This window comes from Polypterus senegalus, chromosome 9, assembly GCF_016835505.1.
Source record: "Polypterus senegalus isolate Bchr_013 chromosome 9, ASM1683550v1, whole genome shotgun sequence".
NCBI classification, from domain to species: Eukaryota; Metazoa; Chordata; class Cladistia; order Polypteriformes; family Polypteridae; genus Polypterus; species Polypterus senegalus.
The window spans coordinates 172,079,197-172,301,491 of NC_053162.1; the positions used below are offsets into that span (position 1 = coordinate 172,079,197).

Sequence of the window (222,295 nt, forward strand, 5' to 3'; positions counted from 1 at the left end):
CTGATGCAGCTACCGAAAACAACTTCGTGACGCTGCCGCCAAATACACAAAACAATTACTTTGACAATCATGTTACGTTATTTTCAAAATGTTTCCTTTTCTTTCTCTTTCCTTCTTTAACACACTACTTCTCCGTTGCCAAGCGCGGGTATATATAGATAGATAGATAGATAGATAGATAGATAGATAGATAGATAGATAGATAGATAGATAGATAGATAGATAGATAGATAGATAGATAGATATGAGAACAACATATAGATATATATATATAGATAGATATGAGAACAACATATATATATATATAGATAGATAGAAATGAGAACAACACTCATATCAATGACAAAACAATTACATTAACAACCATGTTACGTTATTTTTAAAATGTTTCCTTTTCTTTTTCATACCTTCTTTAACACACTACTTCTCTGCTGCGAAGCGCGGGTATTCTGCTAGTTTATACTAATAAAAGGCAAAGCCCTCACTCACTCACTCTCTCACTCACTCACTCACTCACTCACTGACTCATCACAAATTCTCCAACTTCCCGTGTAGGTAGAAGGCTGAAATTTGGCAGGCTCATTCCTTACAGCTTACTTGCAAAAGTTGGGCAGGTTTCATTTCGAAATTCTACGCGTAACGGTCATAACTGGAAGGTATTTTTCTCCATTTACTGTAATGGAGTTGAGCTCGAAAGTCGTGGGGGGCGGAGTTTCGTGTGACATCATCACGCCGCCTACGAAATCACGTAGTAAGTATAAAACCAGGAAGAGCTCCAAAAAAGAAGAAAACATACATTATATAATTAAGAAGGCAGCGAAACAATTAGAAGCGAGCCAGTGACATATAAAACTATATTCAGCGGCTCACGTGAACTGACGCAGTTCCAAAGAGTGCTGAACAAAAACTGAATTATACTTCTATGCTCAAAAAGACAAACCACACGCCATGGCGCTATCGCCGGCTTCCGAGGTTCGATTCCCGAGAGGGGATGCACTGAGTATGTACGCGCGCTTCCCGATTCAATTTAACGTCGCATCCCCTTGGTTTGAGACGTATGAAAAAACATGCGGTTAACAAGGAAAGACAGATCACCAAGTGAAGCTTTATGAATAATGGATACTTTATTCGCCATCAGTGATTGTTTTGGTAAAGCCATACTCAGTGTATTCATTAGACGAACGGTAAAAAAGTAAGAGCAAGGGGAGGATGACTTATTGAGGCATGCAAGCAAAACCACAATAGCATGCGGGCTTGATGTACTGTAGTGCACGTCAACTCGATCTGAATTGTGCGATCACATTTGAAAAAATATATCTTTTCAAGTTCTGTTTAGTCCATATGTGTCAAACTCAAGGCCCACGGGCCACATCCAGCCCGGTGTGTAATTATATCCGGCCTGAGAGATCATTTTATATATTATTTTTATTAATGGCCCGGGGATATGAAGCGCTGGCAACACAATAAACTACAGATCCCATAATGCAGCGCTTCAGCTGCCTTGCCGAACACTTACCGCGTTAATCAAGTCGAGCTTATGATGCTGCAAGTTATTGTGAAGCTAGCTGACACGATGCCGAAGAGAAAAGTTGATTCTGAACATAGAGCCTTTAAAAACCGATGGGAGGCTGAGTATATGTTTACTGAACCCGTGTGTCTCATTTGTGGAGCTAATGTGGCTGTAATTACAGAATTTAATCTAAGATGGCACTATGAGACAAAACATCAAGATAACCTGAAAGACCTGAATGCAATGCACAAGATACAGAAAGCAGAAGAGTTAAAGAAGAATCTGACACTTCAATGGACGTTTTACCCGTGCAAAATCACAAAGTGATTTCAAGTGAAGCTACTTTTATGGGAGACACAAATGCACCAGTGCAACTTGCCCCACTTTCCCTGTTGCCAAGTAATGTTGAACCAAATCGGCACAACGGTGTTCCCAAATACGCACTTTGCTGATAAACTGAGCACACTGCGCACTGAGTTCGCACGGAGCTTTGGTGACTTTGAAGAACAAAAAAAGAATTTTGAGTTGTTTCGCAACCCATTTGCCGTCGATGTGGAAACTGCACCTGTGCAGATTCAGATGGAGGTGATTGAGCTGCAGTGTAATGGCACACTGAAGGAAAAGTACGATACTGCACGGCCCGCACAGTTTATTCACTCCATTCCCGCAGAAATGCTCCAGCTCCGTCTACATGCGGCTCGAACCTTGTGCATGTTTGGTAGCACATATCTGTGTGAGAAGCTCTTCTCAGTGATAAAGACTAACAAAACAGCACACAGGAGTCGACTCACTGATGAGCACCTTCAATCCATCCTGAGAATCTCCACAACACAGAACCTCACACCACACATAAACGAACCTGTTGCCAAAAAAAGATGCCAGGCGTCCAGCTCTAAAATGACATATGAGCAAAGACAACTGAATGATTTGATTTGTTATTGCTGAAAGGAACACATTTTATTTATATTTCCAGGTTTTGTTATGCAGCATGTTCATATTTGAATTTGTATAATTTTGACAGGATATATTTTTATGGAGAGCAAAATCTTTTGGGATATTTAAAATCTAAGTTTATTTTTTATATAAAATTACATAAGAGTAAAGAAATTTGAATGTTTGTTCTTTTAACGTTTACTTTATTTCTAACTTGTATAATTTAGACAGGATATATTTTTATGGAGAGCAAAATATTATAAGTTATTTAAGGTTTGAGTTGATTTATTCACGAATAATATTCTGTCGACTAAATAAAAATCCTTCTATTTAAAATTTAAATAGAACTTGAACAAATACGATAGTTCATAATATCCACACAGACTTGCACGTAAGAGCGGGTGTCATCCGTTTTAACAAGCAGCGTATTGCACTGATACGAAATAGCCTGCCCATTTAATTGTTTAGGAATGGATAAATAAATTCAGATTTTGTACAAATAATGTTTTTCATTTTTCTTCCTTCATTGATTCTGGCACCCCCAGCAACAGTTGCTCGCACCCCAAAAACTCTGTGTGTGTGTATATGTAGATATGTATGTATATATATGTTTATATATGTGTGTGTGTATGTGTATATATGTATGTATATATATATATATATATATATATATATGTATTTGTGTGTATATATGTGTGTATATGTATGTGTGTATATGTAGATATATATATATGTATATATATGTGTATGTATGTGTATATATGTATGTATATATATATATATGTGTGTGTGTATGTATGTATATATATATATATATGACAGCAACACTCATCATTCACAACAGTGACAAAACAATTACATTGACAATCATGTTACGTTATTTTCAAAATGTTTCCTTTTCTTTTTCATTGCTTCTTTAACACACTACTTCTCCATGCATGGGCCTTGGTATTTTGCTAGTGTTTGATATAATAAAATGCATTGCATTTTTCATTCCAACAGATGGTTCTTCATAAACTTTAATGAATCACATACCAAATGACATATAATAGAGATGGAGCAACACGGCGGACACACAGATACACACACATACCGACACTTGTCCTGTTATGGAGGTGAATAAGCTGACTTTTATTTGTCCAGCAGTTACTCTCTGTTGAACGAATTCACCTTTAATTTGTTGTGAACCATCTATTGGATTGCATTTTGTAAGTCAAGTTGTAATAAAATGAATTGCATTTTTCATTCCAACAGATGGTGCATCACAAAGATTAGAACTGCTTTTTTGAATCCCATACCAAATGGCATGTAACAAAGACATTGAAACTGTATGGATACACACACACACACACACAAACACTCGTAGACATTTGTCTTTTTTATTGAGGTGGATACGCTGATTTCTGTCCATCTGGCATTTATTTAGCGTTAACATTTTCAGTGCTCCATCTACTGGAATGAATTTTGTAAAGCATACAGTAATAAAATGTATTGGATGTTTCATTCCAACAGATGGTGCATCACAAATATTAGCACTGTTTTGATAAATCCCATAACAAATGACATATAACAGAGACATAGCAACTGGATGGACACACACACACTTGCCCTTTTATTGAGGTGGATAAGCTGATTTCAACACTTCAACAGTTAATCTCTATTGGATGCATTCAGCACTGACATTCATACTGAACCATCTATTGGCATGTATCTTGTAATGCTTGATGTAATAAAAAGCATTTCATTTTTCATTCCAACAGATGGTGCATCATAAACTTTAATGAATTACATACCAAATGACATATAATAGAGATGGGGCAACAGAGTGGACACACAGATGAACACACAGCCACTTGTCCTCTTATGGAGGTGCATAAGCTGATTTCTGTCTGTCTAGCAGTTACTTTCTGTTGGACACATTCAGTGTTAATGTTCGTAGTGAACCATCTATTGGATTGTATTTTATAAGACATGTTGTAAAAAAAGAATTGCATTTTCCATTCCAACAGATGGCACAGCACACATTAGCACTGTTTTTGTGAGTCCCATACCAAATGGCATAGCATGCCCACACATACCAACAGATTCTTGCCCTTTGACTCAGGTGGATGTGCCCGTGAGTGTCTAGAAAGGAGTAATTAAACAGACTGTGTTGTGACCCCCTCACTGTTTTGGGGACTTTGGAGAGAAGAGCGTCAGGTAGCTGTGACAGAGTCAGGTGTGCCTCCTCCTGGCCTGTCAGCCAGCCCTGCCAACACGTGGCGTAGAGCGACTCGATTCTTGTGTCCTTGCATTACAAACTTTGAGAGAATGAATTCAAGGTGATGTTATTTGTTTTTAGGAATTATAAAACTATATATTTTTGTATTGTTCATTTGTGGCGTTAGGCCTACCCTGGCTTGTAAGACCCTAACAGAAATGCATCTTGAGACTTTCCATCCCCCTTTTCTATTTTTTCTTGGCAAACATTCAGTGGACTTTGGTTGATGTGTGGTATGTTACAATTCATTACAATGTTTCAGAATCGCTTCTTAGGGAGTTGGCACATTCTTTAGTTTGCAAGAGTGAAAAAGACTCACTTTTAGAGAACCTTTAGGACCACAGAGGAGAACGGCTGTAAATGTTCTCTTTTTTCCATACCAGGCACATGAGTGAATTGCGGTCAGTCAGTCAGTCAGTCATTTTCTAACTTGCTTTGTCTTGACCCGCGTCACGGGGGTCTGCTGGAGCCCATCGCAGTGAGATAAGGGAGCAAGGCAGGGAACAAACTCTGGACAGGACGCCAGTCCATCTCATGGTAAACACACAGAAACACTCAAACCAAGCACACACACCCAGCCCGATTTAGGATCCCCAGCCCACCCAACCTACATGTCTTTGGACTGTGGGAGGGAACGGGACCACCTGGAGGAAACTGCGGACACTTTTTCTCTAGTGTCGTTTCTTGTGACTGAAGACAGAGAGATATAATTAAAGTTAGTAAAAAATCTTTTATTAATACACACCAGGCAAAGGTAAGAATGACAGAGAAGCACAGTCCTAGGACACCTGCCCTTCATCTGCCCCGAGAAGTCGGTGTCCTAAATCTTTTATAGGGCAAAGCTTTGTCTTATGACTTTAGTTGCACAAGAATTTCGAGACATTACATCTTTACAACAATTTGCTTGGATCAACATTTTTAAAGTTCATCAGTTGATTTTAAAGTTCATCAGTTGGTCACTTGGGGCTTTTTGTCTGTTAGGAAAAAACAGGAAGTTGCACTTGCACTTATAGGCAAAACAAGGCCTGTGTGGCTTTTGTTACATACACAGATTGATTGACTAATTAGAATGTACATTTTGCTTAGCACGCACTTCAGTTCTGATCATTAATTCCTATTTTCCAATCTCATACTTCGGTATCTGTATTTTTCTATTTCACAATACCCACGCAGACACAGGGAGAATATGCAAACTCCACACAAGGAGGACGGGGACACAAACCCTGGTCTCCTCACTGCAAGGTGCTACCACTGCGCCACCTGTGAACGGAGCTTTTTAAAGTACAGTGGTACCTCGGTATACGTCCTCAATCCGTTCCTGATCCTTTGACTTATACCAAACAGGACGTATTCCAAACTAATTTTTCCCATAAGAAATAATGGGAAAATGATTAATCTGTTCCCATGAAAAAAAATCCTATTGCTATTGGCATATTATACATTGATGGGGTTGTATAAAATAATTTAAACACTGCTTAATACTAAAATACATAAATACAAAAGTAATCCGATGAAATAAATGAAAATTTAACCTCACTTTACGTTTTAATAACATCTTTGTTTTACACAATCGTAGATATTGTCGTTCTCGGCAAACGGTATGCAACAGCCATGTTCCGGATACGCATGCCACCTTCTTACTTTTCAACAATCAATTCAAATTTACGCGTAAAAACACAAAATGAGCAGCACGGTGGCGCAGTGGTAGCGCTGCTGCCTCGCAGTTAGGAGACCCGCAGGTTCTCTTCCCGGGTCCTCCCTGCGTGGAGTTTGCATGTTCTCCCCGTGTCTGCGTGGGTCTCCTCCGGGCGCTCCGGTTTCCTCCCCCAATCCAAAGACATGCAGGTTAGGTGGATTGGCGATTCTAAATTGGCCCTGGAGTGTGCTTGGTGTGTGGGTGTGTTTGTGTGTCCTGCAGTAGGTTGGCACCCTGCCCAGGATTGGTTCCTGCCTTGTGCCCTGTGTTGGCTGGGATTGGCTCCGGCAGACCCCCGTGACCCTGTATTCGGATTCAGCGGGTTAGGAAATGGATGGATGGATGGAAAACACAAAATCACGTTGTGACGATGTGGGTTTGCTGTATGCTCCCATCTGCTGTCGGGGAGCCCTTGAACCCTCCACCGTCGGTAATGTGCCTCACTGCTAAGTTCATCGGTAACAGCAAAGCAAGGGGATGGTGAAAAAGTGCAAAGTGCTTTTATTAAAACAATCAACAAAACAAGGTGTTCAAATTAAAGTGCAGTCTCCAAAGTTCCAATAAATAATCCATAAAATCAGAAGTGAAACGTGGAGGTTAAAAACTCCACTTCCCAACAGGGGAGTCGTCCTACTTGCAGCTGACCTTCTCTCTGCCTACTTCATTATCTCTCTCCCTCTCTCTTTCAACCTCCCGTCCATTCTTTCTTTTTCCTCCCCTTCTAGCCGACTCGCACTTCTGTTTATCAAGACAAGCAGCCCCAGGAACAATCACGAATGCGGATGGTCTCTCGCCTGTGCACTTAGGTGAGAAACGGCCACATCGCGAATCGCCCTGAGAACCGCTTCAGCCACACGACCACCACGTCCCCTCACCAAGCCGCGAACGCAGTGATTATTTATTTTAAAACTAGGCTTTGACGGGAGATGTGGACCCGCTATACCACACACATGAAAATTCACAGAGTTATAGCGCAGGTTGTTCACTGAATGCTAGCAGCTGGCGCACTGACGCTTGTGGGCAGTCGTGGCTTTGTCTCGAGAGAGGTAAACAAGGGTGGCGCGCGCTCTTCTAGCGCGCGACTCGTATTCCAAACAAAGTTGGACTTATTCCAAAGCAGACATATACCGAGGCACCACTGTATATTACAGCTCTGTTCAGTGTTTTTAAACCTTTAGTTTGGGGGTCACGGTTGTTTAAGGACCAGTGGTACTCAACCGGTGGCTCTTCAAAGGACAGTTGTGGCTCTTTTAAGTCCTACTTAAGAACAAAAATCTTACCAAAAGATATTGTCAGCAGAAGTCGTTTCATTCTCATTCACGCACATCAGGCACTTCCATTGACCAACATTAACATTGACATTAACCAAAGAGGTTTTAGTTTTAGCATACATAGAGCTGAGCACCTTTATGTACTTTACCTTTCAGCTTCAAGGTACTCAGGTGTCCAACATCGCCCTCCAATCTGAATGGATCGCCGCTATCCGCAGAGAGAGCTTTACTGTTCATTTCCTCATCCGGGCTTGTAGTCGGCATTTTAACAAAAAGGGTTTTCATGAGCCCCGGTCTGGGACTATGGGAGGTATGTCCTGCAAAAATCCATCCATTATCCACGCCGCTATATCCTAACTACAGGGCCACAGGGGTCTGCTGGAGCCAATCCCAGCCAACAAACCCTGAGTATGGTGCCAGCCCACCGCAGTGCACACACACACACACACACACAAAGCACAATATAGAATTACCAATGCACCTAACCTGCATGTCTTTGAGACACGGGAAGAACATGCAAACTCCACGGAGGGAGGATCTGGGAAGCAAACCCTGGTCTCCTAACTGTGAGGCAGCAGCGCTACCCACTGCGCCCCCGTGCTGTCCTCCTGCAAAAATGAAAATTTTAAAATTAAAGTTTGCGGGCAAAAATGCTGCAAAATAAAATTGATAATATTCATAAATAATAAGAATCTGCAAAGTACAAGTGTATATTGCCAACCATACAACCTGATCAATGCTGATGTGCAGTTTCAGACTTGTTAGTTACTTTAATGTCTCCAGTTAGGTCGTCATTTCCAAGTTTTCTTCAGGATGGGCCGGACGCCTGTCTCAATATGGCTGCCGAGTTGTGCTTCTCAGTGTGGTCTTCTGGGTGAGATGCCCCTTCATGATGATGGTGTTTGGGGTAAAGGAAGCCAATTTATAGACTCTCTGTCCAAACCCTACAGCCAAAGGGCGTGTCATGGTACTTAATGGCTTCTGATTTAAAACCAAACAGGCAACTGTCAACCAATAGAATTCTGGTCTGACACAGGGGGTTTCACACCTGCCCCCCCAATACCATTTGTTGAGCTAATAATGAATAATAATAACAATAAATTTTATTTATGTAGCGCCTTTCATACACTCAAGGACACTTTACAATTCAATAAACACATTAACAAGACAAGAAAAGGAATAAGACTCATTGAAGAGATGTGTTTTTAACAGGAGTGTGAAATGAATAATAGATTTTTCCTCGCCAAGGCAGAGAGGAAGAGCATTCCAAATTTTAGGGGCTATCACACCGAAAGCTCAGCCACCCATAGTCACTAACCTGTATTTACATAAAGGCAGTATGGTGGCGCAGTGAGTAGCGCTTCTGCCTCGCAGTTAGGAGACCCGGGTTCGCTTCCCGCATGAAGTTTACATGTTCTCCCTGTGTCTGCGTGGGTTTCCTCCCACAGTCCAAAGACTTGCAGGTTAAGTGTATTGGCGATTCTAAATTGTCCTGTGTTGGGCTGGCACCCTGCCCGGGGTTTTGTTTCCTGACTTGCACCCTGTGTTGCCTGGGATTGGCTCCAGCAGACCCCCGTGACCCACTAGTTAGGATATAGCGGGTTGGGTAATGGATGGATGGAAGGAGTAAAGGGGCGTCCGATGATCTTAATGCACGGGCAGGATTGTAAGGAAGCAGCAGCTCAGACAGATAATGAGGGGCTAAACCATGAAGGGCTATATATATATATAATTTTTATATTTGATTCTTGAAGAAACTGGTAACCAATGCAAATCATAGAGGACAGGAGTGATGTGAGCAGAGTTTTCAGTGTGTGTAAGTAAACGAGAAGCAGAATTCAGAACATACTGTAATCTGTTGATATAGTAAGTCAGGAGGTCATAAAACAATGCACTGCAATAGTCCAGACGGGTGGTGATGATGAAAGTGTGAATGAGTGTTTCAGTATCCTTCACACTGAGGAAAGAAAGCAGATGAGCAATGTTACGAAGATGAAGAAAAGCTGTCTGTACGATTGAGCGAATGTGTGATTGAAAAGTAAAAAGCTGATCAAAGATGACACCCAAATTACGGACTGATGCTGAGGGTTCAACCAGGATCCCGTCAACGTCAATTTTTAGCACAGGAAGGGTAGAGAGGACTGATTTGGTACCAACTAATAAGATTTCTGTTTTATCAGGATTGAGTTGTAAAAAATGATTTGCCATCCTTGACTTGATGGTTGCCAGCTGGGTAGCTTGGCGTTCCTGTGGGGGTTGATTGATAGACAGTCGTGCAGAGAATCCCTTGCCAAGCTGGTCTTAGGCACTTCCTCCGACCCTGTCGTAAAATTATAAAGACTCAGTCCTAAAGGGGGGCATCAAACCATTCCTGTTCTTATCAATGATATACAGTAACACTAATGTTACATTGCTTTGTCTAAGTTACAAATAAAGACGTACAAAATAAACAGCTCAAAAAAATGAAAGGAGCACTTTTGAATCCGAGTACAGCATCAAGTCAATGACACTTGTGGCCTGTTGATCTGGTCAGTGAAGTAGCAGAGGGGCTTGTTCATCAGTTTCAGCTGCTTTGGTGCACTAGAGGGGTGACAATGAGAGGACCCCCAAAACAGGAATCGTTTAACAGCTGGAGGCCACTCACATTTTTCCCTCCTCATCTGTTTTGTCACTCGTTTTGTATTTGGCTACAGTCAGTGTCACTACTGGTAGCATGAGGTCATACCTGGACCCTACGGAGGTGGCACAGTTAGTCCAGCTTCTCCAGGATGGCACATCAATACATGCCATTGCCAGAAGGTTTGCTGTGTCTCCCAGCACATTCTCAAGGGCATGGAGGAGATTCCAGGAGACATACAGTTACTCTCAGAGAGCTGGACAGGGCCCCTCGTAGAAGGTCCTTAACCCATCAGCAGGACCCACCGGTATCTGCTCCTTTGGGCAAGAAGGAACAGGATGAGCACTGACAGAGTCTACAAAATGACCTCCAGCAGGCCACTGGTGTGAATGTCTCAATCAGAAACAGACTTCATGAGGGTGGCCTGAGGGCCCGACATCCTCTACTGCGCCCTGTGCTCACTGCCCGCCCAGCACCATGGAGCTCGATTGGCATTTGCCATAGAATACCAGAATTGGCAGGTCCACCACTGGCGCCCTGTGCTTTTCACAGATGAGGGCAGGTTCACCCTGAGCATATGTGGCAGACGTGAAAGGGTCTGGAGAAGCCGTGAAGAGCGTTATGCTGCGTGTAACATCGTTCAGCATGACCGGTTTGGTGGTGGGTCAGTGAGGGTATATCTGGGGAGGCATATCAATGGAGGGACACACACACCTCTACAGGCTAAACAATGGCACCGCAGGACTGCCATTAGGTATCGGGATGAAATCCTTGGCCCCGTTGTCAGACCCTATGGTGGTGCAGGGAGGTCCTGGGTTCCTCCTGGTGCACAACAATGCCCGGCCTCATGTGGCGAGAGTATGTAGGCAGTTCCTGATACCAATGACTGGCCCTCACACTCACTTGCCTGACCTCAATCCAATAGAACACCTCTGGGTGGGACATTATGTGTCAGTCCATCTGATGCCTCAGACTGTCCAGGAGCTCAGTGATGCCCTGGTCCAGACCTGGGAGGAGATCCCCCACGACACCATCCGTTGTCTCATTAGGACGTTGTCAGTCATGCATACAAGCACATGTCATACAAACTACTGAGTACGATTTGGAGTTGCTGCAATAAAATTTCGGCCAAATGGACTCGCCTGCCTGTCACATCATTATATTTATTTATTTTTGGGGTGTCTTTGAATTCAGCCCTCTGTAGGTTGATCACTTTCATTTCCATCAAACGATGTGCCATCCTTTTGTTCCTAACACATTACCAGTCCATATCACTAGAGATATCCAGCAGGATTTTTTTTCCTATTGTGATCTGCTGGGTTTTCAAAGTGTTCCTTTAATTATTTTGAGCAGTTAGTTTATCAACTTATATACAAAATTTCACACCAGAACAGGAGGGCCGTAACTTGTACTAGCCAGCCCTCAGGTGGGCTAATGGCAAATTCCACGAGAGGATGAAGCATGAAGGAAGACTTCAGATCAGAAAGCCATCTTAGGTTCTCACTAGCAAATGGCCTTCTCTCCTAATATTTTGTGACGCCAGGTAAGCACAGATCTTAGAAAATAGAAAAATAAAAAACACAATAAGAAAACAAAATAAGTCAACATTAATTAACATAGAATAAGAGTAAGGTCCAATGGCCAGGGGGGACAGAAAAAACAAAAAAAAGCTAAACTAAAAATAAAATCTGTAGGGATTGCAGACCATTAGACCACCCAGTCCCCTCTGGGCATTCTACCTAACATAAATCAAACAGTACTCTTTGGATTTAGGGTTCTCACGGAAGGACCTGATGATGATGGTCACGTAGACTTCTGGCTTTTAGTCCATCAATGTTGAAGCATCAGGATGCTTTGAGTAGATGGTGGTGGCGCAGGCCACCACCACAAAGAAACCGGAAAAAAAACAGAAGAGAGAGTTGGGGTCAGTACGGATTTTAGAGCCACCATGAATAGTTATTATGAAAAATTGAACATACAGAGTATCAGGATTAAGTTAAATTAAGTTAAATTGAAGTTATGAGAAGGCCATGTTAAAGTAATGTGTTTTCAGCAGTGTTTTTAAGTGCTCTACCGTATCAGCCTGGCGAATTTCTATTGGCAGGCTATTCCAGATTTTAAGTGCATAACAGCAGAAGGCCGCCTCACCGCTTCTTTTAAGTTTTGCTCTTGGAATTCTAAGGAGACACTCATTTGAGGATCTAAGGTTACGATTTGGAATATAACGTGTCAGACATTCCGATATATAAGATGGGGCGAGATTATTTAAGGCTTTATAAAACCATAAGCAGAATTTTAAAGTCAATCCTGAATGACACAGGTAACTAGTGTAGTGACATTAAAACTGGAGAAATATGTTCGGATTTTCTTTTCCTAGAAAAAAAACTTAAATGTCAGTGTTGATTCTGAGTTATCTGGAACTGTAAATAATATAAAATCCACAATTGAAGAACTGTTTTTGGAAATGCATTGACTACAATGGCAAACCTTGCGCTTCTTGAAGATTTGCAACAAGCACTTTTTCGCAGAGATCGCGCTTTCAGGGACCGCACAGACTTACTCGCTGAGAGTGATGAGTGGCTCATTAGTCGTTTTCGTTTGCCAAGGACAATTTTGCTTGATTTGTGTCAGCAGTTCTCGCAACTTTTGGAGAGGCCGACAAAGCGCACCAGTGCAGTCCCCGTGCACACTCAGGTTCTTTCTACTATTGGCATTTTAGCAACAGGCACATTTCAAAGGGAAACTGGTGACAGGTCTGGTATTTCTCAACCCACCGTGAGCCGAATTATGCCACACGTTTTACATGCAATTATATCACTTACATCACAGTACATTACGTTTCCAAATACCGCAGCGGAAAGGACAAATATTATGACCGATTTCTATAACATCGCAGGATTTCCAAGTGTAATAGGGGCAGTTGACTGCACACATGTTGCCCTGAAAGCTCCTACTGTTGATGAATTTGCATTTGTAAATAGAAAAGGCTATCACTTTATTAACGTGCAGGTAATCTGTGATGCACACTTGAACCTGCTAAATGTAGTTGCGGACAGCCCGGGAGGGACACACGATTCCTTCATTGTGCAGAACAGCATCATGGGATTTCATCTTCAGCAAAGCGCTGCTGGAGAAGGCTGGCTTATTGGTAAGTGTGTAACGATTAGATTACTTCTCAACACCATCTAGTGTACTGTATTTTATGTTAATCTACATCATTGCAGGGGATCGAGGATATGCCCTTAAATCCTGGCTGATGACCCAGTGGCAAACCCTGTATCCCAAAAGGAGCTGAATTACAACCGAGCACATGAGCGCACAAGAAGCACAGTAGAACGTGCAATAGGCTTGCTGAAGGCTCGATGGCTGTGTCTGTCAGGCAGAGGAGGCATATTGCAATACAAACCCGACAAGGTTTTGAATGTTTAAATATTTCAATTAAGTTTTAATTATATTTTATAACTACAATATTTATCAATTTGCTTTAGGTGTGCTATATAGATAAAGCATGCAGTGTGCTGCATAATATTGCCATTAAAAACGGTATACCACTGGCTGAGATGCCGATACAAGAAGATCGCCACATGGCAGAAGGTTTTGACCCCATGCCAAATGCTGCGGCCGTGCAACTAAGAGCAGGAATAATCGAACGGTTCTAAATCTGTTTCACAATAAGGAGTAATTGTCAGAAAATGGTGATATCAATTGGAGCTTTTATTGAACTTGCATGATGCATTTAGTGAACCACTAATGTTCCTCAAGTTCACATTGATTTGGTGCAGTTCCTCTTTTATGCTTACAATGCCTCTCACTAATTCCTCCTGTGTTTTCAGAACCACCTCAGTCAGGACTCGTGTCTCGAAACGCATCGGACGTGCTGAAGTGGCAGGCGGAGCAGGACCTGGCAAAACTGGCAGATCTATAAAATAAATGTTAAATGAATAATCCAAATCATTTTCAATGTGAGTGTTACTTATCTATGAATAATATATCGCAACACAAACATTTGAAAACCTTCTAACCATTTTCGGATGGCTCGGCCTCTCCTGCAGTTGATGGGATTGCACTGCAGTGTCACCATCGGGGATTACTCCGCTCATTGACGTTTCACCAATAATTGCCTCTATCTTGTCATCCAATGGTGACACTGAAATAAGACTCTGGCCTCCTCCCGTGGCACCGAGATCTCTTTTGTGGGCTGCAATTCTTTTTTAGAGGACACTTTCAAATCAAACCACTTTTTCTTGATTTCTGCAGTAATTCTACATACAGGTGAGACGGCATTTACCGCATTAGTAACCTGTCCCCACGCCAAGTCTTTTTTTTCTTTGACATTCCGCCTGAAAAAGCAGCAAACAAAACTCAAGTCTTATTACGTTGTACCTCATTTAAAATCACTTCCACTTCGTTGTCTGTGAAGTTTGTGGTGGTGGTGTTGTTGTTTGTTTGTTTGTTTGTTTGTTTGTTTGTTTGTTTTCCTCTCTTCACGGGATCCATGATAACGGTTCTATAGTGCCCTGGCGGTATTGGGTTTTTATAAGGAAGGTTGTTTGCCAAATAAGGTAATTTGAGGGCGTTTCTGTATGCAAATTTAAATGACTATGCACACGCACACAATTTAGAAGGAGTGCGATTCATCATCAGTCATTTCGTACAGCTGTGCGTACTCACGTTTGATAACTCCCAACTTTCTTGTGCTTACGGCTGTTGGTATACGCACTACTGTAGTTTAGAGCTTGTTTTACGCACGCTTGATAAATGAGACCCCATGTCTGTTTTCCGTGTTCGGGCGCGTTTAGTGATCACACTATTCCCGAATGCTACTGAACCGTGCCTGGGCACACGTCTTCCATGGGCACGGTATGGTGGGTCTGGCACAGAGCGATCACTCTAGTCAAATGAACTACACTTTGGCAGGTTACATGTGAACAAACATGCTGGGGCATGGAACAAATTGCCAGTGTGGGTACACCCTTAAACTCTGAGGGACACTTAAATATTATGGATGAGGTTCGTATGATGCCATTAAAGACAGAAATGGCCTGAATGGCAGCCTAATAGACCAGCCATTGTTGCTGGATAAGGAAGATGACAAGTTCAGCTAAGTTTACACTTTGAAATTACACTGTCTGTGAAAAAACGTTTTCAATCCCTTGGATGTTCTCACATTTTCTTGTTCAACAACATTGAATCCCAAGGGATGTAGTTTGGCTTTTTGACACAATGACCCTTGTGTGTCCAATTGAGAGCATATGTCTGCAAGGTGGTCAAAGTCTTCTTCTTCTTCTTTTGGCTGCTCCTGTTAGGGGTCGCCATAGCGGATCGTCTTCTTCCATATCTTTCTGTTCTCTGCATCTTGTTCTGTCACACCCATCACTTGCATGTCCTCTCTCACCACATCCATAAACCTCCTCTTAGGCCTTCCTCTTTTTCTCTTCCCTGGCAGTTCTATCTTTAGCATCCTTCTCTCAATATACCCAGCATCTCTCCTCTGCACATGTCCAAACCAATGCAATCTCACCTCTCTGACTTTGCCTCCCAACCGTCCAACTTGAGCTGACCCTCTAATGTCCTCATTTCTAATCCTGTCCATCTTCGTCACACCCAGTGCAAATCTTAGCATCATTAACTCTGCCACCTCCAGCTCTGTCTCCTGCTTTCTGGTCAGTGCCACGCAACCCATATAACATAGCTGGTCTCATTACCATCCTGTAGACCTCCCTTTCATTCTTGCTGATATCCGTCTGCCACAAATCACTCCTGACACTCTTCTCCACCCATTCCACCCTGCCTGCACTTTCTTTTTCATCTCTGTTCCTCAATCCCCATTACTCTGTACTGTTGATCCCAGGTATTTAAACTCATCCACCTTCACCAACTATACTCCTTGCATCCTCACCATTCCACTGACCTCCCTCTCATTTACATGTATTCTGTCAGGGTGGTCCTACTGACCTTCATTCCTCTCCCCTCATATCGCCACCTCTCCAAGGTCTCCTCAACCTGCTCCCTACTATCGCTACAGATAACAATGTCATCAGCAAACATCACAGTCCACAGGGACTCCTGTCTAATCTCGTCTGTCAACCTGTCCATCACCATTGCAAATAAGAAAGGGCTCAGAGCCGATCCCTGATGTAATCCCACCTCCAACTTGAATGCATCCGTCACTCCTACTGCAGACCTCACCACTGTCACCCTTCCCTCGTACATATCCTGCACAACTCTTACGTACGTCTCTGCCACTCCCGACTTCCTCATACAATACCACAGCTTCTCTCGAGACACCCTGTCATATGCTTTCTCCAGGTCCACAAAGACGCAATACAACTCCTTCTGTCCTTCTTTACACTTCTCCATCAACATCCTCAGATCAAATATCACATCTGTGGTGCTCTTTCTTGGCATGAAACCATCCTGCTGCTCACTAATCATCACCTCACTTCTTAGTTGAGCTTCCACTACTCTTTCCTATAACTTCATGCTGTGGCTCATCAATTTTATCCTTCTGTAGTTACTACAGTCCTGCACATCCCCCTTATTCTTAAATATCGACACCAGTACACTTCTTCTCCACCCCTCAGGCATCCTCTCACTTTCCAAGATTCCATTAAACAATCTGGTTAAAAACTCCACCGCCATCTCTTCTAAACACCTCCATGCTTCCATAGGTTTGTCATCTGGACCGACTGCCTTTTTGTTCTTCATCCTCTTCATAGTTGTCCTTACTTCCTCCTTGCTAATCCATTGCACTTCCTAATTCACTATCTCCACATCATCCAACTTTCTCTCTCTCTCTCTGTCATTCTCTTCATTCATCAGCCTCTCAAAGTACTCTTTCCATCTGCTCAACACACTTCGGGTTAGAGCAGGGAAGAACAGGGTTAGAGTTAGGGTTACACCTTCATTCCTACCTATCCTTTATATTTTCAAAACTCATTTCTTCTTCACATCTATCTATTATATAGTGCCTTTCATGTCTATCTACCTATCCATTATATCTTGCTTTTTCACATCTATCTATCTATTATATAGTGCCTTTCACATCTATCTATCTATCTATCTATCTATCTATCTATCTATCTATCTATCTATCTGTTATATAGTGCCTTTCACATCTATCTATCTATCTATCTATCTATCTATCTATCTATCCTATATAGGGAAAGTATTTTAATCGTCCAAAAATTCAACCTCAAGATTTTAATGAATCTCGACATTTTAAATCCACCCCCCCACTTGAGTCCAAAAGTATCATTTTTGGAATTTTGTCTGTGTGTGTAAACATGATAACTTGAGTTTGCTTTCACTTGGGTCAACTAAATTTTGCATACAAGTCTTAGGTACAAAACCTAGATTTCTATCAACTTTTGACTTATTTCTGCAAACCAGAAGTGGTACTTTTTTTATTCATGAAGCTGCAGTGTCTGATTTATTCAACTTTACTTTTATAATAATTGTTCAATATATTATTAATTTGATTTGATTTGTTGTTGATAGTTGTATACTGTACATAATATAAAAATATAATCATTGTCTTGTGGTTTACTCATCAAATATCCATCCCCATATCTGAGTATATGAGAAAGTCCAGGGGAGACCGCTCCCGATTTTTTCCTAAGAAAAATGGTGGAGGTACTCACATGAACTTTTCTATGAACGTCATTTTACAGGAACTTCCATAACTAGATATGTTTGTCATTAACATGCGTATTAATAACAAAAAGCTTTTAAAATAATTGCAATAGGAAATGGCTTAATTATAAAACTCTGAGCACTGATCTTAATAGCTTTTAATACAAACACCAATAAGAGAGTAATTTATTTTATTTTATTTTTTTTATTTTATTGATTTTATTAAAATCACACAACATTCCATACAAATAAATACATTTTATAAAAATAGGCTTGAAAACAAATCAACCCACACCCCTGAGAAAGAGGGCTAGGCCAGCAGAGTAAAACTTAAAGCTAGTAAATTAGTTGAATTAATAGTTGAATTAATTAGTGAATAATGATAAATGGAGAAGAAAAAAAGGGTAAAAAGGAGAGAGAACCTGCTTCCTCTGTACTTTAAAAGCTTATTCTAAAATGTTATTGATTAGATCCTGCCAGGTTTTGAAAAAGTTCTGTACAGATCCTCTAAGTGAGAATTTGATTTTTTCCAATTTCAGATAATGTGTAACATCAGTTACCGACTGACTTAAAAGAGGAGAGTTAGGATTGTTCCAGTTGAGCAAGATCATGCAGTCTACATGTCAATAGTGTAGTAAAGGCCATGACAGATTATTTGTCCTTCTCCACTTTAAGCCCCCTTGTGAGCCTACCAAACACAGCTGTTAATGGGTTAGGGGGGATTGTGATATCCAAGGATGTCTGAAAGGCATTTAAAGATTTTGGTCCAGAATGATGTTAATGTGGTGCAGGCCCAAAACATGTAGCCCAGTGAGTCTGGAACTTGATTGCAGCGTTGCCTGGAAACATTTTTGGACAATTTTAAGCGGGACAGATGTGCTCAGTAAATAATTTTGAGTTGTATAATTGTATGCTTTGCACATATGGAGCTCGAGTGGATTCTCTGCATTGCTACCTTCCACTCCTTTTCTGAGATGTTGAGTGAGAGATCCTTTTCCCACTGTCTTCTTGGATTTTTGAAAAGAAGGGACTATAAAACGGTTTTATATATTGCAGAGATGCTGTCTGAGTCCTCGAGACTGCCTTTTTCCGGCATAGAAGTGGGTGGGAGGTGAGGAAAATTGGGCAGATTTTGTTTAACAAAGTTTCTGATTTGAAGGTAGTGAAAGAAATGTGTTGCTGGAAAGTTTTATTTGGAATGTAATTGTTCGTAGGATGTAAAGATGTTATCGATGTACAGGATGGTCCAGATCTAATCATGCAGATCCATGTCGTCTATATGACTTTGATTTATGCGGGGACGATTCCAGTTCGGAATGAAGACGATTCTTCATGTCGTCAGTTCGCACACTTCTCGATGGTCCGGGATTTTTCGGGTGATTTTCTATGTAATAAACTTAAGTTATAGCGTAATGAAAAATGCATAATTAGATCTGGACCACCCTATACAGATCTCTAAGTGATTCAATCCTAAATGTTTTCCAGTCATTAAAAACTGCATATGTTTGAGAGGGTGGAAAAATGTGGTTCTCGTGCAGAGGTGAGAGGGTAATTTAAAACACAGTTATTTCGCTTTGACGTTGTCATAAACATAAAACCTACGGTGGCACAGACCAAGCACACACATTACGCGTTCTGTACACAGTAAATTCAAGTTTTGAGGGAGCGGCGTGCCCAGCGGCTGCTGTGCTTTCAACTGATTCTTGGCGATTCATTCCTCGAGCTGCTCCGTCTACCACAAGACACGACTCCGGACTTTTCTATCAAATCCATGAGATTTAGAAAGCGGGCGACTTTTCAGCGCATGCCCAAACAAAATCCTTTGCGCATCCTGGGAAATTGAGTCTGGCCGGACTTTCCCGTGATAGGCCTGACACGGTTTATGCATTTTCTGCCGAAATCCAGACAAATAAAACCGTCCTATTTATTGATAATTGATAACGCATATCACTCAATAAGTGCTTTGTGATCCTGCTTTTACGTATTTTTTTTGTCTTACGGGTCTACGGGTCTAGAGTCTGGTCGCCTTCTTGCTTTACCCAGGATACTCCGCGAACCCGCAGGGCACGTGTCTGCTCTTGTCCAATGAAATTCGTGCATCGTCACTGTCGCGGTAGACCGTCAGTGCATCGCTGCCATCTTGTCTGGGTATTATCGGCAAGATGTGATAGCAAGCCACTTGTGCGCTAAGGAGATAAGTTCACTGGGTTTTTATGTGACACTTCCCCGCGACTGCACATACCTCATTGGTAGCGATGATGACATGATGCTTCAGGACGTACTGAACCATTCTGGCAAACTGATTAAAGAAAAGGTTATTTTCTTGTTTCATGTAAACACTACGCCATCTATTGGCAGCTTGTGGAACAGGCATAAATACCGCCTGCTCAATGATTCGCCATCTCTCACAAGGCCTTTAAATGAAACACTGTTAAATTTATAAATGATCAAGCACATCATTCACTATGCCTGTGTTTACAATGAAATATGGAAATGCTTTGGCTAAGGAGAATGCGGTGGATGTGTCTAAGTAATGTGTGGGTGCAGAGCATCAGGTGAAACCGAAAAACAAATGGTGAACAAAGAATTTCTTCATTCTTGTCTAGAAACAAAATTTTTTAACTGTATTAGGTCTATGACGAGACCTTTTGGGATACCGTCTGCTGAAGTAAATCATTTTGTGTTTTTCCCAATATTGAAGTGGGTCCTCCAGCCATGCAATGTTTATTTCAGCCGGATATCTTTGCACCTCCACAGAGGTGTTTACTGTAATACGATGGATTTGTTGTGAGTGTTTCATGATGTTGTCGGGATGACTCCACACACACAGACTGTAGCTTGGGAAGTACACACACACCTTATTAGCAGTCAAGGCAGTAATTATTCAAAGACAACACTAAAACACAATTCAAACTGAACACTTCCTTGAGGGTGTAAGTTCAGCCTTCTGTGAGGTAGATGGTTGTAGTGAAGTGTTTGCTCCACTTTTATCATCTCAGCACACTCTGACGTCAGTCAGTCTTTTAAAGGCTTCACTTGCTCCAGTGAGACTGTGAAAACCAAATGTTTTGAAATGAGGACCTAGCATAGCGGCAAGGGACATGATGCTCAGAGATGAGCCATTTTGCAACCTACTTAGTCATGAAAAGGGTCGCGGGAGTCTGATGGGAGACAATCCCAGCCAGCATAGGGTGCAAGGTGGGAACAAACCCTAGACAGGGCGCCAGTTCATCGCAGGGTGTCCACATTCACACACACACACCTGAATTGTTTCAACTGTAATTTTAAACTGTGGAGCAGAGGGGGAAATCAAGGAAAAAATGTCTTTGTCCCAAAAATTATGGAGAACACTGCACGTCTATAGCACATTTTCATACAAACAATGAAACTTAAAGTTCTTAACAAGATGTTAAAGAAGTAAATGACATGCAAAGAAAGACAAATTAAAATTAGATAAGAAAATAATGCATAAATAGTATACAAAAAACTCGATAATACACAAATATATGAGATAGATAATAATTAAGAGAAACAGAGTGCTTAAATATAGAATTGGAGTAAAAAATAAAATCTGTAGGGATCTCCAATGGACATTCTGCAGAAGATACATACAGTGCATCCAGAAAGTATTCACAGCGCATCACTTTTTCCACATTTTGTTATGTTTCAGCCTTATTCCAAAATGGATTAAATTCATTTTTTTCCTCAGAATTCTACACACAACACCCCATAATGACAACATGAAAAACATTTACTTGAGGTTTTTGCAAATTTATTAAAAATAAAAAAACTGAGAAATCACATGTACATAAGTATTCACAGCCTTTGCTCAATACTTTGTCGATGCACCTTTGGCAGCAATTACAGCCTCAAGTCTTTTTGAATATGATGCCACAAGCTTGGCACACCTATCCTTGGCCAGTCTCGCCCATTCCTCTTTGCAGCACCTCTCAAGCTCCATCAGGTTGGATGGGAAGCGTCGGTGCACAGCCATTTTAAGATCTCTCCAGAGATCTTCAATCGGATTCAAGTCTGGGCTCTGGCTGGGCCACTCAAGGACATTCACAGAGTTGTCCTGAAGCCACTCCTTTGATATCTTGGCTCTGTGCTTAGGGTCGTTGTCCTGCTGAAAGATGAACCGTCGCCCTAGTCTGAGGTCAAGAGCACTCTGGAGCAGGTTTTCATCCAGGATGTCTCTGTACATTGCTGCAGTCATCTTTCTCTTTATCCTGACTAGTCTCCCAGTTCCCGCTGCTGAAAAACATCCCCACAGCATGATGCTGCCACCACCATGTTTCACTGTAGGGATGGTATTGGCCTGGTGATGAGCGGTGCCTGGTTTCATCTAAACATGATGCCTGACATTCACACCAAAGAGTTCAATCTTTGTCTCATCAGACCAGAGAATTTTGTTTCTCATGGTCCAAGAGTCCTTCACGTGCCTTTTGGCAAACACCAGGCGGGCCTTTTACTAAGGAGTTGCTTCCATCTGGCCACTCTACCATACAGGCCTGAGTGGTGGATTGCTGCAGAGATGGTTGTCCTTCTGGAAGGTTCTCCTCTCTCCACAGAGGACCTCTGGAGCTCTGACAGAGTGACCATCGGGTTCTTGGTCACCTCCCTGACTAAGGCCCTTCTCTCCCGATCTCTCAGTTTATTTAGATGGCCGGTCAGCTCTAGGAAGAGTCCTGGTGGTTTTGAACTTCTTCCACTTACGGATAATGGAGGCCACTGTGCTCATTGGGACCTTCAAAGCAGCAGAAATTTTTCTGTAACCTTCCCCAGATTTGTGCCTCGAGACAATCCTGTCTCGGAGGTCTACAGACAATTCCTTTGACTTCATGCTTGGTTTGTGCTCTGACATGAACTGTCAACTGTGGGACCTTCTATAGACAGGTGTGTGCCTTTCCAAATCCTGTCCAATCAACTGAATTTACCACACGTGGACTCCAATGAAGCTGCAGAAACATCTCAAGGATGATCAGGGGAAACAGGATGCACCTGAGCTCAATTTGGAGCTTCATGGCAAAGGCTGTTAATACTTATGTACTTGTGCTTTCTCAGTTTTCTTATTTTTAATAAATTTGCAAAAACCTCAAGTAAACGTTTTTCACGTTTTCATTATGGGGTGTTGTGTGTAGAATTCTGAGGAAACAAATGAATTTAATCCAAAACCTGTTTACTAGGTCACAGCTGCTGTCCTCCATCGTTTCTGCGGGATCTTGAGGGTGACAAAAAAGTAATAATAAGCCAACACATAGAGCCTCTGCATGAGAAGCACAGCACAGGAAGTGACATTCAGGAATTCTCACCAATCCACCCAACCTGCATGTCTTTGGACTGTGGGAGGACACTAGAGCAACTGGAGGAAACCCACGCAGACAAAGGGAGAACATGCAAAGTCCAAACAGAGAAGTGACGTGACCCCTGAGCCATTTAACTTGTGCTGAGAAGATGTTCAGCATGAGAACTGCATTTGAACCAGAGACCTTGTTTCAGCTGAGAGCTCCACACTGGCTTCAATGAAAAAAAGGTTTAGGCAGCCATCACCATGAGTGAAGTTCTCAGACATCAGAGGGCGATGTCAGTATGGATGTTAGCCATGACAGATCAGGTAGCACAGCTAGTGACACTATTATCCTGTCAGTGGTATTTGTGACCCTAAACCCAGTTTACACCTGAAGCAGAGGTGCAAAAATGGCATCAAATTCTGTGGCACGGGCCTGCTTGCATTGTGAAAGTTTTTCTTCCTACACAGCAAGCACAACAGCCATGTATCCAGAATGGTGAGGCTGGTAACGTTGGTGCCAGAATGATGAAGGATGGACTGAATATGACGCAGGTGGTCATCCAAACACAAAATGCATCAGCGCACCATGTAGATCCCCTCCTCACAAGAATATTACACTTGCCCTCACTGGTTTTGGTCAACAGGTCTGACACTCCAGCGTCACTTCTTCCTATTTAAGTCAGCAACAACAGACACACATCTTCTTCCAGCAGGGCTGTCTTAACAGCATCACAGGTACCCGGGCAAAATGGTGCACTGGGGCCCCTATTTTGAAAGAAAAACAGAAACATACAGACAGGGCCGTTCTTAGCAGTTTGGGGACCCTATGCAGTTCAGAAATGTGCGGCCCTGGATGTGCAAGACCCGGATGGTGGGGTCCAGGGGGCATAGCCCCGTAGCTCAGGAAGGTGTTCTAATAAAACGTCCGGAAAAGGCCTTAGATGACCAGTAGGCCTACATGTACGCTTGTGTGTATGCAGAGTGGTAAAATATTGATTTTGTTCTGGATCTGGTAAAGGCTGGTAATACAGCGATATTTCATGATTTAATGGGGATCTCTCTGAATGAATCTGAAGCAAATCTCTAAAATTAACGTTTGCTATAGTGCATTTGGCAAAGTTACGACGGTGTGACAATATTATTAGGGATTTAGGTGAAGATTGCAATTTGGATAATAAATTACCATAAATAAGAATAAGAAATGCACTGAACTGAATCTCCTGGGACTGGCACAGACGGCTGCAGTGCCAGGGGCATGACAGGGGCTCCAGGCCCACAGCTCGACAACAAAAATAAAAAATTGTAAGTGGGGCCCGGGCCAGGGTCCCCCCTCACGGTCGGGCCCCTACGCGGATGCGTAGTTCGGGTATGCCTTAAGAACGTCCCTGATACAGGCATCAGAAACATTGTGCCGGCCAGTGCCCATACATTGAGACTGCCCCTGGTCCTCGGTTGTGACATTGACCAAACACTGTCAATTGGTAATATCAACTCGCCGATCGTACGAGCTGCTGCAGTAACAATGTGTTGTGGTCGCTCACCGCACGAGCCCTTTACAGCGCAGACTGCGCACCGGCTTTTCGCGGTTAAGTACATAAACCAGGCCTACTGATGAGATTCTGAACCGGCACAGTGGAAACGGTGGGACAGCGACACCAAAATGAAGTGGTCAAAAATGATAATACAGCCGAAATGCTAAACGGCGAGTGCCGGGTGTTTTGAGAAGCATCCACTTGAGATGATATTGGGTGTTTTAGCTAAAGTAACTGCAGCTGTGCGAGGATTTTTGTCCTATACGCCGCCCAGTATCTGCAGTCCACGCCCACTCCCCTGTCCCGTCGTATTATTGGTTTTCGCCCCCCACCCCTTCGCAACCCGGAAGTGGGAGTTTTGGTAAAATGGCAGCGAAAAGTAACGGTGGGAGCTCGGTGTTTTGTGCCGTGCTGCTATTTTATTTATTGCAGCTGTTCGGACAGAGTGATGCTCGGCTTCACCACCTCGTTCTTAAGGTAAGTCTTTCTTTCTACCATGAAGAAACGGACGTGGCATTGCCTTTTATTTAATAAATAATCACAGGGCATTAATCCCCCCCGTGCAGTAGCACAGCCGCCGCTTGACATCTTGTTTAGTATCCCGACCTTCACTGTCAGCTATGACAACACGTGAAAATAAGTACCGTATATAAAAATATATGTAGAGTAAGATCAGTGCACGACATTTGTAGGCGAATGACACCGACGAGTCGTGGCGGTTTTAAGTTTAAACCTCTAGTGTGGACGAAAGCTTGCATTGCTTTAACATGGAGACGAGTGCGAGTTTGTTTACTGATTTACACTAAAAATCACCCCATCACAAGGCGGGCTGCTAGATTCAGGTTAACGGATGACTTCATCGGGTTTATTTCGTTTACGAATATGTACATTGAACTGTAACACTGAGGTAACCGGATAGTCCTGTTTCAGGCGTCGTTTGCAAGTAAATCGCTTCTCGCTGAACCAGCGAAGTGTCGTCACATCACGTGTTGTGTTTTTTGTTTGTTGTTGTGCCCCAGTCAGGACGGGCAATGGAACGGTGCTTACGGATGACACTGCAGTTGTGACCCGCCGGGCTGGCAACTTTGAGCAGCTGTTTAAAGCTGACCCTCCGGCGAGGACGTTGGATATCTTGGGGTCCACGGTTCTTGAGGCTGAACCTCTAAGTAGTTGTGTACCCCCCAGTCTCACTGAGATTGCTCTGGTGGTGAACCAGCCGAGGGTAGGGAAGGCAGCAGGGATCTGTGGCATCCGGGGTGAACTTCACCAGGTTGGTGGTAAGGCTATCCTCCTGGCATTGCAAGCAATCTTTGCTACCATATGGGAGACGGGCATCACCTCAAATGACTGGAAAACTGGACTTGTTCCTCTCTGGAAAGGGAAGGGTGATCGTTTGGATTGTGAAAAATACTGGGGGATAAGAAAGGTCTTGGTGCCTGGTAAGGCCCTAGCTAGGGTCATCCTCAGTAGGATTTGTGATCACTTGCTCACCTACCAGCAGGTCAGGTTTTACGCCCAAGAAGTCTATCATCGACCTCATCCTGGCACGGAGGGTTCTCATAGAGTGCAAATGTGAATATCCGTAGAGTTTCTTTGCAGAATTTGTTGAGGTTTGTAAAGGCGTTCAACTCAGTAATCGAGCTTCCCAATGGGCCATCCTGCGACTTTGCAGGGTCCCCCCAAAGTTGCTGCATAATATCATGGCCGGCCTGTACACTGGTACTGTGAGTGCTGTGCAGAGTGGAGGAAGAACCTCTGCATTTTTTTCCAGTTGATTCTGGGGTCTGTCAGGGGGACTGTTCCTTCTCCTACTCTGTTCAGTGCTTGCATGGACTGCGTGTTGGGCAGGGTCTTGGGGTCCAGTGGCTGAGGGGCATCTGTTGGTGAGGAAAGATTCACTGATCTTGACTTTGCCAATGATGCTGTGATCTTCGCAGAGTCAATGGAGGCTCTGATCGGGGCTCTCGAGAGTCTGGGTGTCGGGGCTTGCGTAGGTCCTGATAAAAACTAAGAGCCAGGCCTTTATTGACCTCTTGAACACGGCCATCAGCAGTGTGTCTGTCTGAGGAGAGAGTGTCGACCTCATCGAGAGGTTTACTTACCTCTGCAGTGACACGTCCTGTGAAGTCAGAAGATGGATGGGAGAGAATGGGGTTTGGTTATGAGATCACTGGAAAGGGGTGAAGGTGGAAAGGATGAAGGCCCAAGTGTTTGTAGTCCTGGTGCTTCCTGTTTTGCTTTATGGTTGCAAGACATGGATGCTATCCAGTGACCTGAGATGAAGACTGGGCTCCTTTGGTTCTGTGTCACTTCAAAGAATCCTTGGGTACTGCTGGTTTGACTTTATGTTGCTCATGGAGTCCTGAATGAGGCACATCACCTGCATTGTGAGGGAGCGTCAGTTACGGCACTACGGCCATGTGGTGCAATTCCCCGATGATGTTCCGGCTCACAAGATCCTCATTGTTGAGAACTGGAGCGACTGTACCAGGCCTTGGGGACACCCACATAACACCTGGCTGTGGCAGATAGAGGGTCATTTCCGTAGAGTGGTACTGCAAGTTTGCTTTGGGGGTTGGCAACCGGGATCCCAAGCTGTTTTGTTATGTGGTGGTTATAGCAACGCTCTGTACCAGTGCTTGCTCCCTGACCTGACCTGTTGATGAGAATTGTGGTGGTGGGTGTTCTGAAACCCTAACATTCTGGAAACTGTCCACTTCAGGAACCTGTTAGTTGAGTTGTGGCCGGTAGAATGGGTATAAATAACTTTATTTGACCGATGCCTTTTATTTTTGGTTGCACTGGTCCGTAATAATCCTTGTAAATCTTAAATTAAGCCCACCATCATAATGCATGACTCTTTCAGTCATTGCCTATTTCTTTACGTAATCTTGGTGAGTCACAGGCAGCCCCCGTGACCACCAGTTGTGTAGTGTGATATGCCCTGTCATGATTATGATAAAATGAATAACTGACAATAATTGCCCTTGACATTAAAATTGTGTTTATTAAGTGCAGTTAACTGTATAATGAAATGTGCAAGTTGTCTTCCCAACTGTGTGTATCGTATTGAGGGGTTCGGAAATCCAACACCCAACTCGTCCGACACGGGTAAACTGACCGTCGGACAAGCATGTTTTTCAGGTTTCAGTTGTCTGCGGACAAGTGCAATTTTCTGGAGAAAAACGAATTATATGTGCCGTGCAGGGCGCATTTTCACCACTTCTTTCAAATTTAAACATTTGAGTACATACTTCGTGCGGAAACTGTCTACTTAGGTATGTTCTCATGTCTCAAATTGGTCTTCAATATTGTTTACAAAATGACGGCTGATTTTTCAAAGTGGAAGCTCTCTTACGGTCTTACATAAGTATTTTATCGGACTATTTACACACTTGGAGATGTGGTCATTTTTTTTCATGCTGACATTATAAATTATAATGAATTTTTCATTATAATCGATAACTTTTATATATTGATAAAATTCATTGTTTCTACATAAAAGTGCGGTTATTTTACTTACAATGTAAATGTGTTCACCACATAACAAAGCTTGTTAGGCAGTTAATCTTTCCCGAAATTTGCGATTTTGCGTAGGTTGTGATATATTGAGGAGTTAAGAAATTTATTGCATGACAACATCAATTTTGATGAGCTGTCTATAGATTGTTTTTGATTAGAGAATTTTTCATATAAAACAAGTTGGTTTTGCGCTGTCAGTTTATTAAAAATAAAGAAGAAAACATTCTAACGGTTTCCAAAAGTTATGAAATATCTATAAAAATCTTCACTTAGACGTGATTATTTTTTTCCTGACAACATCGGTAATATTTACTTCTTTTGTAAATCAGTACCATCAACCATGCAGTTCAGCTCAAGCAGAAATGAACAGCATTCAGCCCATGCTGTCTGATATGGTAAAGATTCTTTGGGGAGAAGATGTTGCAAGACAAAAGCTGAAGAACATGGCAGAAAATGAATCAGGACAGTGTTCTGTTATGTAACTGTAATATGTGAAACAGAACTAGTGTAGCTATTATGAAGGCATTGTTTATTAGAGAGTTAAAATGATAAGGGGATCTTTTATATAATGTTCTAGAGCAAGGTGGCAAAATACTACTCCCTGAAAGAACTTTTTTCCAGTTTTAAAATGGAAGGCAGTGTTGGTATCAATAAAAGAGATGAGAAAAAAAAATAAACTATTTTTCACTTTTTTTATTTTGTTAATGAGCAAGTGAATTTAACTGGCGGGCAATCGGGTTTTCTAAGTTTATTCGTCCGTGGACAAGTAGAAAAAATTTGATTTACACACCCCTGGTATTCTGTTTACACACTGCACAACAGAATCTCCATTTTAGATAGAAACTTTATTAATCTTGAAGGAATTTGCTGGGTTAAAGCAAAAGACAAAAAAGGACCAAATAAACATACAGCAAGAATTATACTAGTTTTAAGTTTGCTTGGGCCAGACAGGAATCTCAAACGACAATACAGATCTGGGGACAACCTGTTAAAAAAGCGTGTAATGAATGGCAGCAAAATCCTGCTCTGCAAAGGCTCCACCCACTGCGTTTCTTTCTACAGACCCACCCACCCAATTCCTTCAGGCAGTGTGCTTTTTAGACCACCGTCGGGGTTTCAGAGAGAGAGCAAAAGATACTGAATAAAAAGACTCGAGGACGAGAAGAAATATAAAAACTAAATGCATTCATGGGCTCAGTAGCACAGAGTATCTGAAGCTTCATAATTAATTTGCAGATTGTAATGAGCGCTGCAACTGTGGAAACAGACAGACACACACGCGTAGACTGTTGTGGAGAAATCTCAGAAAAGCAAGCAGAGTCTTCAGAAAGGCAGTCGGAATTTAAGACTTTATTGGACAGCATAGAAAACAATTGCAGAGCACATAAATAAAGCCTGTCTCAATTCATGAAGTGAGCCCCGAGTGTCCAGAGAGTCCTGAATATATTACAATTCTTATCTCCTTTCCAGACTAGTTCCCCAACATCTACTGTGTAGAGTTTCCCATGATGATGTCCTCACTCAGCACCTTTATTCATAACAATCACCTGATGTTCCAGACCTATTCTTTCCCCTGAAGACATCCCTGTAACAGTCTTCTTTCCATAACAATATTTTTGCTGGCAGGACATATTTGCCATCCGACGATAAGCATCTCCTGATTACCCCTTCCTTTATTCTTACGGCCCAGTCCTGAGCTGTTAAGATCGATGGCCTTTCGGTTAATCAGTTCTTAAATATTCAATTCTTAACAATGGAGTTGTGATCAGAAGGGCCCATGAATGAAAACTGGACTGCTTAATTAATAATTCAATAAATGATTACTTGTTACACTAGCATCCTGTAAGGGTAACATAACAGGCAGCTGTGCCAGTGAGCGGCAGCGGACAGCTTCACTGATTAGGGCCAAGCTATAAACAGCCTTGACGTGACGCAGTGCTTCACGCTTGAGAGAAAATAAAAAAGACGAGCCTTTAACAATTGCTTCTTTAAACTCATTCGTATGTGCTACTATATCTTATTATTATCACTAAGCTGTATAAGGAAACATTGGCATATAAACGTAAATGCTACTGCAAAACATATACATGTGTGCTGCATGCTAATATAAAAGGCCATGAACGCAGACAGCAGCGCTGTTAAGTTGTGGCACACAGCAGCCTGGTGGTCTGACAGAGGCCAAGCTACTGCTTACGTCACGGCACATGTTCAGGAAAAAGTCCCCCAATTTCCAATAATCGACTCTTAAGCCCCTGTGGTGTTCAAACTAACTAATATCATAATACATTGTGTTTTAATTTTATTACCTAAGGCAGGGGTGGCGAACTCCAGGCCCAGAGTGCCGCTGTGGCTGCAGGTTTTCATTCTTGCCATCTTCTTAATTAGTGAACAGTTTTTGCTGCTGATCACTTCTTTTACTTAACTTTACTCAACAACAGTGAGACACAAAACAAGCCACCACATGACCAGCTCCCCTGTGCCTATCACACAATATCTGAAATTAAAGAGAGGTGATGGTCTCGGTAAGGCTGATCTCTCAGGTCACCAAAACATTTTAACGGTGCTCTTAGAAAGAACAGAAAAGCAACAGTTTTCAAAATGTGTGCTGTGGCAGAATGAGAGCAGCAACAAGCCCTGGAATTAAATAACTGGTTTAATTAACAGCAAGAATTGGCTTCTCATTAAGAAAGTGATTGGAGTGAAACTGGTTGGAGTTTGAAGCCCCAGTTTAGCTGGTCATCTGTCGGCTCGTTTCACATCTCATTTCTGCTTGGCTGTCATTTAATGAAGAAAAGAGTCAATTCAGAGAGCTGAACTCTTTTAACAGGGCTATTAAAGTGATGGGGAAAAAGTTAATTAGCAGTGAAAACTGGTCACTGATTAGGAAAAGGGGGAGAATGAAAACCTGCAGCCACTGCGGCCCTCCAGGCCTGGAGTTTGACACCCCTGACCTAAGGTATTGATGAGCTGTGATGCTGCTAAATGCTATTTAATTGCTTATATGTTTTATATGCTAGCTTAAGAGCTTATGCTTTACTCACACAGGCAAAGGCCTTACATGCAGTTTGCTTTGTCTTAAAAAAGCTCGACTCCTGTATCTTTCAAAACAAAGTTTGCCTGCTTGCTTCCTCTGAGCGCATGATGACCTCGTCTCACAGATCCACTCGCAGACACTCAAAACAAAGCAAGTAAGAAGGACAGGCAGGCAAGAGGCCTGTCTAACAAAATAAATGGTGTCCTTTTAACGTTGTTTCAGGCCAAGGCTTTTCATAGCTAAGAACACAAAAACTAATAATGCAGCACATTGATCCTTGATCAAAATTCTCAACAAGACCACCACAGCTTCTGGGCTCCGCATGTTTGAGAAATGCCTCTGTCTGCTATGATATCTTTCTGTCATTTTAACTATTGCATCACTACATGACATAGCAACAGCAAGTTGAGTTTAGAGAAGCATTGTGGTCTATGGGTATACGACGTGCTAAAACGATGTGGCTGTTTTGTAACGGCATGTTTGTATTTCCAGTTTGACAGTCATGTTCAATTTCTTTAGTTATTCCTTTTGAAGGTGGACTTTGTGCAGCCTTGTCTGTGCCTCTACTGGTGTCATTAAGCAGATTTGCTGATTCGGGTGTTTTGAGTGCTGAAATCTGCATCTCCTGTGGCTCTTCATATCCGCTCTCTTAACGGCAGTCTTCTTAACAGAGTGCGATTCACCACAAATTTCAAATGCATTTTTTGAAGTTCATATTTTCATGACTATAGCTGCCATTTCTTTCAGGCTTACATCGTTTCCTACACTATTGTTGTAACGTTGAACAATTAAGAGCACAGGGCTGTGGACTCGTTAGATAAATCCTTCGACTCTGACTCCTTAGCTTCCGGTACTTCTGACTCCGACTCCCCGACTTCTCTTTATTTAATATGCTAATGTATTTTCCATGTTGATTGAAGGAAGGCAACATACACATCATTTAACCACAGAACTACTGGATAGGAAGCTGACTCTCTACAGTATTGGCCAGTTTAAACAAAAGACAAGAACCCCTGAACACACATCAGGCCATAGCACACCCCTCTACCCACATCATTACACTTGTTTACACTCAAATAAACTTGTTAAACACATTATATCTGAAATAAAATGAGAACACTTTTTGTAATGTACCATAATCCAGATTACAATATGTGAATGTCAGGTTGTAACACAACAATGCAATGGGCTTTATTCTTACATCAGAGAAGTACTTTATTATGACTGTTGTTTGTGAAATTGAACATTTGAACTTGCTGTATTTTTTTTTCTTTACAACTTAAATTTTGTTGGTACATTTTTCCCGACTCCAAGTACCCAAAATTGTCTCCGACTCCTCGACTCTGACTCCACAGCCCTGCCTGCAACAACGAATTGTTCACGTTTACCATTCATCCATTGAAGCCTTCAGATGCCAATGTATAATCTGATGCCAAAGAGAGGTTTTTCCCTTACATCAGGTTGTTTATTTTTAAAACGTGCAATGCACTCTCTGCACATATGATACACATTTATATGTCGAATAGGGTGATTATTTTTAGGAGATGTTTCCTGCAGAGGCATTAGCTCTCTTGGAAATGTGTTCTTTTAAAATTGTGGCATATTAAGTAATTAAACAATATCATAATATACCAGAAAAGGCGATATCCCTCCCATAGTGATTACGGCGGTACAAGAATCACATGAGACAAAATATCTTTTAGCTTACATTTACTGGACGTTTCGCTGTTACAGGCGGGAGGCATATGGACAGACTTTATCCAGGTGGGAAATCTGGATCAACACAGTCAGCCATTTTCTCCGTCCCCACGCTGGGAGGTTTTTCGACAACTCTTTGTGTCGACACAGCCTCGAAGGGTCTGGCTACTGTCCAGACCTTTTATACGGTTCTTCTTCAACTTGCTGGTCCTTTCTGTCTCCAAACAAGGGCTGAATTCCTCTTCCACAAAATACAGAAATATCATAGTGCTTACATGCCGATTCTCATTCTCCCAATAAGGAAAGAAGATTTGTGCTGATAGAGGACAGAAATACCCTAACCTGTGTTTAAGCTGACTATACAAGCCTCCAGTTGTCTTTGGCTATCTACTCCAATGCTTGGCTAGCAATTCTAACTGCTGAGCCCCTGTGTGCCAAATTTAACATGCACATGTGAATAAAACTCATAACAGTATTGTCCAGATATAGTGACATAAAGAAACATGTAGTATAACAGGAGATTTTGACAATTCATCAAAAATTGTCTAATGTTAGACAAGATTAACGAAAGCACCTTGGATCTTTGCAATTCGAAAAATCACAACTCTTTCTTTGAACGGCACCTTCACAAGGCATTGGATTGGTTTAGAAATGTGACACCCACTGAGTCGGCTAATTATTCCAACCCAGCATTAAGTAAAATTCACTCCTGGTTGTCTCCAGATGTATACATGTTAAACGTCTGGCATCAGCTAGACTATTGGTGTGCTAACAAGGTACAAATACACGTTGTGCTCTCAAGGGGGTACCAGTGAGCCACAGCTACCAGACAACACTGCCAAGAACAGGGTTTCAAATTGAAATAATGCTTTTTTGTTTTATAACAGTATCTCGTAGGTCTCCAGACTGTGACTAAAAAGCTTAAAATGTGACCAAAAATAGGCTTTGACGATTATTATTTCTACTTAGTTTGTTAATGGTGAATGAAATCATTAAAACTTTAATTATATTGTAACAAAGGCAAAAGGCTTTTTTTATTATTGAGCAGATTTCTGTTGACACTTATCACTTCAGGCTCACCCTTGGATATCAGTGAGCCACATTCCAGTAAAGGCTGGTTTATACGCCTGGGGAAAGGTACCACATAAGATGTTTTCCAGTTAGAACCCTTTCTTTGATTAGACAGATTGAAGATATGCTGAAACCGTACACACAGTTTCCCAGTGCACTCCTTCAACACTTTAGGAGTAGAACCATCAGGAGGGTAATAGAGGGCTGCAACCGATGACTTGGGGCCTCATGTATAAATAGTGCGTATGCACAAAAATGTTGCGTACGCTCATTTCCACGCACACATCGCAATGTATATATAAAAACTAAACTTGGTGTAAAGCCATGCACATTTTCATGCTGGGTCAATCCCTTGCGTACACAAGTTTTTGGCTCGGTTTTGCAAACTGGCGGCACCCAGCATCAAAGCAGTGCTACTGTTCCTGTGTGGTTTCCCTTTCTTTTTTTAGATTAACATCCCTGACGTGGCTTTATCAAATACACTGAAATTAACCCCATATCATTTATTAGTTTAAGACATCAGATTGTAATCGACCTGTAACCATATAATGGTGCACACAATGGCCATACTATTCCATATAGCACAGCTGCTTTAGCGTTATTACTCTCAGATACAGTGGGTTAAAATACTCTAAGTGGTGCACTAAGTGTGGAATCACAGCTCTACAGCGGAAAGAGGATTATCGGGATACAGTGTCTAACACACGCTGCCTCAGTCTATTTGAATGGCCCCCATACAGCAAAACTCTTCAGAGCATAGGGACCTCATGGTTCAGAAACGGTTTAATTCCAGGAGCTCTAAACACACTCAATCAGTCCAAGTGCTCCAGAACTGTTTGTACTTATAAGTACAATTACCTCATCGTAAATTTGCACTACAGTTGTAATATTGCACAACCTGAGCCACTTTATGAACCATTTCATTTTCTGCAGTATATGTACATGTACATTGTGCTTGTGCTTTCATATGGTATATTTTTCATTTTTGTTATCATATTATTATTTTATTATTATTATCACTATTATTTTATCATTTGATAGGAAAGTAAGTTTATGGAGGATTTGTATATTGAATCTCATTGTACCATACAATAACAATAAAGGAATTCAATTCAATAAAAGAGAGCGCATATTTACAAATGATGACGACTGGCTTCTAAGTCGGCGGTTCTCGACCTGTTGGGCACGCCCCCCTAACAAAAAAGGGGGTGCGAAGATGTGAAAAAAAGAAAACAAGAATCGAAAATATGAAAAATACATCTGTTGAAACCAAAACAAATGAACTTAAACTACCTTCTGATACTAGAAAAATAAATATAGAGTTAGATAAATGTCGATAAAAGTTAAGTAGGTATAATAAAACTTGTAGCGGTGTATCGGCAGCAAAAAAATTAGGAATTTTATTAGGGTTTTAAAAAAATGTTAGGGGGGGCGCGATTAAAACTGTTATGAAAACTCGGGTCGCAAATACTTAAAGGTTGAGAAACGCTGTTTTAAGTTGATTTTGATTCCCAGGAGCTATCCTCCTGGAGCTCTTGATATCATTTTTAAGATAAAATGCAGAACGTATATTACACTGTACAGATAAATGTTTAATTATTAATAATATACATTATTTAAATGAAGTTAAACATGTGAGGACAGCGGTAGCGATGAACTTGCACCCCGTTCAGGAATTGTTCCTGACTCGCCCTGTATGTTGGCTGGACTGGCGCGACCTTGGATGGAATTACTAAACATGTACTATAAAGATATTTCAATGTTCCTTAAAAATTTTGAAGAATCTGCGTTTTTATTATTGTGTGGCGATTGGGTACTTGGAGAAAGAAAATGAAGGACCAGAATTGGGGGTTAGTACATTGGAAAGAGACAGTACTCTGAGAGGACTTTCAGCATTGGATGAAACTTTGTAACAGCTAACTGTGCTGCTCTGAAGTCTGATGCTGTGAGTAGACTGGTGCTTCTGTCACAACTCTTCAAGTTTTCTCAGTGGAGTTTTACAATTGTTTTATTTTTTTCTGATATCATTGTGCAATATTAGGCAGAACTTGTTTATAAATACTATAGTTTTATTTTACAGGCAGAACTTTGGATTTTTACACAGTAGTACAGTATGTTAGATTTTTGTTCTTGCTTGTATGCTGCACAATTCACCTTACAGCAGAACAGTTTATATTTATTCAGACTGTAATATTCATGCCCTGTAGTTTAATTATGATTAGTATTTTGTTCCCTTTGGATTCATATCTTGTTTACATTAAGGGTAAGTGTTTAAAATGATCTTACTATAATTTTGTTAATTTTGTTTGTCTTGGTGCAATTTTTGGTGTAAATCCTTTAGGCCACTTTGAAGTGATTTACCCCAACTTGCACTGTTTAATCTCAGTAATACTTTGGTGATTTGAATGTTTTTGTGTTATTTTACTTCAGTTTTAAGTAAATAAATAAGACATGTTTTCCTTAACTGTTGTTCCCATTAATTTCATTAGTAAGCTGCAATTAATATCCTATTATCAAGACCAAGCTAGATCAATAAGACTTTTACAAATTTTTTTTTTTAAAAAGTGCAAAATATCGTCTAATTACTGTTCTCGTCAACGTTCCAGAAAATATTGAGATTAAATTTTTTGCCAATATCACATACCCCTAGTTCTGCCTTAATAATGTGATCCTTTTGGAAAAGTACTGGTAAAGAGCCTAAGAGTTGCATCAGTGGTAACCAGACAACTGATATTTAAGTGGTCTTGTTACTTGTCAGTGAAATCACTTTAATTATTACTGTGTAGTTAAATACAATAACTTGGTCACTTAAAAGGTCTTCTTACAAGCGCACACTGGTTACTTTATCTGAGCTTAAAGCTTTTACAATCTAGTAGTCATGGCACTGTATTAGTGTTTTCTTTTATATTTGTATAACTCCCAAAAGCCCTCTTGACTATTCATTAAAACTCAAATATGCTCGTTGACTAAGCCTTCTGTCCAAAAAGCACCTGCCTGTTTAAGTCCACTCTAAGTACACACAATCAAAAGCAATGCAGGCCTTCCCTTATGAGCGCTGTAGTCTTGTTTACACAGTTTATCCATTTAAACATTACATTTTACCAAAATAATTCTAAAACTCCTAGTAATGCAACACACAAATTAAATATTACCAGATAATTTAAAGAGAATTATTTTCACCCTTGTACACTAGTACGTTTAGATTTTCTTAAACTCTTTCCATCTCATTTCTGTAAAGATACATTTTTAATTAATGTGTGATTTGCATGACTGTGTTTCTTAACCCCATAGGATGACGTGAGGCAGAAGGTCCACCTCAACACCTTTGGCTTCTTTAAAGATGGCTACATGGCTGTGAACATGAGCAAACTGTCGATGTCTGGTGGAGAGATTTCCAAGATTGACAGTTCTACGGTAAGCATCTCTGTCTTGCTGCCTGTGTTTGTAGGATCAAACTGTTTTGAGTTTATATTGTTTTGTGTTTTAATGCCGTCTGTTTAACACTAGAATTACCAGAGCCTTCGAAAAAACTCGTAGATCTGTCTAACCGTTAATTGCTTCTTAAAACTTCTATATAATAATAAAATTACTGTTATTATTATATAGATAGACGGGGAGTTCAGGCAGGCAGAACGGCGAACTTTATAAAAAAAAAAAAAAAGTAAATTTCTCCCCACCGGGGAATCAAACTCGGGTCTCCGAGATACGGCAAGTCTGCTGTGCTCTGAGTGGCAACATCTTACCGGTATGCCATGGAAGCTGTTGCGACGTTCTTGAACCTTTTGTGAAAGTGTTTATTTGATCTTTGGCCTTCAGGCTTCACACATTTTATAGTTTATGCCTACATTTTTTAACATTTATTACTAAAATATGAAAAAGTGTCTGTTTTAACAATGTGTTTACACAGATTACTGTAGAAATGGATCACACATGAAATGAGTGTGTTCCAAATAACAATCTATTATTTCCACTCTAAAACTCCACTTCACTCCCAGATAATCAATCAAGGCATGAGCTGGGAGAAGTTCGTGCAGGTTCTAAGTCGGTGGGGAGATGGAATAGCCGGCTGCTTGCAGCTTGTGTTTATCGGCACATTTAGATCAACAAAAGACGCTGGCGGAGAGGTGAGAACGGTTTTAAGAAGCGATTTGAGGTTATTCAGATCTATGAGTTTTTTCATAGGCTCTGGTAATTCTAGTGTTAAGCTTGAAATTGTAGCTGCTCATTTTGTTGTATTTGTCATTTTACTCCTATTTACTCTGTCTGTGTTTTTGTTTTTTAGCTTGGCTTTAGCCTGGACAGAACAAGTAATGATGGATTCTCAACATATTTGGTATGTGTTATGCAAAATAAGCTAGTTCTTTCATTCTGCTTTCTTAACATCAGAGCAGACACTTCATTATGATCATACCTCCTTAAACTTCTGCGCTGTATATGGTAAACCGTGGCAAGTAAACATTTGTGCTGCTGTATTCATATTAAATGTCACAGTTCCCCTTGTATATTTTGTAATCTTACTGTGTACAGAATTTAAATATAATTCTATAAAGAACCTGCATATTATCTGCCATTTCTTTTTATAATGCTCTCGTCTGTGAACATGCTGGCAGTTAGTGCAATGTTTAGGGTGATTTGCTATGGTCTGTGAGTATGGCCACTTTTTATGATAGTTAATGTATTGTTTGTTTTGTAAGGTCAGAGTCAGAAAAGTGTATATATAGCTGTGGAATCATTTTTTATTATCGGGTATACAAGTGAGGTTTGGAAATGTGTACATAGCATGTACAGTGAACCCTTGTTTATCACGGTTAATCCGTTCCAGACTCTACCATGATAAATGAATTTTCGCGAAGTAGGATTCTTTATTTATAAATCGAATATTTTTGCAGTTGGAGTATAGAAAACCTGTTTACGACCTTCTAAATATGTTTTTTAACATTATTAGAGCCCTATAGACATGAAATAACACACTTTAGTCACCATTACACTCGTATTACCCAATATATTAGACAAAATAAGAGAAAATAAGACATATTAGACGTTACAAATATATTATTACTAGGCTCACCCGCATTTTAAGGCGATTGACTTTTATCCTCAATTTGTGTGCGCTCCATGTGTACATCAGGCATGTAAGTGTAGGGAATGAGAGCATTAAAGTGCCCATTCATAACATCTCCCGAAAAGTTTTTTTATCCCCTCGAGTGCCTGTCCAAAGTCGTACAATGTCAGCCCGAATCTGTACCGCTAAAGACGGAGTTTCATGCACTAAATAAGCTATAGATGAGAATAAGCAAGCACCATCTCCCCTGATATTTACTACGCGGTGAGGCATTTGTACTCCATCAACATTAATCATTTCCAGAGACATAATTTTGTCTATTTTTCCAGCGCATCGCGCACAAAAGCAAGGGGATGATGGGAGCAGCAGAACTCTGCTCACAACGTGTCGCTTCGTACCGCAAGCCGCAAGTAGTAAGTCTGTGATAAGCGGAATACCGCTACACTTTGCACTCACGGGAAGGAAGGACAATCCCGAGCGCTTTTATATAGTAGATTATTGTACTGTACATTTAATTACACACACACAGTTCTTACACACAACCACTAACCTATGAAGGCACAACCTCAGTAGGAGAGTCTTCAGTTAGTGCAGTATACAGTATTCAGCAGGTGCATCGTTGTCTTCTTCCGCTGAAGGAATACTAGGAGTAGGCAGTGGATGTCTGGGTGCGTGGCTGAAGAACATCTTGATAGGCAGTTGCTGGCGCTGTCTTTTCATATGCGTGAGGAGGCTTTTGTAGTAGGGTATTATCATCTTTGATCATATCCACGAGTTTCACCTTCTCCTGGATAGCAAGCATCTTCCTCCGGCACTTAGTTTTATTGTCAGAAGGCTTAGAAAAAGCAGCACGTTTAGGAGCCATCGTGGGGCTTAGATAAAAGTTCTCAGAAAGTGCATGCGTAGTGACGTAAGCGTGTATGAGAAAAAATCGCGATAGAGTGAAGCCGCGAAAGTCGAAGCGTGATATAGCGAGGGATCACTGTATGTGTACTGGGACAATGCTTGTTGTGTTCCTAAGCTAAAAATAACACAAACCTCTACCTGATTGTTTAATTATGCTGAACACAAAAAGAAACTGCATTGAAATCTTTTGTACCTCTGAAGAAAGAGAAGCCCATCAATATATGAAAGTAAATCCTGCTGCCTTAAAGTAAAGAAGATGGCTTTGCTTTACTACATTCAGCCTCGTTATCTGCTTATAACATCTGCCCCATCATAGCCAAGCTGAAGAGTAAATAAAACCTTCTTCTCCCAATTGGCTTCTTTCGACTGATTGTAAGTGATCAACAGTAAAATGAACTCTGGCTAAGTGCAGTTCTTTTGCAGTTGTCCTCTTTTTCATCAAGGAATGTGGCGAAGGAATATTTTACAGTTTATCAGCTGAATATTATTTTAAAAAAAACTCAGTTCTGACGGAGCTGGTTACAATTGCTTAAGCCTTCTCTAGTAAAGTGAAGTAATGAGAGCCTTATTTATTACTTTTGTATAGAAGCATACCATTAATGCGAGTGTATGGGTGGGAGTGGAGTTGTTTATATTGTGAAAATGGAAATTTATTAGTGTAGCAGCCAGCACTTGACAAACAGGCAGTTGCCAATGAGTGCAAATGGAGGTTTCTTGAAGTATCTTCCTGTCTAGTTGGTATTGGGTCTAATGAACAAGTAATGTAACACTCTCAACTCTGCATTGTTAGGCAGTTCACTGAAGTCCCCTACTTACCCACACAAGGGCTAATTTAGAATCGCCAGTTAATCTAATATGTACATCTTGGGGCATGTGGCGTGAAAAATGCATCCAGACATGGGGAGGATGAGGATGGTGAATGAGGAATGACTACACAGACACCACCTGTGCATGAGATTGTAAACCAAGAGGGTGGATTCATGAGATAGCTGTGCTAAGTACAGTTATCTGTCCTGGCCCAGCAATTTGTAGTGTTCTGCAAAAACACACTGGACCCGGCATTCATTTTGTGAATCTTTACTTATTTTTGATATTTATGTAAATATTAATATCTCTCTATTATATAAAAAAAAAATCCTTCGACAAGACTTTTAGGAAGATTTTTTTCAAGTCCTGCGAGACGAGACTTTTGCCTTGAGATTTTTTCGAGTCACGCTGTCCTCTCAAACATTTTCAAACAAGACCATGGTCCTCTCACCTCTCATTCGTATGAATGCTTTTGTCAGACACACTTCCTGCGTTCTCAGCTCTTATACATTTTAGTGTTTTCCTCACTTTAAAATCCCAATTAAAGAAGACGTATTATGCCCAAATCTTATCGAAGAATTTCATCACGAAGGGTTATCAACACAAAAAATGACTACACGTGCAATCCTAGCACCTATAAACTAGGAAGTCAAACAAATTAATACCAAAAATGTTGATCTGTTACACATCAAATTGTTTAAATGCGTCCAAAAATGTTGAACGGTAACACGGCAAATTGGTTAAATGCGTTTCGATAGAATATGCTGAAACCGTGGTGATGATGCAGAAGATGAAAACATCAACTTACAATATCCCGAAGAATATCTACAACCGTTAACAACGTCTGGTCTTCCTCCACGCAAATTACTGTTTAAAGAAGGATGTATCCAAGAAAGGTAATGTAGGTAGATAGACTGATAGTAGTACATCTTCAGGGGATAATATTAGACAACAAAGGAGATCTTGATATGCCATTCATATTAAAACGTTAACCGTTTCCGGTTAGAATAGCTTTTGCAAAGACAATTAACAAATCTCAGAGCCAAACATTCGAAAAAGTCATTTTATTTAATAGAGAGCAAGAAATGAAATTCAGTCACGGGCAGTTATACGTTGTGTTGATGCATACATAACAATTCCCATGAAAATAAAAATCTGTTTAAATTGTACATCTGCATCCTCATTCATGAGCGGCAGAACCTCAAAGAGGTTAGCACATAGTGCAGGCCGTTGGTTTGGCAAGCGAATCCCCTATTTATACAAATTTTTATGTTGTGAACCTGGTTTTTCACCATAACTTACATTCCATGCATAGATTTTGTTTGAACTGGGCTTAATGGAGTACCTTTAAAAATAAAATCCACAAAAAAGTGTTTTGCTATATTTCTTCAAGTAATGAGAAGAGCATTTAGGACTGAAGCCAGAAAGGATGTCTTTACACAAAGAGTGGTGGGAATCTATAAAAATCACCAAGCCATGTAATTGAAGCAGAAACCTTGACATCTCTTAAGGAGTATCTGGATCCAAGATACTCGGGCAGCTTAACTGTGAGCTAAACTATCAAGTGACCAATAGACTGAATGGTCTTTTCTTGTTTGTCAAATTCTTTATGTTCTTATGCTTTATAATAATGCCTTATCTCTAATTTCTTTGCCTGTTGTTTTTCCCATTGCATAAAATTAATTTGAAAATGATTTACAGTTCTGCGAAAAAGTATTCTCACTTTCCCTGATATCCTCTATTTTTGGATTTCTGTTGCAATTAGTGGCTTCAGATCTTTAGGCAAAATATAACATTAGATGACGGAAACCAGCATAAACATATCACAAAACTTCTAAATTGCTACTTAATCTGTTTAAGTAAAAAAAGGTATCCAACAACTGCATCATACATGTAAAAAAACATGATTGCCCCTTAATTTCTCAAACAGTTGACCAAAGTGAACCGATAACTGGACTCTGCTGACTGTTAAATCTAAACCTTATCCTACTCTGAGCACTTACCATGAGAGTGAAGTAGACACCACAAAGTTTCTAGAAGAACACCATACCTCGATCAAAGGCAATTGTTAAAGAGATGAAGAAAAAGGGTTCTTGAAACTTGCCAATCAGGAAGGATTTACAATGCTAAGGCTTTCGGCCGCCACTGCACTACAGTGCGACCCATTTTCTCCAAATGGAGAACATTTAGAAGAGTTGTGAATTTTGCCAGGAAAGGCCAGTCTGTCAAAGTAGCTTCCAAGAGCACAACAACATTTCATTCAAAAAGTCACAGGGGATCCCAGAAAAGCATACAAAGAGCTGCAGGCCTCTCCAGCCTCGGCTTAGGTTAGTGTTCCTATCAAGAAACAAAAGAAAAGTGAAAATGACTGAAGTTACTGCTGCTAAAAGTGTGGAGACCAAACTACTGAAACTATAAAGGCAATTAATTTTTAATATGTTGTGATAGGCATATTTGATAACTTTGTTCCTTAGATAAAGATAGTAATGATTTAAAAGCCCTGTTGTATGTTCATTTAGCTTCTTTTTCTCTAATAATGCATTTTCTCAGGTCATTTATTGTGTACAATATGCAAAATCAGAGGAGATTAATAAGGGGACAAATACGTTTTCACAACATTGTAGTACACATTGATCTTGGGCCCCAACTGGAAGCGTTATTCAGCTTAAGCAGGTTTGAAAATGTTATGTTACTAAATTATTTGCCTTGTTTTTTTATTGTATTCCTGTACTCCTTCAAACTAAATGTAAGTACTGCACAGTAGAAGATCCAGCGTGTTCTTTCTACTTTTATCATTTCAGAAATGTTGGATTTTAATTGGATGATTGCATATAAATTCCACTGGCCACTTTTTGGATGGCAGACTGACATTTAGGCAGTGCAGCTGCTTCCTGAATTATTTAGTCAAACTATATTTTAAATATTGTCTTTTGCACAGGACAGGCCGTGGCTGCTAAAGACTATTAGTCAAGCAGAAAATTGACTGCAGTGCAAAATGATTCTGTATCTTGACACATTTCAAGATAAACGGCTGATTGAATATGGGTGCAGAACTTGAGTGGATTGGCAATGTGGTAGCAGCTGCATTAGTACAGAAGAGTTAAGAGAATAAAGTCACAGAAACCTCAGACAAAGAGAAAAGAGGGTGATTTTTTTTCAACATGATATACTGTAAACATGACTTTTGGTCAGGCTAGACTGATGAGAGACTTCAGTCTGCCAGTCTTGGTTTTATACAGAAAGTCCCCCTCATCAGTTACTTCGCAGTGCCATCAGGAGTAGCATACCAAGCTACACATCAGTGACATCACCTTAAGGCACCTGAAAACGAGCCCTAGGGGACTTGGTGATATTGTCTGTTCTCTCTTAACTGAGTTCTTTGTTTTGTTTCCCCTCAGGATGAAGATGTCGATTACTGTATCTTAAAGAAGTTCCCCAGCAATGATGTTTCAGTAACACTTCTGTTGCTGGACTTTAGCAATGGTTTGTAAGTGTCCAACAATAAGAATATTTCCTTTTCAAGAAATGCAAAGAAGAAAGCATATTTGTCTTAAATCACTAAACAAAAGTAAAAATGTTTGCTTGTACCTGTAGGAGAAACTAGCAATGCTAATAGTTTGAGATAGGTTAAAAAACTAAATAATCAGTGTAGACCTCAGTGTTAACGTTGACAATGCAACATACAATGATTATGTCTCTGTTATACGGTGCCCTCCATAATGCTTGAGACAGACACATTTTTCCTTGGTTTACCCCTCTGCTCCACCGTTTACAAATCGAACAATTCAGACGTGATTAAAGTGCATATTGCAGACTTTCATTTAAGGGTACTTGTATACATTTTGGTGACACCATTTAGAAAGGACAACACTTTTTCTACATGGTCCCCCCATTTCAGGGCACCATAATGTTGAGCGTCACCAGAGAAGATCCTCAGCACCTAGCGATGTCAATGAATCGCAGACATCAAGTAGTCATTGCAAGACAAGGACGGTTTTAATATACCCACCATTGCTATGTCCCAAACATTGTGGTGCCCTGAAATGGGGGGACCGTTTAGAAAAAGTGTTGTTATTTATATATGCTGTGACTGAAATGTATGTAAATACCATTAATTTAAAGTTTGCAGTGTGCACTTTAATCCCATCTGAATCGTTTCATCTGTAGTTTTAAACTGAGGAGCAGAGGGGGAAATCAAGTAAACATTTGCCTTTATGCCACTTTTATGGAAGGCACTGTATGCAAATTTTTATGAGATTTGTAAAAGCAGTGTTAATGTTTGAGATGCACCATCTGTTGGAATGACAAATACAGCACATTGTATTACTAAAAATGTTTGCGCTATGCTATCATTTGGAATAATAGAGACAAAGCAACCAGATGGACCCACACACACGCGCACAATTTCCTTTTATTAAGGTGGATGCTTACCACTCAATGACTTGTTAGAACTGGAATGTATTTTGCAGTTGGTTAGGCAGTGTCTTGAACTTGTGAATCAAAATAAAATGCGTGTCGATGTACTGTATTTGTCTTGACATAGCAACTGGACAGACACACAGACACTTATCATTTTATTGAGGTGGACTAGCTGTGGTACTTGTGTAAGGCGGGTTGAAATCCAAGTGATCAATATAGACCTCAGAATTAACGTTTGCAGTGCACCGTCTGTTGGAATGTATTTTGTAATGCATGTAGTAATAAAACGCATGGCAGTTGTTACTCCAACGGATGGCGTATCTCAAACATTTGTAGTAATATAATGCATTACTGCAAATGTTTGTAATGTGCCATCTGTTGGAATGACAAAGGCAATGCATATGTCTCTGTTATGCCATTTTTGTGTGGCATTCATAAAAGCAGTATGTTTGTGATGTGCTATTTATTGGCATTATGGAGATATAGCAACCTTATGGACACACACATATGTTGCGATTTATTAAAGTGGGTGCTTAATGATCAAAGATTTGTTCGAAATTGAATGCATTTTTCAGTTTGTCATGCAGTGTCTTCAACTTATGAAGCAAAATAAAACCGGTATTGAGGTGCTATATTTGTCTTGAAGGATTTAATTGCTTAAAATATGTCAAGTCAAGTTGGGGAGCATACAGTGCATGGCTGCACCCACCACACGACAAAATAGCTCAGGATCTCAGTTAGCAACTCCCAGGAAGACACATGGTCCAGTCCCACCCTTCGGAAATGACCCTCTATCTGCCGCAGCCAGGTGTTACGTGGGTGACCTCTTGGCCTGGTCCAGCCACTCAGGTCCCTAACAATGAGGATCTTACGAGCTGGATCACCCTTGGGGAAATCTGGCCACATGGCCGTAGTGCCCTAAGTGACGCTCCCTCACAATGCAGGTAATGTGCCTCATTCAGGACTCAACGAGCAACACAAAGTCAAACCAGCGATACCCAAAGATTCTCTGGAGAGACACAGAAATAAAGGAGTCCAGTCTTCATCTCGGGTCTCTGGATAGCATCTCGCAACCATATAGCAAGACAGGAAGCACCAGGACTCTAAAAACTTGGACCTTCCTCCTTTTTCAGAGATATCAGAAGCGCCACACACCCCTTTCCAGCGACCTCATGACTCCCCATGCTCTCCCGATGCATCTACTGACTTCATAGGAAGAGTCACCAAAAACATGAATGTCACTGCCTGGGTCATATGTCTTGACCTTATTACAATTTTACACTCTAGGCTTCTGGTTATTACAATCATTTATTGTTTTGTTACAGAGTGAAAATCAAGACTTCTGCTGATGACACCAAATTGCCTCGTATCGTCACAGGGAAAAATGTGTCTTGGGATAAACCTGTTAAGGAGAAGAAGAAAAATGACATGTCACGTGATCCGACTCCAGGTGTGTGTTTTGCATCTTCATGCCTTTTTCTTCCATTAATCTATTCCTTATTTACATTGCCAATATCTTACAACTGAAAGAAAGGTTGATTGTGGGGATGTATGCCGTACAGTCACATGGGTGTAGTGATAAAGATTCCCTTAAATGCTTCCCCATCAAAATCACAACATTCTCAAATCTATTTAATCCATTTCAGGCTTATGGGAGGACAGAGTCTATCTCAGTTTGCTAGTTTGTTGACATAAAAAAAGTGATGTCCCTAAAATCATAGAAAGCTGGACCAGTATGCCTCTATCTACAGTCCAGCTCAAGAGTGGAAAATATGAGAGATTTTAGGGACGGATGAGAGCTTTTGAGTTCTTTAGGCTTGTTTGCTTAACTGGGCTGGCGTAATATTTTATTAAGACATTTTTAATTCCCTGTCAGTGGCAGCTAAGTACCATGGTTGTTTCTGAAGCCAGTCATTATCAAAGTTAAATGCTTTCTGGTTATGTTTATTGAATTGAGCTTCCTCTTAATTTCCACTAGCGTCCTTGCGTATGTGATGCAATAGTTAATTGAAGTAATTCTCCTGAATTCATTTTAATGCCTTTGAGAATTTTGAGAACCTTTGGATTAGTTGCTCATTTCTTCTTTCAAGGCTTTAAAAGTTAATTTCCTTTTTTAACAGGACAGCCTCTCGGGTCCACGACTAGAACTGAATGCACTTTTCTCCACAATACCCTAGTGCTTCTACAGAGCATTCATAAAGTATTCAGAGCCCATCATTTTTTTTTCCTTCCTTCACATTTTGTTCTGTTGCAGCCTAATGCTAAAATGTTTTCACTTCCATTTTTCCACATATCAGTCAACACTCAAAACCCTACAATGACAAAGTGACAATGGGATTTTAAACATTTGTACAAATGTATTATAAATGAAAAAGCTGAAATATCACTATACACAAGTGCTGTGACACTTGAAATTTGGCTCAGGTGTATCCTTTTCTGTTCATTGTTGAGATGTTTCTTCATCTTGTTTGGAGTCCACTTTTAGTTAATACAATTGATTGGACATGATTAGGAAAGGTGCACACCTGTCTGTATGTGGTCCCACAATTCACAATGTGTATCGGAGCAAAAACCAAGCCGTAAGAGAAAAGAATTACCTGTAGAACACGGGTGTTGAACTCCGGTCCTGGAGGGCCGCAGTGGCTTCAGGTTTTCATTCTAACCATCTTCATTAGTGACCTGCTTTTGCTGCTAATTAACTTCTTTTGCCTTAGTTTTAATTAACTTGACTCAGCGCCTTGGTTGTCTTTTTCCTTAATTAGCAGCCAAACAATAATGAGACACAAAACAAGCCAACACATGACCAGCTCACCTGTGCCCATTACACAATATCTGAAAATAGAGAAAGGTGTTGGTCTTGGTAAGGCTGATCTCTCAGGTCACCAAAACATTTTGACAGTGTTCTTGGAAAAAACAGAAAAATCAACAGTTTTGGAAATGTCTGTTGTGGCAGAATGAGAGCAGCAACAAGCCATGGAATTAAATAATGAGTTTAATTAACAGCAAGAATCGGCTTCTCATTCGGAGATTGGTTGGAGTTTGAAATCCCAGTTTTGCTGGTCATCTGTTGGCCTGTTTCACATCTCATTTCTGTTTGGCTGTCATTTAATAAAGAAAGGAATCAATTCAGAGGTCTGAATCCTTAAAAACATGGCTATTAAAATGAAGGGCAAAGAAGTTAATTAGCAATGAAAACTGGTCATTGATTAGGAAAAGGGTTAGAATGAAAACCTGCAGCCTAAGCAGCCAGGCCCGGAGTTCGACACCCTTGCTGTAGAGCTACTTAAGCGTTCGACCCACTAATTAATAAATAATGGATGAATTAAACAATTGGAACACCTGGAAAAGTAGAATGAAAATAAAGGTGAAAATATTGTTAAAAAGGAAAAATACATTATTCCCTTATAACTATATATATAGAGCAAACTTAGTTTTCTAATTTCTATATTGTTCCCAAAACACAGAACTTGGGAAATAAGAGTTCACTTAATTAGCCCAGGAGTTCAATTAAAAACAGAAGATGGTTTGAACAAAAACCTGCAGCCAATGTTGGGTCCCCAGGACCTAGTTTGGGAAGCTCTGATCTAGTCTTTTCTTAAACTAGGGGGCTTCGCTCCCTGCTCGCTTTGCTCGCCAACCCCTGTGTTTGGTTTTCCAGATACAGTGGACCCTTGACTTACGAACTCAATTCGTTTGCGAGGGCTGGTTGTAACTCAAGTTGGTTGTTAGTCAAGACTATTTTTACCATAAGAAATAATGGAAATACCCATAATGCGCTCTGAACCTTCCACAGCAACACTTACTTAACCTTTTCATGATAAAAAAGGTTTGTGTAATGTGCATAATTTACCAAAACACCAATAATTTTTCTAATGTACTAACCAAAAAGTTATAAAAAGTGCCTAGCCTACCAGAAACAACAATTTCATACTGTACTCACCATTTAATTTGACATGTTTGGGCTGCAGGAAGGGAGGAGGAGGAGAAAGAAATGGAAGGTGGTTATTGTTTAGAAGGAGCCTCCTTATGCAAATCTTTTCTTTGTAAAATTGTCGAGATGGTGGATCTCGACATGCAGTACATATTAGCGAGATCGGTCACAAACGCCACTCTCATATTTCCGCACAATTTCCTTCTTCGTTTCGATTGTGATCGCTGTTTCTCAAGTTAATAATGACAGTAGTCGAGCGCTCAGTTCAAAGCTGGCCGTGTTGTGAACTGCTGTAATAATACACTCCAAAGCAAGCTGGTGCTGACTCAGCCTGATGACATCATCATGTGCCGCGCCAGACCGCTTGCTAACATCCCTTAACAATCACTTTCTTTACCTTCGTTACCTTCTCTTCTTTCCTTAGCAATTATGCGTCTTGCTTGCCATGGTCTTAGTTAATTATATATACAGACTAGCAAAATACCCGCGCTTTGCAGCGGCGAAGTACTGCATTAAAATTTTTATTAAGAAGAAAATTTAACCTTTTTAAACTGAGGGAAAATATGCCAATAATTATTTGTTAAGGATCTCTTTGTATACCATGTTGTCAGTTCGGCCCTCCGGTTGTAACATGACCAAGCTGTGCGCTGAGCTTACTCTTGAGCATGTAACGTACAGTTGGACATGTGAACAGTAATCTCGCAGCTTGGATTGCTGCTGTCATAATCGGTTTGAGTTTCATGGTTTGTTTCAATTACAACAGTATTTGCAGGATTTGTTGTGTTGAAGTAACATTCGGCATCTTCAAGCATTGTAAGCACACAACCGGTTTCATCGATAAAATCGCATCCAGCTTTTGAGAGTTTAAACATTCATAAACATCAAAGTGTCCACTACTGAAATCGTCACCTGTCAATCTAAGATGTTTAAGAGGCATTGGCGGTTGTCGAAAGGTGTAAAGTATTTGGCCATTTCGGTACACTTGAAAGCGACACGGGAAGTTGGAGAATTAGTGACGTTGGAAAGTTCAATATGGCGGCCGACAGTGGCATCATACCACCAAAATAAGCACGTACATCGGTTTTGGTTAGAGCAGGGAAGCCACCTACCAAATTTCGTGGAGATGGGGTCAGCCTTCTACCTACACGGGAAGTTGGAAAATTGGCGACGTTGGAAAGTTCAATATGGCGGCCGACAGTGGCGTCATACCATCGAAATAAGTAAGTACATTGGTTTCGGTTAGCGCAGGGAAGCCGCCTACCAAATTTCGTGAAGATGGGGCCATAAATAAGAAAGTTCAACATGGCGGACGTTGTCGACCGTTATCGAACATTATGACCATTACGTGTAGAATTTCAAAATGAAACCTGCTTAACTTTTGTAAGTAAGCTGTAGGGAATGAGCCTGCCAAATTTCAGCTTTCTACCTACATGGGAAGTTGGAGAATTAATGATGAGTCAGTCAGTCAGTCAGGGCTTTGTCTTTTATTAGTATAGATAAATCACTGCACTGACCGAAATTACGTCCACAAACACATGTATCTGGGCTTCGACTGACGCTTACGAATGCTCTTGGCTGTTTATTTACAACGGCACAAGCGCATACAGGTGACTGCATTCGGATTGTAACGCAAGATGTTGGTCCTAAATCAAAACAAAAATTTTGGTCGTAAATCAAGTTGTTCGCATGTCAGGCCGGTCGTATATCAAGGGTCGACTGTACACACTTTTAAGATTTTTTTTTTTTCTTTGAATTGTTGCTATTTCATTAGTTTCACTTTTATTTCAGAACTTCTGTAAAAACAATATTTGTAATTTCGCGAGTCCCAACGTGCTAATTTTTTTTATTGAGGTCCGTGAGACGTGTTTAATGACTTTGTACCATAATTCAGGATAGGTTTCTCTGTTTGGAATTTCAGCACAGACAAAACGATCGACATCATCAGCAGTTAATAATTTTTTTTTTTTTTACAAAGTAACCAATAAATGCATGTGCGGTAAACTCCCTTTTTGTAATTCTCAAGATTCTTTATTTGTCACATGCATAGTTATACAGGACAACACGCAGTGAAATGCATCCTGATCCGCTTATCAAAAACTGTGCAAAGTTAGAAGAATATCAGTTAGATTAACAAAAAGTCATAGATTGAAAGATAACAGTATAGTAGAACATAATAAATAACTAAAATTATGTAAATAAAGTAGAATTAAGTGTTAAGGTGCAATAGTGTAGTGATTACTGTGCAAAAAACAAAGTTAGACTGGTACATAGTTAAATGAGGCAGTTTCTTTGTTTGTGCTACTGCGATCTTTACTTTCATTTTTTATATTGTCTAATTTTTCTACTTTCATATCCTTTAACTTTCTCCACATGTGTATAGTGACCAATGTTGTGTTTTTTTTTTGAGCCTTTCGAATTCCACTGCTTTCATAATCTCTAACCTGCTTTGCATGTGTTTAGCGCCAACGTTTGTGAACGTCTTTATGAAGTTCTACTTTGTCTTTTACTCTTTGTGTTTTAATTCTGAGCTGGACTGGACATGCTTTTTTTTTCAGTTCCACTTGTTCTGGGCTGCTAATTACTTTCCTTATTTTCTGAATTTGCACCTCAATTATTCTTTTTCTTTTTTGCTTTTTTTTCTCTCCAACGCTATTGAATCTCCCTTCTCCATGCTGCTTTCTTCTTCGCTTAGATGTCGATATTTAATTTATAACGTATTGTCTTTATATGCTTTATATGCGCTGAAACCCTGGATCTGTGTGTGTGCTCAAAGCCTCCTTTACACGACTGAACGTTTTGCTGCCTATTGGCTTATTTGATATTGATTGTAAGTAGGGCGTGTCTTGCAAGAATCTCATGTTCCACGTCATTGCAAGGAGGTCTTGGGTCAATCTCTTGGCACAAAGTCTCATGTTTAAGGTCCCCGCAAGACGCTCCGAGGCCATCTCGCGGTTTCTTTTAAATGTCTTCCGTGATGATCACATCTTGACGCCTTTGTGTTTCTCTCCAGGGTTTTTTTTTTTTGTAATACATGTTTTTTCTGTATCTTCAGCATTTGCTTTGCCTCCAGGTCTGGTGTCATCTGTAAATTTCACAAGTTTAGGTTTGAGTCTCTGTCATTAGTATAATTTAGATACTGTAGCAGTTCTTGTTCAGATTCATGGGGGTCTTCACTTGTGCCCTCATGGAACATTCTAAGTAACCATCTGATAATCCAACTTTATAAGTTACAACAGATCACAATGGCTACTAGCTACAAGTTTTTATTTGCAGAATCTGGTCTTTCTAAACTGTGTGGTGTAGTGGTTAAGGCTTTGGATTTGAAAACTATATAATATATGCCAAATACCACTGACTCACTCATCATGAAATCTCCCGAACCATGAGGACTTGGGACTTGAAATTTGGAATGTAGGTTACCCTTGGCCCAAAGGTGCTCGTTAACAAACGGTTTTAAAAATTTTGTAATCCAAGCGTGAAGTTTCTTATAGATTTTTAGACCTGTTTGTATATCTGTCCGCTTTTAATGACAGAACTACTTAACGGATTTAGATTTGGTTTTTTTCTATAATTTGCTTGAACATTCCATTGATTTTTGCGACTTTCTCATCGTGCTAAGTATCATAGTTTGCTTGCGGTATTTATTAGCACAAATCTAAGAGAGACTCATTGGGCTGCGAGGAGGGGGTGGGGCCCTCCTCACTCACATGTCTGCCACAGGGCGTAACCTTAACTTCGCTTAGTTAGCAAACGAGAGAACTACTTCATGAATTTTTAGATCTTTTTTTTTTTTCTATGATTTGCTTGAACATTCCGGTTGATTTTGCGACTTCTCTCATTGCGTCAAGAATCATAGTTCGCTTGTGGTATTGATTTATTAGCATGAATCTGACAGAGACTCCTCGGGCTGCAGGGTCCTCACTCATGTGTCTGCCTCGGGGTGTAACCTTAACTCCACTTAATTAGCGAACAAGAGAACTACTTAACGGATTTATATCGGGTTTTTTTCTGTAATTTACTTGAACATTCTGGTTGATTTTGCGACTTCTCTCATTGCGCTAAGTATCATAGTTCGCTTGCATGAGCGATATATTCGCGCTAATCTGAGACAGTGGTTGCGGGCCGAGGGGAGGGGGAAGAGTGACGTTAGGAGTAGAGTGCTGGGTGGGGCCTTCCTCGCTGTCCTGTTTCACTATTACGCAGGCGAAGCCGCAGGGGATGGCTAGTAAATACTATAAGTAACAATACTGTTTTTTGGAATGTTGTCATTCTTCCAGTTTATTTGTAACTGTATTTTGCCCAATGTCTTGTACTGCCTGAGAAAAGGAGATTCAGAGCAAAAGAGTTTTAATGAAGACTGGGAGAAAGACTGAATCATAATCAAAAGCAAAAAGGACGAAATAACAAGAAGACCTAAGCCCAAAATGTTAACCAATACTCGATATCTAGAAAACTAAGCAATTTTCACAACCAAAAATAACAAAAAAAGCAAACTTTGAAACTCACAAACTTTTTATGAATAACTAGAGATTGGGATGATTAGTAAAAGAACAGCAATATTTTAAATGGCAGCAACCTGATCATGCCACACTTCAATATTTCTGTGAGACGCATGATGGTAAAGGGTGTTGCTGTCAACAAAAAAGAATGCCTAAAATGGTAGCGCCTACCTAAATTAAAAAACTAAATTTCAGGGCAGTAAACATAAAAAAAAAAACCAACAGGCCCATAATGAAAACAAAACTGTAAACTAAAACTAGAATTGAGGAATACATATTCAGAACTATAAAATGATAACAGTAAAGCTTTTAAATGTGTAATTACATGGAGTCACTCTTGGTACTTTAAAATGCTGTGATCAGGACATTGTCCTTTTTTTATATTAATATTTCACACCTGGATATTGCTTAGACATCTAGTGCTCATCTTTGTCCTTGGGTATGGCCAGTAATTTTATGTTCATCACATTTTTGTTCAGTAAGTCATATTAATATAATTGCAATAATATCGCAATCGCAAGATACATATTAGAAATAGGATTATCATAATTTTAACAAATTCATTTTAGTTCTTTTCATTTTAGGACATTTCTAATACAGATGTAGTAGGCCACCTTTCTGTGTCCCCCTGGGCAGTCTTGTTTAAATGTTTGTATACATCTCTAAGGATGCTGGCAAAAAATGTATTTATTTTTTTTTATGTACTAGGGCACTGTGCCCCCGCTTGCTACACTCGCCAACCCCCGTACCTGTGCTACGCGCTAGCCTCTTTGCGGTTCTGACGCTCGTATATGCGGATGCGGACGGATGTACAATTTAAACAAATTTTTATTTTCATGAGAATTGTTACATATGCATAACAGAACTATTTTACATTACAGCAAGTAATTAACCATATTAAAAAAGAGTAAAATATAATAATTTAAAAGTAAATTATGTTTCATATTGTGGTAGAGTTATTCATTGCATAATACGATTTCCTTCTGTTTGGCTTTGAAATTAACATGCAAATACTTCTTTTTAAACTTACGCTTTTACTGCAGAACTTCAGTAAAAACAATTTTTTGAATTCAATTTTTGTCAATATTGCATTGGATTTTGATTCTGTGTTTGGACTTTCATTGTGACAACACAATGTATAAGTACCCATGATTGAATTTCGTTTCTTTCTCTCTATTAAATAAAACAACTCTTTCGAATGTTTGGCCCTGAGATTTGTTTTTTAATATGAATGGCAAGATCTCCTTTGTTGTCTAATGTTATTCGCAGAAGATTTCTTTCTTTTTTTTCTTGGATACATCCTTCTTTCTATGTAATTCATGCAGAGGAAGACCGGACGGTGTTAACAGTTGTAGATATTCTTTGGGATGTTGCAAGTTGATCTTTTTATCTTCTGCACCTTCACCAGCAACTGTTTCAGCATTGTCAATTGATAACCATTTAACCAATTTGCTGTGCAGCCGATCGACATTTTTGGCATTAATTCGTTTGACTTCATCGTTTCTTGGTGCTAGGATTGTCCGTGTACTCATTTTTCCTGTTGATAACCCTTCAGGATGAAATCCTTCAATAGGATTTGGAAATAATACATCTTCTTTAATTGGGAACTTAAAGTGAGGAAAATGTTCAAATTAATAAGATCTGAAATAACAGAAACTGTGTCTGTCAAAAGCATTCACACGAATGAGAGGTGAGAGGACTGTGGGTGTGGTTGAATATGGTGGAGAGGAGGGTGTCACTTGAAAAAATCTCATGGCCAAAGTCTCATCTCGCGGGACTTGAAAAAATCTTCAAAAAGTTTTGTCTCTAGGGGCGGGGGCTGATTTGTTTTCAATCCTATTTTTTTGTAAAAAATAATCTATTTGTATGGAATGATTACAATAAAATCAATAAAATTAAAAAATAAAAAGTCTCATCTTGTCAGAGGATTTTTTTTTATATAATAGAGAAATCTAATAGTGTTTTCACTTGCTGAGAAACCCGAACCGTCCCTTTTGACACCATGGATAAATAATACTTAATTGATCCCATAGGGAAAATTCAGCACTCTGTAGCATCAGTATGCAGCATAGAATGTTCACAGACATTTTGCAAATCAATTGATAAAAGCACATGCCTACAGAATACATATGTGGAAGAGACTACTATAAATATGCAAAGAGCGCATTATTAATATAATATTTACACAGTGTTCATAACTCTACCATTATTGGCACCCTGGTATGGATGGAAAAAAAACGGTCATAAAAAAAGCCTTCTGGTGACTTAATCTCACACTAAAATAAAATGAGAGAAATCCAACTTTTAAGTGAAGTAAATTTATTCTTAGAAAAATATTACTCATCAAGAATTATTGGCACCTCTGCATTTAATACTTTATACAACCTCCCTTTGCCAATAAAACAACATAAAGAGTCTTCTCCTGTAACGTGTTACAGGGTTCGAGAATGTAGAGCAGGGAATCTGAGGCCATTCCTCTTTATAGATTCTCTCCAGGTCCTCGGTCCTCACTTGTGTACTCTCCTGTTCAGCTCACCTCATGGGTTTTCTTGGGCTGTAGGTTCGAGGACTGAGGCGACCACAAATAGAAGCTTGATTTTTCTGTTCCTTTAACCATGTTTTTGTTAATTTGGACATATGTTTTGGATCATTGTCCTGATGGGTGATCTAAAGCTTTGACTCTGTTTTAGTTTTTTGGCAGAGGCAGCCAGATTTAAATTTAAAATCTCCAGGTATTACACAGAGTCCATGATTCCATGTATGCTAACAAGGTCACCAGGACCTTTTGGAGGAAAAACAGCCCCACCACATCACAGAACATCCACCATATCTGGCAGTAGAGAAACGGTTCTTTAAATAGAGCTATTCTTCTTATGTAAAAACCCATCTCAGTGTTAGTTGCCAAAAAGCTCAATTTTTGTTTCATTTGACCATAGAACTTAGTTACAATAGCATTTATCAAACTCCATGTGCTGACGTTTTGTGGTTAAATGACAGGAAAGGCTTTTTTTCAGGCATGTCTTCCAAATAATCTGTTGCCAACGAGATGGTCTCTGATGGTAGTTTTGGAGACTTGGTGACCCCAAGATGATCCTTTTATCTGTTTTTCTCCAAACAGTGGTCCTAAGGGATTTTCATAGCTCTCTTACCACCCTTGGGGGTCTTCTGCTAGGCAAGCTGGTATCGGTTCCATCTGATTTGAACTTTTTAATTACTGGCCTAACTCTAGACATGGGCGTTTTAGGAAAGCAGCAATTTTTTTTTCCTAGCCAGTCCCTAACCTCTGAAGGTCAACACACTTTTCTCTCATTTGAATTGTGTGTTCTCTTATCTTTCACATGTTGTTGAATGAAGAAGTGAATTTATACCCCATTGTATTTATACCCCAGTGAGACAGGAAGTTGTGAATTACTGCTTGAAAGTTCCTATACACTCTCATCACCTTAAAGTCAGAGATAAAATGGAAAGAATGCTTCAGTTACGCTTCTCAGGAATTTGTAGAGGTGCCATTAATTATTGCATATGTAGTTATTTTAAAGATTGGATTTCTTTCATTTTTGCTTGGTGCCCTCCCACACTATAACCTATCGTTGATGGGGGAGCAGCAAAAGCTTTAGATTCATCAAAAATTTAGATCTCCAGTTTTCAACGGATCTCGACATTTTATGGTCTCCTGATACCAAAAATATTGATATCTCGATGATGGGTGTGTGTCTGTCTGGGTGTGTGTATTACGGTTTCTTGAGGATGGTCTATAACTAAAACGGCTGGATGGAAAAATTGCAAACTTGAAATTTCTGCCTGTTATGAGATGACGATGTGCTGATTAGTTTTTGAGCCAAATCATCCAAGAGAAATCGTCAAAATACTGTAATTCTGCAATTAATTATGAATTCTTCTAATCAATTGCTATCGTAATGACCTATTGTATGGTCAGAAAGATCAGCATAAGGGCGGTAAATAATTACTGAAATGTTATAAAATAGTTGGGGTAACTTGGTTCCTAAGGGCACAAAGCCTACTGACACTCGCGTCTGAAAAGGCAATTTTTAAATTTTTTAACATTTTTTTTTTATTATTATTTTTTTTTTTTTACACTGAAGCCTTTTTACTCCTATTTACCAGTTGCCAATAATTGTGGACACTTGTGTACATACACATTATCTGATTAATGCTTGCCAATGTGACTTTTATAATTAGAAGGAAGGAGTCCACATACATTCACTGAGCAAATTATCAGAAACCCTATACTAATACTGGGTAGGGATTCCTTTGACTCTACAAATATCATCAGTTCTTTATGTTGGAAACACATAATTCTGGTGCATGTCGACATTTTTGCATCATGCAGCTACTACAGATTTGTCAGTTGTACAGTCATGCTGCAAATCCTGTGTTCTTTGACATCCCAAAGGTATTGTAGTGGATTTAGACCCAGTGACTCTGTAGACACCTAATTCATTGTTGTGTTCATGAAACCAGTATGAGATGACTTTTGCTTTGTAACATGGTGCGTTATTGTGCTAGAAATGGCCATTAGAAGATGGGCAAACTAGGGGATTATTCCCTGCTCGCTTCGTGCTCCATCCATTTTGCGTCTCTGCTCCTCGCGTTGTGAAGAGGGGGGCTGAATGCACCCCAAGGAGATGTGCTCGCTCCTCTGAAACCCCCTCTTAAATGGTGACAACAATGGGAAACAAATATTTTTTTTTTTTTTTATTACTTCCTCTTTGCTCGATCAGCTGCTGGCTTGCTGCTGCTGTGCTGTGTGATCTGCATTTCACACAGTGCTTCGAACATTTAAAAGCCTGTACAGCAGCTGTCCTACTCTTTGTCTTTTATTTCCGGCCCCAGGTGTGGTTAAATCTCTTGGCACAAAGTCTCATCTCACGGGACGCGAGTTCTTAATATTTTTTAATTTATAATTTAAAAAAAGAGTAAGAATCAGAAAATCTTTTTTCTAACAACACAATAAAGTTCGATAAATTCTGAAAAGATTGATACCAAACATATATATGTAGGTTTTAAAATAAGCCCGATTTAAAGCGTGACATAAAATTGTTGCACTTTTAGGCTTAGGATTTTTTATATAGGGAGTAGTTTGTGCCCATAAAGGGATACACACAGTGCACAACAATACACTGATATCCCATGGCATTTAAGTGATGATTGATTGAATGATCTTAATGGACTCAAAGTGTGCCATAAAAAGCATTCTCCACATCATTACATCACCATTACCAGACTGGACTGTTGACACATGGCAGTCCGGGTGCATGGCTTTATGCTGTTGTTGTCAAATATTGGCCCGGTCTTCTGTGAGCCTGAATAGAAATCAGGATACCTCAAGACGTTTTTCCAGTCTTCGGCTGTCCAGTTTTGGGTAGTCTGTGACCACCACAGGAGTGGAATGCCATGCGGCCATGTGCCTCAGGGTTGGACGTGTTGCGCATTCTGCAACGCTTTTCTGCTCAATTTGGTTGTACAAAGTGGTTATCTGAGTTACTGTAGCATTTCTTTCAGCTTGAACCAGTCTGGCTATTCTTCCTGAGCTCTTTGATCAACATGGCTTTTCTCTCCACAGAACTGCTTTTCACTGAATGTTTTTGCTTTTCGTACCATTGTCAGTGAAAACCTCAGGAGATCAGCATTAGCACAAATAACTCTAAGCAGCCTGCCTGGCACCAACAATCATGCTACAGTCAAAATCACTGAGATCACATTTTCCCTCATTCTGGTGTTTGATGTGAACATAAACTGGAGGTCAATCCTGTAATATAACTAATCTTCTTGATCAGTTTGTTTAGGCACTGAGCAGGCTTTCATCTGTGCATCATGATTGGAGGTTAACTTCCAAGGTTGATGGAATGATCTCAATGGTTTTGGAGGTAGCTAGGATTTAGTTTTTGGATTAAATGTCTTCCCAAATTTCCTAAAATGTGTTAGTCCTTCCAGTGTTCTCATAATGGGAGTGCACTGTTACTGAAGCTCAGTCACTTCTTATTGTATACTAGGGGGCTCTGCCCCCTGGTCACTTTGCTCGCCCACCCCTGTGCTATCATTTCTTGGATCTGCCTCTTGCAAGAAATCGTGCTGTGCTTTTGGATAAACGTGAATCGGTCTTTGATATCTCTGTCTTTCGAAACTATTATCACTGACAATTTGTCACATGTTGGTTTATTATATATGTGAGCATCATCTTTCGAATTCGTATAGAAATCCAAGAAAACTTCTTTGTCCGTGTTTTTCAGATCAATGTCGTGTAAAGTGCGATATTTTAAGACATAGGGATTTGTATCCATTATTGGCTGTAGAATTTATAATATATCCAATAGTTTGTTTAATTCGGTTCTATGTTACATCGCTTCTCCATGATCATAAATATAAACCTGACCAAATTGTGGTTTCTTTGAAATTAAACTTGTCATAGCTTTAATTGTTGCGGGACCACAAATTCTCATAGTGTATGGTTCTGAATCGTGTAAATCTATGTTTTGAGCATTGAATGATGCAAACGCGAACAGATTATTGTAGGCTCGGATATTTTGCCTGTAGTGTTTGTGGATTTCACTTTCACCAAATAACCAAACTTTTACTTCTCGTGGATACGCCTCTTCATTGGGGAGAAACACTACTTTTTCCTGATGGCAACACAAATTATACGATCTACAAGTCTCCGACTTAAACTTTAAAGCCGAACAATATCTACATACTTCTGTCATATTGCCTATGTTTATATATTCAGTCTCTTTTCACTCTTCCGTTATTTCACTGAGTAATAATTTCCATTTGTTAGCACTAATGTGATCTTTACTATCAGTTTTTTGAGACATAATCTCTAACCTGCTCTGCATGTGTACTGCGCCAATGTTTTTGAACCTCTTTATGACGTTCTCCTTTGTCTTCTACTCTTTATTTCCGCCCATGCTTGGTTCTGCTAGGTTTTCAGTTACACTTGGTCCAGGCTGATTATAACTTACCTTATTTTCTGAATTTGCACTTAGATTATTATTGTTCTTTTTTGAATTCTTTTCTCTCTAACGTTTTGAGCCTGTTTTCGACGTACTGCCCTTTCTTCTCCCCTTTGCCGTTGACGTTTCATCTAGAATGTATAAAATTATTGTCCAGAATAGGACTACATCGAAGGAAACAAATAGATTGTATGTCTTGTATTAAAATTAGGAAAATGTTAAAATTTATAAGAGTTGAGAGCACAGGAACTATGTCTGACAATAGCATCCACACTAATGAGAGGTGAGTGGACTGTGGACATGGTGAAATCTTTTGGCACAAAGTCTCATCTCGCGGGACTTGAAATTATCTCTCTGAAAAAGCCTTGTCTCGTCCCAGGATTTTTTTATATAATAGGAGAGGTGCTGTACATTGAAGGGCAGAATCATCATCAAACAATGACTTAGTTTTTCAGTTTCTGATTAATTTATTTCTGACTTGATTTGGTAATGGGGTTGACTTCTTTATTCTTCACTACTTTGACTACTTGGGCAGAAGCTTGATCTCCTGCATTCGTTTATTTTGCCTTGTTTTTGTTGGTGAGGTATCTATTTCAAGAATTGCCAATGCTTGTTGTTCTGTCTTTTTAATCTCTTGGTTTCTGACATGCACAAAATTCCACAGTGAGGGGTGCGTTATTGTGTCAGTTTTTGCGTATGTAGTCTTCTTGAGTTGGATCTTGGGTGACATTCCAGACATCACATCTGTTGCAGGTGACAGGAGCTATTCTTCTATTCTCTTTATAACTGCACTTTCTTCATGCTGTGCTTTGTGTGAGTACCTTTTTTGCAAATAGCAGTTGCATGTATTACTTTTTTTGAGTCGGCTCTAGTTTGGGCTGGCTGGCTGGCGTTTTCTTTTTTTGTAGAGAAGAAGCACTTACTGATTCTTTTTCGTGTATTTTGGCCATTAAGGATTGTGTATTCTTTGTAATAACTTTGACATTTGCTTTGTGAATCGCATGAACTTAACCATTATTACAAGGCAAAGACACCGACTTGGGTGACACAGTGGCTTAGCTGAGAGTGAAATGCTTGTTCTTTTAGTCTCGGCTTCTTTAGCCATAACGATCTTCAGCATTTTCTAAAATTGTTTTGACATAAAGCACCCAAACCAATTTGAACACAGAGCTATAAATCCATTCACATGATTATAGTAAGAATATATAATAGATGCATTATTCACTTTTGGGAAGGCATGTGAAAAGATGTTCAGAGGTTCAGCTTCTGTGCTGCCTGGCTCATTTAGTGGTTTGAGTAATTGGCACATATATTCATTTTTCCCTTTTGAACACAATATTTTTTTTTCCATTGCTAATACAAAGTGGACATCACGTGTGACCACCAGGGGTGCCCGCCGACACAACAGACACAGACGCAAGTGGAGCACAACAAAAGGCTTTTATTCAGTGGAAGACATTTTCTGCCCGTTTCCCACCAGCACAGTATAAGCACAGCACAATATTCACATCCCACAGCACTTTCTTTTCCTCCAGGCTATCTTCGTCTCCCTTCGGCCTGACTTTGGCTCTCCAAATGGAGTGAGGTGGCTCCTTTTATAGAGCACCCGGAAGTGCTCCAGGTGTCCCGTGATCTCCTTCTGGCAACATTCCTGCCATGAAGGGCTCTGCTCTTCTCCATGCACCAACTGGCGGTAACCACCAGCCCCAACAGGGCTGAGTTTCCAAGCTCCAAACCCATGGCACCGTCGTAAGACAGGGGGACTGCCCTCTGCTGTTTTGGGGGAGGTGTCGCCCTGTGTAAGCTGTCTGCCCTGTTCCTTCCTTTATGCAGAGGTCTTCTGTCAACATTTACTTACTTAAAATGGCAGATGTCTTGTATGGGTGATGGTGAAGATTGCCTCCTTACTTTGGTTCCCTTCTCCTGTTCCTTGTTGATGTACAACATGCACCCTCTTGAAAAGACTTTTCTTCATGTACATTCGCCAAAGATTATATGAATAATCTTAAAAGTCACTGTCATGATTGCATCACTACAAACACATTAGTGTTTTCTTTCCCAGGTTGATGTCCCTTCTCATCCTAATTACCCCCATCTACTAAATTTGAAAAATGTTTCTAACAATTTGTTTATTAGGATTTTAAAAGAATGACCCAAAAGATGCAAGGCTCAAAATGACAAAGATCCAGAGTTAAAATCCAAACATAGCAGTCATTTAAGAGATGTAAATATTTCAACAAACAAGGTTGTCGGAGATTAAATTTAGAGTCCAACATTTCTATGTGTGGTATGTTTGTAATCCGTCTTTGTTTACAGAGGTATTGTTTATGTAAAAAATGTAACAAATTAACAAAAGAAAAGATAATAGTCAGAGTGTTTAATTTGTGTTATTTTTATGGCATTCTGTCTGGGCCACACGGTTTATTAAATATCAGTATGTAGTTTTTTAACTCTTAGTTCTGTGTTGTGAATGATTAGCAAACAAATTCTTTTTTTTTTCCATTACCATGCAAAGCAATACCGATGATTTGCTCAAAAACAATATGAATGATTCATAAAGGCTTCTATTAAAGCCACTAAAGATCAACCTGGTGACTGTAGCTGTTGTATTGTATAATGTGCATGTCTGCTGGAGATGCTGGAGCTTGATGTTACTTCATGTACCTCCTTGGCAAACCGAAGGTCAATTTGTGTTAATATGTAATAATGTTATGTAACATCTTATATATAAAGCATACTGTAACAATCTTGTATGTTATCATCCAGTTGACGCTTAGTGACCATTGGGGGGTGCCAGAGAGCCCCAGACACAACTATACAGTCCATAATATAAGAATATACAATAAAGAGTTTTTATTCCACAAAGCAACTCCCAATGAACACCTCTCCAACAATTAACTGCAGTCTTATATATAAAGTAGACTGTAACAATCTTGCGGTCTTGTATGTACATTATCATCCAGTTGACGCTCGGAACGTTTCTGGTGTGCTCTGTAAAAGAAACCGACAGTTTTATCGTGAAAAATCCATAGTATTATTTGTTGGTCCTTTTAATGTTTGTTTTTGTTAACTATATTTTCATCTTGCATTATTCTTATTGTAACAGTGTTGTCATTTTTAATATTATTAAATCAACATAATAATAATATTAATTATTAAAATAAAAATTCTGCATGTAAAAACTTATTACTACATCATGAAACCAAAATTAATCTGTAAAGTTGTCTTATGTTTTTTATCATCCAGTTGATGATTGGAACGTTTCTGGTGTGCTCTGTAAAAGCAACCGATAGTTTTATCATGAAAAATCTGTAGTGTTATTTGTTTGTCATTTAATGTTTGTTTTTGTTAAAATCTTGCGGTCTTATATGTATATTATCATCTAGTTGATGCTCGGTACGTTTCTGGCGTGCTCTGTAATTATATTTTATTCAAACAATTTAAAAAAAAAAAAAAACTCCCGGGCAACAGTGGGTATTTCAGCTAGTAAGTGATAAATTATATTCCAAAACACTTCAAACCGATTATTACTTTTAATACAAAGTTGTTATTATTGAGATGTAAACTCATCATGAAAAGCAGTAACATACATAAATAAACTTGTACTTCAGGTTCAGAGTAAAATGAAATTCTGAGTTTCTAATTTTCGTTGGGATAATAACAAATAGACTAGTCCATTACTATAACTCAACTTGATGTTATTTTAGAAGAATTAAGTGGATAGGAGTGGTGAGCTTGGTTGGGCTGAATGGCCTTTGCTCTTCCAGATTGTTCTAATGTACACATCATTTTTAATTTTTACTTATGCTGGCCTTTTAGGACATACACAATACAACAGACACTAATGCAAATGTAGTCAATAAATAAATAATTTGTGAATCAATACTGCTGTTAACTAAATTATTAGTTAATTTAGTAAATTATTAGTTAACATGAAGTTAGTCAGTCATTTTTTTTTTTTCTAACCTGTTTAGTCGTGAACAGGGTCGCGGAGGTCTGTTGGAGTCTATCCCAGCTAGCACAGGGTGCCAGTCCATCACAGGGTGAAAACATACACTTACATCCACACACTAGAACCAGTTTAGGATTCCCAGTTCACCTAACCTGTATGTCTTTGGACTGTGGGAGGAAAACCATGCAGACACGGGAAGATCATGCAAATTCCATGCAGGGAAGAGTCACGACGCAAACCCTGGCCTCCTTACGGGGAGGTTGCAGTGCTACAGCTGTGCCATTCAGCATGAAGTTTACATTGTTAAAATGTTTATCATAAGAGGAAAAATGTAAAGAATTACTCCTTATGAATTTGATTGACAGGCTGTTAATTGTATCTTTTTTTCTCTATCTCTTTCTCTCTCTCTTTCAGATAATGCCAAAAAAAGCAAGCGAGACACTGATAAGGTGAGATATTAACTGTTTCAAATATATATATATATTTTTTAATGGAGAGTGCTGTTGAAACTTTGTTTGATGTTTTTTCAGACTCTTTAAAAATGGTATTTCTTTATAGGAGAAGAATGCAGAGTTGTCATTCCCTCTACAAAGTAAAGACAGTGTCTACTCATTCCAGGTAAATAATTGCTGTCATATGGAGATAATGACTCTGTTATTGGGTAATGGGAAATGGTGTGAACAAAAGATTGCAAGAAAAAAAATGTGTAATCCATTTGGAAATAAATGGATATTTTCATTAATCTACTCTCTCTCTCTCTCTCTCTCTCTCTCTCTCTCTCTCTCTCTCTCTCTCTCTCTCTCTCTCTCTCTCTCTCTCTCTCTCTCTCTCTCTCTATCTAATAGTACCTGTAATATCTATCTATCTATCTCTCACATATATCACATACACACACATACATACAGTCATGGGCAAAATTCTCGGCACCCCTGGAATTTTCCCAGAAAATGCACCATTTCTCCTAGAAAATTGTTGCAATTACAAATGTTTTGGTATACATATGTTTATTTCCTTTATGTGCATTGAAACAGTACAAAAAGCCAGATCTGACATCATGTCACACAGAACTCCACAAATGAGCCGGACAAAATTATTGGCACCTTTTCAAAATTGTGGGTAATTCATTTTATTATAAGCATATGATGCTCTTTTGAACTCGCCTATAGCAAGACACAGGTGCTAGCAATATAGCAATCACACCTGAAGCCAGTTAAAATGGAGAAAAGTTGACTCAACCTTTCTGTTGTGTGTCTGAGTGTGCCACACTAAGCATGGAGAACAGAAAGAAGGCAGAGAATTGTCTGAGGACTTGAGAACAAAAATTGTGGAAAATATCAACAATCTCAAGGCTACAAGTCCATCTCCAGAGATCTTCATGTTCCTTTGTCCACTGTGCGCAACATAATCAAGAAGTTCAACACATGACACTGTAGCTAATCTCCCTGGATGTGGACGGAAGAGAAAAATTGATAAAAGACTGCAACGAAGGATAGTCCGAATGGTGGATAAACAGCCCCAATCAACTTCAAAACATATTCAAGCTGTTCTGCAGACTCAGGGTGCAACAGTGTCAGCTCGAACTATCCATCGACATCTGAACGAAATGAAACGCTATGGCAGGAGAGCCAGGAGGACCCCACTGCTGACACAGAAACATAAAAAAGTCAGACTGGAGTTTGCCAAAATGTACTTGAGGAAGCGAACTGGGTGAATGTCTTGTGGACAGATGAGACCAAGGTAGAGCTTTTTAGTAAAGCTCATCATTCTACTGTTTACAGAAAACAGAATGAGGCCTACAAAGAAAAAAAAACACCGTACCTACAGTCAAACATGGTGGAGGTTCTAAGATGTTTTGGGATGTTTTGCTGCCTCTGGCACTGGATACCTTGACTGTGTGCAAGGCATCATGAAATCTGAAGACTACCAAAAGATATTGGGGTGCAAGGTAGGGCCCAGTGTCAGAAAGCTGGGTCTGCGTCAAAGGTCATGGGTGTTCCAGCAGGACAATGACCCCAAACATACCTCTAAAACCACTCGGAAATGGCTGAAGACAAAGCGCTGGAGAGTCCTGAAGTGGCCAGCAATGATTCCGGATCTAAATCCGATTGAACACTTATGGAGAGATTTCAAAATTGCTGTTGAGAGAATTCACTCTTCAAATCTGAGAGACCTTGAGCAGTTTGCAAAAGAGTGGCCGGAAATTCTAGTTGAGAGGTGTAACAAGCTTGTTGATGGTTATAGGAAGCGCTTGATTTCAGGTATTTTTTCCAAAGGGCGTGCAACCAAATATTAAGTTGAGGGTGCCAATAATTTTGTCCAGCCCAGTTTTTGAGTTTTGTATTAAATGATGTCAGATTTGGCTTTTTTCTGTGTTTTTTTGTGTTGTTCCAATGGAGGAAATAAACATGTCTATACCAAAACATTTGTAATTGTAACAATTTTCTGGGAGAAATGGAGCATTTTCTGGGAAAATTCCAGGGGTGCTGATAATTTCGTCCATGACTGTATGTATGTATGTATGTATATACTGTATATGTATGTGTATATACATACATACATACATACATACATACATACATACATACATGGCTTGGAGGAATTTTAGCCCATTCCTCTGTACAGAACAGCTTCAACTCTGGGATGTTGGTGGGTTTCCTCACATGAACTGCTCACTTCAGGTCCTTCCACAACATTTCTATTGGATTAAGGTCAGGACTTTGACTTGGCCATTCCAAAACATTCACTTTATTCTTCTTTAACCATTGTTTGGTAGAACGACTTGTGTGCGTAGGGTCATTGTCTTGCTGCACGACCCACCTTCTCTTGAGATTCAGTTCATGGACAGATGTCCTGACATTTTCCTTTAGAATTTTCTGATATAATTCAGAATTCCTTGTTCCATCAATGAAGGCAAGCCATCCTGGCCCAGATGTAGCAAAACAGGCCCAAACCATGATACTACCAGCACCATGTTTCACAGATGGGATAAGGTTCTTATGCTGGAATGCAGTGTTTTCCTTTCTCCAAACATAACGCTTTTCATTTAAACCAAAAAGTTCTATTTTGTCTCATCCGTCCACAAAACATTCTTCAAATAACCTTCTGGTTTGTCCACGTGATCTTTAGCAAACTGCAGGTGAGCAGCAATGTTTTTTTTGGAGAGAAGTGGCTTTCTCCTTGCAACCCTGCCATGCACACCATTGTTGTTCAGTGTTCTCCTGATGGTGGACTCATGAACATGAACATTAGCCAATGTGAGAGAGGCCTTCAGTTGCTTAGAAGTTACCCTGGGGTCCTTTGTGACCTCGCCGACTATTACACGCCTTGCTCTTGGAGTGATCTTTGTTGGTCGACCACTCCTGGGGAGGGTAACAATGGTCTTAAATTTCCTCCATTTGTACACAATCTGTCTGACTGTGGATTGGTGGAGTCCAAACTCTTTAGAGATGGTTTTGTAACCTTTTCCAGCCTGATGAGCATCAACAACTCTTTCTGAGGTCCTCAAAAATCTCCTTTGTTCGTGCCATGATACACTTCCACAGACATGTTGTGAAGAGCAGACTTTGATAGATCCTGTTCTTTAAATAACATAGGGTGCCCACTCGCACCTGATTGGCATCCCATTGATTGAAAACACCTGCCGCAAATTTCACCTTCAAACTAACTGCTAATCCTGTGAGGTTCACATACTTTTGCCACTCACAGATATGTAATATTCAGTCACTTTCCTCAATAAATAAATGACCAAGTATTTTTGTCACATTTGTTTAACTGGTTTCTCTTTATCTACTTTTAGGACTTGAGTGAAAATCTGATGATGTTTTAGGTCATATTTATGCAGAAATATAGAAAATTCTAAAGGTTTCACAAACTTTCAAGCACAACTGTATATGTTTTGGTATCGTTCTTTTCAGAATTTATCGAACTTTAATGTGATGATGTTAGATTTTCAGATTCTTATTCCATTTTTAAATTATAAATTAAAAAATATCAAGAACTTGCGTCCCATGAGATGAGACTTTGTGCCAACAGATTTAACCACACCCGGAGCCTGAAATAAAAGGCAAAGCGTAGATGACAAAGATAGCTGCTCTACAGGCTTTTAAATGTTTAAAGCGCTGTACGAGATACAGATCACGCAGCATGGCAGCAAGCCAGCAGCTGATTGAGCAAAGAGGGGGTTAAAAAAAAAAAAAATACTATTTGTTTCCCATTGTATCATGGTTTAAGAGGTGTTTCAGAGGAGCGACCGTATCTCCTTGGGGTGCGTTCAGCCCCCCTCTTCACAACATAAGCAGCAGAGATGCGAAGTGGCTGGCATGTAACGCAGGCAAGGGGGGTTGGCGAGTGAAGCGAGCAGGGGGTAAGCCCCTTAGTTACTTGTTAAAATGTAGTCTGACCATCAATGAAATCCCAGTAATAGACAAATGCAGTGTGTCTAAACTAATAACACCATAACAGTTGGACTTCTTATTATCAAAACTGAACACATTATTTTAACATTTGCAGTCCAGGCTGGAAAAAGTCTGTAAAGTTTTGGATTTAGTAACTGGCAGAACCACCTGGAGTGGCAATGTTCCCCAGCAGAGGTTTCTCGTTGCTGACTGATTAAACCTGCACAATGGCTAAGGAGGAATGTTAGACCATTTGTCCATCTCAAGCTGTTTCAGGTCATTGATATTCCTGCCGTTCCTTATGTTTAGCAGCTCTCATCAGATTATGGTTGGTGTCTGTACTCTGACATGGCCATTCCAGAACACCAGTTTTTATCGGTTTGAGCCATTCTGTTGCTGGTTTACTTTTTTGTTTCTGGCTATTGTCTAATGACATCTCACTTAGTTTCTAATAAGTTTCAAATGAGTTCATTACTTACTGTATGATATTATGCTGTCCAGGCTCTAAGGCTGCAAAGCAGTCCCAAACCATGATGCTTCCTCCAGTATATTACATGGCTTGGATGGGGTATTGGTATTCACATGCAACGCTTGTTTTCTCCCAAAAATAGCACTGCAGATTCTGCCAATTAGTTCATCTTTTGTCTTATTCATTCACAAACATTTTCCAAGAAGTGTTGTTTAACATCTAGGTTGCCTTTTCAGACTTTAGATGTGCGACTCTGTTTCTTTTGGGGAGCAATGGGTTTCTCTTTAGTGTCCTTTCCATGAATGTGTTGCTCCGTTTTGCACTTGTTTGAAGTGTGCTCATGAACAGAAGCTTTGGTAAGTTTAAAAGATTCCTGTAGGTCCTTCACAGTCACCCTAGGGTCCTTTAACACCGTCTCTTACAATGTTTTGGCCTTGATCTTTGCAGGATGTCCTCTTTTAGGTAGAGTCACGTTTGAATCTCCACTCTTTGTAGACCATTTGTCTTACTGTGGATTCTTTAACACCCAGGTCTTTAGAAATGCTTTTGAAGCCTTTTGCTACTTCATGCACGTCTATGGGTCTTCTAAGGTCCTCTGATATAAGAGACGTTAATAACCATCATTTTAATATGACAGGTACCTCCAAGCTACACCTCCTGTTTTGTGACATTGATTTGAACAATTGAATCCACTGAGCTTATGGAGAAATCATTATTTAAACTGTAAAAAAAAAATCAGTAATTAATAGCCTTCCTACTGGAAGCTGGGAGAGTATGATCTGCTTTGTGTGTCTGACATTCAGCCAGAATAACCAATATGACAAAGCTGATGGTACGCAATTGCAGCCTCCATTCTTTCAGAACTTGCTTGAAAGAGGGTGCTGATTTTAATACTCTGGCACCCCTCCCGAGCCTTCAGATCCTCATTAACCAGCAATGATTTTTTGTTTGTAGTGTGCCAAAGTATTTGCTGTAAAAGATAGGGGGTGCCAATGAGCCCCAAAACCCCAGTCCTGTGTGCAAATAAACATTTTTATTGCACAATAGTACCTCTTTACCGTCCTTTCCAGAATACCCAAGTAACCCTCCACCTTTTTCTCCTCCAGGTGAGCTTTGCCTTCTGTCTGCCGACTCTTGACTCACCAGAGGATGCTGGATGGCTGGCTTTTATGCTAGATTCGGGAGTACTTCTAGTACTGGGGCACAGCCTAATGGTAGCATTTTCTGAAACAGGAAACCCTTCTCCTTGCAGTGCCCTCTGGCAGGACAAAAGGATGCCAGTAGGGTTGTCCCTTAGGACTACAACTCCCATGAATCCCTCCAGGTGTCCATACTGGGTCCACCCCAGCAGAGCACTGTCGTCTATCATACGGGGGAGGAACTGCTCTTGATGCACCAGCTCCCCGCACTATCCACTAATCTTTCCCTTTGAGTGGTATATAGATTCAGCTCTATCCCAGCTGTGTTATGCCTCCTTCCATGCTGTCCTTCTGTTATTACTTCCTGGCCAGGCAAGGGTCCAGCACAGCACTTATACTGCCCTCCTTATTTTGCTAAATTACTTGCTAAATTAAAGTTGGAATCACAAAGGCATAGTAGACTAAAAATGTTGCTGTTGTCTCAATGTCATAGTCATGGTCCATTCGCTCAGATTTCAGGGGGAAGATGGATTTCTTTGTTAACTATATGGAACAGATAGCTTGCAAATTCTGTAAAGTGCTCTTTGATTTTGAAAATATAATGAGCAGTGTGGATTGATGGGACCGGTCAGATGGAGGTCTTTTGTTATCAAGATTCTAAACTTAAATTCCATCTAATCAAATTCTTCAGGAGAAATGAAGTAAAAGTACTCCAAGAATCACTCAATGATTATTTGTTCCCTTGTTGGGGAGAATTAGTAAGAATGGCTTTCGGCCAAGTTGATAATCAGATCAATTTTTCAAGCATCCTTTTATAGTCCTCTTTAATTAGATAAATCCCAATTCTGTCTTTTTTTTTTTTTGTTCTGTTTCTGGTAAAAGTGCTTTGCAACTTTCATTACTGACTCGGTGGCCTCTTTATTAGGTGTGCTTATCTAATATCAGTGAGAACCACTTTCACTTACAGAAGATTGTAGTTTTTTTGAGCACGAGTTCATCAAGGTGGTATGCTAACTTGATAGGCCATGATTTTTGTTTTTTGCTTGGAAATTCCTGTTCCTTCTCATCAAAGGTGCTGTTTGAGTAAGATCTGGAGACTGTGCCGACCATTGAAGTAAACTGAAGTCACGTTTACTTTTGTGGAACCAGATGAGATTTGATAAGAAGTATTTTGAGATGATGTTTGTTAGATAGATAGATAGGTACTTTATTAATCCCCAAGGGGAAATTCACATACTCCAGCAGCAGCATACTGTAAAAACAGTATTAATGAAAGAGTGATAAAAATGCAGTACAATTTAAAAAATGTAATGTGTAGAGTGTGAGGCAGGTGTAACAGTCAATAATCTTGTGTAGTGTTTACGTTTACCCCCCCGGGTGGAATTGAAGAGTCACATAGTGTGGGAGTGGAACGATCTCCTCAGTCTGCCAGTGGAGCAGGACGGAGACAGCAGTCTGTCGCTGAAGCTGCTCCTCTGTCTGGAGATGATCCTCTTCAGTGGATGCAGTGGATTCTCCTTGATTGACAGGAGCCTGCTCAGCGCCCATTGCTCCACCACAGATGTCAAGTTGTCCAGCTCCGTGCCTACAATAGAGCCTGCCTTCCTCACCAGTTTGTCTAGGCGTGAGGTGTCCCTCTTCTTTATGCTGCCTCCCCAGCACACCACCGTGTAGAAGAGGGCACTCACCACAACCGTCTTGATAGTACATCTGCAGCATCTTATTGCAGATATTGAAGGACGCCAGCCTTCTAAGGAAGTATAGTCGGCTCTGTCCTCTCTTACACAGAGCATCAGTATTGGCAGTCCAGTCCAATTTATCATCCAGCTGCACTCCCAGGATTTTATAGGTCTCTCTACCCTCTGCACACAGTCGCCTCTGATAATGACAGGGTCCATGAGGGGCCTGGGCCTCCTAAAATCCACCACCAGCTCCTTGGTTTTGCTGGTGTTCAGGTCTAGGTGGTTTGAGTCGCACCATTTAACAAAGTCCTTGATTAGGTTCCTATACTCCACCTCCTGCCCACTCCTGATGCAGCCCATGATAGCAGTGTCGTCAGCGAACTTTTGCATGTGGCAGGACTCCGAGTTGTATTGGAAGTCTGACGTATACAGGCTGAACAGGACCGGAGAAAGTACTGTCCCCTGTGGCACTCCTGTGCTGCTGACCACAATGTCAGACCTGCAGTTCCCGAGACGCACAAACTGAGGTCTGTCTGTAAGATAGTCCACAATCCATGCCACCAGGTATGAATCTACGCCCATCTCTGTCAGCTTGTCCCTAAGGAGCAGAGGTTGGATGGTGTTGAAGGCACTAGAGAATTCCAGAAACATAATTCTTACAGCACCACTGCCTCTGTCCAAGTGGGAGAGGGATCGGTGTAGCATGTAAAAAAAAAAAAGGTAGCATTTAAAAACAGAATACTGTGCCCATGAAAGGATGCACATGGGTGTCCACAATGCTTTAATGTTCAGATCAAACTCTGTTAGTATTAAGAAGTCTGTTGGGTGCCACACCATTACACAATCGCCATCACTAGCCCGTACTGTTGATACATGGCAGGTTGGATCCATAGATTTATGTCATTAAAACCACAAAACTTTTGACCCAACCATCTTATCGCAGCAGAAGTCATGATGTGTGTCATTTTTGCCCATTTTTGGTGATCATATGCCTACTGTAGCTTTAATTTTCCCATTCTTAATTCTTAGCCGACAGTTTTGCTGCTGATGTTGTTGTGTGTATACTTGCCCTTGGGTATCTTCAGGCGGAGTTTTTCTTACCCTAGACTAGTATGGCCGTTCTTCTCTGATCCCTCTCGTTAACAAGGTGTTTTTGTCCACATTTCTGCTGCTCCCTAAATGTTTATTGCATTAATCTCTCTAAATTTTGTAAACTCCCAAGTTTTGAAACCCAGAAAACTGAGCTATTTTGAAAATTACTAAGAACAGCATTTCAGGCACCAATGATAATACTGTGATTAAAGGCTTAGATTAAACATTTTGCCTAACGTTTGGCCAAACAACAATTAAACCGTCATGTCTTCCTGCTTGTATACATGGAGTTGTAGACCATGATTGGCCATTTGGAAGAGTAGAATATTTGCATCAACAAAAAGGTGTACCTAAGAAAGAGGATGCTGAGTTTGTAATGCTGTGTCACTTGGGGACAAACCAGTAATTGTGCATGTGCTCTTAATCTTAGAGAGGGTGTTTGTGTAAAATCATTTGAAAAGTTGACATCATCTACTGTAGGTCTGCAGAATTTTTTTTTCTTACTCTAGAATCTCCTCAATATGTCAGTCACTCAACTGAGAATGTTATGTATATAAGTACATGGTAAGAACTTTTTAATTTTATGATCAGACCTTGAAGTTGGAGACGTGTTGCTTACATAACAGTGATAGAGACATAGAACTACTGTGTTAAACAATCAGATCTACAGAGTTTAATTTTCTGTGACTCTAATCTCTTTCAGTTTTCCTTCAATGTGAGCAGTGATGACCAACAAGGGCTGTACAACCTTTATTTCCACAACTGCTACAGCAGGGAAACCCAAAGCAGCGAGATGCTCAAGTTCAGCATTGAGGTCAGAGCTTCTTTTGTCTTTTAGATGTAATTCAATGTGACTCTTCAATTCCACCCGGTGGTGTAAACATTAACACTACACAAGATTATTGACTGTTACACCTGCCTCACACTCTCCACCTTGCATTTTTTAACTTGTACTTTTATCAGTATACTGCTGCTGGAGTATGTGAATTTCCCCTTGGGGATCAATAAAGTTTATCCATCCATCCATACACACACACATACCTTTTGTGGTAAGAGAAATTTGATTAAATTGTTCAGTTAGTCAACATTAAAATGTCATGTCATTTTCTAAACTACATAATTAATATTTAGGTCACTTTTTGGGGTCAGTTGTGGTCTTGGACCTGGAGCCTATCTCGGCTAGTATAGGGTACAAGGCAGGAGCAAACCCTGGACAAGGTGCCAGTCCGTCACAGGGCAGACACACACATACACACACTAGGGCCAAATTAGCATTGCCAGCTTACCTAACCTGCAACACTAAAACACGTATTTGGAAGTGGTACAGGTCAAAAATGTACAGTACAGCTTTGATTTAGGGAGCAGTGGTGGCTCAGAGGTTTATGGTTCTGCGCTGGTATCTGGAAGGTTGCCGGTTCCAATCCTGTGTAAGAGAATGACGGCAATAAAGAGCTGGGGTCCCAGCCTGGTCACCACACAACTGGAGAGATCAAAATAAGAAAAATGCGCAGGAATTGTGGAGGCGTCTTTTCAGACAGGAATTCACAATAGAACTAATTAAGATGGAGGGTCTTCAGTTTTGAGTCCTTCCAGCAGTAAGAGGCGAGTCCAGGTGGACACACATCGGAAGTGATGTCAGTGGTGTTATAGCCGTCAATCATTCGCTCTGCAAATGGAGGAAGGACACAGCACCAACCCCTGGAGCAGTGGTAGAATTACAGTCACTAGAGCCCTTAAGCTGTCCTCTGCACACGTGTGTTTGTATGTGTATGTGAGACACCCTTTGCTGCCAAAATGGGATCCTACTCCATTGTGACCTTTAACCTGAAAATTGCTGCTGTACTGTACAATGGCTAACCATGCACTCTAACAGGATAATAAAGTATATCAGATAACACAAAAAATGATGGTAAATTACTTTTAATATTATGTCAAGTAAACCCTATTATGCCAGACTGTAAAATTCTCCCTGACTAGTCTCCCAGTTACTGCAGCTGAAAAACAACTGCACAGCTTGATTGATGTTTCTAGGACCATCTTTCACTATTGGAATTGTATTGCACAGGTGATGAGCAGAGTCTGGTTAACTCCAAAAACAACGCTTAGGATTGAGATCTGAAAGTTCAATTTTGGTTTCATCAGACCCTAAAATCCTGTTTCACTTTGTCTAGGAATCATAGTCTAAGTCTAAGTGGGTTTTCATATGTCTTTTACTGAGGAGATGCTTCTGCCCAGTACAATAAACTGTTGCAATGATGTCCTAGTTCTTCAAGGACAGTCTTAGTCACCGTCATATTCTTGATCACCTTGCTTATCAAGGCCCTTGTCCCATGCTTGCTCAGCCTGGCTGAGTGACCAGCTCTTGGAAGAGTTGTGGTTGTTCCAAGTTTCTTCCATTTGAGAGTTATGGAGGCAAAAGTGTTCAAACCTTGAATGCTGCATTGCATTTTTTGCAGCCTTCCCCAGATCCTATATATGCCCCTCCACATACATACGTGTGTATGTATGGGTGATACAGTACCTGCCAGATAATACGAAGAGGACACAACATGTGTTTTGCCCTAATTGGGGCTTGTCAGATGTACGCATTTTTGCAATCCGTTTTTGGGATTGATCCTCGGACATCAGCGCCCTCTGAGCATCTGATGTTGTATCACAGTGGCTGGTTTGCTTACTTGACAGGGTGAAGATTAGAAGTATAGCATTCGCAGTCTAATTATTTGGATGGTTACCTACAAGGAAACACTTGTTTGGTTGGTCGCATAGCTGGCAAACATCTACCACGTCCTCTCAGTTGCAAGAAGTAGATCGTAGATATGTGATACTGTATCACTTGTCTATGATCTGCTTCTTGCAACTGAGAGGACGTGGAAGATGTTTGCTGACTGGCCGACGAATCACAAAGCATTAACTTGGTAGGTAGCCATCTAAATAATCAGACTGCAATTTTGACCTATGAATTTACATATGTGTGTATGTGTATATATATATATATATATATATATATATATATATATAGTATTATAATATTATAAAAAATATGTGTGTGTGTATATGTATACATAAAATATATATATTATATATAGCATTATATATTATATATATAATATAAAAATATATGTGTGTGTATATATAATATATATTGTGGCAGTAGGGGCCTAGTGCTCCCTTGAACCCTCAGGTACAACTCCAGACACCAGGTAAAAGTCCAAGACTTTTTATTATGGTTCACAGTGCACCAAGCACCTTCCACACTACTCATAAATATTTAAACCAACAAATAAACACAATATTCTCTCTCCTCCTCGCCCAGACACTTTGCTCCTCTCCCACCCAGCACAGCTCGTTGTCTGGACTGAGGCACCACCCTTTTATAGCCCCTGACCCGGAGGTGTTCCTGTTCCAACAGTCCACAGTTCCTTATTCCTTCCGGGTCAGGGCAATCAGTCCTTTACTTCAACCCGGGAGCATGTCGTTCCTTCCCGCCACATGACCGTGACGTACTCCTGGGTCATAAGGCACAAAAGAGCCCATAAGCCCCCCCACAGCGACTCCTAGTGGCCCCCAAGGTATCCAGCAGGGCTGTGTAAAAACACTACATAGTCCATAAGGCCCTGCTGGAAATCGGGCCACGATCCTGCTGTCGGGAGAGCTCCTCCTGGGGGTGAGGGACGGAGCACGAAGCCGGCAGTCCTCCACAATATATATATATATATATATATATATATATATGTATATATATATATACACAGTATATGTGTGTGTGTGTATAATACACAAACATACAGGCAGAGTTATTTTAGATTCATTTGGCATCTATTCCAGTAGCAACTTCATTCTGTAGGCATTCATTTGAACAGAAGAACTTAAAAATAGTTGCTTCAGACATTATAACACATCCACTAAAGGAAGATTGTGTGTCACCACAGACGCTGAGAAGAGCAAGAAAACTGAAAAGACTTGGATTGCTGGTGAATCAGAGCAATTACATTTTGTCATGTGACAGTTAAGTGACAGTTACCACCTAAGAGATTTCTTACTTTATAATATGACATGTGCAGAATAAATAAATGAATGCTACGGTTGAAGCAGAGTATCTGTTAAAGACATGCCCTGTACATTTTTGAAAATCATTTTATTTGTTAATCCAACAGTGTTATTTGCCACATGTATAAATATATTCCTATGCCTCTTCTCTGTGTACTTTTTCATTCTCACAAGTGGCATTGCTGTTACACTAATCATACAGATGATGGCTGCCATTGATGTTGACCAGAAGCTACAGTATGTTCTGTAATTGAGATCTTGATGTGTGAGAATGAGACAGTGTGAGACGTCCTCAAACAATAATTGTGTATGGAGCTGATGACTAGTTGTCACTGTGTGGCTGGACCAGGTGAGTATCTGTGAGAACTGGATGTGCTGAACCTCATGCATACACTCTTACTTTAACCCTGCAGTTACACTAACACTTGTTCGAAGATGATTTACAATAATTATGTAGAAAAAAAATGGACATTTGTTTCTGCTCGATATTCTTGTGATCTATGACTGTTTTATTGGTGAAGTAAGCTTTGTTTAAATTATGAGGAATTATTTCCTAATCCCACCCTCATAGTTAAAACCTTTATTTCTTGAAATTCACTTCACCAGTAGCCAAAATAGACTCTGTTTTTCACTGTGTTTAGTTTGCCAACAGGTTGCATTATGGGTAGAAGTATCTTAATATTAAGTGCCTGTGCAGTAAGTGATCTGTAATGCAGCATTGTCTTGTTACTGCGCTACTGCAGCCATCATAGTAGCATCTTGTCAGAGACAGTACTCCATTAGGCATACTTGTGTTTGTAGCCAGAATTACAGTAAATGTATCTGTTATCCCTGGCTCCAGAGACACCCCCTCAGAAGATGTTATTTATTTAATCTTGTGTTGTTATGTCTTTAATGTATAAATGCTTTTCCCAAAACTTCATTTTTGTCTGGTTTTACAGCCCTGGAGAGAATGAAAACTTGTTTACATTTAAATGAGTTCACGAGTAACAAGTTGAGGAGATAATAAAGTGTTAAACTGAAATGCAAAACTAATGAAAGGAATTAAGATTTAGTCTTTTGATAAAAAAAAAAAATGAGAGTTTTAAACTTAATAGATTTTTTAAGATGCAGTCCTTTTTTGCTTGATGCCAATGTTATTACAATGGTCAGCAAATATTGGAATTACCTAACATTTAATTTGTAGTTAAATGGATCACATTGTGGTAATCAGAAATAAAATCTAAAAAACATATAGTTTAAATATTTATGCATATTAAACTGTACTCTTTAAACAGATTAAGAAACAGCCTTGTGTATTTCAATAAAACAGAAATACAGTTTAAAAAGACCTTTGTCTGTATGGTGAAGTCCCAGCAGTCTTAATGAATTGTACTATTTTATCCAAGTTCTGATTTGTGAAAATGGGTGTTGTTTAAACAAGGATATATACCAGAAATGAATAGATTTAAAGAAGTGCAAATCAATCTGTGTTGATTGCCAGGCATTTTTAATTTAATTGGTGCTTTCAGGGCAGCAAGTGGATTTCTTTTGTTCTGATTCCCTTTTTCTACCAGTACATATGGTTGTCACTTTCTTGAGGTGTCTGACAGATTAGTGCAAACCTGCATACTACATATAAGGCTGCTTTAGAAGACAAGTGTAGTTGGGAGCAAGCAACAGAATGGGATGAAGTAGTTTCCAGAAGAATTAATTTTGGAAAGTCCATCTTGTTGTGGGTTGTCATGATGGCGGAGTGGTTTCTGCGATTGCTTTACAGATGCAGTGTCCGGGGTTTGAATCCTCCATGTTCTCACTATGTACTTATCTGTGGACTTTCCCTTCTTTATTGTGCTTTTCCTCACAAATCCTTAAAGAAGTGCAGGCTAGGCGAAATCGGCAACTCTGAAATGTTGCATCGTGAGTGGGCTCTGCAATGCACTGGCACACTATCCAGAGCTAGTTCCTGCATAGAACCTGATGTGACTGGGGAAGGCTCCAGGTCTCCCATTGGCCCTGAATGGGATTATGCCATTTTGATAAAGTTATGTTACTTTTTTTCCCTAATATAGTAATAAATAATGCACTTAAATATTTTTTTTCCATTATCATTTCCATTATCACCAACACATTATTTAAAAAAGCTCTTTATTGACGTTCATTTCGTTGTTGGTTTAATTGTTGTAATTATCACTTTGCAAGACAATTCATAAATATTTCTCAATGAAAATTATCCAAAGTGGTTAGGCTGTCCTGGTTTGTAAAATGGAGAAGTATCTTGTTTTTTTTTTTTTTGTAAGGATACTGACTTAAAGGATAAGTTCTGTGCTTTTCAATTGGAAGTTATTTCTTCACATATATGGCATATATACACAATATTTTGTTCTAAAGGTAATAAAGTTCAACTTTTTTTATAAATACAAAAATACAGTATACTGTATAGCCAGATCTGCCATTTTACAGTGAATCCTATGGGGCATGGAGCTCCGACGGAAAATTATAAAACTTGAATACATTCGCTTTTCAAGCCAAGACAATTTTTGAGTATTGATCTGTATTTTGTGATTATATACACGCATTGTAAAATAGCTCATACATGTCATTTTCCAATTAAGACAAATCTAACTTTTTTCTCTTCCTTACTTTGCCTTGCACCCCTGCATGGAATGCGTGTGTGTGTGTGTGCGTGTGTGTGCGTGTGTGTGTGTGTGTGTGTGTGTGTGTGTGTGTGTGTGTGTGCGTGTGCGCGCACCACTAGTTTACCAGTCGACTTTTTTTTTCTTTTTCTCTCTCTTATTGTGTTTCTGTTTAATTAGTCACCTCAACTGGAGGTATTTTGTTCATGTTTTTACATAACCCAAAAATCAGTTAATGATGGTTTCCTTTTTCTGTATTTCATTTTTCATTTTATCAATAAGAATTTTAATCAAAAAAACAGCACACCAATATTATGAGATTTAGCCATTTTTAATAGACCAGCTGTGCACAGCAGTTCAGCGCTTGACTTGTTCCGCAATAACCTTTCACCCCAACCCCACCTTTTGGGGGCGTGGTTTCCTCTTCAAAGAGCAAATCACAGTAAACTGTTCATGCCATGTGATTGGTTTTGTTTTGATTTATGTATTTGTGTGAACTCACACAAGCAAATAGAGAAAAATAGTATCAGGAAAATACGATAAATACTTCCAGATCCCTTTTGTTGCCACAAATATGCGTCGGCAACACAGAAGGCATGTTTTCTTTTATCAAAATTCCATGAAGACATATTCAGTAAGTTTTAATGCTTTTATTTTCCTTTCAAGTGTCATGCCCCATAGGGTTTATTGTAAAACTGGACTGGCAATGTATTTTTTTTTTAAATGTACAGATAAAGTTTAACTTTTTGAACGCCATTTCACGTGGCAAATGCATATATACCATGTTTGTGAAGAAATAAATTTGACATGAAAAATACCATGCTTGTTCTTTAAGACTATATACAAATAAATAAACAGTAAGAAATTCTAAGCTTAGAATAATTAACAATATTTCTTTATGTTGCAGATTAACATTGAAGAGAAGAACCCCAACAGTTTCCTGTCTGCAGGAGAGATACCTTTGCCAAGACTGTACATTTCCATGGCACTCCTTTTCTTATTTGTTGGAATTGTCTGGGTTCACATTCTCCGCAAGCGCAGGTGCCCGCCTTTTAAAAGTTGCTTCTTGAATTTGGTTTAAGGTGTTTTAACTTACTTAACATGGAATGCATACATCTGCCCACCACTCCTTTTGTAATTACACCAGCAGCACATAAAAAGGTGCAATGACTTGCCCATTCACTGTGCATTGTGGGTGTGTAGACAGGGTCTTGAGACATTGGACTCAGTTTACTATATCTGCTTCTAGACCTGCTGCCAGCTATTTAGTGTGGTGCTTGGGAAGTTGTTTAGCCTGACGGGTGCTTAAGTCTCTACACCAGGGGTGTCAAACTCTTGATACTTTGAGCCACAGTGGCTGCACTTTTCATTCCAGCTATCTTTTTTAAATTATCAAGTTACTACAGCTGTGGAACAGACAGTCTGTGCCTTCAGTTTTTGTCAGTGCACTGACAAAAGAGCACAGTGGCATACACAACCGATCAAACATTTTAGATCACCTCAGTTTAAACAGTTGATTGAATGATGTAAAATGTCAAAAAGGTAAGCAGTAAAGTGCCAGAGGTTTAAATTTAATGTTTAGGTTAGCAAATACTGGGAAAAAAGAAAATTTCAGATTATTACAAATGGGCCTTCTTCAGGGAACAACTAATAGGTTACAACCTACAGATGATCTGCAGTAATTAAGGTAAATGAAGCCTTGCAGGTTGAAGCAAACAATTTGCACAGATGTCCCAACTTCTACTGATTACTTAAAAACCATCTGTGTGTCTTAAAGCAGACTGTTTTACTACACCCTCTGAAGTACAACTTGGACAATATTACACTGTAGAAAGTTGTAAATTCCAGTGATAATGGCAAAAAATGGTAATTAACAAATAAAATGAGACTGAGCATTACTACCCTTAGAAGTGCATGCCTTTCATTTAGAGAAATATCAAAAAAAAATTCAAGTGTCAGTGAGTCCAGTGGTGACCTAAACAATCCATCCATCCATCCATCCATCCATCCATTATCCAGCCCGCTATATCCTAACTACAGGGTCACGGAGCCAATCCCAGCCAACACAGGGCGCAAGGCAGGGCGCGCACACACACAAACACACACACCAAGCACACACTAGGTACAATTTAGAATCGCCAATGCACCTAACATGCATGTATTTAGACTGTGGGAGGAAACCAGAGTACCCGGAGGAAACCCATGCAGACACGGGGAGAACATGCAAACACGGATCTCCTAACTGCAAGGCAGCAGCACTACCCACTGTGCCACCGTTCCGCCCCTTTTCCTACACAATCCAAAAGCAATTGGCAACTGGAAGACACTCTGATAGGAGGAGACCACGCAATCAGTAGACGTTTCTGAGGATCACCAGCTTGTGTGATTAGAGACGCAGGTCGACAAATGCAAATCTCAGTTTCTACTGTGAAGAGGAGACTTTCTGCTGCAGATTTGCCAGAGTGAGTGGCAGTAAGAGAGCAATTCCTTAAAGGACAAAACAGGGTCTTGAAATATCCACTGTGAACTACTGCAGACTGGAAGAAAGTCTTATGGATCAATGAATCCAAATCTGAAATCTTTGGTTCATCACGCAGGCTGTTTGTAAGCTTTTGAGTTGGTGATGGTGATGATTCCTCAGTGTGTGACGCCAACTGTCAAAAATGCAGGAGGAAGTGTGATGGTCTGGGGTTCTTTTGCTGGAGGCAGAGTTGGTGACTTGCACAGACTAACTGGTATTCTGAATCAAAAGGGTTACCACAGTTTGGCTGTTATATCAGCAAAAAGTGCAGGCTATTTGATGAGTCAAAAATTTGAATACAATTTTGTACACACAATGATTCCTGGACTTATTTTTTTATTTGCTATTGTTTATTTGTTCTATGCCTTGGTTTCATGAAACATTAACACATTAAACTGTGTACATTTCCATAAAAAGAGGAAAAAAAATAAGGTGTTCTAAAACTTTTGACTGGTACTGTATGTGTGCAAAAATGATTACACATTTAAGGTCACATAAACCCCTTTTGCCAATAATGAACATTTAGGTAATAAGTGCTTCATTGCATAGATAGAAAACATGAAAATATAATTTTGATTATATAAGGCTCTCATAAATTGTGATTTTTACAAAAAAGAAGATAGTTTTGTTTAGTTGATATTTTTTTTATTTAAAAAAATGAAAAGAAGAAAATGTGTCAAAACTAAACCTGTAATTTTCAAGATGAAACATTATACCCTAGTGGTTTTCAGTTCTAGTCCTCTAGGGGCCCTCATGGCTTCAGGTTTCTAATCCAACCAATTTCACAATCGGTGTATCATTCTTACTTTTTATTGAATCCATTGTTTAGTTATCTGGGTTACAAATGTTTCTCAGAAATGCCTTAGCATTGGATGTGCATGTTCATTTTGTTATTTATTGCAGGAGAGAGCCGATTTATGTACAAATGGTAGGTATGCAGCCATCCTGCAGTGGCATGATTTGTGCAGGCTGAACGAACACCAAGTTCTGTCTGATGCACTGATTGTTATAATTTGCTGGGATCTCCCACAAGGTGGTGCAGTTGACACATGACATCATAAATGCCTTTAATTTTGATATTTTGCTAGCAGTAACAGTTCCATATACGTGTTTCTTTTATTGTCTGTTTCAGGACTGATGTGTTCAAAATTCACTGGCTCATGTCTGCTCTGCCCTTCACCAAATCTCTCTCCCTAGTGTTTCATGCGGTATGTATTTAGTTGTTACTAAAAATATTTTTGTGGATATGTTTATTTTCTTCTGTCTTCAGTGCCTGTCCTCCTTTATTTGTTTTTATGCCTTCCACCTCAGTCACCTTTACAAGGCACTAACCAAAACAGAGAATTTAACACTTTGAAGCATGTAATAGTAAGAAATAAATGTACTGTATCAGAGATTAGTGCTGCTGTCCCATAGATCTAATGTTCACGTCCCAGAAGTTTACGTTCTCCTGTTTGTGTGGGTTTTCATCTGGGTGCTTTATTTTCCCTCACAAGTATTCAAAAACATGTGGGTTACATTAATTGATGAAAGCAAATTGCTCCCTTGAGACTGTGTGCTTGGATGGGCTCAGTGATGGACTGTCACATGGCCCAGACTGGTTTCCTGCACTGCACCAGTTTCTGCCTTGATGGCCTCTGGGCTACCACTGGACTAAATTAAACAGGTTTAAATATAAGTTTTAAATATAAAACAAATCTCTAATTATTTTTAGTATAAAGAACCTGCTTATAAGGTACCACAATAAACATAATGTGCATAGGATGTGGTAACATACAGCAGTAATAGACAGAACAACAGGGTCTACAGCACTTTGGTGGGTTCAAAAGGACTGCAGTCAGGGTTAAGTCTGCTTTTAAAGAGAGGATCCATGTACCAATGAGAGCAACTTGTCTGTCTTAAATTTATACAGGGCCATTCACTAAAAGTACCATCAGCATGTGTTTTAATAACTAAGCAGAAATACAGCTTAAAATTAAACATATGGAAAGTTATATTGGAAAATATTTAGAGAAATTATTGAGGCACTTTGAGGGAAGCCTGCAGAAGATCTACATTCATTCACCTCACTGTTTTACAATAATCCCTAGTTGCTTTGTTAGTCAATATTATAAGTTAGTAGAGAGCTGGAAGGTTGGTTGGCATCTTGAAATTGCCATGGTGTGGGGCTGTGTTTATGATTGTCCAGTAGAGGAACAGGCATTGTCATGCCTTGTGCCTGGATTAGTTTCTTAGGGTCTTGTAACCCTGACTCACTTTGAACAGGTTTGAAATCATTTAAAACATTATGACAAACTTTCATTGTAGTTTATTACAGTTGATTATGATTGTACTCAAATTGTTGAGCTGAGGTGCCCACTGGCTCTGATCCTGTAATGTGTTGGAAAGCAAAGATCAGATGCTTTAATGTGATAATTTCAAGCCCTTTTACATTTTGTGGTCTTGACCCTCTGCAGTGCTATTAAAAATGTAATTGCATGCCATGGATGAAATTGCCTTTTATTTGTTCATCATGCACTTGCCCAACTTTCTCGCAGAGTTAATTTGTTCCTCTTCTACTTTTTTTCTAATGTGATCTTTTCCAGCTTACAGTGTTCATTTCATTTGTAAATTGAATTCCTTTAAACCCGTTCTTCCTTGCTAGTGTTTTGAGTGACATTTTTGTTTTTCAGTCTTAATCTTTTACAATGTATGTACTCCATTTCTCGTCCATTTCCACAGTGCTTTGCACCAATCATGCAGTTACTTTTCTCTCTATTACATATTAAAAAAATCTCAAGACGAGACATTTTCAGAGAGGTAATTTCACGTGAGACAAGACTTTGTGCCAAGAGATAAAATGAAAATCTGACAGATCTAAGCGGGGGCGGAAATAAAAGACAAACAGTAGAAGAAGAAAAGACAGAGTAGTAAACAAAGCAGAACGTCGTAGAGATGTTCAAAAACTTTGGCACAATACACATGCAGAGCAGGTTAGAGATTGTCTCAAAATACTGTTAGTAAAGATCGCATTAGCACTAACAAACAGAAATTATTACACGGTGAAATAACAGAACAACGAAAAGAGATGGAATATATGAACATAGGTGATATGACAGAGCTACTACAAGCTTAATTTCAAAGAGAGCACAGTTCGGTCAGGTTTATATTTATGATCATGGAGAAGTGATGCAACATACAATCCAAAGAGTTACACGATCGCACATATTAGAAATTTCACAGCCAATAATGGATACAAATCCATACGTCCAAAAGTATCGCACTTTACACAAAATTTATCTGAAAAACTTGGACAAAGAAGTTTTCTTGGATTTCTGTATTAATTCAGAAGATCACGCTTGCATATATAATAAACCAACATGTGATGAATTGTAAGCGATAATAGTTTCAAAAGACAGAGATCTCAAAGACAGAGTTGATATTCGTGTTTATCCAAAAGCACAGCACGATATGTTGCAAGCAGCAGATCCGGGAAATGACGAGCACATAGGGCCCGCATGGGGGTTGTCGAGCGAAGTGAGCAGGGGGCAGAGCCCAACTAGTATTTTTATATAACTGGCTCAATCTAAAGTGCCGGACAAGTCCCACTAATTCATGACGAACTCTCAACCAGTTTCTGAAGGCTGAAACTTACTTCATTTGATCAAAGTCCAGCTTAGTGAGGAAAGCAAGGGATGCTTTTCCATAGAAAACAATTAAGCAAGGGTTCATTTAGCATGTTGAGCACAGCCTATTTAGATGATTTTGGAATTTAGCAACTGTTCATTTAGCCATTGTGGAGAAATGGGACAGACTAGAACTCCTTCTTGTTCCTTGGACCGGTTATAATCATTGCGTTTCAATTCATTTCCGTTCAATTTAGTTTAATTTTGTATAGCGCTCTTCACCGAATGTTGTAACAACTTCACAAGTAAAATGCAATTATCAATTTTTAAATTAGTAATTGCATAATGCAAACACATAAAGATATAGATTTGTTTAAATACACCTTTCAGCAGCATCTTATGTCTTAATGAGGAGGTGTTCTCATTATCTCTTGATAATTTTGAAAGCTTGCTATCGATCCCCAAAGTGAGCATACAAGCACCATGGAACAACATAATTATCTTAAACAAAGCTGCTGAACTCCCAGACAAACATTAGGCTGAAAAGAAACGGGCACTGGAAAAATGGGCCCCAGCATATCATATTAACAGATTGTTGTGGCACATTTCTTACATTATAAGAACACTGAAATCGGTGACTTTACATTTGAATGGCCTATTGAAAGATAACAAATAAAAAAATGGGACGAGAAATCCGGTTGTTGAAGGAACCAGCATATTTTCAGAATGTACTATCTTAGGTATTTCTAAAAATGGGGACAGTGGCACAGTAGTTGATACTGCTGTCGCATACCCAAGGTCACTCTATGTTTGGTACTAGCAAGTTGTCCTAATTCTGCGTAGGCTTTCTTTCATATATATGAGGTGGGACATTGGAAAGTGCTACTCTAGAAACCAGGGATCGAATCCAAAATGGGTTGCTGTTTTCTGGAACTGACAGATTTTCCTAGAGACATATATTTTAGGTTAAACACTGCTTAATACAGTACTTGACCTTTGCAAGTGTCTGTACCTTCAGGAGAACTGGCATTTGTTTCATCATGGTAGGGTCTTGAGGTTACCCTATTCCCTTTTATACTCTTTACTATGTAGACTTAAACAGAATGCCCCAAATCCCTTACTCTTGCCACTCTTTCAGGGTTGACTGATACTGTAGGTCAGTAATCCCCTTTTTATATTAAATAACCCCAGACAACTACAAAGAGTATCAGAAATGATTGGAGAAGGGCTTACATGTGTATTTATTATGTATTATAAATAACATGGCCAAAATATACTGCTCAAAAAAATTAAAGGAACACATTTTAATCAGAGTATAGCATCAAGTCAGTAAAACTTCAGTTAAGTAGCAGAGGGTGTTGTTAATCAGTTTCAGCTGCTCTGGTGTTAATTAAACTAATAAGAGGGGCAACAATGAGATGACCCCAAAAACAGGAATGGTTTAACAGGTGGAGGCCACTGACATTTTTCCCTCCTCATCTGTTTTGTCACTTGTTTTGCATTTGGCTACAGTCAGTGTCACTACTGGTAGCATTAGGCGATACCTGGACCCTCCAGAATTTGGTTGCACAGGTAGCCCAACTTCTCCAGGATGGCACATCAATACGTGCCATTGCCAGATGGTTTGTTGTGTCTCCCAGCACAGTCTCAAGTAAATGGAGGAGACTGCAGGAGAAAGGCAGTTACTCTAGGAGAGCTGGACAGGGCCGTAGAAGGTCCTTAACCCATCAGCAGTACTGTTATCTGCTTCTTTGGGCAAGGAGGAACAAGATGAGCACTGCCGGAGCCTACAAAATGACCTCCAGCAGGCCACAGGTGTGAATGTCTTTGACTAAACCATCAGAAACAGACTTCATGAGGGTGGCCTGAGGGCCTGATGTCCTCTAGTGGGCCCTGTGCTCACTGTCCGGGACCGTGGAGCTTGATTGGCATTTGCCATAGAATACCAGAATTGGCAGGTCCACCACTGGTGCCTTGTGCTTTTCACAGATGAGAGCAGGTTCACCATGAGCATATGTGGCTAACGTAAAAGGATCTGGACAAGCCATGGAGAGTGTTAGGCTGCCTGTAACATTGTTCAACATTACTGGTTTGGTGGTGGGTCAGTGATGGTCTGGGGAGGCATATCCATGGGAGGGACGCACAGACCTCTACAGGCTAGACAACGGCACCTTGACTGCCATTAGATATCGGGATGAAATCCTCTGACCCATTTTCGGGCCCTGTGCTGGTGCAGTGGCTCCTGGGTTCCTCCTGGTGCACAACAATGGCAAGGAAAATTCAACAAAATGGACTAGCCTACCGAATTATTTTCTCACTTTGATTTATGGGGAGGTTCTTTGAATTCAGCCCTATGTAGGTTGATCATTTTCATTTCCATCAAACAATGTGGCATCCTTTTGTTCCTAACACATTACCCAGTCCATATCAGTAGAGATATCCAGCAGGATTTTTTTCCCATTGAGATCTGATGTGTTTTCAAAATGTTCCCGTAATTTTTTCGAGCAGTTTTATAAGCAAGCAGAATACACATATTAGCAAAATAACAATAATACGACCTGTTTCGTGTTAAGCATCCCATATGTGGCTTCTGTCTTAATAAACCACTTAGTCTTTGGTCCAGTTTGGTTTGGCTTAGCCATTGGATGAAGTGGCAGCCGAGAGAGAGTGAGACTGTTTCTTTGTTACCTTTTCTTTATGTTCAAATGGCTTCCTCAATATACTGGTCGACTACCTGTTTCATTCCAACGACTCAGCTCTTTTTGATTCAGCCCCCATTCCTGCTCGTGCTTTCCTCCATGCTTAGCTGTCAAGAATTTCTGAGATTTTATCTATGTTAGATTTAGTTGTAACAATTGGTATGTAAATTATTTTATTTTTCCAAAGTACATATTTTTATATCTTTATTAAACTGAACGTTTGACCCTGTGTTACATCTTAAGATTCCCTATAATGAGTAAAGTGGATTTGAACAACGGACAGATGTTGCTCTGATTACATTTTAGTTCTTTTTTTTTTTTTTGTGCAATCACATTTTGATTGAACATGTTAACTGGATATAAACATTACAACTTTTTTTTAATAACAGAGAAAGGGAAAACCTGTAAGTAGAGGAGTATGAAGACTCCATATTTGAGGTGGATTGAATTATTTTTAAAACATGATGTCCTATCTAAAGCCCATAAGAAATAAGGGGCTTTTTTCTGGGGGCAAAGACATTCAATCTGCAAGACAAAAATGGGACTAAGGAAAGAGGGTTATAGTATTTTATTTTTTCTCCAGCCGTCTGGAGTTTTTTTTTCTGTCCCCCCTGGCCATTGGACCTTACTCTTATTCTATGTTAATTAATGTTGACTTATTTTGTTTTCTTATTGTGTCTTTTATTTTTCTATTCTTTATTATGTAAAGCACTTTGAGCTACTGTTTGTATGAAAATGTGCTATATAAATAAATGTTGTTGTTGTAGTATTACAAAGCCAAGAGGGGCGATTCCGTTTGGACAGAGGGTTAAGTCCAAGGATACAGTTCAAAGTCAGAAATGAAGAATATTTTACTGATTGACTACTGGATTCTATAAAAAAGACAACCTATGATTTTATTCCAGTTTAGAACTTGAGAGGGGGAATGGAATTAATGCCAGTAATACAGGGCAATATATTTGTTTTAATTGATGAAAGTTTAAATCTGAAATAACAGGTAGAGGATGAACCCTGAGGAGAAGGAGTCTTTGCTGCTTTTCAGAATATGGCAGTAGTTTAGCTCTGTGTAATTTATAAAGAGACAGGCACATCCACACCCACATATCTGTCTCGGTATCCAGAAAATACAAAAGGGGGTGGGGGCAGGGATGTGCAGAGTTGGTAAGAAAAACAGAAAGTGCAAATCCAAAGTTTGTTCTTTTTTTTAATAATACAGTGTTTTATCAATATTGTAATATAGCAGTGTGTAATAGGGCATATTAAAAGGTGTCTTCTTTTTGGAGTGATTTAAAAACACACTGACTGCACAAGTGTTAAAGCTTCAATCCATACTTCCAGTGTTGGGTTTATCCTTACTAGCCTAAGCTTGTTAAATGGTAGACTATGCTTCACTTCACTTCCATTGATTGTTTCCTCATCTCCACTGCCATCTTTGTAATGATGCTTATTCTTTGTCTCTTTTAGATTGATTACTACTACATCTCAAGCCAGGGCTTTCCTATTGAAGGCTGGGCTGTGGTTTACTACATCACCCACTTGTAAGTGTAAATAATTGCAAAACACATGTACTTTAATGAAGAGTTAAAGCCAATCATGTGATCTAAACACTGGAGAATGACTTTAAAGGAATATCTTCATTCTACACAATTTTATGACCAGTTCATTTCTTGGTGGCTTTGCTTGTGTTGCTGCTTTTGCTCTCCTTTTCATTTTCCTGTTTATACATCTAAAATTCCAGATGACTAACAAACAAAATAAAAAAATCAAAATTGCAGACTGGATAGAGACTCTGGCAGACTCTTCAGACTTGAATGGCCTTTCATTCTCAGCCTCCTAAAGAGTAAAGATTTGTTTCTTTGCCAAATAAATACCTAAAACATCTTAGTGTATCCTAGTAGAAGAAGTAAACATTTTATCTTGAGTTATGTGGGAGGAGAATCAATACACCTTCTGCTTTTCTGAGACTTTTCCTGTGGTGCTTGTCATTCTTTGTTTGTCATGTATTGAATTCTATTTTACATAACAAAGTATTGACAATGCCATGTACCTAGCAGTCCTTTTAACAGGGGTCCTTTCAGTTTTTTTGTGTTAGGATACCCAACAGTGCAGTGTGCTCCACATTGCTTTCGAATATAGGCGACCCAAAGTAATTTTCTGAACCCCCCACTGTACTTTTTGTTTTCCTGTAGCTATGTGGCCCAGCACATCTTCAGCTACATCATTACATTTTCTAAAACATCACAATTGTAGCGCTACACTTAACACTGGTCAACAATAACAATGGGCTGGCTTATAGAGATGTGATTTGTCTTCTAACGTAGTTGTACCAGGGCAGCAATCTGTCTGTTATAATCTCTGAGCATGACCAATTAGCTTGTCATAGACTTAAGGAAAAAGGAGAAAGTTGACACTTCCATTTATGAAGCAGATCAGCAGCATATATTTCTTAGTGTCACCGTCACTGATTACCTGAAGCAGGTATCATCAGAAAAGAAAACTAACTGCTTTATTTCCTTACACATCCAAAGAGTGTCTTTATGTCTTCATGTATGCTTATCATCTTTTACAGGTGCACATCCATCGATCTATTTTCTAAGCCAGTTTTTTCCTGAGCAGGGATGCAGTGGAATATACAGTGGATCCGGAAAGTATTCACAGCGCATCACTTTTTCCACATTTTGTTATGTTACAGCCTTATTCCAAAATGGATTAAATTCATTTTTTTCCTCAGAATTCTACACACAACACCCCATAATGACGTGAAAAAAGTTTACTTGAGGTTTTTGCAAATTTATTAAAAATAAAAAAACTGAGAAATCACATGTACATAAAGATTCACAGCCTTTGCTCAATACTTTGTCGATGCACCTTTTGGCAGCAATTACAGCCTCAGGTCTTTTTGAATATGATGCCACAAGCTGGCACACCTATCCTTGGCCAGTTTCGCCCATTGCTTTTTGCAGCACCTCTCAAGCTCCATCAGGTTGGATGGGAAGCGTCGGTGCGCAGCCATTTTAAGATCTCACCAGAGATGTTCAATCGGATTCAAGTCTGGGCTCTGGCTGGGCCACTCAAGGACATTCACAGAGTTGTCCTGAAGCCACTCCTTTGATATCTTGGCTGTGTTTTTAGGGTCGTTGACCTGCTGAAAGATGAACCGTCGCCCCAGTCTGAGGTCAAGAGCGCTCTGGAGCAGGTTTTCATCCAGGATGTCTCTGTACATTGCTGCAGTCATCTTTCCCTTTATCCTGACTAGTCTCCCAGTTCCTGCCGCTGAAAAATATCCCCACAGCATGATGCTGCCACCACCATGCTTCACTGTAGGGATGGTATTGGCCTGGTTTCCTCCAAACGTGACGCCTGGCATTGACACCAAAGAGTTCAATCTTTGTCTCATCAGACCAGAGAATTTTGTTTCTCATGGTCTGAGAGTCCTTCAGGTGCCTTTTGGCAAACTCCAGGCGAGCTGCCATGTGCCTTTTACTAAGGAGTGGCTTCCGTCTGGCCTGATTGGTGGATTGCTGCAGAGATGGTTGTCCTTCTGGAAGGTTCTCCTTTCTCCACAGAGGACCTCTGGAGCTCTGACAGAGTGACCATGGGGTTCTTGGTCACCTCCCTGACTAAGGCCCTTCTCCCCCGATCGCTCAGTTTAGATGGCCGGCCAGCTCTAGGAAGAGTCCTGGTGGTTTCGAACTTCTTCCACTTAGGGATGATGGAGGCCATTGTGCTCATTGGGACCTTCAAAGCAGCAGAAATTTTTCTGTAACCTTCCCCAGTTTGTGCCTCGAGACAATCCTGTCTTGGAGGTCTACAGATAATTCCTTTGACTTCATGCTTGGTCTGTGCTCTGACATGAACTGTCAACTGTGGGACCTTCTATAGACAGGTGTGTGCCTTTCCAAATCACGTCCAATCAACTGAATTTACCACAGGTGGACTCCAATTAAGCTGCAGAAACATCTCAAGGATGATCAGGGGAAACAGGATGCACCTGAGCTCAATTTGGAGCTTCATGGCAAAGGCTGTGAATACTTATGTACATGTGCTTTCTCAATTTTTTATTTTTAATAAATTTGCAAAAATCTCAAGTCAATTTTTTTTCACATTGTCATTATGGGGTGTTGTGTGTAGAATTATGAGAAAAAAAATTTACTTCATTTTGGAATAAGGCTGTAACATAACAAAATGTGGAAAAAGTGATGCGCTGTGAATACTTTCCGGATGCACTGTATAACACATGATGCCTTTAAAAAAAAAGCACACACGATCATTGCATTCTGCACATCCATTTTCCTTCTGCATTCTGCAAATAATACTGGACTGTTAGTGCTTTCATCAGTTGACTTACAGCTTTCATTTACAGGTCAAATGGTTACTCAATAGCCACTCATAACAACAAATCCACGCTTGTTTGTTTTAAATTATGTATTGTTATGTATTGTTTGTGCATAATGGAAATATATTTAATGAAAAAATTGTTAACACGTTCAATACTTATTTCCCCCACTTTGTGTATATGTACACATACAAAGTGGGTGAAATAAGTATTGAACGTGTCAACTATTTTTTCATTAAATATATTTCCAATGAGGCTATTCACATGAAATTCTCAGTGGACATTGGTATTATGTATAACATAATTGCTATTATATATAATTATATAATTTGCATTGTATTACTGTAATTAGTCAGTAGGAAACATGCACAAATTAATTTAATTTACTATATATAAATGAAATCTATACTAAACTTGAACTTGAATATTGACATTACATTTAGGAAGAAATAGAGCTTTGCTAGTTAAAAGAAATGTGTTTTCTTCCAGGCTTAAGGGAGCCCTGCTGTTTATCACTATAGCCCTGATTGGAACAGGCTGGGCTTTTATAAAGCACATCTTATCTGACAAAGACAAGAAGATCTTTATGATTGTCATTCCTCTTCAGGTATTGATTTCTCTTTGTAAGCCACTATTTTGATAATGACCGATTACATTTCGGTTGGGAAGTTAATGTTTTCCAACATTTGTCTGTCTTCCTTCTTTCTTTTCCATTTGTTGATAGGTATTGGCAAATGTTGCTTACATTATTATTGACTCCACTGAAGAAGGCACCACTGAATATGGTCTGTGGAAGGAGATTCTTTTTCTGGTGGATTTACTTTGCTGTGGTGCTATACTCTTCCCTGTTGTCTGGTAAGGCTATATGTATATATGTGCTAAATTGAAAAGGTGCAGTATAACCTCAGTTAAATGCAGGGGTTTTTGGCTTCTTTTGATATTTGTCATCAGTGAAGAAAATTTTGGTTAATCCTTCCACAGCTGTCAAAAAGAGCATCTTGGAATCAATACGGGCTAATTAAGTATGATGAGCATGATGTTTAGACAGAGACACTATGATAAGAACTATATTGGTAAGGCAAAGCCCCAACATATTGTTTTCAGACAAAGATTAATGGTGGATGAGAGCAAACTCTGTAGTCATCTTGCTGCCACTTCACTGTTTAAGAAACGACTAAATGGAATGTTCAGAAAAGTTTTCATCTTACCTTACTGAGCAGATACTGTACTTTATGGCCTCATCTCATTTATAAACTTCTTTTTTTGTTAAACATGAAGTCCACTGTTTAATGAACAATTATATGAGAACTTGATACTTCACATCTCATTAGTTTTGTTTGAAGATGAGAGAAGAGTAAATCTTGAGCAACCTACAGGCAGGTGTTATGCAGATATTCAGGTCAGGTTGGGGATCATGCACTGGTATGCTTTGCCGCACCCCCCACATGACAAAACAGCTCGGGATCCTGCAGACACGCAGTCCAGTCCCCGTCTCTAGAAATTACCATCAGTCTGCTGGATGTTACATGAGCACCCCCTTGACCTAGTCCAGCCACTGGGATCTTCAACGAGCTGGATCACCCTCAGGGAATCATGCCACATGGCCATAGTGCCGTAACTGACGCCTCCCTCACAATGCAGGTAATGTGTCTCATTTGGGACTCCATGAGTAACCATTCATTTGACACAACCTCAAACCTTCAGTACCCAAGGGTTTTCTGAAGAGACACAGTACCAAAAGAGTCCAGTCTTCATGTAACCATGTAGCCAGACAGGCAGCACCAGGACTCTAAATACTTGGACCTTTGTCCTTTTGCAAAAATATCAGGAGCACCACACACCCCTTTCCCAGTGACCTCTCCCTCATGCTCTCCCACTCTGTCTACTGATTTATAGGAAGAGCTACTAGAGACATGAATGTCGCTGCCGAGGTAAGTAAACCTCTTGACAAGGTCGACATTCTCTTCACAGACAGACACACTGCTGATGGCTGTGCCTATGCAGATAATAGGTAAGGTAAGGAGCTGTACCCACCACATGACAAACCAACTCAGGATCCCAGATTAGGACCAGAGTATAGCCATGCAATGGGTGACACCTTAGCACCACACTAGTTCAGATGGAATGGAACAGTGTGAGGTTTTTTTATGGTGGCTGGAGTGCCAATTCTGCCACCAACCCCCAGGTTTGTAAGTTGGAGGGCCTACATGCAGGACTGGATGCAGATTAACGTCATATCCAGGATGGAGCAATTGCAGGTTAAGGGCCTGCAGATAGTGACAATATAAAAAGGGTTTCTTCATATTTTATTGTTTTACTTGGAATCTTCACTTTCTTTAGTCGATGTCCTGTGACAACACACTATTTGTGATATACCATACAATCTCATTCTCAGCATGAAACACTTCAGTCACCTGACAGATATTATTTATCCAGTGTTTCTTGGATTTGTCATTAGTGTAATTGTGGGGCCATTCCTTATAAATTTGTGTACAGAGCTATCATCTTCACTACATAGCCTAATCTTCTTAGCTGTGTCTCCTCTTGATCTGGATCTTCAGAAGCTAGACTCTTGAGTTTAGTCTTCTTACTCTATTGGCATCTTGCATTGTCATAAAGAGTAAACCAGCAGCCCTGCAAAGGACCCCTGTGTCAGTTGCTTATACTTGCAATCTCATTCTTCTGTTCATTAGTTTATGATCATAGTTGAGAATAAGGATTCAGTTTAAAGCTTTGTCTGATGACTTAGGTTTCACTTTAGCATTACAGTCCTGTATACTGTGGCTGTGCACAAACATATAAGTCAATATCTTATTATGCTGATGTCAAACAAAGTACACAGAGGGCAACTGGCCAGGTTTAATCTCTCCAAACTGTGTAAATGTCTTCCACTTAGACTCTTAAGACAACCTTAGTTTGTGTTGAGTTTTTTTTTTTTTTTCTTCAAACGGGGTGTTTTTTCTTAATCAAACCACTAAAAATTAGATCTGTGAGAGACAAGTACAGTGATGGGTAGGTTCTTTTCTCTTTCACATTTGTCATACATTTCTCAGTGGCCCTCCAGATTAGCACTCTCACTGCCTGAGTACCAAGTTTTGTAGGACACCAGATTCTTGTCTGATAATGCAGTTTGCTTACATTTTATCCATTTCTTTATAATAGAGCTCGCTGTATTTTGTGAGGCTATCAGTGACTTTCTTACCTTATTTCTGAACCTTTCAAGTTGCTTATGTCAGATTTGCTTCGACTGTTCTTTCGTCTGCATAATGTAGTCTTTATTACTAGCGACTATCCAGGAGACAGGTGTGTTTAAGCCATCCTCTTGGGGAATGGCCTCATTTCACACACAGGCGCTTCATTCATCTAATGGACTGACTGTGAAAAGAGCTGTTTTACAGCCTATTTAGGTGTGTAATGGTAATGAGGGTGGAATTAGTCATTTTCTATTAATTTTTAAATTATTCATGTATACAAGCATCATTAATATTATTATACTTTTTTTTTCATCTTTGACCCTTAAAGAGTTTTGATTAATGGAAAAGTTAAACACTTGGGCAGCTGGGGTGCAGTGGAGCAGCAGAAAGCAGACATTTTCATGAGCAAATTTCTAAGTAACACATAAGCAATAACAGCCTTAAAATACACTTATGATTTTTTTACATTTTTTTTCTGTGCCCTGCTAAAGAACATCACTTTTCTGTTTAATTCTCCCTTTGCCTTCCTGGATCAGTTAAATGTTCTTAATCTGCAGAACAAGCAGGGCAGAAAAGGCAGATGAGAAGTCAGGAGTGAATTCTGTTGACTGATCGAATAATCTGAAGCAATGCTGCTACCTACTCCTTCCATGGTAGCCTCTAGCACATCACAACAATGAATTAAGTCGACTTATAAAATGTTAAATTAAAGACAAGCACACTGTATGTGCTGTACGTGTATGAATATGTTCAAGACAAAAACATATGCTGGATTTATTTAGATGTCATCAAAGGATGTATTTTGGGAATTGTAAGGAAGTTCTGCTACTTAGGTGAAATGTTGAGTACAGACAGAGGCGCAGGAGCAACAGCGATAGTTAAAGTAATAGGTTTATGAAACAAATACCAGAAGCTGACCACCATTCTCAGTTATAAAAGGAGCCTCTCTGGCACTGAAGGTGGAACCTTAATACTAGAATTACCAAAGCCTATGAAAAAACTTGTAAATCCGGCCCACCTTAAAACCCTTCCCACCTCTAAGTCAGCGTCTTTTGTCTTGTAAATGTGCCAATCAAGACAAGCTGCAAACAGCCTACTATTCCATCCCCCCAGTGCTGCAGAACAGGCACAAAGTTCTCCCAGTTCCAGCCTTGTTTATCTGGAAGTGAAGTGCTGGAGTTTTAGAATGGAAATAGATTGTTATTTGGAACACGTGCATTTCATGTGTGTTCCATTTCTACAATAATCTGTGTAAGCACTTCGTTAAAACAAACGTTTTTCATATTTTATTAATGACAAAATGTAGACATAAACTATATAATGTGTGAAGCCTGAAGTCCAAAGATCAAAAAAACACTTTCACAAAAGGTTCGAGGATAATACAACAGCTTCTGTGGCACAGCGGTAAGAATTGCTGACTTGTAATCAAGAGTCCCCCAGTTCGATCCTGACTGCTTTGTATATATTTAATGTTTTGAGTAGTGAGCTGCTCTTATTGTTAATATTATAAAATAAAAACATACATTTGATTTCCGTCTGCAATAGCTGGTTTTAAATTTATACTACTTGTAAAAGTTAGCATTTTTTTTCACTTTTATTCTCTCAGTCGCGATTACGATACGTACTACCCCCAATCCCCTCCACTAAGGGATCTGACGCTATTAGTTTTTATTTGAAACTGGGAATAACTGTAGATGTGAGTGGTGTTTTAAAACAATGGAACTGGACATTCTCTGATGTGGATGGATAAAAGCTGACACACAAACGCTGGTGAATCTCCCTTATTCGTATCTCACTGTCTCTTGATTTTTTTTTTTTTTATTCAGTTTTATTGAGTGTTCCTGCTTACGTTGAATTAGTATGCATCTTATAGTCCATGATGTCAAAGCAGCACTGACAAAAAAAAACTGAGACATACAGTAGTTATATATGATATTTGGAGTTATTAATTTTATGACCTGTGTAGTACATTTCGGAAAACATTGTGGCACGGATGCAACATTATTCATATTATTCATAATAATTTGCATACAATTTTGCAGTTGTAATCCGTGACCGCGTTTTTTTTTTTTCTTCGATCTTGCCCAGTCTCCACATTTTGGTTCATGGTGCTGTTTCTTTTGTACTCCAGGACATGCAGAGGAAAGAATAGTACAGAGAGGTAAGTCCCGTGCTAGATGCAATCATCAAATTCAAATGTTAACAGTTCCCACACACCCAAGGACCGTCCCTTCTACAATTACGACATGTGTACCTGTTGCAATGTACACACTTCTTTCTATGCTGTGGTTTCTATTACATTGAAGGGGCGCCTGACACTGACTCAGTTTGTTTTCCTGGGCGAAGCGGCTGTATTGGAACAGAAGCTTGTTGATGTTGCATCCTCCTTTTCTTTTTCCATCGCCTTCTCTTGTAAGAAGCGATGACGAAGTTCCTCTGCCAGGTGAGCCATGAACACTCTTCTTTTCTTAGTGAACCAGGTACATGCCTGGCACAGTACATGTGTGTTGATTGCCGGCAAGTCAAGCGTGTTGTAGCACAAGCAACCGGCCACCTGCATGTTCCTGCTCGCACTGAATAAGCTCACGCCTTCTGGTGCATGATGTCAGCGCAACACCAGGAACAAAAAGAAACTTCAGGTATTGGTAATTCTAGTGTAAAGCACAGCTGGAAAGAAAAGAATGAACAGATAAAGTGCAGAGTGTGACAGACGTGAGGAGAAGATGAATGTTGAGTTAAGAGAAGAGCCTGGTGTGGAAATGATGCAAATAAAAACAGACTAAGGTGGTGTGAGCATGAACTAGTTCAAAAGAGTGCGTTCATTGAACAAGCCCCTTTTTCTGAGAATGGTGAACTTAACGTAAGTGAAGAACTTGAATGTGAGCGAGTTCAGTATTATGTGACATTCTAGATCTGGTTTAGATCCAGATTAAATGAATATGGTTTTCAGGTAAGCACAGATAGTGGATTTTTTAGTGGATATTTATTTTGTATGAATTTTTTGTCATTTATTTGTATTCGGGAAAAAATAACGTAAGATCAAATAGGCACTCTCAATGTCTGTCTGCTTGTGCTTAAGCTGCATCCCCGCTGACACGAGCACACGGTGAAACTCCACTTTCACTTTTAGAAAAAAGTGAGGCCACTTTATATTTTTCCCCGTTGGACATGCAATATGTGATGTGAATTTTAACTGGTAGCGTTTGTGTCACATTGTTGGAAATAGAGTGGTAATTTATAAGTATGCTTGTATCTATTTAATTTATTTTTTGACAAGGAGGATATTAGCATATATGTTTCTACGTGTTTGTTGCTGGGTATAACTCAGTAAAGTGTATTTAAACAAAAGAAGTCTTCATAATTATTGTATTTTATTCAAGAAGGTCACAGTAATAACCTAATGTAAGGCATGCAAAACTGAAAAAAGTAAACTCATGGGTCATTTATTCTCACTCCTTAAAAAATACAAAATGAACTGAACATGAACTAGTTCAAAATTGAAATGGTGAACTGTGAACGTGAATTTATTTATTTTATTCTGTGTGAACTGAACTTTGAACAAGTTGAACTTGTGCAACACTGGATCGAAAGGCACTGGATGATTGGGTGAAGAGGTGCATCAAGATGGAGGTGGAATGGACTAGGCCAATAGGGAGGCCAAGGAAGATGTGGTTGAAGTTTGTGTCAGATGATACAAAAAGAATGGGTCTAACCCCAAAGGATGGCCAGGGTAGTAAGATGTGGAGGAAAAATATTTGGGTGGCAACTGGGGAAATCTGGAAAATGACTGGCAAACCAGTAATGATGGTCTGGATTTATCAAGGTTTTCCTTATTTTATACATCTGTCAATATAGTCTTGTATGAGATTCTCATTTAAGAAGTTATTTAAAACAAAGTTTAATTGATCTGATTGCTATAAATTAACTGTTTAGTACAGGGTGGCTTTGACATGCGTTTTTTGAAGGACACTTTATTAAACTTTGCTTAGACATTCTAATTTGTAGAGGAAAATGCATATATTTTTAGTGTCATTATTGAATGTAACCATTGGAAACATAATGTATTGTAATAAAATTAATAGAAATGACTGTTTCTAACTCTTAAAGTACATTTTTAATTTTTCTTACCAATTTTATCTTCAGGTCAATAAGGCACTTGCAGGAAGCATCAGCAACCAATGGAAAAGGTACATTAAATATTTTTTATTGTATTCATTATTTTTCATTGGCAGTGCTTGACGTAAACTATATCACTTTTTATGTTGTGTTTTGCTGTATAAAGCAAGAAGGGGTGTAGTTAGGCAAAGTTTTTCCTGACTTTTACTGATAGATTTGCTTCTCCCTTTAAGTATAAACCTGCTTAATAATTTAATATACATTGTTCATTTTCACCAATGTAAACTTCAAAACTGGAAAAGTAACTGTATTATATTCCATTACAAGTCCATACTTTCTTTTCCAACATACACTGGCTTTCTTTGGTTTCAATGAAATTACGTAACGTACCCTTTACAGTAGCATTCTGAATGGGATACACTTTGTATTTTGGTGCCTAGGTAAATAATACTATGAAAATTCGGGTAGCACCACCTGTATTAAATTATCCGTCTTGTTTTTAATTGGATTACTTTTTTTCTGGGGAGAAATACAAGGTAAAGAAATTGAGTCACTTTTGGCTTAAGAACTATGGTGTGAACCTTTATATTTGGTAGGGAGGCTAAACTAGAGAGACCTTGTAATTAGGATGTTGCTGGGTTGAACTGTGCTTTCTAAAACAACACTTCCTACCATTTAAAAAGTAAAAGTACAATAGATAATACATGTGTGTATGTATATAGTATATATGCATTTGCATACTGTGTGTGTCTGTGTATTTATTTTATTTGGCTTCAACTCCTTCTTCATACAATTAACAGCCAAAATGTAAATTGTCTCCTTCCACCTTTTGTTTTTTTTTTTTTAATCTTTTATCAAATATAATATTCCATACAATCAAGTCGAAACTTAACAAAACTAAATTCAAGTCAACCCCCACCCATGAGAAAGAAAGGAAGGCCAACAGCCAGAGTAAAACTATTGAGAGTAGTAAAGTAAGAAAGAAGTCCTTTCCTCCAATATAAAAGCTTTCTTTTAACTCCAACCCAGAGACTGCTTCCCGTGTCATGCCCAGGTTGTCCGGCGGGTTTCTGTGCTCTGCAGAACCAAGGGAAGTCCTTCCTCTGTAGCACTCTCTGGCTGTATAGACCCCGATAGGGCTGCGTTTCCAGACACCACCTCCCTTACCTCCCTGTGGATGTCTTAATCTGGTTCAGAAACAGTGCCACCTGTCATTTGGGAGAATAAACTGCTCCTGGTATGCCTGTCCGCACAGTTCATCCATTATGGCCTCCTTGCTGGGCAAGAATCTCTCTCTCTCTCTCTCTCTCTTTATTTATTTATTTATTTATTATGTATTATATATATATATATATATATATATATATATATATACTCGGCAAAAAAAGAAGCGTCCTCTGACTTTCAACTGTTTTTACTTTCAGTAAACTTAATATGTAAATATTTGTATGAACACTAAAAGAGTCAACGCCATAAGACATAAACTAAAAATGTTTCACAATGTGTCCCTGAATGAAGGGAGGCTCAAAATCAAAAGTACCAGTCAGTATCTGGTGTGGCCACCAGCTGCTTGAAGTACTGCAGTGCATCTCCTCCTCGTGGACTGGACCAGATTTGTCAGTTCTTGCTGTGAGATGTTACCCCACTCTTCCACCAAGGCACCTGCAAGTTCCTGGACATTTCTGGGAGGAATGGCCCTAGCCATCGATCCAAATCGATCCCGCTGCAGGGTACAGGCCTCGGTGTAACGCTCATTCCTTCGACGATAAACACAAATCCGTCCATCACCCCTGGTGAGACAAAACCGTGACTCATCAGTGAAGAGCACTTTTTGCCACTCCTGTCTGGTGCAGCGAAGGTGGGTTTGTGCCCATAGGCGGCGTTGTTGCTGGTGATGTCTGGTAAGGACCTGCCTTACAACAGGACTACAAGCCCTCAGTCCACCCTCTCTCAGCCTATTGCGGACAGTCTGAGCACTGATGGAGGGATTGTGTGTTCCTGGTGTGACTCGGGCAGTTGTTGTAGCCATCCTGTACCTGTCACGCAGGTGTGATATTCGGATGTACCGATCCTGTGCAGGTGTTGTTACACATGGTCTTCCACTGCGAAGATGATCAGCTGTCCTTCCTGTCTCCCTGTAGCGCTGTCTTAGGCGTCTCACAGTGCGGACATGGCAATTTATTGCCCTAGCCACATCAGCAGTCCTCATGCCTCCCTGCAGCATGCCTAATGCACGTTCACGCAGATGAGCAGGGACCCTGGGCATCTTTCTTTGGGTGTTTTTCACAGTCGGTAGACAAGTCTCTTTAGTGTCCTGCGTTATTAGAACTGTGACCTTAAATTAACGACCATTCCACAGGTGCATGTTAATTAATTGATTATGGTTAATTGAACATGCATGGAAAACATGGTTTAAACCCTTTACAATGAAGATCTGTAAAGTTATTTGGATTTTTAAAACATTATTGTTGAAAAACACAGTCCTGAAAAAGGGACGTTTCTATATATATATATATTGTGTAACAAGCCCCAGACACAGACAGGCGGACATGTTGAACGCACCATCACACCTTTATTTACAACTATTTTTTACAACTAAAGTGCACACACAAACCCCCAAGACTCCTCCAAAGTCCATGCCTCACACTCAAATGCCTCACTCTTCAGGCCGCCACCACTCTTCTCATTCAAGCTCTGTCCTTCTCCTCACCCGACTCCAGCTCTTAATGAAGGGAGGCGGCCCCTTTTATAGTCACCCGGATATGTTGCAGGTGCTTCCCAGCAATCTTCCACCGGCTCTCCCCCATGTGGTGGAAGTGCTGGCTGCGTACCCGGAAGCACTCCGGATGTCCCCGATCCTCTTCCAAAAACACTTCCGGGTGTGGTGGAAGTGCTGAGGTCCAGGGCTCTGTAGGCATTGGGGTGCCCGCTGGCGGTGACCACGGGCCCCTACAGGGTTAAGTCTTCCAAGCTCTGCACCCGTGGTCCCCAAAGCCACCAGGGTGGTCACCCCCTCGTGATGTGGAGGAGGTGCAAGCCCTCCTCCGGTCCTATTGGGCATCCCGGCTGGGTAGCAGCCCTAGCCACTCGCCACTAATATATATATATGTATGTATGTATGTGTGTGTGTGTGTGTGTGTGTGTGTGTGTGTGTGTGTGTGTGTGTGTGTGTGTGTGTGTGTGTGTGTGTGTGTGTGTGTGTGTGTGTGTGTGTGTGTGTTAAGAATGCATATAAAATATGAGTAGGTGTATGATTTGAAAAGAAACCAATCTTTTTTGTCTTTTACTGTAAACTGTTTCAATTTAATGCTCTAGTCTAAAGGTCTGGAAAAGTAAGATTTAAACGGAGTTGTAAAATGCTTAAGGCTTTAGCAAAAATGCAGCTGAGCTGTTTCCATAATTACCTTTTTTTATATTTAAATGAGTTGCCACATTTATTCTACTTGTGGAGTGCTAGGCTCGTATATCTGACATATGCATGGTTGCAGTATTGTCTTCACTGATAATTTTTAAAATGTTTGGCCATTTTAATTGAAGCTTGTTACAGTTTCTAACAGTTTGCTTTAAAAATGTTATCTGAGGAATTATCATAAAAGCGAGAGACTTTATTTAATTCCATTTCCAATGTATTAGATTAAAAATGTATGAATGTCATTTAACCTAATGGAGCAAAGCTTGCTGAAGATTTGAAAGCAATGCATGAGGGACTGAAAAAGTATCAGGAGATTCAGGCTCATTATCAAAACATGACGGGTTTCCAGACGCCTGGGGAAAATGGGAGGAGGGGTCACTTTGTCATTCTTTTTTATGATGCGTCTCGATGTGTATGAGAGATGCTTACCAAGTCTTCAGTTCCCTTGAGAGTTGTATGTCAGGTAATATACTTCTAGAGGCAGTTATTGCTGACTGCAATTTAGCTAGCTGCCAGAAATGGACAAATCTAGGCCATGTTCTATAAAAAGACACTATTACACCAGAAAAAGCTTTCTCAACCTAGTGGTATGTCCATTATATTCTCCAGATGCTATTAGAATGACTTATTCATTGTTGTGTGGAGTTTTATTTTTTGGTGGGGTCCTAATTATAAGAGAGAGCAATAGGGAGTTGTGGGTTATTTCAAATTGTTTAATTTTCCATCTTAGCCGCTCGCTCAGTATGAAACCTAAAAAGTGTGCCCACTTTGGCTGCCATTACCGAATCTTTCAATGACTGGTGTATTTCATTGTGCCTTGTATGCCCAGTCATTTAGCAAGATTTTTTTCCCAAATCTGTTTTTTCAGTTTATTATAGTAGTTTATTAAATGATAGGCTAAAGGGTTGTAAACTGGATCCTCATTACTAACATTGAGCTTCCAGACATATTGGTTTGTGTGCTCACATTGTACAGGACTGAACATTCTAACACCTGATTTATCCAGTTCAAGATAATGGGGGACTGGAGCACTGGATACAAGGCAGGAACCATAAATATATGAAGCAGCTTACCATGGCAGTGTTTCCTGTGGTCTTGTAGTAGCATTGTGGTCACATTTATAAATGAATAAACAAAGAGTAAATACTGTAGAGGTGCGTGAATAAACAAGTTTAGGTATTGAATTGTTTTTATTGGAAGGTATCATTGATGCACCGAGGACAAGTATCAAGATATTTTTTCTTTTTGTCGCCACATAAAGAACTACTTACTCTTTGACTGCCCTGCCATTTCACATGATCGACAACTACAGTGCTTTTTCAGCAGTTTGTGAAACTGTATGTTTGAGTTGACCTTCTGCCTTTTGAAGCATTTTGGGTATGCACAAATATAAGAGGCACTTTACACCTGATGATAATGTTTTCACTCACTTTTCTTTAACTTTTCATTTAAAATTATACACCTCTCCCAGACCACGTTCTGCAATTAAGGTATCATGGGAAATGCCATGGTAGCCAGTAAACGAACTATCACTGAACAAGATCTCATACCAGTATATGATGCAGTGGTTTGGGCCTGCAGTTCAGAAACCTCATTTGTGTGTCTTATCGTTGTTGTGCCCAAGAGGATTTTCCATTAATGGTCTGCACAACAATATCTTCACAAAAATACATGTGTTTGGGACACTTTTAGCATAGAACTGGATATGATAGCCTCTAGAAGAGCATGAATATTTTTCTCTGCCATCACCAAACAATGTGGAGTGAGTAATAGATAAAAAAAAAAATTTGGGCAGACTATTCCCTAATAGCCCTACTACAAACATAAGGTCTCGTCTCACATGGAATCACCTAAAGCTAAATTTTGGTGATGTACCAATGCAAGTTAACTTCTAAAATACAAAGCCAAAAGGTGTGTTTGTCTGGTACACATGTGCACATTGTTCAACCTGTCTCCACTGAATTTGGCTCAGATTCACCATTTGTACAGGGAAAGATTGTAGATGATGTTTTGCTCTATAATTCTTCCCTCAGGGAACTTTATTTAATAACTGTTGTAGCCACCAGGAGGTGCCATTGAGCTCCAAATCTCAGACACAGTAATACCCAACATGAGTCTGGATTCAAATAAATAGTTTTTATTATTCCACCTCACCTCTCCAGTAATCACCTGCGCAAAAGAACAGTAATCAAAATGCAAAATGCTGTTGTTTCTTCCTCCTTCCGTCCTCCCAAGAGTGTTGCCCACCTCCTCCTGACTCTGACTCTCTGATGTGAGGTAACGAGCTCCTTTTCAAGCCAGACCCAGGAATGGTTCTGGTATCACAGCATGTCCCCTTGGAAGCAATTCTGGGTCATATTGAAAACAAGGGGGTCTTGCCCCAACAGCACCCTCTACTGGCACCCAGGTACCCCGACAGGGTTACCGTTCTGGACTCCAACTCCCAAGCACCCCTGTGGGTGTCCAAATTGGCATGCCACCAAAAGGCTATTGTCACCTGCCCTAAGGGAGATGAAACTGCTCCTGGCCTCCAGCTTTGGCAGGTGCATCAATTATATTACTCCGGCCAGGCACTAAGCCGTTTCCTCGTGTAGCTGTCAACCTCGTCTGTCCTTCTATTCTGGCCTCCCGTCTGGGCAAGAATTTATCCCCCATCTGGGCCGGGATGCCCGGATATCCGTCCACTTGGGTACTTGCACTGCATTTGTGCTTTATCAGGAAGGCATTCCTAGGTGCTTTATTGGTACAGGTATGAAAAGTTATTGTCCTTGTACTCAACAATTGTTGCGTATCATTGAAAGCTTGAGACTGGTTAAGCCTAATTTTGAAAGCTTTTGTGTAGTGCACTCCATCCCTAGGCAATCTGATAATAAAACAGTAATGTTTATTTATATATACCACATTTTTATGCATTAAGTGCTTTACAATTAGTAAAATGAAAGTTATAGAAAAGATGAAGTGGAAGAACCCCTGTTTTGTTATTCTACATATAATGGTTAAAATGGTAAAAGTCAGAGTTAGACTTGATAGCATATGCTACAATTAGATGACAAGACAGATGAGGAAAAGAAAATAAACTTGTTGGGGCTCCAAGGTCCAGTCACTGTCCAGCTCCATGTGAGCATCCTGCAATCCTTAAATGTGTTAATGTAATTCAATATTAGATACATATGATGAACACTCCTGGAACTGGGGTGTCACACTGAGATTCTGGGAAGTCCAAGTGGTTGCAGGTTTTCGCAAAGCCAGTTACAGCTTCTAAAGGAACAGACATATTCCATCCTAATTTAATTAACTTGCCTTTTAAGATCTAAAACCTTTTTATATATATATATATATATATATATATATATATATATATAAGCAGTTGTCTAATAATGGGATATAAAGGAAGACAAGTTACCAATTTAACTCAAAGCTCTCAAACAGTCCTGGATGGCCACTTTTTTTACTGTAACCAATTTTCTAATTAGAAGCAATATCTTGTTAATAAAACATGTTGTTTAAAGCTATGATTTTTTTTTAGTATTTTAATTTGCCACACCAAGCATTTTGAAAACTTTTTTTTAGATAGCATCACCAAAGGTGTAGTATACTAGAGCAGATAAAAATTATCAGATGTTCTTTTTTTCTGTTCAAAAATTGTACTAAGGCAAGTATTATACATGATTAGTAGTTGAGAAGTCTAGTCAATAATAGAAATAGCATCCTTATTTAAAAATGGGATTAGCTAAGGGAGCAGAAGATTGTATAAGGAACAGACAAGTTCAAATGGAGTCGGAGTAAATATGTTCCTTTGCGGCTAACTGGTTACTAATGGAAAGAATGGCTGGAACAAAAACCTGCAATGATTCCGGCCCTCCAGGATCTCAGTTTGACACTCCTGTCCTAGAGCATTCGATTCTATATGGATTATCACAGCAGTAGTATCCTACAGTTTTTTCAACATTAAAATCAGCTGCATAGCATAATTACTTAAATTCGTTTTTAACAAAGCTTAGTTCCTTGTTTAGAGTCACACACTGAAATGGCATTGAACGGGTTTGAAGTCCTGTCAGTTAGCTAGTTGGTATCACTAACTGTAGAGATTTTACTTTAAAACGAAAATATATATTTGTAGTTCTCATTTGTGCTTTTGTATTAAAAGATTGGTATGTTTTTATAATTTTTTTTTTTTTAGATACACGTTTTCACTTAAGACACACTGTGCTGATTAAACAGTGCATCACCCATAAGTTCTATAATGGTACTTGGCTTGCTTACAGCAAGAATGTTTTTCATAAACAGAGCTGAGTATTGGCGTAGGACGTTTTGTACACCACTAATCAGAATATCTCACATCTGCTGTCACGAGCTTGAGGTTCTAAAACTTCTCGGTTTTACTGAGTACTGCCACTGCTTGTTATGCAAGTTTGTTTGTGTAGTAACACATAGCATCACGTTGTCAGGCTAGAAGCAATCAAGCTGCTTCAGGTAAATGATAAACAGAAATTCAATTTCCAAACTTAATTCCTTCATGTGACATTTCAGCAGGGACTCTTCTGTCTTTTTCATATGTAAAAATATGTAAGCTGAATTTTTCAAGTGATGCTGTAGATTTAAAAAAAAAAAAAAAAGATAACAAATGATAAAGACCATCCAGCACATAATCATAGGGGGTCCTCCTAAAAATACACACAATCCTTCCTTGCTGTCAAACTGCCATCCAGCATCTTCTCCACAGAAACATTTGCTCTGTTACTTTACCTTCTGATAAGGAGAACAAGGTGGCAGCACAAAAATATATGTATCTGTCACTCTGAAAGAGTTAGATCTTTAGTGTAATTCATGTCTACTTGGAGATGGCAGTGTTTTTAAGGTATTGAGCCGCCCACATGCCTGTGCAGCTGCCTCTAAAGTACTGGCGCCATATGAGCATGGGAAATGTTAAGCAGTCATTAGTTTATATTGTCAAGATCTGTTTATGTTAATCAGTTTGAAATTGATCTATTTTACTGTATGTTTATCCTAGTCTGAATGTTTGTGTGGATACATCAGGTAATTTGCAAAATTTCTCATTTATATTTTAGCATTAAGCTTGTTGTGGTGTTCCATGCCTGTGCTTAGTGAATTGTCATTAAGTAGATTAAATTAATAAACATTCTAGACTGTCCCAACTCACACCAGCCCTCCTACAGTAGTTATCAGTATAAATAATTTCAGCATCTTTAATTTTTTGTGACAGGTATAAAAGTGGTACAGTGTTTAATATGGCTGCCTCACATCTCCTCTGCTCACAAACTTCTTGTGTGGGCTTTCCACATTTTCCTCTCATCAATTTCACATATTTTGGTTTTCCTTTGCTCGTATTGAGAAGTATCTTAGGTTAATTGGGAATTCTAAATTGGCCGTGTGTGTGTGTGTGTGTGTGTGTGTGTGTGTGTGTGTGTGTGTGTTTGGAGTGGTGTCTCATATAGAGGTGATTTCTGTCAGGCTGTCAGTCTTGTTATGATTGGCTCAGGCCTTCCACAATGCTGGAATGGTATTAAAAGGGTTGGATAAAGTTATTTTATGTTTAAAAAATGGAGCAGGAACCTTTATAGATTTACCTAAGACTTGGAAGTTGCATGAGATCTAACATATTAAGTATGAAATAGAAGCTTATGTTTAGTGAAAGCTAAAATGAAAGTGAATGCTTTGCACTTCTAAGCAGTGTTAACTGTGTCCGTCTACATTATGCCAATGGCTGTTCCATGATTGCTGAGCTCTTCTTTTGAAGGACGCTCTTTCTTTAGTTTTTAAGGCTGTGAATCTTTTCCTGGTCAGCTGTGTAATGTTAATCAGTACCAGCAGTTGTGTGACTAAAGTTGCCAAAGGCATCACGAAACATTTCCCATGGGTAAAAAGACAGGCCTCAACTGATGTCGATAGAACATGAAATAAAAGTGAAAGTGAATCCTGTTATCAGCATAAAGCTAAATTAAACATGAATGAACTGTTTTGCCAATATATTGTTCATTCTCACCATTTGATGTAAATGTGTTATGTTTAGGGCATCAAAGTGAGGCACTCAACCATTACAAGCTATAAGAATACATTTTAAAGAAGCAAGATGAGGTCCTTCAGAAGCAGATAACAAAGATGGTAGCCTATGAAAGTGATTTTAAGGAAAGGAGGGTAATTGAATTTGTTACATTTGTGACCCTCTAATCTTCATCTTTTTTGCTAAAGTACAGAATGAAGGTCACTTTAAGCGAATTTTTTAGGTGTTCACATAAAATGCAAAAAGCACCTATTGTTGTACCAATTGTTGTCCTGTCTGTCTGCCTATCCACGTGAAATAACCCAACTCATAGTAGACCAATTTGTTGAAATGTGGTACATTTATTCTACAAGGAATTTTGTTGTGAAAGTTCCATTATTTGTTCTCTATGCTGTATACTTTTCTTGAAGTTTGAACAGCTCCCGTTTTAAAGTCAGTGGCAAATATTTGAGATTGTCAATATTAAAACAGAGAAAATTCTATACAAGTGATTAATTTACCTTAAGAGAGGTTATTTCAACTTGCAAATTTTGCATAGTTTCCTTTTTTTATTAGTTCAGTAGCTGCTCCTGACAATAAAACAGATGCCCAACACAGGTCAGTGAAACATCAGCAGAATCGTCCATACAAACCCACCATCACAGCAGCATTTTGTATGGACCTCGGTAATACCAACTCACCTTTGCTGCTGCCGATGTCCTAAAAGGTAAATTTAAATGATCTTCATAAACGTAAAAGTGAAAAATGCAAGCAAGAAATGTAAAAAGGTCACTTAAATTCTCTCTAAGGAGGTCCCTAAGCATTGCTCATTAAGTTGTTATTCATAACGTGGCCAGAGTTGTTGAAGGTGAGCCACTGAACGCAACACTATCTGCCCACGGCTAAGATTTTCATTTAGTGCATATGTAAAAGTGGCAGCTTATAATTCCTTTGTTATGTTTTTGTAGCATATCTCGGAGTTAATGTGCTTGAAAGAATGAAGGCTTAAACCCTGAGCAGTTCCAAGTCGGTGAAAATTTGGGCCTCATTACGGCTTATTTAGGGTGAGAGTGAATATGGCCGGTGTGTATGCAGGAGGGACTGAGGAGAATGTGCTGCTGTGGAGGAAAAAGCCACGTCACAGTCTAAGCAGAGAAAGAACCGACATTTTTTAATCCCAGCATTGTGAGTTTGCGTTCCTACTTCTGCTGTCTCAAAATGGACAGCTTGAGTTAGCATCATCCCTGAGCAATTCCTCATCCGTGACACACGAACTAAAAAACATACTCAACATTTATGTTACACTAAACCGTGAGGTTGTTTTATCTGCACATTATAATGGTTCAGTATTTCATGGACCACTATTACAAAAACAGATTTTAATCGTCCACCAGAGAGGAGTTTTCCATTGCAATTCTTCTTCTTACTCTTCATCTTTTCACTCTTTTATGTGAGGTCAATGTGCTTGATCAACGTTCCCCCAACAGCTCTGTCGTGTATGCACCTCCTTGCCAGTCAGGCCCTTTTCTTTCAGATCTTCTTTTACTTTATCCATCCATCAGCACTTTGGCCTCCCTCAATTTCTCTTCCCCTATGCTTCCATTCCCGTCACTCATTTGCCCACATATTTATAAACTACAGTTAGCAATGGACCCTCTACAGCAAACGATAGCACATCAATGCATGTAATTGTTCCATGACTTGAGCTGAAATCTGGTGCCTGTAAAAACATTTTCAGGAATTGCAAGCCTGCTTGAGCTTGACTACTGAGTACATGATGTACTATCGTGGTCGAGTTCATTACTGAATTGATCTACTCTTGCACCTTAAGATTAAGGCACACATACATAGATGTACACATACACACAGAGCCTAACCACATAAGTTCTGTATGAAAGATGTAAACACAGCTTCTTTCTGCCTAGCACTTTAACCACACAAGTGCCATATGAATAACTCCTGCACTGCCCGTCACTCCCTAGCACTTAAAGAGAGTTACTTATCATTTGCAGAACCAATGTACAATGTCTTAGATATATCGCAGACCTAACTTTGGACTCCAAGAATAGATTTAAACATAGAGAGGCTCAACAGCCTTGGCTATAGGCCATTTATCAACTGATGATGCCTTACTTTACCATACTGTTCCTTCTATCGGATGGAGCTCCGCTCCTTAGCCGGATAAACCTCGAAGATCAGAGTGTATGGCAGCTTCCAACTCCTCCAGGTGCTCTTAATATTTATTATTTCCATAACTCTAGATATAAAGACAAAGTATACAAATTTCAAAAGAACATTGTATTCATTAAAGGACAATAATACCAGTAGGAAAAAAAGTATAAAAAAATGAATAGCAAAGTCTTTAGAAAAAAGCTTATGAACAATGTCAAGGATTTGAAGCTGTCCTAGGGGCAGCTTTTTCATCTGTTCATGAGATGCTTTCACTGACACTAAGATGACGTGGTTGTCTCGGTCTCCTCATCTGACGATGCCTTCACCTTCTTCTGACATAATTTTTGGTCATCACTGTTTCTTCTTCTCTCTCTCTCTCTCTCTCTCTCTCCTTCCTGGTCTGTTTGACAAGCCACATTTACATTAAAATTTTATGTCTTCATAACGTGTGATATGGACTTTTACACACCTTTGACTGGCTGTCAAAGTTCTGTTTTCAAGTGATATGATAATCAACACAGCCTGAGGCAAACCATTCAGATCGATGTTTTAAGGTGATACAATTCAAAAAGAAAAGATGCTTTGATGTTAATTGTCCATCCAAGTTTCCGGTATTTCAGTTCATCTTACTTGTTGATCAAAAAATGAGATATAATTTACAATTTTAAAATCCAGAACACTACACGTGATATTGTAAAATGCTGTTAAAAACTCATGACTTTTCTGTACTCTTCTAAGAATACTGGTCATTACATTCTGTTCTCAATGTTATTTTTCACTATGACTCATTCTTACAACATATATAAGCAAAAATGTGATTTCTCTGCCTTAGATGAAGTAAATAAGCAAAAAAGGGAAAATCCTCCTAATTTAAAATGGTCAACTAAGTTCCTGAATGTACCTTAGTGCTACACCATGCAGAAATATGTAACTTGTTTATTATGTAGCCCACCAGCCCCAAACCCATGCGTATGAAGCTGGTTATGTCTTACCCAAAAGGACTCCAGGCTGTAATCTAGGAGGTATTGAGTAAAGGGTCTAAATACTTGAGCCAATGTTATATTCCACTTTTTTATTTTAGTAAATTTTCAAAAATTCTATTTTGTCTTTGTCATGGGTATTGAGTGCTGCTTAATAGGGGGTGTAAATGATTCAGTATAAGGCTGCAAGATAACAAAATGTGAAAAAAGTGAAGGGGTCCGAATACTTTCTGAAGGCACTATATATAATTTATATAGGATGGGGAATTCTAGAGAGAGAAATCTTCTGGGGAGTCACATTCTTCACATAGTTCAGGAACAGCTCAGTCAAATGGCATCTCGGCTGGGCTCTTGGGTTAGTTTTTGTATTGCACTGTTCAACTCAGTTCTGTTTACAACATGCATCTTCATCTTCAATTGTTATATTTCTCCAAAAAGGAGTATTCAATAGCCACAGGTGAAAAATATGTACAGTACACAAAAGAATCTGTCTTGAAGTCAACATAAGCGCTTGAGAGAAAGCTGCAGGAATGTTTAAATCTTAAGCCAATGGCAGTTTACGGCGTGTGGTATGTCAGATTTATCCGTCACAGTCGCTGATCTTGTCACTGCACTGTGTCAAATTGCACAACTGAAAATTGCAGCTTATGTCACATTTACCAACTTTGCACTATTGTTCCAGAACCGTTGTTCACCCCATTCTCTGACAGCCAATAACATGCTGCCTGATGGAGTTGATGTTGCACGAAGTGTTAACAGCATCAGCAGCTACATCTGCCCTTTATTTCTCTTTTCCATTGTTATGATAGGTAAATATGAGACATTAAACAAACAAACAAGCTTCTCTTCTGTTCATGAGGTTCAAAACACATTTTTTATTCCCTATCTCCACATTCTATGGCTTATACTGCTGGCTGAAGGAAGGCTCATTGCTTTTCAGCTCTTGCACCCAACAAGCCCGTCCCTCTGACCACAGAGAAGATCGAATGTTTGATTTTATTGTACCCTGTTGCAGTCATTGGGTATGTCACATTAGATCAGGGGTGTCAAACTTCCATCCTGGAGGGCAGCAGTGGCTGCAGGTTTTCATTCTAACCATCTTCTTGATTAGAGAGCAATTTGTGCTGCTAATGAACTTCTTTTGCCTTACTTTTAATTAACTTGACTCGGGCCCTTTAGTTGGTTTTTCTTTTTCCTTAATGAGCAGCCAAACAATAATGAGACACAAATGAAGCCAACACATGACCACCTCACCTGTGCCCATCACACAATATCTGAAAATAAAGATAAAGGTCTCAGTAAGGTTGATCCCTTGGGTCACAATAACATTTTGACGGTGTTCTTAGAAAAAATAGAAAATCAACAGTTTTGGAAATGTCTGCTGTGGCAGAATGAAAGCAGCAACAAGCCATGGAAATAAATAACAGGTTTGATTAACAACAAGAATTGGCTTCTCATTAAGGGGTTGGTTGGAGTTTGAAGCCCCAATTTAGCTGGTGTCGCAAGAACAACAAAGAGTCATTGGAAAGGTTTGGGGCAGCCACCCGTATAATGTTTCCTGGCTGCAAAATTGATTAAATTGAACAGACATGTTCACAGGTATGAGTCCAGAACAGAAGTGGCTTGCTGCCTTTAAATGGTGGCCTTTTAATGAAAGTAGAGGTAGTAATGTCATCAGGGTCTAAAACGGAAGTGATGTCTTCTACAGCATCAAAACTGGAAGTGACGTCATCGGCTTTCCCCGGAATTGGGCGGGATTTCCTAAGAATGGTTTGTAAGGAATTGAGAGAGAAAGAATCCGTGCCCTTCGCCTCCCCCTGGTCAGGCATGGAATTACTTTTATTCAGGGCCTTTAGTTGTCTCCTAATCACGCATGTGTGACACTGGTCATCTGTCGGCTTGTTTCACGTCTCATTTCCGTTTGGCTGTTGTTTATTGAAGAAAAGAACTCAGACTGAATCTTTAAAAACAGGGCTATTAAAATGAAGGGAAAAGGAAGTTAATTAGCAGTGAAAACTGTTCACTGATTAGGAAAAGCGTTAGAATGAAAACCTGCAGCCACTGCGGCCCTCCAGGCCCAGAGTTAGATACCCCTTCATTAGACAATCATCATCCTCTGTCTGATTATGTTAATTAAGGCTAAGACTGGAAATCGTTGGAAAAGTCGTCTAATGTGACATAGCCTTTAGTGTGACTTCAGGCTGCTAATGATTAGCCAAAGGACAGTTTTAATGTCTGTCTGATAAACTAGTAATAGATACTGTACACGTGGCAGTCACAAAACATGTTTATTTAAAACTTGTAAACGTGAGCCTCTCTCTTCATAAGGCGCTTTTTCTTTTTATCCATCCTTGTGCATATTTTGTTTTATTTTTACCTTTGGGAATCAAGATTTCTTGAGATGATTTAAATTTTACAAGAATCTATCATCAGCTTGATCCCTAAGCTCGGAGTTATTTCCGTGTTTCGTCTAGAATTTTCTGAGCCATGTAGGTAGAATCGCACTGATTGCTTCTGTCTGTACTGAGGCTATCAGACTTCTCTCTTCCTTGTGTACTGGAGATTCCCCCAGAGAGTATTTTTAATCAGCCTCCCCACCTGCTGATAAGAGTTCTGTCTTGCAAGCAGACACCGAGCTTCTTCACTGCGGGTGGCTAATGACCCCCCTTCTCGGAGCAGATCATTGCTGAAGAGTTCTCCTGATTATCCTTGTAATTTCCTTATTTCCACACTGTGCTTGTCAGGAATGCCTTGTGCCTCAGGAGCTGATGAATCAGTGCATTCTTGATTTTATTTATTTTGTAGTAGTTATTGAAGATGATGTGCTGTCAGTGTGAAAGTCAACCTGCTAGCTGAAACAGTAATGTGGCAGTGTTTCTCTTCATTTTCTCTCTGTTTTTTATGTAAACTACCGATAGAGCTGTAGTAGACAGATTGTTGATTTCATTACCTTCTTTGCACATTCAATGTTCTGTGACACTTCTAGGGTACACTTAGCGATAAGTAGGCAGTGCACTTGCCATCCTTAATTAAAATCAGAGGAGAAACAGATTGGAATCTGCAGAGTTGGAGGGATCCTGAGATAGAAGGATCTTGCTGGAGTACTGCTGCTTGTGTTGTATTGAAAACTAGGAACTGGAAACAGGCCATTTTTGTTGAGCTGTGTTTTTGATTATGCAGCGCAAGCTTGTCACACTCCGTTTCAAGGGTTTATTTGGCTTCCTGCTCAGTTCTGCATTTCCTCCTCATACTTGTGGTGTTACTGATTCAATCTGAAATTAATTTTTATGTTTTGTGAAATCAGGACAAGCTGCTGAATATGATCAACCTGCATTGGTGTTCTGAATGTACTCATTAAATTACGTTCACCACACTGCTCTCATGATGGTTGTTGGGTTTGAAGGCTTGTCTTGAGTAAGCAAAGGCTGAAAGCTCAAGTGCGTCGCTGCAGGGAGAATTTCTTATTAATTATCTGAAGAACCAGCCAGAGGGAAACTGTTTTGGTCTTCTTTTATGGTGAGCTCTTCAAGACTTAATACTTTGTTATATATTGTGTGCCAGAGCTTTCTCACTTTTTCAGTGCTGCTCTAAGCAACATTCATCCCATGGAATAATCAATCAGTAGATTTTCATTATTTCCCTTGTTACCGACTTTTCTTCAACCCAATACAGAGTTACAAAAACCGGGAGTGGTCTCCCCTAGACTTTCTCGTATACTGATATGGGGATGGATATTTGAGGAGTAAACTTCAAGACAAAAATTATAAAACTGCTCAAAAAAATTAAAGGAACACTTTGAAAACACATCAGATCTCAATGGGGGAAAAAATCCCCCTGGATATCTCTACTGATATGGACTGGTTAATGTGTTAGGAATGAAGGGATGCCACATTGTTTGTTGGAAATGAAAGTGATCAACCTACAGAGGGCTGAATTCAAAGACACTCCGAAAATCAAAGGAAAAAATAATGTGGCAAGCAGGCGAGTCCATTTGGCCAAAATTTCATTGCAGCAATTCCAAATCGTACTCAGTAGTTTGTATGACCCCCACATTCTTGTATTCATGCCTGAAAATGCCGGGGGCAGTTGTTTATGCTCCTAGTGAGATAACGATTGGTGTCCTGGGAGATCTCTTCCCAGATATGAACCAGAGCATCACTGAGCTCCTGGACAGTCTGAGGTGCAACCGAAACATAATGTCCCACCTATTGGATTAAGGTCAGACGAGTGAGCGTTGGGGCCAGTCAATGGTATCAATTCCATCATCCTCCAGGAATTGCCTGCATACTCTTACCACATGAGGCCAGGCATTGTCGTGCGCCAGGAGGAACCCAGGACCCACTGCACCAGCAAAGGGTCTGACAGTGGGGCCAAGGATTTCATCCTGATACCTAATGGCAGTCAAGGTGCCTTTGTCTAGCCTTTATGGGGTCTGTGCGTCCATCCATGGATATGCCACTCCAGACCATCACTGACACACCACCAAACCGGTCATGCTGAACGATGTTACAGGCAGCATAACGTTCCCCACGGCTTCTCCAGACCCTTTCACGTCTGTCACATGTGCTCAGGATGAACCTGCTCTCATCTGTGAAAAGCACAGGGCGCCAGTGCTGGACCTGCTAATTCTGGTATTCTATGGCAAATCCCAATCAAGCTCCACAGTGCCCACTAGAGGACGTTGGGCCCTCAGGGCACCCTTATGAAATTTGTTTCTGATTGTTTGGTCAGAGACATTCACACCAGTGGCCTGCTGGAGGTCATTTTGTAGGCTCTGGCAGTGCTTATCCTGTTCCTCCTTGCCTAAAGGATCAGATACCGGTGAGTCCTGCTGAAGAATTAAGGACCCTCTGAGAGTATCTGCCTGTTTTCCTGGAATCTCTTCCATGGCCTTGAGACTGGGCTGGGAGACACAGCAAACCATCTAGCAATGGCACATATCGAATGTGCCATCCTGGAGAAGTTGGACTACCTGTGCTACCTCTGTAGGGTCCAGGTATTACCTCATGATACCAGTAGTGATACTGACCAATGCAAAACAAGTGACAGAACAGATAAGGAGGGAAAAGTCTCAGTGGCCTCCACCAGTTAAATCATTCCTGTTTTGGGGGTCGTCTCACTGTTGCCCCTCTAGTGCCCCTCTTGTTAATTTCATGAACACCAAAGCAGCTGAAACTGATGAACAACCTCCGCTGCTACTTAACTGACCAGATCAATAGCCCAGAAGTGTCATCGACTTGATACTAAACTCTCATTACAAAGCGTTCCTTTAATATTTTTTTTGAGCAGTATATTTTTTATATCATTTATATTAAAGAACCATCAACAACAAATCAAATCAAATTAATAATATATTGAACAATTATTATAAAAGTAAAGTTGAATAAATCAGACTCTGCAGCTGCACGAATCAAAGATAAAGTTCCTCTTCCAGTTATTGGAATAATCAAAATCTCGACATCGATTTTTTGGACAATTACAATACTTTCCCCATACTTCATATATGAGAAAGTAAAAATGAAACCAATCAATTTGCTTGCACATTCCGGTTGATTTTGCGACTTCTGTCATCACGCTAAGTATCATAGTTCACTTGCAGGAGCGACATATTCGCTCTAATCTGAGACAGAGGCTGCGGGCCAAGAGGTGGGGGAAGTGTGACGTCAGGAGTGGGGTGCCGAGTGGGGCCTTCCTCACTGTCCTGTTTCACTTCTATGTGTGCGAAGCCGCAGAGGACAGCTAGTATTTTATAAAAGTAAAATTTCAAGAAATGCTTAGCCCATTAGGAGTAAAGTCCATGCCAGGTTGCAGATCCCTCATTATGCTTTCCATATCTTTTGAGATCCTGTTTTCATTACTTCCTTTCGGGGTCATACCCAAGTGCACTACTACCATTTATAGTTCTAATTAAACACACTGCACTTTTTTATGTATGGTGAACCATATTATGAATGTCTAATTCATAAAGTACAGTACGAATATCTCCTTTCTGTAATGAGTCCAGGCAGGTTAGGCAACTCGTTTATAGCCACACAGCTCAGCAATGGTGGATATTGAAACTGTGAGATCTTCTGCTTGAATGTTCCAATCCATACCCATCAGGCCCTTCTGCCTGCCCACCACTAAATTAATAGGACTATCTTTAGACTGTGGTGAAGCTGGGCAGTGCTCCACAAACTCAATTCAAGCTGTCAGACCATTAATTTTAATGGAGTCGGAGGTTCTGCCTGAAAAATGTTGTTTTTTTTTTGTTTTTGCCTAACCCAATGCTGCATCCTAACATTTACTCCACATTCTCTTTGTTAGCATATCAGCACTCAGACTGTAAGAACATCAATAGCTTTGGTTACCAGGGACCTGTTATACATTTTCTTAAATGCCAGATACATGGTTAGCTAAAATGAGAGAGCTGAGGTAAATGAATGACTGCAAATGGTCCTGCCTTTGACAACAGACATTCGGCTAACTGACCTGTCTTTGGTTTATGTGGTAGTAACTCACAGTGTTATATTCATTATAAGAGTGGATTCCCTTCACTTCTGCACACTTTATTGTATTGTAGATTTAATTTTAAATGATTGATTCATAGAACTTTATTTGTCCCCTTGGGAAAATTTGTTATTACAGAAGCTCTTTATACAAATAAATAAACACCAGAATGACTAAAAAAGAAGAGCATTTAGAAAAACTTCTGACTTGGCAGTTCCAGTGAGGTACTATACAGGCGTATTGCTGTTATTATAAAGTAGACTCCGCAATTTCTTAACATGACAACTTAATTTGATGGCTGAAAGTCCTCAGTGTCGTTGTGTCAGATGGAGGATGTACAGCTTTGTTCATAATTGCCATCAGTTTTGTTTTAATTCTCTCCTTGGCTACAACCTACAAGGGGTCCAGAGTGTGTCCTATAATTGAACTTACCCTTTTAATTAGCTTATTTGTTTGGTGGGCCTCTCCTTAAGTGATGTTACCAGCCCAGCACACCACACTGGCCATCACAGAATTGTAGAAGATGTGAAGGATGTCACTTTCCGCATTAAAGGAAGAAGAGCCTGCTATGTCCTTTCTCATATATGTAGTTCCTCTTTGTTATGAGACCAGTCCAGCCCATCATTGATGTGGAGCCCCAAGACTGGACATAGAAGCTGTCTGATGTGGCGAAAGTTACTGATGCTAAGATGCGGACAATCCTCTCTATGCCAAGAAAGAAAGTTCTCCCCTTGATTCCTTTCCACTCTCATCTCCTTAATCAGTACACCCCATAAGTGCAGAATCATCTGATTAAACTTCTGACTTGACAGTCCCAGTCCCAGTGAGGTGCTATACAGATGTATTGCTGCTGGCATAAAGGAGCCCCAGTCACGTTTCTTGACACACTTCTACTGAATAATTAATTGGCTGAAAGTTCTCAGTGTTAGTGTGTTTTTAGTGTGTCAGAGAGAGGATGTGCATTATTGTTCATAATGGCAGTCAGTTTTGTTTTAATTTTTTCCTACACTACTACCTCCAGCAATTCCAAAGTGTGTCCCATAACTGAGCCCGCATGTTAAATGATCCTGTTGGTTCAATGGGCCTCTCTTAAAGTGATGTTACCAGCCCAGCACATCACAGCGTAGGAGATCACTCTGGCCATCACAGAGCTGTAGAAGATATGAAGGATGTCACTTCCCAAATTAAAGGAACACTAAGAAAGAAGCTCCTGCTCTTCCCATTCTTATATTTTTCCTCTGTGTTCTGAGACCAGTCCAACCTGTCATTGATGTGGACCGCCAAGTACTTCTAGGAGTGCGCCACAACCACATCCACTCACTGCATAGTGACTGGACATAGAGGCTGTTTGGTGCAGTGAAAGTCAATGACCAGTTCCTTGGTTTTGCTGATGTTAAGTTGCAGATAATTCTTTCTGAACCAAGAAACAGAGTTTTTCCCCTCTCCTCTATCTGATTTCCCATCCCCCTTATCAATACACACTGCAAGTATAGACTCACCTAAAAATTTTCTGCAAGTGTCTTGACCTGGTGCTATATTTATAGGCTGAGGTCTACAGAGTGAAGAGAAACAGAGACAGGCCTGTTCCCCATTGTGTCTCTAGTGTTGCTCATATCTTATCAGAGACTCCCATAGACTGCAGTCTGCCCAACAGATAGTCCAATATCCAGGACACCATGGGCTCCTAAACCTGCACCTCTCTGAGCTTACCCATTTACAGGGGCTGCAGGATGGTACTGAAGGCACTGGACATTTGGACAAATGAATCCATTTGCCATTTTTGCACTTCATTCCACACACAATAACACATAATTATAAAGTGAATGTCTGTTTTTAGAAAGGTTTAAAAATTGGTTAGTCTCTCTTTTATGTAGATGTTCAGACCCTTTGCTATGGCACTCCAAATTGCGGTCAGGTTTATGCAGTTTGCTTTAATTATCTATGAGATGTATCTAGAATGTGATTGGAGTCTGCTGTGGCAAATTGAGTTTATTGGACATCATTTGGAAAGGCACACATGTGTATATAAGGCCCCACAAATAATACTGCATGTCAGGACAAATGCCAAGCTATGAAGTCCAAGGAACTCTCTGTAGACCTCCCATGATCAAATTGTGGAAATGCCTATATTAGGGAAAGATTAAAAAACAATTTCTAAAAGAGCACAGTGGTCTCAAGAATTGTGAACAGGAAGATGACAGGAACAACCAGGACTCTTCCTGGTGTTGGCTGTCCGGCCAAACTGAGTAACTGGGTAAGAAGAGTTTTGGTCGGGGGTAACCAAGAACCTAATTGTCACTCTAACAGAACTTCAGGTGTCCTCTGTCCTTCCAACAGGTTCTCCCATCTCAGCAACCTTCTTTGCTGCGTTCCATCAAGCAGGTGCAAGACATATGACAGCCCACTTGCAGTTTGTCAAACAGAATTTAAAGGTCACTGGTCTGATAATATAAAAATTGAACTATTTGGGCAGACTTTCACACGCAACATCTGGTGAAGACCAGGCACTGCTCATCCCCTGCCAAATATCATCCCTATTGCGAGCGGAAGCAGAGAGCGGCGGCGTCTCCCACAGGCACGTAGCCCTTTGAAAGCACACGAGCAAGTTCACCTGAGATAAAGCCGGCAGCTGACCAGTAGAAATAACCGGCAGTGAGAAATTAAAGTCGATCACTTAGCGGGTGGTGGAAACTTAAAGCGACGGTGATTCAGCTCAACACGGAAAGCGCAGAAGCACCTATAAAAACGGCAAAGATGACTTCAACATTTAATGTAAGTTCTATCTGCTCTCTGCCCATCGAGGGCACGTTTATATGTTGTGTGTCCTGCAGTATGTACAGCTCAGGTTTTCCGGCCGACAGTGCAGATAGCTTCACCTGCCAAAAATGTTTAGTTAATTTAGAGTTGGTCGGGAAAATACGCGAATTGGAGGACCGCGTTAGGAATCTGATAGCGATTAGGCAAACCGAAAATTGGATCGACTCGGTTTGTTTAGACAATTCGGCTACATCTGATTCGGCTTCAGTCTCTCCAGGTCCCACTGTAGTCAGTGCGAGGCCGAAATCAGCAGCACCAATTCAGCCACAGGGCGAGTGGGTAACAGTAAGACGGGGGTCTAAGAATCCAAAATTTAGTCCCCAGCACCCAGGTCACCAATTCGGACCCAGAACAGGTTCTCAGCTCTCCAGCCTGTGGAAACTGAGAATAATAAAGTGCTCATAATTGGCGATTCCATAGTGCGGAATGTTAGAATTCCAAACTATGTTAAACCAGCAGTTAATGTTAAGTGCCTTGCAGGGGCCAAGATTTCTGGCATAAAGGCGCATTGGACCGTGTTGCCGACGATGAAGTATCTACCTTATTGCTGCATGTCGGCACTAATGATATTTATTTACAGCAATCTGAGGTATTAAAGCGAACTTCATCTCTATGCACCAAAGCTAAAACAAAATGTCGGAATTTAATTGTATCTGGTCCCTTACCAAGATTGTATAGAGGGGATGTGATTTATAGCAGATTGCATTCCTTTCACTGCTGGCTAGAAACCTGGTGTGCAAATAAAAGCATAGCATTTGTGAACAATTGGGATGATTTTTGGGAAAGGCCTGGATTTTTCAGAAGAGATGGTCTTCATCCTAACTGGAGGGATCTTATGTATTATCCCAAAATATGGCAGCAAAACTGCCTGGTTGACTGATTAGAGCACCATCCAGGCCGCAGTCATGTGATCTTAAATCACAGGCTGTTGTTTATCCCACCTGTTATTTTCCTGAAGCTGTTACCCATAATCCCTGTTGTGGGGCATCCAGTAAATTTAGTCTTGAACAAACCATAAATTAATTGATAACCAAAAATAAGGTGTATAATTAGACCAAGGGATAAAACCAGACACTCCACCAGGGGCATCTGTAATAGAAATTTAATTCAAATTAAAACAAAAATATATCAGCAGTTCAGAAAGAACCATGCAGTTTTAAATGCTGTTTATTGAACATTCGCTCTCTTGGCACTAAAGCTGTTTTGGTAAATGATATAATATTAAGTACAAAATCTGATCTGTGTCTTCTTACTGAAACCTGGCTTAGTAAATGTGACACTGTCTCCCTAGCTGAGGCGTCACCAGATGGATACTCGTTCCTTCATAAGTCTAGAGATTCTGGTCGAGGAGGAGGCCTTGGAATAATTCATTGTAACAAAATGCAAATCACTCCTAAAAATTTAGGCAACTTTACATCCTTTGAGGCATTCATTTTAAATATTAAAACAGATTCCAACACAATTATAGTGCTAGTCTACAGACCACCAGGGCCATATTCATTGTTCATGACTGAATTTAGCAACCTTCTGTCTGATTTGGCTATAAATTATGATCACGTAGTTCTGATGGGGGATTTTAATGTACACATTGATGTGGAAACTGACACTTTTAGCAAATGTTTTACTTATTTGTTAAATTCAGTAGGATTTTGTCAGATTGTCAAAGGTCCAACTCATAATCATAACCATACATTAGATTTAATTATAACTTACAAAGTTGAAATTCAAAATTTAAATATTACTCCATTAAATGTAGTTATTTCCGATCACTTCTTAATTACGTTTGATTTAGTTCTGCCCATGCCAGCGCACTCAGATTAAAACAAAGACAGTGCGACATCTAGATTGTAATTCTGCTTCAAAATTTATAGATACCTTGAGTAAGTCGAGTGTAATTGTGGAAAACCATTTAGATCAGTTAACATCAAATGTAAACGTGGAAAACAATTTAGATCAGCTAATATCACATTATAATGTGACCTTGAGAGATGCTCTGGACACAGTGGCTCCCCTAAAACAAAAGTGATCAAAGCACATAGAAACTCTCCCTGGTTTAATGAAAACACTCGAGCTCTTAAATTAGAGTGTCGAAAACTGGAGCAGATGGAGAACAACAAAGCTACATGTCTTTCAAATTGCATGGACAGAGAGTGTTAATAAATATAAAAAGGCCCTCTTTAAAGCTCGCTCAGAATACTATTCTACATTAATAGATAGCAATAATAAAAATCCTAGGGTACTTTTTAGAGCAGTGGCTAAATTAACAAATGGGAATTCAGATCAACAGTGCAAAATACCAACAGATATTAGCAGTACAGACTTTATGAACTTCTTCAATGAGAAAATTAAAAATATAAGATCCCAGATCTCAGCATCACAGTACAAACCAAATACTAGCTTAGCAGACCCTGCTCACATTGCATTCAGCACTTTAATAATTTTAATCCTGTAACTGAGCAGGAAGTCTTAACTTTAATTACTAAAATGAAGCCCACTACTTGTTCCCTAGATCCAGTGCCAACAAAACTAGTAAAAGTGCAATGGATGTTCTTGCAGCACCATTCTAACATTATCAATAGTTCATTATTGCATGGCACAGTACCTGATGCACTAAAAGTGTCAGTCATTAAACCTTTACTTAAAAAGTCAGACCTAGACCCACACATACTAAATAACTATAGGCCTATTTCAAATTTACCATTTCTCTCTAAAATACTAGAAAAGTAGTCGCCAGTCAGCTTCAGTCACACCTTACGCATTACAATTTATTTGAGAAATTCCAGTCTGGCTTTCGCACTGGTCATAGTACAGAAACGGCACTAACACGGGTTGTAAATGACATTCTGATATCCTCTGATGAAGGAAATTCCACTGTAATTATGTTGTTGGACTTAAGTGCAGCATTTGACACCATTGACCATTCTATTTTACTGCACAGGCTAGAAAACGATGTTGGGCTTACAGGCCCGTGCTCGCTTGGTTCAGTTCTTATTTATCAAATCGATTCCAGTATGTACAGAAATGTGCTGACAGGACTCCATCATTATACACAGAAGTTCAATATGGTGTCCCAGGGCTCAGTACTGGGACCTTTACTGTTTTCACTTTACATGCTTCCACTGGGATCTCTCATTAGGAAACATAATGTTAATTTTCACTGTATGCAGATGACACCCAGTTATACCTTTCATTTAAATCAAATGAAGTTTCTCCGATGTTGTCTTTAATTAGTTGTGTTAGTGAATTAAAGGAATGGATGAATGAGAACTACTTGTCTTTAAATACAGATAAAACAGAGATGTTAATTGTTGGAGGGAATGACGCTGATCACAGCAATATTTTGTCGTCATTTAACTCAGTTGGAATCCCAATTAATTTTACTGAATCAGCCCGCAATCTAGGAGTTATCTTTGACTCTAGCATGTCATTTAAAGCATATTACAAAGTCGTCCAAAACATGTTTTTCCATCTTAAAAATATTAGGAAATTAAGCGCTTTCTAAATAAACAGGATTGTGAGAAATTAATTCATGCATTTATCTCTAGTAGGATTGACTACTGCAATGCGGTGTTCACTGGCTGTTCAAACTGTTCTCTATACAGCCTCCAGTTAATCCAAAATGCGCTGCAAGAATTATTACAAGAACAAGAAAATATGAACACATAACCCCAGTTCTTAAATCTTTACACTGGCTCCCAGTTAAGTTTAGGGCAGATTTCAAAATCCTCCTTTTAACATATAAAGCATTAAATGGCCAAGGTCCGGCTTACTTGTCTGAACTTATCATGACTTACAAACCTGAGCACATTAAGATCTCAAGATGCCGGTCTGCTTAGGATTCCAAGGATTAATAAAATAACAGTGGGAGGTCGAGCTTTTAGTTACAGGGCCCCTAAACTGTGGAATGGTCTTCCTGCTTCCATAAGAGATGCCCCTCGGTCTCAGCCTTTAAATCCCGGCTGAAGACTCACTACTTCAGTTTAGCATATCCTGACTAGAGCTGCTGATTAACTGTACATACTGCATCTCTGTTGTTAGTCATTAGCACTATAACATAAGTAACATGATAATTATATTTGAATACTAACCCTCACCTATTCTGTTTCTTTTCTCGGTACCCAAATGTGGCCATTGGTGCCACGCCCACCTGCCAAGTTGTTTGCCTGCCTATGGTAAAGTCATCCCTGATGGAGGATCACAGGAATCATGGGAAAGAGAGGTCCTTTCATCGGAGCAATGTTTCAGCCGTGGCATGGCCAAATGGAGATGCAGCTAGATGGATGAGGTCTCCAGGACTCTAAAAATATCCAAACCTAATTATGTCATATCATCTACTGTTAAACCGTAATTCTAAAATTTTTATTATGCTGTCTTAAGGAATTGTTCTGTTGTGTATATTGTATTGTATTGACCCCCTACTTTTGACACCCACTGCACGCCCAACCTACCTGGAAAGGGGTCTCTCTTTGAACTGCCTTTCCGAGGTTTCTTCCATTTTCCTACAAGGTTTTATTGGGAGTTTTTCCTTGTCTTCTCAGAGAGTCAAGGCTGGGGGGCTGTCAAAAGGCAGGGCCTGTTAAAGCCCATTGCGGCACTTCCTGTGTGATTTTGGGCTATACAAAAATAAACTGTATTGTATTGTATTGTATTGTGAAACATGGTGGTGGCAGCCTTCATGCTATGTGGGGGTGCATTTCACTATCAGGGACAGGGAGACTGGTCAGAGTTGAGGGAAGGATGAATGCAGCAAATACATAGAGAGGATCTCCTAGAAAACCTGCTCAGACCGGGGTGGCACTTCACCTTTTAGCACAATAATGACCCAAAGCATACCGCTGAAACAACACTAGAGTGGCTTCGGGACAAGTCTCTTGAGTGGCCCGGCTAAGGCCCAGACTTAAACCATAGAACAGGAGGCTAGGAATCTACACTGGCAATCAGAAGGTTGCTGGTTCGAATCCCGTAAATGCCAAAAGGGACTCTGCTCTGTGGGCCCCTTGAGCAGTGCCCTTAACCTGCAATTGCTGAGCGCTTTCAGTAGTGAGAAAAGCGCTATATAAATGTAAAGAATTATTAACATCTGTGCAGAGGTCTGAAGATGACAGCTTACAGATGTTTCCCATCCAATTTAGTGGAGCTTGAGAGGATCTCCTGGGAAGAATGGGATAAAATGCCCAAATCCAGGTATGCAATGCGTTAAGATACTTGCCTAAGAAGATGTAATTGCGCTCAACGTACTGAAATAAGCTTCTGATTACTTCTATAAATGAGAAATTTCAGTTTTTGATTTTTAATAAATTTGTAAGTCTTTCTGAAAACACGCTTCACTTTGTCATTAAGTGTTATGGAGTGTAAATTGATGGGCAATGCTAGTAAATTTATCCACTTAAAATTAAATCTTCAGTACAATGAAGTGTGCAGAAAGTGAAGGAGTCTGAAAACTTTCTGAATCCATATTGTGTGAAAACATTAACAACTAGCCGTCCCCCGCATCTCAGTCCGTGTAGTAGTGAAACAGGACAAACTTTAAAAATCAATAAACAAAAAGGTATCGCTAGCTAAGTGGAGCAAGGTATTCTCCAAAGTGTGGCAAGAGGAGCAATGAGAGAAGTCGCAAAATCACCAAAATGTTGAAACAAATTATAAAAAAAAAACCCTATCTAAATCTGTTAAGTAGTTCTCTCGTTCGCTAGCTAAGCAGATGTAAGGTATACGTCCCTTGACTGGCGTGTGAGTGAGGAGGGCCCCACCGCCTTTCCCTTGGCCGGCTGCGTCTCTGTCAGATTTTCACAAATAAATCGTTACCGCAAGCGAAAGATGATACTTAGCGAGATGAGAGAAGTCGCAAAATCAACCAGAATGTTGAAGCAAATTATAGAAAAAAAAAAACCTGATTTAAATCCGTTAAGGAGTTATCTTGTAAAAAATAGACAGACAGACGCAAGATTATATAGAGAGATAATACAGTGGTGGAAAAAAATCACGATGAAACGGCTGCTGTCATGCGGTGAGTAGAAACCAGGCCTTAGCCACTGTGCTGTCCTGCCTAAGTAAGTAGCCACTATCATGCAGGTTCCTGTTCAATACTGTTTTGGTACAACCTGCTCCAAAGTATTCAGACATATAAACTTGACCCAACTAACTGATCATTGTCAGATACAAATTTGTCTTTCTGGCATTCTAGTAGTAGTAGTAGTATAGTAGGAGTAGGAGTACTGTTTTCATGTCTAACAGAGTACAGTGAAATTCTTCCATGCATGTCCGACCAACAAGGAACACGTCACCACTGTAGTGCCACGATGAGCAAGAAAGTTTTATAAACACAAAGTTAATTTAATACATCTCTCTATTGGACAGCACCGGCCTTCGGGATATTCAAAGTTTTCACTTAGCAAGCATTTCAGTTGGGAGGCCTTTCTGCAATAACTTCCAGAGGTATCTGGTTAGTGGTCAGTTAGTTGGACTATCTTAAAAATACCTCCAGTGTGTTTTTATTTTAGGAACCAGTAATGGTTTCAGACCATCAGTCTCTTAATGAGCTGATCTTAAAACAGTTGTAATCTTGTGAATTTCTGTGCAGCTATAATCTTTTAATACTTGTTTGGTTAACACTTGGAATATGAAAGAAGGGAATCCAGATTGGAATACAGATTGTGAGTACAAAGTATTAATCTGAATATTTATGCATTTTCTAGTTCACTTATCAAATTTGTCTTAGTGAGATGAACATGATGAGCAAGGCAGTTTGGTATCCCAGGGTAAGCATCTCTCTAATTTGTTTCCATAACAGCGTCAGATGAATGAGCTTGATTTGATTTGCCAAAGACATGTCTGCAGAAAACCAACAACATCTCTCTCTCTCTCTCTCTCTCTCTCTCTCTATCATCTATATAGAGATATATATCTATAGATATATCTATATCTATCTATAGATATATCTATCTCTATCTCTATCTCTATATATATATATATATATATATAGAGAGAGAGAGAGAGAGAGAGAGAGAGAGAGAGAGAGAGAGAGAGAGAGAGAGAGAGAGAGAGAGAGAGAGAGAGAGAGAGAGAGAGAGAGATCTAACATTGGTGGGCTGGTGCCCTGCCTGGGGTTTGTTTCCTGCCTTGCACCCTGTGTTGGCAGGGATTGGCTACAGCAGACCCCCGTGACCCTGAAGTTAGGATATAGCGAGTTGGATGATGGATGGATGGATCTATACTAATAAAAGGCAAAGCCCTGACTGACTCACTCACTTACTGACTCATCACTAATTCTCCAACTTCCCGTGTAGGTAGAAGGCTGAAACTTTGGCAGGCTCATTCCTTACAGCTTACTTACAAAAGTTAAGCAGGTTTCATTTCGAAATTCTACACATAATGGTCATAACGGTTGACAACGTCCACCATGTTGAACTTTCTTATTTATGGCCCCATCTTCACAAAATTTGGTAGTCAGCTTCCCTGCACTAACTGAAACCAATGTATGTACTTATTTCGGTGGTATGACGCCACTGTCGGCCGCCATATTGAACTTTAAGTAACTTTGTTACTTATGGGCCCATCTTCAAGAAATTTGGTACGCGGGTTCCCAAAGCTAACTGAATCCTACTTACGTACATATATACGTCCATTGCCTACAGCTCGGTCACCGTGTTAGGCGGCATTGGGTCCCCTATCCCAACGCCTCCCACGTTGTTGGCTGCCTGCCTATATAAGGCCGTCCGTTGCTCCGGTCTCTATATTCAATTCCTTGCTTCGCCATGGGATTCACGTCTCCCTGCTGATAACTACAGCCTTTTTATTCAATCCACGGCTTCTCCGCTGTTTTATTGTTCGTTTATTACGATTATAGTTATTGTGTAGGTATTTTAGATTTGCTTTACATTGTTCAGGTACCCATTTCCTTTATCATTCCAACTGTACCCCCATTAACAGGTCTATCAAGGTGATCACCATCGATCAAAGAACTGTCACTTACCGAGTGGTTTCCATGCCCGGAGATGGCACCTGCCTTTTCCATTCTCTTTGTTACATATTGAACGGCCATATCAGGCTCACTCTTGATAGCCGGAGGAACATTGTGTCTTATGTATTGAATGACTGGGACAGGTTCAAGGTGTGGACTGATGACGGTACAGGAGATAATTATACTACACAGGAGCACTAGAAGAGTGAAATGCTTAAGCCCTTCACCTATGGTTCTGCATGTGAGTTGATGGCTGCTGCTAAATTGTTCGGTTGTCGCTTTCAAGTGTACCGAAATGGCCAAATGTTTTACACCTTTCGACAACCGCCAATGCCTCTTAAACATCTTAGATTCCCAGGTGACGATTTCAGTAGTGGACACTTTATAGTTTATGAATGTTTAAATTCTCAAAAGCTGGATGTGAAGTTGTCGATGAAACCGGTCGTATGCTTACAACGCTTGACAGATGCCGAATGTCACTTCAACACAAGTCCTGCAAATACTGTCGTAATTGAAAGCAACCATGAAACTCAAACCAATTATGACAGCAGCAATCAAGGCTGTGAGATTTCAGACAAGATTACTTTTCACATGGCCAACTGTACGTTGCATGCTCAAGAGTAAGGTCAGTGCACAGCTTGGTCATATTACAACCTTAGGGCTAAACTGACAATGTGGTATACAAAGAGATTCTTAACAAATAATTATTGGTATATTTTCCCTCAGTTTAAAAAGGTTTAATTTTCTTCTTAATAAAAATTTTAAGGCAGTACTTCGCCGCTGCGAAGCGCGGGTATTTTGCTAGTATTTATATAAAATCCACCATCTATCTGTCTGTATGTCCGCTTTTCACAAGAGAAGTACTTATCAGATTTAGATCGTGTTTTTTCTAGATTTTGCTTGAACATTCCAGTTGATTTTGCGACCTCTCTCATCATGCAACGAAGCATAGTTCACTTGCAGGAGCAATATATTCGTGATAATCAGCGGCTGCGAGCCGAGGGGAGGGGGAAGCATAACATCAGGAGTGAGGAGCTGAGTGGTGCCATTCTAACTGTCCTGTTTCTCTACTACATGGGCAAAGCCGCGGAGGACAGCTAGCACAACATAAAGGTAATTGTAATCACAGTTACTCAAAAACCCACAAAACACTTTACCATCACATTATGTAAAAAACTCCTAAGGTCAAGATGTTAAGTTTGTGCTGTTCAAAGCTTGTAGCCAAGTATTTTTATGAAGTAATGTCACTTGTTTGACCTTTAAGCCATTTACTGAATAGAATTCTAAAGAATTAAGTGGAATTTGCCTCATCATACACACAAACCCACATGTGAATACAACAGAATAATTTCCTAAGTTTGTATTGTTGACAGATCAGTCCCAGACAAGAGGTTGAACAGTGAACACTTTCTTCAGGAGTTCAGAACTGTTTTCTTTATCACAGTCCAGCCATCCAATAATGTTAAACAGCTTAGTTAAATTCACAGTTAAAAAATCTTTTGCATTGCTTCTGAAAATGGCAGAAGTGCAGAAAGAAATGCATGTTTAGTTGAAAATAACAGTGCATAATTTTGATGTGAATAACTTTCTTTTTAAATAATTGCTGTCTTTTATATTTTTCCTGAGTCCTTTTATTATGAAAGATGCTGATAAGCTTTTTGACTTAGTAATCAAAGCACCGGGTCTACCTTTCTAAATTGAACCCTTTGTACCCCCATTGATACTTGACGTTGAATGCTAGGACACCCAACTGAAAGGTGCTGTTAGTCACTTGATACATTTCCTTAGGTGCTTGTTGGAGTGGTGGTCTTCTGTCTTTGTTCACGTATAGCTACCCAAGTTTGATACTGTAAAGAGATGACAGGTAGGGACTTGCATTGCAGACAGCAGAGGGCCAGGAGGTACATGAAGCATCGCCAGGACTTACAGTATGATTTATGTTAATAGAGCAAACCTCAGAAATAATAATCCCCTAGGCAAAGAAATGGGAACAGGGAAAAGGGGACAATTAATAATTTAATACCCATTCCCATAGGTGTTACTGTAGGCCAGGCTCTTTGAAAGTGTGTGTTGGTACTCAGTTTTGCAAGGACACCTGGGCCTGGTTGGGGAAAATTCCCGGGGACATTCCTGATCCAGGAGGTTACTGAGGTATTTTATACTTGTATAGCGTGTCTGGTCCCATGATTAGCAAGTAACTTATTATCGTGAAGTTTGTGAGTCTTGCCAGGACCATTTATTGGGTTCATCTACTCTCGTCCTTGAAGAATAACACACACATACGCACACATAAAAATAGCAGTTCTATGTGCCATTTGCCAGTCACTCTGCAGTATTCTACATAGGACACAGCTTCACACACATGCATATAGAAATGGTAGCCAGACAAGGTTTCATTTGGAGCCAGTTTGCCAGTCACTTCACAGTATTCTTCATAGAATTCTCCACATAGGGACTTATTGTCACCACTGCTAATAAACATGCCTATGACCCTGTGACACACACAGAAGCGCAGCTCTTTTAGTTATATGCCATTTATTAACCAAAGTATCTTTTGCTTTTACAGCAGTTGCTCTAATTATTTCGGAACAACCTGAATAGCCTTGATAAACCTTGTAAGGAAAAATGTGGCAATTTTGCCCACACTTGGCACCCTCTTTTTTATTTCAGTCACTCTAGATAAAAGACAAAGTATAGAACAAACAAAAGCATCATGGGATATATTAACATATAACATTACCAAATAAAAAAAATATATTAGAAAATAAAATAGATAGCAACGTCTGGATATAAACTGTCCTAGAAAATGTTACTGAAAATGTCAAGGGGTGGATGTTGTCCTGGGCGGCTTTTAATTTGGTGTTATTAATAGGTTACATTCTCTGATGTCCAAATTAGATGGTCTTACGTTTTATAAATAAACACAAACAAAAAATAAAGGTTTGGGGTTTTAGGCCCCGTATACTGTAAAGCAAGTGGTTTTCGGTCAGTAATTTCATTTAGACATTCAACAACAAAAAATGGCTGGCTGACAATTTAAAGGGAAGGACAGAAAGTGATTGTAAATAATGGGAAAGTGATGGATGGGTAATTAACGTCATCAGGAGGGGACCAGAGGTAAGAAAGGAACCCAGAAGGGGGTGGTAGAGAGGTTAGTACCACACCATTGTCCCCTGGCACGACTTATTGCCGTGGACGTCGGGTCCTTAAGCCGCTCCCCATGTGCTCGTACGTGACAGTCTCTTAATCTCTGTTGTTGCTTCCTATATTGCCCTTCTGTAGTTTTTTTTTCTATTTTAGTCCCTTGGACAAGCAAAAGTTATCTTAAAATGCACACATGGGGTTTTGGGACACATGACTTTACACACATTTGATTGATCTTGTCCTGATGATCTATGCCTCTGATCTGTTAAGTACCCCCACACTCCTCCTTTTCTCCAGCTAAACTAATTCTGTAATTCTAGTCTTAAGGCGTTCATCCTTTCCTAGGTTATAAATTAATTAAAAGTGGTTCTGTAGCATCTCTGCTTATTTCCCATTTAACAGTCATAAATTAATTGAAAAAGAAACTGACTAGAATACATTCATAAACGACTCGTATAATACAGAAAGAATAACAACATTTCTTTCTATTGCACGTTTCCATACAAATGATGTAGCTCAAAGTGCTTTACAAGATGAAGAAAGAAAAAAGAATAAAACATAAAAATTTGGCAGTGCTAATTAACAAAGATTAAAGTATGGTCCGATGGCTAGGGAGGACAGGAAAAAATAAAAAAACTCCAGATGGCTGGAGAAAAAAATGAAAAAAACAAAATCTGCAAGGGCTGCGAGGCCATGAGACCACCCAGCCCCCTCTAGGCATTCTACCTAACATACATTATCTCAATCAGTCCTCATGATTTTCAGGCTTCACGTGGAAGAATTTGATGATGATGGTCATGTGGCCTTCTGGCCTTCAATCCATCTATGTAGGGACTGCACAGTGCATTAATTTGGTGGTGGGGGGTGAGCAGATCACTATCACACAAAAAAAACTGGAAGAGAACAGCAGAGAAAGTAGGAGTTAGTACGGCTTTATCAACATCAGAGTTACACTTAAATGTAGCTATGAGAAAGTTATGTTACAATAATGAGTTTTTAGCAGTTTTTTAAAGTGCTCCATCATATTAGCCTGGTGAACTTCTATCAGTAAGCTAGTCCAGATTTTAGGTGCATAACAGCAGAAGGCTGCCTCACCACTTCTTTTAAGTTTAGCTCTTGGATTTGTAAGCAGACCCTCATTCAAAGATCTAAGGGTACGATTTGGAGTGTAAGGTGAGAGCCATTGCGAGATATAGGATGGAGTGAGATTATTGAAGGCTTTGTAAACCATTAGCAGTATTTTAAAGTCAGTTCTAAATGACACGGGTAACCAATGTAGTGACATCAGAACTGGAGAAATGTGCTCGGATTTTCTTTTCCTAGTTCATATTCTAGCAGCTGCATTCTGCACTAGTTGCAATCGATTGATGTCTTAATTTTATAGTCCTGAAAGGAGTGCATTACAGAAATCTAGTCGACTAAAAACAAAAGCGAATAAGTTATAAGGGCTGTAATTTTTGCTATATTTCTTAAATGAAAAAATGCTGTCTTAATGATCTGATTAATATGCGATTTAAAATGTAGATCAGAGTAAATAATTACCCCTAAATTCTTTACGTCTGTCTTAACTTTCAAGCCTAATAGATCAGGTTTATTTCTATTGTATAAGGAAGGCTTGCAATGCCTGTAATTCAAGTCCTCAAAATTCAGTTCATTTTGGTTTGCTTGAGCAAAATAACTGAAACTTAATATAAACAGTTTGCAGTTCAAAAATGGAAGATTTCCCACCCAAGGACAGTTGGTTAACTCAGAAGTAGCCCCCCGATTGGATCTTCAATACTCAAGTACTCTTTAAGTTGGCAGGACAGCTATGGACAAGAGTTCAGCTAGTGAGAGGAAGTGAAAAGAATTTGAAAAAAGTTATGGGAGTTGATAGAAGAGGATGAGCGCTTGGCTTAGGACTGGGGTGAGGTGAGGTGTGGACCAGTCATCCCGCCTAACAGACAGCTGACTGACCTGTGCAGTATGGCCTGGAGATGCAGTAGGTTTTAGCTTTGTGTTTATCCTCAGCCTTTCTTTCTTCTTTTCATTCATTCCACCTCTTTTTGTGCTTTATTTTTAAAAAAAACATGCTTCATTTTTTCATTTTTAGCTTCCCAGGTTTTTATTCTGGATTCAGAGGCTGTTTGAGAGCATCCGTCTGATTCTCTTCGTAGGTTTCTTTGAGTGCTTTCAGTTACATTTCTACACACAACTAGTTAACACGTATGATACATTTGTTTGCCTTTTTTTGAAAGAATTGTTCCTGTTTCAAGGTAGTGTACTTTGTGGGAGTCCAGGAGATTTTGATTTACTACACAGGTCCATCTGTTGTTTCATCTGCTCTGTTGGCAGGCAGCATTGTTGTCTTGTGGTTGTATTATATGCATGGGCTGATAGTGGCACGTGCCATCTTATTCAATCCTAGAACTCTGAGCACTACTTTTAAAATTACAGTTTTTGTGAATTTGATGCCCTTTTATTGAAAGTCATAATGTACCTGATTTTTAATTCATGCTGTGTTGATCAAATAAACGAAAGTCAGGTGCATATCACCAAACAAGTTACGAAATGTAATGTACACATGGCACACCATTCAGGTGTGCTCAGGGACTTAGTTAACCATTTTGAAAGTAGGAGCATTCTTCGTGTTTGTACTTCATCACAGGAAAATATATTCATATTATTGTTTCTGTATTATTAAAAAAAAAGCCTTTGGATCGAGACTAGGGAGACGAGACAATACAATGTGACGTCCGGCGAGACAAGGCAGTGAGACAACATTTAAAACAAGTTCACGAACATCTAGCCTAGCAGTTGTTGGAATTCTTTTGGCAGACACGCATCATGTGCTTCCAGCTCTTAAAACATCGACAAGCAGAACAGGCAGCTTGCCAGCAACAGCAAGCTAGCAGATGATCTGACCGCTTCTCCTTAGCTTGTGTTCAGCCCCTCTCCACACCGACACCAGTAACCCCCGTAAAACAACACAAGCGGCACTGACACAAAGTGGCAAAAGGACAGCAGGTGTACAGGCTTTGAAATGATCGACGCACAGTGCGACAAACGGAACACGCGGCTTGCCAGCAGCAGTAACAAGCCAACAGATGATCTGATGGCATCTCCTTAGCGTGCGTTCAGCCGCACCCCCATTATAACGCGAGCAGCGTTATGTAAGAAAGAGATTTAACCACACCCAGGGCCAAAAATAAGGGACAAGTATTGTTTTAACAAAAGTTTTAAGTAAACTAAAAGTGAAAATAATGCGTATGTAACAATTCCCATGAAAATAACAATCTCTTTAAATTGTATATCTGTTTAACCAAACCTGGGGGTGGGCGAGTGAAGTGAGCAGGGGACGGAGCCCCCTAGTTTATCTAATGTTTGTGTAACAATTAGTCATATCCAAAAATAACAGTTTGCCTGTATTCGCAGAGTATACACTTACCTGTCACTTTATTAGGTACACATTGCTAGTACCAAGTTGGACCCCCCCCCCCCAACCCTTTGCCTTCAGAAATTATGTAATTTTCCATTGATTAAACAAGGTGCTGGAAACATTCTTCAGAGATTTTTGGTCCATATTGACATGGTAGCATCACGCAGTTGCTGCAGCTTTGTCAGCTGCACATCCATGATGCGAGTCTTCCATTCCACCACATCCCCAAGGTGTTCTACTGGATTGAGATGTGGTGACTGTGGAGGCCATTTGAGTACAGTGGACACATGGTCATGTTCAAGAAACCATTTTTAGATGATCTGAGGTGCGTTACCCTGCTGGAAAGCGCCATCAGAAGATGAGCACACTGCAGCAATGTCAGCAAAGTACTGCATCATTATAATCTGCCGCCCTGCCATGAGGATGTGTTTAGTGTGATTTAAATAATGGAGTGCAGATTTATTCATTGTGCACATTTCATAGGTAAGTTAAGTGACTTTTTTGCTTTCCTTGCTTACATTTTTGCTTTCACTGTTCAGAACATCACTCGGTTTGCAGTATCTGATACAACATAAGACAGCAGGAGAGCAGAGTTGCTGTTGCAGAGGTTTATGCCAGCTGTGGATGTGACAAGGTTCTCAACACCCACACGCCACTCTGCCGCCTTTCCACCAGCTTGTGCTGGGGATTTGTTTTGCCATCAGGAGCTGCCATTGGACACGCAAAAAGAGAAAAATATGCAAAATGTACACACTGAGGCAACTTTTCCCAAAGTAAAATTCAAACAATAATTGAATTAGTAACCAACATTGCATAGAATGCTCTGTGTTTTAAATCTGATGATTCTGTAAATTTGCCGGTGCTTTTTTACACAAGAGCTTTTTCTGATTTCAAGCATGTGTGCAGCTCACTGTACTGCAGAAATCTCAGTGAGAAGTGAACTCTGCTGACAGATTCTCTTAAAGTAAAAGTGGATTCAATTGGGCAGCCAATTCATTTCATTCGGACAGATGGACACAACGACCACAATGGCTGATTTTATTTGCACCTTAAAAAATGACTGTAGTGTAACAATGGAGGAACTGCTGGATTCTGGGAACATGACACACATGCTAGGAGATGCTGCTTTTGACAAGAGAAATTTGTTTTTTTAGCTTGAAGGTTGTTGAATATGGATATCTGACTGAAGATTTTATTAATGACATATTCACTAATAATGTGTTTTGTTTAGACTTTTTTTACACATACGGTGCAGTTGTTGTTCACTTGCAGTGCACACAAAATATTGCATACACAGTATTATCCATTCATCCATGGCTGAGCTTTTAGTGCAGGGGTCCCCAACTCTGGTCCTGGAGGGCCGCAGTGGCTGCAGGTTTTCATTCTAGCCCTTTTATTAATTAGTGCAGTGTTTTTTGCTGCTAATTAACTTCTTTTGAATTCATTTTAAGTGACTTGCTTTTTTAAGATTTGTTGCCATGTAATGGATGGCAGTCATCAGCGGAGAGGATAAGACAAGATGTGGATCAAGTTGTCCACTTCAGCATCGATAATTTTGACTGCCTGCTTTGATAAGTTTTAACTTCTGATTTGTCAGACCACCAAGCCAAGCTTTAGAGCCAAGAATGACGATGGACTGGATCAACTCTGCAATAAAAAAAAAACATGACTTGCTGGTCAATTTTTAAATAGATTTTAGTTCATCAAGGAGAAATAAGTGCAGTTTGCATTTAGGATACATTTCTTTGTATTCGTGTTTCAGTTTAAATTATTATCATCTAGCCGTCCCCCGTGGCTCCACCAATATAGTAGTGAAACAGGACAGTGAGGAGGACCTCGCTTGGCTCCCCACTCCTGACGTCACGCTTCCCCCTCTTCTCTGCCTGCAGCCTTTGTCACCGATTAGCGCGAATATATCGCTCCTGCAGTCGAGCTATGATTCTTAACTCAATGAGAGAAGTCGCAAAATCAACCGGAATATTCAAGCAAATTCTAGAAAAAAAAAAACCCAATGTAACTCTGTTAAGTAGTTCTCTCGTTCGCTAGCTAAGTGAATGTAAGGCATGCCTCAAAGACCCCCACCACACCCCCAAACCGCCCCATACCCCCGCGCAGTCAAACTATGATACATAGCATGATGACAGAAGTTGCAAAATCAACCAAGCAAATTCTAGGGAAAAAAAAATTTCTAAATCTATTAAGTAGCTTTCTCGTTTGTTCGCTAGCTAAGCCGGGAGTAAGATATGCACCAAGGCTGATGCGTGAGTGAGGAGGGCCACATCTCCCCACGGCCTGCTGTGTCTCTCACAGATTTGCACAAATAAATCGGAACCACAAGCGATCTATGATACTTAGCACGATGAGAGAAGTCTCAAAATTAACTGGAATGTTCAAGCAAATTACAGATAAAAACCCAATCTAAATCCATTAAGTAGTTATCTTGTGAAAAGCAGACAGACATACAGACTGACAGACGTTGGATTTTATATAGAGAGATGTGATTTCCTACAGATTTGTATTCAGTTTTTTTTTTTTTAAACCACTTCTTGAAGAACTGTGAGAAGCGCACATACAGGTTTCTGTCTCCTAAAGCTGCTGTGTTGACATTGAGAGGGACATGAGTGTTATTGCACCAGCAGTTCACGTGATTGATATAATTGGCTTTCAGTCACCGTAGATGTGTCCTGTCACCTTAGTGCCATCATCAGCATACTTGACAAGGCAGTGATCAGCGCAGAGTCTAAATGGTAAAGGAGACCCAGCACAACCTTGAGGAGCCCCCTTCATTTGACTGAATGTTTTACTAAAAAAAAAAAGAAAAACTGTCATGGTCTGTCTGTGAAAGATTTAAAAGAAAATCCTGCAACCAAAATGTATTTAATGGATTAACATTTATGTTTTGCTTTTGATGAGTTAATATGTGAGGCTGCATCATCCAGAAATAACATTCCGACATGAAGACAAGAGTATACGTTATGTAAGGTGACCAGCAGCATGTCCTCTACGTCTGTTAGCACAATAAGTAAATGGGTGGCTGCCTTGAAAGGGCTTAATCTGAGCCAGTAGAAGTTCTTCACCAAACATTCCATTGGTATTTAGGTGGGGGCTGCTGGCCCGCTGTTATTTAAACTGCTTGGCTTTTAAACTTTGAGTACCGGGGTAATGATTGACTGTTTCAAAGAAGCTCTCTCCAGTTTTCCATTTGCTCATTAACTGGTGTCTGAGCTATGGAAACAGGACATAAGGCACCGACCTGATGTGCCATCTGGCTCTGCTGCCCTGTTGGTTTTGACCTGCTGTAGAGATTTCTCCTGTTTTAGCTATTCTATATTGGGTTGTTTTTTTGCGTGTATCCAAAATGTTTTTTTTTTTTTTGCCTGTTAATAGTAGGGTTAGTAGTAGGGTGCTGTACCATGTTAGGCATTATGGATGTAGTGAGAAGTCAATCAAAATGACACCTTCTATTGGCTAACTAAAAAGATTACAATGCACAAGCAACTCAGGCGCCCATTACATCCTACCTGAAGAAGGGGCCTGAGTTGCCTCGAAAGCTTGCATATTGTAATCTTTTTAGTTAGACAATAAAAGATGACATTTTGCTTGATTTTCTGTTCATTTTAAGTACAGTAATCCTTCGCTATATCGTGCTTCGACTTTCGCAGCTTCACTCTATCACAGATTTTATATGTAAGCATATGTAAATATATAATGCAGATTTTTCACTGCTTCGCAGGTTTCTGCGGACAATGGGTCTTTTTACTTCTGGTACATGCTTCCTCAGTTGGTTTGCCCAGTTGATTTCATACAAGGGACGCTATTGGCGGATGGCTGAGAAGCTACCCAATCAGAGCACGCAGTTAAGTTCCTGTGTGCTGTCTGGTTTAGCGACAGAGCGTCGAATTCGATTCCGATATGTTAACCAGGAAGTCTCGTCTCGCTCATTCAGCATCAACATGTTTCGCTGTGTAAAGAGTTAACTTTTGTGTTTATCTTTGTGCGTAGTCAAGCCCTTCGTTATGGCTCCAAAACAGTCTGCTCCTGCTACTGCTTCAGGGGCCGTGCCCAAGCGCCAATGGAAGATGCTAACGATTGCCAAAAGGTAAAAGTTTTGGATATGTTGAAGGAAGGGAACAGCTACACCTCTGCAGGACGCCATTACGGCATAAATGAGTCCACGATTCTTTTTATTTAAAAAGGAGGAAAAGAATATAAGATCTACGACCACAGTGTCCTTTAACCAGGGCACAAAACGAGTTTTAAGTGGATGTAATAAGGCAGTAGTCCTGATGGAATCTGCTTTAGGGATTTGGATTGAAGACTGCCGGAAGAAGAACAATGGCAGTGCTACGCAATCGCCTGAAGAGGCTCCTTTAGAAGAGCTGTGACGCTCTCCTTTGTTGTGCAGTAAAACTAAACTCATCGTTATCGGACAAGTCGTCGGTTCATTGTTGGTGAGTAACCATAATTAATTTTCTACGTACAGTACTTATTACATGTACATACGTTTAGTGTCACTGTACACACATTTTACTGTATACAATTTTTCTTGCATTGTACATATTTATTGCTGGTGGCCTGTCTGTCGTAATGGCTGTAACATATGTGATATCGGAGACACTCGATATCTTTAAAATAATATTTAGGTTTTACTGTAAATAAACAGTGTGTTTACATACATAATTTCAATGAATCTTACCTAATATCTAAGAGAATATAAAGGGTTTATGCTGTATAACTATGCGGGAAATGTTTATAAGAGTGTGGGAGAGTTTATAAGGGCTTAAAATATATAAAAACTAGCAAAATACCCGCGCTTCGCAGTGGAGAAGTAGTGTGTTAAAGAAGTTATGAAAAAGAAAAGGAAACAATAAACAAACAAAAAATAACGTAACATGATTGTCAATGTAATTGTTTTGTCACTGTTATGAGTGTTGCTGTCATCAAGGATTTGATTATCATTATTTCTTTCAATCAGGTTTGTATTTGGAGGACGTGTTGTGTTCAAGTTATAACCATGTTTGTCAACCGTTGTAAAGATAACAGGTTTCATTCATCGAAGTGTTCACTACCCAAATCGCTACTCGTGAATCTAAGATGTTTAACAGGCATTCCCAGTATTAACTTGTGGATTTGCCTGGTAATATTTAGCGGCAGCGTGTCTATGACCTTGTGGAATTGCCTGCGAGTATTTAGCGACAGCATGTCTATTAACTTGTGGATCTTCTGTGAGTATTTGGTGGCAGCGTCACAAAGTTGTTTTCATCTAGCTGCATCAGAAAATGTACCACGACATCTGACACACCTCCTTTTTACTGTTTTCTCACAGCTTGGATTGCTGCTGTCATAATCGGTTTAAGTTTCATGGTTTGTTTCAATTACATTAGTATTTGCAGGACTTGTTGTGTTGAAGTGACTTTCGGCATCAGTCAAGCGTTGTAAGCATACATCCAGCTTCATCGATAACTTCGCATCCAGCTTTTGAGAGTTGAAACATTCATAAACATCAAAGTATCCACTATTCAAATCGTCACCTGTGAATCTAAGATGTTTAAGAGGCATTGGCGGTTCTCCAAAGGTGTAAAATATTTGGCCATTTCGGTACACTTGAAAGCGTCAACCGTACAATTCAGTGGCAGCCATCAACTCAAATGCAGAAGCATAGTTGAAGGGCTTAAGCATTTCACTCTTATAGTGCCCCTGTGTAGTATAATTATCTCCTGTACCGTCATCAGTGCACACCTTGAACCTGTCCCAGTCATTCAATTCATAAGACACAATGATCCTCTGGATATCAAGATTGAGCCTGATATGGCCATGCAATATGTAACCCAGAGAATGAAAAAGGCAGGCACCATCTCCAGGCATGGAAACCACTCGGTAAGTGACAGTTCTTTGATCAATGGTGATCACCTCGATAGACATGTTAATGGGGGTACGGTTGGAACGATAAAGGAAATGGGTACCTGAACAATGTAAAGTAAGTCTAAAATACGTACATAATAACTATAATCGTAATAAACGAACAATAAAACCGCGGAGAAGCCATGGATTAAATAAAAAGGGCTGAAGTTATCAGCAGGGAGACATGAATACCATGGCGAACCAAGGAAGGGAATGAAGAGACCGGAGTGACGGATGGCCTTATATGGGCAGGCAGTCAATTACGTGGGAGGCGTGGGGATGGGGAACGCAATATAGGCAAGCAGCCAACTACGTGGGAGACATGGTGATGGGGGACGCAACGCCGCCTCACATGGCAACCGAGCTGCAGGCTATGGCTGTATATATGTACATAAGTAGGATTCAATTATGACCGTTACGTGTAGAATTTCAAAATGAAACCTGCCCAACTTTTGTAAGTAAGCTGTAAGGAATGAGCCTGCCAAATTTCAGCTTTCTACCTACACGGGAAGTTGGAGAATTAGTGATGAGTCAGTGAGTCAGTCAGTCAGTCAGTCAGTGAGGGCTTTGCCTTTTATTAGTATAGATAACCATATGAACATATTCTTTTTACTTTGCGGATTTTCACCTTTTGCGGGGTGTTCTGGAACGCAACCCCTGCGATCAAGGAGGGATTACTGTACTTGAATTACAAGCTTGAAATCTCTCTCTCTCTCTCTCTATGTATGTATGTATGTATGTATTTATGTATTTATACATTATATAAAATCCAACGTCTGTCTGTCTGTCCATCCGTCCGTTTTTCACAAGAGGGACTACTTAACAGATTTAAATCATTTTTTTTCTATAATTTGCTTGAACATTCCTGTTGATTTTGTGATTTCTCTCGTCACGCTATTTATCATAGTTTGCTTGTGGTACCGATTTATTTGCGCAAATCCGAGAGAGATGCAGTGGGCCGAGGGAAGGGGGGGCGGGGCATCCTCAATCACACATCATCCTCGGGGTGTGTACCTGACCTCTGCTTAGCTAACAAACGAGAGAACTACTTCACAGATTTAGATTAGGTTTTTTTTTTAATTTTGCTTGAACATTCCTGTTAATTTTGCGATTTCACTTGTGCTACCGATTAATTTGCACGAATCCAATAGAGACGTTGCAGGCCAAAGAAAATGTGGGGAGAGAGACCCTCCTCACTCACACGCCAGCCTTGGGGCGTATCTTGCATCTGCTTAGCTAGCGAACAAGATAACTACTTCACAGATTTAGATCGGGTTTTTTTCTTGAATTTGGTTGAACACTCCAGTTGATTATGCAAATTCTCTCATCGTGCTAAGTATCATAGTTGGCTTGTAGGAGTTATATATTCGTGCTAATCTGAGACAGAGGCTGCTGACCGAGGGGAGGGGGGAAGTGTGGCATAAGGAGTGGGGAGCCAGGCAGGGCCCTCCTTACCCACACATCAGCCTCAGTTTCAGTTGGTGTACCTCTTGCCGCATTTTGTCTCCACTTAGCTGGTGGTTCCTTTTTGTTTATTGATTTTTAAAGTTTGTCCTGTTTCACTACCACACAGACGGAGCCACGGGGGATGGCTAGTCTTGAATAAAAGACGTTTATCTCACTGAGCTTCTGGCCTTCGTCTATTGCAAAAGTCACACAATTTTTAGCACCAACTTATGTTGTAGTTTTCAGATCTTTTATGGTCTTAACCCTGATGTTTTTATTTAATTTCCTGTTCTATTTAAGATTTTTCTCTTATATTTACATCATTAGTTTCATATCCTACCTTCTGTGTTTTTGTTATTTTAAATAATTTGTTAATTTGTGGTAAGAAACTGCTATAGGTCTGCAACTAATAACTAGTGTAATAATCAACTACTTGTTTGACTGCTACTTCCATTAAGCAGTTCATTATCGGTTTTAAATATTGCAACAGCTGCACAAAACTATTTTGTTAACAAAACCTACGTTTTATTCCTTGCGCAATGTCCTCCTTCATAACGACCATGCTCTCTAGACCCCAGGTTAGGTAGGCACCCTCAGGTGTTGCTGTTAGGCATGTAAGTGCGCTCTAAAGTTATATTCACCGAAAGCCTGCATATCAACACGTCTTATTACAAAGTGTACGGTCTGTTCGAGGCTGTGGTCAGCCAAAGTCGACATCAGGGAGGAGAAGAATGAATCTGTTTGTTACACGTCGACTCAAGTTACCTGGAGTGTGTGATTTGATTTTGTACGCTAGATAGCAGCAGATACCACTACATGAAACGAGTCTCACACACATCAAGCTTCGTTTTTTGTCCTTCGATTACGACATCAAGTAGTGGCTTCAACGATCATCATAAAGAAATCTTCTGCAGAAGACATTCTGTTTATCATTAATAAACCAGATACTTCACTGTCAGATAAGGATTTTAAGCTGCCAAAAAAAGAGAACATTGAGAATGCTTCTGGGACATCACAGCTATGCAGATGGCTTTTCTTTTCAGGTGCTACCACGTCACAGCTGTGCTGACATACCAGGAGCTCATTTTTCACTCCGGTGGGCCCTTGAGTGAGGCCCCTTAACCTGTAATTGCTTCGTCTTTGGTGTGATGTTAATCTGTATCCAGCCCTGCAAGCAGGTCCTCCATCTGACAGGAAAATCTTGGGGGTTTGGTGGCAGGACTGTCACTCCAGCCACCATAAAAATACCTCCCACTGTTCCAGTGTGGTACTGAGGTGTCACCCGCTGCACTCGGATTCCAATCCATGTGGGTTGTCGTGTGGTGGGTGCATCAACATGCTATTAGTGCAGGCACCCAAGATATGTGAGCCTGAAATGAACTCCACACTTTGAAGTTCATTGGTCTTCAACCCTCTGACATATTTGTTTTCCGCAATATCTCAACATGTGATTACGACTACTCTAGGTCAGTGATTTAGTTTTTTTTTTTTTTAATTTGATTTATATACGTTATTAAACCCTGAGGGGAAATTGTCATTTCGTATGACCTTTGGAGATCAGAGTGCAGGGTCAGCTGTTATATGGCCCCCCTGGACCAATGTGCAGGTTAAGGGCCTTGCTCTCAAGGTCTTCAGTCAGTAATGGGATTTGAACCAGCAACCTTCCAGACCTTTAGCCTCATTGCCACCACTCTGCCAGTGTGGCAGGTAATCAATAAGAAAATCCATTGGCCGCTACTTTTTTTTTTTTTTGTTATTAATTAGTTATTTCATCTCCAGACCCCACACTAGGTAGGTGCCCCCCAGATGCTGCTGTGCTTCATTTTCTGTTCACTTTTTCTCCTTCTTTATTTTAGTCTCTTGGACCGTAGACCATGAGGTTTGGGCCCATATAGTGTTTTTTTTTTTAATTTTGGCTTTACTGCAGGAATTTAGGATTCTTTCACTTTGCTACAAGTTTGATTATTTTCTAGTATTGAGTCTTTTGTATATCCTTAATTTTTTTTATTTTCTTCTTAGATTCCAGATCTTTAAATTTTAAACCTTCTGTTTGCATTTTGTTTTGCTTCTCTTTTCCATTTTCTATGTATTTTGTTAATCAAATGAATAAATGCATCTGAGTTGCAACTAGCTGTGCATCTCAAATGGGTTTTAAATCCAATTAATCAACGTAGACCTCAGTGTTAACATTTGGCGAGCACCACGCAATGACCATGTTTCTGTTATGGAATTCCTAAAAGCGTTGTTAATGTTTGTGATGCACCTTCTGTTGGAATGGCAAATGCATTTTATTACTAAAAATGTTTATAATGCTCTTTCTCCATCTGATGCACCCATACAGACAAACAGACTCTTATCCTTTTATTAAGGTGGATTACATTTCACTGCATCACCACATTTTTGTTTTTGCTTCTCTCCTCCTTTTGGCATTTGTTTTGTGGCATATCACAACAAGACCTCCCCAGACCTGGGCATTAGAATAGTTCTGACAAGTAGAAACCATGCAGTCCAACAAAGCCCATCACTCCTATTTGCCTAATTTGTCCAAAATAGCAGTGACTTCAGTTTCTGAAGGCCCCCAATGTACCTGCTTTGAATTGTTATTGTTGATCTACCTCCCCATAATTCACTTTACTTACTCTGATGGACTTAATGGCCAAATATCTCTAGCTATGATACCACCACCTGCCAGCCACAACTGCCACGAGTCTGATAATTTGATTTACAAAAAAACAGCACAGAATGTAACTGATATGTCACGTCCATCCACCCACCTTTGTGCTACAGTGTTAGTACTCTTCAGCAGACATCCCTTCAGAAGGCTCTGTTTAAACAACCTTGACGGCAGCACTTAGGATTCCAGTGCCAATCTTAATGTTTGCACGCTTATTGATCCACGTCCAATCACAAGGGAGAATTACAGCAGCTGAGACAATGCAGATTGCCACAGTGTTTTGCCAGTTGGTGTCGACTGCTTTGTAAGACCACAGAAGACAATTACTGAGTCTCCAGGGGGTGTTTTCTCATACAAAAAGAGTGGCGGTTTTTAGTTTGGAAGTCTGGTAATAAAGAAAGCATCTCTTAATTTTTCAAAAGCAAGCAGTTTAGAGTCCTCTCTCTGGGTGTCGGCAAGTTACTGATGTTGTTGTCTTTGGAAAAATTGTGGCCCAGTAGTTTTACATAGCCTATGTTCTGTCAGCTGTCCTGGCATGCAGAAGATGCTGGGTAGGCCCAAAAGAGTTTGTGGTTGTCTGTGTCCATGACGCCTGGCTGGTTAAGAGAAAGATAAGGAGGGAGAGGACCATTGGCATGGCTTACATATTGGGTGTTCTTTACGTTGGAGATTTTCTAAATTTTAAATTCACCAAATTGCATGTTGTATTAGGATTTCGTGGTTACTCTTCTTCTTTTGGCCTGCTCCCGTTAGGGGTCGCCACAGTGGATCATCTTTTTCCATCTCTTCCTGTCCTCTCCATCTTGCTCTGTCACTCCCATCACCTGCATGTCCTCTCTCACCATATCCATAATCCTCCTCTTAGGCCTTCCTGTTTTCCTCTTGCCTGGCAGCTCTATCCTTGGTATCCTTTTCTCAATATATTCAGCATCTCTCCTCTGCACATGTCCAAACCAACGAAATCTCCTCTGTCTCCCAACCGTCCAACTTGAGCTGATCCTCTAATGTCCTCATTTCTAATCCTGCTCATCCTCGTCACACCCAATGCAAATCTTAGCATCTTTAACTCTGCCACCTCCAGCTCTGTCTCCTGCTTTCTGCTCTGTGCCACCGTCTCCAACCCATATAACATAGCTGGTCTCACTACCGTCCTGTGGACCTTCCCTTTCACTCTCTGCTGGTGCCCATCTGTCACAAATCACTCCTGACACTCTTCTCCACCCTGCCTGCACTCTCTTCTTCTCCTCTCCTCCACTCTCCCTGTTACTGTGTACTGTTGATCCCAAGTATTTAAACTCATCCACCTTCGCTAACTCTACTCCCTCCATCCTCACCATTCCACTAACCTCCCTATCATACACACATGTATTCTGTCTTGTTCCTACTGACCTTCATTCCTCTCCCCTCATATCTCCACCTGTCCAGGGTCTACTCAACCTGCTCCCTACTCTCACTACTTCTTCTTCTTCTTCTTTCGGCTACTCTCACTGCAGATTAGAATATCATCAGCAAACCTAATCTCATCTGTCAACTTGTCCATCACCATAGCAAATAAGAAAGGGCTCAGAGCCGATCCCTGATGTAATCCCACCTCCACCTTGAATGTATCTGTCACTCCTACTGCAGACCTCACCACTGTCACCCTTCCCTCGTACATATCCTGTACAACTCTTACATACTTCTCTGCCACTCCCGATTTCCTCATACAATACCACAGCTCTTCTCGAGGCACCCTGTCATATGCTTTCTGCAGGTCCACAATGCAACTCCTTCTGGCCTTCTCTAAACTTCTCCGTCAACATCCTCAGTGAAAACATTGCATCAACGGTGCTCTTTCTTGGCATGAAACCATACTGCTGTTCACTAATCATCACCTCACTTCTTAGTCGAGCTTCCACTACTCTTTCCCATAACTTCATGCTGTGGCTCATCAATTTTATCCCCCTGTAGTTATTACAGTCCTGCACATCCCCCTTATTCTTAAAAATCAGTATCAGTGCACTTCTTCTCCACTCCTCAGGCATCCTCTCACTTTCCAAGATTCCATTAAACAATCTGGTTAAAAACTCCACTGCCATCTCTCCTAAACACCTCCATGTTTCCATAGGTATGTCCTCTGGACCAACAGCCTTACCATTCTTCATCCCTTTCATAGGTTACTTCCTCCTTGCTAATCCATTGCACTTCCTGATTCACTATCTCCACATCATCCAACCTCTTCTCTCTCTTTCTCTTCATTCATCAGCCTCTCAATGTACTCTTTCCATCTGCTCAACACACTCTCCTTGCTTGTGAGTACGTTTCCATCTTTATCCTTCATCACCCTAACCTGCTGCATGTCTTTCCCAGCTTGTTCCATCTGTCTCGCCCACCGGTCCTTTTTTTCCTCCTTAATGTCTAACCTCTCATACAACTCATCATATGCCTTTTCTTTAGCCTTCGCCACCTCTCGCTTCACTTTGTGCCTTATCTAGGATTTAGTAGTTAGAATTTTCATTTATTTGTTTTGGTGACACAAGGAAAATCATGACTTGTCATTGGGGGGATTGACAGGAGAACAATGTTACTCCAAACTTATAAGTTGTGACGTTGCGGGTTCAGCTCCACACTCCCATCGCTGTTCGGGAACCCTTCAACCCAACACCGTCGGTAATGTCACCGATGAGCTAGTCAGTGGAGGCAATAACAATCGAGCAAGGGGATGGTAAAAAAGTGCAAAAGTGCTTTTATTAAAAATCCAACAAAAACAGTGTTCAATAAATAGTGCAGTGATTCCAAAACTGTTAAAATAATTAATCCAATACAAAAAATGTGGATGTTAAAAACATACAAAAAAAACAATCCTTAAAACCAGAGGTTAAAATGTTCCTACGGGAAGCAGTCTTTAAAAATCATGCCAACAACAAGCCTGGTGCTTCTTCTATGCAAGCGTCTCACCTGCTTCTTCCATACGGGCCCTTCAACAGGCGAGACGCTCCCTGCAGCTGCCCTTTTCCATCACAAACACAAGTCTGGAGACCTTCCAATCCCGGCTTCGGTCTGGCACTCATCCCAGACCTGAGACTTGGACTCCTTAGTTTCCAGGATGCTCATACCAAGGACTGTAACACCAAGCCTCGCGACTCCCGCTGCCTTTCCGGACTTCTACAACCAGTCGCCTTTCCCTGGTCACTCCCGCTACCTGCTCACTCAGCGGGAGCGCCTTCCAACTCCAACGCCTGGGTGTCGGCCTAACACCCAGCTTCCTCGCAGCTGCCCACGAGCGCTCGTTCGCTCGCTCACCACACACTCCGTGTGTCTCTCTCACACCGACCTGCTTCCTCTCTCACTCCCTGTAACTTTTGTCCTTTTCGTTTCATTTTTTCCTGATCTTTTTTTCCTCCTCCTGAACCGACTCACACTTCTTTTATACAGCGAGGGGCCATAGCAGCTGCAGCACATTAGCCACGGGAACAATCACGGATGTGGGCAGTTCCTCACCTGTGCACACGGTGAGAAACACCCACACCGCAGATCGCCCCGCGGCTTGCTACAACTACTACGCCCCCTCACTAAGCCGCGAACACGGTGATTATTTATTTAAAAACGCCCTTTGCTAAGCGAGCTGTGGACCCATAACACCACAGTGAGGTGTCTGACTCGCAGCTGGATGAACACAGATACTGGGTGGCTCCTGAAAAGCAACCTGCAAGTCACGGAGTACACACTGATATAAACTTTGTGACACACCAGCTGGTGATAATTGCTGATACACTTGTGAGGACTTTTTTCCTTGTGATCTGCGGTACTGTGAGCCTCTCGGTTACTGAAGATTTTTTGGGTTTCAGTGCTTTCTTTGCTCACAGAAGCAGTTGTTTGCCATTTGTTTCACCAGTTGCTGAAATGTGTGTTTCATAGAAGCATGTGCAATAGGATTATGTTGCATGAATTCAAAACATGACAGCCAGGTACACAGATAACAGCGTTGCTAAGAAGCTGACTAATGACATGTGAATGTGACAACTCACAAGCAAAAACACTGAGCGTGTTCATGATAAGACCCAAAGCATTTTGGCTGCAAATTCACCCACCCATATGGACCGGACCTACCATGCATGTTTTTCTTGTAGATCACAAGTCGATTCAAATTTTACTTGTCACATTATTATACATACAGTGCAATATGGAGTGAAACGCTTAGTTCTGAACTCCAAGACTGTGCATTCAAGAGGAATATAAAGGCGGCAACAATAATAAATGGCTTTGTAAATGTCAATAAAAATCATTATGTTAAATGAGTGCAATAGTATGCATTATAATAGAATGATAAAGTAAGTGATAAATAATAAATCCTCTTTGCATGCCTATTGATCCTCATCCAGTCACACGAGTGGATTAGAGCAGCCTTCTTCAGTATTCTGCCAGTCTGCGTTAGGGGCCCAATAAGTCCACAGAATGACCTCATTCACCTGATGGCTACAGACCAGTGCCACTTACGTCTCCCATCACAGAAACCTTTGAGAGGCAGACCCAGGATTGAACGAGTCTTCTTGTGGTAGACCACCTGGGCCCACTGCAGTTTGCCTATCAACAACACCACCATTCATTTGTAGAGCAGGTTTTCATGCAAGAAGTGTAGCTGAAAGCGCTTTACAAGATGAAATAATCAAGATTAGGCAATAATATTATACAGTATGAAACAAAAAAAATAAGGTTAGATGGAAAGGAGGAAAGAAAAAACAATCGGCAGGTGTTCCAAAGCCAAAAGACCATGCAGCCCCCACTGGACATTCTACCTGACATAAATGATCTCAATCAGTCCTTATGATTTTCAGACTTCATATTGATGATGATGGTCATTTGGACATCTGGACACCCGACATTCAATCTGTAAACACGGGAGGCAGCATGGTGCCCTGATCAGGTGATGCTGGCGCAGATTACCACCACAGAAGAACTGGAAATGGCAGCAGAGAAAGTAGGGATTAGCAGGGAACTGCAGAACCCTGAAGAAAATGATAATTCAGTGCCCGTATAGACTAACAGGGACGCAACTGAAATGTAGCTGATGATGGGTTTTTAGCTGGTTTTTTAAATTGTCCTGTAGTATTAGCCTGGTGAATTTCTATGGGTAAAATATTCCTAATTGTAGGTGCATAACAGCAAAAGGCCGCTTCACCACTTCTTTTCAGGTTGGCTCTTGGAATTATAAGCAGACCTTCATTTGAAGATCTGATGTTTTGACTTGGATTGTAAAGGGAGACAGACATTCTAAAATATAGGCCGGGGGTGAGATTATTGAAGCCTTTGTAAACCATTAGTAGTGTTTTAAAGTCAATTCTAAATCACACGGGTAACTAATGTGTCAGACAAAGACTGGAGTGGAGGGTACAGTTGTCTGTTTGCTCCTCAATTCATATTCTCACCTGGACAAAGCTGGCAGCACTGTGAGGATTGTGTTCTTTGATTTCTCCAGTGCCTTCAGTACCATCCAGCCATCCCTGTTAAGGGGTCACCTCAGAGATATGCAGGTGGATGAGCCTCTGCTTTCCTGATAATGGACTCTCTGCCAGGGGAGACCCCAGTGTGTGAGACTCAAGGACAGTGTGAGCAACACTGGAGCACCACAAGGAACAGGCCTGTCTGCTCTTCTCTTCACTCTGTACACCTCAGACTATAATAACACCAAGACATGTCACTTACAGATATTCTCAGATGATTCTGCATTTATGGGGTGAATTGATTAAGGATACGAAAGAAGAGAGGATTCAGGGGGAGAACTTTGTTTCTTGGCATACAGAGAATTGTCTTCTTCTTAACATCAGTGAATTTCACCACACCAGAGAGCCTCTATGTCCAGACACAGTTCAAAGAGCGGATGTAGAGGTGGTGCCCTGCTAACAAGTACTTGGGGCTCCACATGAATGACGGGTTGGACTGGTCTCATAACAAAGAGGAACTACGTATATGAAAAAGGACAGAGCAGGCTTGTCTTCCTTTAATGAGGACAGTGACATCCTTCACACCTTCTATAACTCTGTGTCGGCCAGTGTGGTGTGCTGGGCTGGTAACATCACTTCATGAGAGGCCCACCGAATCAAAAAACTAGTTAAAAGGGTAAGTTCAATTATAGGACGCAGTCTGGACCCCCTGGATGTTGTAGCCAAGGAGAGAATTAAAACAAAACTGAGGGTCATTATGAACAAAGCCGCACATCCTCCCTCTGACACAACGACACTGAGGAGTTTCAGCCATCAAATTATTCAACCGTCATGTTAAGAAACTGCGGGGTCTCCTTTATACTAACAGTAATACGCCTGTATAGCGCCTCACTGGGATTGCCAAGTCGGAGGTTTTTTTTTTTTTTAATTCCTTTTCAGACGATAGTGTGTATACATATTTATTTAAAGAGCTTCTGTAAAAAGCCATATTTCTTCCTGAGGACAAATTAACATCTGTCTGTCCGTCTGTAACACATTTTAGTAATGTTATCAGTTTGAGACAAGTTTTCACAGAACCTTCAAAACACATTTTTACATAAACAAACCTGTTTGTATTTCTGTTCCTATATCACTCAGGAACAGCTGTGTATGATTTCATGGAAATTGAAGGATAATTGAGGGATAGCCCAGCTTAGAATAAAATCTATACCTGTATGGCACCATAACATGATGGTGGGAATAAATTACTGAAACTGACCTCCTCAGATTTCTGCTGTCAAGTATCAAGTCCCACCATTTTTAAAGCTGATTGGTTGAATCAGAGTGACAGGCAGCCCAGGGCGCCTTGGCATACAACAAGTGGCCATAATATTAACAGGATGCTTTAAAAAAAAAAATAGAGAATCTGTATTTACACCGCGGATTCCTGTCATTCTGTCAAGTCACTTCTTCCATTTCAAACGCTGGCAGTTTCCTGTGAGTTTGTTTTGCAGTCAGAGATCTTCATTCAAACTGCTTCTCCCACAAGCAACTGTCACTTCATCAGACAAGTGTGAAATAAAATTTTCTGCTACGTTTTTTGCTTTTTTTAAAGTAAAATCCCGGCGCAGAAGTATTAACTGCTGTCGACGGCTCATAGCGATGGTGTTAGCTCAACACAGAAGTGCAAATCGGTCGTAAGGCCTCCTTCTGCCTGCTGTTTTGTTCTGCCCCCTTCTGTCAATGCCAGTGCTGTACAGCAGTAGTCCTGCTTCAGCTACGTGGTAGGAGAGGCACTGAAAATAAAATAAATAAATAAATACATGAGGGAGCCAACCAAGAGGTCTTCATAGCAGCAATGTGCTTGTTGTCCTTGTGAAATCCTCTCTTTTAATGCTTCCAAGAGCTTAGACTGTATTTCTTTAAACTGTTGTTTTCTTGTTTTTGGAGTGATTTTGATATCTTTCCCAGAATCCTGTGCCTGCCTTCTTCTCTTCTGTTTTCGACTTGCTTCCTGCATTATGGACATCAGTAAGACCCACTGCTTCCACGTTTTACCAGTTTTTGCATGGCCTCAGTCCCATGGGCTCTTTCAGGTCTGCCTTCCCACCTCTAGTGGCACTATACAGGGCAGCTTCTCCTTCAGTAAAGGTGACACAGGGAGCTGTGTGAGCACACCTGGTCAATATGTACGCTGTGCTTTCCTCTCTGTGGTCTTATTGATGGCCATTAAAGCAAAGAATACACGTACATTGTTGGACACAGGTGAGTCTGGAGTCAATACTTTTTAGCACTGGGCTTATGCATGATAGCCAATAAGTGAAGGTGTAGTAAAAGAATGATCGTGTCTGCTCAGGAATGAACAAGTCTGCCACTCACACTCTGCGATGGCAGTTGTAGATGGACCACTGGATCCCAGGGCTGCTTTTTTTTTCCTGGTGTGCTAAAATAGTCCTCTGTCAGGCCCAGTGGCTAATCAGTTCTCTATCTGTAAGGGCATCTGTTAAGTGGTCTCAACCTCCAGTGCTGTTCACCGAGTCGAGTCACTCGTCCATTTCCCTTATGGCTATGTGACGTCCCTGAGACGGGAGCAACGGCATGTGAACTCGAGGTTGCACAACAGCCTTCTTAATATTGTGGCAGAAGAGCCGTTCTTTAGAGTAGCGTGAGAGAAGGCTGTGTAAGAGACGGCCGGTAGTTCAACCCGGCCAGGACGCCCTTGAGATGGGAGTCATGCTTTCCCCATAGCCCGGAAGTACTACTGAGTCATGGGGACGGAAATCCAGAAGTACCTCTGGGCTAAAGAAAACTCCACTTCACCATCTGACCCAGAAGTGTTGGCAGGTCATGTGGACAGAACGACAGAAGCACTTCCAGGTCGAGGACTATTTAAAAGACTTCTAAAGACCCAGCAGGCAAGCCTGAGTTGGGAGGAAGTGGACAGCGCTTACTGGGAACTGTGGTGGAGAGAATTGAGATGATTATTGTGCTTGGTGATTACTACTTACCTGTGTTATTGTGGCTGTGGTGCTTTAAGGGCAATATTATTTAGAAGAAAATGATTAAATATCTTCTTGGTTCCATTACCTGGTATCCCGATTGTCTGTCTGTTGGATTTAAAAGGGCAACAGCACCCCCTAGTGTTCACAGCTGCTATATAGCCTAGGCCTAAGTTCAGTTCCTGCAACTGCAATCTCAGGGAGGATGAGTAATGGAGAAAAAGGGGGGCATCGCCCCGAGTACAGGTTTAACTTAGTTTTTCTATAGCACCCTTCACTGACTGTAGGGGCTGAGCACTGTGAACAATTTTTAGCTAAAGTACACATATGTATGTAGTAATTAGTGTCTTCTATAACTTGTACACATATAAATACAGATTTGTTAAAACACACAGAGCACAAGGTAGAAAGTAGATCAACAATATCTACCCTTTAATTAACTGATGAACTGTGTAGGTAAAGATTCAAATTGTAAAAGAGGAAGTCAAAAACAAAGTTACAGTCCTGGAGACCTCTGCTAACTGGCAGCCTACCTGCTCCTGGGTCTTCTATAGTGGAGTTTGTGCTGGCCATCCAATCAAATGAGAGAATCTTTCCATCTGATGATTCCAATGCTCTTTTATCTGAGAGGACTGAGCCTGGCAGTAAAGCAGTGGCACCAAATTGCCACACAGATACTGAGAAGAGAAACAGAATTGAGGAGGAGGGTTAGTAACAGTTTATAAATATTGTACCACTTACAGTATATTTCTGTGAAAACAACTAACAAAGAGAGATGCAATATGAACAGCTAATCAGCAGCTCTAGTCAGGGTATTCTAGAGAAAAGTTGTGGGCCTTCAGCCAGAATTTAAAAGCTAAAACTGAAGGGGGCATCTCTTATATTGGCAAGCAGACCTTTCCACAGCTTCAGGGCCCTGTAACTCAAACCTCGACCTCCCACACTTTTGCTTGTCGTTGTTTTAAGAGATGGGAGCACATGAAGCGTGTCTGCCAACAGCAATCCAACAACTGTTAGGTTAGATGTCCGTGGACTTGTTTTAAATGATGGCTCACTGCCTTGTCTCGCATGACGTTGTAAAAACAACACTTGTCCTTTATTTCCGACCCCGGGCATGGTTAAATCTCTTTCTCGCAGGACGTATAACGCTGCTCACGTTGTCATTTACAGCTGAACGCATGCTAAGGAGAAGCCGTCGGATCATCTGCTGTCGTGCTGCCCGTCGATCATTTAAAAGCCTGTACAGCAGCTGTCCTTTTGCTGCTGGTGAGCTGCATGTTTTGCTTGTTGCTTGTTGTTGTTTTAAGAGCTGGGAGCAAGTTAGGCATTAGTATCATGGCAAAATTTTTTTTGAGCCTTTTGAATTCCACTACTTTCATAATCTCTAACCTGCTCTGCATGTGTATAAAACAAACGTTTTTGAACGTCTTTATGAAGTTCTACTTTGACTTTTACTCTTTGTCTTTTAGTTCTGAGCCCGATTGGACATGCTTTGTTTTCAGTTCCACTTGTTCCAGGCTGATTATTACCTTCTTTATTTTCTGAATTTGCACCTAGATTATTCTTTTTCTTTTTTGCATTTTTTTCTCTCCAACGTTCTCTGCGCTGCTCTTTCTTCTTTGCTTAGTCGTCGATGTTTCATCTGTAACGTATTGTCCTTATACTGTGCTGAGAGCCCTGGATCTGTGTGTACTCAAAGCCTTTACATGTCTGAGTGTTTTGCTGCCTGTGGTCTTATTTGATATTGGTTCTATTGGTTCTAAGTAGGACGTGTCTTGCAAGAATCTTGTGTTCTACATCCCCGCGAGATGGTCCTGGGTTAATCTCTTGGCACAAAGTCTCATGTTTAAGGTCCCCGCGAGATGCTCAGTGGCCAATCTCTTTCGTCTCGCAGGTCTTTTAAGTGTCTTCCGTGATCTTCACGTGAAGATCGCGTCTCGTCTCCCTAGTCTTTCCTTCCCAGAATTTTTTTTTATAATAAAGAGATAAGATTAGACAATACTAAGTAACAAAGAATAAAGTAAGGTCTGATGGTCAGGAGGACAGAAAAGAGGACTAGAAAAAAAAAAAAAAATCTCCAGGGATTCCAAGGCCATGAGACCACCCAGTCGCTACTAGGCATTCTACCTAACATCAATGATCTCAATCAGTCCTCATGGACTCAAGGCTTTACATGGAAGAATTAGATGATGAGGGTCATGTGCTCCTCTGGCCTTCAATCCATCAATGTAGGGACTGCAAGGTGCCCTGATTATGTGGTGATGGTGCAGATCACCACCACAGAAAACTGGAAAAAGAACAGCAGAGAAAGTAGGGGATGGACTGCGGAGATATGATGAAATGATAATTAAATGCATATACAGAATATCAGGGTTACACTAAAATGAAGCTTTAAGAAAGCCATGTTACAATAATGAGTTTTCTGCAGTTTTTTTGAAAGTGCTCCACCGTGTTAGCCTGGTGAACTTCTATCAGTAAACTTGTATTCCAGATTTTAGGTACATAACAGCAGAAGGCCGCCTCACCACTTCTTTTACGTTTAGTTCTTGATATTCTAAGCAGACCCTCATTTGAAGATCTAAGGTGATGATTTGGAGTGTAAGGTCAGAGGCATTCCAGAATATAGGAAGGAGCAGATTATTGAAGGCTTTGTAAACCTTTAGCAGTATTTTAAAGTCAATTCTAAATGACACGGGTAACCAATGTATTGACATCAGAACTGGTGTGATGTGCTTGGATTTTATTTTCCTAGTTAAGATTCTGGCATCTGCATTCGTTGATGTCTTTCTTAGGTGGTCCTGAGAGGAGTGCATTACAGTGATCTAGTTGAGTAAAAACAAAAACGTGAACTCACTTTTCAGCATCTTGCAAAGTTATAAGGGCTATAATTTTGCTGTAATTCTTAGGTGGAAAAAATGCTGTTCTGGTGATCTGATTAATATGTGACTTAAAATTATATTAAAGGTATACACTTTATGAGAGCAGAGTTTATATTCAACCTTTCTGGTATTCTCCAAATTCCTGATTTTTCACTTCTGTTTAATTCATCAATAATGAATGAATAGTTGCTCCTCCATATTTAGTTTTGTGCTGTTTGAATGCAAATATAGCAGCACAACTTGCCCTATCATCCAGTGATAATCTGTCTTGTTTCACATTCTTTTTTTTTGTGTGTGATTATTTCTGTGATCCCTGATAATCTCTCCTGATTTACATTCGACAATCTGTGTGGCACACTGAGCCAACTGATGGAGCTGAACTAAAATGATGTGGCATTGAAGTCTGGCCAGAGCTGTTCTCTTCCCTTTTCCTGCATTGGCTTTAAGTAGTGCTGACCCTCTAGAAGCCCCCAGCACATTGGCTCTGCTCAGCCCCTCTGCCAGCATCTGTGTGCTGTTCTGCTCGGTCACCTTCTTTATAAAAGGTCTGACTTGTGCTTGGTTCAAAGCTTCTGATCCTGGATCAGCCAAAGTTGGGGTGTTGGAATAAGTGAACGTTGCTTTCTTGTGAATGTCCTGTACTTGGCCTGCCTCTTCCTTCCTTTTCTCGTTTGGTTTGCAGACAGACAGACAGACAAAGCAAATTCTTACCTATTGACATGTAAGTGCGTTTGCTCACTTTCATTTGCAGTGACTCCTATTTCACATGTAACTCTCATTTGCAGCACTTTCAGTCAGTTTTTATTTTTATCACACCCAGATCTTGCCGCAACAAGCAGCTTCTTAATCTTCCAGCTGTAATCTCAGTGCTTCAAGTGCAGCTTCCTTGGACTGCAAAGAAAATGCAACACGTGACAAATATTCTAAAGTGTTTGAAAAGAAAATGACGCATCTCAAAGACGACACATTAGACTTTATTGGTAACTAGACATTAAACCCGTTAAAATAACGGGCGCTAGAACAGTAGTACATAAACATTTGTGTGAACAGTCTATATTAAATGGCAAGGGACCTTGTATGTGGCTGTAATATGTGTCACTGTATTGTGTGCCTTTAATTTTCTCTCTCGGTAACACTGGTTTGTATTTCCGTGAAATGCCTGTAATTTTGTCTGACAGTAATACAGTGGAACCTCGGTTCACGACCATAATTCGTTCCAAAACTCTGGTTGTAACCCGATTTAGTCATGAACCGAAGTCATTTCCCCCATAGGATTGTATGTCAATACAATTAATCTGTTCCAGACCATATGAACTGTATGTAAATATATATTTTTTTAAAGTTTTAAGCACAAATATAGTTAACTATACCCTAGAAAGCACAGCGTAATAGTAAACTAAATGTAAAAACATTGAATAACACTAAGAAAACCTGCAAGAATTTGCGCTATAGCCTTATGACCCGCTCGCTAAAAACTCTTTTTTTTTTTATGCACAGGGGAAAAAAAATGAACATTTGAAAAATCTGAAATTTAATAAACAACCAAGAAAAGTAACATTGCAACAATGCACATGTGCCCCTGTGTGTGTGTGTGTGTCTCTCTCGCCGGGCCTGCGCGTGTGTGTCTCTCGCGTGTGTGTCTCTTAAGCGCCTGTGTGTGTGTCAGAGGCAGACAGACAGAGAGAGAGACACACACACACACACACACACACTCTCTCTCTCTCTCTCTCTCTCTCTCTCTCTCTCTGACTCGCACGTGCCCATGTGTGGAATGCACAGGAAGAGACTGAACACGTGCTGTGTGGCCCCGCGCATGCGCACTTCTCCAGAAGACACACACGGACACCGCGCTCCTGTGTGTGCGTGCGTGCGTGCTTCCGAGCGACTCGCACGCGCCTGTGTGTGTGTGTATCTGTCTCTCTCTCTCTCTCTCTCTGCACAGGGAATGCACAGGAAGAGACTGAACACGTGCTGTGTGGCCCCGCGCATGCGCACTTCACCAGAAGACACAGACACACACACACACACACACACACACACACACGGACACTGGACGCACACAAGGGTTTTATTAAAGAGGATGATGTGTGTTAACTTGTAACTGAGAGAAGCACAGGAAGGACATATCAGCTCCGAGTGTTTCCTAGTAATATATAATGGGGTGGCATGCTCCTACTGCTGCCTTGACACACAGGAAGAGTCGTGCGAGCTTCCTTAATGGAGTTTTCGTGTTCTCCCCACGTCATTGGTGGTTTGCCCAAGGCCAGATTAGTACCCCCACAGTCCCTTGGTTAACTTCGCTCCTTAACAGTGAGTTGATCGTACTTCGATCAGTACAGCGCATGGACATCGGGTTGTGTAATGCAGGGTGGTATTCCTTATTCTTGATTTCTGGGCGAGGTTCAACCCTTTGTTCATTTGGACTCGCTGATTCTCCATCATTTCATTTGGGGTAATTGTTGCCCATACCCAAAATGCCTTGATAATAGATGTGCCCCTGAGTTTGCGGATACCAGCTTGGCCCCCTGGCGTGTTGGTTGTAGGTGTTCTCGGCTAGAGTGGAAGCAAAAGTTTGGACTCGGCCTCAGACATGGAAGGTGATTCATAGAAAGCATAACTTCTTTGCCTTTTATTTGGGAACGGATATTGTGAAATATGGTCTGTAAAACTAAAGTGGTCGATTTACTTGTGTCAGAGTATTTTATATGTTTTATTGCTTATTCTTTTTGTTTTTCTTCTTTTTCAGCTGCAATCATCCTGGCCAAGCTGAAGCTTTTCAGACATTACTATGTTATGGTAAGTAACTGATGAGGCAGACGGCGGCCAACACCTCACCACATTCTCCTGTTTTTTGTTAACAAGTCTTTTTTTAAATTTGTAATTCTTACTTGTGATAGTTTAGTCTGTCACTGTCTCTCTAACAGATTAGTAAAGACTAAATTTAAACTTTTGAAAAGTCACAATCAGTAAAAGGGATGGATTTTCAGTTTATTATAAGGGCAAAGGTTCCCCCAAATTATGAACAATTGCTTTATAAAATTTGTTGACTATGAAGAAAGTCCTGTAGTATCCTTTGGCATTTAATGAACCACAAGGAAGCGGATTTTTCATTTTTTTTGGAAATACCAAGTCTGAAACCCAGTGCCAGCAGTAAAACTGGGTTGTCTCCACCGTCATTCAGAGTGTACCTCGCTGCAGATGGGGGGGCTGCCTGAGTCATCTGTTGTCACAGCAGACCCCCTCGGTTCAGTCCACTTGTCATGCCTGTTCCTCCTGTGTCTTATCTTGAGCTTTGTAAAGCCAAAAAGGAACAAAACAGTTGGAAAAAATAAAATAAATGGCCCTGCTTTTGAATGTGAAACTTTGAATTGATGAAGCTTCGATTAAATGGCATTATGTATTTTAAAAAAGGGGGAATTATCTTTTAGGACTTGTTTTAATGACTAATGTTATAATTGCTCTCATTTTTCTCTTTTCATGTTGTTTATTTGTTATTTGAGCAAAAATGGGAGTCATTTTTTGAAGCCAGAGAAAGCTTGAATATGTTTTTCCATCTAAATTAACAATAATTATTTGTTTGTGCTATAAATTCCACTACAAATTGGTTTTCAGGAATGGATTACCTTGACAAAGTGGGGTAATAACGGATCATTCGGTATAACATCATCGTATAGTGAACCTCGGTGTGCGTCATAAAAGTACGACATTCAACACCTGTCCCTTTTAGCCGATTGTGACACACGTGGCGTCTGCTTCTGAACGTGTTTATCCAGACTGCATCAGTGAGAACAGTTTGGACCACAAATGGCTGAGGCTTTAATCCAGATTTTGTGGGCACACTTGTATGTCTTTTCAGCTGATAACCATTGGATTCATTGTCACGTCTGGCAGACGAGACGAATGGCCAGTGTGGCTTTGCTACTGCAGCAGACAGTCGTCTGGCAAGTGAGGACATTCTCTGTCATGTGACACTAAAGGGACCTGAAGTTTACCCTGCTTGGTCATTCTGTGCTTAGACGTGAGGGTCGGGGGTCCATCAATATTGCTTGTTTAGTGCGGGTCCAAACCACATTGTCTGAAGTTTACGCAATTCTGAGTGCTGTACCTGCACATAGAAACCTGTGGACATGATTGAGAACTGAGAGGGGATGAGGCGTGGAGGGCTTGCATGCAAAATCAGTGGTTGAACACTTCCAGAATGTAGAGGGACACATTTAATTACTTAGCGCAACATTTTCCCACAAGACCTTCTAAGAGTGGGTGGCACGTTGATGTAGAGGTAGAGCTGCTGCTTCACAACAAGGAGACCGGAATTTTCTGCCTGAGTGGTCTCTGTATGGAGTTTACATGGCCTACCAGTGTTCTTGTGGATATTCTCCAAGTGTCCCATTTTCTGGTTGGGTAATTTGGTGCTGCTAAATTGGCCTGGGTATGTTCATACTGAGATCGTCAGGTTTCCCCCGTTAGTGTTTTGTTTTGATGTTGTCCTATAGTGGCCCTGTTTCACCTTTTATACTCTTCATTATGTAGACTTTACCAAAAGGCCTCAAATCTGATACACCTACCACTTTGTGGTCAGGTCCTTTACTTGAGCACTTTCTTTACTCTTCCCTTCTTTATCTGTAACCTCAGGCAAATTAGATTAAATAGAAGAACAAGCAGAAGAAGCAGCTACACATTTAATTCATTATGTATTTTAGATAGGATGACCAAATTATAAGCAAAAAAATGAATCCTACAAAAAAACTTGGAATCCCGAACCCCCTTAAATTTCCTTGTATCCCTCCATTAGCGTGTTTTGTTTTGCAAATGTATTGATTAACACAAGCAGCTTGCTATCCCACCAACTTCATCGCGGCAGACCTCTTGCTGCATTCAAACAGTGCCATCTTTCGCCCTTACGCCTGGTGCAGCTGCATTGTTCTTATTTGTGAGTGGACGTTTCTTGAAGGGAGGGCTTCTGTTCTCTTTCTCTGATGTAGAGCCCTCATCCTCATCTGACTTCACCTCTGTTACAGCCCGTCTTTATTTAAAAACGGCAGTGTCAGATCGGGGCTGAGAGAATAAAACTGAATAATAATAAAAAAAGGTAACTTTTACAAGTGCCATAAATATACAGTGGCTGTTTCAGACTCAAATCAAATGTATGTTTTTATTCTATAATAGTAACAATAAGAGCAGCTCACTACTCAAAATGTATATTTTGAGATGCGGCAAGGCTCAAACCCTGTGACCTCTTGATTATGAGTCAGCGGTTCTTACCATTGCACCACCCAAGCGCTTGTGTCGTACCCTAACCCGATTTCTTTATCTTCGGCTATATTCTTGTATAAAAGCACACTTGTTTTGTTATACAGTAATTGTACCTTTTGTGAAAGTGTTTATTTGATATTTAGACTTCTGTCTTCACACATTATACACTTCATGTGTACATTTTGTCCATTATTACTAAAACGTGAAAAATGTTTCTGTTTTAGTTATGTCTTCAACAATTCCTGCCTCATCCTACATTTACCGAGATCGTTGTAGACACGGAATACACATGAAATGTATGTATTCCAAATGACGATACAGTAATCGCTCCTCGATCGCGGGGGTTGCGTTCCAGAACCCCCCGCGATAGATGAAAATCCGCGAAGTAGAAACCATATGTTTGTATGGTTATTTTTATATATTTTAAGCCCTTATAAACTCTCCCACACTGTTAACATTATTAGAGCCCTCTAGACATGAAATAACACCCTTTAGTCAAAAGTTTAAACTGTTCTTTCTGACAATTAAAAGAATGCAAACATATCTTCCTCTTCAAAGGAGTGCCGTCAGGAGCAGAGAATGTCAGAGAGAGAGAGCGAGATAAAAGCAAACAATCAAAAAATCTATACGTGCTTTTAAGTATGCCAAAGCACCACAATAAAGCGGCATTTTGTAGAGGAGCCTCCGCATCCTTTAGGCAAACAGCACCTCTGCTCACACCCCCTCCTTCAGGCACAGAGAATGTCAGAGAGGGTGAGAGAGAGGCAGAGACAAGCAAACAATCAAGCATCGCGCGGGATGCATATCTTATATCATTGAGGAGTTTTAGTTAATATGTAATACATGCTCTGATTGGGTAGCTTCTAAGCCATCCGCCAGTAGCGTCCCTTGTATGAAATCAACTGGGCAAACAAACTAAGGAAGCATGTACCATAAATTAAAAGACCCATTGTCTGCAGAAATCCGCGAACCAGCAAAAAATCTGTGATATATATTTAGATATGCTTACATTTAAAATCCGCGATATAGTGAAGCCACGAAAGTCGAAGCGCGATATAGCGAGGGATTACTGTATATTATTTACTCAATACAATTCAAGGCACCTCACTGCCAGATAAACAGACTTGAACTGCGATGGTGAAGTAGGACAGCAGGCTGCTTGTGCTGATCAATGCATTTGAAAAACAAAAGACACTGATGGAGAGGTGCGAGGGAATATAAGATGGACCGAGATTGCGAGTTTTTTCGTAGGCTTCAGGGATTCTAGTGGTAACAAACAAATACCATTACAGCCCATAGGTGGCTTTCAGTTTTATGTTCTGCCCAGTGTGGTCTTTGCTACCACGTGGGCTTTGAATGGAGTATTGAAACAGCTCTTGGTATGGCTGAAGGGATGTCTTCACCATTCAGAAATGGTAATTTAGAGTGGTGGTCTTCACGTCGTGGCCAGATGGAGAGAGAGAGAAAGGTGGAGTGACCAATTTCTCCCATTCTGATCACAAATCATGGGGGCGTCTTGATTCAAAATCAATCATAATCGACCGTACCTTCAGACCAGTGGGCGCACAGACTGCTTTATCACACCTGCCCTCAAGACTAGGCAGTTCTGGGGGGCATGCCCTTCACTGAATCCCCCCTTGCCAAATGATTTGAGACATGCCCAACCCCCTCCAATAAATTATACTTTCAAAGTCGCACTTAACAAAAGGCAATGGCTTTCCTATAGCTTTGGGGGGAAGGAGATTACTGTGGCGTACTTGAAGAAAGCCGCTTTGTTTTTTTAAGTCACTATTAATTCTTTAATGACAATTTAGAAACAAATTACCAAAATATTTAAATTTACCTCCGTAACACTGGTGCTGTGCCTGCCTTGTGCCCAGTGACTACTGAGATGAGACTCCAGCTAGCTTCATTCAGCTTTCACAAATCCGCAGTTTACTGCAGTTCAGCATTGTGGTGGTATACCATAAATCAAGCATGCATTTCATTACCCAGAGGCTGCCTTAAAATTACCCTTGGGCATTGCAGTGTCCTTGTCTCATGGTTTTCTACTACACTTGTAAGCCTTTTTTTTTTTTTACCATTTTGATTTACATACTTGTAGTACAAGAACAGGTGCCAGTTATTTGTCCCGTGTCCCCTCAGCTTCATAGATATTCTGTCTTGATCCTGGCCAGTATACGAATTCCGATCAGACATTGTGGTAGCATTTATGTGTACAGAGAGTGCAATCAATGCATTTCTATTTAAATCCATTTACAGCTGTATGAGTGCAGAAGCGGTCGGGGGCCCACCCTCCAGCAGATTATTCCTCTGTGCCGTGCTGCTCTGATAGCCGAGCGTGGGCTTCACTGTGACCCCACACGCACACTGCTGCATATATCAGTGACACTGTGTAGGACTGACTGCTTAACGTCTGCCCGAAGCTACTCGACTTCCTCCTACTTCCACCGAAGATTCATAACTCCGCCAACTAGAGTTTGAGCTGTCAAAGAGATGGCGGCAGTCGCTGCAACGCTTCACATGCTTGACTGAAATTAAGCTTTTAGTTTTGAGCACTTCCACCCACCCTGCGTTAATGGGGTAAAGCATTTGTGTTCATCAAGATGCAGGGGAGCTTGATGGAGTGACGTTAATGCAATGACAAGCCGGTTAACCATAAGGAATGAGCACAGTGAAATTGCAGGTTACATCTTTAGTTATGCCTGCTTGTTGCTGACTTTATAGAAAGAGAGAGGACTTCTGTGGGCCAGTATGGCTTTAAGGGGTCTAAGGCGCACTGTCCTGCCTTTTATTGTTTTGCACCCAGTTGGTTTTACTTATAATCTGCGTATTGATTACTGGCTGCCCCCTGCAGCTCCACCCGCGTAGTAGTGAAACAGGGCAAACTTTAAGAACCAATAAACAAACGAAGCAGAGGCAAAACATAGCGAGAGGTAGAGCGACTCGAACGGAGGTTGGCACATGAAAGAGGAGGGCCTTGATGTCACACTTCCTCCTCCCATCAGCCTGCAGCCTCTGTCTCGGATTAGCATGAATGTATCGCTCCTGCAAGTGAACTATGATACTCAAGTCAAAAAATCAACAGGAATGTTCAAGGAAATTATAGAAAAAAGCCAGATCTAAATCCGTTAAGTAGTTCTCTCGTGAAAGCAGACAGACAGACAAACAGGCAGTTTTTAGGTTTCATTTATATAGAGATGTGGAGGATATCTTGTTCCCAAACTCTGGACAGGCCATCCCAACACTTTGTGTCTTGGTGTTTAGGCCTGTTCCTGGGGTTATGTGGGGCGCAGATTCAGAAAATTGCATTGGTGAGACCACATCAGCTCTAGTTTCTTTACCGAAGACAACAACCTAGTATTCTGCAGTGACATCGGAAACCTTCTGAAGAAAATTGGCCTTTCAGAATATAACCCAAGTGAGTGGAGTCTGTTCATGGGCAGTTCAAAATGCAGTTTGCAATGTGCTCTTTTAAATAAGGACAACAAATATGCTTTCATTCCAATCGGTTACTCCGCCAGGAAGAAAGAAGAACACAAGGCTATCTCTTTAGTCTTGGGAAAGATAAATTACCAAGAACGTCAGCGGGTGATTTGTGTAGACTTGAAGATGGTTCATTTTCTTCTTGGTCAACAAAGTGGATTGCTTTTTACGCCTTTGGGATAGCAGAGCCAAACATGAACATTGGGCAAGAACAGATTGGCCTTTAAGTGAATATATGGTGGTTGGAGGACAAAATGTAATCAATGAACCTTTGGTAGCACGAGATAGAATCCTACTGCCACCACTACATATAGCGCTAGGCCTGATGAAACAATTTGGAAAGGCTTTGAATGAAAACAGTCCGTGCATTGAGTACGTAGCACATGCTTTACCCGGACTTACCATGGGAAAAACTGAAGGCAGGAATTCCCGACAGTCCACAGATCAGACAACTCTATAAATGACACAACATTTTATACATCAGTGAATGAAATCAAATCATATGCCTTTGTTCTTGTTGTGAAAAACTTTCTTGGCAACATAAAGGCAGACAACTGCACACAATTAGTAGAGGATTTGCTCTTTCATTTCAGCAGGCTTGGCTGTAATATGAGTGTTAAAGTCCATTATCTGCACAGTCACTTGGATTGCTCTCCAGAGGACCTCTGTGACTTAAGTGAAGAGCAAGATGAGAGATTTCACCAAGACATAAAAAACAGTGGAAGCCAGATACCAAGGTTAAGATGAGCTGCACATATGATGGCAGACTATTGTTGGAATCTTGTGCGGGATTGTCCTGGCATATCCCACTTAGAAAAGGAGCTTCTTGTGTGTCGAATGACTGGAAAGTTGGTATCATAAATCTGTGCTTTTGGTATGAAATAAGTAGATTTTTATGTAATACACTTTTCATTTAACATTTAATGTGTTTCCTTATGCTTAAAAGATATTAATTTAAACACTACATTAAAATATCCTGATTTTTTATGGGCGAGAGTGAAGAGTGGTATTTGGCATACGAGGTGAGACACAAAAATAACTAGATTGGTAATATAAAATATCAATTGATGAATTACAGCATTCTAAACAATGCCACCTTCTATATAAACTTTTGTCATGTGAAGTTCTTCGTGCAAAATGTGTCTCACTGATTCCCTGTCAATACCAGCCAACTCTGAGATGGCGGCGATCATTTCGAACAATCTGATGTTTTCATCCGTCCGAGACGAGCGTTGCTGACCTGGGCGTTGAATGTCTTACACATTTTCTTGTCCTTTCTTGAAACGTTTGTGCCACTCAAAAACTTGTGTGCGAGACAAACTGTTATCACCGTACACTGTTTTTTATCATTTCATAAGTTTGTCTGGCCGTTTTGTTCAATTTCGCGAGAAATTTGATGTTGATTTGCTAATCGATTTTTTTTTCCACCCAACATTATCGCGGCATCTCGGCATTGTTTGAACTCCTACCTTCAGACAGATGTTTCAGATCCATAAAAACTAAGACAAATAGACTGAGAAACAGTTTCTATCCTTCAGTCATCACCATGTTGAATGCTGCTAAGTGGTCAATCTGATCGAGTGCACCTTCATGTTTACAATACGGCTCTAAGTTAACATTGGATAAGGGACTAGTGCAATATAATGCATGCATGTATGTATGTATGTATGTATGTATGTGTGAGTGGAAAACATTGTTCTGCTGTTATGGAGAATTTTGGTACATATTTTATTCCCTTAATTTAGTTGTAACGTGAGTAAATGTATTTTGATTTTGTTTTTATTTTATTTTTCCGCACTGGAAAATTGCACCTAAAAATTTTGTTGTACAATGTCTCATTGCTACAATGACAAAGATTTTGATTTTGATTGATTTGATTTTTGATTGTTGTGCAAATACTGACTGGGCTCTTCACAGGATATACCTAGCTGGTCGGCGGTTTGAGAGGATGAGCGTGTAGGAGGGGATATAGTTCTATGATTCACGTTCGGCCGACCTCCAGACGGTTTTCCAGGAAAGCCCCTGGCCCAGTCCGGTTATTTTTGTGTCTCACCTCGTATGTTCTGTATGTCAAAAACTAGAGCTGACAGGGGAAAACTGGTACCGTTTTTGGACTCGACAGGTCAAATGTACACTGAAACAGGTCTAACATTTGAGGCACCAAAATGTGTGTTGGTATTAGGTGCATTTGGGCAAATATCTCACAATAGAGATTATAGTTTTTTAAATTGCACATCTCCGTTAGGTGTATCCCGAATACTTTCATAGTCATTAATCCATTCAGATAATTCAATTTGGAGGTCTCCTGCTTACTCTCTTCCATCCAGTCTGCCTGCTATGGTTTCTGATGTCTGTGTGTCCAAATTATTTGGCATCGAACGTTTCAGTAAATGTGTAAGGAAGCAGCAGGATTAACCTGAAAGCCTAAACATTTAAGTGTGGTCCAAACTGCATGCTGTTTTTCAGGCACTTTTAAGAATTGACTTTGAAACGACAAGATATTTACATTTTGTTTGTGCCGATGCTGTCAGGAAACCAGCACTGGAAGGTGTATGGAATTTGGGCTCATTTTCTATGTGGCGCCTTTGAAAATTTTAGATTTATAATCCTGTGACTTTTTATTTTTTGTCAGGTAAAGCCATGGAACTGTGCTTCTCTTTTAAGGCCTTAACACAAGTGAATTAACAACCAACATGTCTTCTTGGCATCCGAAGTCGAGTTGCCACATGTAATGACTACAGGGAAATTCTTATCTGGATGTCACCTGCCTCTGGCATCTCTCCGATAAAAAGAGAGGATTAAAATACAGAACATCATTTGATCAAAAAAGGCAGCGCAGTCCGCTTACCACAATATTAATGGAAAAACTGCAAAACTTAATGAAGCGTTTCAGCCTCATAGAGCTGAATATGCAGAGGAAAAGCCCCCTGTGGGCTATCTTAAGTCCAGCGGGCTCCTCTGAAACATTTAACTGCCTTTGTTACGGACTCGGTAATGGCAGGAGGATAGACAATAGTGGGAAATGTCTGTACTTTTGCTTGAAGGCAGGATGTCAGCAAATTGCAGCCTCTGGGATTAAGTCTGGAATTTTCTTATTGTTTTTGTTTTTTTTTTCTTTTCAGATTGTCTGTTACATTTATTTCACACGCATAATAGCCATCCTCATCAAAATTACGGTGCCATTCCAGTGGAAGTGGATTTACCAGGTAAGTGTTAGCCTGATGGCATACCTCCTTCTCAGCACTATAGTGGCCTACCTTCTGGTGCTTTGCTTTTATTTGATACACGGGTGCCACTCACGTGTTTTGCGGTGGTGTTTCTAGCCTGTTGCCCCTGTCATTTCACACTAAACCTCCTTTTATTGCAGTCAGGCCACTTCCAACATCTCCCGCTTTCAGCTTTACGTCCTTTTGCTCATAGACTGTAACAGCAGTCACCCAGGAATCCAAAACTAATTGGCTGCCGTCTCTTGCAAAGGGAAACCTGTGGTCTCCTTTTACTTGTCATGAATCATCCTTGACGAGTCGTCACAGGTGTGGTTTTCAGTATTTTGGGGTCTTTATTGTATCTGCCTTGGTGCTGCTATTACTGGGCCTCTGTTTTCATTTGAGGGGGTCACAGCAGTGGGCGAATGTCATTTAAGTCTCATAAACCTGAGTAATCAATAAGCTGTCAGCCGCTGTCTCGGGATTGCAGAGGAGACACAGTGAAACCCAGGGGGTTTTGGAAACCAGCAGTTTTGACTTTTTTATTACTTTTGTCAATGTCTTAAATTCAACACCATTTTCATTATCAAGTACTTGCTGACTGCTTTTTAATCGGCTTCTGCAGCACGGGGTCATGGGAGATCGCGCGAAGGTCAGCCATCACACTACGTTCGCATCATTTTCATTTTGGATTACAGCCTTTTCTTGATTTTATATTGGTCAGAGAGGGCTAGGTTTACATTTCTTCTTATAATTTGGATGTGTGGGTCAGATGATTTGACCAGCAATCATAAAGTAAAGAGTGGTGGTTCCTGTACTATTGATGGGCTTTTTTGTTTGGTTTATGTGGGCCCTGTCTCTTTCCAACTCTAATGAAATCAAATCAAATTTTATTTGTCCATTTAAATTATATATACAGTACAATATGTATCTTAATACCTTATCATCATTTTAACATCAACAAAACCAAGGAGCTGGTTAACACTAGAATTACCAGAGCCTACGAAAAAACTCGTAATTCCGTCCCACCTTAAACTGCTTCTTAAATCCCTTCACACCTCTCCGCCAGCGTCCTTTGTTCTCTAAATGTGTTGATAAAGAGAAGCTAGGAGCAGCCGGCTATTCCATCCCCCACCAATTTAGAACGTGCACGAACTTCTCTCAGCTCATGCCTTGATTGAGTATCTGGGAGTGAAGTAGAGTTTTAGAGTGAAATAATAGATCGTTGTTTGGAACACACGCATTTCATGTCTGTTCCGTTTCTACAGTAATCTGTGTCAACACATTGTTAAAACAGAAACTTTTTATATTCTAGTAGTAGATGACAAAATGTAGGCATAAACTATATAATGTATGAAGCCTGAAGACCAAATAGCAAAGAAACATTTTCACAAGAATAACACAATTGCACTTTTATTCAAACATATAACTGCAGAAACAAAAAGCCGCCTTAACATGCGACATTGACACCAGTTTACTGTAACTGACTCCGTGGTTCGATAGATTCAGCCCCCGCTTGCGAATCAAGGGGTGACGGGTTCGATCCTGCGCCCCTCCATTTTGAGAAGTAAACTGCTCTTAGTCTTACTGTTTTACAATAAAAGCATACATTTGATTTCAGTCTGTAACAGCCGGTGCAATTTATGATCTTTGTAAAGGTTAGCTTTTTTTTAATTCACTTTTCACTCTCTCAGTCGCGTTCAGAATCAATCCATACAACCCCATCTGACACGGCTGTTTTCACTAAAGACGTGCTATAGCTCTGCAGTGTACCACGATGCATACTAACGCTACCCATGGTTCTGACACACAAACGCTGGCGAAGCTGCCTTCTTCGTGTCTCACCGTCACTTGCTTTTCTTTTTATTCAGTTTTATTGAGTGTTCCTGCCAGTCCCCGCATGTTGCTGTATGCTTTTTCTTTTGTACTCCAGGCCAGGCAGAGGAAAGAATGGTAAAGACCAGTAACTTCGGCGCTATATGCAATCATCAGACACTCCCCATCTGCCCGTGTCACTCAAACACAGTGACATATGTTGGTGTAAAAGTATAACAAAAGTGCACTTTTATTCAAGTGCACTTTTTCCATCGCCTTTTCCTGTAAGAAGCAGTGTACACACTTCTCTCTATTCTGTGGTTTCTATTACACACCTGAAAGAAAGAGTGACTGTGACTAATATCTTAGTGTAAGACAGTTGACAAGAGGGCGTCATGCATTTCTAGACACCTTCCTTATTCGATATGCATGTGGACGGTGGACAGAAGCTTCTCCTCGGCCTCTCTGAGGTGGTCTTCAGGCACTGGTGCCGTTTTGTGACCACAGCACACAGAAGAGGCCATCGTACGGATTTCTGGTGTCACTGATGGTTTTCTTTGCCCTGGTCTGACATCATTTGGTGTAGATGGCCTTGACGTTAGGCAGTGTGTCCCCTAGTGATGTGTTCAGCTGACTGCCCCCCACCTATAGAGCCCCGCGGTCCTGCTGTCCCCAAACCAAGCAGTAAGACTTCCTGTCAGGATACTTCCAGAGGTGGATGTATAGAAGCTCTTTAGTAATTTGGAGGGCAGCCTGCCATCCCTGAGACGTCTGAGGGTGTACAGATGTTGTCGTGCCTTCTTCACCAAGGTGTTCATGTGCTGTTAATACTGAGGATGCATTCACTCCTCTGCTGTTTCCACCCAAAGTCCACAGTCAGCTCTTTTGACTTATGGACATTCAGCTGCAGACTGTTGTCCTGATGGACTCTCCACCTCAGCCAGGTCAGCCTGCTCATTGTTAATAGACAGCTGTGCCATCGGATTAATAGGAAGGTTTGGAAAGTAAATAAAATTGGAGCAGGCCCAAGATTTGATTTTTCGATTGATTTCAGGTCCTTTGGGAAGCTCTGCATCTGGACGTGTTAATGCGGACAGACTGCTTTGTGGTTAAGGCACCTGAGAACTGCCTCTCTGCTTGTTTGATGTGCCATGAACACACAACCTGCCTTTTGCTATTGTGCCAATTTTCATCACATCTTCACCAAGAGGGTATGCTGTGATGTATTATCATGGAGGTTCCTCTGTACTTTGATATTGCTGCTTTATAGGACCCTGTGTGTGTGTGTGTGTATAGCTTTATCCGCACATGAGCAGCAGCCCAAAGCAAAGAGACTTACTAACTTGGCATGAACAGCAGCTGGGGCACTTGCCAAAGCAGGTGCCCACTCACCATGCTGCTACTCTTCAAGCCTTCTCTTCTGTGCTGCCAACCCCTGTGGGAGTGTGACCCCATCCTAGGGTATCTTAACTGTATGGCTTGTCCCAAACAACCAACCTAAACTTACTATTGCAATAAAACAGCAAAACCAATAGTAGAAAAAGCAAGTCAGTGAACCGTTCACAGAATAATTCAGTATGATAGGCCATTGCATATTTCGCCTTAGAACACAATATTTTTTTCCATTGCTAATACAAAATGGCCATCACCTTATTGGTCAGGTAGCTTACTGAACAGGTGACCTTTTAAACAGAATGTCGTACACCCCTGTTTACCTGATCACGTCGCTGCTTAATTATTTCTTCTAGATTGGATGGATTATCATGGCAGTTCCTCTGTACGTTTTTATAGCACCTAATATGTATGGCTTTACCCGCATGTGGAGAGCGGCCTCAAGCAAAGAGGCTTACTAGCTGACATGAGCAAACCAAATGATTCTCTTCAGACCTGAGCTACACCCGTGCCACTCACCAAACCAGGTGCCCGCTCCCCCGCTGGTACTAATGAAGCCGTTTCTTCTGAGCTGGTAGTACCTATGGCTATACGGCCCACACTTGGGTGCTCTTAGCACTCTGCCTTGACCCAATCAAACAATATAAACAAATACGGTAAAAGCAATAGCAGTAAAAAGTAGGAAATTAATTTGAAAAGAGTGTTATGCACAAATAGTGATGATGATGAGGGTGTGTGTATATATATATATATATATATATGTATATATATATATATATATATATATATATATATATATATATATATATATATATATAATATACTCCTGTGGATAAGTCGGGACTTGATTTTACTGTATTATATTTGGTATTTTATAATGTTGGTCGTATAAGTCGAATGCGGAAAACTCGCACTATTGGTCCAAGAGATTACGATATGCTAACGCCCACCTGAGAGAGTAACCACAAAGCACACGGCCTTTGTTTTTCTCTGTATTGTGTCTACATGACCACACGGTAATACCCAAACTATTCTGAAGTGATGTTTGCACTGATTTGTGTTTTTTTGTATCTCACACCCTCATACACCTTTATCGTAAGAGCATCACTTGTTTATGATGGAGAGTTCGATCAGAAGAAAATATGAAGCTGGTTTAAAATTAAATGTCGTTGAAGTAGAGAAAGAAATTGGTAACTGCGCTGCTGCAACAAAATTCGATGTGTTGAGAAACTGTTGCGAGATTGGAGGAGGCAAGAAGATGTTAAAAAAAAAAAATGTCGCATTTTTGAATGGGGGTCTGATTTTATGATCGATTTTTCCTGACTTATACGGCAGTATATACTATAGTTGTTTTTAAATGTTCTTCAGGCCACAGTGGTCTTGTGTCTGACAGTTTTAGTGTAAATGCAGACATCTTGTCAGGGTGATGGTGAAGATCTTCCCTCTGTGTTTCTCCTCTATGCCTCTCTCCTGTGCAGAATGCACCCCAAAAACTGAAGCCCCACTCCATGTGGCGTTCACAGTCATTACACCAATGTCTCGTAGTCTTAAAACCGCTCCCATGTTCACCCGTTTATTTCCCAGGCTGATATGTAAGGTGGTTTCTCATTCAGAAAATATTTCTAGATAGATAGATAGATACTTCATTAATCCCAAGGGGAAATTCACACATCTAGCAGTCTGTTTTAAGAAAGATGTAAAAACATGCAAAGTTCAAATCTGGAAAGATACAGTGTTTAAATACGTAGCATTTTGTGATTCTGTCAGTAACAGCTCAGGGGTCCTGACCAGAGACTGTTTAATCAGTGTGAGGTTTGTTCTGAGACATTCTGTCTGTGAGGTTCAGTTCAGATTTGAATTTGTTTTGTACTTTATAAAGGGCCGTCCTCCATAATGTTTGGGACAGAAACACATTTGGCTTTCTTGATTTACCTCTCTGCTCCACCTCAGGATAAAATTACAAATCAAACAATTCAGACAGGATTAAAGTGCCCTGAAATGGGGGGGACGGTGTATAAAAAGTGTTGTCATTTCTACAATGATGTGAATGAAGTGTGCGCAAATACTCTGAAATGAGAGGCTGCAAGGTGTACTTGTATCCCCCCGTCTGAACTGTTTGATTGGTAACATGAAACTGTGGAGCGGGGGGCACACATCATGTTGAACTCCTAGTTCATGATGGTGAGTATGAGTATTTACAGTGCTGTGAAAAAGTGTTTGCCCCCTTACTGATTTATTTTTTTGCATGTTTGTCACACTTTAATGTTTCAGATCATCAAACAAATTTAAATATTAGACAAAGATAACCCAAATAAACACAAAATGCAGTTTTTAAGTGATGATTTTATTTATTTGCAAAAAATAAGAAATCAGAAAGGGAGCAAATACTTTTTCACAATATTGTATTAAGAACATCTTCAGTATTCTTATCTCCATTACCATAAATGTGGGTTGGGTACAGAGAGCCAGTTATTCGTGTTACACCAATGGTGTCACCGTCGTACTGCTAGAACATTTCTGACATCCATCCATCCATCCATCCTCTTCCGCTTATCCGAGGTCTGGTCGCGGGGGCAGCAGCTTGAACAGAGATGCCCAGACTTCTCTCTCCCCGGCCACTTCTTCTAGCTCTTCCGCGGGAGTCCCGAGGCGTTCCCAGGCCAGCCAGGAGACACATTCCCTCCAGCTTGTCCTGTGTCTTCCCCGGGGCCTCCTCCCGGTTGGACGTACCCAAAACACCTCGCCAGGGAGACGTCCAGGAGGCATCCTGATCAGATGCCTGAGCCACCTCATCTGACTCCTCTCAATATGGAGGAGCAGCAGCTCTACTCTGAGCCCCTCCCGGATGACTGAGCTTCTCACCGTGTCTTTAAGGGAAAGCCCAGACAACCTGCGGAGGAAACTCATTTCTGCCGCTTGTGTTCGCAGTCTCATTCTTTCGGTCACTACCCATAGCTCATGACCATAGGTGAGGGTAGGAACGCAGATCGATTGGTAAATTGAGATCTTTGCCTTACGGCTCAGCTCCTTTTTCACCACGACAGACCAATGCAGAGCCCGCATCACTGCAGACACCACACAGATCCGCCTGTCGATCTCACGCTCCATTCTTCCCTCACTTGTGAACAAGACACCGAGATTCTTGAACTACTCCACTTGGGGCAGGATCTCGCCTCCAACCCTGACTGGGCACTCCACCTTTTTCAGGCTGAGGACCATGGTCTCGGATTTGGAGGTGCTGATTCCCATCCCAGCCGCTTCACACTCAGCTGCAAACCGATCCAGAGAGAGCTGAAGATCACGGCCTGATGAAGCAAACAGGACAACATCATCTGCAAAAAGCAGTGACCCAGTCCTGAGTCCACCAAACCGGACCGTCTCAACACCCTGGACCAAGCTCTGACACTGGTTGTACAGGGACCGAACAGCTCTTATCAGGGGGTCCAGTACCCCATACTCCCGGAACACACCCAATCACCCCAACCCGCAAGATTCCCCGAGGGACACAGTCAAACGCCTTCACCAAGTCCACAAAACACATGTAGACTGGTTGGGCAAACTCCCATGATTCCTCCAGGACCCTGCTAAGGGTGTAGAGCTGATCCACTGTTCTGCGACCAGGATGAAAACCATGAAAACCACACTGTTCCTCCTGAATCCGAGGTTAGACTATCCGACGGACCCTCCTCTCCAGAACCCCCCGAATAGACTTTTCCAGGGAGGCTGAGGAGTGTGAACCCTCTGTAGTTGGAACACACCCTCCGGTCCCCCTTTTTAAAGAGGGGGGAACCACCACCCTGGTCTGCCAGTCCAGAGGCACTGTCCCCGATGTCCATGCGATGTTGCAGAGACGTGTCAACCAAGACAGTCCTACAACATCCAGAGCCTTGAGGAACTCCAGGCATATCTCATCCACCCCCGGGGCCTTGCCAACAAGGAGTTTTTTGACCACCTCGGTAACCTCAGGCCCAGAGATGGGGGAGCCCACCTCTGAGTCCCCAAGCTCTGCTTCCTCATTGGAAGGCATGTTAGTGGGATTGAAGAGGTCTTCGAAGTACTCCCCACCGACCCACAACGTCCCGAGTCGAGGTCAGCAGCGCACCATCCCCACCATATACAGTGTGAGACTGCACTGTTTCCCCCTCCTGAGACGCTGGACGGTGGACCAGAATCTCCTCGAAGCCATCCGAAAGTCGTTCTCCATGGCCTCCCTAGACTTCTCCCACGCCCGAGTTTTTGCCTCAGCAACCATCAAAGCCACATTCTGCTTGGCCTGCCAGTATCTATTATGTGCCTCTGGAGTCCCACAGAACAAATGGGTTCAGTAGGACTCCTTCTTCAGCTTGACGGCATCCCTCACCGCCGGTGTCCACCAACAGGTTCGAGGATTGCCACCACGACAGCACCGACCACCTTACGGCCACAGCTCCGGTCAGCCGCCTCAACAATAGAGGCACGGAACATGGCCCATTCAGACTCAATATCCCCCACCTCCCTCGGGACGTGGTCAAAGTTCTGCCGGAGGTGGGAGTTGAAGCTACTTCTGACAGGGGACTCTGCCAAACGTTCCCAGCAGACCCTCACAACACGTTTGGGCCTACCAGGCCTGACCGACATCCTCCTCCACCATCGAAGTCTATTCACCAGCAGATGATGATCAGTTGACAGCTCCGCCCCTCTCTTCACCCGAGTGTCCAAGACATGTGGCCGCATGTCCAACGACACGACCACAAAGTCGATCATCGACCTGAGGCCTAGGGTGTCCTGGTGCCAAGTGCACATATGAACACCCCTATGCTTGAACATGGTGTTCGTTATGGACAATCCGTGACGAGCACAGAAGTCCAATAACAAAACACCGCTCGGGTTCAGATTAGGGAAGCCATTCCTCCCAATCACGACCTTCCAGGTCTCACTGTCATTGCCCACGTGAGCATTGAAGTCTCCCATCAGTACGAGGGAATCCCCTGAAGGTATGCCCTCTAGCACCCCCTCCAGGGACTCCAAAAAGGGTGGATACTCCAAACTGCTGTTCGGCACATACGCACAAACAACAGTCAGGAAAGGCGGAGGAAGGCTACCCTCTCGTCCACCAGGATAAACCCCAATGAACAGGCTCCAAGTCAGGGGGCAATAAGTATGCCCACACCCACTTGGCGCCTCTCACCAGGGGCAACTCCAAAGTGGTAGAGAATCCAGCCCCTCTCAAGGAGATTGGTTCCAGAGTCCAAGCTGTGCATCGAGGTGAGCCCAACTATATATAGCCGGAACCTCTCGACCTCGCGCACTAGCTCAGGCTCCTTCCCCTTCAGAGAGGTGACATTCCACGTCCCAAGAGCCAGCTTTTGTAGCCAAGGATCAGACCGCCAAGGTCACTGCTTTCGGACACCACCCAACTCGCACGAGGTGGTGAGCCCATGGGAAGGGGGACCTACGTTGCCTCTTTGGGCTGTGCCTGGCCAAGCCCCATGGGTTTTGGCCCAGCCACCAGGCGCTCGCCATCGAGCCCCACCACCAGGCCTAGCTACAGAGGGGGGCCCTGGTGACCCAAATCTGGGCAAGGGAAAACGCCGTCCAAATTTTTTATTCTTCATAGGAGGTTTCTGACATGGTTTCCTTTAAATGTGTAGATTTAATTTTGCTTTCAAGTGATAACTTTACTGGTAACAGGTTAGTTTAGGTACTACAACAATGCATCTGTTAATCACTCATTTACTCCTCTGTCACAAGACCTTAGCCACGGCGTCTTTCTGTCTTCACAGCACTTATAAAACATCAGCAGATGGGTTATTCACCTCTGTGGCATATTGACATGATGGTAAAATGACTTGTTATTACGAAGGACTCACAGGCCTTATACTGAATATGCCACATCAAGAGAAATGCGACTCCGTTAAGCCACCTCAGACCACCCCACAGTGACGTTTTGCTAGTAGGTGACATTGCAAAGGTGAATAAACACTTTAGTGATGCCTTGGAAGTGTTATGAAGACCCAAAGAGAGCTATAAGATCTTATTACATAAGAGTAAACGAGTGCTAGATGTGCCTAAAGTGTTAGAGCTGATAAACTTTATAAATCCCAGGGTGCAATGAGAAGTCAAACAAAATGACACCTTTTACAGGGCAACTCAGATGCACACAGCAGCAGAATCCTAAGAAATAAATACAGACGCACAGAACAGACAATACAACCAATCAATCAACCAATCAATAAATAAATAAGCTTAACGAGTACAGCAGGTGGAAGCATTGAATTGCTTGATAGCAGTGGGTCAGAAGAGACCCTCAGAAGCACTTCTTAGCCCACCGTGGTGTAATGCCCCTCTGGCTAAAAGTGCTTCAAGAGAGCGCCTACTACAGGTGATGGTGGTTTGAGATTTTTCATGATTTTCCATTTTTCCCATCATCCTCTTTTCCACAGAAGCTTCCAGTGTGTCCAGGCCTCGCCGTGTGATGGAGTCGGGTTTCCTTTACTTCTTTCATAAGATTTTCAGACTTCCTTAATCCATTTCTGAGCCCAGGGTGCCACATGGTGGATACAGCCCACTGAAGGGCACACATCTGTTACAAGACTTACACCCCTTCTTGGGGAAAATCAAATTTATACAATTAACATTTAATCATCAGATGTTGGTTTAAAGCCAAACCCAATTTTCTGCAGCAGGTTTGCCTTCAGCTTTGCCAGGTTTCTGCCTGGTTGTTCAGATCTGCTGTAATGGGAGTTCAGGCACACGTTAGAATTTAAAAGTACAAGCAGATTGATTTAGATCTCCATAAGCACGAAGTGTGTGAAGATGGAGCTGACCCAAAGACAAAGGCCATCTCGTGTACATTTTCCGAGCAGCACAGTTTCGCCGCCATGTCTGAGAAACCTCAGGAATGTAACAGTAAATCACAGACAGTCGAGATCTCAGGGCGCTGGAGCACGTTTTTGACAATGTTTTGCCTTGGAATTCTTGTGTCCTTCATTATTTTTCTAGCTTTGTTTACATTTCTGTGCACTGCTGTCACCCTGATGACCCCTTTAGGACCCCCAACTCCCCCTCCCCTTCCCCCCACATTGCATTCATGTCTAAGTGGTGCGAAGCAGCATTCTTGTTGGGTCTTTACTCTCTCAAGGCAGCCTGACATGACAGTTAGAAATGAAAAAGAAAAACAAAATGTGGTGTGAGAAGGGAAAAAAAACACAGAAAATGAGAAGTCCCAGTGTGGGAAATTAAAATCCAAAAACATCTGGGCACTTTGGAGAAGAGAGATTTTAATTCTGATCTTGGCATTCTGAGAGTCCTGGCTTTGTTTAGATGCCTTAGTTTCATGAAGAATTCTGAGGCCGAACCTTTAAAACAGAGTTTGACTCGTCTAATCTATTGGCTGAATGACTCATTTAATAATATTAATATTTTTATTTAGTCACACAAGGACTATCTATCTATCTATCTATCTATCTATCTATCTATCTATCTATCTATCTATCTATCTATCTATCTATCTATATCTATCTATCTATCTATCTATCTATCTATCTATCTATCTATCTATCTATCTATCTATCTATCTATCTATCTATCTATCTATCACACACATACTCAGTGGGTCCAGTTTAGCAAGTCCATTTCACCTAAACAAAAATAAAACAAGTAAAAATGATGATAACATATAAAAGCCTGTTTAGAAAGAATTCTTGAAATATATTTTAAAAGCATCCATTTAAAAGCATTTGTTTTTATTTTTCTGGTCAACTCCATAGTCAACCTTTCGTTTCCCATCCTTCTCGCACCTATTCATGCGTCAAGTTGTAGTGGTGCTACTAGAGTTTGAAACTACAACTCCCAGCAATCTCTGCAGTGGCTCTGGCTCTAATTGGTCTTCTGCTGAGGGTGCAGGGGCTGTTGGGGTCAAAGGAGGTCCACGCGGCTCTTAAAAAGTGGCCAGTGACCAAAAGGAAAAAAAGTATGTTGTGTTTTCAAGTTTGGGCGGCACGGTGGCGCAGTGGTCATGCTGCTGCCTGGCAGTACGGAGACCTGGGTTCGCTTCCTGGGTCCTCCCTGTATACAGTAGAATTTGCTCTCCACGTGTTTACAGGTGCTCCGGTTTCCTCCCACAGTCCAAAGACATGCAGGTTAGGTGCATTGGCGATCCTAAATTGTCCCTTGTGTGTGCTTGGTGTGTGGGTGTGTGTGTGCTCTGCCCGGGGTTTGTTAATGCCTTGCACCCTGTGCTTGTTGGTATTGACTCCAGCAGACACCTGTGACCCTGTGTTAGGATATAGCAGGTTGGACAATGACTGACTGTTTCAAGTTCCTGTCTGTCATCATTCTGTTGGGTTACCTGTGCTTATTCGTTTTGTCCTGGATGGTTTCTTGGTTGGTGTCTGGATTGTCGGCCGTCTGCCTGTGTATATGAGGACTGTATGTGGATTTATGGCTATCATGCAAAGACGGGAGTGCTCCTGAACCCATCCACCTGTCTTCACCATTTCAGGAACTGCCTGTAGGACTATCTCTTTACATTCCCATTCAACGTGCGGATCTCTGGACTATCTATCTTCATCATTATATTTCATCCTTTGGTGTTTCCCATGGACTTTATAGTGAGTGTTTATTGTACATCACCGTTGTTTTCATTATTAGTGTTAATACATTCTTTATTTGCTATTTTATTTCTGTTGGCTTTTTGTTTGTGAGTGCGTGAAGGTGGGGCCAAGACTTAGTGTGTTCCTGGAATCTCCACTAAAAAAATAAATAAATCACTGTCTCTTTGACAGTGTGAATCTTAGCAGCACCAGACCACTACAAAGTGAGGACATTGTTATGAAGCCTGATGCCTAAAGACTGAAAAATGGTGATTATCTGTTTAACTCCCTATAAAGGCTAAATATTTTTTACAAAAAACACAATTTTCTGAAAGGCACATGAAGCAGAGATTTTACACAGAAATCAACATAAAACGTGTGTTGCTGTGTGCTGTAGCTGGCAGTTCACCAGGAATGTGTGGCAGGCTGGCTGCCAGGCTGTCTTCGCATGAGGGGGGTGCAGTGGCAGCAGTCACGGTTGCAGTGCATTGATTTGTACCTCTTGTCACTGTAAGCAGCAGTCGTAACAGGCGAATGTTGTTGTAGACGCTTCAGCTACACGAACCTGTTCAGCGCTGTGATCAGCTGGGGACCAATCAGCTGATGTTGGTACCTCATATTCGTTTTTAATTACAATCAGAGTCTGAGAAGTCAGAGTCCAGTTCAGCGATAATATGCAAAATGTCGTCCTCCGAGTATTTTTGCTTTACTCATTCACTTCGATCTTTCACCAGATGTTGATGCCATTTTTGTCATTGTTTGCTCCTCGCTACTCACGTGAGCGCAGAGAATCTCGGTCAGACCAATGAAACTGATTTTCCTTCTAGCAAAGAGAGTCCAACTAAAACATAACAGTGGATTTTGTCACCGTATACAGCTGATTACCATCGTCAACCCCTCCTTTTGACAAAAGTCGACATCCGCCCTGAAAGAGTTCAAGTGTTTACGTGTTTTATGGCTGCTCGCTTTTCAAGCTGACATTTGCTACTGAATTCATCCACTGAGGAGCCGTTCACATGCTTACATGTACTCCTTTTGCTGCCAATGTAATCTCTGTTAAGTGATAGTTATTCTAGTCTTTTGTGTCTAATGCTCATGGTTTTCCTCCTCCTTTTTTTGATAACTGTTGATCACTTTATCCAAGGCAAGTTGCAAGGTCACCACTTGTTGATGTCATTTTTCACAACTGGAACACTGGAGGACTTTGTGAATCGGTCGTGAGATCTTTGTGGCTTGAACCTCCAGTGCTTTCCTGCCTACAAAGCTGAACGTGGAAGTCTGACCGAAGTCTTCCTTTTCTTAATACTTGGAGAAATCCGTATATTTCATGGACTCAACAGTGGATGCTCTGTAAAGGACCGAGCTGTCCATCTCCCGTTATGCAAGAACAATGATGTAAAAGGTATAAAATCAGGCACGGAGCTAGACAGTTTGACATCTGTGGCAGAGCAACGGGCGCTGAGCAGGCTCCTGTCAGTCATGGAGAATCCACTGCATCCACTAAACAGTATTACCTCCAGACAGAGGAGTAGCTTCAGCGACAGACTGCTGTCACCGTCCTGCTCCACTGACAGACTGAGGAGATTGCTCCTCCTCCACACAATGCGACTCTTCAATTCCACCCGAGGGGGTAAACGTTAACATTATACAAAGTTATTGTCTGTTTTTACCTGCATTTTTAATACTCTTTAACTTGATATTGTTGTTATCAGTATGCTGCTGGAGCATGTGAATTTCCCCTTGGGATTAATAAAGTGTCTATCTATCCATTTATCTAAAATCTGCAGAAAGACAGGCAGGTGCCTGTGGAATTGCACATAAGACTATGTGATTTAAGACATATTAAAAGTTTGTATCAGTGAACTAAAAAACGCTGCTACTATTGGAAGACGTCTTTTCCTCAACTGCTAACCCCTGTCGCAATATGACAATCACCCACACCAGATGCCCTTATTACTATACTGTGTCTTATCAGAGAAGTTCCTATGTCTGTTACCTCTAGTTCTTATTAACTTTGTTGTTTGTGTGAGTGTTACAGTAGGTGTTATCTGTTTATAGCGCCCCATGTGTATGGCTTACCTGCACGTGGACAGCTGCTTCAAGTAAAGAGACTTACTAGTTTGGCACAAGCAGACCATCCAAGACATGAGCCACACCCATGCCAATCACCAAAGCAGGTGCCCGCTCACAATGCTGCCTTTTATTGGATACGTCCTCCTCAGCTGCTGTCGGAATGTGGCAGCCACCCACACTAGGTGCACTTAACAATATACCTTGACCCAATCAAACAATATCTAAAATAGAAAACAATGTTAATAAAACCACTAGCAGAAAAAGTTAAAAGATTTTTTTAAAGCTACTTTCTAAAAGGATGTATATGATGATGTAGGAAAATACTTTTTTTTTAATATTTTAAGTTTCTGGAAGGATATACTGTAGTTGTTTCAGAATTTTCTTCAGTCTGCAGAGTCTTGTATCTTGCCAGTCTCATTGGAGAAGATGCAGATGTCTTCCCTGGGTGACGATATTCTTCCTCTCTTGTTCTTCCCTAATTTTTCAGACACGTATGCCTCTCACTTTTAAAAGACCTTTCCTTCCATAGATTTAACTAATAATTACCCGACTAAATCAGTAATCTCAGAATCCCTCACTTGTTTGCATTGCACCTTCTGTTTTCCTTTCCCATGCTGATGTCCCTTCTCAATCCTAATTACCGCAGGCTAATAAATTCCAGCAGACCCCCGTGACCCTGTGCTAGGATATAGCGGGTTAGAAAATGACTGACTGAGTAATAAATTCCAAACAGGTATGTGTAACAATACATCTTCTTTTAAGATTCTAAAAGAGTGATCTAAAAGATACACAAACAACCTGCCGTATATCAGTCATTAAAAAGGTAAAATGGGATTTGGAGTCCAGAGTTTAAAAGTTTACTAGGAGTTTAAATAAATACCAAAAAGGTGCAGGATTTCTAATTGCTGACGGGTTGATTAATGTCAGGTTTCATGAGATTCCATCTGAGCTGAAGATTCGGCTTTGAATTGTAAGCTGCTTAGTTCATTCTTGTGAGTCTGAACATTACAGATCTTCATATGGCTTATCAAATACAGGGAGATAAATATACATACAAACAATTTAGTCTGAACATGCACCAGAATGACTAAATAGAAGAATAATTAAAAAGAAAGACAAAATTCTAACCTGGCAGTTATAGTGAGGCATTATGCAGACATGTTGCTGTGGGTATAAAGAAGCCCCCATTGGGTTTCTTGGCACATTTGTGCTGAATATTTTGTCGGCTAAAAGTCCTCCGTGTTGGTGGGTCAGACAGAGGATGTGCAATGTTGTTCATAATGGCACTTCTTTTTGTTTTTGGTTTTTTTTGTCTCCTTTGCTACGACCTTCAGGGGGTCCACAGTGTATCCAATATCTGAGACTGCCCTTTTAATTAGCTTGTTGATTTGGTGAGCCTCTCTTGAGGTGATGTTACCAGCCCAGAAAATCACAGAGCTGCAGGCGATAAAGGAGTGCATTTAGAAGGCTAACAGAATGTTGAGTTATATAGCGCCTTGATGTGTGGAGTACAAGTCACAGGAGGTTCTGCTCAGGCTTTATAACTCACTAGTGAGGCCTCATCTGGAGTGCTGGGTGCAGTTTTGGTCTCCAGGTTACAAATCGGACATAGCAGCTCTAGAGAAGGTCCAGAGAAGAGCGACTTGGCTGATTGAGGGGCTACAGGGGATGAATTATGAGGAAAGATGAAAAGAGCTGAGCCTTTAAAGGAGATGAAGTTTTTAAAATTATGAAAGGAATTAGTCCATTGGATCGAGACTGGGATTTTAAAATGAGTTCATGAAGATCAAGGGGACACAGTTGGTAAGTTGTGAAGGTTAAATTTCACACAAACATTAGGAAGTTGCTCTTCACACAGAGAACTACAGACACATAGAATAAGTGACAGAGTAGAGTGGTGGACAGTAAGACTTTAGGGACTTTCAGATCTCGACTTGATGTGAGAAGAATTGAAGTGGATAGGACTGGCGAGCTTTCTTGGCTTAGGCTAAATGGCCTTTTCTCTTCCAGACTGTTCTAATTTGCACCCTTGCTTGTTATGACTGTCTCTACAAAAGCCATTAACACTTTATATGTAACTGAACATTAACAGAAGAGAATTGCACAGATTTGTCCAAAGTTTTTATATTTTTCTGTTTCTAAGTTGTTCTGATTTTGTCTGTTTTTATTTCTTTCATCTTTAGCTCCTCGATGAACTGGCCACTTTGATATTTTTTGTCTTGACTGGATACAAGTTCCGCCCGGCCTGTGGAAACCCATATCTGCTGCTGCCCACGGAGGGAGGTGTGGACTTGGAGATGGACAACGTGTAAGAATATTCACCTTACAAAGACAAGTTAGCGGGATTAGCATGGTGACTGGGAGTAGTAGTAGGTGGAAGATAATATTACATAAACTAATAATAATAATGCTTTACATTTATATAGTGCTTTTCTCACTACTCCAAGTGCTTTACATAGTGAATGGTGAACCACCACCAATGTGTAGCATCCATTTTGTGCCAGAATGCTCAGCACATATTAGCTGTTAGGAGGTGACAGACAGTCAGCCAATTAGAGACAGGGGATAATTAGGGGTCCCGAATGACTAGGCCTGTACATCTCGATATGGCCTGTGTGTCAGTGAACATTAACATAGAAGTGGGCTGTTGTCTGATCAGTTGTAGTGGGGGCAAAAGGCCGGAGAGATCTACTAATATCTGTTGTTTTCATCATCTTCTTCATCAACAGTGGATTCAGAAAGTGTTCACTTTCTGAACACACACACACACAGATATTATGGTGTACATTTAATTTAATTGGATACAGTTTCCACTCTTGTCCTTTAACCTGCACTCACTAACTCATAATGTCCAATCGAATCAGTTTGCCGCGGGTGGTCTCCATTCCAGTTCCGTAGTAAAGCCAACGGGGGATACACCTGAGCACAGTTTGGATTGTCACAGCAAAAGGTCTGAATGCTTATAGGAATGAGAGATTTCAGTGTTTCAGTTTTAATAAACTTGCCATTCATTCTGAAAACAGGATTTTGCTTTGTCATTTTGGGTTAGTGAGTGAGGACTGATGGGCAAGAACGACAAATTTATTTAGCGCAAAAAAGTGTGATGAAGTGTCTGAATACTTTCTGAATTCACTGTTTGACTATAATGTATTTTAAAACCTGGATAAGCACTGGCCCTCTTGTTTATTTTAAAAGGCAATTAAAGGAAGGGGACATCAGAAAGGCCTTTTGGAAAGTGGGCAGTCTGTGCCATCCCATAAAATGGGCATTGAACCAAAACTGAAAGGGGTGCAGTTACTTAACACTTGGATAAAAGACCAAATCACTTGTTAGATTTTAAGGCTTTCAGGGTTTTGGTAGAGGAAAATCAACTCATTATGGTATCACAGTATGGTCAGCCCAATATGCACTATATGGACAGAAGTATCGGGACACACTTCTTAATAATTGAGTTCGGGTGTTTCAATCAGACCCATTGCCACAGGTCTATAAAATCGAGCACCTGGCCACGCCATCTCCATTTATAAACATTTGTGTGAAACAAAACGAGTTGCTCTGAAGAACTCGGTGACTCCAAGGGTGGTACTCTGATAGGATGCCACCTCAGCAATAAGTACGGTTCATGAAATTTCAGCCCTGCTGGACATTCCACAGTCAGCTGTTAGTGGTGTTATTGGAAAGTGGAATCGTTTAGGAACAACAGAAACTCGGCCACGGAGCAGAAGATGGACCACAAAGTCACCGAGCAGGAGGTCAACGACTGCTAAAGTGATTCCATAGCTGAACGTAAGCACAAAATCTGTGCGGCGGGAGCTTCATGGAATGGGTTTTCATGGCCAAATAAATGCATGCAAACCTCACATCTCCAAGTCCAATGCCAAGCGTCGGGTGGTGTGGTGTAAAGCACACCGTCACTGGACTGTGGAGCAGTGGAAACGTGTTCAATGGAGTGACAAATCACACTTCTCTGTTTGGCAATCAGATGGGAGAGTCTGCGTTTGATGGATGCCGGGAGAATGTTACCTGCCTGACTGCACTGTGCCAACTGTGAGGTTTGGCAGAGGAGGGATAATGGTGCAGGGCTGTTTTTCAGGGTTTGGGCGCAGACCCTTCTAGTGAAGGGCATTCTTAATGCTTCAGCATACCAAAGCGTTTTGGACAATATTATGCTGCCAGCTTTGGGGAAACAGTTTGGCGAAGACCCTTTTCTATTCCAGCATGACTGTGGCCCAGTGCACAAATCAAACTCCATATAGACATAGTGGGGTGAGTTTGATGTGGAAGAACTTGACTGGCCCACAAAGAGCCCTGACCCCCACACCATCAAACACTTTTGGGATGAACTGGAATGGAGATTGCGAGCCAGGTCTGACCTCATAAATACTCTACAGAACAAATGGGCACAAATTCCCACAGAAACACAGTCTATGTATTTGAATGCAAAGTCATTAAAGTCCCTGTTGCTGTTATGGTCGGGCGTCCCAATACTTTAGTCCATATAGTGTATCATCGATTAAAGGAGGAAAAAGGCCAGGAGTTGTTGCGCCATCCATGTGAATATGAAAGCAACTCATTTCGTTGATGTCGGTCTCTTAAACTTCACTGCTTTTCCTTTTCCATGGATGGCACACATCTGATCTTATACCTCTGTGGCTAAAGGCATGTCAGCGGAAATGGCTTGCCTTTGGCCGCAGTGATCACTGGCATCCTGCAGAAAATTTGCTGCTCCTTCATGACTGGCACACTAAAGAAATGAAATTGTTAATAAAATAAAAGCAAGAAAGGAAGAAAAGGAGATGCACAGAATCACAAAGTGCCCCTGCACCCCCATACTTAGTGAATTACTTTTACGAGTTCTTGAGAAATAGTTTTAAAGACGTTTTGGTTACGGATGAAGCTTTAATGATTTAGTTAAGAGACTGCGTGACTTTATATCAGCATACTTTTACATAGCTAGGAGTATAGACGCATATATTCATATTTTCTACAGAACATTCTAGTCTTAATTGCTGATCGGCAGACCCACTTCACACCTAAGTTGTTAATTTCCCAAGGTCTTCAGCCAACCAACTATCCAGTTCCATAAACAAACGAATATAAATGCAGTCTTTCTCCCACCTTGGCATCAGCTTCCCCCTGGGCACTGGCCCACTGGAGCTTGCATTAGCAGTGCAGCTGGCTTTTTCCTCCTCTGTCCAATCTGTGCCCACACCAAATGTGCCACTGAGGAACTGCTGCAGCCGCCGCCGCCTCCTCCTCCTCCTCCTCCTCCTACTGGCCATTTTTCCTGTATTTTAGTAAGAATTTTAACTGGGCAAAAATGAAACATTTTCTTTCAGTAGCCTGCCAAATGATAATGGAGGCTGCCTTCGTGTCTGAACTCATGGAGAGATACAGTGATTGCTTGATTCACAGACGTCGAGCGTGAAATGTGTTAGGCTGGCTGTCTCCCTCCTCTGCACCTCCTGTATGTTGAAAATGCCTGTGCTGGCTGCAGACGAGACACTTTCAGATTTGCTAAATTCAAAATGATCTCCCATCGCTTCCTACGTGTTAGACAGAGTGGCACAGGTTCGCCTGGTTGACGTACTGGATGTGGACCGTGTTTGGAGAGCAACAGAAGAGATAGAAACTGGCTGAGGATGAGAGGACCTGCTGTCTTCCCCAAACTTGGACACTAATACAGGTTTACTATGTTAGTCTCCAATTAAAAGCTCCAGTTTGTCCTTTTTATCACGTCTAAAGTACTCTGAAAAGAAGAGTCCCTTACAAGAATGACTGATGCATGTGGCAGCAGAGTGGCCCATTGGGTAATGGTGCTTCAGAGGACCTGCGGTTCCCTGTTTTTGGTATCATGGTGATGGTGGCCGCAGCCTGCTTAGTGTTTGTGATGTCTACCCTGGAAAGGTCAGGTTGGGGAGCAGGTACTGGTACAGCACAATGAGGGTCCTGCAAGCCAGATCACCCTCGGGAATCACACCACATGGCAAAACAGCTTGGGATCCTGGTTGGCAACCCCACCAGGCAGACATGTGGTCCAGTCCCACCCTCCAGAAATGAAGTATCTGCCACAGCCAGTGTAAGGCATGTGAGGGTAGAATGTCGATGCCTGATCTTCATGATTTTTGGCCCCCCATGTGTGGTGGTAAGCTACCACAGCATAAGGCTTTGTGACTTCCACATTTCCCCAGACACAAACAACATGTTGCTGCATTGTGAACAGTCGGTAGGTTAGGGGGCTGACATCTCTCTTGTCTTTCTACTTGATTGCAATCATTTTGCCTTTTTGCACAAGCTTACTTGCACAGTGGTGAACCTTCCGATGACTGGATTCATCAGGCAGATCATGCGGGTTGGGTCGTACAGTGGCGTATGCATCAGTTTCACTATCCGTGTTGACGTCTGATAACCAATTCACATCGTCACCTTTCTTGTTTATGTAATTTCAATATAATGTGTCAATTTGAGTTTGTTCTAAAACTGCCATTACGGCTTGTCATTCTCACACCGTTGTGCTTTGGTTGAAGGCTCTGCCCTTCTTATGAATATTGATGAGTTACCTTAGAGTGGCAAAACACATAGAAATGTTTGCAATTTTTATATAGCAAATCTACGGGGCTTAGCCCCCTGATCGCTTTGCTCTCCAAATTCTCCCCCCCCCCAGCGCTACGTGCCATTTTGAAGAGGGAGGCTGAATGCACACCAATGAGACGCAGTCGCTCCTCCAAAATCAATAAAATTAGAAACAAATACCTTTTTTTTTTTTTAACCTCCTCTTTGCTCAATCAGCTGCTGGCTTGCTGCTGTGCTGCGTGATCTGCATCTCGTGCGGCGCTTTGAACGTTTAAAAGCCTGTACTGCAGCTGTCTTTTTGTCTCACTGCCTTGTGTCTCTTCTCCCCCAGACATCCTCAAACACTATTTGATCTCTTTTCGCTGTTCCATTATTTCACCGAGTACAAATTTCCAGTTGTTTGCGCTTATGTGATCTTTACTATCATTTTTTGTCAACTTTGGAATTTTTGTACTTTCATTATCACTAACCTGCTCCGCATATGTATCGTGCCAACGTTTTTGAATTTTTTACGACGTTCTACTTTGTCATCTACTCTTTGTCTTTTATTTCCGGCCCCGGGCGTGGTTAACTCTCTTGGTACAAAGTCTCATCTTGCGGGACGTGAAAGTGTCTTTCTGAGAAGTCACGTCTCGTTTCTCTGAACAGGTCATGTCTCATCCCAAGGTCTTTTTGTTTAATAGAGAGATGTTGTTTTATCCACTAGATGGCAGCAGAGTGCAATTCTGAGCGTTGTTTGAGCTTAACACATTAAATCAAATCACTACATGTCACCCTGAGTCTGACTTGGGAAGAACCGTAATTACACAGATTTCCGGGCCTGAGTCACGCTTATGCTTAAGGAATAAGGAGGTTAAGCAACTATGGCCTGTCAAACTAGCGTATTGTCTCAAAAGAGGGAAATTTGGTTTGTCAACAGTCTTTTACAGACAGAGCAAGATGTCCTGGGTGTTAAAAATACAGCAAACTAAAATCCAACCTTCAAACATAAACATTGTACAAAAATGTAGTAGTGAAAGTAATGCTTGTAGTTTAAGATCAGAACATATTACATATAAAATAAAACCAACAATAGGACTCTGCTGATGATTGGCACAAGTGATAACTGTTTATGCCACAATTTAAGCCTTAGGATGTTATTTAAAATGTTAATAGCGACTGGAATGAGCCAACTGCTGTTTGTCCTCTGTAACTTTGTCCTGTGATCTTGTGGGGGCAACTGGAATTGTGAATGTATCGGGTGAGCTCTGTCTGAGTGAATGAGTCCTGCTTTGTTCAGTACTTCGTTATTAAACAGGACGGTCAGATTGGACTGTTTGGAGCTTTTTATTTTAGCGACTCAGTTTTAAGACAGGTTTAAAAAAAAAAAAATGAACATAATGAGAGATTTCACACAAGACAGACTCAATTTCTTTGGACACGGCTTTCTTTTGGGTTTCGTACCCAGCTGTCTCTGCTTTGTTGCTGCTCTCTGTTATCACATACTGGCGAAACATTGGGCTCAGAGAGATGGATGTATGATTGCAGTTTGGGATGGATGTGGAAACCAGGAAACGCTTCTTTACTCAGGAAATTAATTGCAACCTGCCCAGTTATGGTGTGGAAGCAGACGCCCACCATGTTGTGGATGTAATCCTGGAACAGCTTTGTTATCAAACAGCCAGTGAACCAGATGGACTGAATGGCTTACTTTTTTTTTTTTTTTTATTTATTAATTTTATTACAATCAATACATAGCAATCAAGTTTTACAAAAAAGAATTATGCTAAGAACAGATCGATCCCCACCCTTGAGAGAGAGAGCAAGCCAAACGGTGTAAAATTTAAGGCTTTTAAAAATACCTAAATCAACAAATTCTCTGTGCTTTATAAAATCATTTCAAAATATTACTGTTTAGATCCTGCCATGTTTTGAAAAAAGTCTGCACAGATCCTCTAACTGAGTATTTGATTTTTTCCAATTTTAAATAATATAACACATCAGTTTCCCACTGACTTAAAAGAGGAGAGTTTGGGTTCTTCCAGTTTATCAGAATAAGTCTGCGTGCCAACAGTGTAGTGAATGCAATCACAGTTTGTTTGCCTTTCTCCACTTTAAGACCCTCTGGAAGAACCCCAAACACAGCTGTTAATGGGTTAGGAGGGATTGTGAGTCCAAGACTGTCTGACAGGTAATTAAAAATTTTTGGCTTACTTTTAATGCGTTCATTTAAAGCGCCTCTAATCGCCTGCAGTCTTTTAAAGCCTTTGACTTCTTTAAATCACTTCTAACAGGAAAGAAGACACCTTTGATGTCATTTGAAAATGTCCATGTCATTGTGTCTTTCGTTCAAATGTTCATGTCTATACAAATGGCAGTGCTCATAATTACTTGTTTTATTTAGGGACACCTACCAGATCGCTTAACTCAGTTTTAGTTTTATGCCAGTCACGGCATTGGGGTCTCCTCTTCACACCACCTCTTCCACTTTTCCTGATCTGCTGCCGTCTTCTTTGTCTCTTTTAATTCTTTTCCATCCTACCTCCTCACTTCTGTGTAGCTGCCCCTCGGTGTGCTCCTGCTCCTGTCATCCTCAGGCCTCTCTGCACTGTTTGGATTTCCTTTCTAGCCTCCATTCTATTTATGTGGCCAGTCTGCATCAGTTGCTCTTTTTTTTGCGTTTTCTCCTAGAGCAGCATCAGCCTACATCCACACCGCTACGTTTTTGTTTAAAGCACAGATATTAGTCTCTGTTTTCGTCCACACTACCCCCAGAAATGGAGACTTTTGAAAATGCTCTACAGAGCCATAGATTTCTGAAAATGCCAGCTCAGGGATGCAATGTGGATGAGTGAAAATGAAGAGTTTTAAAGACAAAGACTCTAATCGTGCTCTGATTGGTTTGTGCTTATTACGCGGTCCTTCCCTCATTAAATCCTGAACCCTGATTGGTCATTCACAAAGACTGCATTCCAACATAGCAGACATCTCTGTAGAAGTATTGCTTTCTATGGTGCTTGCTGCATTGCTTACCTGTCTGCATCCAAATGACATTTTGTGTAGTTTGAGTGCTGTGTACATGTGCCAAAAGACAAGTAATTTACCCTTCACTATGGTTTTGCGATAAATCCCACTGGCACCTGCGTATCTATCCCTTCAAGCAGGACCCAAACTCCTTCCTGTTTCCACCAATGCACAAGTGCCCACTGTAGGCCAATGGTTGCCTCATATGCATTTTCTTTTGTTTTATTGTGAGCAAAGGTACTTTTGTAAATGACGTGAAAACGCAGGTGTGAGCGAAGATCATTTTCGTTTACAAATGTCGTAATTAAATGAAAACACTGTAGCTTGGATGTAGCCTCTGCCCAGATTCTTTATCCAATCATTCATAATCTTATGGACAGTGTGGCCTAAGAGTTTTATTGTGGCAGCTTTTGTTGGTTTGGCCATTTGCAGAGGAGAGATGCTGAGTAGAATAATAGAAGGATGCTAAGGATAGAGCTGACAGGTAAGAGGAAAAGAGGAAGGCCTAAGAGACGGTTTATGGATGTGGTGAGAGAGGACATGCAGGCGATGGGGGTAACGGAACAAGATGCAGAGGACAGAAAGATATGGAAAATCATGATCCGCTGTGGCGACCCCTAACGGGAGCAGCCGAAAGAAGAAAAAGAAGGAAGACTGGACTGATATATTTACTCGTAACAGAAGAGAATGGCCATGAATTTAGTACGACTGATATTAAGAATTTTATTGTATGTTACACGTCGGTCATTTCCATCCATTATGCCTGTAGGTGTCACAGTTACAGCTCTTTGGATGTTTCAATTGGCTTCATTAATTTTGTGATAGACCTTGGGTGTTTCCTAACATCCGTCCTGGGGGTGCACTGTGGCTGCAGGTTTTTGTTCCAACCAGATTCCTAATCAGTGACAACACCTGACAACACTGATCTCATTTAATTAGCTGGTATTATTTTTCTTTTATTCTACATTCAGAAAAGCACAGCAGCAAGATTTGTACATTTATAAGACATTTAGAAAAATTTCTGCTTTTGCTATCGATTAAAATGCTTAACTATCTTTTGTTGATTTTGTTATATTTTGCCCTTTCTCTGTGCAGTTTTTCCCCTTCGTTTTATCTTATTATTGAAAATTATAAATGAGCAGAGCAGACACACGCTGGCAAACTACACAGAGTAATCCAAGGGTGCAACTACTTTTGCATCAGACCCACTATTTAGTAAATAATGAATTAATTAAACAATTAGAACACCTAGAAAAGTAGAATGAAAATCAAGATAAAAATATTGTTAAAAAGAAAATACATTATTCCCATATAAGTGCTTGGTACATTTTAAAATATATATATATATATATATATATATATATATATATATATATATATATATATATATATATATATATATATATATACTTAATTAACCAGACTTAGTTTTCTAATTTCTATATTGTTCCCAAAACACAGAACTTGGGAAATAACACATCACTTAATTAGCCCATGAGTCCAATTAAAAACAGAAGCTGGTGGGAACAAAAACCTGCAGCCACAGGACCGAGGCTGGGAAACACTGATATACAGTATGTGTGTGTGTGTATATGACATGTAGTTACTTTATATATACAGGGAGAGAGACAGTTCTGTGTGTATATATATATATATATATATATATATATATATATATATATATATATATATATATATATATATATATATATATATATATATATATATATATATATATATATATATATATATATATATATATATATATGTGTATATATATGTGTATATATATATATATATATATATATATATATATATATATATATATATATATATATATGTGTATATATATATATATATGTGTATATATATGTGTATATATATATATATATATATATATATATATATATATATATATATATGTATATATGTGTATATAATATAAAGCTAGAGTGCTTTTAGTTTAAGTGGCTTGCTTACAATCACATTACGTCAGGGTGTGACCTGAAGTTGCTCTTTATAGGCCATTTGGCTGCACTGCCAGCCTCCTTGGGATCCTTTGGTTGTCTTTGATGACCTTGTCTTATCAACCAGCCACTTATAACTTCTTATTGAGATACTGTGGTCCTCTTCAATCTGAACAGAATACTTTGAAACTTGATTTATCTATAAATAAGGCTAAATTCTTAAATCGCAGCTGTTTTGCCCATGGTGATGAATCAGTGAGAAACTTGTCTCATTTTAAATTTATACAGTTCTTTGAAGTCAACCCCTGACTGATATCGCCATCATAAATAAAGTGTGTCGACTCAGTCTAATCCCCAGGTCTCTGTCCTTCAGGGCTGGCATAAACATTTCTTACAAGGCGCGCTTGCCAGTTTCTTTGCCTTCTCCTGATGCACTCTTTAATCGTCTCGCTGCGTGATGCATATTAAGCATTGCATGAATGTTTCCTAATGAAGGCCCAGCTGAAAGTCACTTAAGGATAGACATAAACACAAAGTTTGTTGGGTTTTTTTGTGTTTATTTTTTTCCACAATATATCTCCAAGTGTCAATGCCTAGAAAGGGGCATGTGTAGCTTTAAAAGTGCTGTGACGCCACCTCCCCAAGCATCAAGTGGCTGCACTGATTGCCCCATTTTTATTTTCCATTTTTTCTTAAATTTCATTATTTCATATCTTGATTCTAATCCTTTAGACTAACATTTATAAACTTAACAGGCTTACATTCCCAGTGTTCTTTCCTTTTTTGGCATATTTTGCTAGTTTGATCTAGAAATGGTAAAAGTGTGCCAAATTTCCACATGGTCCTCTTACAGCAGATGGCATGTGATTGTTTGGCTGCTTATGCTGCCTAATGCATCTTGGGCTTTTCTAGAGTCTAGCCAGGAGACATTAGCACTTGCTGTGCTGGTAATTTTGAAGGAGCTCTGACCTTATAGTGCCCGTTATGTAGCATGTGTTAGAAAAGCTTCACTGCAGTCTTACTGGTCATCGTAAATATTTAAGAGCTGTGCTGTTCTGTGGCTTTGTCTTGAGTAGAGAAGGCCATTTGACTTGTTCAGGATCCATGCAGACGGCAGTTTGCACAAGTAGGCTGACTTATGTGATAGGACAAGACAACAGCAAAATCATTACAAGGCTGGACTGGCTTGGAGCACAGATGGGCTATAGACGGAGGGGATGAGCAGGCTCTTTAACCTTCGGAGACGGCACACCTTTAATGTGGGAACTGGCATCCTTCACATTTTCTGTAACTCTGGGATGGTGGTTGTGCTTGGGGGGCTGATAACATCACTTCAAAAGAAGCCCACCAAATCAAGAAGCTAATTAAAAGGTCAGGTTCAGTTATGGGACATATGTCTGACCCCCTCCAGGTCATAGCAAAGGAAAGAATTAAAATCAAAACTGAGTGCCATTATGAACAAAGCCAGACATCCTGTCTCTGACACACCAACACTGAGGACTGAGCCAATGAATCACTCAGCAGAAGTGTGTCAAGAAACAACACCGGGGGTCCTTTATACCAACGGCAGTATGCCTGTATAGCGCCTTACTGGGGCTGGGACTGGCAACTCAGACATTTTCTTTCTTTTTAGTCATTCTGGTGTGTATTCAGACCAGTGTGTGTATTGATTAATTTATTTATTAAAAGCCCTGATTTCACTTAGGGGACAAACTAAGATCTATCTATCTATCTATCCATCCATCCATCCATCCATAGCATATCTAATATAGTACCTTTAATATATTTCTAACTAGCTGTGGTATAGAGCCTTTTGTATCATCTATTTATTATATACCACCTTTTATATTGATCTATCTATTATGTAGCACCTTTTATTATCTGTCTGTCTATTTTTCATCTAATAAATGATCAGTTATTATTCCAGTAGCTCCATGGCACTGTTGACACACTCACTCGAGTGGCTCCTGCCTTTCCCCCGGTGTTGCCAGGGTGAGCTGTGGTCTCCCTGCCCCTGAAGTGTTTGAAGATTTTCTTTTGTATTTTTCATGTGCCCGTGGTGTGCCCTTTTAAAATCTGCCTTGTCTTACAAATGTAATCTTCCTTAATATTTTAGCCACAAGTTATATTTTTTGTCTCCATTAGTTAATAATTATTCAGCTTTCATTTCATTCTTATTAAGTGCCATCCACTTACAAGTCCTGTGCACTATGCAGTAATTAAAAAAATAAGAAATGTAATTCTGGCAAAGGCTGAGGGAATTGCATTTTACTCAAATATAAATTAAAAATGACAAGAGAGAACTTCTAAATATAGTAAAATAAAAATGCAATCCCTGCCATCTTGTCTGTTTGTGTTCATTTTTCTCTTTCCTCATGTGACATGTAAAGACCCCGTTTAGTGATGCACTGGGCACCTTCCTCTGACCCCCAAGGCTGTTTTGTAGATTATTGCTCTTCACCATAACAAAGCACTTAATCTAATAAACAGAAGCCCACCAGGCTTGATGCGCATGCTAATGTACGCCCTGAGCCGGGCCGATGTGTGCGCCTTGCAGATTGTGCTTTATGGGCAGAGATGTTGAGAGCGCGGGGTGAGGGGGCAGAGCAGAACTCATCAGCTGGCCAGCCGGCCGGGTGGGTCACGTAATGTGGAGGAGTAGCGGCCGGTCACGATTTCCTCATCTGCACGTGATTTGTGGAAGTGATCTTTGGGAAGCCGTAGCTCGTGAGACTTTCTATAGGACAACGTTGATGAAACAAGAATTTTCTTGGCAGAGTGTGGCCTTTCAGATTTCACAGCCCTCTTTGTTAATCTCTGCCTGCCAGAATCCTTTGGCAGGTCTGTGTGACATGGCTGTTATTCAGCACTTAGTTAGTTAGTTAGTGAGAGGCACTCTTAACATTTCAAATAAAGTCAGTCTTTTAAATCTCTGAAATGTTTGTGTGTGCACATGTAAGAAGAATACGGGTATGTGATATAACATTTATAGCGTTAGGAACCTGAAAAATATGTGCAAAAGCTGTCACTATACATTGTGAAGCTCCAGCCATCCTAACCCGATACAGACGGGCAGAGACATAAGTTCTGCCCCACAGCACACATTTGTTTTAAGTGGGAAGCACTTCTTTCTCTGTTCCTCACAGCACAGTCCCTACACCTCCAGTCCTCCTCACAAGCTTCGTCCTTCTTCATCACAACTCTGGCCATTGAGTAGAGGGGACTGGCCCCTTTTATAGAACCACCAGGAAGGACTCCAGGTGTCCAGCGACCTTCCGGCAGCACTTTCTGGTGTGATGTTAGCATTGCTAAACAGGGCCCAGTAAACGCTGTAAGCCAAGGAGGCTGCCCTCTATCGGGCCAGGGCAGAAAATGTCCTGAAAAAGCTTTGTCCCCTAGCCCTTCCATTGTCGGGGCGTCCCACCATTTGCCACAACATATAAGATATATAAAATGTCACAGGTCTGTATCTTCTTAATACACTGCCATGTCTGTCGAGGATTTTAAATCACCTGTAGCTCGCAAACCATTTGAACTATTGACCTGAAATTTGGTACACATATACTACATGATGTCTACTATCTTCTTTCAGGGTGAGGATTGACCTCCATGGTTATTACTATTTTTATTTTATGCTATTGTAGAATCAACTCTCGGCAGCGGGCAGCAGGGCAGCTGTGCAGCCCATGGGTACAGGTGCCATTCTCACCCTTACCATCTTCGCCGTCACTTCCCCTACCTCTTCATATCTTAAGTCATTCTTGAGGCAGATTGAAGACTTAAGTGCCAGCTTAAGTGGAAAAATTAAAGAAAACGTACTAAGTAATTGCAACACAAACACTGACTTAATCAGTTTTAACGTGAAAAGATGCCAACGAAAGAAAAGAAGACGCAGGCTGCTTGGGTGGAGAAAAGAAGAGCAGCTCAGGAAGCAACAAACGCATCAACCTCTGAGCAAATGAATGATAAACGTACAGAGAAAGAGGATGAAAACTAGGATTGCTCAAGTCTCGTGGACTCACTGTAGTGTGCCGTTACTTGTGTGTGTGTGTATGTGTGTGTATATATATATATATATATATATATATATATATATATATATATATATATATATATATATGTCCTATTTAATGACGTTAACTTTACTAAAGTTTTTAATCATAATTTTTTATTTAATATAATATAGAGCAGTGACATGGCCCCCCAGTTAGTGCCACTGAGTGTGAACCCTATTCCAGTGGCTCCTTGTATGCAGTTTGCACATTTTTTTGCTGTATTTTTCTCACCAGACATACGTGTGATGATAGCACCAGCTAACGAAGGACAATGTAGGGGGATTTTAAAATTCATGCTGATTTCACATACCCAGACCCAGAAAGTCTGTTCCTGTCTTTTTATATTTAGTACTAGGGGGCCAAGCCCCCTGGCACCTTTGGCGCCCAACCCCCGGTTACAGCCAGAATATTAGTAAAATCTGTAAATGTACAAAAGAAAAATTATTATTTGAGTCAAAATCACGAAATTCTATAAATATGTAAAAAAAAAGAATTCTTATTTAACACGCTCTTACCAGTTGCAGTACTCCCATTAAACTGAGGTCCACTACACTTGAGTATTTATAAGAGACTAAATAAATGATCCATCGTTTTAACTGACATTCTTATAGATAAAAAAAAAACTTTTAAAAAAACAATGACTGCTTTAAATAACCAGAGAAATCACGTGAAAATGAAGGTGGTCTGCAATGGGTCATCGTAACTCGACCTTCAGCTAACTAAATCACCTAAATACAAACATTGGTGTTATGTATGAATAGATCTTTTTTTTTTTTAATAGTTTGTTCTTGTGAGAGAAAGTTTACTCAATCAAAAATAAAAACCGCGACTTTCTTGATATTTTAGTTTATACTTTAAAAACGGAGTAAGAATCTGGAAATCTAACAACATCACAATAAATTACGATAAATTCTGAAAAAGATGATACCAAACATATATATGTAGGTTTTAAAATAAGCCCGAATTAAAGCTAAAGCATGACAAAAAATGGGACATAAAAAGTCACATAAAACTGGTGCACTTTTAGGCTTAGGATTTTATATATAAAGAGAGAGTAGATGTAAATCCTTGTTAAGATGTATGTTTTTATTAAAGTTAATTTCACAGTTCGCATAGCCTTCTTGTCTGGATGTTTTCCCCCTGGAAATCCAGCAGCTGTCAGCGGCGAGCAAAACGAACACTTTCAGCAGGACATTTTAGAAATGGAGTAGCCGACACCCAAACCGGGCAAGTCACAGTGTGCTTGCGGACTACTGCCTTATTACGTTCAGTCAAGGCCGGTTATTGGCTGCCCATTTGACGCAGGCCTTGTCAACGGTGAAGACCACTCCCGTTGTTCAGGTTTCAGTTGATCTCATGGTTGAAGAGGACGTCATCAGCCAAGGATAACATGATCAGAAGTAGAAGGCTGTGCTGAGCTGATTTTTTTTTTTTTTATAACCACACACACAAACTAAATGTTTCCTTCCACTTCCACCCACTTCAGCACAGAACCACTTTACGTCCTGCCCACTCCAATACTGCAGCACTAAAATGAAATCCCCCTCCTACAAAATATTCCGTTGGCTCCCACAGGACTCCTTCAGGAATGCCGGCCTCGAAGTTCACGTCAAGCTCCAGCCGCGTTAACTCAGCCTGCTGCGTCACACATTCAGCGGTCGTGACCAGTAAAATCCATTATTTTTATTGGGTCACTTTGTGTTTGTTTGTCTTTTAACAGCACTACTTGACAAGTGCTGACTCAGACCTAACGCGCCGATTTTGTGCGGTAAAACTTTAAAGCATCCATCGCAGCATTCAACCAGCAGTTTGTTCATCTCTTATTGCTGCCACCGGAAACTTAGAATTGTCATATAAGCGGTTTATTATTTTATGGAGTTTATCAAAGCAGGCAGTGCACTTCTCAAAGGCACAAGGGGGACTGGGCCTTTTTAGTCGTACCCACTTCTAGGAGGTGTATATAAAAAAAAAAATGGCAACAAACGAGGGTGAGAGGATAGTCAAGGCTGGGAAGGATTTTAGTGAAAGATGAGTAAGGTTTGTTCTTGAGTAAGCAGGATAGGATCAAGGACAGGTGGAAGAGGTGCCTTGAAAAGCTGTTGAATGAAAAAAATCCAAGGGTAGTGTTTGGTGACGGATCATCAAATGAAGGGCGAGCACCAAGAATAAGGAGGGAGGAGGTAAAGGAGGCAATGAAAACATGAAGACAGCAGGGCCTGATGAAATGTGCGGAAGAGTTTAGAGGAAGAGGGAGTAGGTACATTGTGGCAGAAGATCTACAAACAGGAGAGAAGACCAGAGGAGTGGAGGAACGGTGGGATTATACAGGGAGATTCACTCGAAAGAGGCCCTGAATATTCTGTTGTAACTCCCATTAGGATGAAGCGATCTGAACCAAAAAACACCTCGGCGTATGTGTAACTGATTGCATTACATGCAATACTGATTTCCATTTTCTGCCAGACACATTTCGACATGGCGCTCCATGTTCCTGAAAGTATCGGCAAGCATCTCTTTATAGCAGCAATTTCATGTTAGATGTTTTCCTTCAAATCTGTGTGAGGCTTGTTCCAATAGACTTTTCCTTTGATCATACCCCAAAGGAAGAAGTTTGGTGGTGTCAGATCAGGCGACTGTGGTGGCCAAAGCCCCTTTGAAATGACCCTGCTACCGAAGAAGACTCAGTTTCTGCCATGCTCCTTGCCGATGTGTGACACGTTGTTCCATCTTGGTGGAAGTAACCTTCCGTTAACTCGCGATCATCCAGTGGATTCTGACATTGCTTAAATGAATTGGTGACCCAATAGGTTCACACCATGAAGATGTGCTGCTCCATACTGTACACCGCCATCCTGATGAGAAGTCGAGTGACTGAGTGAAGGGGTACAGGTGGTATGCACCCAGAAATTGCATATGGAGGTTAAATGTCGCAATGGCTGGCTGTCTGGTGCCTACCTCACTGCTCCAATGCAGGGGCATCCTGGCCTATTCAAAGCACCATATAACGATGAGCACACTGCACGTTGTTTCATTCAGATTGCTTTATCCTAGCGAGAGTTATTGAGGAATATTCGGGGCCTCTTCTCAGCAAATCTCCCTGTACTTATTTATGAGTAGATGGGAGACATTCAAGATGGTGGGAACTAGAGAGAGATAAAGCTGATGTCACACACAATGGAAATTTGGGAAAGGGTTATAGACCGAAGGTTTTGGGAGGAGACCACCATAGAGGAGGAGCAGTTTGGTTTTATGCTAGGGAGAGGAACAACTGATGCCATCTTTGCACTGAGACAACCCATAGAGAAACATCGAGAACAACAGCAAGGTCTAAATGTACAAACCGGATTCCAAAGCAGTTGGGACACTAAACAAATTGTGAATAAAAACTGAATGCAATGATGTGGAGATGGCAAATGTCAATATTTTATTTGTAATAGAACGTAGATGACAGATCAAACGTTTAATCCGAGTAAATGTATCATTTTAAAGGAAAAATATGTTGATTCAAAATTTCACAGTGTCAACAAATCCCAAAAAAGTTGGGACAAGTAGCAATAAGAGGCTGGAAAAAGTAAATTTGAGCATAACGAAGAGCTGGAAGACCAATAAACACTAATTAGGTCAATTGGCAACATGATTGGGTATAAAAAGAGCTTCTCAGAGTGGCAGTGTCTCTCAGAAGCCAAGATGGGTAGAGGATCACCAATTCCCACAATGTTGCGCAGAAAGATAGTGGAGCAATATCAGAAAGGTGTTACCCAGCGAAAAATTGCAAAGACTTTGCATCTATCATCATCAACTGTGCATAACATCATCCGAAGATTCAGAGAATCTGGAACAATCTCTGTGCGTAAGGGTCAAGGCCGTAAAACCATACTGGATGCCCGTGATCTCCGGGCCCTTAAACGACACTGCACCACAAACAGGAATGCTACTGTAAAGGAAATCACAGAATGGGCTCAGGAATACTTCCAGAAACCATTGTCAGTGAACACAATCCACCGTGCCATCCGCCGTTGCCAGCTGAAACTCTACAGTGCAAAGAAGAAGCCATTTCTAAGCAAGATCCACAAGCTCAGGCGTTGTCACTGGGCCAGGGTCATTTAAAATGGAGTGTCGCAAAATGGAAGACTGTTCTGTGGTCAGGCGAGTCACGATTCGAAGTTCTTTTTGGAAATCTGGGACGCCATGTCATCCGGACCAAAGAGGACAAGGACAACCCAAGTTGTTATCAACGCTCAGTTCAGAAGCCTGCATCTCTGATGGTATGGGGTTGCATGTCTGGAAAGGCACCATCAATGCAGAAAAATATATTCAGGTTCTAGAACAACATATGCTCCCATCCAGACGTCATCTCTTTCAGGGAAGACCCTGCATTTTTCAACAAGATAATGCCAGACCACATTCTGCATCAATCACAACATCATGGCTGCGAGGAGAAGGATCTGGGTACTGAAATGGCCAGTCTGCAGTCCAGATCTCTCACCTATAGAGAACATTTTTCGCATCATAAAGAGGAAGGTGCGACAAAGAAGGCCCAAGACGATTGAACAGTTAGAGGCCTGTATTAGACAAGAATGGGAGAGCATTCCTATTTCTAAACTTGAGAAACTGGTCTCCTCGGTCCCCAGACATCTGTTGAGTGTTGTAAGAAGGGGAGATGCCACACAGTGGTGAAAATGGCCTTGTCCCAACTTTTTTGGGATTTGTTGACACCATGAAATTCTGAATCAACATATTTTTCCCTTAAAATGATACATTTTCTCAGTTTAAACTTTTGTTCAGTGATTTATGTTCTATTCTGAATAAAATATTAGAAGTTGGCACCTCCACATCATTGCATTCAGTTTTTATTCACGATTTGTATATTGTCCCAACTTTTTTGGAATCCGGTTTGTATGTCGTGTTCATAGAGTTGGAGAAGGCTTATGATAGAGTGTCACGTCAAGAGGTCTGGAGGACCAGAGAAGTGTGTTGATTGTCCAGGATATGAAAGAGGGAGTGAGGATTAAAAGCAGTGTTGGGGTAACAGACAAGATCCCAGTTAGAAGAGGTCTGCACCAGGGATCATCTTGAAGTCCTAACCTCTTTGATCTGGATATGGAGTTCTCGACTTATGGACTAAACGACCACCCCTCAGTGCAGGCTTTTTACTGATGACATTGTGATGTTTAGCACCAGAAAAGAGGAAGTGGAGGTGAAGTTAGAAGAATGGAGAAGAGCTTTGAAGATAAAGAGGAAGAAGAGAAGACCGAATATCTGAGGCTTAATGGCGATCAGGGTTCAGAAGTTAGCCTGCAGGGAGAGCAACTGAAAAGAGTGGATAAACTGAAATATCTGGGATCAGTGGCAGCCCAAAATTGAGAGTTAGATGCAGAGCAGTGTGGATGGACCGATTAGAAGAAGGTATCAGGAGTATTGAGGTGAAGGTTAAAGGTGAGATCTTTAAGTCAGTGGTAAGGCCAACAATGATATGTGGAGCTGAGAACAGCAGGAGAAGAGGTGGAGTGTGGCAGAAATTAGAATGTGGAAATGGAATGTGTGGAGCTACAAAGGAGGGCAGAAGAAGATACGAGCGACAGAAGGTGGAGAGATACCTGAGAATGTCCAGGAGAGAGGGCTGAAGGGGTATGGAGATGTGATGAGAAGAGATGTTGAATATGATGGGAATGGAAGTCCAGAGATAGAGGAAGCAAGGGAGGCCAAAACCAAAGTAGATGGATAAAGTAAAAAGAAGATCTGAAAGAAAAGGGCTTGGCTGGCAAGGTGGTGTGGACCTCGCTGTATGGAGAAGGCTGGTCAGGCACATGGACCCCACCTAGAAGAGGGTATGACTGAAAAGGCCCAGTCCCCCTTGTGTTTTTGTTCAAGTTTTATCTTAAGGCACAGTTTGCATGAAGGTCCACTGTTCAAACACGTGTTTTTACTTTTTCACACGACTCTATATTGCTAGAATCATCTTACCTTCCCCATGCATGTTTCTGGCAACCTATTAATTGCCTTTTTTCCAGCAAACAATACCAATTTACCATTGGCTGCCATACGTTTTCCCTTCGTCTGCAGGGCACTTTCTGGGTATTTTGCTTTTCCTGTTCGGTTCATTTTGAATTGTAAATTGTCCCGTTCTAAGAGCGGGTATGCACATGAGTAGGACTGGCACCCTGGCCAGGCTTGGTTCTTGCCTGTGTACCCAGTGCTGCTGAGGTACTGCCTATGATCTCGAATTGCAGTAATCAAGTTTAAGGATGTCTTGTTATTGCATACGCCTCCCTGGATAAACATGGCCGCAAGGTTACCAGTAATGTCATCTGTTCAGTGAGCCGAGTCTATCCCAGTAGAATTGACCCAGCCGTGTCCCAGTGTCTGGCTTTGTTGTGGGTGGGCGTCCTCCTCCGCGGCCGTACAATAGTTCTTAGAGGTAAGCTCTCCATATGGCAGGCTGTCGATAATCACCAGATCTCAGTCCAATTAAGCATTTATGGGATATCCCGAAACAACACTTGGCAAAGTTCACCGCCTCAGTCAGTGAGGCCTCAAGTCGATTTGCATGCTTGTGAAAGGGTGAAGTCGCTTCTCAGGCCTCCTGTACAGTGGCGTAGCTCGAGTTCGTGCCGCTCAGAGTGGCATATCTGAATATGTTAAACTATTTAGATGGAAAATTAAAATGACGTATAGAGAAAAATTAAGATACATTTTGCATAGATTTATTCATATATAAAGAAACGGCAATATTTTTTATATACATTTATAAGCATCAAGTAGACAAGAATATAGTATAGACACACTGATAAGCCATCTTCTAATTATTAGTTTAATATAATTAGGCTACGAAAACCACAACCAAAGTAGGGTACAAGTGATAGGTGGGGATGTTTTCTGTGCAGAGAAAGAACGCATTCGGATTAATAACGAAATTATAAACTGTAAATTAGTTGTTTATCTTCCTAGAAATTATCGGTGTAATGTATGTTTATTTTTGTCATTGCCTCATACATTTCAACTGCTGTGTCTGATGCAGAAGGACAGTCTGAACATTATTTTTCAAGCATTTGTGGTTAAAAAATCAGAGAATTTGACTTTTTTCATACATGAGTGATATTTTTCCAAACCCTGCTGCTTACACACAAATTGTACTAAGCCTTGTGGCCAATAATGCCGCCCCCAAAAATGTGCCGCCCGGGGCGGACCACTCCCTCCAACCAGATACGCCACTGCTCCTGTAGGATGTCAGACTGAACTTTCTAGGCCATGGCAGATGTGCTCGTTCACTGTGGGGTTTCCACCATTACGTCTCCTTCCAGAGTTTAAAGATCTGATGGATTGATTGTACGTATCTTCTGTCTGTCTTGTTTTATAAAGATAAGCGGAATCATTCATGGTGCCATCAAGTTTAGAGCCGTGTTTCTTAATCTATGGGTCGCCGACATGTTTGTGTTGGGCCTGCCTTTGTGTTCATAAAATTAGCCGAGTTTTAAGAACGTGAATTCTGTTGCGAGTGATATGCCGCCATTTATTTGGCCTACAGCTCGTCACAGTAGCATGTGATCGGAGAGTTGACCTATAGATGGCGCTGTTGAGTTCTACAATACAAATACATAATGAATATTCCCCACCTGCTGCCAGGCTATCTTAAGGTGGCTGGGACGGCAGCAGCAGCGGTCACGTCGTAGTGCATTACAATCTGGATTCTACCTCTTGTCATTGTTAAGTGCTCCTTAGAATTCACTTTCTCAGTTTACCAAAATCTTGAAAGATGCATCATTCTGGGTTTTTCCATAGTTGGTGATAACTCTTTCAAGCTTACATCGACTCCAACTCTGTCATCGTAATGCTGAACAACCGAGAGCTCACACAGCACCTGTCGTTCATGTTTACCAATCACCCATTGACACCGTCGATTGCCAGTGTATAATCTGATGCTACAGAAAGGTTTTCTCTTGCGTCAGGTTATGTGCTGCGTTCCTTGCACACACGACACACATTTATACATCTTAAGGCATGTTATTAGGAGACGTGTCGACTGTAGACGGTTCATCAGACTGTTGCTGTCTGCCAGACCAGGTTAACAAGAGCACTGCTAGTCTTCGCCATTCAAGATCCCCACCCTCATGAGGCATTGGATTGGTTTAGAGATCTAGTTGTTCCCTCCCAGTTTCAATCCTCTCGTAGTTGTCTCCAGGCATGTTATACGTCTGGCTTCAGCGAGACCACCAGCACCGTAACTCTGGTCGCTGAATGACATAGCCTTTCAGAAAATCTTGATAAACTTGCCCTGCTCTCCTTATGAAAAAGAATTTATTTCTGTCAACTTTACTAAAGTTTTCACTATGTGTTTACACAGAGGGAGTCGTATCACGTAAACCTTTTGCCTGTCTGAGTGATGATTGTTGTTTTAAGAACAATACGTTTGCTTTCCGCTTTTATTAATATTCACATGAGAAATGATGGCTGGTTTTTATCTCATGGCCGTCGTTATCTCTCTATTATAATGAAAAAAAATCTTGGGAAGAGAGACGAGACGTGACTTTCTCAGAGAGACACTTTCACATCCCATGAGATGAGACTCTGTGCCAAGAGATTTAACCACACCCGGAGCCGAAAATAAAAGACAAAGAGTAGATGACAAAGTAGAACGTCGTAAAGAATTCGAAAACGTTGGCACGATACACATGCAGAGCAGGTTAGAGATCATGGAAGTGCGAAAATTCAAAAGTCTCTAAAAACTGATAGTAAAGATCGCATTAGCTCAAACAAATGGAAATTATTACTCAGTGAAATAACAGAACAGCAAAAAGAGATCAAATATATTGTTGGGATTTAAACTTTAAGTCGGAGACTTGTAGATCACATAATTCATGTTACAATCAGGGAAAAGTAGTGTTTCTTCCCATGAAGAGGCGCATCCACGAGAATTAAAAGATTTGATGTTTGGTAAAAGTGAAATCCCACGAGAGAAATTGTCAAGCCCCGCAAGACAAGACTTTATGCAAAGAGATTTGGAAAAGTCCTCCTCACATCTAAAACATGTACAACTACGCACACGGTTCAATCATCTCTCATTTGTGTGAATGCTATTGTCAGACACAGTTCGTGTAGAGAGAAAGAAACAATATTCACTCGAGTACAGTTATACGTTGCATTGTCACGATGTAATTCCAAATACAGAATCAAAATTCAATGCAATATTGACGAAAAGGTAAAAGCGAGAAGAGATCGAATATATGGACATAGGTGACATGACAGAAGTATGTAGATATTGTTTGGCTTTAAACTTTGGAGACTTGTAGATCATCTAATTCATGTTGCCATCAGGTAGAAGTAGTGTTTCTTCCCAATGAAGAGGCGTATCCGTGACAATTAAAAGATTTGTTGTTTGCGAGTGGCAGAGATGTGAAGTTGCTGGCGCGTAGCACAGGCAGGGGGGTTGGCAAGCTAAGCGAGCAGGGGGCGAAGCTCCCTCGTTTGTCTAAACATTATGATAACAGTCCTTTGCTGGGTCCCAACATGACACCGATTTTCTTATTTGGGGCCTCGGATAAAAATGCTTGATTTAGAGAGTGGAGTTGCTGCTGTTCAAAATCCTTGGAGTGTTCTGCCCGTGTTCTCCGCTACACAGGCTGGTTAATGTTGGCACCATGTTGGGGTTCATCTCAGACAGCTGACGATCGATTCAATGGACATCCAAGGCTTCAAGCCAGCAAGAAATGACCAGGAGGTCTCAACAGTGCCTTTTGATAGAATGAGCCGTCACTTAATAACCCTGTCACCAGCTTTTTTTGGGGGTTTAGTTTGCAGAGGGTATGAAAGCTCAAGGGAGTGGGCAACAACAACAACAACATTTATTTCTATAGCACATTTTCATACAAATAATGTAGCTCAAAGTGTTTTACATGATGAAGAAAAGAGAAATAAGACAAAGTAAGAATTAGAATAAAACAACACTAAATAACAGAATAAGAGTGAGGTCCGATGGCCAGGGAGGACAAAAAAAAACAAAAAATACAGACAGCTGGAGAAAAAAAATAAAATCTGCAGGGGTTCAGAGGCCATGAGACCACCCAGCCCCCTCTAGGCATCCTGCCTAACATAAATGAAACAGTCCTCTTGGTATTAAGGGTTCTCATGGAAGGACTTGATGATGACGGTCATGTAGACTTCTGGCTTTTAATCCATCAATGTAGGACATCGCTGTGCTTTGATCAGGTGGTGATGGCGCAGATCGCCACCACAGAAAACTGGAAAAGAAACAGAAGAGAGAGTAGAGGTCAGTACGGATTTTAGAGCCACCATGAATAGTTATGATAATAAATTGAATATACAGAGCATCAGGATTAAACTAAAATGAAGTTATGAGAAGGCCATGTTAAAGTAATGTGTTTTCAGCAGTGTTTTAAAGTGCTCCACTGTATCAGCCTGGTGAATTCCTATTGGCAGGCCATTCCAGATTTTAGGTGCATAACAGCAGAAGGCCGCCTGCACAACTTCTTCTAAGTTTAGCTCTTGGAATTCTAAGCAGACCCTCATTTGAAGATCTAAGGTTACGCTTTGGAATATAAGGCGTCAGTCGACTCGGCTGCCTAATTTGCTGATGTGCCATTTGCATTATCCCAAGGAACAGTTTGGGGTCTCACGGCCGCCATTGTCTCCAGGTACGCAGTGCTGATGCTAAAGTGTCTGTGCTCACCTCCTCCGCAGCTGGGTGCTGCATGACACACTGATCTGAATACTAAAGGGGATGACAGCAGAGGCCAGAGCACGAGAGGAGGTCTGCGCCATGGGAATCGGTGCCAGGCTGCTGTGTTTGGATCCTCTGCCTGCTTGCATGGTAATGACCGGGGGCTCACTGTACTCCTCTTTTTAAAAGATTATGGATGCCGGCTTGTTTAGAGCCGCGCGTCTCCACCCAGGGGACACTGATTCACACGCATCCTAATAAGCCTGTCAATCATTTTGTCTTTCTACAGGCAGAGGTGACCGGGCTGCACTTGGGGACACGTTTCAGCCTGCTGCTAATAAGCAAATGAGCTGCCGTATCAATTTTGTGTTGCGTGGCGGGGCGGTGGTGAGCTGGCAGTGGGTTAATTTTTGAAGAGGGATATAATGTGGTTGAGTTGTGATCTGAGAGTGCACAACATGTTGCATCCTGCCCAGCTGTTGTAAAGAGTAAACGCAAGCTTTGGCAGTCCTGCCAGTCATTGTGACGGAGATGGGAGAATGCCACGCGTGCCCTGCCATGACCAACAGAGTAGTCTGTGAACAACCGTCACGCAGCATTCAGGCAGTCTGGATGGCCTTTAATGGTGTGCACCATCCTAAGCTGCTACAGAGCAGAGAGAGACCCCCGCTGGCAGTCCACGTCTGTGTTGATGCTAAAAGACTACAGCACATTTCTGATTTTGATTTTTGTTGTGTCTGCATTTTGTTTTGTCTTGTCTTAAATCTCATCCCTGACCTTCTGTGACGACGCTTTGATCCAACAGGTGCCCAGAAATGATGATGATGATGATTACATTTTACATCCATGTATTGTTGGACATCCAGAGACTTTTGAAAAGGCCGACTCAGTGTTGCACTGTGGATGGTTTTGGGGGTGGGAGGGGTGAAGAGTTTTGAAATCAGAGACTCTACCTGCGTTCTGATTGGTTTGTACTAATTACCCAGCCCTTCTCTGATTGGTTCCTGCTCGTTACATTTTCTCAGCCGCTTTGCTCACCTTGTTACTCTTAATAACAGTTCCACCTCACTATGCGGCTAAACAAAATCATTTGTTTTTTTTGTTTTTCGGATTTGTCTTTGCTGATCTCCAAGTGTAAACGCCGGCTGACGTCGTTAGGCAGATTTGTTAATTCGGGTGTTTTGAGCACTGAAATGTGCGTCGTCTCCTGTTATAAGTTCTCAGTTTACTTCAGATGTCTATTTTGCCCTTCATGTATTCACAACACAAATTTTCCCATCATGCCATCAGTGAATGTGACATGTCCAACAATTTTTGACCTGATGTGGCAACAAGGTCAGCACCCCCCAGACAGAAGAGCACATGTGATGCACCCTACGGCTAGAAGTCGCGTCCTGTGACAGACTTTAGTTCAGGTGGCTGATGGCGGCAGTCTGAATCCAGCAGCTCTGAGTGACGACGTACACCACCCCTCGCCGATGACAGTTCTCCCGTACATATCCACGTCATCACTTTCAAGAAGGAGTGTTTCTTAATTTTATAGACCAAAGCTTTAAACAGAAGAGTGTAACGATGACACACACCTAAAATACTATGGGTAAACACGTGGGGTGGGACCCCATCGGCAAGCGACGCACCCTCTGCAGCCTTCTCCATGCAGCAGCTGGCTGAACAGGAAATGCTGAATTCCAGAAAAAGAGCCGTCACTTGGATAGGAGTTATAAATAGAAGGACTGCTTAATAATTGATGGGCAGGTACCAGTGGGCAGCAATCCCAAATGCAGCAGAGCTTGACGGGACACTTCTTAAATTGTGTGATTTGAAATGGCAGCTGCGCCACGTGTGCAGTTACATTTATGTAGCTTGTGCTTTGGGCCAAAGTAGGGGTTTGCCAGCAGGCCGGTCGCCATGTCAAGTAATTGTAGACGGTCACCCCAGGGTTGGCCAAGGGTTTAAGGCCATATTACTCTCGGCTTATGTCAGTTTAAGAAGAGGTTTACAAATGTGTTTTATTGAAATCCGTGCAAATCACCCCCACTAAAATCTTTAAACTACCAAGAGGAGCCTTTAGAGTCTGCGGCGTAATTTAACAGCAGTCTGTGCAGAGCAAATAAATAAATAAAAGGCTTCACCTTGTAACAGCTTATAAAAATAAATCCTAGCAGAAGTGCCCTCAGACATCTTTAGAAACATAAGGCGTGTGGTGGATGTTCTGCGCCAGGAAGACTCAACATATTTCCATGGATCTCCCTGGAGTGGTGGCATTCGGGGTAAATGCGGCAGGCTCCATTCACATCTACGGGTTACTGTTTTAACTGCTCTGGACATCTTTATTTTTATTTATTTATTTATTTATTTATTTTGTTTTCCTTTCACCAAAGTTGGGGCTTCTTGGATTTGCCTGGCACTTCCTCCTATAAATATTTCTCAAGTTCGGTCCTAATAGGCACTGATCTGTTGTGGACTCCCACCATGCAGCATCTCCAAGATCTGTGCTGTGGTCAGTTGTGATCCTGCAATGTCGGGCTCAGAACGGGGTCTCCGTCCAGCAGGAGCCAATGGGAGAGCTCCTTTAGTCAGCCGCACAGGGATCACCTCTGGACGGTGCGAGCGGAGCACCTTCTGGTCCCCTCCACTGAGCTCTTGTCAGTCACATCTCACTGCATCCCACCTGTCCACAGTGTAAATCCCATCCTTGTCACCCCGGACCCTCGCCACACGGTTGACCGATCTGCACTGTGGTAGTCTGCCAGTGTCAGGCTCAGCGGGAGCCAATGGGAGAGCTTCTTTAGTCAGCCGTGCAGAGATCAGTTCTGAGCATTGAGAGTGGGACTCTGTCTGTCTCGGCCTCTACCTTTTCTGCACAGCATCGCCACTATGAGCCCACCATGGCACTGACAAATGCTCTGTGTGGTGATAAACATCAGTGATTGATGTAGAGTTTATCAACCGCAGGGTTTGCGGCCCACTTCTGGTTGTGATTTGCTGTTGTTTATACTGGTAGCGGGTCACCACAGGTCGTTGCACCAACAGTCACGTTTGACAACTACGCTAGATTTACCAATGAGGAAACTCTGCCAATCAAACTTAGTTCTCTAGGTGGACAATCATGCTAGCTTTACCAAGGGGGAGCTCTGATGATCACGCTTGAGTCTAAACGAGAAGGGCCCCCCACTCTTGATGATTACGCTCGATTCACCAAGATGGAGACCCAAACCCCTGGACGATCACACTAAGACTGTGGTTCCCTTAAATGTTTGGGGCTGCACACGCACCACACTGAATGGATGAACCCGTGTCTGCCTGGCACGGAGAGGTGTGGGTAAAGCCATTGAACCCCATTTGTGATGGGGACTGGCGCATGCAGTTGTTCCCCACGAATGAGGGATTTTCAGTTAGTGTGGGTCATGAGTACGCACTGCTCAAGTCCCTGTCCGTCCTTTGTACCCGCTAGCGACTGGATGGTCCCCTGTGGCGGTCACTCGTGACCTCTGGTGGAGGTCAAATTTGACTGCACAGGAAGTAAAAGTGGTGATGAGGTTCCTGGAACAGTAGAAGGATCGTCACCGAGCCTCAAGGGGGGCCGGCACGTTCACCTATCTCCTCTCCCTGACTCGGCGTCCCACCAGAACCTAACCCCATGTTTCTCGCAGGTCCAGTGCTTCGATATCTGTGTCGGGAATGTGACCCCGCGTGGATAACAAGGACTGACCGCGTTTAGTGGTATCGGTTTGTCTCCTTCATTGTTATTTGTGTTTATTCCTTTTGTGCTCCCCTGAATATCTGAGCAAAGGAAAGGCGCTATATAAATGTGTTATGACGCACCCCTCTCTTTACGCTGCTGGCCAGACTCCATTCTTTCAGATGGGTATTAATTGTTGTTTCTCCTTTGTGCCACAGGGTGACGGGAAATACCACCGGGATGATGGAAGGCATCAAAAAGGTGAAGAAAGCATCGAACGGCTCCTCGAACGCAGATTGCATGGCCTGATGGGACGCCGACTCCTTCACAGACACCACAAGAGCAGGGCTGGACCGACCTCGACTTCTCTTCATCCGGGACTGTTGTTGTTTTTTCTTTATTTTTGATTTTGTTTTTCCTCTCAACGGGATGCGCATTTAAAAAACGAGTCCACTTGTGCTTCACTTGAACTGGCCTTGGCGTCGAAGCGCAGGCTTTGTGCTCTCTGACGTGACGCGGTAAAGCCCTCGTCGGGGGACTTAAAGCCGACACTCCTTATTTAAAGACTTCTCTTATCCTAATTCCACGTGTAAACATTTCTAACAACTTTCATTGACGTTTGTCGGTTCGATGCCGAGGGATGCTAAACGTCTTCTCCTGCCGTTTTCTTTGAGGATTGTGAATGGTCAGTAATGTAGAGAGAGACGTTCTGCTTTACCACTTATGTGTGCAGATGCTGAAGAGCTGGTGGGCAGGCAGCAGTTGACGTCTCGCAGCCCGCTGTCCCCCCAACTCTCTTTTTTTTTATGTCTTGGTATGCAGTGCTGTCTGAAAGCCGTCATGTCGTTACTGATGATCCTCGCCTGTGAAGGGAGGCGAAGTGCATCAGTGAGCCTCGGCGTTCATATCCTCTGTGTGGGGCGGAGGGCCGCGTTACGTGGTGGTGTTCGTCTGTCGATCGGGGAGCAGGGACGGTACTGAATTAGGGGCGAGCACAAAGCCTTCACATTTAAAATCGTGTTAAACAGAGGACTGCTGTGACCACCTTTGTGTTTTTCTGAGGGGCCGTGCCCCCCTAAAACGTTGCTTTTTCTGATTTTATTCACTAATCTTAATCTTTGGGTGTCGTGTGTGACTTTGTGTTTTAAATCCGGTCGTCTTCAGGCCAGATCTGCAAGCAGTGGCCCGTTTCTGGAGTCGCTCCCACAGTTCTCCTAAATCGGTGCTAAGATTAGAGGTTTGTAGGGCACACCAAGAACGTGGACCACAAGAGGCCTGGCAGATGTGACTGTTATTGAGTAGAAGATAAAACTAAAAGTCGCTCGGCTGTAAGCGTAGTGTCACATCAGGGCTGGAGACGCATGCCAACCACACCTCAGCCAGCAATACAGGGCTGTGTGTTTGGGGGGGCCGCCTTGTTCATCTGCACGTGGGCGTTCTTCAAGTTTCCATCGACACTGAGAGGCAGGGGGCACCTTTAGAAACTGGAAGGTACTAACAGAGGAATACAGTCACGCACAGGAGAGGGAAAAGTGCCATAAAGGGCCGAACAATGCGTCTGCATTCTGGTTCATTATAGCCGTTTTAAACATTCTTATTAAATGTAAAACCTTTTATGGCTGCAGTAATGTGACACCTCAATCATGTGACTGGCGATTGGCGCTACGACCAATAACAGCGCAGCACCAAGGAGCCACAAAGTGGAGGCGACAATAATGATTCAGAATGGCGCCACATAAAGATCAAGATGATAGAGCGGCCTTGTTGATTTACTGTAACGTGTTTTCATCGCAGCAGACATTCACGCCAGCGTCTACACGTTTAGCAGCGCCATCTTTGGGTTTTCACTGTTTGGACATGTGATGTACTTACCCAGCTTGGCACTGCAGCCCTGGGTCTTACGAGTGAATTTCTGTTGAGAGTTTGGACGGCGATGGAGAAGTCGCACTCGCCGTAAGTGCGGATTCACAGCGGGGCGCGAGACTGGAAGGACCGTAGATGATGACGTGATGTTGCAGCCTTTCATCCAGCGGATCGAGAGGATTCACCTGCAGGTGGGCATTCTGGAAGTTTACATTCACGCTGTAATGCCAGGGGGCACCTTTAGAAACTGTCCTGGCAGGTTTTCGTAGAAGTCAGAAACTGAAAAATACTGTAAGAAATGTAAGTGTTTGCTGCATTATGGGTAATGGAAAATAAATTTTTAAATGTGTTTGCCTTCATCTTGTACGGTCAATTGTCATTTTTTTGTCAATTGTAAGCCTTTGTTTTCTAGATACCAGTAACGTGACATCACACATCGTGAAATTTCATTCATTTGAGTTGCCACAGCAGCCATAAACATCGGGGAAGCACAAAATGGCAGCACAGGTAAGATTTCAGATTGACTTTGTTGTGAACTCCTTCCATTTTGAGCAGCCAGAATTCAGGTCTGGGCCCAGTGGACTGTCCTCACCCCAGGCAGCCTGGCCCCACACTCAAAGGTAGGCTTCATGGCCTGCACTGGCTGTAGCTTTTAAATAATGAAAGTTTGAAATGTTCACAAAAATGGAGAGGTGGAAGACTAGGACAGCCTCGGATAAGAACAGAAGGAGTCTGACAAACGAGAGGAGACCATTCGGTCCATCAGGCTCGTTTGTTTAGGTTAACGCTACGCTGCCCCAACGTCTCATCCTGATCCTCCTTGAAGGTTCTCAGGGTTTCAGCTCCATGTCTTGATAGTTTGTTTCTGATTCCCACAACCCTTCCTGGCTTCAGGCCTAACTGCCCACGCTGTCTCCTATGTGCTGAAGTCCCAGGATGCACTTGGTTGCTCTCCTCAGCTCAGCTTCAAGTGCTGCTCTGCCTGTCTTGTTGTGTGGTGACTGGAACTGCACACGTTACTCCAGATGTGGTCTCACCAGTGCATTATATGGTGTGACGGACGGCCAGGGCCGATGCCCAGCCAGGACACCCCTTCTACATATAATCTGGGGGAACAGTCATGGGCTGTACAGCACCTTCCCTGGGTCACTAGATGGCAGCCCCCCTGGTTGGCAGTGGTGCCTCAGATTCCTGCAGGACTCCATGGAAGATGGAGTTCTCCACAGCCCTGTTGGGACACGGGGTGGCCACCAGGAGGTGCTGCAAGGGTTCCTGAGCCCGTCTGGGCGTTTCTTCAGCCACACCTGGAAGTGCATCCGGGAACGGGTGATCAAGCACCTGGAGCACTTCCAGGTGGACTATAAAAGGAACCAGCAGCCACCACTCCGGGAGCCAGAGTCGGGAGGAGGACGAGGAGGAGGACAACGCTTGCCGGGAGGAGTGGCAGTGAAGAGAGGGGTGTTTTTGTTTTGGCGTTTTGATTTGTGCTTTGTAGGACTGTGCTGTGCCTGTGGGTCACAGGGGAAGACAATAAATTAGTGTTTGTCTTTAGTGTCTCTCTGTGCCGGTCGGGTGCCAATATAGCGCCTTTCTACAATGGTCTGAGCGTAACATCCCACAGTTGTTAGGTTACAGCCGGTCATTTCATTTTCCTTTTTGATTGCTTCTGCACACGGCTTAGTCGATGTAAACGTTGTGTCAACATGAGCCCCCAAATCCTTTTCAGAGGTTAGATAGATAGATAGATAGATACTTTATTAATCCCAAGGGGAAATTCACATAATCCAGCAGCAGTATACTGATAAAAAAAACAATATCAAATTAAATAGTAATAAAAATGCAGGTAAAAACAGACAATAACTTTGAATAATGTTAGCGTTTACCCCCCCGGGTGGAATTGAAGAGTCGCATAGTGTGGGGTCTCCTCAGTCTGTCAGTGGAGCAGGATGGTGACAGCAGTCTCTCGCTGAAGCTGCTCCTCTGTCTGCAGATGATCCTGTTCAATGGATGCAGTGGATTCTCCATTATTGACACGAGTCTGCTCAGCGCCCATCACTCTGCCACAGATGTCAGACTGTTCAGCTCTGTGCCTACAATTGAGCCTGCCTTCCTCACCAGTTTGTCCAGGCGTGAGGTGTCCCTCTTCTTTATGCTCCCTCCCCAGCACACCGCCGTGTAGAAGAGGGCGCTCGCCACAACCGTCTGGTAGAACATGTGCAGCATCTTATTGCAGATGTTGAAGGACGCCAGCCTTCTAAGGAAGTATAGTCGGCTCTGACATTTCTTACATAGAGCATCAGTATTGGCAGTCCAGTCCAATTTATCATCCAGCTGCACTCCCAGATATTCATAAGTCTGTACCCTCTGCACACAGTCGCCTCTGATGATCACGGGGTCCATGAGGAGCCTGGGCCTCCTAAAATTCACCACCAGCTCCTTGGTTTTGCTGGTGTTCAGGTGTAGGTGGTTTGAGTTGCACCATTTAACAAAGTCCTTGATCAGGTTCCTATATTCCTCCTCCTGATGTAGCCCACGATCGCAGTGTCGTCAGTAAACTTTTGCACATGGCAGGACTCTGTGTTATATTGGAAGTCCAATGTATATAAGCTGAACAGGACTGGAGAAAGTACAGTCCCCTGCGGCGCTCCTGTTTTGCTGACCACAATGTCAGACCTGCAGTTCCTGAGATGCACATACTGAGGTCTGTCTGTAAGATTGCTTATTGTAGCTCAGCATCTCCCATCTTGTATTTTTAATTGACGTTTCTCTTGCCCACATGTAACACTTTTAGACATTTTAACGTCATTTCTTGAGTGTCGGCCCCGTTCTGAAGCTCGCGCAGGTCTTTTTGAACTCTTTCTGCTGCCCCCTCAGTGTCTGCCATCCCTCCAATTTTAGTTACCCTCTGCAGTTTTTACAAGTTTACCAGCCGTATCAGAATCGGTGTCCTTAGTTGAAATCAAAAAAAGTCCGGGACCAACGACAGACCCCTGAGGGGCTCCACTGATGACCTCGCTCTTATCTGTGCCGTTTGTCACCTGCCGGTTAACCAACCTGACATCCATCATGGTAGATCATCTTTGGTGTGGGATTCCAGTCTAAAGGATTGGGCAGGGTTGTCGTCTCATGTTACGAGGGGGTCAAGATAAAGTTAGAAAATGGAACGAACTGACCTGGGGCCTCATGTATAACGTCGTGCGTAGAACTCGCACTATAACATGGCGTAAGCACAAAAGCCGAAATGTGCTTACGCACAGAAAAATCTAGATGCAGGAATCTGTGCACATCCAACTTCCACGTTCTTCCGCTACATAAATCCCGATCAGCGTGAAAACTAACGCTCGTGCACGCACTTTATGTAACGCCTCAAATCCTCCCAGAATTACGCCTATTTGAATATGCAAATCAATATAAATCGCCCTTAAGCGCAGCCTTCTGTGAAAAGACAATGGGAAAAGCACGGGGAAAATATAAGAATTTCAGCGAATACCAAGTGGAGGCAAAGGAAAAACATACTATTTGTTCAAATAAACCGTGGTATAATCAACAAAAGGAAGTTGATCGAGTGGCATAGCGTGTTGGAGAAACTTGAAAGCTCACATTCACAAAATCGCACAGTGCCGGAAATAAAAAGAAGTCACATATCAAAGTCGCCGTGAAAAGAAGAGTTGTAAGCCCACTGTCTGAGTGTCATATGAAAGTTTATTAGGGTACAGAGAAAAAAGGCACACGGTGGGGAAAAAGCACGAAATGTCAACTTCAATCTCGACATTTCCACTTTAATCACGTAGTTTATTTTGTCATTAAAGTAGAACATCATAAACTTCATCTTAAAATCGTTTAATTAACCAGTTTCTCAAATCACATCGTAATTAAAGTAGCACGTTAAATGCTTTGTTTTGTATTTGATCTTCTATGTATGTGCTCTGTGTGTGTGAATCACTACTTGCTTCTTAAACCGGCTCTCTTCCTCCAACTGGACACAGAGTCCATTACATTTGTGATATTACAGCTCTCTGAATAACTAAAATACTGAGATGTATACGTGATGTCATTTTCATGATGATAGGAGTTAAAGCACGTTATTAAACATGTGTTTCACTTCGATGAAATAATTTATTGCAGCAGTACAATCAGGGCGGCTCTAAGCTTGTGGTGGCACTGGGCAGAGGAAGAATCGGTGGCTCCTTCGCCCGTAAATGTCAGTAAAGTATCTTATGCACGGTGGATGGCCACGTCCGTTGTGGACACTGCATAGCCGCCTCGTGCTCATCACGCAAGCATTTAACTTTTACCAAAATTTGTCGCTGTGTTTTTAGCTGTGTTGTTATTTTCTCTTTCTGTTTTATATTCAATATATATTGGCGTAGCCGTCACTGCAGTCCTTGCTTTTCTTTCCCAAGTAACCGATCACCACACAATCAGCTCTGTAATAGAGTTAAGCCATCTGTAAGCTTAGCGCCGATTCTTCAAAACGTTTAAAGAACATTGAAATATCTTCGTAGTACATGTTTAATTATTCTATCCTTCACGACACTCCCAGTGAAGAATATAGATTATTTAAATGAAGTTAAAGTTTTATCTGTATAATTTAACAAACATATTTTGCTGCATTTCACCTTAAAATGATATCGTCATCATATGTAAATACGCGCTTTATAAAGTGGCTCAGGTTGTGAGATATTATAACTGTAGTGCAAGTTTACAGTGGGGTGATTGTACTTATAAGTACAAACAGTTCTACAAGGAGCAATTGATTGAGTGCATTTAAAGTTCTTGGGATGAAACTGTTTCTGAACCGCGAGGTCAGGAAAGGCTTTGAAACGTTTTGCAGTGGCTGAGAAGCGTGTCCATAAAGCTGTATACCGATAATTCTCTTTCCGATCAGCTGCTGCTGTGATTCACACTCAGATACAGTGATATAAATACTCCGAGTGGTGCAGTGAGAGTAATATGGAAAAAGATGATCCGCTGTGGCAACTCCTAACGGGAGGAGCTGAAAGAAGAAGAAGAAGAAGAAGAAGAAGGTGCAGTGAGAGTAACAACGCTAAAGCAGTTATGGTATTTGGAATACTATGGCTGTTCCCTGGACCATTATATTGTTACAAGTTAATTACAATCAGATGCATTACACTAATAAACAATATGCGGTTAGTTTCTGTGTATTTATAAAGCCGCGTCATGAAAATAATGAGTAATCACACAAGAACAGTACCATTGCTTTGACGCTGGGTGCCGCCAGTCTGCAAAACCGAGCGGAGAACTTGCGTACGACAAGGCATGAGGTACCGTGGAAAAGTGTGTGGTTTTATACATCGCGATTTGAACGTGGAAAAGTTCTTACGCAACATTTCTGTGCGTACGCACCGTTTATACATGAGGCCCCAGGTCATTTCTCAGTGGGGCCTGGAGGTGCCAGCAGAATAAAAGGTTTGGTGTTGTCCTTGCCACCCCTCGTGCACCTGAGTTACTGTCACACACCACATGCCAAGGGGCACTCCAGTCACTAGTACACTAAACCACCGTGAAGCCTGCTATTCGACCCAAGTGTCAAGGAGTCCTTTTGCTGGGAGACAATGGCTGCCCATCTGCCGAGAACACCAAGGCCTCTCTGGAGGAACTGAAGTTTCAGGTGTTGCCACATCCTCCTTATTGGTCAGATTTCCACCTTTCTGAACCACTAAAAACACATCTGGGTGGTTGTCGATTCAAGACAGTTGACAACGTGAAGAAAGTGATGTACAAGTGGTGGCGAGGACGAGACCAAACCTTTTATTCTGCTGAGAAGAGTGGAGACTACATTGAGAAAAGACCTGATCAGTTTTGCGAAGGTTCATTCCATTTTCTAACTTGACTCTCCCTCGTATTTTTTTAGGTCCTTTTCTGATTTATTTCTTAGTAGCCTCAGTACTTGTCAAAGACGGGCAATAGCAGATATTTTGAAATGTACCCCATCTGTTGTCCTGTGTGTACCTTCAGCGCCAGTCCTCGGTGTCCTCGTCTGTCTGAACCTCTCTAAAGCCCACTTCGCAGTCTCTGTCATTTCTAGGTGATTTGATCGCCTTTTATTCACCATTTTACCCCTCGTCTTTGGAGGAGACTCTCAGAGTGCCTCCTGCACCTTTACTCCAATTAACGTCACTAAAGTCAAACTGACCAATTGGATCGCTCTGAGGGACCAGACGTGCACACACAGACCTTAGCGTTTTTATTATCATAGATTGTAGCCTCCATGGTGGTACAGAGGTAAGACTTGTTGGTCTGTCATTACCTTTTTCCCTGCTTGAGGACTGGCATCACCTTTGGTACTTTCTAGTCCTCCAGTAGTTCTCCTTTCTCAAGTGACTACTCAGAATTACAAAATCAAGAAGGCCACTTAATGTTTAAAGACGTAACGAGAAAAACTTATACCAGCAGCAAATAGGCAAAACCCAAATTTTTGCTTTTGTAAGACAGGGGCCTC

The 222,295-nt window shown here is 41.0% G+C and overlaps 1 protein-coding gene across 1 annotated transcript; it reads left to right on the forward strand.

Annotated features, from left to right (window-relative positions):
• Positions 1-25,100: 25,100 nt before the first annotated feature.
• On the forward strand, positions 25,101-216,191 carry gpr107 (G protein-coupled receptor 107). Its single transcript, XM_039764256.1, has 18 exons — positions 25,101-25,221; positions 37,361-37,483; positions 38,352-38,402; positions 44,243-44,331; positions 46,589-46,713; positions 65,031-65,065; positions 65,175-65,234; positions 74,096-74,206; positions 80,962-81,095; positions 83,708-83,783; positions 90,344-90,417; positions 93,705-93,822; positions 93,940-94,070; positions 100,553-100,596; positions 160,963-161,012; positions 170,078-170,161; positions 186,198-186,322; positions 214,188-216,191. Exons 1-18 carry the CDS (start codon positions 25,111-25,113, stop codon positions 214,276-214,278), a joined length of 1,632 nt encoding a protein of 543 aa, XP_039620190.1. The 5' UTR covers positions 25,101-25,110; the 3' UTR covers positions 214,279-216,191.
• The last annotated feature ends 6,104 nt before the right edge of the window (positions 216,192-222,295 follow it).

What these genes read in the sequence shown, in the direction of transcription:
- gpr107 (XM_039764256.1), top strand. Translation starts at nt 25,111, where the DNA reads ATGGCAGCGAAAAGTAACGGTGGGAGCTCGGTGTTTTGTGCCGTGCTG. An exon ending in GCAAGCGAGACACTGATAAG is followed by an intron (nt 65,066 to 65,174) that starts GTGAGATATTAA and finishes ATTTCTTTATAG; the next exon opens with GAGAAGAATGCAGAGTTGTC. An exon ending in TCAGACATTACTATGTTATG is followed by an intron (nt 161,013 to 170,077) that starts GTAAGTAACTGA and finishes TTTTCTTTTCAG; the next exon opens with ATTGTCTGTTACATTTATTT.